The sequence below is a fragment of the Stegodyphus dumicola genome, chromosome 7 (genome assembly GCF_044657685.1).
Source record: "Stegodyphus dumicola isolate Sdum_Otavi_A_Nest chromosome 7, ASM4465768v1".
NCBI classification, from domain to species: domain Eukaryota; kingdom Metazoa; phylum Arthropoda; class Arachnida; order Araneae; family Eresidae; genus Stegodyphus; species Stegodyphus dumicola.
The window spans coordinates 44,567,857-44,856,214 of record NC_140774.1 but is presented as its reverse complement, the minus strand read 5'-3'; the positions used below and the strand labels follow the sequence as shown (position 1 = coordinate 44,856,214).

Here is a 288,358-nt window from a genome sequence, read left to right as displayed (position 1 = left end):
TATTTCTGCTATTGTTTCTCGGAAAATATTCGGCTTCTTTCAGAACAGTAGCATTCTATTACTCTCAAGGGCCAATATAAAATGTATTTTGGAAGGGCAAGGCAGTTTTCAACTCTAAAATGGTTCTTGGGGATGTCTAGATTAAATTTTCCTCCAAAGAGCGTCTCAGACATGCCAAATAGAGTTAAGGGCAGGAGATCTAGCTGGCCAATCCCCGCGTTAAATGTCCTCACTTTCCAGGTAATCGTCGATTAGCTGAGCTCTACGTGGACGAGCGCTGTCGTCCATTTACAGGAAACCAGGACCAACTGCTGCTCTAAAAGTCGGAGATAGGCCTGCCCAAACCATTACGCCTTCACCACCGTAATGATTCTTTTCCCTGATTAGGAAGAGATAGTTTCCAGGCTTTCTCCAAGTACAGGTGCGCCATGAATCAATGTTCAGGTTGAATGTCGAATTATCTGTAAAAAGGAAGGTGCTCCACAGAAGTCTGGTCCAAGGCGCATGCTGTCTGCACGATATAAAACGAGCTCTACTGTGTATTGCAATGAGCCAGACTTAAACAGCGGTTCTTTTGTCATATAGCTCTATTTCACGAAGCCTTCGGGCAAATGTAGAGCTTGAAACTCTAGTTCTAATGGCTGCGTACAGCTTGCGTGAGAACTGTGAATTTATAGCAGTCCTGTTTTGCCTCGCTGAAAGTATCAAATAACGATCCTTATTCGTCACCATGGATCTTGGTCGACATTGTCCAAGTCTTCACGATATGGGTCTAGTATCCTGAATGTGTTTCCACTAATTGTGGACGACACTGGCCGTCACATTGAGCTCCGAAGTCATCTTGCGCTTGTGATTGGGCCTGCCTTCAATCTACCAACTCTTTCCCATCTCCTTCCGTCGTCCATATGTTTGAAGCTACTCATTTTACCCGATACCTTATAATATTTGCTCAATTCTTGCGAATGTCTGAAGAAGTACGAGCGCACAAATCGCGGAAAATCCTTCGTGCGCTTTCATATCCCTCGCACAATCAAAGCTTTGCAGACACGCACGTGTACGCTTATGTGTTGGACTCTGCATAATTCTTCGGCGGCATAATTAGTACCTCTTGTTGAATACTTTTCGTAAAAACAGATATAATTTACAAATTATCTTAATTTTGCACACGAGTATATTAGCAATCTTATGAAACCTGCGTTCAAATATTTTCAATTTAACATAAACGGAACTATTTTTTTCCAAAACTGTTGAAGATGATTAAATCACTAACTTTGAACTGTGATGGAGCTATTTTAAACTGTGACGTTTCATTCATGGCCTTCATAGATCATATCTCATGAATGAGATTTGTTTTGCATTTTTTTAATATGTGTAAAGAGCGGCTTGTTGTTGTCGTATTTCTTTAGATAAGAGAATAAGTAAGCAATGTTTTACTTTTTCGTCCTGAGCAAATCAGACACTTTTCATTTCTTCCTTCTGATAACTTCTGAATGATACTGATAATTGATTATACGCACCTTTTATATTTTTCAGCTTTACTGGGTGAAACCATCTAACTTTTGTTTTGGAAAGAGACCTTATCCTCACACATTAAAAAAAATTCAGGAAAACTTTCCAGAATATCATATTTTCTCGTGTATTCCCCCCCTTTTTTGACTAACTCTATCGTCTGAAAATCGAAAGGGGAAAATTATGTGAATAATTCAGTTTCCGAATAATGCGTTTACATTAAGAGCATAATACGTAAATGACAGTAGTATTTCTTTAAAAGAAAACCTACATTCCAATAAAAATGCCTAGTAATGTTCAAATATTAGAGGAAATGCCAATATTTTTTTTTTTCCAATGGCTGGCCCTCAGCCGCTCTAACTATGACAGTAGAACTTCGCGGTTAAGTACCGCTCTTCCTCAATTTGAAATCAAACGTGATTCTAAAACTACGTTCTGGCCGGAAGTTGTAAGCAGAAATTCAAAAATGATAGGAAAGGAAGTTTAACTCAAAATTTAACTGTTGGATAAATAAATACAATCCTTACAAAGGTACATTTAGAATAAATAGCACGGTCAGAAATTCCCTTTTTCTTCCGTTCTTTTCTAGACTTTTCTGCTCTTCATACATGAGATGTTGTGATTTATTTTAACGAGCTTTATTTATGCAGAAAAATGTTATTTTATCAAAGTTATCGATGGATTAAGAGTGATTTATTATAAAATGATGAAGATAAATTCTGTTCCCATTACTTCCTAGAATTTCAAAATGCTGCTCTCTCGAAACCCCAGATGATGGATTTTTCAGACTTAAAATAATAAATATATAACAGATATTTATCAGACAATTAATTTTCGTTTCACTTTAATTATGAATTTCTTTAATTTGCATTTTATTTATTGGTTAAAATTAGCGACAAATTTGTTTTCAGTCAGTGTTTGTTTGCACTTTTACAATAGTTTATGCAAGAAGATATGCGTTGTTTTTACAATAACTTAATATTCTTAAGGATCAAGGGCGAAATGCAAGATTTGAAAAATGCTACTAGAAATGGAGCAAATTCTGAAAATAATGTTATTGGTGAAGATGATTCAGACTATAATTTCGTACTGTGCGAACGACATATTTCATGTGATAATACGATAATTACAGATTACATATACGGTACAGCATAGAAATGCTCAAAATAATATTTTTTACCACACATATATATATATTGAATTGAATAAAAGTGTTAGTATACTGAAATGAATAAAAGTGAATAAAAGTGTTAGTTTTTTTTTATTGAATTGAATAAAAGTGCTAGTGTTAGTATTAGTTTAGTTGAATAAAAGTTTTAATTATATTATTGAATTGAATAAAAGTGTTAGTATTAGTTTGAGAAATTCAAAAAACTGCAATTTACGTATCAAATGCAAGTGGATTGAAATTGCTTTCAAATATATTTCAATTCATAAGCAATCGCATTATTTACGTTATTTAAATAAGCGTAAATAATTAAACAGAAATCACTAATTTAAGAAAACCTTATATAATTAGTTTTTATAGTGTAATTAGAATCTATGAAGATTTTACTTTAAAATGTGGCCTGAAAATTCGGTGAAACATTGAGGAAGCAATTTCGACAGAGCAGTGGAATCGTTTGCATCAGTTATGATAATGCAAATTTCATCTGCACGTAAGTAGAGGACAAAAGACTATTGATGATTCAGCTTATTTAGAAGTACACAATGTTAGAAATAAAATTAACGTAAACTGAAAGTTAAAATTAGGTTAATGCAACTGTGTTTGGCGGCACAGAGCAGATAATATCTTTTCTAAATTTCACAATGTTGCGAAATTTCTCAATGTTCACAGTGTCTCACAATGTTCACAATATTTACACGATGTTCTTTTTTTCGGAAAATTCGCCTTTATTTAATATTTTTAAAAATTATTTCTATAGGTATTTAGAAGCTAATTTTAACTGATATCATTCTTTTTAAATGTACAAAGTCAGAAGTATTTTTTCCTTACTATTGCAGAATTCAAGATTGGCAGACCTTCCTTGTTAAAATAATCAGACTCTGAATATCTGGAAAAAAGTGGTCTATAATATACTAACTGATAAAAAGACAGTACAGTTGTTGTTAATAAATATAAATCAACTTCTGTAAAAAAGGTCTGGAATGATTTTAATATTTTATTTTGTTTTATTGAGATCAAATCAGCTTTCAATTAATAAGTATGAACGAATTTCGGGTTCTGAGAAAATAGAAGTTATCATAATTTCACTCGTGAGAATACGTCTTTCTATTTTATTGCGTAGGCTATCTAGTGGAAAAAGTTTACGGTTACGTTTTGAATTACAAAGACTAATGACGTCATGATCTAAATGCAAGTGGCGTTAATTTTCAAAAGAACAGAGCGGCCCACCAGCGGCCGAGCGGTAAAGTCGCTGAACACTGGTAGTTCGGTCCGAGGTTCGAATCCCGCGAACGGGCTGGCTGCATGGGCGTTTTCGTGGTTTTCCCCATGTGTAACGTGTATACGAGCCAGTTTCCCTTAGAAAGTCCTCCACGAAAGGCATCCCTCCCCTCAGGCAGATAGCCCTCGTGTGCTTTGCCATAATTAAATACACCAAAAGAACAGAGCAGGTTGTCTCGAATAAAAATATACTCAACCTGAACTTCAATACAATGCTGTTTTTATCAGATTATGTGTATTAAAAGCATATTAACAAATTGCATTGTGGTACGGGTAAGTGTAGTCTCACTACGGGTGACGTTAGGACTGATTTTCTCCCACTAGAATAAACAAAGCCACAGATTCTTTTTCCCAAATTCTGTTCTTTTTAGCATAGTCTGACGCCATTACTTAATACGTTTATGCCTTAGTTAACATAAACTTATTACTATTCCGCAATAGTAATAAGTTTATGCATTAGTTACACCGCGCCCAACTAGCGGCCTTAGTTGGACGCCGGGTAAGTGAAATTTAGCGAACTTTAAAAGAGGTAAGCTTGCCTGCGACATTTCATCAAAACTCTTTGCTTCAATATTAATATCACATTCATGTACTGTACGTTTCCTTCACTAACTTGTTATCATGCAGGGAAAAAGCGGGTAAAACAGAATTGTTAAAAATATTTTATACAATGCTTTCCGTGCTGCATGCTTTTCCGTTTAGTTTGAGTATACTTTTATATGAGACATCCTGTATCATAACTACGCTATTTTGAAATCTTTCTTTAAATATACGATTTGTTGATTATTGTTGTGACTTATCTCAGTGTCTGACAGTAACATCAGAACAAGCCACGAAATACTACATCGTGGCGAGGAGAACAAGATTGCGATTGTCGTTGGCAGGAGCTTGAGCACCATACAGGTAACAGTATGACTTTGTTCAATTCCACCCCCAATTTTGATGAAGAGCACCTCCGGAGGACGGATCCGAGAGTCTCCCACTCTTTTTTCCCCTACCAACAACCTCTTTAGAGGGCTGTCCGCTCGCCGTGTATTTAGAGTGTCCCCATGCCGCCCAGACACTATATATTTACAAACATTCGTATTTTCTCCGGGATTCGAATCCAGGTTCTTTGGTGTGGCACTCAACATCGTTAACCATTATTCCGAATGGGGGCATATATGATTTTATTTATCTCACTTCTCTTCTGCGCCATTTATCGACGTGTTTATTTACCTTGGATAGAGCTGTTGCACCATTTAGTTTAGTTTATTGCCGCTATAGCTGCAGGAGAGAGATTAAGTATTCGAATAGTCTGCAAAAGCTTTCTGGAACACATGGTCTGGATGAACTAGTCGACGCAATATAAATTAATTCTGTTGTAGCGACAGAGTAAGTCATCATCTTGATTTGTAGAAATGCTTTGTTGTGCTTTCACAGTTGCTGCAATTTGTGATCCTTGTTGGGCTGTAGCAAAAGCTTCAAAATCTAAAAATGTTTCATTTGGAATTTTATTTATCTCCACCCTAGGAAAAGTATCAGCAATTCTACTGTTAGTTTCACTTGGATGGCAAGAATAAGAACTAAATATAAAATCTTTACGTAAGCTGCAGTTACCCGAATTTTCCTTAAAGATATGGATAAATGGCTTTTAGTCGCTGTATGTTGTGAATTTGACAAAACTGCAATTGGTTTTCATATATCTTCATTTATTTGCATGAGTAAACCACCGATAGCAATGTAGCTGGCATCGGCAGTTATAGTACATAATTTTGCATTTGGAATAGGATGACAAAGTACCTAATTTTAGTTAGAGCATCCTTAGCTTTCATGAATGCTTGCTAAGCTACCTCTGATCATTGAAGTAAATCCTGTTATTTAAAGTTTGAATTGTGCCTTATATTTATTGAATTTTTTGTTCTTCCTGAAGTTTTATTTAAAGGTGCTACGGCCTTTAGCAAAAAAACTTTCATAAATTTAAAAAAAAATTAAGAACAGTCTTAATTGAGCAACAGTGGGTAGTTTAGGAAGTTTTATTATACTCTTTGCGGGTTTGGAAAATGTTTGGAAATAGTATTCCGTACCGAAAAACTTTGGAACCTCTAAATTCAGAGGTGGAAATACCAAATGTGCGCATTCAAACTTTGAGGCATAATCCAAATGATTGAAGGCAGATAAATAAGATTTTTAGGTGTTCATAATTGTTCTGATGAAATTTTCTTGCTACCAAAATATTATCCACAAAGGCATGAACGAAAGAAGGGTTACGAGCAACTACATCAATGAATCTTTGTAATGTAGCAGCTGTGTGGAAAAAGTTAAATTGCATTCTAGTGCTTTCAAACAGGCCAAAAAAGTGTAATGATGGCACTTTTATGTATGTCTTCAAGATTGGTAGTAATTTGGTCTTAAACTTTAATATGGTAATATGAGAGGAAATTTTCAATCTAAGAAGACCTGCTGTAAAATCTAAGATATTTACAACTTCGTAATAATCTTTTAGAGTTTGAACATTATATTCACGGCACTCACTCACAGTTCATCATTCTTGAAATTTATCTTTAGGGCCATAAGCAAAGATCAGGCTTAGTTGGTATTATAAAAACGCATGTGATCAAGATCAATCATGTTCTGAATTTTCTTCTTAGCAATTCGCAAACGGTCAAGTGTAAGTCTGCTATTTTTGACAAAAGCAGGACCAAAACTTTGTTTACAGAATTATTCGCTATCGCGTATACAAATTTCTAGCGGGGGTAGATTGTCAGATATGAATCTGGATCAAATAACAGTGCGAGGTGAGAAACATCACGTCGTGTGCAAGTGAGCAGAAAACACTAGAAATGGGAAAGCAACACAAAAGCAAAGAATATTATTTTTTTCATCAGTCAAAATTGTGATAGAAAAGAGGTCATACAAGGTGTTTGAAGTTTCGACCACCAACTGCAAAGCAAGCCTGACATCGGCATCACATGGAATCACAAATGTATTTGGAATTTCTGATGTGTTTTGAATGGCCACGGCAGTTAAGCAAATACGTGTCACAAAATCCTGTTCATTGTCCACGGGTGTGTCGGATACCAAAACTTTCATGTAGCCCCATGGAAAAAATACCGGAAAAAAATCCCCCCCCCAAAAAATCTTATAACAGCCTCCCGCCTAACAAACAAGAAAGAGAAATGGACCTATTACGTGGTCCCTCATAATACCGTACCAAACATTTACAGCAAACCGTTGTTATGCTAAACATGTTCATGTAACACGGGGGCCCTCTACCGCCCATATATGTGAATTGAGTATTGCAGGTGTCTTCTCTGGTGAAGTATGACTCGTTTGTAAATAAAACGGAAGCCGGAAAAAGGCCACACTTCCACATACCATTAAGCAAAAACAAGTCTTTGTGGGTAATCATCAAGCTGCTGTAGCAGTACACGCCTTTCATAGTATGGGTACAATTGATTAGAGTTCAGGATACTCCAGTAGATGGTTTGGAGAAGTGAGTATTGATAGTTCTTGTAGTAGTAGTTGGAGTGTCTTCTGCCTCACGAAGCACCATATCTTCGATTTCATTGGTCCTTGCCGTTTGACCCAGATTTATAACATGTATTCTCCCGTATGAAGTTTGGATTGAGTTGTAGCTTTACGGAATTTTAACATTTGACTCTCTTTAAACTGTTATGGTAGGTAGCCTAGGCTGCACGTTAGACAGCTCGCATTCATCTACATTCTACATTGAGAGTCGTAATCCACCAGGATATGTGAATCACTGGCCTGATTGATTTAAGTCGGTAATTACTAATGTTCTTCTAACGTAGCTGCGTTCAGGACACTTGTTACCTTCTCGACTGACTATTAGTATAGCGATCTGAGGTAGTAAATGAGTCGCAAACATCAAGTGGCCTCCATAAACAGTTTTATATCTTACTTGAACTATTTTCGTGATTGTAATGCCTAATAAGTATGTGATAATTCTATGATCTGTGATTGCCACCCCTGGGCGCGGGTAGTCCAGAAAATGGAGAGAGAGTCATGGTCATTGATAAACAGTAGTCTCTTTGATACGGCAATGTCCTAGACTGAAAAAGCAAGTTGAAATTTTCTGTCAGCACGACAAAGAAGACTTACTGCATTAAAGTCCTGTGCTACTATGCCATAAGTGGCTATTTAGGAAGCACCTGTCAATGATACTGCAAATAAGTAAAGGATTAAGTTATACATAACTGACCGCAAAAAATAAAGTAAAAGCTTTAAAACAAGATAACTCTTATTTAAAAGGAAATATTTTTGCTACATTTCATTACACGGGCTTTTGGGTGAATATTATATTTTCTTCTTTTCAGTTACTTTAAACAATGGTTGTAAATCAGCAAGGCCAAGAGCTTCACCCAAAGATCGTGTATCATCCGAAATATACAGAAACGCAGTCAGTCCGATTCACGAAGTTTGTGGAGAAGAAGTACGGTATCCAGATTAGTAAGTAAATGAATGTTAATCTTATTTTTTTTCTTTATATATTGGCATGAGCTGCTTTTCCCAGTCAACTATCATATTCTTTACATATGTACAGTCAAACAAATATCAGTTCCGGAGCGAAAAGGGTGATATCTTAGTTGTAAATTAAAAATTTTATCCGTTACTTTTACCTTTAATTATCAAAGAAAATTATTACAATAATACAAGCTAAATTACAACAGTACCAATCCCAGATTGTGCTCGAAAAATAAATTCATTTTTAAAATCAACACTAAAGATAATGTCCGAATGAAAGGGAGAGAGTGAATTCATTAGAAATGATTTATTTGCTTTTTTGCATATGAGTATTCTAGAGACCGCAACGCACGTCGAATAAAAAGGATGTGCTTTTATATGTGCGATCAAAGTCTTCTATATTCCACAGGAATATTTTATACCTGGCGTGCATTTTGGTGTTTGAGAAGCACTTCTAAGTCCACTTACATACGAAACTTTTGTTGCAAATAGTACAAATAAATAGGCTGAAATAATGCAACTATAATTTACACTAGAAAGAAGGACAGCGGAAGATACTAGAAGTCCCATGCTTTTAAGCACCTGAAAACAACAAAAGCCTGAAACCACCGGATTGAAAACATAAAATTTGATTTCTATCAGAAGCGAAGCCAGACTCATCCAGTGCAAAAGAAAATTAAATTTTCCAATGGGGGGGGGGTATTAGGAAAAAAATTTCGATTCCCTTCAGATTTAATCAATTAGTTTTAAAATGCTCCCTGTTTCATAGACATATTTTAAGTCTTCCTTCCCCACATATGACTAATACAGGACAGCACATTTTTTTTTAAACTTATCTTTTAATTTCTCGTAACACATAAAGTTACCAGTTGGAGTTAGCTAGTTGGTGTCTTTATGCGTCCTGCCAAGTTCCCAGTTGTTAGATATATTAACTGATGACAAGAATAGCAGGTAACTAGAGTTTTGGCAAATAAAACAAGAGCCGAAACAAAAGAATTTTGTTATCAGTTGTTAAAACTATAGTGTCAAGATATATCAGTCGTGCGATAGAATAGATAGTAGATTGGCCAATCGAGTTTTTTTAAGCTATTGGCCAATATATGACTATCCTATTTTTTTACTAAAGTGTTTCACGGGTAGAAAACTGTGGTAGTTTGAAGACTGTATAAATGATGTAAATTGATTAAATAAAACATTTCTTTAACTCCACAAGAATGGCAGATGACTTGTTTGCCCTTTCAGGCAAAGTTGCCATTCTGCGATAATCCACTATCTAACAAACCTAGACAAAAGGACGTGATTTGACAAGCCAAATGGACATTTAATGAATATTGAAATTATTTTACAAAGTCACAATTTTGCGTAGTAATATATATCAGGATATAAGACTTCAGTAACTTTTAGGATGATATATACAGGGAAAATTGTAATACAGTAAAAATATATATACACTCTGAAAAAAAAAATGAGGGGGGGGCAGTTTCATATTTTCCGTTCTACTGGATCGATTGACGAAATTAAACTTGCGAATTTCATGTCTCGAAAGCGCGACTTAGAATACATATTAAATTTATATATAGAATTGTTCAAACATCAGTATTTTGACGCAAAATCGGACTTTTTCTGATATAACATACCAATTGTTTTCCACGTTTCGATTCTACAACTCAAATTCTACCAAAGCGAAAAGTTTCGAAAAAGTTGCACTTGTAGTTTTTAAAAAATTAGGTCTCAAAATTTTAGCTGTACAATGTTAATTGAATTTAGTATATATGTATTAATATTTCTTTTTTATTAAACTTATTTATTTCTTTCTTTCACAGTTCGAAATTTAGGTTATATCCAAATAAAACCGCAGATATATTCTGATTTATGTTTTAAATTTTTACTTTTTAGTAATTTTTATAAATTTTTAGAAAAGTATTTTGAATTATAATCTATAAAATTCTTGCCATCACCTTAAAGTGCATGTATTTCTAGTCATATCTGCAAAAAATTAGTTTTAATTCAAAGTTCCAACGATATACTTGAATTTACATATTGGCATATTTTTTGTAAGTGATAGTAACGCCAAATGTGCTTTATGCATCTTGACAAAATTATTTGAAAGAATGAACGATGCACCTTTTTTTTCGTTCGTGTAGAATGAAAAAAGGGAAAAGAAAACAGATTACTACAAATTAAGAATTTCGCCAAGCGAATTATTCTTGGCGCAAACTCAAAAAAGTGCGCCCAGATAAAGTTTTAAATTTCTCGGTAAGTTTTTCCCCAAATTTTACAAAATTAAATATTTGGACATAATTTGAGTCGTAGAATCGAAATATCGAAAAAACAGATATGTCATTTCAGAAAAATTCCAATTTTGTGTCAGAATACCTATGTTAGAACAGAACTACGTAGAGTTCTCAAGTTGTTTTTCTCAAAGTAGAAGACGTGAAAAGTGTACAGTGCCCTCGCTGGGACTCGAACCTGACCTTTTGAATATGCGCCGAGTGTGCTATCTTTACACCACGAAGACATGGAAGGAGGGAGAAAATACCTTATAGACTCTCTCTTTTAAAGGGCGACTGAGGATTAGGGGACCAAGTAGCCATATTTCGGTGGTGATGAATTATAGTCTACTACCTTTTAGTTGGGGCACCACTGTAGAGTCATTAATTTTTTAGAAAGAAAAAAAAAGCAGGAGATTTGAAAAATATGCAAACCTGGACCTTTCGAATGGGCGCCGAGTGTGATACCGTTACACCTTTAAGGCATGATGAAAGGAGTGCGAAAATACATTATACCATATATAAATCTAATATATACCTTAAATCGCGCTTCACGAGGCATGAAAAACGCAGATTAAGTTTCGTCAGTCGGCCCAGTAGAACGGGCGATATAGAACTGTAGCATTTTTTTTTAATGTGTGTATGCTGTACAATATGTACAACATATACACTAAATGTGCAACAATACAGCATTATAAATACATACCTACACTATTTAATACTGTTATGAACACACTCAAAATATATGTAACTAATTAATACAGAAGAAAATTACCTAATTTTATGCTATTGCAGAAGCATTTAAAAAGCTTTATGTAGTTTAGACATAGACGAAGCATTTGTTAAGCCGTTTGCCGCTCCAAGCAAATAATGCTGTCTATTGAGGGAAGTTTCAGATGAAAACGTTTCGTAAGTTGACAAGTAAATGCATAATGTTTGGATGTAGCCAGTGAACCGCTTTGTATCTCTTAGCCCCAATCTGTATAAATATGACAAGAAGGGGCCGTGTCTGGTAAGAAATATGCTATACTTGAGGGTTTGGTGAATCTTTTAAATCTGACTTTTGGGAAGTATTTACAGGTCAATCATCCCGTTGACCAATCATACAAAATAATAATAATAATAATAATAGTAATATCATTATCATCAAAAATATTTTCTATGTTATTTCAATAACTAAAACGCGATTAATAAATTTAATTATGCTCATTATAAATAATTTTAATTCATTTTTTATTCTCTAAAAATAGCAATATCGATGTTTGCCCATTTTTTTTCTCTGTCTTCTCTCTTCACACATTTCTTTGCAGTAATACGTTATAGTGCTTATCATTCGACTTGTAAGGCTACGTTCAATACTGGATTCAGTTTACGTAATATTCTCTGACAAAGTTCGGTCCTTCCAATAATTTTTGTTAGCTGTTCACCTATTAATTCTTATGCAGGAACTACAACACAGTCGTTGTTTATTAAATTGTCCTCCCGTTCTTTCTAAGCCCGTTTTTCATCTATGTTAATAAGAGTTTTATTATCTAATTTCTTAGTGCATAACTTTGAACTGCACACACATTAAAAAAAAAAAAGAAAAAAAGACTTGCCTGTATGAAGGGGAAAACCTGGTCATTTATGTATTAAAAATAATTTTGGCTATTTAGAATTTAGTTTTATTTTTCTCAATTGTAATTTAGTTTGTTTTGAAATTTTTAAACCGAACTGTACTGAAACCGGACAGACTGAAGCCGGACTATGCAAAGCATTTGTTGTATTTAATCTCAGTCCTTTTCTATTTAATCTTACAGGCGATTACTGGAATCTCCAGAAGTGGTCGGCAGAAAAATTTCCTGAATTCTGGGAATGCGTATGGGAATTTTTTGACGTCAAACATTCTCAACCATTTACAGAGGTAAAAAATAGAACTTTGCCTTTTCCCCTTCTAGAATAGGAATTGTCAAAACAAATTTCTGCACTTGAAGACAGCGAAATTATTCGGCGTCACAATGGCGTTTTAAATCCTTATTTTTACGTACAATTTTGTAACAAAACCTTTTCATATTGTTACATAAAATTAATACATATTAACTTTTGTAACAAACTTTAATATTAGAGACATCCGTGGACATTCAGAATTTTCGTATCGCTAAATTTGTTGCGTTACATTATGTGATGCCACTATAAATATATCTTCCGTCTGCCACTGCGTGAAACAAAAGGTCTTCAAATTGGTTTCCTTACATCCTCTCCCACAGACATTTCTTAGTATGTTGCCATCTGGCAAAGCTTAAGATCTTTAATTTATCTTTTAAAATTAATTAGTCTTTAACTGCTTGAAAATCTGTGGGATTTAAAACTGATAAACGTATTTCTTTAATAATTTAAATCTTAATTTTACTTTTAATAATAAATATACTTTACATAAATTAAAATATAGCCAACAGAGTTTTATGAATATTTGAGGCGTTATTGCAATTAATGAAAGATGTTCCTAACGTGTTATATGTTACATACTTGATACAGAATACTTTGGAACCAGTTTTTTTTTTTTTTTTTTTTCCAGAATATAAATGAAGTTTACTATGAGCGGTTTAAACAAATTAAGATATAAAATAACCAGCTAGGACAATATTTTATATATTAAATGGTTTTCCGGATTCTGTACTGGTAGATACCAATACTGTGTATAACTGGATTCTAATTATTTGGCCGTCAGATACTCGATCAGAACAATGGTTATCCCAGTTGTTCATTCAAGGTCAAATAAGATTTATGTTTCTTCTTATTGCACTTGAATCTTTTTAATTTTTTCTGTTTGTTAAATAATGCAAATAAATAGAATATTTTTGAAAATTTAATTAAATAATTAATTTTTGATTTTTAAATAAAGCTATTAAATGTGCCCGCGATTGGAAAAAATAAAGCTATTAAATTAGCTTTGATGAACGTGACATTTATTTCTTTGGAAAAGTATTTTATCCTTTCATCGCTGGATTTCACAGTGAATTTATCTGATAGTTATTATGCACAATTAAATTGAGTTAAATTTTGTTAAAAGAGGGTATGAAAACAATTGGATATCAATTTCTTACTAGGTGGTATAATATAAAAAGCGAAATAAAAAAAATTAAATATTAAAAGAAATATAACTAATTTAATAAAACAATAAAATAATTAAATTAAACTAATTTTTTTTTATTAAGACAACGTCTGTCCTGCATTTCCGTCCTGGTTTTTTGTGGTAAAATAATGTTTTACAAGACCCTATGATGAAGGAAACGTAAGGAGTTTACTCTTATATTTCCAGTCGTTCCTTTGAGTTCTTTATTATTTAAAAAGTAAACAGTTTGTATTGAAATGTATAGAAAAGCAACGTAGTCTAAGAGGAAACGAGATTTTGCATAACGCTAAAATTGTGGAAATTTGGAATTAAGAAATTAAATATGATGCGAATGTACTCGTCAAATAATATTTAGCAAAGGCATTTAGTAACAATATCTGCGTTTAAAAATGTCTCTAATCTTCTAATCAAAGCCGAAATAACAATCATCTGAAATTTTGGTAAACTATTCATGAATGGCATTCTATTTATCATAAACTCTTTAATACACACGTATCGATCTAGCAGATACAGCAGTTTAAAATCAATATATTGTTCCCTTATTAATTTTTGCGTCTATTTTTAACAACATATCTAATTTACAACTTTCATAAAGTTCTACACTAAAAGTGGAATGACTAAGTGCTATTCTGACACCTCATTTTAGTAGCTTAGATGTAGAATAATTGTTTATAAGCCAATAATACGCATGAGCTTGCTTTCATGTTATCGCATAAAAATATTCAAATTAAGTTTCATCAAATATTTTCTTTGGATACTGGAAATCTTATTAATTGGTCTTAGATTTCTTGAAAAGAGATAAATTAAAAATTATATATTTTACAGAACAGAAATACTATATACAACGTATGAACATTAAAGGAGGGCAGTTTCGTGCTCTATATAGATAAATAACTCTAAGGGATCTACAATTCTAAGGAATCAAAAGAGCTCTTTTCTAAAAATAGACTAAACAAATATGATGGAGTTAAGTGAAATACTCTGTCAAAATTATTTATTCAGGATAATGAATAAAAGGTCCATTACTTAATTTTGTTGAAAAAAAGTATGTTTTGTATTTTGTTCTATATAATTTTTTTAAAAAAATTGTTTATTGGCAGCCGTACTTGCAGGCAATGCGTTCTAAGACTTATTGCAGATACGTGAAACCGTAGATAATAGAGAATGTTATATAGAACACAATATTTATATATTCTATGTAAATACGACCAAGTTTAAATGCTAAATTTTGCATTTCTGCATACTACAAGTATGCACTAAAATACACTATAAACTGCATTACATTACAATTAAATACTAATAGCTAAAGTAATGCAAAGTATTTTGTGTATAGGTATGTTCTTTTTCTATCGTTCATATAAAAATAAAGGATAGTGATGTTTTGTTCATTATGAGAAATGAAGTAGTGTGATTCTGTACTTTTTCAAAGGGCAATATCTATAAAAACCATTCTTTTTGCATGAAGCAATGAAAGCAGTAATAAGATTTACGTGGCACTAATAAAAATAAAGAGGCTCTTGTAGAACTAGAGGAATTCAATTCAAAATTTTCTTTAATCTTCTAATCAAAGACGAAACAAAAATCATCTAAGCAATTTTAGTAAACTATGCGCATTACTGCCATTCCATCAAAGCCTAGAAAAATGAAAAAAAGTATTAAATTCTTGTTTTTCAATAACAAGTTGTTATTATTGAGCTGCAATTTTCAATGAAATTTTTGCTGAAATAAGGAAGTCTCGAAAACAGATTAAAAGCGCTTCTAAAAATTTCGTTTCATTAAAAGAATAAGCTAACGATAAAAAAAACACACATTTCGTAAGCTATACAAGTCGAATATATAGATATTTCGAAAAATACAGATTCAATAAACAGAATAAACTGGAATTTATTGTTTAATTTAATTTTGGTAACACTAACCATTTTGTCTTAATTTCGAAAATAATAGCAAATGTTGAATAACAATTAGCGATTCTCTTAACTTGGGTAAACTAGTTATATTACAAGAAATTTATTTTTCAAGAAATATATCTGCAGTTTCTAATCTCAATTTCTTTCACTGAGTGAAAGAACGAAAAATATTCTCGAAACGCTTGCAGAGGAGATTAAGATGGTAATATTTTGTATCGATATCTTATACTAAATCTATAACTGTAAAAAGGAAAAGCATCATTTCAAAAGAGTTTATTTATATTGTAAGATTCCTGTGTTTTAATCTAAAGTTGAGGAACCTTCAGAACTGATAAGAGAATAATCGCTTGAGTTTGTGAGACAGAGAACAAAACGTGAGAAGGGTTAAATACCCTTTATTATTCCAAATAAGGTTCACGGAATACTCCTTTTTGGAGTTTTACAATAAAGCCTCCACTCGGGCTCGAACTCAGGAAACTAAGAAATTAAACTTAACTGATCTAACTAAAAAGATATAGCCGAAGCTATCAAGATTCTAACACAGTTGGTCCCTTAACGCTAATTAACGGCGAAGCTATCAAGGGCCTAAAGTACGGCCTATAATAATAATAGCTTAAGAGAGAGAGTAGCCTAAAAAGGTGAACGCGCGCTAGAGTCAGAATCTCTGGCTTTCTCACGAAGTCAGTAGAACTTCACAGTTAACTACTTCTCCTCATTTGCATTCAACCGCGATTCTGAAAATATATTCTGCCCGGCAGTTGTGATCTGAAATTGAGGAAGATAGGAAAGTAATTGTTAACTAAAAATTAACTATTAGAAATATTAACATAAACCTTACAATACGATTATAAACTGGAATAAAAATTAATTTTCATTTGCAGGTTTATGACAGAAAAAATGATTTCTTAAACATGGAGTGGTTTAAAGGTGCTCGTCTAAATTACGCAGAAAATATTTTAAAATACAGAGATTCAAAAAAGCTAGCCATTATAGCAACAGGTAAGTGAAACTGAAAAAGATACTTAGCTCTTCAGCTCAGTTTTATCATAAGTTTAAAAATAATAGTAAACAGAGTTTTCGTATTATTCTTAGCTAGTTGTATTTCAAGAAAGTTTTTAGTGTAATAAGATAAAATGCTTGTTCATTTGGCTTGTGGTTTTGCAAAGAGCTATTAAATATTTTATTTTGTCAAGCTTCTATATTATTCAGTTGTTTCTAAAGCTACTTTGCAGGATGCCTGAAACGTAAATTATTACAAAGCTTAATACTTCAAAAGAAATATTTATTTGAGCACAACATACTGGGGCATATTGCATTCCACGATGGACACCTTCGTTTTTCATTTTGCTTGCCGTGTAAGTTGAAGAACACATCTAAGCATACGAAAATTTCTCAGTACCATCTTGTAACATATCGTTTATCTAACACTGAAATTTCCTGTCGCCACTGCTTTGATACCCTCTTCACTCCGAAATCTGTGACCATTCAGATAATCTTTGAGATCTGGGAACACTTGAAAATATCTTGGCAGGTGATAGGTGATAAAGGACAGGGGTACCTGGCGTCTACCAGAGGTAAGCAGGTGTATGCCCCTCGTCCTCCACTATCCAGCGTTTATTGAAGAATTTATAAATATTTTAGTAAGTTACAAGGACTAGATGACAATACAATGGTTACTTTTTTGGATACAGAAGATGCAAGAAATATATTGCAGTGCCAGAATATAAAACAGAGAACATAGAATATAAAATATAAATATAACTAACTATATATATTATAAGGTATTTCTTCCGCCTTCCTAGGGTGCCTTCGTGGTGTAGTGGTTCTGCACGCTGGGCCGGTATTCCAGAGGTCCGTGGTTCGACTCCCGGCGAAGGCGTTGCTAATTTTTCATCTCTCCTGCTGCCAAAGTAATACCTAATGTCTCTACAATATATGCAATGATAGCACAACATATTTGAAGCACTGCTGTAGGAACACTAAAATGTAGATAAAACGTCGTAGACTAAGACGTAGAACACTAAGGCGTAGATAAGAACATTAAGACGTAGATAAGAACATTAAGACGTAGATAAAAACACTAAGAAGTAGATAAATGTAGCGTAGGAATGCTGATTGCGTAGATACTTGAATCTTAGTGCGTCCGTCCATTTTGAAGAATAAACAGTCGAGCCGAATTACATTTCATATTTATTTAAATTCACAAAGGTGGCCACAATTCGCTTGGCACTCTACTCGTGCCTGTTTAAGAACAGTTACAGTTTTGATACTATGGCGATAGAAGTGTGATTGCAGCAGCGTCTGAACAGTACGAAAGCGTAAGCGAGAAGAGAGACAGAGTCGCAGTAGGTAATGCAGAGAAAGAAGGGACGGAGTCAGTTTCAGTTTGAGTTAGTTTTGGTTTACAATTATTTTGATTAGGCAAGAGATATCTGCATTAAGGGTTACGTAAGATCGCATGATTAATTTGAATGACGCAGTTTAGATTTATAGCGCTATTTCTAAGACAAAGAGATGAATTAGAGTGAATTAAATTTAGAAGTTTGCATTTATATTTTTTTATCTTACATATTATTGCGTGCGTACGGGTCCGTTTGAATTGTATGCACAAGTCCAATGAAAAATGAATAAGATTTATTATTATCACAAATAAATAAGAGAAAAATGCTTCAATTTCCTCAGATATTCGTACAGTATTACAATATCTTACAGTACTAATCCGCTACAGTCGGCAAGAGCAGTTTTCTAAACAAACTCTTAAAAAACAACAACAAACTAACTAACAACTACTGAATTGAGAGGTTTTCCTCCTTTTTATAAGATTTTAAATCGCGCGCAAGAATTTTCTCGAATTTTCTCGTTTTCTAAACAAACTCTTAAAACAACAACAAACTAACTAGCAACTACTGAATTGAGAGGTTTTCCTCCTTTTTATAAGATTTTACATCGCGCGCAAGAATTTTCTCGAATTTTCTCAAAATCAAAAAGAGATATTTATTTATTAAACGTTAAATGCACGTGCTCTTGTATTTCTAATTTTCCGGCTTAGATTTCCTTTAATATTCGTCACGCGCTACATTGCACGGGGAATCAAACAATTTAATTTATAATTCAGCTAACATTAGCTATTTAAATACCAAATCCATAGCAATATATATAAGTAAAATACTCATAAAGCATACGTAAATTACAAAACATAAATTATATATATATATAAACATATAAAACACTATTTATGAAACACATAAATAATGAGAAATATTTATTTGATATATTTTATATGTTATTTATTATGAAACACATAAATAATGCTAAGCAACTGTATACTGAAGAACAAAGCTTGTTCATTAGTTCAATACAGTTTCTGAATTAAACTGTATATCACTCAGTGTTCATCAGTTGTGCTCATGCTGAGTCACATACGCATATTCTGTATGAGATATACGTGTCTTGGCACTAGAACAGAACTATACTACCGTGCTGAACAGAAAATTGTTCAAAGTCTCTCATCAAAAATTATTCAGAAGTCCCCGAATCAAAGTAGTTGACTATAGGCGAACATGATCATGAAAGCTAACAACGCACCTTTCGTGAGTATCTGAAAATGAGGAGTTTCAGTTTGTAAACATTCCAGTGTTTTATTATAAATAATTGCTTTAACTGTTGCTCCTTTGCCCATTTCGGCCCACCAGCGGCCGAGCGGTAAAATCGCTGAACACTGGTAGTTCGGTCCGAGGTTCGAATCCCGCGAACGGGCTGGCTGCATGGGCGTTTTCGTGGTTTTCCCCATGTGTAACGTGTATATGAGCCAGTTTTCCTTAGAAAGTCCTCCATGAAGACATCCCTCCCCTTAAGCAGATAGCCGTAGTGTGCTTTGCCGTATTCACAATACACCATACACCTTTGCCCATTTCCCCAACACTTTACTTTTCTAATTTCTAAATGGTCTAATTATAACATACTTTTGTAGTAGACAGCACGATACCAAAGCTACTATTTTCTTAGCACATGACACGACATAGAACTTTCTGGTTTCTGAGCAGATCGGATTCTTCTATTGCATACCTTTGTGCTTAAATTTTAGAAAACTAAAATTGTAAATTCTTAAAAATCTATTTTTAATTTTACTATGCCTTGTTTCTTTTGATTTCGTTATAAATTGATGTTGCCTCCGAAAGATACAAGTTAGTTAAAGATAAGAAATTAGAGAAATATTCCAACAGGAGCGTTACCTATAAAGTGTAAATATTACTGTGTGATTTAATTTATATTGAAATGTTATTCTGTATTTGCTGTACTCCATGCCCTTCATAGGTTTTAGAGAATGCTACAAATAAATTTAGGTATGGGCCTCCAGTAGGTTATCTGTAACGTATTTTCTTTTCTAAAAGACTGCAATTACTTATACAATATTAACCTGATTTAATTTCTGTTACGAAAAATACGTATATTTTAAAGATATCTGTATAAAAGTATTAAATATGACTACGAAAAGCAAATTTTTCCCGTGTATATTTGCCAACCTATAAACATAGTTATTGAAAAGACTGTCTTTGAAACATTATGCTCTTTGTTATGTATGTGGATGTCCCTTGTGGAAGAAAAGATTTAGACGGTTTCATCTCTGACGTTTTCGGGTTGTTCTGACATATATTTCAGATACCTACATTCTGAGGATGCAGATATGGCGGTACTGATTTAGGTAATTCAAAGATATTAAACTATGTCTGAAATGTTCATTCAGAAGACTGAAATTGGATTTTATGCAACTGGGGCTAGCTTTGTCTTCATGCAAGTGAGCTGCGAGATCAGAACCATGGAAAGTCATGAAACAGTTCTCAAGTAAGTTTCCATAGGACATCAATGATAGATGTTTATCACGAGAAATTCAGAATTGGAGATCCAAAACTGGAGTTTGGAGGCTCACTCCCACATTATGGATAAAACTTTTAATCAATCAAAACATATTTGTATTTTGCAGCTCTGCCTATTCATGAACTCGCCGAACCAAAAATGTCCCTTATCTGAAAACTAGATAAAACTACGGTTAATTACATGTGATGAAAAAAAGATACAAATAAATGATAAGTGAATAATTTCTTTCTTAATGATTATAATGTGGCATCAAATTTCTTAAAATTACAGTAACAGAGGGGTTTAACTGGTACTTCAGGGCCACTCTGTAAAATATTGAAACCTCTTAGATTCATAGTGTGTTTCAAAACTTCTTTTTATTACAGGTGATCACGACAAAACTTCTTTTTATTACAGGTGATCACGACAATGTGGAATACGTGACGTATGAAGAGTTGTATACTGAAACCAAGACATATGCAGCCGCTCTCAAGGATCTCGGGGTCAAAAAGGATGATGTCGTAGCATGTACTAAGCTTCTTTTTCTTTTCAATAATTATTCTGTTCTACTTAGGAGGAGAGACTTTTTATTCATGAAATTTTCTTCTGCCAGGTTACATGCCCAACAGAAAGGAAGCTGTCTTTGCATTTCTGGCTACCGCAAGCATTGGTGCTTTATGGAGTGCAGCTTTACCCCTTCTCGGACCAAGGGTAAACATTCTCAAACTTCCCAGTTACCTTTAATATTATTCAAATAGTAAATTATTTTAGCTATATATATCTAGACAATTCCTAAGGATAGATCCCAAATTGCAATGTAATATAACATAAAGCGATGGTGAATGCTAAGCAGTGTAAAATATTGCTGTCATACTGTTCGGAAATTATAATAAAGGACATTTATTGTTCACGAAAATACAGAAGGTTTTAAAACATCGAAGTGTAAAAAAAATGTTCCTTTAATGCTGTGTGCAGAGAAATGGGAAAGTCATATGAACGACAACAGGCACCTGAGAAAGGTGTCAGTGTGGGATATATCCACCATGGAGTGGGCTAAATCCTTTCATACATCGTGTGAGGTTGTGCACAATATTATTCAACAGCTGTTAAGGAATTTGATCCCACTGCTCTGTTCAATGCACGGATGACTGTGTTCTTGTTTGTTGGAGGATATTTTGACCAACATTGCGCGACCCCAGAGCGTCCCAAGCACTTCCAATGGAGTTTAGATCTGCAGAACGTGCCAGCCATATGAAGCGTTGAATATTCTCTCTGTTTAGGCAATCCTGAATAGTGAGTTTTCAATGATATTTTGCGTTGTCGTCCATGGAAAGAAATTTGTCATCAGTGTATTGTTAGCCGATCATAGTTCAAGTTACAACCACAGGGACGCGCGACCATTGATCATGATCCCGTTCCATACCATGAATCTGCATCTCGGTTATAGGTTCCTTTCCTGAATATTTTCTGGCTGATGAATAGTACGACTCTCACTCCATCGGTTAGCATCTACAATCTGATGAAAGACTGAGATATATTAAAGATAGTATTATCCGTCCTCAGCAATTGCTCAATAGTGCATAATATAAAACATCAAATACAGCACATTTTCTTCGATTCTAAAACGCTATCGATTATAAGCTATACCTTTTCTTTCAGTATAATTTAAAAAAAAAGAAACAGACTTTGATTATAAACGAATTTAAAAAGAAAAAGCTCAAATACGTCTAGTAAATATTTTTAATAATCGACTTTGGTTTATTAATAGCAGTATCATATTCGTTTAAATTAATAATTTACAGAAATTTACGAAATATATGGGATTTTAAGATGTGATTAATTTTAAGACACATTCCGACCTGTTTTTAGTAATATTTATTTATAAGGGAAATAAATAAGGTGACTTTATAATCAATGTACTAGACGGTATAATGGTTAGCGGAGACTGACTGCTAGTTCGAAACCGAGGATGCGGATGCGACCTCTCTTTAGAGCCTCGCTGTATGCATTACCGTTTACTTGCTGGTGTGATATCTATAGTCGTCTGAAATTCACTTTAAATTCTTTTAAAGAACGTTTCGGTGGCAAGCTATTTGATCACGGCACGTTTTCGGTGATCAAATAGCTTGCCAATAGATTTTAACGAATGCTTAACTAGCAAGAGGCTGGCCATTATATTGCGAAGAGGATGAAAGAAATACGATATTCAATGAATTTTTATTCTAATAGAATAGGATTTACTTGAAAACAATATTATTAGTTGTCAGTAATAATTTTTCATAACTTCATTCCTAAACAACATCATCATTTGCGTATATCTGCATCATCTGTATCATCATCATTACCTTCATCTTAAATCTTCAGTATGCATATTAACATATCGCATTCTCAGTAATCGTGAATTCTGGTGATGGAAAAGGTTTAAAACTACGATGTGCTATTTTTTCTGGGAATAACTTACGAGATATTGATACCTATTCTTATGATTCTGATGCCAATGTTTTCTTCACTTATTTTTTGAAGATGTTAAAAAAAGATTGCCAGACAGCAACTCATATTCATATTTTTTTTAGCATTTGTTAATTGATCCGTAGAGTTATACAGATTATACCATTAGATTTTAGAAGCAGGGAAACATGAAAAAAAAAAAAAAATCAGTTGCGCCTTCGCAGCCGCTCGAACGATGAAAATTCCAACTGCTTGCTGGACGCTCTGACTATTCTAACTTTGCACCACGAGAGCAGGCATAAGGGAATATGGTATGCCTGCTCTCGCTAATATCTTACCTTCTCTCCTTTTTAAAAGTCGAATGAGGTGAGATACGAGACCTAGTTGATTAAATCCCTGTGGTGAAGAGATATAATCCACCATGTTTTCAGTTCGGATACCACTGGTGAGACCACTAGATTTTCCGAAGCAAAGAATAAAGTATCAATTGTTCCGTTGATAGAATTTAAAGACAGTATTTTTTAATTGCTAAATGTACATGTTGATCATTTACATACTATGACAGCACATTGGGGAAGGAAAATGTAATTCTGCAAGAGTGGCTATAGTTTTTGCTCACGCCAGTCACCAACCAAGTCGCTATGAAAAGCTGAGTGATTCGGAGACACACTATATTTTCACGAGTTAATAGAAGGGGAACGGTGATCCTTCAGATTCAATTATATGAAGCTGTGGCAAAATATTAGAAGTATTTAAAGCTTTTATATTAAAAAGAAAGCATTGAAAATTGCATATAAATATAAATGGATTCAATTTAAAGATAAAATAAATGCCATTTTCGTAAATCCAGAAAACTTAGTTTTATATTTGAGGAAGAATGCCGAAGAATACCTCAATTATCCTGGCTGCGATTATGACTCATTCGAATGCGTTGTTCGTTATGCTAGACACAAAATAAATAAGGATTATTAAGTATACCGACCATTAATTTATGTGCTGTGTGGAGAAACTTAGCTCAGTAGTTTGAAGGCAAGTCTAACAGCGTAATCTCGTGGTAATAATGTAAATCGGAGGTAAATATGAAGCTATTATTTTTGTTGATGTTGGATATTTCTGCAGCTCCTTGTGAGATTTCACAGTTACGTAGGAGACCCTTAACGGGGCCTTGTTATTAAAATACAGTCTATTGGTTAAGAACCACAGATTAATCTACTGGATCAGAAGTGTGCTCATAATTCTGAAGTCAATTTATAGATAGATATCTTTCTCATTGCGAATATTGGCTAGTCGCCAGTTCATTACATCGATAAAGCAAATGCTCTTAGTTTATCGTAGATTTTATTAACAGAAAATGAACTAGCTAGATGCTATTTTTCGTTACTTCTTTTGTTTATAATACAACGATCCAATTTTCTTTAAAAGGTCTTCCACAATAGCGTCCTTTCGCAAAGTATGTAGTCTTAATATGCCCAGCATATTCAAATATTCCAATCTGTAACGCCAAATGAATTTGTTTTAGAGAGAGGATTCATCATACTTTATTTTAATTTTATCTTCATAGTTTATTTATTTTATCTTCACGCAAGATTGTTAAGACTGAAAAAATGCAAATATGCTGATTGTGAAATAAACATGGACTTTCTATAGGATTAGAATATTTTCACTGCAACAGTTAAAACTTTCGGTGGTATTTAAGTGACTATTTTATGCTTGATTTAAAATTGTAAAACCTAAAGAAAGAATAACGAAAACTGCATCAATTTTTGGAGATAGTTGCATTGTATGAAGAGTTTGACAATTCAAAAAGTCTTATTGGAAAACCAACACTTCAGCGTCATGTAAAATTAGGCAAGTAAACAACATTCGATTATCTTAGCATTGAATAAACTTTGTTGATTTTCAGGATAATCAAATAGGATACTCTTGTGCAGGATCAAAAATTGCAAAGCATGGGAGAAGTAACAACCGCATTTATAGGAAAACCCATGGGTGGAGCAAAGGCGACAACGAATATAGCATCATTTGGCGAAGAAATCAAAAAGGAAAATAGAAAATGTTAAGAAGTGAGAATTTTGAAAGCATGGGAAGACCCGAATCGGATTGCGACAAAGTACGCAAGACATATCTGCTAAAAGAAAGAGATTCCTTCGGAGGGATTTTTTAAAGGAAATTTGGTCATATTCATCTTACATATGGGTAAAACCATGAAAATACAGCCTGCCTGTTCACCAGGATTTGAATCCTATTCAAAATATCAATGTTCAGCAGTTTTACCGCTTGGCAACTGGTAAACAGAATTGGACTGGAATTGATGCCATTAAGTAAATTTTTGTGAATATAAAAGGTTTAGATCAATATATCTTATTTGCAAATCTTTGCAAACTGTATGGACAACCAATTAGAGTTTCTAAGACAACCAAATACTTGGGCATTACGATCGATGAAAAGCTCACTTTTATACCTCACCTAGATTAAGGATCGAATGCACCCATATTCTTAATAGACTTAGTAAAATGAACCTCCAAGGTAAAGTTCTTAAGAGTTTGTATAAAAGAGCTATTGAGAAAAAGATCTTGTATGCATGTGGCGCATGGTGGACTGGAACGGTTCGAATGCGTAACAAATTTTGTAAATTCAAAGAATCGCTTTATTGGGGATTACTAAATACTTTAGAACTGTTTCCACAGTACCTCTTCAGATTTTGGCTGGATGTCCTTCGATCGATATTTTAGCGAAAAAAGAATATGCTATCTTTAAATTAAAAGCTGGTAATAAAACTGTCGATTGTTTCAGTGAGATCTTCTCAGCTAGAGATTTTTACTTTGAGAAAGGTTTAGATATTCATCCATCTTTATTGAAACTGATGAATTAGCATAAAAGCCTCCCCAATATGACAGGCTACATGGTTTTTACAGATGGCTCTAAATTAAATGGTCATGTAGGGACAGCCTTTTGTGTGTTCTCAGATGAGAAACTAAGCTTACAAAGCAAATATAGACTGGCCCTGCCCTGCGAAAGGCCTTATATTGACTTATTTCTAATTCTGCGCTAGCCCACCAGCGGCCGAGCGGTAAAGTCGGTGAACACTGGTAGTTCGGTCCGAGGTTGGAATTCCGCAAACGGGCTGGCTGCATGGGCGTTTCCGTGGTTTTCCCCATGTGTAACGTGTATACGAACCAGTTTTCCTTAGAAAGTCCTCCGTGAAGGCATTCTTCCCCTTAGGCAGATAGCCCTTGAAGCTTTGCCATAATCACACACACACTAATTCTGCGCTTGATCTGAGGAAATCTATAGTGACTGCGAAAGCGCAATTGTTTCAATTACGTATGTTTGTACAAATAACTGATCTAATTAAACAGATAAAAGATATGCTCATTTTTCTTATCGCTTTCAGAGATATTAATCTCTTTTAGAGGAAGAGTCATATTGGACCATTCGTAACGAGTTAGCAGATAGATTAGCAAAGGCTGCCACTGAAAATCAAATTATTGATTTTGAAGTAAAGACAAAGTTTGAAATCATTGTTGAAAAGAAAAAGTTTGACTCTATGGCAAGCAAAGTGGAACGACCCAAATTTCTAAAGGAAGATTCACATAAATTTTATCTCAACTGTAAGTGAGAGAAGATGCCCTAGTGACGCAGTATCTAAACGCAGCTTTAACTAATCATGGACACTTTCCCTTTCATTATAATAGGTTTTCGATTAAAAATTGTGCCTTTCCATGTGGCATGTGTAATGTCGATACTGAGCACCTGTTGTTTAGATGCTCTTCTATGAAAAATATTGTTCTAAGATTTATTCCAGATATTGCTAAATTTAATACCCTAAAGGATCTAAAAAATACAGTGACTAAATTGAAATTGTCAAATTTCTTAAAATATGTATCTGTAAATGAAATGAATTTATATATTGATTGTGTTTAAAATTTCCTTGTCGATTTTAAGAAAAAGTAGGATGTTTACGATATTCTGTTATTTTATTTCTTTGTATATGTAAGTAACGTATTTTTATGCGTGTAAGTAACATGTGTTATATTTTAAAAAGTATATAATAATGTGCTTTTGTTGGTGTAGCTGGTAAATCTCATCAGGTCCTCATCAGGTTCATATTTTAGTTGTTTATTCTATTTAAAGTTATTTCAGGTAGTATGGTGGTAGTTCTACTGCTTAATGGGCCTAATTTAGGCCTTGCTTTAAGATCTCAATGTTTCTTTAATTAAATAGCTTCGCTAAGACCTGCTGAGCCTCTAATGGCGGTACAGGAAGTTCGACCAGTCATGATATGAAATCGTGAATAGGTTTCTCGGATTCAAAGTAAAATTTTGGTTAAGTGACCAACTATGATTAGCTAGCAAAAATTTGTTTATTTTATCATTTTCAAAATATGATATTCATGTTCTTTGATAGGAGATTTTTAACAGTTCTTTAATTTGGATAATGAATGTTAAATCGCAATTTCCCAAGAGTTAAAATCAGAAACGGATTTTCTAAAAACACAACAAGAAATTATCACAATTGGTGAAAACATTTCCTTAAAGTTGAACTCGTAGAGAATCCGATCAAATTTATAACTGAAAGGAAGCTAAAAAAAAAAAAAAAAAAAAAAAAAAAAAAAAAAAAAGACAACAACGCTATTGTTATAATTTCTAATAGCAAAATGTCTTTCGTGATGGCTAGAGAAAAGTTTTTTAAACATTTTAACAAAGCCTGTGGTACAAATTCTGTATTAAATGGCAACTGGTTTCAAATAATTGAGTTCATAATAAAGAAAAGAATCTGAAGAGCAAAGCTTGAGAACATGATATTCGACAGAATAAAAGGAAGCCATTTTTGTTGTTTTCCTGAATAGAATAACATGATTTCATGGGAGGAGAGTAAATAGAAAAGGTTTAAGATAAGCAGTACTGCTGAAATCAGATTTTTTTTTTTTTTTTTTTTGAATGAAGAAAGGAAGGGAGTTGTCTAATTCAGTTTCAAAAGTTAGCTCGAGGTATCGAATTCATAACAGATAAAATTTCAGTCCACTCTTCATTGACCGATAAAAGCGCGTGTCATCATGAAGGGAAAAGAATGATTTTCAAATAATTTGATCTTAATTACATGTAAATGTAAACAAGTACTGCAGAAAGAGGGATTACTCGCAGTTAATCCTTCACTTTGATGGTAATAATTATTTTGGGAAATGAAATTGTAGTGTTTAGGTGGGTTAACTTCTATCTGGATACAGAAGTAGCAGGAAACTACACAGAAGAAAGGTTCAAACCCTTTATTAACTCTTTAAAATTTACACTGCGTCAACTCAACGCTAACAAACTTCGCCTCTACTTGGGCCGTAACTGAACAGCAGGTAACTGAAAATCAAAAGGTGAAATGTTTACTAAGTACTAAACTAACCTACAGGGCTCAGCGAGATACCGAATTTCGTCCCTCCTCTAAAACTAGAGGCAGCAGATAAATGCATTTTAAGCCACTTGAACCAGCAATCAGCAATTGCACCTACGGCAGAGACGGCTGCTCGAGCCCAACTATCTAAGTTCTCTCCTAAAACCTCGGTATTTAAACTTTTTCTCCTCAAGTAAAATTTACATTCTCGTCACGCGCGCTACCAAAGTTAACTATTCTGGCACTGACAATTAGGGGAATGAAGGCTTATAGGAAAGTCTGAACTAAAATTTAAATTATTAGTTGAAATAAATATAAATCCCTACAAAATGAATCTTGATTTTAGAAGACATCAACGAGTAGGTTAATTGCTTCAATTTCATTATGCAAGAGCTGGCATTTCTCACTCAAACAGAAGAGAAACACTCCAAACTGAAACAAAATTAGCAAAGCAGCAGTGTTGTGTTTGGCCTATGTTATTATGTGTAGTCTTGTGTTTAGTCAAGAACTCAATCGATTTCGAGGGCAAACCGAACCACGGATTTTGTTGATAGGTGAGAAAAATAACTTGAAAAAATTAAACTTCTGGAGCATCTGTACAATTTTATAACTGACAGAAGGATGAAATGGAAGCACAAGAATGATACAGTTGCCAAGTTGCCATTGTTATATACAGTTGCCATTGACCGAGGATTTTTTCCCGTGGTCACTGATAAAGGCCTTTAAATTTTGAGCTTACCATCAAAGAAGACATTCCGCTGTTAGAAATAACATTAATAATCCTGTCGTGCTTCCATTCCATCCTTCTGCCTGTTATAAAATTGCACAGATTCCCCAGAAGTCCAATTTTCAAGTCCTTTAAATAATCCTATTAATAAAATCCATAGTTCGATTCTTAACGGTTCCATTTCGGACATTAATTTTTGGATAATTTATAGCATATGTGTTAGTGTGATTTGAGATATATCTGTTAAAATGAAAGAGCGTTAAAGTTTCATATCAAGGAACACGTACCTTATGTCCGAAAAGGCGAAACTGAATCATAGATGGAAATTAAATCAATTTTGACTCGGAGTCTGCAAAAATTATTCAAAAATCTTCTTGATTGGTGTATTCAATTTCCTTAAAACGTTTCACTTTCCCAAATGTTTATCTTGTTTAGTTAATGATTTTAAGTCCAATCCAGTCTTCATAACGCTTTTAAATTCTATTAACTTAATTTTTTTTTCAATTTCGTTACAATTTTTACCGACAAAGCATTATGAAGGACTCCTGTATCTTTTCGTTCGCGTTATTGCTGTATATTGGCTATATAAAAGACTTCAAACCGAAGAAAATTTCGGAAACTAACAAGATGATTAAAATGCTGCTCTGAAAATGATTTTCAAGTTGAAGAAACTTTTTAATATTATTCAACATTAGCAATACTTCCCAGCCTTGCGGAAAACGGCTCGTGTAACTCCAATTCTCAAGCACAAAAGCCAATCAATGAGCCCCGTTCGTACAGGCCCATGCATAAGTAAGCTCATGAGAGCAGTTATCCTCAAATGTGTAAGAAGTCATCTAGACAGAGAAAGAATATTTTGGTTTCTTAACAATTTACCAACCTCTTATCAATTACATCGTGCTGTTGAACACATTTTGGAGGGCTTTTGCCAAAAGAAATTCACAGTAGGCCTGTTTATCGATACAGCCAAGGCTTTCGATCGTGTTTGGTTGGACGGACTTATTTACAAAATTCACAATCTGAAGTTCCCAGATTACATTACACATATAATTATATCCCATCTGACAGTTAGACACTTTGTCGTTGGAATTTCTGATACACAATCAACTCGCTGTGCTATTTTACCTGAACTACAGGGGTTCTTACTTGGTCCTAATTTATTCAATATTTACGTGAACGACATTCCTAGCACACCTTACACTACACTTACAATGTACGCTAATGATACAGAGATCTTCGCACAGAATGCATTTCTTAGTCCAGTTATTTAACATCTTCAAAGCCACATACATGTACTACAGGCCTGGCCTATTAAATGCAAAATCGAAGACAAGGTTGACAAGACCATTGCTGTCATGTTCACCAGAAAACAGAGCATCCATCAGCATTTGAAGTTATATGGAAAAACTCTGGCCTGGGCTAAGCAAGTCCCTTACCTCGGGGTGATCCTCACTAATTCTCTCACTTGGACCCTATACATACAGTCTTTACTGCTGAAGTTTCGAACTTGTAAAGCTAAACTGTATCTCTTAATGTCTGGAAACAGCATTCTATCTATTGACAACAAGTCAGTCATTAATAAGTCCATGTTGCGGTCTATGCTATATTATTCCTGTCCAGTTCGGGCATATTCTTGTAAATCTGACAGAAAAAAACTTCATACTGCACAGAACTGTGTTCTGAGGTAGATCTTCAAAGCACACCAATACGTTCGTAATAATGTCATTCTTGAAGAACTTAACATTGTACAAATACGATCATTTTATTACCATTTTGCACGAAATTTTCATGCAGAAATGAGGGCACTTAGTCATACTAATCTCCGGATCTATAAATGTAAGGCTGAGCAGCATAAAAAGCGGCGCATTGCCATACTTAACCCTAAGGTGATGATGGAGTAATTAGTATTTAATGTCGCTTTGTTTATAAGTTTTCTTCCTTGATTTGCATTATTTTACTGTATTATTATTGTATGTATTCCTTTTAAATCGTGTATCACATGCATATTCTTGTAAATGTGCATTCATATTCTTGTAATCTCACATGCATATTCTTGTAAACTTTACCACTACTACCACTTGCAATGTGCACTTAAGTACTTTTTGTTCCCCGCTCGATCAGCTTTCTGAACAATCTCCTCCAATTAAATTACATTTATAATACATTTAAAAAATTTTTCAATAATGTGAATTTGTTATTTTATTTCTTAATGTATTATTAAGTATATTATTTTGAAGTTTTTAATCGTTCGATTCGGGATAGAGCACTGGGCCCAAGCACCTGGATGTCTTAAACACCGATCCACGTCAGCTGTTGCTTTCCAGTCTTGCAGATTTCTTTGCTCCTGATGACGAGGCACCCGTACCTCTTTGTCCTTGAAATTGATTAAATTCTTAACTAAATCTAGGACAAACACAAGGTTTTTGCTTTGTTAATTTTATTTTTTAATTAACCCGAAATTTTATTTAATACATAAGAAATTAGGGTTCTATGAAATTTTGATGCTGTGTCGAGTGAAATATTAATAAAAAATCCATTAATGTCAAAAGAAACTAAAACAGAATGATAAGAAAATATATTTAAGTTTGTCGACAAGAAAAAATATACTTAAATTTGTAGATAATATCAAAAGAAATAAAGAAAATTCATTCCTTCTTGGTTCCAAATTTATGTATAATTTCAAATGATTTTTTCATTACAAAAAAATTCCCTTCAGCTTTTATCTAAAACTGAGTATGCATTATACTATACTAGCTGATACCTGCCCGCTTTGCTGGCCACACTATCTATTTGAATGATACTTTGTTGGTTATTCTGGCATGCAACAGGAGATGCACTACTCCTGCTCTTTCCAGATTCCTAAATGAGTCCCCTTATTAGGGTCCTGACGTATGTAAAAGTCCACAAATGAAGCTTTTCCAGTTGAGATAGCCTTGTAAAAGAATCTATTTGAATGTGAACCTAGACTTCTTATATGGACGAAATGTCTAATTTCGAACTGGTAAATAATGTAATTTTTTTAAATTTTAAGTGGGGAAATATATGAGGCCTTAATTTACATTTTATTCTAGCATGCTTTTCTTTTACATATAAATAGCATTCAGTTGGTTTCAGATAACAAAATGTTTTCATTATATTTTTGTGAAGTTTCTTAAACTGCTACATTTTGTTGGGAAACAAATACAAAATTATATTATTCATTAATGTATGACAAATAATTTCAAAATTTGTCCCCTATTTTTAGGCCGTTCTTTCAAGATTTCAACAGCTAGATCCAAAAATCTTATTCACAGCAGGAAATTTCGTTTTCGAAGAAAATGAGATTTTAATGGATGAGAAGATACCACAAGTGGTCGCTGGTTAGTACAACATTTTCAACTCCAATAGCATTTAACGCTTTAGCAAAGCTGTCAACTAACCCAGATTTCGATTTTTAGCTTTTACTAAACAAACCTACCACGTAAAATATTTCCTAGGAAACAAATGAATTTTTTTAATTAATAAAACTTAAATTGAGTAAATTCTATTCCCTCAACTCCTAGTCATCGGTGGAATAATATTTCTTATTAAATTTTACTTGATCTGAATTATCTTAATCTACCATAGACCGATGTGGAACTTTTTATGAAGATTCAACGAGTGTTTAATAAGTTAATAGTTGCATTTAACTTTGCTTTACATAAATAAATATTACATTATTCAGTTTCTTTACACAATAGCGTGCACATTAAATGTTACTTTTATTTTTTTCATTTATCTGTTTGACAATGTTTTTCGATACTGACTATTTTCAACCGATAAGGTTTTAAAGTCTCCAGTTTCTTTAAAGACGGTAGATCTGATTTTCTTGACGTTTGATTACAGTTACTAAATTTTAAATACGTTGAAATTTCTTTCATTTCTTTACCATTTCTAAATAAGAATATCCATCCTCGAAATGATATTAATTATATTCTTCCATGTATACTAGACGATTTTTTTGGTGAAGTACTGTAACTAAATAATATATAATAAACTTATGTTGGTGTTACGGAGTAGGATATCGCGCATGAGCTGGAAGATATGAGCAAAAAACTGACGCTGACATTACATGATTTCCTTGTACGGATATTAAATTATATGCATTTTTGTTGCACTTCATGAAAATTTATTTCCTTGAATTGCTACATTAAATGTTCCTTGAATTTACTTAATTAACTGATTCTTCGAGTCAAATTGAAATTGACACAAACAAAATTCAAATTTCGAAATTAAATATGCCGATCAATATTTGTTGCAATGGAGTCAAATTTCTTTATTTTTATTTTTCCATAATGAGTACGAAACTTTCCCAGATATTAAGTACAAGCGGCATTAAAAGTTAGATTTCGTTATTTAAGTTGAAAGCGCCAAAACATGAATATTTCCGTCATTTAAACACTTCTGTAACTAGAAGTATATGACTATGACCAACGATTGCGAACATAAAAACCGGGTAAAGACTTTTATGCCGGGTAAGAGGGTGAAATATATATATATTTGAATTAAACAAATATTCTCTTATTCATATAAAGCTAATTTAAATTTTAAATTATAAAAATTTAATTGTATACAAATAGAAGATTAATTATTGCTGCGAACTAATTTTCAATATCATTCAAATATATATATATATATATATGTGTGTGTGTGTTTGCATGTGCGTGTAATAAAAAGTAGTCTTTGAAGTAATAATATTGTAGAAATAGTTGATGACGTAGAAACGTAGAAAGCTTAGAACGTAGGATGTTGAATTCGTAATGAACAACAAGAATTTTGATTGCGTAGAATGTTGATTTATGATGAAAAGGAAAGTGGCAGCCAAGGCAGGTTAAATCTTCATTTTATTTCAGTAAACATATTGCAGCCACTAACAACTTGACACACTAATCGTGCCTGTTTCGAGCGTTTACATTTTTTATAGCTTTGCTGTTAGAAAAGAGCAGTTCAGCTAGATGGAAGTATAGAAAGCAATTGCGTTGTGTTCAGGATGAAATCTTAAACTCAGTGTTAGTTAGTTTTAGTTCTCAGTGCATTTTACTGTAAAATCATTACTGGCTGAATAATTGTTATTTTGAGTTTTAGGTCCATTTACATCATCAATGTGATGTAAGTGTCATATGACATTGATTAATCAGTCTCGATATGACGCAGTGCAGAAAGAGATTTATGTTTTTAGAATAGAGAGAGGAAATTAATTTAAGCATTAAAAGGCTATTGGCAATTTATAATTTATGTTTTACATATTTTTATCTTATATATACATATATATATATATATGTCTGGTACTGCTGATTGTAATAAAAAAGGAAGATGCGCAATTAGATGTTATAGCAGTCCCACATACAAAATTTGAACGTTCTACGGCTAATCGTTTTTAAGTTATGAGAGCTACATACGTACACACGTAGGTACAGACGTCACGAAAAAATCCATTTTAAATCCACTTAACATGTGTTTTGGAAAAAAAAGAGTGCTTTATTCTGTCCGTACATACAGAAGCCAAGCAAAACAGTACTCAAAATGAATTCAATAACGGTCAAAATGAATATTTACGTTGAAATCTGAAATCTGCAGCTTTTTGTGTTTGCATTGATTACTTTACGTCGTACAAGGAAGTAGAAAAACTTCTAAACTTAATTCTTTATTATAAAATGTTTTCAATCTTTTTTTGTAGAAATAATTTTATAATGACTTGTAGAACTGCTGTCGATTTAACGCTCATTTTGTTATTTAATGTTTATGTTGAATGTTGTCTATTCCTCTGTAGAATACAATTTTTTTTGTCTTGCTCGTATATTTCATGGAAGAATGGTTGCCAGAGCCTCAAGGAGGTTTGACTTCTGTAGAATACAATAGACACACTATCTGCTAGTAAGCCATTAAATCATGAAATTGCATTACGGCTCTAGGGCTCACTTTTGAGAAGAGGTTAAAAATAATTACAGTAAAACAATAATTTTAATCAAGAGTTTTGGAAGTTTTCTGTTGAACTGAATGTGTGCAAATGACTGATGTTGAGGAGATTCAATCAGAGAGTTTTCTACATTTCAATAATTTTAGCCTCTACAACTACAGACGTCTTTCTGCAACTGTAGCATGTGCATTCCTGATCAAATTGAGCTTTTAATGGAAAAAGGTTTATTCTTACGTTATAAGGTATTTTCTTCCTTCTTTCCGCATGCCTTCGTGTGTACTTGGAACCATACTCGAAGCGTATTCGAGAGGTCCAGTGTTCAAATCCTGGCAAGAGCACTGTACTTTTTTCACGTCTCCTGCTTCCAAAAAAACCTAATGACCCTGCAAGTGGCCGAACTAAAAGATGGTGGACGATAATTCGCCAGAATCAGGATTCCTATACTCCCCGATCGCCCTTTAAAAAGAGGAGAATGTAAGGTATTTTCTCCCTCCTTTCCGCATGCCTTCGTGGTGTAACTGGAAGCATACTCGATGCGTATTCGAGAGTTCCAGGCTTCCAACCCCAGCAAGGCAACTTCACTTCAGGTCTGTTAATTTAAAAAAAAAAAAAAAAAAAAAAAAACTACAACATCTCAATACATTTTCCAAAGTTTAAAAATAAAAATTAATATGTTGAAAATTAATATGAAACTTCGAAATAAATTTTAAATTTTCAGAGTGTTTAACCTTTTTATTTATTTAGTCTTTACTTTCTTCTGTGTTTTTCAAAATCTTGTGTGTCACCAAATGAACGAAACTTTTTTTTTTTTACTATGTATGACTTTTTTTTTTTTTTTTTTTTTTTTTTTATTGCTTGTGTGTATTTCTAGGTTTGCCTACGCTTCAGAAAGTTGTTTATGCTCCTGGAAAAGATGGTAGCACGAAACAAATTATTAAAGACACACCCAAATGGTAAAAGCAGTAGTATTTCATACTTCAGAACTCTCAGTACAATGTACCATCATACTAAGTAGTAATTTTCAAATCTTTCGTTAGCCTCATGTGATTTTTATAACAAAGATTAAAGAAATTGAAATATATGCAAAATATCAGAATTCAGCTTGCAATTTTGTAGAGTTATTATTATTATTATTAAATAAAAATATTAGTATATCTTTGATTATAATTAATGATCCTTTGGTCTACATTAAACTATTGTTTAAGAAGTTAAACATTTCCAAGCATCTTCTGCTCTATTTATTATTCTATTCCTCGACATGAAAGATTTGCTAGTCTTATTCCAATTTAATTGCCCACTTTTGATAAATTAAATAAGGCGAGTATTGTACCAAACTCAGTAAGTACACAAATATACAGGTTGTTCCAGTTAAATGGGTAATAGGATTTTCATAAAAGAAATTAAATTGTGTAAATTAATGTAAGTGTTGATATGAATAAAAATAACAAATTTGATATAAGAAAATAAATAAGTTATTTTGAAGATCTTTAAATTAAGAAAATATAATTTTTTTGCAAAAATGCACGTAAAGATTTAGCTCACATGTTAAAATTCATAGAAAAATTTTAGCCTCATATATGAATGCCCTTTTTTCATGTTCGTGGAAAAGGAAAACAAAGTGAAATGCCAAAAATGCACTAAATATTTTGAATTAATAAACTTCATTTTCAATCTTTTTAGACTTCGTATAATATCCGTAAAAGTGACGAATGAAATATACCATAAAGGCAGTAGTTTCTTTCAGAACATTCGGATTCGTATAATATGCGTAAAAGTGGCGAATAAAATATACCATTATGGCAGTAGTTTTATCAGTACATTCGGATTCGTATAATTTTCGTAAAAATAACGTGTGGAAAATAACGATAAAGAGTCAATAGTAACTTCAGCCTTTTTCATTCGTATAAATTTCGTAAAAGTAACGTGCAAAAAATACCATACCCTTATTTCACCAAAATTATACGTATATTTTTGGAGACGTGCTGCGTGGGTCTTTATTCCTTTCATTAATAAATAAACTCCAGAATAGGTACTAAACACCAGCAGTTTTAGTTTAAACAGTATACAAATTTAATATTGTTAAGTATCAACAATTTTAGTTTGTTGATTAAATGTTAAAATACTACTATATACAAACAGGTGTAGTTCTAGTTACTGAATTCAGTAGCGAAGCAACTGAATTTCGACAAATTATTTTGAAAAAAAGACCGATTTTTCAAATTTTGAGTCAAATGAATATTTATGTAAGTTCCTTTAAGCAATGTAAGTATTAGTGGAGGCTGGCTGGTAATCTAAATTTTGAGGATGCAAGTTAAAATCCCCGTAAACCTTGATTATTTGTATATGTCTTTCTTTTCATTCTCTCAGATATAATATTCTCTACTCCTCTTGTGCACGCAGCGTACGGTTTCACTGGGGAATGGTGTACACACCGGATACCTAGGCCGTAGGCCTACTTCTATCGAACAAGAATTGGGCATTTTCTAATTATGGGTGCATTAGTAAGGTTTAATAAATTTTTAACCATAGTTGAATGATTTGCTTATAAGCATAATTAATATAGAATTGATAGCTAAAAGAAGTAAGTGTGGTGAAACCGTGCAGAGAGAACTCTGAAAATTCACATCTAGCCCAGAGCAGAACGAGCTGGTGATTGACATCCTGAAAGATAAACAATAGCATCGAATCAGACATAGCAAGAAAAAGGGCAAGTGGGATTCCTTCCGTGAGAGGTTATCATAAAGTAAAAGGCATGCAAAATCTAACACGTGAGATGGTAAACATACACTAATAATAATTCAATTAATAATAATGCAATTAGGATACAAGAACACTGGCGTTGAGGATAAATAGTCCATCGGGATTCATTCGTAAAAACAGTGATGAGACATCTAGGCGTTGGCCACTTCAAACAAATGCTTTGATGAGGCGATTCGTATATTAATAAATATATGCTGCAAATTTCACATGCTGAAAATACTTTCGAGATATGTGCATTTTTAAGTGCCGTTAAAACCTTGAAGCCAAGTTATTTCAATATCAAATGTTTCACTGTTCTAAATTATTCAGACTTTTATCGCACAGAAAATAACTAATGATATGCTTCGAAAGATTTCGTATCGACATTAGCAGTAAAATCCGTTATGGGAGAAAATGTAAAATTAGATTTTGTTCCTTCTTTGGTTTGATATTTATCTTTATGTAAGCACATAAGGAGTTCAGCCTTTGGTTCTTTCATACTTAAGATGCTAGCTGTTACATTCCGGAAATAACGCAAGAAAATATATTTAGATTTTCTGTGCCGAAGAACAGATAACGAGCGAGTAAAATGGCGAAATTTACACCTTGAACCAAAATACAAAATCCAAAACACGTAATAAAAATTATAAAGTTGTAGTTTTATTCTAGTAAACATATTAAATGATTTTTTTCTTCATTTAAAACCGAACAAAATTTTTTAAATAAATAATAATGATATCGGAACAAATTATGTAAATTACAAAATTTTGAGCCGTTAAAATCAAGTTTTGTCATAGACAGTTCAAGTAATTTGATCATTGAAGCATTGAATGTGCAATACGGGTACATGAAAAGCGAAAAGTTATTAAAAACAATGATAGATTTGCGTGGCTTTCAAAGTACTAAAAATATCAACGTAAGTACTTGTAGTAATTAGATCAAATAAAGTAAGATGCGTAATTATGAAACATAAAATTATAAAAGCGTTAAATCAGAACTGCTGAATTAGATATGTTTTACAATGAAAGTGAAATTGCATATACACCAACACTAATGCTTCCATTTCAGCAAATATTGTTGAATTAACTTAATGTGACCGATTCGTAGGCGAGTCAAGAGAATATGTCTTTCCGGTACACCACACTCATATCAAATAAAAATTTCTGACTTTCAGCTAAAGGTGTCATAAGCTAAAGAAGTCGAAACTTTACTAAATTCATCTTGTGGCTAACCCTTAATAATAACAACGTAAGCGATTTATCGCCATGTCTTCAGAAATACTACAAATACTTTAGAAAGGTATAAAATACCCTTTATTTTAAAACTAAGTAAGGTGAACAGAAGGCAAACCTGGTGCTTACAAAGCAGCCAGCATTTATGGCAAGAACTCAAAACTAGAAATTCAGTGTAAAACTAAATCGAAATGGATAATAGTCAAAAGATACTCAGAGTAATTTAAACGCGAAATTGCCTCTTAAAGTTTCATCAGTGTGAAATATTATCGGCCATTATAATCGACGGCTGAAGACAGGAAATCTTATCTTAGGAATAGCACATCCAGCAACGTGGCCTTCACTAGGGAAAACATACTCCGTCTAAACCATCTCAAACCCTCACTAAATACACGAGAGCTAATTTGCATTCTGGCGAGCAAATGGAAAGAAAGAAGTGACAGAAAGGATGGAAGCTATTTTTAATTAAAGGTAGGAAAACTGATATATTCTTTACATTTAGAAAAATCTCCCTCTCGTGTACGTCCACTAATAGTACAGATACAGATATGAAAATTTAGTCAACTATAGAAATTTTTTTAAATTGGAACGGAAATTGATATGCATTTTTTACAAACGAAATTGGCTCAAAGTTGACAAATATATGGGTATATTTTAATGTGCAAATGTAATGCAGGGCCGTTATTATCAGCTTCAGTTAGCTTTATTTGCTGCCCAAATAACAAAACTTTTAACTTTCCTATTGCAGGCACATGTAAAAAAGGCCTTCTTAACATTCTTTTTTGCCCTAAAAGAGAAACGAACCGGAACAAAATATCAGAAGAATCTAAAATAAAATGAAAATTTTTTTCTCTGGGGCATGGAACAAGACATTCGTGCACTTTGCGTTAGCTAAAGAAGAAGAGAATCTGAGAAGACAGAAGACTGAGACGGACAAAGTCATACGCATAATTCTACGTCTACTTGAATATGTTTACTATGATATTTTTCGTTATAGTATAATACTTGCTGCACGAAAGATCTCAGGCAGATCGTCCTGGAGTGCTTTGCCGAAATGAAATATACCAAACCATAAGTTCATTTCAACTACTGCAAAATTTTTCGAAACAGAAGACATTTATCTCTTAGGTTACTTATTTCCATACACAAGGAGAAAAAATATAAAAATATGCCTCAATACTTTTAAAAGCAAAAATACTGTTATAAGACAGAATAACAATGCACTTAATTTTATTGTAACCAAAAGGCAATGGTGGTGTATATATTTTTCAGCATAAAATTGTTCGCGCTTAGTCCTATAACGAAAAAGCTCCTGTGATTCTTATAGTTGAAAAATTTTATCTCAGTCGAAATGAATTGATAAGGAAAATATATTTTCCCTCTATAAGTGTTAAGATAGCTCGTATATACTTCTAAAAAAAGTTGCTTGTAGAGTGACGTCCTATATCGGGAAATATCCACCTGCTGTTGGAAACATGCTCGGAATTTTTAACTTCATTGTATGAGAGAAAGAAATGCTTATTAAAATGTTTATTCTGAGACTTTTGCTAACGTATGTACACACACACACACACACACACACACAAAAAAAAAAAAAAAAAAAAAAAAAAAAAAGTTCCATTTTTACGGAACGGACAATCCTTTTTTTAAAAATAAGATGAACATTTCTCCTGTGGGTACTAGCATGCAAGCAATCGGCTATTTCTGAGAAAAGAATAGTCAAAATAAGTTTTTCTGCAATCTTATTTTGTCTGATCTCCAGAAATGCCGCCGAATGCCAACCATAGGCCGATTAGATAAAACCGATACACAGTGGCATTTCCTGCCGGACTCGGTTCCAGATATTTTATGTGTTGGGATTTTTGCAGTTTTACACAGATATAAAATGAATGCTAACTTATTTTTTAATTCGTTTGTACACTGCGAAAAAAAAAAGCAGTTCCTTATCTCTCGTTCTACTGGGCCGATTGACGAAATTGAACTGCGTCTTTCGTATCTCGAAAGCGCGACTTAGGATATGTATTAGATTTATATATAGCATTGTTCTAATATAGGTATTTTGACACAAAATCGGACTTTTTCTGAAATGACATGCTCATTTTTTTCCATATTTCGATTCTACGACTCAAATTATGCCAAACTGCCAAGTTTTGTAAAAATCGCACAAGTAGTTTTTAAAAAATCAGCGCTCAAAATTTTAGCTTCTCAATGTTATTTGATTGTGGATATGTATTTATTACTCTTTTTTATTAAACTTGATTCTTCATTTCACATTTCAAAATTTAGGTTCATTCCAAATAAAACTCGCCCATTTTTAGGATTTATTTTTAATTAATTTTTATAAATTTTTCGAAAAACATTTTAAATTATAACCTATAAAATTTTTTCCATCATCTTAAAGTAGATATATTTCTAAGCATGCCTGCAAAAAAATAGAGGTTTCATTCAAAATTTTCTAAGACATACACGAATTTACATTTTGGCGGGGTTTGAAATTTGGCGTATTTATAAGTGATCATAACCAAAATGTGATTTACGCATTTTGTTAAAAATTCTTTGAAAGTATGAATGATGACTCTTTTTCCGCTCGTGGACAATGGAAAAAAGGGAAAGGAGAACAGGTTGCTATAAATTAAGAAGTTCAGCTAGAGGCGAAAACTGAAATAAGTTCTTAGCTCAAACTGAAAAAAGTTCGCCAAGATAAATTTTTAAATTTCTCCACAAATTTCTCACCAAAAATTACAAAATTTAATATCTAGGCATAATTTGAGTTGTAGAACCGAAATATGGAAAAAATCGATATGTTATTTTAGAAAAAGTCAGAGTGTGTCAAAATACCTATATTAGAACAATACTATAAAGAAATCTAATACATATCCTAAGTCGCGCTTTCGAGACATGGAGAATACAAGAAAATTTGAATTTCATCAATCGGCCCAATAGAACGGGAGATGTAGAACTGTCACCTTTTTTTTTTTTTTTTTCCCCCACAGTGTACCTTTTTTTAGTTCATTAAGAGCAAGGTATGTGTTGCCTACTTGCCTATTTCTTGCATTCTGAGGGAAACTGGCTCATATTCATTTTATAGGTGGAGAAAACCACGGAGATGGCTATACATCTAGCTAATTTGCCGGAATGCTAACTATCACTCTTCAGCGGTTTTATTCAATCGGCTACTAGTGAGCAGTAGTTTTATTTTCTTTCAGAAAATCCTCCACAAAAAGCATATACCTTCTAAGGGAGATAGTCGTCATAAACTTAGCTATAATCAGTTAACTCACCTATCTTTTCTTGTATTTTTCGGCGTAATTAGAATATCAGCGCATTTATCGCTTTTAAAGTGAACCTGAAATCTTCAGCATATTGAAGGCTGAGTATACATATGAATATACTTATTTGGCAAATTTGAGTTTATGTCAGAAACGAATATAATTATAATGAAACCTTGATATGTCTAGCTTATTTATAAATAAATTTTTTATTTTGAAATAAGTCAAAACTTATTTCAAAATTTTTCGAATTAAAATTTTTATTTTCATTCTTATGACTACAAATTTCTTATAACTAAGTTCTTATAATGGAAATTAACTGTAGTGTCTTCAGAAAAGATAAACAGAATGCACTCTAGTAAGTCACTCGTTTCTAACCCACCAGCGGCAGATCAACAAAGTCACTGAATAGTGGTAGTTCGACCTAGGTTCGACTCCATGTGAGCGGGCTGCCTGCGTGGGGGTTGTTGTTTCTCCCATGTATATGAGCCAGTTTCTCAAGTTCCAGAAAGTGCTCTATTAAGGCATCCCTTCCTTTACAGCTTTAATTTTAACGGAAAGACTGATGCTTCGGAGACAAAAATAGAAGGCGTTTTCGAAAAATAAGGCCAATAAAATATTCAATTTCACCATTTGTTAATAAAAATTTATTACTTTTTTAAATTGCTTCTTTAAAAGAAAATATAGTGCACAAATCATATTAATTACAAAACTTTTTATTTGCAGTTGCTCGATATCGGAGTTTCTGAAAGAAGCGAGAGAAAGAGTGGGGAGCGCGGATATTAAAATGGAATTCGAACAACTTCCTTTCGACCATCCTTTCTGTATTAGTTTCACATCGGGCACAACAGGTCTTCCCAAAGGTCTCATACATTCTCAAGGAGTAAGAATACATATCTGTTTATAGCGCTAAGACTATGATGAGGCGACTGAGACATTTATCTCAGGTACACAAATAAAAGGAGCACTAAAAGAGAAATTGATTTAAAAAGAAAATAATTTATGACTAAAAAAAATTGAAATCTGAATTAGCTCATTTTTTCCCCCTCAAAAATATTTTATGGTGTTGAAGGCAAGGTTTTACAACATATATACTTTTGAAATTATTAAAACTTTAGGTGCTACTTTGGTAGACGGTTGCACGGATTTTGGCGATTTTTTTTTTTTTCTTTCTTTTTTTTTTGGGGGGGAGAGCGATACTACTTATAGTAAACCCATTTCTGGACAAGTTATTTATGGTAATCGATACTTTGTTTTCATTTTATATTTAAACAATAATGTGTTTTATTATGCATAAATTCCATGTTTTAAATATTATTTATGTCTTCTAAATATTAAAAATCAATTTAATTTTGCGTTTTTATTTGAAGTAAAAACTTTAGAGTTTATGATATTTTATATAATTTTATGTCGTGGATGATGTAATCAATGACGTCACCTTGCTTTAAAAGTAATTGGTTTTAATAAAACCAGTTGCCAATAATTTATAGACCAATTGCTTTAAAAGTAATTGGTCTATAAATTTAATCTAATGTTTTAAACATTTTTACGGCTGTTAAATATTAAAATACAATTTAATTTTGCATTATCTTTGAAAAATGATTTTATTATGTATGATTATTTAAATAATTTTAATTCTATGCGTGATGTAATCAGCTCCTTGATTGGTTACTGAATATTTGTGCATTACCGCGCCATTTTAAAATTTTATTATTCATCTCTTCGAATTCCTTAGATTTCATAGGGAACGGATATGTCCCTTTCAAAGATGAATGTTGTTATTGGTAAGTACCAAGAATTATTAGTATCGGAATCAAAAAATTGTCCTTTGAGACCTTGTTTTGGCCGACCTGGCTTTCCTAATCAAAGCTATATTTATAAATTGTTACAAAGGTCAGAGGAAATTTATTTGAAATTTTTGGAGGAAACCTGGATAATTACTTCTTCAATGAAGTGCGAGAAATGTGGATCACAGATGAAGATTGTTAAAAAAGCCGATTCTGAGGACGGCCGTATATGATATTGTGGTTCACGGTGGAAGAAATAACCCCGCTGTAACGGTAAAAAAAGTATTCCTCTTTTTTTACCGATAGTAAACTTCTAATTGCTGTTATATTAGCTTTAGTGTACGAAGCGTTCTTATTTACTTATTTTAATGTATTTGAATTTAAGTAATATTTTAATTCTTTTAAACGTTAGTATAATGGTTTTTAATTCGATGTTCAGTTTAAGTAATATTTTAATCCAATTAAACGTTAGCGCAATGTTTTTATAAGGGTATTTTTATTCTATTCCATTGCTATATGAAAGTAATAATTTAACCTTACTTTAGTATTTTATGCTCGTAGTAAATGTTTATTTACATTTGCCTGCCATCTTAAAAAACAACGTTTTCAACAAAAAATTAATCCATTATTTTTAACAATATTTATTTTTTTTAAAGTTTCGAATACTTTACTATGAGCAAAATACGTAAGAACAGCGTTTTTCAAGATGGGTGACGATTGTTAAAACCACGCCAACAATTGCGCCAAAGTAAGCCGCCAAAAATCCGTGCAACCGTCTACCAAAGTAGCACTAAACTTTATTTATAATTTATATATAACTAATAGTTATATTATATTATAACTTATTTATAACTTTAATTTCATGGGAATTCTAAAACTCGGAATGAGAAACACTGTGCATTAAAAAAATACATAAGTATACTGACAATATTCGCGTTTATAAACAGTAATTCATTCTTAATAGTAAATTATAATATTGTAAACAGAATTTATCCTTTAAGGGGTCATCTATTATTAAGCGGATCATAATACCTTATTTGTTTTATGGTTTTATATTAAAATTTACTTCTTACAATAATTTTATATATACTCAATATAAAAATTTCCTATATACTCAATATAAAAATTTCCTATATACTCAATATAAAAATTTCCTATAATGCTGAAGTTATGTCAAAAAATAATTCTAATTGCAATTTAAAGAACCAGATGGTTTGTTTAAATTTGGATTTCAGGAAATTTTTCATATTCAGTTCATTAAACTATGCATAAAATTTTTTTGTATCCAATTTTAAACATCTATATATAGTTATGCATCAAAGAAAAACAAATTATTAGTTTATCGACCTATATAAGTGTTAATTTTAAGAACATAACATATCGAGAAGTAACTTCAAGTATATAACAAATAGTGAGAAGTAATTCAATTTTTTTCAGTTAAGATTTCGTGAAAACACGATTTCCCTGAATAGTTGATTAGAATTTCAAGAAATTATTAATTCTGCAAACACCAGATCTGTGAAACAATCACCCATTATTTTGCTTTTCACGTGATAACTTTTAGTACTGCAATTAAATTTGAAATCCCATAAAATTTTTGAATTATTACGTTCAATAACAATTATTAAAATAACGCATGCAGTATTGTTTAAATATATACTGTACCTAGTTACAAACTCATAAATATATTTTTACACTTCTTTATTAATATCACGAAAATTATGTGCATTTACAGGCTTTAAAAATAACTATAGCTTTAAGTTAAGATTTCTCAAAACCATAACTTTCCTGCTTGCGCATTTGATTTCTTTAAAACGGTCAAAATTTTATGATCTTTATATGAGTATAAAATGACAAACTATAATGCTTCCAGCATAAAATATTAAGCAATTACGTTTGGTTTTATGTTAAAAAATGGTCGATTTTGCAGTCTGAAAAATAAAATGTATTATTTAAGAAAATATAAATAAAATCCAATTGCTTTATAAGCAGGTCATTTCAATTTTTTCTATTTTTCTAACTGGAAGATAAAAATTATCTAAAATAATGATATGTTAAATAAACTAGTTATTAAGACAATGAGGTTAAAAATGTGTGATATTTTCGACACATTTTGACAATGAACCACTATCCAAGATAAGTAAAATACATGTTGACAGATATCGCTGGGAGGAATAGTAGTATCTATGCAGCAGAAGCGAGCAATACGCAAAATACTTGGTGTTCAAAATTCCTGAAAATAAATGTTGACTCGTCTTCGTTGAATCCTTTAATATCTATGAACGTATTAAAACTACGACATGTTGATCCGTGTTGTTCGTAATATTGAAAAGTAACAATGGGTAATGTTGACCCGTTGTTTCCTGAGAAATTAAATTTTGTAAACGATAAATGAAAAGGACACTTGTACTTAGTATCCTGTCTCGACCTCTGGCTGAAATTTTGGCAACAGTCGCCAATCGTTACTCCGAAGTTCTAAAGGAAATGAGTCATTAATAATTGAAGATAAATCTGGCCCGTCGACAGGATAATGCGTAAATACCATAACAGGACATCAGTAATGAAATGCACATGGACTTAATTAAGACATGGAAAACTAACTTAGGGGCTGTAAATATTAAAAGCTTAAAACCTCACTGACCCCGCTATCTAGCTCATAATGTTTAAATTAATTTTTGAGCTAGGAGTATGCATAGCAATCACGGAAAGAAGAGCAAGATTCAGTTAGAACTAGAATGCCTTTTAACCGGCAGCAACGGGACTGCGCAGATTCCGGATAACTGAACGTATATTTTTTAAAATTTACTTGCTCATGTTTGATGATGTCAGTTGTAGATATTGCAGCATACGAAGTCTGGCGACAGTGTCTTTGAACTATCGGCAAATATTAAATAAATAATACTGAAAATCATACAGATAATTTAAAATTAAAGCACGTAACATGAATTTATATTAAAAAAAATTAAATAGCATTTTAAAACTACCATATTTATTATGACATGAAAATTACGAATTTCTTAGTATGATGGCATATAATTTCGAACCCTTGCTTGCTTATAAGATTGTATCCGTAGTTTTAAAAATTCGCTCTATATGCAATAAAGTTTCATAACATCGCGAACGGGCATAGACGAATATTTTTCATAAATTCTTATGAAAGTCTTTAATTCTTCCTCAGCTCCTTTCCACATAACTTTCTGTGTTCGTCTTAAACATCACCCCCTCCTCATCATCATCTTCCTCCTTTCGCAGTACATGTCTTATTATTTTGTCACCTTCTTGAGAGAATGCGACGGGAACAGAACTGCCTACATCCATTCAATCCTGCAACTTCTCTCCTTTAACACTAAACTTCTACGAATATGTATGTAAATCCAAGATGTCCAAGAGAGTTTTGTCACTCGAATCCTCATCTACAAACATAATCATAGACTAAAAGCGACGCAAAGTGATATTTTTATATGTTTTCAGGAAAACGACAAAGTAAATATGGTGTCCTTTGTTGAAAATTGATTCTGAAAATCCAGGATACTACTTTTAAATTTTACACAATGAACTCATAAAAAGGGATCGGTTATTCCTCTTTATATTTTGGATAATTTCTTGACTCACCAGCTGAAGATAAGCGATAAATTATTTTTATATAATTTTTGACTGTCTCTCATGAAGTAAGTTGGACCTTCCTTAAATACTTCTTCTAACTCATTTGCATTCAACGGAATTCTAAAATCTAAAATCTCATTTTGCTAAGAAGTTGTAAGTGGAAACAAGAATTGATAGAAAAGGGTCTGAAATAAAAATACCTGTTATAAAATTAAAATATACTTTATAAAATAAAATATATGTGATAAGCATACAGTATACAATACTCACATTTTTTTATTTTACCTCACAAATGTCCAGACACAGTTCTGCTTGTTCATACTTGCAAATGTTAATTCAAATGTGGGAGAATTTTTAAATAATTTTTAAGCAGGATAAAATCTTCACACATGCGTTCATATGAAGTGGCTGCATATTTTTGTTTATATATATATATTTAGACATAAGTTTTCAGCTAGGATAATTTCTCAAAATAAGGCAGTGAATTTATGAAAGCTACTTCTATTTATGAAAGCTAGGTCTGTCAGTAGACGGGTAAATACAAGCATACTTGCATACAACCTAGATTTTCACAGAATCCTCTCACCCAGAAACAAAATTCCAGTGAGCACATAAATATGTTTAATTAAACTAATTAAAAAATTTTCCATACTTTCCCGCACCACATTTACAAAGATTTATTGGCATTTTCATGAAGCCAATTATAAATTTAAGAAGGAGTTTCATTCATGCAATATGTGCTCATCACTGGTAAAAGAGTTAATACCGCTGAACAATGGTAGTTTGACCCGGGCTCAAATCCTGGTGAACATACTAGCTTCTTTAGTGTTTTTATGTTTTTCCTCCTGGGTACCCAAAAATACGAAATTTTCTTTGTCAGTGCTTTTCCAAAAATTGCTAAATCAAGCTATCAGTTTTTAATGGTTGACTAAATTAACATCAGTAATATCAGTAGAAAGAATGCCAAATTTTCTTTTTTCTTTTCTGTTCAACTTTGATCCAGGTGAATGGGCTGACTGAATGGGAATTTTCGTGTTTTTTTCTGATGTGTAACGTGAATACGAGCCTAAAACTTTTCATGAAGGCATCCTCCCCTTCAGGCTGATAGCTCTAGTACTATTCATTAATCAACTAATTTGTTTAATCAAGCGTATCAGAAATTTATATTATACAACATATGGATTTATATGGAAGCTAAAGTAATTTTTTCCTTGTCTAAAAAAAAAGATTGAATGTTTATTCTTTCTCCTCTCCTCTTACTTCTAGAGAAAGAGGACGGAGATTTTTTTTTTTCTTCTTTTTCCTCTAGGGAAAAAGAAGAGAAAAAATCTGATGTGTGATGATCACCACATGACTTCCTTGTACGGAATATTAAATTATACGCATTTTTTCTTGCATTTTATTTAATCTTATTAGACTGAATTAAACGTACTTCGCCGACAGCGCATAAAACACAATAGAATTAATGCATTCATTAAAATTCACTTTGTTTACCATAGCGACACTCTGGCGCTAAGTTTACTTAACAGTATTATATTTCATTCATGTTATAACTCAGAATGCACAAAATGTATATCATTTAAAGAATTATCTAATCGTTGCCACATGTTCTATTCAAATACTATAATAAAGCTAGAACTATGTATAAAAGAAATTAAGCAAACAAAACAAAAAAGAAACAGTTTTTCACAGACGATTGAGTATTTCTCATTTAATTAATTCAGTTCTCACTTCGCGAGAAGACAAAAATACATAGAAACTCAAAATATCTATATTAAAAATTACAAAGTAAATCTCAAATGCTTCTTTCCCCGAAAAAATTCCAGAAAGAATTAAGCATGATTTAATTGGCAATAATAAATGAATGCGTTATCTTTGTTGTTGCGAAGCTAAGTTTCTCTAGATTGGCAACAAATCCACTAGTCTCCCGTTTCAAATGGAAACATCAGTGGCCGCCATTAAAAATAGGCTTAGCGGCAATTAAACAACTTTAAAATTGCTGATAATTCTAAAAATATTGCACACAGATTTACTAAAGCCATAAAATCCTTAACCGGAAGATAAAAACAATATAAATCAATCATTTTTAAAGCAAAAAATGTACAATTTAAAAACATATAAAACTAAAGAAACTGAGATCACTGAACCGGGTAATAGAGTGGATATATATATAAATATATTTATATACGTTTGGTGCGCCGATTGCAACGAAAATACGAGGTGCACATCTACATGTTATAGCAGTCCTATATACAAAATTTCAACGTTCTGAGGCTACTCGTTTTTGAGTTATGCGAGATACGTACGTACATACGTTCGTGCAGACGCCACGAAAAATTCCCTTCAGAATTAATTTTAAAGCAGTTTTTTAATTTTTTTGAAGGAAAAGAGTATTTTATTCTGTCCTTACGTACAGATATCACGCAAAAACATCGTTAAATTGCATTCGATAGCAGTCAAAATGGATATTTTCGTTGAAATATGCTGCCTGAAACTTTTCGCGATTACAATACTTCCTTTTTACTTCGTACAAGGAAAGTAAAAAGGAAATATTTCATGTCAATGATTTAGATAATCAACTTTATTACTTGAAAAATTAGGAATACCTCTGTCATTGTTATAGCCTTATGGTATTTTTCTCCAACTGGCGAAATGCGAATTTTTTTAAGTACGCTATAGTATTGACAGTGTGATAGAAAAAAAAAAGCATGTATCAAGTACAGATTACTTAAATCTAATTAGATCAATAATATGTATGAGAATGATTTCTTCCACCACAATGAACTTTCTATCAACTATTCTTCAAATTGTCATATTTTGTTCACTAAACTTTTAATTTTATTTTTCAGTCATTTTTTGCATCTCTTAAGGACTATGGTTTGATGCAGGACTGCACGCAAGACGATACCCTTTTGAACTTCTCACCGGTAAGCATTTTACTTTTGAAATCAATGAAAAAACTTGTTAGATATATACAGCAAAAAAATTGTAAAACTACAAAAGTCTACAAGAAAGTACTACTATCGATTTATCATATTAATGATTTCTAATTCTCTCAATCTAATCTTTATATCAAACTAGAGTTACTGTAACATCGTGTCATCAGTTCAGATTTTTCGAAGTCGATACCGTGATTTAATGCGGCGGTAAGCCCCCGCCGGATAGAACAACCGAAATTATTTGCCTTTTTGAATTGTAAGGTATTTTCTCCCTCCTTTCCGCATACCTTCGAGGTGTAACGGTAGCACATTCGGCGCGTATTCGAGAGGTCCAGGTTTGAATCCCGGGGAGGGCATTTCACATTTTTCACATCTTCTTCAAAATAACCTAATGACTCTGCACTGGCGCCCGAATAAAGAACGATGGTGGACGATAATTAGTCACCACCAGTATTTAGTTATTCCGTCCCTTGATCCCCACTGGCCACTTAAAAGGGGGAGTATATAAGGTCATACTCTCCTTCTGGCATGCCTTCGTGGTGTAAATGAAAGCACTATCGGCTCATATTTGAGATGTCCAGGTTAGAGTCCTGGCGAGGGCATTACACGTTTTTCATATAGCTTTCCTCAAAATGACTTAATGATTCTCAAAGTTTTTTCGTTTTATTCAAACTTAACAATTTAATGGCAGATAAAATCTTTCGCTAACAGTGTTACATTTGTACTATCGGTAAAAGTCTCTGCGGACACGGACGGCGCCCGTTCATTTTATCAGATCTAAAGTCATTCTCAGTTCCTTTCGTCTTCCAGTCCTTAACAGCTACACATGTGCAGCGCCTTCCTCGGGCTTTGCAAAGTCTTGATAAAACAGTTTTAGAAAAGTTAGACGCAGTTTAGAGAAATTTGTTTTAAGCAATTAATGTTTTTAGAATAGAAAGTTCAAAATGGGGAGTTAAGAAGCTTTTTCATATTAAAGTTAAAAATTTGATTTCTGTACTTTTTATCTTACATGCCATCAAGAACTTCAGTCAAATCTTCATATACTTTTTATATTACACTTGCTTATCTTTTAGGCGTATTCTTAAAACTAAATGAACTAAACGTTTATTTACACAGTAATTCTTTGTCTGTTCTCAATGTTCGTGAGAAATTAACAGGGTTTAAGAGGAAACTTGATTTATAAATTAATTGTGCTAAACATAGAAATGTTTAACCATTTCTAGCCTTAGAATCTTTTTTAGTAGAAAATGAGATCCTTGTTAGAAAAGAATGGTGAAATGATATATTTTTGTATCTAGATTTGAGGGTTATTAGTAGAAAATTATATTGTTATTGGAAAAAAGTTACGCAATCATCATGTTTGCATCTCGAAACTCTGAACTCACGATTTGAAGCATATTAACCAAGTAGTAAATGTAACGAATTTTCGTGGAATCTTAATCCTTTCTATTGCGACTTTGAAAATAATAAACTGTCATTGAATTAAAGAGAAATGTTACTTGAACTTTCTAATGAGATCGGACTTAAGAACAAACATAATTTTTTCTCTGTTACTTAATTATTAATACCAATAAAAATTAAATGAATTTTAATTGTATTTTTAAAATAAAAGTATACAGTTAGTAACGTAAGGCTAAAAATAAATTGCTTTCTAAGGGGACAAGAGTAAGGTGGTCCGCAAAATATTCTAATTAAATAGTTCCCCACTTAGAAAAGTTTGAAAAATGATCCCCACTTAAAAAAATTTCAGAAATGCTGGTCAAATAAATTGCCGTCTTGAAAGAAAGCTACTTAACTTGACATCCCAAAAAGAATGCATGTTAATCACGGCAAAAACTTTTCCTTCAGATAAAACATTATTTAGCCAACATTTTCAAACAACAGGAAATGTCTGACATTTTTCATGCATTTTCCTGATTTTTCAGAGCAATTGCATAATTGTTTCTCGTTCGAAACATTGAAATCCAAGAAAGGTTTGACAAGTATTATTCACAAGAAATTATTTGGTTGAAATTACTGATTTTTAGACGGATAGCATGCTAGTTTACCTTTCATGACCGATAGTTTCAGTGTTTTTAGTGAAGCTTCTTTTTTCGACTAAGCACATTATCCTTTATTGTTTTTCATATTTAATAAATCGGTTCAACTAATAGATACTGATCTATAAGTTTCCATAGAAATTGAAATGTCTCATTTTTTGTGAGAAGCTTTATCGATAATAACGTTGTTTTTATAGTACATTTTTCAAGAAATAAATTGAAAATTTTCTTCGCCAAATTTAAGCCATAAAAAAGAAACAGTGTGCATTATTAACCATACAAAAAATTTGATATTCACTTTTACTACAATTATTAATTTTGAAACTGTTTGGCCAACGTCTCATTTATGAAGTCAAGAAGTACACGATGATTCATATTATGAATGCTGTACATTAAATCATTGAGTTATTAAACAGAAGATGGGGAAGAGGTGAAATAAGCATGTTCTTAAATAACTGCAGAATGACTCAATAAAAATCAGTCATTTCGCAAACTTGAAAGTGTGCAAAACCCGATGCATGTCACTGACACACCAACGGTCACCGTCGTCAATAATTATGAGTCTTGTTAATATGCAGGGGCGTAGCTAGAGAGGGGGGCAAGGGGGCATCTGTCTCCGGGCGCAGAATCCAAGCGGCGCCAAACTGATGTTACGACATTTTAGAATTAAATGTTTTCCATCTTTGGCAAGCAGTTAGGGGGGCGCGAAATCTTCAGTTGTCCCTGGGCGCTGAAAACCCTAGCTACGACTCTGTTAATATGAGGGACAAATCCATGCAACACTGCATTTTCGTGATAGAATTATACTTATAGATCTCCAAAGCATCCCAAATATACAACATCAGTACCCGTTCCACAGTACCAAGTGTAGTACTGTGTGATTGAAAGTATAGTGCGGAACTCGGCGGCATATTTTAAAAATTAGACATGCGAAGAAATTATTGTAAATGCTCAATGAGACGCAGACATGCTCGAAATACTTCTTCGCGATGTCATAGGTCTCCGTCGTCGGAGATGGTGATTTCCGCTCGTTGAAGCAACAAACTGTACAACAAGATCTCCTTCGGAGGATATTTCCAGAGCTAATGATATCGCGTTATGGAAACATTAACTGTCCAGCCTGGGTTCCTGATTTATTTCTTCCTGACTATTTACTATTGTACTATTACTACTACCTCAAATACAAAGATTATGAATTATGTTCTCGCATCATTACTGACTTAAGAAATTTAAATAACAGGATTTCAACAACAGTATGCAGCGAATATCTTAGGTGATTCTTAACATATTATGACCATTTTGCCAGCTGAATTGCCATAACGTATGTATTTAGCAATAGTGTGATTACTTTACCTGTGGAAAATTTAAACGTCATGTTATCACAGCAAAATCTAGAGTTTATTTAAAATATGTATATGACAAGAAACATATTTTCACTTATCATTGGAGTTTTTCCTCAAACCCGCCAGTGTTTAACACTCGCTTTATATAAGCTTCTAGTTTTGGAAACTCTTTCTTGCGATTAATATTTGTGGTTTTGAACTCAACGATTCAAATTTCTCTTTCCAACGTCCGAGTACTTCTTGAATAAGCACTTGTCGAAAATTATGGCCAAATCCATCAGATATTCAGCCATTTTATTATCTAGAACGATGCTCATGTACGCGTCATGTAGAGATCAGTATTACATCTACAAGGAAGGAGGAAAAACACACATACCGCTAAACATTTAACGGGAATCCAAGACACATTCTTTGATTTTAGTCTGCTAATTAGTCTCTCTTGGGCAACATCCCATTCAGGGGGGCACTGATGCAATATAATTTTTTCTGTCATTTCAAAAAAATCATACTTTTTTAAGTAAGTTTAGTTTATCAGAATTCTGATACATTATCTTTCCTGCAAGCAAATAAAATCCAGTTTTTTATGCAACTGATATCTAAGTGATTCAATCGATTTTTTTCCTTATATTTGTAGGCGGGTTGGATATCGTGGAATATGTTTGTCAACTGCTTGCACCTGGGCCTCACCCTAGTGATGTACGAAGGCGATCCTTTTACTTATTCTAAAACACGATTCTGGGATGTGATTGACAAATTTGGAATCAACTCCTGCTACATATGGAGTAGCACTGTAGATGAAATGGAAAAGCAAGGACAACTACCTAGTACTTTGTTTCTTGTTTTTTGTGAATTATTTTACAACTGTTTACATTTTTAAACAGGAAGCCTCAACAGTGAATCACACTGCGCGCTGATTAGAATGTAAGATGTTTAGTGAAAAGATTTCTAAAGCTGAGTCTGAAATATTGATAATTATGGCTAAAAATGAACATTTTTCAGATCTTTTCCTATGTCTTAATACATGAAGGGCTATTCTAGTGTAATATGTACCATTTGATAATCCGTAGATATGTACATCAATCAGTATAGTACAACCGACAGCAGCTCAAGATCGAAAGGATTTTATTAGTAAATTAAGTTTTCGATTTACTAATAAAATCCTTTCGATCTTGAGCTGCTGTCGGTTGTGCAAAATGGAAAGCCGATAAATATGAAAAGGACGATGATGATGCGTTTGTTGTTGCTACGGTAATATTTTCTATATTGGTTGTGTCTCTTGTTAGCAGCACCAAATTGTCCTCATATGTGTTTGATATTTAAGTTTCAAATGTTTTTAAAGTAGTGGCCTCTTTTTCTTGTGTTTGCAGTAACTGTCGTGGAAGAAAGTGCTGGTTTTGAAAATACAGGTCACATATCCGTGTTGGTTGTGCATTAGCACTGAAGGCGTAATGAGTACGTTTCCTCAAGCACAGAATTAAAGAATCATAAGTCAAAAATTTTAACTACGAAATGTTTATTTAATAAAATAGGATAATTCTGCTTAACTTAAGCATAACAATAAAGTAATAATGTTCACGGACATTAAAACACTGAAGTATTGAAAAGAATAACTTACAGAGAATCATCATCAGTCCTAAATCACCAGGCTTACCTATTTTAGGCAATAAGAAAAATAAACAGGAACGTCAAAAGGACTGGAATCGTACCTGAAAGAGAAGAAAGTACTACTGGATTAGACCTTTGGCCAGGTACAAGTAGCTAGGATGAAAATCAAATATACTGCATTGCACACGAGCTTTACTTTCTCTCGCCAATATATACCTTGGCGCACGTTCGTTTCGTATGCCTTTCGAGTTTCATTATGCAAAATACCTAAATTTATGCTAATAATCCGTGAGTTTTGAGTAATATCCAGGGATGATCCCTTGATATTGAAAGTGGAACTGTTGATCATTATACGTTTAAAATATGTAAACTTCTTTTTGTTACACTTTTGAAATCTATAATAATTGTTTTCCACTTGATATGACTTATATTCTTTGATAATAGAGTCTAATCGTTAAGGAGGTTGTATAAATATTTCTGCTTCAACGTACAGGGTGTTTATAAAGTCGCGGACCCATTTTGATGCTTAATAACTCATAAAATAATAAATATAGGTTAAAATCAATAACATAAATGGTTAGATAGACTCAAAAAGTTTCATGACCCTTGTCAATGAACTTCCCCTTCGTCGCACGGATAATATCAAGTCGATATTCAATTTCACGCCAGGTACCGGCAAGCATGTCGGCATCCACAAAGGCTATTGCGGTTGTAATTCTGGTTTTTAGGTCATCAATGTTCGACACCCTCCTACTGTAAACTTTGTCCTTTATAAATTCCCAAAGGAAAAAGTCCAGCGGCGTTATATCAGGTGATCTGGTTGGCCGAGGAATTGGACCTCCTCGCCCAATCCATCTTCCTGTAAAATAGTCATTCAAAGAACTACGAACGAAGGTACCCCAATGAGGTGGTGCACCATCTTGTGGCAAAAAGACATGTGGCTGAACCTCTTCTAGTTGTGGAAATACGAAGTTTTCCAACATGTATAATTATACGACTGATGAGACCGTCTTTTCTGTAAAAAAGAAAGGCCCAATGACTCGGTCGTGCATTAGTCCACATCACACATTAACCTTTGGGGAATCCCTTTGTGGGGGTTTTCATATCCCCATATGCGCACCATTATGGCGATTAACAATGCCAGAAAGATGCTTCGTCGGAGACCATTATGCGCTTCAGAAATTCAGCATCATCTTCTATCCTCCTTAGCATATCTGTTGCAAAGGCCATCCTCCTAGGCCTATCGTCAGATTCCAAAACTTGAACAATTTGAACTTTGTATGCATGCAGTCTTAATTTTTTCTTAATAACCTTGTACACCGTCGAAATTGCCATATCCAATTATCTTGCCGCTGATCTCACAGATCTTCTAGGATTGTTTAAAAATGTCTCTCTGACACGCTCAAACATCAAAATTACTTGTGCAGGGACGTTCAGAACGTTTCTTATCTGCGATACTTCCAGTTTCTAGAAAATTCTTTTTCCACCGCAAGATGCTGCTTTTGGATGCAGGGTCTTTTTGGTGAATTCTTCTGAAATTTCTCTGTGTTCGCATTATGGATTTCGTTTCTTTGAAACCACCATAAAAGCTGTGCTTTCTCTTGTGGTGTATGCATTCTCCTTAATATCAGGTCGAATAAAACATCACATGCAAAAGTAACTAGAACAAACACATCAAAAGTAAACATAATATTGCAATAGTTGCCGAAAATAAAAGAGAGAAAAATGCAATTAATAAGGTGACGATATTTAGAAAAGTACAGATATTTAGACTGGAAATGAAATTATCTGAAATTAACCACACGCGCAGACGATATTTACAAAAGTAAAGATATTCAAACCTGAAAAGGAAAATATATAAGTTATTCCATCAATAAATGCCATAAGTTTGTATATATCTTCATTATTTTATGAGTTATTAAACATCAAAATGGGTCCGGGACTTTATAAACACCCTCTATATTGTTTTGTTCGCATTTGAAATATAAGTCCTTTATATGTCTACGCACTTCTGAACGATATCTTTCCTACTTCTGTTCGATACAGAAATAAAAGAATTCCTTCTAAAACTTAAACTACAGAAACACATAAATTCTTCGCATACATTTATATACATTTTCTTAGTTCTTTCTGCTTTCCTTCTACGATTATGAATTATTACCCTTTTGATAATTTGTTTATGATCCGTTAAACAAATATTCATTTCTAATGCCTGTCTTTTTTATAAATTCTGCCCATTTTTCACGCACGTTCTTGTAAGTTCTTGTAAGTTATAATATAGCACGTTCTTGTAAGTTGCCGCATATTTATATTACAGTGCAAAATCCCAGCGAAATGGAATTTCCTTGTGAGCTAGAATACTAAAAGAACTGCGTAGCGACTTTTCGATAAGTTCTTGTAAGTAGCAGTCCAGAGAAGAGTTAAATTTACCCTTCAGTCTAACTCAAAATGGCCATCGAACAGATTGCCCATTATCGAACTTACAATAAGCCTACACTTGGGTTTTAACTCAAGATAGAAAATATAAAACTAATCTAATACTAACTAAAATACACCAACCGATGCTGCACAGAAGTAACTAACAGAGTTGGCCCTTATTTAAGATCACCGGCGTATACTAGCAGGCTCGAAATACTAATATGGCTCTATAAAGAGTAACCTTAGATTAGAGGCAACGTGGCCGAAAAGCAGAACACGCTCTCCTACGCTCTTCTACTGAAGTGACCTAGACTTTAGCATAAATACTCGTTTCTACATCATTAGCGAAATCGTAATCCTAAAAACTTATTCTGGCAGGAAGACATAGGAGAGAAATTAAAGTTTAACACTTGTTTCGAAATAAAAATAACCATTAGAAAATTAAAACCGACAACAGTACTGTCAACTATTTCACCCGGTGTTTTCCCATCCCATCTATCAAAAATAAATTTTGGTTGTTTAAAAGTGATGATTGAAATGAAAATGGGAATTTAAAAATATTTTTATCGCAAACGTATTTTATTTTTCATGTAATTTAAATGCAACTGAAAAGTTTGAAAGAGTAGTTTAAAACTCTTTTAATCCAAAATGCATTCAAACGTGTTGAAAATGGTGTGAATAATTTTTTTAATGAAAACAAGTTTTACGCTTAATGATGTTTATTAAGCATTATGTTTTAGCCTCCAGCCATAGTTTAAAGAGCCTGAGGCAAATATTTCCTATGGGAAGTCCAGCAAAACCTAATAGTTTTGATTTTCTGGCCGAAAAAATAAAGCCTGGCCTGTTCTGCAGTCCTGCTTACGGTAAGTCTCATAGTAAACATTAAATAGTTTGCATATGTGTTTAGAAAATGAAATATTTCCGTTTCAATTACTGAAATAAAATTAAATCATGGTTTTTATCTGAGAAAAATTGTTCAGTCACCTCAAAATAAAATTTTGAATCTCAGAATTTCATACAGGACGAATGACGGTTTTATTTTGGAGCATTTATTGTTATTGCTATTTTCGTAGCTTGTTATTGTGTTATACATAAAAACAGAGCATGTTTAGAGAAGCGCGGATGAGTTCTGCCTTCGCGCTGGAAAGAATGCATGAAGGCAAAAGTATTTAGAGAACAATGTAGATATTATTAAAATAAAAGACTAATTTTTTTTTTCGTTGAATGTACTAAAGAAACAGCTGTGTTATTGCACTATGTTTCTCTAGAATTCTACATAAAAAAATACTTTATCTTTATTGAAACTAAACACAGCAGCTTCAATAAAGCTGCTGTGTTTAGTTTCAATAACAAAACACAGCAGCTTTATTGAAGCTGCTGTGTTTTGTTAGAATAATTTTACTGCAAAATGATGGTTCAGTGATTATTCGTCATGCACAGAAAAGCTGATTTATGAAAAAGCATCTTCCAAACTGCCATTGATGTCAATCTATCATGTTACAAGATATATATCTCAATTATTAAGACTCTTTTAAAACTGATAATTGTTCTTGTAATTTAAACAATAACGGCAGAAAAAAAAACATTTTTTCAGCTTTAAGTGAATAAAGTCTTATTAGTGATTAAAAAATACCTGAATCTCCATAAAATAAACTTGCTTTCCCGTTCTTCGGAACATCCGTGCAAGTGATGGAGAAATTCTTTATACATCTGCTAATGTGAGGGTGAACTTAGCTTTACGGAATAAAACGATTTACATAATTTGATACATTTACAAAAATTGATACAAAATTAGTTTGAAAGTATAACTTTTAACTCATATAATATAATTTAAAGTCTTATTGCAGTAAAACTACTGTTTATAATTTTCATTTTTTCAATTTTTTCCCTATTTCAGTAATTTTGTAAATTAAATCATTTCGTACTTTTGCAACTAATTTTACAAAGTTAATTAAGAATGAAACTTATGCTAATATATATTTAGCTATTTGAGTAATATAATTACTATCACAATTTCTTGTAAGCATACAGGGAGTAAATTTTAGGTATCACACGTAATAAATACGTAAAGGTAATTTTTAAGTTGAGAAAATAAATCAAATTAATAGACCGAGGGTTGGGTAAATAGTAATTCAAGTAACTTTCTTTGTATTTCCTTCTTATTTGTGGTCTTTTCTCCACTGCCCAACTTCCGTGACGTTTTACAAACAATGATTGAGGTAGCACCACGAATTCAAATATGGTTTGTTTTGAAGAAAGATCCGGCAAACAAACGCTTTGTAACTCTTGGTAGTGTAGTATTTTGTCATTATTATTTTCCTTCTTTTTTCATTCCTTTTTTCCTCCCTTTTTTCGTTGGCTTACTTTGGAAATTAATGGAGTGAACGTCTTTTCTCCTTCGAAGCATCTATTTGAAGACGGTGATCCAATTCTGGGAAAAAAAAAAAAAAAAAAAAAAAAAAAATCAGAGTGTCCAAAAAAAAAAAAAAAAAAAAAAAAAAAAAAACTGAACGGTTTCAGATTTTAAATTACGTCCAAAGAGGTATTTTTTAACGTTTTATTTGTTACCTTTATTTATTAAATATCCTGTTCTTTGCACTTAAACCATAAAAATCATTTCAATATCAATGTCGCAAAATAATTTTAAAATCAGCATATCTTTAGAATTTCCGATACATAGTTCCGCGCGCTGGAGTTAAAAATATTTTTCCCGTACCGTGTTGCCATTGCTCGCTTTTAAATCGTTGAGTTTCTTACTCAAAAATTCGTTTTACAAAATATGAAATCGATAATAAAACAAATTCCAAATTTCAAATTTAGTCTTTCCCATGCCCATATTCGTAGGAGGATTACATCATTCAAAATTCGATGGCTCTATGTACTGTTGTTTTATCACAATGCGGGAAATATACATACGTTTATGCAGATTTTTCGTTATTTAATTTCTTCAAATATAATGCAGGTCTCTAACATTTGGTGGCAACAGTTTGAAAAGTGATTCGCCGTTCATAGGGATTCAACGCAAAATCGCAAAACGAAAACAATAGTCCTTCAAAGACAAAGCCCCTTTGAACTAAAATAAAACTGACTTCATCTTTCATAACCTGACAAAAATTTTATAACAAAATACAAATTCGCACCTACCTGAAAAAAAGTAGAAATGCTAGAATCAATCAATAATGTAATATTTTTCTACTGGAAATGTATGGCAGTAGTTCGCGGTACGAGAAGAAAAAAATAAAATTTGTATTAATAAACGCTCACTAACTATATAGAGCCTGTCTCTTTTGTTCCGCCTAAACTAGAATAAACCCTATAATGACCTGGCGAATTCTCGCATAGGCATGAATAAAACTACTGACTCAGACGAAGGGTAAAAATAACCCTTTATCAATTCAAAATAGTTAACAGAAAGGCACGGTCTTCGTGCGTTACAAAAGCACCGTCAACTTGCGGTGGAAACTAAACGTAGAATGTAATATAAGTGAAACCTGAAAATAAATAGTGCAAGATACCACTTAAGTTACGCCTAAGAGGTAGACTTCAGGAACCTAGCCGGCGTGAGGCTAAGTCTGATTAGGCCAAAAGGCTTACTAGCGTAACAGGGAAATAACAACGAAACGTGCGCTTGGCTAGCGAAACACACTTTAAAAAACTCAGATATTCACCCGTTTAAATAAGCACTTCACTTAACTTTAAATTTACGTCCTGGCGAGAGAATGTGAGGGGAAGTCTAGAACAGGTATCAAACTTAAAATAAATTTGTTATGCAAAATAAGGAAAAACCCTACAAAACAACTAAATTTTACAAAGACATCAAACGAACAGAAAACTTCTGGAAAATTTGCTAAGAAATCACTATTTTACTCTGCGTATTTAAGAATCTAAGGTACTGTGACGTCGTGAATGTGCTAGTAGTAAAGAACGTAGCACAAGTGGTACATAAATTCCTTTATTCTCAACACCATCAAAAAAAGCACAGATACAAAATTCAAGCAGCTTACATTTAGAAAACATTAACAGATACCTGAGTTGGTGACACGATCAGTGACACTGGCCATAATGGCACTCGTCACCCCTGGACGAATAATTAATGTCCACACCTTCGTTCGCCGGGCGAGCTTCACATCTCTCTCTGCCATTCCACGTCGAAAACACTGCTATTCTAGTCGCGCAGGCACAGTACTCTGTAACGCCGTTGCCATCTAGAGTTCATTATAGACCAATGTATTTACAGAAGAAACAATTCATGTGTGGTTGCTTTCATACTGGATCTCTTATATCAATGTTGTACATACATGACTTCAGGTACTCTTTTATTAGATTGGGAGTGATAATTGGTAAGGAATCTCATAATGCATTATGTTCCAGGATATCTGTAATTTTAATAACCATTTGCAGTATTTTCGAATAAAAAAAGAGAAAAAATTAAATGTACAAGTATTTATGATGAAACTGGCAGACATAACAGCAATAAAAATTTCCATAAGAATACTGCTAAAAACATTTTATGCATGTCTGTGCTATTTTTATAAATATACGTTATAAATTCTTGAAATACAATTTATTTAAAAGTTTATTCAATTTCTGATCACCTAAATATGTCTACACATCGTTACATACAGTAATACTGGGCTAGGGCGCTATGTTCTTTAGGTTAGGTGTACTATGTTATATGCATAAAACCTTTCCAATTCGTTGTTTGTACATTGCAGGATAAACCTGTTGTACATAGATGTGAAACTTTCAATTTAGTGCGTAACAAATACGCACATACAATGAATTTATTATGACTTAAAGCCATATTAAATGCAGAAACCACCCGTATCTTACTCATATTAAATGTGGAAATTTATTTGGCATACATTCTTTATTTTTCAAGTCATTTTATCAAAAATTTCTCTCTTACAAAATATCTAAATTAGTTTAATACATTTTCTGACTTTTTCAGGACAGACAGAACTTTTTGGTCTTTGCAGTGGTCTAGATCGTAATCTTCCTGTTTACAGAGGTGAAATTCAAAACTTTTCGCTTGGGATAGATGTTCATTGCTTGGATGACAAAGGTACAAAGCCTACTTTTGCACGTAATTCGAGATTTATATTATACATACAAATAGTATGTCTTCTCCAATCTGCATTCTTATTCTATTCCAACAGGCAAATCTGCAGTTGGTGTGAGAGGTGATTTAGTAGTGGCCAATCCTTATCCTGCATTACCCATTAAAATTCTTGGAGATAAAAATAAACAGAAGATGAAAGAAATGTATTTTTCAAGATTCCCGGGTATTATGAATGTTTGATGTTTCTCACACTAAAGCTTTATTTTGGAGATAGAAATACCACACATAATGTAGGACAATTTAACTTCTGGAATAGCCACGTAATGTCATCAAGAATTTAATTGTATCAAAAATAATTGCGTATTTGTGTTTGTAAAAGAATAGGATCGAAATTTAGAACAGAGTGAACTACAGAAACTGAAGAATTTTTAGAAATATATTCAACTAAACTGATTGATACCTTATCGGGGAAAGAAAAACACCTAAAAATTATCTAAGAAAATATTAACTACAAAATATAGTTAAATACCAATAATCTCCTTGATAAAAAAGACTTGGCATAAGTTTAGGAGCTAATTCCTCCAATTTTGTACGATGGGCACTTAGTAAGTGATCTCACATTCAAATGGCATTGGATATGGGCTTTGTGTGTGCCGCTTATCCATTGTCCTGACACTTGCGATTAATCTTTGATGCTCCAATTAAACTATACCCTATACGATTTCTTTCGTTTTCCCTTTTTGCGCAGATTAAGAAAACAGCAAAGAAGCTACACATTTTCTCTTCCCTGCATTTATTTGCTTGAGATTTTCACTTCCTTCTACAAAGTAAAGCGGAAATTTTGTCTCACGAAAAATTTCGCGTATCACATTTCAACGAAAATATCCATTCTGACTGTTCTTGAATCCATTTAGAGGGTCATTTTTTGCGCGACATTTCTACTTTTGCAAAGAATAAAGAACTCTTTTTCCGAAATAGATTGCGAAATGGATTCAAAAGGGATGTTTTTTGTGACGTCTGTACGTATGTACGTATGTAATATGCATGTATCTCATCTACCTCATAACTAATTAGCCGTAGACAGTATATATATATATATATATAGGCGTTAAATACTCACTCTAAATCATTTAACTGATAGGGATATGATAATTTATTCCTAAACCTGAGAAGGCGGTATAAGTTGGATGACTGTCAGTTGAAAGATTTGTATATAGTGTAATTACTCAATTGTATATATTGTAAAAAGCTAATTGTCTTCAGACATATACTGTTACTATACTGTTACTAAAAAAATGGGCCTATTTCCTGCCTTTAGACTGTCTACTAGCTCTTGGATAGCGAAAATGCCTTTTTCCTTTCTTAAATTCTTAATCATTGCGACACGACAATTAGCCAGAAATTAATTAATTTCCATTCACTAGTATTTTTAAAAAAATCTTAACAGACGGTCTCTCTCAGATAAGAACTCCACAAAATACATCCCTCAAGAATTCCAAGTCCCACCCACTACCATAAATTTCTTCACCCAAGTCTTGCCGACTGATATAATTCAAAGCCCCTACTGCCGCTAAGAATTTTCGGACACCCTACACTTCTGAGTCAGACACGAAGAGAACACACTGCCAACTCCCCCACTAGAAAGAATGTAAGTTACTTAATACCTTTCTGGCCTTTATATCTTCATGTACATTCACTGATCTTATTTATATTATTTTCTATTTTATTTTTATATTATTTTTATATTATTTTTATGTTCTCTTTGATTTGTTTTTGCAAAGTTTGCATTATTTATCTTTTTTATAATCTTCTATGTTTATTTCAACTTTACTTTGATTTCGATTTCATAATGACAATTTCCAATGTTTAATTTCTACAAATAATATAGTACTCAAATACATAAAGATGATAGTGTCGGGGACGATTACTCGAGTTTTACAAGATTTCTCTACAGTAATTGATTTTTACTCCAAATTGAATTGACTAAAATGCTTCATGAGAATCAGTTCTTTGAGTAACAACTATTCGCGGAAATATTTGGCCTGACTAGAATTGCCGGTTTGGCTTTAATTTATAACTCGAGTAAAGACGAAACACTTTCATATTTACGTATTTCTATCAATTATTGATCATTGAACGGGAGTTGGTTTGTTCCCCTTGAAAAGTCAACTAATTTCCGATCAATGACAATAATTACATGTTTTAATTTTTACTTTTGCAATTGTAATATTATTCTTCGTGATGATTTAACTCCAGTCCCCGTTAAAACATTATTAACATTTTGCTTTCAAATTACTTCAAAACATCTTTCAAAATATAACTTACCAGTATGGATGCACACTTTTAAAATAATTCTACTTTAATTAAACTTAGGAGATAATATAATCAATTAATCAATACGGTTTAGGAAATAAATTATTATATATATATATATATATATAAGTACATATAGATATATATATATATATACAAAATTATTATATATATAATGTTGTATGATCTTAAATTCATTTAGTGCGAAATTAAGTTATTGTACTACTTGCGCAATTGCTGCAAAGTAAGTTAATAATAATTTATTTACTAAATAAAATTGATTATATTATCTCCTAAGATTAATTATAGTAGAATGATCTGAAAAGAGTGAATTCATACTTAGTAAGTTCTATTTCGAAAGTTGTTTTTAAGTAACTTGAATGTAAATTGTTAAAAATGTTTAACGGTGATTGGAATTAAATCATGAATAACAATTTTAAAAGGAATAAATTAAAAGCAAGAATTAAATGCAAGTAATCATTGACATTGATCGGAAATTAGTTGACATTTCAAGGGGAACAACCCAACTCATGAACAATAATTAAGAAATAAATACGAAGGTGTTTCGTCCTTTACTCGAGCAATAAGGCGATGCCAAACCGGCAATTCAAGTCAGCCCAAACATTTCTGTGAATAGAAGGGAACCAATACAGAGATCCAAAGAACTTATTCCGATTAAGTATTTTAGCTAATTCAATTGTGAGTGAAAAACAATTTCAGTAAAAGTGATATCGCTCGAGTAAGCATTCCCCGACACCCTCGTGTTTATGCATTTGAGTTCAATATTATTTGTAAAAATTAAACATTGTAAATTGTAATTATGAAATATAATTCAAAGTAGTTGAAATAAACATTAGAAAATTACTAAATATAAGAAAAATAATGCAATCTTTGTAAAAACAAATCAAAAAATAAAAAATATATATAATAAGAAAAGTGAATGTACATGAAGATATAAAAGCAAGAAAAAGCATTAAACGGGTGAGTATATGTGTGAAATATATACGCACCCTCTTACTCCGCTTAAACGTCCGTACCCGGCTTTTATTTTCACAATCATTGGTTACTCCCAATTACAGAAGTATTTTAAATAACGAACAGAATCCTATTTTGACAATGTCAAATTTTTAAAAAAATCGACAATAGCAAAATCTATCTTTTAATAAGTCCCCTCTTTCTTATAGTTATATTTGAGGAAGTTTTATACACATTATGAAAAAATAAAAGTATAAGAAGTTTGACTTTCATAGGAGAGAATTTGATCGAGATATATTTAACTTTAAAATTTGTAGTTTTTTATGTCATTTTCAGCTTGCCTTGCAGGATCGATAAAGTAAATTAGAACAGTTAGAGGAAATAAGTTTAAATGAAGGAAATGAATTTAAATGAAGTTCAGCAAAAAATGAGTATAATTTAATAATAGGCAGAAGTCATGGGGTGTCTACATCATATTTTTTTATTTTGGCAGAAAAATTATCAGTGTTTAGTTTGGATGCTTTTAGAGTAAACTTTTTTTGATTTCAGTAAGTTTTCGAATCATGAGGGCAGATATAAAAAAATTAATGTTTTAATCTTTTTCTGTACTTATAATTCTCATATCATAATGGTATCTGTATAATGGGTCTAACATGCCGTATAAAACTATAAAGGCTTGTGTGTTTTGGTATCATAAATTAGCTAGACGTTCGAAGGCTGTTTAGAAAATTACTCCCAAGCCTTAAAGTACGACAAAATCAGGAAAACAGTATACAAAACTCGTTATTACTTCATATTAAAGTTCACAGATGGAACCAACTCGTACTTACAAAAGCCAACATGTTTGGCTAACTCGAAAAGGTAACTACTGACTTAAAATTAAATGAAAGGTATATTTGCCAACGGTTTTACAGGCTAATTAACGCACAGGCTGGCTCTGACTAATAAAGGTCGGCGCAAACAAACCTAATGGCAAGAAACGCTCAATGGCTCAGAAATCTAATCGCTAGGGAAATCGAGATATCAACTAGACCTTCAGACAGAACACACTCTGAATTCACTTTCCAAAACCACCCCTTAAATACTTTTACGTATTTTCTTCTTATGAACGTAGGGTACGGGTTCGCGGATTTTGGGTAAATAACGACGGCACTTGATAAAGTATTAAAAAACAATTTATTGGCCAGTATTATTCAAGACAGCTCTAAAATCACGTTTATAGTCGTCGAAGAAAAACAATAAACACTCTGACAGAATCAGCGACACAGCCGTCAGACTATCCACCTATAACGGTGAAGGCAGCTTCACGGCAGAGCACCAGAGTACAGCTCCCGACTCTGCTCGGTCGTTTTCGGAACTCTACGTACTCTCGAGACTTCCCACGCTACAACTCGCGATGCACTCGACGATACACTAGAGTACAGTTCCCAACTTGTTTCGGTCGTTCTCGGAGCTCAACGCATTCTCAGGTAAAACTCGACAATGCACTAACTCGCGATACTCTAAGAGATTCTCTCGATGCACTCGACGGCCAACTCGGCACTAGATTTCGAGACACTCGCTCACTAACTGGACTAGGCACCCACTGACTGACTATCAGCTCGATGGACTCGACACTGACTGACTGTCTATTCCATTTACCGCTGTTGTACTGGGCTTAGCCTGTGTGATATTGCAGGCTTTTTGCCAGTTGTCTTCACATAAGGCAATCTGGAAGTAAAAGGATCTAGGAAGGTCTCATAAAGACAAGATGTGATCAGTAAAAAAGAAGGTGGCTCATTGCCACTGAAGAATATTCATCGTGTGGTGGTGTAAAAATACAATTCAGTAAATATCATAAATAATCATTAAATAATAAGGGAGGATTTACATACAATCAAAAGTTATAAAAACAAATTCCAATTAACTAAAACAGGGTTCCTGAGTAATAAAAAGTCCTGAGTAATGAATCTTGATTAAATAGAACAGTATACAGTATATGCATGATTGTTGAGAAAAATTCTAAGTTAATAATCCATTTGCAAAGCCTCGTCACGGGATGTCGGAGGATCCTTGTCATTGTCTGCGGACAAGAATAATAGGAAATCACAATTTCAAAAATAAACCGATATTAAAAATAAGAAAATACAATTTTCTGCTGTATGTAAGAGTCCTATTATGCTTGTATAGAATTTTCAGAAAAAAAGTCCATGGGAATGCAAAATAGAGTCAAAATGCAAGCACAACTGACTCTCCAACTGTACCAGCAGGGTTTATATAGCTTGTGCTCGAGAACATTCTGCACTAAACCAGTAAGAATTCGTTCCAGAAGATTCTCCATCTGTCTATGGCATATCTCCAATTTTCTCGCCAATTGGGCAACTTCTCTCCAAATGTGACACCCTGCCTTCCCTTGACATTTTCTGGTAAGCCTAAACCTGCTTTGCGGGGAAGCTATCTTACCGCGGTTGGACATTTCGTAACAATACTACCTTCTTTCCACCTCATCTGAATACGAGCTCACTATATCATATCGATAGGAAAGGCTTCTTCAAAATAAAATAACTGTTAAGTAAATTAAATAAATCCCTACAAGACTAAAATAATCTTATTAACTGTGTTGTGATACATCATTCTTACATGGCTGTTGCAAAAATTTTCTGTGCTATCATTTTATATGCACCTTTCGTTTCTCTGGCAAAATACAACAAATAAAAAAAACTCATTATTTTTTTACTTAAATACACTAATTGAAGTCTTATTAAAAAAGATTTCTTTATGATTATAATTTCTTCAAGGTTATTTTGACCTGGGAGATGATGCATGGATCAATCCTGTCACTAAAGGTTTTATCGTTTACGGTAGAGGGTGAGTTTATCTTTTCATTCAAAGCTTTTATTAAATAGTAGTACAACATGCCTGTTTCTATGAAATTAAAAATACGAATGAAACTGACAGACATAGAAGATATAAAGAAAATAAAAGTGCATTTGCATTATGTCTCTAATAATCATAAGATGCCTTTATGTGTCAGATTGGACATAACTTCAGTTGGCCAACCACAGGGAGTGAATTATGTTACATACCACAACAAAGCGTTTTACAATTTCTGATTTTGTCATAGTCAAATGCAACACATTTCCTAAGCCTAACATGAACGCCAAACGACAGTGCTTCACCAGGCTGTAAAATACCTGTAAAGAATATATATATATATATATATATATATACATACATACACTGGTGTGCAAAAATTAAGGACGAAGTCGAAAAATTAGCATATCAGCTGAACGAAGAGGCAGAGCGGACAGAAAGACCGATCAGAAGATTAAGTAAGGTGATGTACGGTAGCACATGCGCAGATATGCAGGTAGACGTAATGGGGGAGTGTCTGAGTAGTATAAAGCATGTTGTCGGTGTAAGATCAGTATTTCTGGGAAAAAGATTGCACGCCGTATAGCAGTTAAAATCACACCGAGTTGCTGCCTCAGCGAGAAATGGCGAATAATCAATCTGTTAGACGACATCTGGATGCTTTTACCCGAGCTCGAATCATTGGGAAGTTGGAGGAAGGCCGCAGTGTGACAAGTGTGGCTGCAGAGTTCGGAATTGCTCACAGCATCGTTTCACGACTTTGGAGACAATTTCAAACTACAGGAACAGCTATCCGGGGGTTTAGTAGTGGTCGTCAACGAGGAACCACACCCGCAGATGACCGGTATATTGCCTTACAGGCCAGAAGAAACAGCCGGCAGACAGGGGGAGAAATCGCTAGACACACGACACGGGCGACTGGACGACCGATATCGAGTTTTACCGTGGCCAGAAGACTGCACGGTGGTGGTCTGTTTGCACGACGCCCTGTACGGTGTGTACCTCTAACGCCTGCCCATCGGAGAAGGCGTTCTCTGTGGTGCCGGAAACACCGGAATTGGAGAGACAATGAATGGGGACGAGTACTCTTTACAGATGAGAGTAGATTCAGTCTGAGTAGCGATTCTCATAGCATACTCATCTGGAGAGAGCGGCGAAGCCGCAATCATCCCTCGAACATCATTAAAAGGGACAGGTATGGAGGTGGCGGTGTTCTCGTTTGGGGAGGCATCATACTTGGTAGTCGTACAGACCTTCACATCTTCGACGCAGGTTCAGTCAACGGGACCCGTTATTGTAACGAGATTTTTCTTCCATATGTGCGTCTTTTTAGAGGCGCTATGGGTCCGCAGTTCCTTTTCATGGACGAGTAGCTGCCGAACAGCTTTTAGAGAAAGAGGATATTGAACGTATGGATTGGCCGGCACGATCTCCGGATCTCAATCCCATCGAGCATGTATGGGATTTTCTAGGCAGACGATGCCGGCTTCTAAAATCTGGCTCGTCTCACTTCACTCAGTATCTAACAGGACATGGTCCCTTCATGACTTACCTGCATCGCTTCAGACGACGCGAAAACGAGCATTGCTCATGCGGGATGGTAGGAGATCCGGACCACTATCTGTTCGCTTGCAGAGAGACCGCTAAATATCATCTTAGGCAACCAGTAGCAAACCACATCCATGCATGGGCCGAAGCTACTTCAAAAAATCGCAATGCATTGAAACGCATATGCGATTGCATAAACATTGCACGCATAATCTCAGACAGGCTGGAGTAATTCTCAGCCACCATCCTCGTCCCCAGCACAGCCCCTGTATGCTCTGTACCTGTAGCGAACTAATTTTATCTTAAGTTAGCTTATTCGGCTTTTCTTATTCCCTGTATATATTTATCTTCTTGAACCTTGAATTATGAACCTTGAACTATGTATTTTGCCTTATTTTATGTATTGTTTCCACTGTTTTGCCTTTTTTTTATTTTATGCATTGTTTTACTTTCTAGTTTTTTACTTCTTATTACTTTTAGTATTTGTAACCACCTATCCATTACTCTGTAAATACACTCACGTTTGTGAAAATTGCAACACCAAGAAGGAATCGTCATAATTGAATGCAATTTAATACACAGTTGAGTGGTAGTGGTACAAATAAATGATTAAATGTTCAAAGCAAACGAACAATAACAAGAGATCAGAATCAGTATTTTGTGTGGCCACCACGCGCCGCAATAAGTGCTGCTACACGACGTGGCATGGAGTCAAACAAAGTTTGAATGTCTGACTGAGGAAGAGCATTCCATATCGTTTGTACGCGTACCCAAAGTTCGTCTGCAGACGCAACAGGACGAGGATCACGAGCAAGACGCCGACCAATGACATCCCACACATGTTCAATTGGCGACATATCCGGGGAACACGCAGGCCAAGGAAGAAGCTGTACCTGCTGCGCTGCAAAGAAGGATTTAACAATCCGAGCAGTATGAGGGCGGGCATTGTCCTGTTGAAATACAGTGCCTGGCAAGCTTTGAAGGAAGGGAACAGCTTCGGGCTGTAGAACTTCACGGATATACCGGTTGCTGTTCAGATTGCCCACAATTCGTAGCAATTGAGATCGTCTATGATATGCTATGGCGCCCCAGACCATAACTCCGGGTGTTCGTCCACTGTGGCGTTCGATAATGCACTCCGGAAGGTGGCGTTCACCGGCATAGCGTCTGACACGAATGCGGCCATCATGGTACCACAAATTAAAGCGGGATTCGTCAGAAAACACGACATGCTGCCAATCAGCACGCCAGTCTCTATGCTGATTGGCCCATTGTAGCCGCAGGCGGCGATGGTCGTGCGTTAGGGGGATCCTGTATAAAGGGGTCCGTGCGCGCAGTCCACACTGCAACAGACGTCTACGAATTGATGAAGCACACAATGAAACACCTGTAGCTATTGACCACAGTGCTGCCAATTGTCTAGAGGAAGCTGTACGGTCCGTCCGCGCCATGCGGGCCAGGTGTCTATCATCGCGAGCTGACGTCACATTTCGGGGTCCACTCCCGGATTTCCGAGTTGTCCGACACTCGTCCGTCCACTGCTTCCAAACGCGCATCACTGTGCTGCTGTTACGCTGCACACGAGAGGCTACTGCACGATACGACAATCCAGCTTCACGAAGGCCGATGATTCTCCCTCGTTCAAACTCTGTAAGTTGTTCAAATCTCGCTCTCTTTCGTCGACGAGGCATAAGTACAGATTGAGTTAACGTTTACCACTAGCAGATAACCACCGATAACCATACACGCCTCGCTACAGCCGTCTATTTATTCGGATCCATCAGCCGTTCAGAGGGCGCTGCTCAGCATACGCATGCGCTACGGATTTGCAATTCTAATCATTTGCATATCATGCGCTACTTTGCATTTCCTGAAAATTTCAGCTCACTCGCGTAAGTCCTTCATGGTGTTGCAATTTTCACAAACGTGAGTGTATGTAACTGGAATTGTTCTTCACGCCCGCAATGCACCCTTCTTCCATCATGCACTATCGTCTTCGTCCAGCATTTGTTTGCACTGCCCCCAGCAGTCGTCTTGAGCACAATATGTATTTATAAGTGTGTCTTTTGTTCGAGTTATTTCCGTCAGCGGGGCTACCTGGACGATATGCTAACTACCCAGTAGACCGGCTGCCTCGCTGTCGGTGGAAAGAAAGAAAGAAGACACCTCATTCTCAGCATGGACAGACGCTGTGAAACCTGCCTAGCAGTCAGGGGAGATCATATCCTCTATTAAAGACCGGATGTTTCTTGCTGGACACCCATTACAGGGATGTTTTGGCCTTCAGTCGCATTGCGCTCCATGCTACGTTTTCAATAAATCTTCTTTTTATCCCTCTGATTTCTCTTTTAGTAAGTGTTGCTTACATTACTCATGTCCTTACGCATTGGGGATCTTACGGTATTAAATGTGTTGATTTGGAAAGCTTTTGTACAAAGTTATATTGAAAAAACCGTCTCGTCCTTAATTTTTGCACACCAGTGTATATATATATAAATAATGTTTTACTAAACTTTGAAGTTGTAAGAAAGTCAGAAATGACGTGGCGTATTTCATTATAATTCGCTATTCTACTCTCGTATACCATGATTCTGTTGGTGCAAAAGCTGAAGGCTTTGAAATCAAATATCTCCTATTATATTTCCTGAAGCAACAAAGTCTTATTTACTAGCATTATGCTATTTGTGATAATTTTGCACTAGTGTAAAGCTTCTTTGGGTGTTAATCATATTTGTAGTTCAGTAAAAATGAAAAACACGCGAGCGTGAACCTAGACTTAGGTTAGGTGCCAAATCTAAAATATTGACTTCAGTATCATCAAAGATGAGTCCCCAAAATAATGAATAAATCTAATAATAAATATAATATAATTAGATTTAGTGAATAAATCTTATTATAAATATAATATAATTAGGTTTTTTTGCCTATTATGCTTTTCAAAAAGTTTTTTTTTAAATATGCTTTATCTTTTACTGACTGGAGTGTAAACGTAATCCTATACTCAATGGAAAATCGGAACTTTCTCTTTACGAAATACTTATTGTAAGCACTGAACATATCACAATAGCTTTGTTCAGTATAGTACCTATTTATTTCAATACGCTTACTCCAGTCTATGACAAGTAAGACGAACTTATCATCCTTATTTGTGCAAGGTCAGCGATTACCCTTTGAAATGATGCACCTACACTGTAACGGAGACAACAGTGCTGTAAAGTCACTGAATACTGGCAGTTCAGCTAAGAGTTCGAATCCCAGCGAACGGGCTAGCTGCATAGATATTTTCGTGCTTTTCCCCGTGGTCCTAACGTGTACATGGACCAGTTTCCCTTAGAAAGTCGTCAACGAAGGCATCTCTCGCCTTAAGCATACAGTCCTTGAGTGCTATAATATAGTCAAATGAACCAAATCAAACCTACATTGTAGCGCTGTAATATCCCTCGAGTACGGGCTTGCGGTCTTTTTTGAGGTATAGAAGTTAGATATTTTAAAAAATGGGTGGGAAGATATATGCTTTATTGTCATACATTGTTCATAAACAAAACTTTAATGTCATCATCTCTACATATAATAAAAGGAAGAGTCTGTCTGTGTGTGTCTTTCGTTCGTGCTGAGTGTAAGCTAATAGATCCAGGGCTACGAAATTTGGTACATAGTGCGTTTAGACAAGAGCCAGCGCACACTGAAGCTATTTTTTCAAAATTCGAATGAGTTTTTTTTTTTTTTCTTATTTTATGTTTTTTGATGAAATCGCATCAGACATAATGGGCATACCAGCAACAATGGCACGTAGCCATTGTTGCTGGTAACGGGAAGTTAGTTAATTTATTTATTAGAACAATTCATATTTGTAATACGAGATACTGCTTATTTCATTGTAATTTTTTATATAATACATTAACACGTACATTTTTATTGATAACACATTTTTATTGATAATACATTTTTATTTATTTATTTTAGATAAAGTTGTTCTTCAGAGTAAAGCTGTGCAGTTTTTAAATTTAATGTATGGTGTTCCCTTTGGGCATTTTTCCGGTACATTTAAAAGCCAAACAAAGGCTGGCCACATAGCGGCTAGTAATTAATTACATAACGAAATCTTGAAGAAATTGGAGAACCAAAAACTCAATTTTTGCCGACCTAAACCTGTTTTAAAATATCACTTCGGCAAACCTAACAATACACAACGTAAGAATGCTTAAGTGATGCAATCCTCCAACATTAATAAATGGATTTGCCCAACCCTGCAATGAAAAATCCCTACAGTTAATAAAAATATAGATTTAAGAGACAAATCATCGCTTTGGAACTATTTCTGAAATGTTTGCAGAAATTACAAGAAACAAATGCCTTAAAATCATTAAACTGCAGCAAATTTCGTAAAAACTATGAAACATTGGCAAAAGTTGGTACATATATGTGAGTTAACCATATTGAATGCATAATAAATGTGCATAATAAAGTTTAATCTAATGTTGGGTGTATGTTTAAAAACGAACTATAATCTATAAATTCTTCTTTCAGAATTTTAAAATGACATGCAGACTATAACAACTCCTACTTCAGTTAAAAATAGAATGAGTAATGTATGTTATTATGTAAAGAAGAATCTGTAGGTATATTCTTCGCATTGTGACAAATGGCGGCATTTAACGGAATCAGATTTTGAACACATTTAATCCTCTACTCGAGCATGTGCCCCTCGAAGCCCGAATTGCAAATTCCTTTTTCATTTATTTCATATTTTCTGCGAATTTAATAAGCTTTTGATTAACAAACTCAAGAGTTTAACAACAGTCTGTTGCCACTCAGCAAAAAGTAAGAAATTTATGTTTCAAATTTGATCAGAAAACTCCCCCAAATAGCTGTTCTAGCCGTTTATAGGCGTTGGCCACTACTAAGGTCAGAAGCTGTGGTTTCTTTATTACGGAGACACCTAATAGATGGGCCATGGTTGCCTCCTATGAGGGGACAGACAAATGCCTTCCCCGCGATTCGAACCTGGGCCCATCGGTGCGTCAGTAAAGAGCACTAACCACTTTCTGGTCTGGTCAGCTTGATCAGAAAACTTACAAATTTGAAAGAAATATGTCGCTACTACACGAAATTAAATATTTTTTTCTTCCATGCTCCAGTAAATTGCTATTCCGTAAAGCAAGAAATACTTCAAATTTTACCCGTCCTTTATTGCTTAACAAAGTTAACCGATTTAAAAGCAGTTCTTCAGCTCTATTCTTACTAATTATTAATTACTAATTATTTTAAGTGGCTAGTCATATAAAAGCATACAAGCGGCTGGTTATATAAAAAATTAACCATTTACGTTTTCGTAAATTTTATATAGCTGCCGTACAAGTGCATATAAAAAACTAATTTTCTAGTACTAAATAAGCTATTTTTTATGTATAAAAAAATTAACTTTATAACTTAAAAAATTAACAATCAGTTTAGTGAAAAAGTATTTTCATGTAGTATTAATGAAGAGAACGATTGCAAATAATAAAAAAATGAATATTTCTGATTCATTTAATAAAGGAAAGTCGGAATAAGTGATAATTTAAGAAGTACTATACCATTGTTAATTTATATATATGATATTACTACGATCTTGGATTTCCAGTAATTAATTCTTAAACTAGTAATCTAAGTAACTGTTTAAGTTAAAAGCATTTTGGGTATGAAACTGAATTCAAAGATTAAATCACAATTTTCTTTTTAAATTTTATAATTTTCTATGTTTTTATATTTAATTTTGAATGCCTTTTAACCTTCACAGATTTAAATTCATTTAATTATTATAATATTTTAATCTTTATAGTTTTTAATTCATTTAATTATTATAATATTTTACATTCAGTTATTTATTTATTTTGAAATTTTAAAGGGAAACTTTACATTTAGACTGCAGTTTCCAGCTCCCCAATTTTTTTTTATTTTGGATATAGATTACAGTCCATTATTTTTTTATGTAATATACTGAAATGATTTGCGTGCCTTAGAAATTACATATTAATCTCTTACGAGACAATGGAAAATTTTTATTTAAAAATTTGCAGATAACTATACATGGAACTGAATTACATTTTTTCCTTCACCTTTGGGATAAAATCGAATTTGAATTAAATGAAGTTTTATTGTGCGTTTGTTTCATGTAAACAGGGTTTTTGTCAGTAATACTATTCGTTTTTATTAGGGATGAAACAATGAATCCTAAAGGAGCCCGCTTCAACTGTGCAGAAATGTACTTCGCATGTAAGTGAAACTTACTCTATTTTATCCTTAATGATTAATCAATTAATCAATTATAATGGTATATATTTGAAGGAGATTGATTACATAAAAATTATCCAGATCATTTCTTCATTTCGTGAATCAAAATTCCGGAGTCTTCTGTTTTCTTGTTTATACAATTAAAAATTCAGCTGTAATTTATACTCATTATCGTCTTTCCTTTTGCTCACCAGAAAAATAAATTAGTTAGACGGTATTTACGCTGAAGTTTTTGTCTCTTAAGGCTGGTATCACACATCTATTTATTTCAGACGAACAGCTGTTTCAAACAATTTTTCTACTTGCTCTGCCCCTGAAAGAAAGACACACAATGTTTTCCTTTCTTTCGCAAAAAATTGTAAGTTGTTCGTTTTCGACAACAAATCAGCTTCCAACATTAGTGTCACGTGATTGTTGGTCGAATTCCGAAAGTCCGAGACTCGGTCACCGTGGTGGTGGGGGGTAGCGATATACGTAAAGAACTCTCTCCAATCATGCATGATTAAGCAGTATAGAAATAATGGACAAGAGTATGTCACTGTCTCTGTGTTTCTTCAAGGTTATGGAAACACTTATTTCACAGCCTTCCATAACCCACCCAGATACTCTTTAGAAGCTGAATTATTAAAGGACATCTTATTCACAAATCTTCCTGTTATATTAGCAGGTTATTTTAATGCGAAACGTGACGAATAGAACTGTCGTAAAACAAACCCAAATGGAGAACAACTCTTTGAATTTATAAACAACGAACCTGTTTATTTCTTTGCGCCTGAGGAATACACTTATCTTGCACACTACCGGAACAGAGGGAACATTCTTGACCTACTACTTACCTCCGCTTCAATTCCAGTATATCTTGAAGTTGTTAATGATCTAAGCTCGGATCATTTACCTGTAATGGCCACACTTGGAATCCTAAAAGACAAAAACGACGCAGGAGAAAAAGATTACAGACTGGAAGCAGTATAATCTGATCTTAAGTAATAGTACCTTCCTGAACATAGCTTTAAGAACCAAGCAGGACATAGACTTAGCTGTGCACCTGTTTACTAACAGCATCATTAATGCAGTCAATACTGCCACCAAGAACATTCCCATTAAACAGACATCTGGAAGACTCCCCCCCCCTACATCAAAGATAAAATCAGAGAAAGAAATAGATTAAGGAAAGCCTGGAATCGAACATGGAACCCGAGTACTGAAACGAAAATTAATAGACTGAATCGTGACATCAAGCAATCAATTCATCAGCTCAGAAATGACCTTTGGGATGAAAAAATCATGAATTTTAATGAACCAGACAATGCGTTCTGGTCATTTGTCAGAAATATCTAAAAGGAAAAGCTGCTGTAGCGAACAAACCACTTCATTTCAATAATAGCGTGGCTCTCACTAATAAAGAAAAAGCAAACGCCTTTGCAGAACATTTTGAAAATCAGTTTAAACCGAATGAGCGTCCTTGTGACATAGAATTCGCTTATGATGTAAGATACTGCATTAATGACTGGTTTACCTCACAGGAGGACTTAGAAGACAATCTGAAACTCACCTCTCCACATGAAATCCAAGAAATCATTAGGAAACTAAAAAACAGGAAGGCACCGGGCTATGATGCAATAACCAACCTAGCGATAAAGAACTTACCGAAAAATTGTATCGCAAGGTATGCCAGTATTTTAAATGCTTCCTTAACTCTCAGATACTTTCCGCTTGCCTGGAAAAGAGCCAAAATGATTGTCTTACCTAAAGCCGGCAAGGTTACCACTCGCCCAGAAGGATTTAGACCTATCAGTTTGCTTCCCGTTTTGGGGAAAATTTTTGAACGCATCATTTATCATAGAATCCATCCATACATAGAGAAACTACCAGAAGAACAGTTTGGTTTCCGAAAAACCCTTTCCACCACGAAACAATCGGTCAGATTTTCTGAGTTCATCGGCTGTGCGTTACATAACAGACAAAATGTGGCTTTACTCATGCTAGACGTGGCCAAAGCCTTTGACCGCGTCTGGCATGAGGGTCTAATTTTCAAGCTCCGTTCCCTTGGCTTCACCAAAACTTTAACGTGTCTCATCTACTCATTCCTGAAAGGCAGAAGTTTTCATGTTTCTATAGGAAATGAGATTTCTGAAGTCAAACGAATTCACGCCGGCGTCCCAAAAGGGTCAAATTTAGGTCCGATCTTATATCTTTTCTTTGTGACTGACTTACCTAAAACAGGCTTTAATTACAATTACTTCATTGGCTGTTATGCAGATGATACGTCGCTTGCTGTAAAATCTAGATGTCCTAATCAAGCTGTCAGGAAACTTCAACAAGTCATGCCGCAAACAGAATTTTGGTGTACTAAATGGCGTATTTCAATTAACGCAGATAAATCCAAACTGCTCATTTTCCGAAAGAAGAACTCTGCCACTGAAATAACAGAAAAGCTTAAGCTATTTGACACAGAAGTTCCTAGAGTACGCAAGGCGAATTATCTTGGCGTTATTATTAATGATCAATTTTCCTGAAAGGATCACCTGACTCATGTCAGGGGGAAAACACTAGGAGTCATTCAGAATCTTAACCCACTTATTAACGAGCACTCTAAACTGGACTTAAGAAGAAAACGGCACTTATACATCTCTGTTATACAGCCAATCTTCACGTATGCTTCCCCTGCGTGGGCATCAGTTAGAGACCGTAACATATCTAAATTACAAATTACACAGAACAAGTTGCTGCGCACCTTCACGAATGTGCATTATTTCGTATCTAATAGGACTTTACACAAGGATTTGAAAATTGAAACTGTCATAGAGCATCTTCATCGCTTAAACTCCAGCTTTTTCCAGAAAGCAGTTACATGCCCTCACATGTCAAAATTACATGTATTTGACTACATTCCACTACCGGAAGATAAAGAGTAACGACCGCTGGCAGCCCACCTAGCCAGAGATCTGAACTTTCCTACATAAAGTAGAATATTCCTCTATATAGTTGTATATATTGTTTATAGCTTTTATGAATACTTTTCTCATTATTTCATCAAAACTTTTATATGATATCTGATCTTGCAAACTGCACTTTTCTCACTGTAACTCTATATCTGCAAATGTATGCTTTTGAGAGTTTGTATTCCTACAAACTCGTTCTGTCATGTAGTATATTCTCACAGTAGCTTATCATAAAAACTCATGATTGCTTTACCTTGTACTGCTCCGCCTGCGAGGCGTCTTCTTGTCTGGCCTAATTCCTAGGCTTGCGGCATCTTGCTTGCCCCCCTTCTGCCTCATCTCATTCTCTTAACTCCTACCACGTTAGATTTCCTACCGTCATGTGCTTACTGGCTCTCCTCATGAGCTGGAAACAGCGCGCTTCGCACGCTACTCCAGCCATACTTGTTCGGATCGGATCGATCGATGCATTCATTTCTATGGGACGAAAGACGCCTGCTCTGCTTGGTCACATAAAATTTAAGAAAAAATGGTTATCCACTGCAGAGCCTATGAACGTAAAAAAAGTTTTGTAAAAGGAGGACCTGTAACCTTTCATAACTAAGTTAAAACTGCATGATTTATTATTTTATTTCCAGTTTTTTTGTCATTTTACTATCTCTGTTGAAATGGTTGGAAAGTTTCAGCCATATTGTATAAGAAAATTGCCGCTATATATGACATTTTCAGCATGTATTAATAGCATCAAAATGTAATAAATACTGTGACATAATTTACTGGAATCACCTTTTATAAATAATTGAATTTTATGTTCTTTTTCCGTATACACCGTTGAATTAGAAAGCTGCGCCAATTGGCGCTAACCTTTTTTCGCCAAGTCGTACGCGTTTTGGTTTCGTAAACAAGTACTGCCTGCGATTAAAAAAAAAAAATTGCTATTATTATTAAATTATTGAGATAAGATTGTGCGATATGTTTACTTAGTTAAAAAGAAAGCTAATTCAGAATCTATAAATGAGCTGAAAATTTGTTTACTAGTGTATCTTAGCTAATAATGCATGAATAAGTCCCAAAATTTTTTCATTTAAGCTAATGCATAAGAATGATCTGGTAAGCAGGAATAAAATGGCAGTGAATTCGAACTTACTAAACGTTATAAGTATAAGGAATAAAATGGTATTAACTCGTAATGCCAACAGATAGCCTATACTTAAAAGTGCCACCTATTTATAACTTAATCACCTCAATATTTGATTGCAGAGTTTTTGCTTTCATAGTAATATTTGTTTAATTTAAGATTTTTTAAAAACCTTTTCCTTTAAAACTATTTTTTAGCTACATAAATATCTCATAACTATAGAATTTTCTTTAATTTATAGTGAGGATTAAGTGTGTATTAAGATTTTTAGTAGGAGTTAAATTTTTAAAAAACTCCTTTAATTTTTAAACGTTATTCAAAATTAAAGTTTCCATCTCAATTTTTTATTATTTATTTAAAATTTTCTTCCTAAAATTATTTAACCTAAACATCTTAAACAATGGCTCAAATAATTTAAAGCGATTATTAAAAATATAGATAAAATATTCAGGGAAAGTGGGTAAAGTTATATCTAAAAATAATTGTAAAAAATAGAATAACCTAATTCGAGGACGTTGTCTGCCGTCTGCCAGCAGACGAAAATAAAAAAACACTACCTGCCATATCAAAAGCGAGCCAAACTGGCGATGAACAACCTAAACTATCACTCGCCAAGAGCGTCAAGACCATAAGTCACGTGGTATATGTTGGAGACATCCTAGCAGACGAATTCTCTGTGTGTGAGCCGTCTACCTGTTATATGAAGTCGTTGGCTAAAGCAGAGAAAAAAAATGTTCTAAAAAGTTGTTCTTTTGAAATGTTTTGAATGTGGATACGATCGAGCATATTTCTGCCTCTCGAAGCAGTGTTACTTTAATTCTACCATTTCTAAGTTTATAATTATTCAGCTTTGTGTTGTTTTTTGCCGATATTTAAATTGATACGCCGGTTATAGTTTTCTGAGCCAGCATAGATTTAAATATAATCATGTAGTCTTTGACTATTAGCGTAAGTTTTAATTTTTGGAATTGAACTATTATTTCAGTAGCATCGCCACAAGTTGTGGTTAATTTTGTGTTCTCAGGAGAAAGTGCATTTATGTTCAAAGTTTGTTTTTAAATAAATGGATTATTTTAAAAGCTTTCCTAGACTTTGTATTTAATTTCAGACAGCGATAATTCGCTCTACATCTATTAAGAGTTTGGAAATAGTTCATGCTCTCAAACAAACTCTAGACCTTTCTCTTTTGTTCAATCGAACAGAATGGAAATGGGGGAATTAATTTTCCTCTTTAATTAACTACTTATATATCCCGGCTATACTCAAATGTGCAGCCAACGAAGAAAGAGTAGTGGCTAAATTGTAAGGCACGGTTTCTGAATATAAATTGGGTTGATTTTGTATTACTTCAGATATAAGTACAGGTTAATAAATGAGGGTCAGTATTTGGTACAACTACTCTTAGATACGATAATAAATTCTTGCAAATGTTTCGTTTGTGTAGCTATGTCATTGTTTTAAATCGGTAGCTTGGCTCAGACACCAACTTTCTTGAGTTCTGTCTTTTTCTGACTGGTTTGTTGTTATTTGTTGTTACTGATCCTAATTGGTTAGCCATTGGGCTAGACCAGCTACATAAGTCCAAAAGTCGTCAAAATTTCCAATACGAAGTTAGGTCTTTTCAATAGATCCCCTTTTACAAGTCCCAAACAGATGAGAAGATGTCCAGAAGTGAAATGATCAACATTACATTTCCTACAGATGGAGTAAATTTTATTTCCCTGGTCAAATTTAAGGCATTTCAGGTGTCCGTTTAAAAGCCTCGTCAGAGCAGTTTGCTGCGTAAGATTACCCCCCAAAACAACAGCACTTACCGGCTAGCTGCCAAGTACTGGTTTCACTTCACATAATATAGTATCTGGGGACACATTTGAAGTCTCCAAATTAAAAACTCCTCTTGGATATCTGGCTCTTCAAACAGGTTTCTAATACCACTTATCTGAAAGTGTTGTGCCATACCTAGTATGGTTTAAGATATACAGCAGCATCGACTTCATTGTATTGGGTCCGGGGGCACAGATTGAGGTCCAGGACCATCTGCACACATCACAGAGAAGGATGAATCCCCGTTTAGGAATGAGCTTACAGAGCTATAACCAGTGTTCTCTCTAATTTTTAACTTTATTTTGTGTGCAACTTTATTTTGACCTAGGCAACTTTTTTTAACTACTGTGCGGCTTTTATTTTTTTACTCTTACTTTTATATTTAAATTAATTCTATTTGAATAACATTTAATATTTTCTATAACACATATATTTAATAAATGAACCTATTTAATAATTTTAAAAATTGATACGTTAATATATGTGTAAGCATAACTAAATTATTTATTAAAATATAGCTTAAGTATCATAGTAGTATTATTCAGTATTATAAAAAAATGCTAGTTTTGTACAAATGAGTATTAAATCACCTATCTTTAAAATTTAACCATTCAAATTACATGCGATCCAAATTTATACTAATTCTACAATGTAAATAGCATTATGCTCAAATTAACATGTCTAAGTGATCTTCTTTCAAACAATTTGTTTGTTTATATTTTGTTGAATTCATTAATTAGAATTCTTTTCACAGTCTTACTAGACACGGAATATGTTCTGCCAGTGTCCAGTTCGGAAAACTGTTCAATATAAATTCATCATACTGTTGTAGCGCAGCTGTTTTATCTGTTAATACTTACTGCATTTTAAACATAATTTTCCAACTAGCTCCGTGCCATAATTGAAATTACATGCACTTATTGTACTCAAATCAAACACTGTCTATTTATGTACTTCATTTTCAAGAAATCTTTCTTCTAAATTAGAACAAAGTAAATTTTAAAAGATTCGCATAAAATTATATAATTAACAAAAGTTAGCATAAAGAGAGACTGCACCAGGCGATAAGATGTCTGGTGCAGATCCTATTCAATTCCATAATTTCTTCAAAGAAACAGAAGGTCCGGATTTCTTCACCAATATAGCTGCAAGTGGCTTGCTTAGCTATGAAAAGTTTATCAAGATTCTTGGAACTCGAACATGACAAAGAAAATGAATCGTCTATCTTTTCCAAGTGATAAGGAGTGGTTGAGTATTATCCTTTTTCACGGCTTTAGCTAAGCACTGTAATAGCCTTAATAATAGGAGCGAGAGCAACGAGGAAAAAAAAAAAAAATTCTTCCGCACATACATACTGACGTTAAAGCATTCAGATTGAAGTAGCTTTTGTTTGAAACACCGATATAACAGAGTTTTTTTTACGACATTTCTAGTACTGAAGAATGAAGGACTGAGTGACAGGCAAAACTCCCATTTCTAACAAAATTTGCACCTGAAGGAATTTCATATTTAAAAAGAAAATTTACAGATCGTTTTGTCGATTTCAATACAGAGTAGCTAATTTCTGGTAAAATGTTTTAGACGATTTTGCTGTTTGAAAAAAAGAGACCACTTCCAGGTTCCCTCGAAAATCACTGAGCTTTAAGTTAACGATTATGAAAATTTATATCTTACTTAATTTTAACAAGACATCTTTCTATTTAATCTATTAAATGTGATTCTAATACATTATCATATTTTTTTATTTATTTATTGCGTTGTCTATTTTTTAATGTTTAATATTTTGCTCTCCAGTGGATGGATTTCCCGGGATAGTGGATTGCGTGTGCGTGTCCCACTACAATCAAAATCTGGACGAGAGGGTCGTCCTATTTGTGAAGATGGAAGAAGGCCACGTACTCACGGACCAGGTGAAAGAGGATATTAAAAAAACAGTTTCAGAAAATATGTCCTACGAACATGTGCCAGATGTTATCATGCAAGTGCCCGATATACCAGTAAGTTACAGTTACTGACGTCTGAGAAGCGAAATCAGTCAAACAAAACCAGTAAAACACGAATCATTGGCAGCTAATTCAATTCCAGATAGCATTTCTGCTTCAAATGCATTTTAATGCTAATTTTTGCTGTTTTATTCCTTGTTTTTTTCCCGTCGTCTGAGAAGCGAAATCAGTCAAACAAAACCAGTAAAACACGAATCATTGGCAGCTAATTCAATTCCAGATAGCATTTCTGCTTCAAATGCATTTTAATGCTAATTTTTGCTGTTTTATTCCTTGTTTTTTTCCCTTCAGTTTGATGCCCCATTTCAAAAACTATTGATTTCAAACTCCTAACGTCACCCACGCCTTAAAATTACCAATACTTGTACCCTATATGCAATTAATTATTTTAAATAGTTTATCATTTTTTTATAATTCAGCAGATTTTTTTAACTTTAAGTAAATACGGATAATAAGCATCAAGTTTAATAAGTAATAGGTTTTGAGCAAATAGCTTAATTTTGGTAATGAATGTGGGTTCAGAGCTGTTTCAGGCGTATTATAAATTTTTTCTCGTGATTTTTTATAGACGCAAGACGCAGATTACGAAAATCATTTGACAACGATGTTCTTGCAATTAATATTTTCTGTCTTCCTACCAGTTCTGCATAGATGCAAAATAATTTTTGCCGTTTTTCTACAGCTTTTGTTTCAGAAATGTACTTTTGATTGGTATATCCTTTTAAGAATATATGTGGACCAGATATTTCTAGCTTTTTCACTGTCGTTGGTTTTCCCTACTACGCATTTGCTTTATGTTTTCCTTATCATTCTGTTTTGATTTACAAGCAGTCTCATCAAGATTCATCATAACCCTTGAACAGAGATGCTAAAATATTTCAGTTCAAGAAGTCAGGTCATAGTATTTTAATTCATCAATTTAACACTAAAAACCGGTATCCTATCTATAAGCTACCCTCAAAATGGTGTCGAAAGTATCAATTCCTTGAACCTTTGTTTTCGGGATGGATATCTGATTCGTTGACCAAAAACCAGTTCTTTGCAGAACTCCTACGAGGGACAAAGTTTCAAACGAAACACTTTCAGTTCAGTTTTAAAACGTCACGCATAGCTAGAGGCGGGACACTGATTTCAACGAAACATGTTTTTCGACTAGAAACCCTCGAATGGTACGAGTCGGACAAGCTCGTTTCTCAGAAAAGTTTCTTCTAACTTTATGTGTCATTAGATGGGAGAAGTCTCTTAGATTCAGAATATGCTTTCCATCTATCTGTAGTTTAAAACGAAGTACTTGAAAACGATGAAGGAGATTAAAATTGATTAAAAACGATGAATAAACAAGTTTTATAAAAGAGAAATTTCATCAAAAAAACACTTGAAACCTTACCACATAGCAAAGAGGCTTTCTAGGTTCGCACGATAGAGCATGTAGTGCGTTCATTTGAACATGATTGATTGTGATCAAAATTTACCCAATTGGACAAATTCGTTTCGGTGTAGAGAAAAATTCAATTTTAACATTCTGATCACATTAAATGATTTGCTGATTAGGATAAAATCATAAACAAACTGTCTATAGATAATTATATAATAGATATTCCACATATGAAAAATATTCCTTACATTTTCGTACTTAAGCAGACTGGAAATCAGTAATTATATAACAGTACTTAAATGATAAAAAGAAATAGCTGACCGAACGAAGAGTGGGTTCGGGATAAGTTTTATCTTCTTTCGACAGATGTGGAGAGGAATATACGTTATTCATGAATTTCGAAAACCTGTAGGAAATCCTAAATGAGGGGCGAGTGAATACGAGCAATAATTTTGGTTTCTAAAAGCTGTAAGATTTTTCATTTCAACATCAAAATCCTACGCAGACTTTTCTCATTCCTTGTGATTCAAAATTTCATCCACAAAAATTTCGTAAATACCCCATAAATAAAGATTCTAATGTTGCATCTTTTACAGCTTTCTGAAACCGGTTCTTTTTTTCACTATTTATCCTCAGTTTGAATTTGACAGAAGTTCTAAGATTCGTAAACGATTTATCTGCACTGCATTTCTCTTGAAGTAGTAAGAAGACTTATTCCGAATTCCACCTCTCTTCATTTGACTAAGCACTGAAATCTCGGACCACAAAAAATAAATAAATAAATAAATAAAAATAAAAAAATAAAAAAAAATTTCGTAACTTTAGCAATTTTTTTTAATTTATTAAAATTCCAAAACATGAATATTTACATCATTTAAAATATTTTTGTAATTGGATGTGCATAGAATGTTTCCAAAGTTCTAGGAATTAAGTTATATCTTTAGTTCGTCAATTTTAATCAAAATTGTAGTTTTTCAACATTTAAGTGACTACACTAATTCCAACGATAAACTAATTTTTTAAACCGTTCTCTATAACACGGAGTTAACATTATTGCCATTCGATCTAGCTTCTTACCTTCTAAACAAGTTTGCCACATCCACCAAAGAATCTCCGCAACAGTAGTTTCCACCTTGAAAAACCCTGAAGGTTATTTTTGTAACCACAGAAAATCATTTAACCATGCTAACAAAAAAATTTAAAAAGCATTTTTTCCCTGGCAACAAATTGGTAGCAAGTTACGAGTGGTTTAGAGACTCATTTTAAAATCTCCCGAAAGTCTCCTAACAGAAGAAGAAAATTTCATGGACTTCATGGCAGTGACGAAATCAAAAGACAAATTAAGTAATAAATTACTCTTTGAATCTTGGACACGGGTGGATAATGAGTTTTCTGCACTGGAAACAGGAGTATTTCGTGTATTATTACCATTTTTAACACCCTACCTTTGCGAAACCGGATTCTCTGCGGTGACTGTTTTGAAGACAAAATATAGATCTCAGCTAAATATAGAAAAATAATTATAATATATATTTCTAATATTAAACCTTCCTTCGAAAAACCTTGCTCTGTAAAACAGGCCCGAGAGAGCCACTAACAGTTATCAAATTGGTTTTCTAATTTCGTACTGATAAGTTACTTATTAAAAAACATTATGCACTATTGATACAATCCTATTTATAAATGTATTATATTAGTGTAAATGTGTATTTTAATTTTTATTATGTCAGAATGTATTTCGTTTCTTTCCTTACAATGAATTAATCAGTTTGTTTAAGAATTTTTTTCAATATGCTCGCCTACCCCATTAAATACAGGGGCTCGCGCCTGTATTTATTAATTGGAGATCGCTGGATTAGTTTGATTTACCGCGTTGACTAGTTTTATTCTTAGACAAATAAAGGTGCTTAAATCCCCTAAAAAGCACTTAAGCGTTAAATAAATTTAAAAAGAAATCAAAAGAATATCGTTTAGCATTTTAGTTGCTTTGGTTTAATTAGCATGATTACGGCAAAGCATACAAGCCCTATCTGCCTAATAGGAGCGATGCTTTCAAGTAGGATTTTCAAAGGAAAACTGGCTCGTATTCAGATTACATACAGGAAAACCACGAAAAAAGGCTTCGAGAAACTGATGTGAAATGCTGAATTTTAATCCAAAATATGAATGAAGATAAGATTCAAGGAATCGACTTCGTACGAAAGGTCAAAAATTGCTTTCAAGATTTTACTCTAACAAAAAGAGAGGTCAGTCTAATTGAAACTATTAAATAAACATAATTTAAATTAAAAAAATTAGAGTAAATGATACTAAGGAAATACATTTGTGTGTTGATAACTTTAATTAAGGAAAAAGATATTCTTAGAACTGAATTCGAAAATTTTTAAATTAGCACAAGCGCGTGAGGAAAAATCAAATGGCACTACTAATAATTATTTTCTAATTTTACTACGAAATATTTAGCTAATTTATGATGGTAACACGGCAAGCTCTTCGTGTAGCACTATTATTCCTGATATTTTGCTCTTCTGGATTTTAATTTGTTTTTTGTTTGTTTCAGTATAACTTAACTGGAAAGAAACTGAATAGTTTGGTGAAGAAACTCATCAATAAGAAGCCTGTTCTGAACAAAGAAATCGTTATCAATCCTTTATCTCTAAAATTTTTCGAAACAATAGATCTTGGAGATTTCTAAGAGATTGTCTGAAAAAGAACGAGCAAAAATGATATAAATTATTATCACATTTTATACTTTGATGTATTTCTGAATCTTTTTCATAAACTTTTCTGTTATGTAAAATTGTCTGTATACGTTTTCTTAAGCTAATAAATGCATTTATGAAAGTTGTAAATTTATAATTAAATAAAATCCGATATCCTAACACCTTCGATATCTCGAAATTGCTAGAGAATATATATATTTACATTTACACGGGAACTAGAAGAATTAGAGTTATACTTGGACCGAACCAAAACGTCGCCAACTCGCTTCACGTATACCAAGAGCTTTGGTCACAATTTCAAATAGTGAAAGAATTTAAATCTTATAGTGGCGTCCGAACAAATAGCGGGCCATGTCTCAAAGCAGTTCAAGATTTATTCTGCCCCCCCCCATCAAGGTTACAAGCTCCACCCGCGCCAGTTAGTCCCATCGAAGGATTTGACTTCATCGTGGACACCATGCGGGTATCAAAGTAACCTGCAGAGATGTTTAATGGAAGAAGTTCGGTAAACATATTTTTGAGCATTTAGATTAGCATTTTGTACTTTATCCGCTACCGGTAGTTTGCAAGGTTTCGACTGTAACCGGCGCATTGTGAAAACAGGCACTGAAATGATACAAATGCATCGGCAAATTTTTGGGGGTGAACTAGATAGTGAGACCTACAAGAGATGTTTAAAAATGTCCTCGTAAAAGCATTCCCCATAACAAAAGATAGGGACAAGTTAGAAGCATAACTTTTTAATAAATACCAGTTAAGTGTCGAAGAACTCACAAAGTTTATATTGAGAAAAATTAAAATTTTTAATTTGCTACATAGAAAGGCCTGATGCAGAGGTGATTTAAGTTATTTTCCCTAAATTGCTTCCGCAGATTCAAAATATCTTTGAGTTGAGAAATCCGAGCACGCTCGAGAGTTTGTTTGAGCTCGTAGCAAAGTTCGAAAGCAGGAGCGTTGCTGAGAGTAAGCGTAGAGCAGGCTATGGGCAGAGGCTTTTATTGTTCTTCACCACAAGGAAGGCCATGATTTGATGGAAATAAACATTTTGGAAATAGACAAAAATTTTCAACCGTGAGTGGCAATCGCCAAGATAAAACGTAAAAGAGGAAACAGTCAAGCAAGCAATTTTTAAACTGATCAGGGGTACTGAAGACAAGATGGTTAAGTTGCCCCTGAGGCAAAAAAAAAAAAAATCCGTATAGGATTCAGTTAAATACAGTAGTAATAAAAAAATTGGCTTTATATGTAAAATCTTTTTAAATAATGTTCCATTGGATGAATTTTTAATTTTTTAATTTTAACACTGCAATTGATAACCACTGGCGTAGCATGTAGCTCTTCAGTATGTAGAGATCCTAGCAAATGCTACCTGCTGCACCCCAAGGGTGAGTCAACAGATCAAACGGGATTTATTTCAAAATAAATAACAAAAACAAAAAATATACGATACATATAGAATTATAATACAAAAGGGGAATCCAAAAGCTTGATACGAGAATGCAATGATATGTAATACAAAGCTTAAAAGAAGATACATACGGTCAAGAATCAAGCGTAGCTCTAATAGATACAAAGAAGGCTTAATAAAAACTCATAGGTAATCATAATATACAGGATATGGAAAAAAACACAGTAGAGAATACAAGATTTTCACAAAAAAGTACTCAGTCATGTAACGGCAATACATAATTTACAGAGTTATTGTAAAGTCAATACTTATTTCTAATAAAGAATAGTTCAGAACGTAAAAAAAACCGAGCAAAGTTTTACTGCCATTTAACACATTAATTAGGGTGTACTATTCAGTCATTATGCTACATTTCCATGTATGCACCAGCATTTTCCACACACTGCTTGAATCTTTTAGGAAGACACTTCATGGCTTTTCGTAGTATCCAAACTGGGACATATGCAAACACCTCGCGGATATTGTGTTGAATATTGTTAAGATAAATTGGTTTTAACCCATTCACTTCTTCCTTAGCCCATCCCCAAAGAAGTCGCAGGGGGTTAGATCAGGACTGCTTGCAGGCCATTCTGTCGGTCCACAGCGGACAACCAACTGCGGGGGAAATTATCATCAAGCCATACTCTCATTGGAATTGCGAAACGGAACAAAGCTTCATCTTGCATAAACAGCAATTCCTGTCCATTTTCTTATTCATGAATGACAGGCTGTACGTACGTTCGAAGCATCTCCAAGTGTCGTTCACCATTGATGGTGTCGCGTAGCACACGAACCAATGAATCTGGTAGGTGTCATTCCACGCCAGACTGTTACCTTTAGTCGTGATTGTATTTTTTCTACCGTTACATTTGAATCGAACTCTGGCCAATAATGACAATTCATAAAACCTTCCGCATGAAACACCGCTTCATCGTAACAAAGGATATTGTCGCACAAATCGAGATAATCAGCTGCCCAACCAAGCATAATCTCCCAAAACTCCATTCACCTGTCGCAGTCCTAATCAAACAATTCATGAACGTAATGTGGCTTTCAATGTCGAAAATGTAACTTTGTCGAAAATACGAAAATACTGTAAATCATTAAAGTGGTCATCACTTTGTGACGTGATAATCTCGATTCTCTAGCAGCTTGTTGTGTGGACTTTGAAGGGCTACGTTCAAATATGTGTTAACAACATTCACATCGTCTTCACGTCGTCAACACACAGTGTTCCAAGCGGAGGGTCTTCCAGATCGACTTACATCTTTCACACTGCCGATTGTCGTTAACTTTGTAAGGATCTTAAGTTTTACTAACGTTTATTTTATTTTAAATCTTTACTATCACTTCTTATTTTCTACTTCCGGCCAGAATTATAAGCGTGAAGGAGTTTATGCAAAGTTGTCTGGCGAACGCCAAGTATTTAAGTGCGGCCTTTTTGCCAAGCAGAAGAGAGGAAGCCGTGAGTTCGAAGCAGGCCGCTTACCTTAGAAGTTACGCAGTTGCTACTTTGCCTTCCAGGCCAGAGGTTTTAATCCTCTTGATAAATTGAACGTATTGTAGTGTTCACAGTCTCTGTGCTACATACGCTTCCTGTTATTATAAGGCCAATCTTATTCTAAAGTTAAATTAGAGTTTGCTTTTATTTTGATATCTTTTAAGTTAGACCCCGAGTGGAGGGTCATTGTATTCCGAAGTACGGAAGTCATTGTATATAAAGAAAAAAATAAAGGGTTTTGTATACCCTTCGTCTGTATCCTGTCTACTTACTACAATTAGTGAACATAGCTATAGTAAGCTCTCTGTTCTAGTCAGGTCATTGTATGTTTCCGAAGAAGGTTAGAAGAAACATTGAACCTGATAGTGGCGCCCGACGAAGAATAACCATGGCCGAGTTTCAAGAAGAACCTGTGCTGCCTGCAGAAACAGCTCAGAATCCAGAAATGCCAGCTGCCGCCCTGGAAGGATTTGGGTACATTGTCCAGACCATGCGCGCTTCGATGAAACCAGAAGCAACGTTTAATGGAAACTCACAGGTAACCAGTTGTTTGGAAAAATTGGATGACCACTTCATGCTCTACCCCGTGCACGAGTTTCAAAAAGTTACCTTAGCTACCAGCGCTTTGAGGGGCCAAGCGCTTAACTGGTTCAAATGTATCGGCAGAAGTCTCTTGGGTCAAGCAGGAAGTCCCACCTATACCTACGAAAATTTCAAGACTGCCCTACTAAAAGCCTTCCCTGTTGTAAGGGATCGTGCGAAATTAGAAACAGAACTTTTCAGTATATATCAACAAAGAATGGAAAACCTCTCGAGTTTTATTTTAAGAAAAATTCACGTTTTCAAGCTCTTGTATGGAAACCGTCCGGATCCTGAAATAATTCAAGTGATTTTGCCAAGGTTACTACCCCAAGTGCAAGACTTTATTGAATTGAGAAATCCGACTACACTGGAAAAATTATTTGAGCTAGCAATCCAGTTTGAAAGTAGAAGAACGGCGGACGTCGAAAGAAGACGCCAATATCAACAGCGAAACCAATTTGGTACGCCAAGACTACAGCAAACTCAAGCACATGGCTACGGAGAAAAAGCGAATCAGTGGGCAAGGAAACCCGAGCATTCAAAAACAGCCGGCGAACGTCGACAGTTCAATAGCAACCCAGGAAAAAAGTCTCAAGGCCAGTGGAGAAAGAAGGAAAGCACCGAAAGGAAAAATAATTTAAACTAAAACGGATTTCTGCTGACGAGAAGGTGCGGAAATCCGAAGGCCACGAAAACCCCTCTTCCTACAAGTTAAATACAGTAATGGTGAAAAATTTAACTCTTCCGAAGATTGAAGTCTTGGTAAATAATATCCCGGCCACCGCACTCCTGGATACCGGCACGCAGTGTTCCTGTGTGGCAGAAGTCTTTTTTAGAAAGTATTTTCGCAAATACCGCATATATAATGCGGATAATACAACAGTATTAGCGGCGCAAGGAGAACAATGTAAGTGCGTAGGTAAAGTACCTTTGTACATCCGTATCAAGGACGAACAAGTAAAGGTGATGTTTTTTATAGTAAAGAATTTGCAAGCACACTTAATACTAGGAATAGACTTTCTTTCAGACGCACAAGCTACACTGGATTTTAATGAAGCGTCTCTTAAGCTGACGATGAAACCAGTGCGTGTAGAAAAGGTTGAACCACCAAGGTTAAATCTTGATCACCTGCCTAATGACGAGCAAGATAGAATCCGACAATCCAAGTGGTAAGTGAATTTGCTTCCTTATTTAGTGATATTCCAGGATTTACCCAGGTTACTAACCATAGTATTGACACCGGAGATGCATTGCCGGTTCGTCAAAAACCATACCGGTATGATAAGAATAAGGAAAAAATTATAGAATGGCATATTACCGATATGCTACGTAAAAAGATCGTAACGCCTATCTCAAGTAGTTATGCTAGTCCGGTGGTTTTATGTAAGAAAAATAATGATTATCCTTTGGAGCATCCAAAAAGGTGGAGATTCGCTATTGATTACCGTAAATTAAATTCCATAACGAAATATCCGGTATATCCGTTACCGATTATAGAAGAAATTTTAAGGAACATAAAATCAACCAAATTTATGACGACTTTAGACTTAACGAATGGTTATTTTCAAATAGGGATCAGGCCTGAGGACGTGCCTAAGACTGCTTTTATAACCAAGTCTGGCACTTATGCATTTTTGCGAATGCCGTTTGGCCTTTCAGGCGCCCCAGCAACATTTCAGCGATGCATGGACATTGTGTTAAGACCTGTTCTCGGAAAGTCCACATTTATCTATTTAGACGATATCATTATTACTAGTGATAATCTAGACCAACATGTACAGTATTTAAGACAGGTGTTTTCTTTATTAAATGAGGCCGGTCTAAAAGTTAATGTCGAAAAATGCAAATTTGCAGTCCCTGAATTAAAATATTTAGGTTACAAAATATCGCAAAAAGGGATCGAGACAGATGAATCAAAAATAATCGCTGTACAAAAGTATCCGACTCCAAACACGGCAAAGAAGCTCTCTTCTTTTCTAGGACTTTGTTCATATTATAGGTCCTTTATAAAAGATTTTGCGGCTATCGTTGAGCCATTGTTAAAATTAAAAAGGAAAAAGGCAAGATTCTCGTGGACGGCCGAAGCCAATAGTGCTTTCGAAAAATTAAAACAAGCATTAACGCAAGCCCCTGTGTTGAAATTTCCTGAAAAGGATGAAAATTTAGAAATTTCAGCGGATGCTTCGGATTATGCGGTAGGAGCGGTGCTTTCGCAAAATCAGCAGCCAGTGGCATTTTTTAGCCGAACTTTAAATCAAACACAAAGAAACTATTCCGTGACCGAGAGAGAGGCACTTGCAGTTCTGTTAGCAGTGCAAAAGTTCCGAGTCTATTTTGGAAAGGCGCCGATAACAGTATATTCTGATCATGCGGCGGTAACTAGATTGTACTCTGGGAAAAATTTATCCCCAAGGTTAATAAGATGGGCACTCAAGCTGCAAGAATATAATCTGGTAATCAAGCATACCCCCGGAAAGGAAAATATCGTAGCAGATGCCCTGTCACGAATTAAATTAGACGAACAGGGTAATACCGTAAAAGTTGCAATGCTGACAGCGTGTACAATAAATTCCCGAGAAACTGTAATGACCGAACTGGGTAAGGATCCTGAGTTTGGAAGTATTTATGAGTATTTGAAGGATCCTGAAAATTTTAGCCACCAAGATATTGTGGCGATAAGAAATAGGGCGGCCCATTACGAACTAATAGATGGTCTATTATTTTATACAAAAACTACGAATTCCAACAACGAATTTCGACCTGTTATCCCAGCTAGTCTTAGATTAAATATCCTGCAAGAGCTCCATGACAGCCCTTTAGCTTCTCATGCTGGTATTCGAAAAACTATCCAACGCGTACGCGAGGCAGTCTACTTTCCTGAACTGCAAAAGTTAACAAGGGCGTATGTCCAGTCCTGCCCAACATGTCAAGCCGTTAATTATATTAATTTCCGCCCGGCCGGGTTTCTAAATAGTATTAAATCCGAATTTCCAAATGAAATAATCGGCATCGATTTATTGGGCCCTTTCCCAAAAAGTCAGTTAAACAAAAGTCGCTATCTCCTTGTTATAGTTGATCATTTTAGTAAATGGACCGAAATTGTTCCCTTAAAACGAGCCTCCGCGAAATTAGTTACCGATTCTATTTTAAATAAATGTATTTTAAAATACGGGGCGCCCCTAAAAGTTATATCGGATAATGGTCCTCAATTTGTAAGTAATATATTTGAAGACATGTGCCAAAAACTGGGCATACGTCATTTAAAAATGGTCCCGTATCGGCCGCAATCAAATATAGCGGAACGGGTCAACAGAAATATAGTGAAAATTATCCGTAGTTATGTTAAAAATTTTCATAAAAGCTGGGATAACTATGTCAATGAATTTGCTTTCGCCCTTAGGACCGCAAAACATGATACAACGGGCAAAACTCCTGCTGAGTTATTTCTAGGCAGAAAGGTTATAACACCGTTAGATAAACTATTTTATGTGCAACAAAGAGCCCCAGAATTTAAAATGGGTGATATAGAAAAACTAATAAAAGAAGCAAAAAAGAATACGGAAGTAGCACAAAGAAAACAAAAATTGTATTATGACTTGAAACGACGGGGAGTAACTTATAAAGTAGGGGATGAAGTACTAAAAATTAAGCATTCACTTTCTTCAGCACCAGAAGATAAAACTGCCAAATTTTTTCCACGCTTTGAAGGACCATATGTTATAGAAAAAATAACTCACGCTGTTGTAGTGTTAAAGGCAAGAAATGGTGAAACCTGTTCCGCAAACATTGATCAAATCAAGCCCTACTTCGATCGTAATAAAATGCAAATCTTTTCAGATCTTTTGCAGGATCCGGTACGGCAGACACCGCAGGTACAAGTTCCAGAGGTGGGAAAACGACAAGTACAAGGGCAAGCCAATGAGAGACAGAAGCAAGTGAAAAGAAAATTGCCCCGCGGAAAAACTGAAGGTAAAAAGAAAAAGAAGCCGTTCCACCGTCCAAAAAACAGAGTTCACGAACACCCCCAGAATGAAGAAGGGAGAAGGACGACGTATGTGGAAAAGACCGGGAGAAAGGACGGCAACTATAACCCGGCTGTGAAACGGAAGATTGACTCATCCGACAGAACTCTCCGCAGCAAAAGTCGCCGAACTGCGGAAGGGCCATCAGCGGCGGAGGAAAAAGTACAAGAAAAATTTGAACGGCCAACAACGAGGTCCAAGCAGGATCACGACAGAAGTTTCCCGGTTCCACCAAGACCAGCTGCCTTCAAACGGCCAAGACCACAAGCAGAGCACAAAAGGAAGATGTTCAAGGGTGGCCGTAGTGGTGAAAAACGGAAGCTTCCAGAGGAAAGCACTGAAGGGCGAGCCCGTACAAGAAGGAGGATCAACCAAGCTACGGTCTGCAGCACCTTTAAAGACTGGGCCCAGAAAAGGATGTCTGAATATTACAAAGATAAGTAAAATTTTATGTTACTTTACAAACTTAAGTTAATCTTTCATTCTTACTGCAAGTGGCAGATTTCAAGAAGTTTTACCTCATGCGAGGTCTACCTTTATCGCCAAAAGGGCGAGAAATGAGTTGTGACCGATTTTCTTATTATGTTTTTCAATTACTCGCGCGTAAAACTAAAGTTGATGTATAATAGCGTTGTATAAAGACTTAAATATTGTAAAAAGTTATTGTATAAATTTTATTTAAAACATTCTAACAAGAAAGAAGTTTTAGTCTGAAAGACTTTTTGAAATGTAGTATTATTTCAATGTAGAAAGAATTGGCACTTGCTTTGAAAAGAATAGAAGTTAACAATGTACTACTAATGTATGTTTTCAAATGTGTAAAATTAACGGCATCTTGATATGTTCTTGTATACATGTGAACTGTTATTTTGAATGTTTAGAAATACCGTGATATGGTAAAAGTGAAAGTAATGTTAAAAATTTGTTATTCGTGTGACTGTAAAGATTAAATCATGGTGAATATGTGTTAAAGGTTGAATGATGTAGTTAGGCTCTCTGACGCTACACTTTAGAGTTAGCCACTTTCAGAATAGTACCTCAGGGTCTAGAGTTGAAATTAGGGTGTGTTAAGAGGTCTCGTATGTTGAATTTTAACACGTTAGTGTTTTGATTGTAGGAGGAAGTGTTGAACACATAGACAGAAACACATTCGTGTTTGGTGTTTTTACAACACATGTCAGAGAGCACGGGGAGAGATAATTAAAATAGTCATGAATGAAATAAGAATGTTAAGAAAAGTATATTCTATATGTTATTTGCAATGTCATTCTGTAACATTTCATTAAACTAGTTTTCCTTCCAGATCTCTGGAAGGAACCAGAATTGAATAAAGCTCCTGTTTAGATGCAGTACAGATGAAAAAGAAAAAAGATTGTTGTATATTCCGGGAGCTGCTATTGTAACAAATTTCTTTCTTTTAAAATTTTCTAGTTTCTAGCTAAGTTATGATTGTAAAAGGTTGGCCTCGCGTTAGTTTCTAGAGCTAAAAGTTTTCAACAAGGTCGTTTTAGACCTCAGTTTCAAACTAATTAACTCTGGCGGGAAGTATGTAAGGATCTTAAGTTTTACTAACGTTTATTTTATTTTAAATCTTTACTATCACTTCTTATTTTCTACTTCCGGCCAGAATTATAAGCGTGAAGGAGTTTATGCAAAGTTGTCTGGCGAACGCCAAGTATTTAAGTGTGGCCTTTTTGCCAAGCGAAAGAGAGAGGAAGCAGTGAGTTCGAAGCAGGCCGCTTACCTTAGAAGTTACGCAGTTGCTATTTGCCTTCCAGGCCAGAGGTTTTAATCCTCTTGATAAATTAAACGTATTGTAGTGTTCACAGTCTCTGTGCTACATACGCTTCCTGTTATTATAAGGCCAATCTTATTCTAAAGTTAAATTAGAGTTTAGTTTTATTTTGATATCTTTTAAGTTAGACCCCGAGTGGAGGGTCATTGTATTCCGAAGTACGGAAGTCATTGTATATAAAGAAAAAAATAAAGGGTTTTGTATACCATTCGTCTGTATCCTGTCTACTTACTACAATTAGTGAACATAGCTTTAGTAAGCTCTCTGTTCTAGTCAGGTCATTGTATGTTTCCGAAGAAGGTTAGAAGAAACATTGAACCTGATAACTTCATAGACAGTTTTTATTATCTTAGGGTTAAGCGTTGTATTCCTAGATAGCTTTTTCCTCCACCATCTCTGCACTTGCACCACTGACCTCCAAACTCCATATCTGGTGTCAATCTTAGCTTTGTCCTCTAAAGTAAACTGGCCATTTTGTGGTTTCTACTCCGTCAACCTCTAAAATCATAAATTGTAAACATTATGTTAGTCAACAGTATTACACGCCAGTTGGAGCTGATGCTAGTTTCTTGGAAATCTAAATTAAAAATAGGTATTGACTTTACAACCACCCTGTATATAAAATCAGTCATTCTTCTACTACATTTTCTAAGTCCATCTAAAAATGAAAAGTTGGATTACTTAGAATAAATAAAAAAACTTAGAAAATTGTAGGGAACAATACTGAAATGTACAAAATTCTATACATAAAAGAACAATACTATAAAAAATGGTACCATATATAAAAACTCTTAGTTTGACCAATGTAAATTAAAACACACTGGCAAAGAATCCTGAAATACACCAAGAACTCATATCCGGAATGGCTCCTTAAGTATGGAACTGGGAGTTTTATTGATAGGATAATAAATGACCCAAAAGTTAAATTTCTGTAAAATACGTGCAATTTTATAGCTAATTGATGGAAAGACATGATTGACAACATAATTTTTAATAATCTCCTAAAACAATAGTGTGGCTTTCGATGTGTTGAGATGAGAACTTTTTAACTGCTTTCGTTAATAATGTTGGGTGAAAAGCCCCTGTCAATAGCAACTGCTTTAAATAATTTAGTTCTTAATCGAGAGCTAGTTTGGAGGAGCAAACTTGAAGTGCACGGAAAACAAAGAAATAAAATGAAGCTAACTTCTGTTGATCATCACTTTCCTGTTTCCGACTACTTGGGATATTAGTCACTCTGAGCTTAGCGTTTTAGTAGTAGATTATACCATCGGTAGAGGGAAGCTAGCGACGTGGATATTAAATAACACGATCTTTTATATATGAATAAGTTTATTTTACTGAATATATACTGAAGATTCAACAGCTTTCTTTCTATAAGGAGAAGCCCAACATACATTCAGTAATGGATGTCCTGTTTTCTAAGGACAGGATCTTCAAAATGTATTTACTTTTATTATATTTTTGGAGTCCAGTGTACCCTTATTCTGAAATTTATGGTAAGTCGTGCTCAGGGGTGCATATAAGCATGAATGCTTGAAAACGAAAAGTGGAAAAATGCTAAATGGTGTAGATATGTGAAAATGATTTTTAGCAGCAAAAGACGGTCACTGAATTGTCGTTATAAAACATTTACCGATTAACATAATATCCAGTAAATATTTTTCACATCAGTGTTAAGTTACTGTGCTTGGAAAACGCATGCAAATTAATCAGATGCTTATTCAACTTCTGTAACGCTTAATTTTACCTGTCATTGGATTGAACATAGTTTGGTGTTTGGGATTATTTTAGCTTCTTTATTTGTTAATTTTAATATTTTATTAAATATTTCGTACACCAGCTTGAAGTTATTGTGGTAAAATATTTATTCAGCTCTGTTAATGTATAATATTTTCCCTTCCTGCGATACAGATTTAAATTCAATCCTTAAAGCCATTTGCAGTTTTTGGATGAATCTATACAAAAAGCTGAGATTATTAACAAGTATGTAGTATCTACATACTTCATTGAATGTATGAAGTATCTACATTGCAGAAAAATGTAACTTTTAAAGTACTATGCTCAGTTTGTTTAGTCAGCCTTTTATGTTTATATTATTAATGTGCCATGAAAATAATTTAATAATATATGTTACTGTAATTTAATACTTCTGATTTTAATGTTTTCAGAAATTTGCGAAGTCAAGTTTATTTTTGTGTGACCTTCTATCAAAGCCGCCAATAATAAATTTGTTTGGGCATTCACTGCTAAAGGTTTTAATGAAAAACTTATTACTCATGTAAAAGAATGAAGAAAGGATACTTACTTGGTAATCAGTGTCTTGTGATACTGCAGTCACTTAAAGGGCTTCTTACTGTTGCATAACTTGTTTTCATAACTTCTTGTGATCTTTATGTTTTACACTTCTATGTCATCAAATGAATATAAAAGGTATATTTCTAATCGGGTATCCTTCCTTTCTCCTTAATTGCTCGAAACAAGGTACTTTGTATAGGCAACAAGCTACTTATTTATAAATCCATGTTGTGTCCCATACTTTGTTATGCCTGCCCGGTTTGAGCGTATTCATGCAAATCTACCAGAAAAAAGCTACAAACTGCCCAGAATTGTGTACTGCTGTAGATTACTGATTTTCCGGGGTACGTGAGAAATTTAAAATTACATGAGGAATAACGCAAAAAGCAGCTCAAATCAATCTATTGCCGCACTGCAAGTTCTTTAATGATAAAAAAAAACGAATTAATAATCCTGACATCAGGGTATATAATTATGATGTAAACGACCCTTTGTATGGTAAAAGACCAATGGCCATACTTGGCAACTTACCAGATTAATGTACCTGTATGCCTTAATTGACATGTACTTTGTATTCGTGTAGTATCTTTCCTCACATATTTATTATTTTTTGGTATTTATATCATGTATATGTATTATCTTCATTTATTTTCACATCGCACCTCTGGGTTCGCAATTTCTTAATAAGTTGTATCTATATGCATGTATGCCATTTCATAGGTAATCACCAGCTCGACGACTAACTTCGTAGCTTTCCAGATAGCTCTTCACAATATCTGAGATCTTTGAATGACGTACCTTAGTATTAATTTAATTATCGTTCACCTTTGGCCTCTTTTAACTCCAAATAATTATATATTAAAAAAATTACGTATGCCATGTATATATGTTTGTATATACATTTCTTGAATTTATTATGTGTAAGCCGTACAAGTTATTTTCCTGTACAATTCGTAAACAAAACTATTCTTCGATGTGGGGTAGGGTCTTGAAGCCAGGCACCCTGGTGCTACACAATTTTCTCTTCGCATCCTTCCTTTCATAGCAATGTTATGCATGATTCATTATTAAGTTTTATGTATTTATGATATACCGGGTGGCCATAATTAAACTGACAGTGCTCACAGTGTTCTGTAGCGCGATCTATTTGCGAGAATGACGCCACATTTTGTAGGAAGATTAAACAAGACGGGGACGAAGGATTCTGCGAAAAAAAATAATTCCAAAAGTCACTGCTAGGGAAATATTTGGCGCTGTGTAATAGAAAATAGAGTGTTAACAAATGCAAATTAATACGGAATAAAATTACCTTTTATTATGGATATGCCTTATGGAATAATGATATGCCTTAGGCCCATATCACACGGCGTTTGTTTTACACGAACAACTGTTTCGGACAATTTTTCTGCCTGGTTTACTATTGAAACAAAGACGCGCGACTTTTTCCTTCATTTCCAAAAAAATTGCAGGTTGTTCGGTTTCAACCAATCAGCTATCAGCTTCGAATGCTATCAGCTTGTTTGTAATGGGGAACCAGTTTCCCCTGCGTTAACCCCAAAGCGAGCAGTGGTGATTGGCTGTTGTGACAAAGCAGAAAAATTGTTCCAAACAGTTGTTCTTCCGAAACAAACCGACGTGTGATAGCAGCCTTACAGTACAATATGGAAAATCTTACGAAATATTATCAACTTCTATCCGTAAAAGATCAGCAGTGTACAGGAGTTACTGTATCCCGACCATGATAAGCGATTGACTTTTGCTCTCACCTTTCTTGCCAGAAGGGAGGTGGATGATGCTTGGCCGTGGAAAATCTTATGGGGAGACGAGGCCCACTTTTACCTGAATGGAACTGTGAATACCCAGAATCTTGTCGTCGCTAGCGGTCTCGAATGGGGGGCTGAGCTCAGTAACGTTACAAAATGAAGCAACAGGTGAAAACTGCAAAGTCAATTAAGCTTGAATGAGTCAATTTTGGTTGTAGTTGTTATGTGGGTAGGATGTCACAGGTATATTGGTGTTTTTCCCTTGGGTGCGGAGAGTGTCTGAGAGTGCTAACGAGGCTATTACTGTGGGATTTTACTGAGCGAAAGAAGTTGACCGCTAAGAGTTTAATATAGTCTTGTATAGATTCTATTTGTAGGTCTCTGTGAATGTAAGTGTTTGAAATATACCAAGGAGCATTGATAATTTCTTGTAAGATTTTATTTTGTAGTACTTGCAATTGTTTTATATTGGTTTTAGTTGCATGTCTCCAGATCAGCGCTACATAAAGGAGAGCTGGACGAAGCATGGAGCGATATAAAATCAATTTGCTTGATGTAGATAAGTTGCTTCTTCTACCAAGAAGAGGTCCCATAGTAGCTGAAGTGATTTTAAATTTTTGTGCTACTCAGCGGAAGTGGATTCTGAATTTAAGTTTTTGATTCAGGGTGACTCCAAGGTATTTGGTTTCATTAATCCAGTCTATTTCTTCGCCAAATATTTCAGGAGGTGTAGGGTAATAGTTCACGCTTTCCTTACGGAAAAATGTTGCCTTGGTTTTATCAGTGTTAATTTTAATCTTCCAAAGTGTGAGCCATTTTTCCAGTTTTATGAGATAGTTTTGGAGTTGGTTTCTTACGGCGATTGTTGTGCAGGCTTCAGTAAGTATGGCAGTGTCATCGGCAAAGAGTGCCAAATGAACAAAAGGGTCTTTAGGGATGTCTTGCGTATAAATATTTAAAAGATACGGTGAAAGTGCCGACCCCTGTAGGACACCAGCTTTGATTACTCTGGTAGTTGAGAAAGTAGTTCCAATTTTGATTCTGAATGTTCTGTTGCTGAGAAAAGAGGCAATTAAGCGAATAAAATGATCTCGAAAATTGAGAGTGATTCATTTGTAAATGAGGCCGCGATGCCATATCTGTCAAAAGCTTTCGCGATATCAAGGAATATGGCACCGGTAGGAAGCCTGCAGTTGTAGCCTTTAGTGATAATGTTGATAACGTTTGGAAGTTGGTAATGTGCTATGATGATTACGAAACCCGAATAGTTCTTTTGGGAGGAAATTCCTGGAATCATTTTGAATGAAACGTTTTCAGATAATCTTGAAATACTACTGGAAGATTTCCCAAACAGTCTGTTTTCAAATTACATATTCATTTCATTTAGATGAATAATAGCCGATTTATAATTTCTAGCTTTGCAAACACAAAAATACGGTTTACTTGCACGTAATTTGTCATATCAATCACGGTTCACATCACAATGTAATACGAAACTGGAGGGAAAATGAGACTCTTTTGGGGCAATCTATGGAGAAATTTCGTACAAGGGGAAAGCTAGGATCAAGTATGTATTTAATGTGACCGGTGTTTTCAATGGAATACGAAAAATCACTCGTTTACACTCGTTAATGTCGGATGTAACGATCGATATTTGAGGGATCATCGGTGTTTCAATTGAATGAGAGCTTAAATTTGATTTTTTATCTAGAGAAAAGGAATAAAATGAAAATTACCTCTTTTTGCATTTTTAATTTTTTGCTTTGAATTATTCTTGTCACCTGTTTTTTTAAAAGGGATTTTTTTAAAAATTAATTTTGATTTTTTTATTTATTTAATTCTTTTGAGTAGTAATATTTGGCAACACTGGAATTGTGATACCATGAGCGAGTGTAAATATGGAAGAAATTAGAAGATTGGAGTATCTTTCTTTAGTGTCAAAAATATGCACAGAATTAGAAAATCATTTGGGGATTAATGACAAGGATTTGGGTACGTAGCAATAAGTTTTAGCGTGTGAAGATTCATAAAGCCTTGAAATGACAAGTAAAATCTTCTCTATAATTTAAATTTCAGAGTATGACTATGTAGTCGAAATCTTAGATTTGTAGACATATCTTGCACATATAATTTGCTAAATGTGTAACAGATTCAGGTAATTTTAAGCATTGGTTTATATTTTATGATGCTATGACAGTAAATTGCTTCTGATTTTGTGTAAGGTAATGTTTTTAGAATTTACTTGTACAGGAGATCTTGTACTTTAGACCAACATGTTCATGGTTCATGCAAAATTACGATTGATCTGAAGGTAGTTAATAGCACAGACAACATGAATGACTAAAGTTATCATTAAAAGAAAAATGTTAAGTCTTTATCTACATATGAAAGCAGCATAATCTGGAGAAATCTGAAGTCATTCAGTTAAGTAAATTGCTACTTTTCCATTATGCACTTGCCAAATCATTTTGGCAGTACTATTTTAAAACTGTACGGGTGTGTGCGTTTAATTAACGTTTGCACACACACAGTCCTCAGATGGTGCTATCATTGGCTCTAGATTATATGCTTAAATTCTCTTTCACGTATGCCAAAAAGAGTGGCAGGTGCATAATGGAAAAGTATCTTTAAACTTAATCAGAAATCAAAATAAAAGATAAATATTGTTAGAAATTAAGAAACTAAATTAAAGCTTGTGTTAAATAACAGTAAAAGAAACTGAACAAGATCATGGAGTTTGAACATGCATAAAATAGCCTGTTAGAACTTTATTTTTCATGAATTTTCTTTTCTTTTTTTTTTTTCAGATCCATGACCTTTCAAAGCATAACTTGCCCCTCAGCAAACTTATTGATTACTTGGAAGGGCAGGAGGGCACTCTTGCTCTTCCAAGTAATTGAGAAAGCAGTAATAAAGCAAAATTATTTGAAATATCCGGGGTTGTGGAGTCGGAGTCGGAGCTGGAGTCACTAAAAAAGAGTCGACTCTGACTCCAGTTTTTGTTGGACAGTTTGAATTTGAAATGAAATTAAAATGAATTGAAAAAAAAAAAAAAAAAAAATAATGACAAACTGAGTTACTATTTTTATTTATGGACAATATACATTAACAAATAGTTATTTTCTATTTTATTGACATATTAATAAATAAATATAAGGGAGGATGAATGGGACATTTTCCATAAGTGGTTAAACTGATTCATTTAGTTACAAATTTCACTGTTAAATTTAGGTTAGCAGCAAGAACTCCCAAAATTGATGCCATTCTTAGAAAGTGAGCAGGAAAAGGAGCAATTATTGATCAAGCAATGCGATAAAGAGAAATGCATATTTGATGATAAAGAGGTTGTTAGAATTAAGAACTTTTTTAGAAGATGTAGATAACCATAATGTTTCACTAACAGAAGGACTTTAGAATGATCTTGCAGAATTGGAAACTCTTCTTTCTAGACCGTATATAGCTAAAAAACTGCAATCTGAAGAATTGACAGGAGGCGAGAATGGAAGAATGGGATGTTTGTTCTTTCTAAAATGGAGGGTTTATTGCAAAAAGAATTTCTTCAATGAAGAAAAATGAAACTAGTTGGCTAGACAGTGAAATCTTGCTGGGTTCAATATATGTAGATCCGAAACACTGAATATTCTTGTGTAACGAACAAATTAAAAAGGCAAAGAAAGACATCTATGAATTTTCATTAAAAATGAAATTATTCTCAGAACAACTGGAGTATTCAAATCAGGAAAGTCAAACTGCAGATATTGCAACTGAGTCTCTATCATCCTCTTCCACTGATGAATTAGATTTTGAAAAATATTTGGATAATATTGAAAAAGCTAAGGCAAAACGAATGAAAATAAATAACCAAGAGCCTTTAGAGGTTGATCTTTAGATTATGGTAACTTGGCGATTTTTCGGCGACCAACTCTCCTACAGCAACCCTCTATTATTTTTTTCCCGCTGCCATTTTGTCTTCACGAAGTAAAGACATGTTTCTTTTCTTTTTATCTACTGAACACTTCTTCCAACAATCTACTAGCCGAATTACACTTAAGCTAGAAATTTTATCTAACAAAACTGCTTAATCATGACAAATATTCACTGCAAAATTGGGAAAAAGTGCACAATACCATACTCCTTACGCGTTTTTCAAAATAACACATACACATAAACCATGTACACGTCGACTTATTTTTACTTAAAAAAACATCCCAGAATTACACAAAAATGGCATTGCGCACACTCTTCACTATATCCATGTACACTGCTTTTTTCTCATAAATTAGAAAAATTTCACGAAAACACATGACAATTTTCTCAATCTTTAAACCCGGTAAAAAGAACATATGAAATTACCTGATCGCGAAAAAGTATATACCCTTTCCAAATGTGAACATTTCCACATATAAAATAAATAAAATATCCAAAAACTTTTACCTCTAAATCATCCATTATATTATAAACGTCACCAATGAATTCATACCGCAAACATTACAAATACTTAGTGTCAAATATTTAAATTATTTCCATGCACGTTTACTTCAATTAAAACATATACCAAATTCCTACAAACATAAAATTCACAAAATAACTATCATTTAATTAAAATATAATTAAATTCAAAAACACTACTTAAAATATAAATCACATACATTAAATTAATAAAAATTAGCTTACAATCCTAATTACTTTAAACTAAATCATTGCTAATAACAATTTTCCCAATAATACCAAATTACTTTACTTCCACCTTACATTTAGAACAATGTTCTTCAGAATCTTGCTTACATGGTGGATACACATTTATTATGGATTCAATGAAATTATTGAACGATTTTTTGTGCAAATTTTTCCTCCGCTAAATAAAAAGCAAAATTCTCTTTATCACAATGCCTCGGAATGGCGCTTTTTATTGCACTCCACGTGCCCTCTATTGTATTGGTATGTGCACCTGTTTCCGGATCTTTAAAATAATATTTGTGGTTCACAGCAAGATATTTAAAACCTTCATCTTCCAAACATTCATACGATTTCCAGCAATCTGAAACAATTATAGTACCCAGTAGAATATATTCTTTTATAAAACTTAATAAACAATCTTTACTTCTATCTCGCACAACCTTAAAAAAAACATTTATTACTACCCCTTTCAATCCCACCAAACACCCATTTTCCTTCCACTCTCCTACCTCTCTGATACTTCCGCTTCCCAAACTTACTCTCATCAATTTCCACAATAACATTCATACCACCAAGCATACCCATATCATTTTTGCAAAATTCCACGCACGCTTCCCTACAAAAAGAATTCCAATCAGCTGCAGTCCTACTGCTAATTTCTAAATCCGAAATCCAATAGTCAACTGGCAATCTATTCACCCAATAATAAGAAATCAATAAAATCTCACCCATACTCAAACGACTTTCAGCAAACCACGTACCCTTCCTTACACTCCGTTTCACAAAATGTCCATTTTCACCAGATTTCTTGCACCGCCATTCAAACTTATCAGTAATATCCTTCCTTTCACACAATCTCATTTCACTCCCACATTTTGGACATTCATACTTATCCGCAATTAAACCTACACTCATGCACCATTCAACCAATTCTTTTGAATTATCACACAAACGCATTAAAAATCTAGAATTCTCTTTAGACAGCGCCATACAATCCCAAAATTATTCAACCCTACTTCACACAACACACAATGAAGCTTAATACAAAATAATATACAGCCACAGATATTTTTCCAAATTCCCCCCTTTTTCGATTAAAGAACCATAATTCGTCCATTAATATCACATGACATATCCCATGATCTCTCATTTCCCTCACACAAAATAATGCGTAATCGGAACTGAGTACTGCTCACATTATTACCAAAGTCCCAGGTAGTAACCTTTATCACCTCCAAAATGTCGCCAAGCTACCAGTTACCATATTCTAAAGATCAGCCCCTTTGGATATAAAAATGAAAAAAGTACAAATAAGATTTCTACATGGCCTTTGAAGAAATAGAGAAATATGATTGCGCTTGCAAGAACTTATAAAAATGATCATGAAAAGTTAAAAGAAGTACCCCTAACAATAACAGCTCTTCCTCCTACGCAGGCTAGTGTGAAAAGACTCTTCTCAGCTTTGAAGTTTATCAAATCGGATCTATGGCCCTCCAACAAAAAAGATCTTGCCAAAGTTGCACTGTTTTTTAGAAATAACTAATGTCAGTTTATCCATTTCCCCATTTCCTAATAAATGATAATTAATATAAATAATTTGCTATGCCATTAATTTTTTCTGTAGCATCTATTACTCCTTTTATATTAAAAAAAAATAAGCCAGTGGTGGCCAAAATTGTGGACAGTTTTGGAAATTTTTATGTTTTTGAACTTTGTATGCTTATAAAAAATGTTACGTTTCGCAAAATGCAAACTTGTATATATCATTTTAAAGAGAATTTATTACTGAATTCAATGCAAAACACAAAATTCAATTATTTGCAATACAAAAAAAGTTACTGTACTTTAATATAAATAAAAAACACAGTTATGAAGTTGTTTGTAATGTCTAGCTTTCCTGGCCAATCACTGTTCTTGTTCTGAGAACCAATCAAATGTTAGTAACTGCCAGTAGAAGCTGACATCATGTTTACACTTGAAACAATTCATTATTTTGCTTTGTTCTGTAGAAGGAGGACCTGTTTCTTGTACACTGCAATTACAAGTAGGAATTTTTGTCAAAATTTTTAATATTTAGTCAAGAAGCAATGACATCAAATAAAAGAGTAGATTGGACACCTAGAAAGAGATGTAATATTATTGTGTTACGAGAAAGTGGTATTTCCTATGCTGAAATTGCAAGACAGGTGGGTGGTTCAGTGACTACATCTGGAGTCTGAAAGTTTTGTTTACGATATCAGGAGACAAATTCAATAAAAACAAAGAAGGAAAAGACCGTAAAAGGTGCACCACATCTATTGATGACAGAAGAATAAAAAGACTATGTCTCCAAGATAGAAAAATGTCATCAGCGGCCATCAGAAGTAATCTGAATGATGCTGGTGTTTCTGTCAGTTCAAGAACAATCAGGAGAAGATTAACAGATGTTGGAGTGAGAGGTAGAATTCCACGAAAAAAGCCTTATCTTAATTTTCAGCAACGAAAAAAGAAAAAGACTACAGTGGGCAAAGGAACACATTAATTGGACAGATGATCAGTGGTCACAAGTTATGTGGAGTGATGAAACTAAGATATCATTCGGTAGTGATGGGCGAAAATATGTAAGACGCAGAATAGGAGAACTACATCCTGACTGCATTCAAGCAACTGTGAAGAACCCAGTTAGTGCTATGATTTGGTCATGCATGTCAGCAGATGGTATTGGTCGCCTTCATGTCATCGATGGGACACTGAATGCCAGAAAATACATTGACACTATTTTAGAACCAAAACTTCTACCTTCCATCGGAGATCTCTTTCCCAACAATGCTTCGTTTATTTTTCAGCAGGATTCTGCTTCTTGCCACACAGCCAAAATATCGAAAGAGTGGTTCCGTACAAAGAGCATTAAATTGTTGTCATGGCCAGGAAACAGTACTGACCTCAATCGTATCGAAAATTTGTGGCACCGTTTGAAAACTCTTATCTGAATGAGGCGCTCATCAAATAAAAGGGAACTAATTGAGTCTATAGTTGTTTCCTGGCATCATGTAATAACGAAAGAAGAGCTTAAAACTCTTGTTAGCTCAATGAAATGTCGATGTGAAGCTGTAATCAAAAATAAAGGGTACCCTACTAAGTACTGATAACTCACTGCAATAATCACTATCTAATGTATATCGATAACTATTATCGCTTAACGTTTTTTGTATTGAAAATAATTGAATTTTGTGTTTTGTATTGAATTCAGTAATAAATTGTCTTTAAAATGATATATACCAGTTTGCATTTTGTGAAACGTAATGTTTTCTATAAGCATACAAAGTTCAAAAACATAAAAATTTCCAAAAGTGTCCACAATTTTGGCCACCACTGTATATATATGAGAGAGTCGGAGTCGGTCGTTTTTCCTACTCGTTCCGCAGCCCTGATAATATCACTGATCACAACAAAAATTGTATTCATGTAAGCATAGGAATGTAATGTTGACATTAATTGTAATGATGCTTACATAATATCCTGTTGACCGTGAAAGTTGGCTGTCATCAAACCATAAAAGTCAGTGGCGATCAGGTCGAAGTTACGTGAATCGTTCATGCAAATTCTAAAGGAACTAATATCTCATTACTTAAGAAAGCCTCATACATCACTGTTTATTTACTTATATAAATGACAAATACAAATTCAACAAGTAAAAATAAAAAGTGTTTGACATTTTAATGATTTTTTTCAAAATGCAAGAATAACGTACACCAATAATAGTTAATTTATATTCTTGTTTGTAAAAACAAAAGTGGCTTATAAAGAATCAATCAGTGTTAAATTAAACAAAAGCATATATTAATTTGGGCGTAATATTTTCAAAATTTTTACAGGACTAGTTTGAATGGTTTTACCGAACTATCATCTTCAGCTGTAAAATCGCGAAAACATAAAAATTTCCAAAACTGTCCACAATTTTGGCCACCACTGTCTATACATTTTGCGGTTTTGCAGCTGAGGATGGTGGTTCGGTAAAACCATCGAAACTAGTCCTGTAAAAATTTTGAAAATATTACGCTGATTTTTGTTGTTTGACTTCTGAATTAGTATTTATTTGGCGTGTTATTGTGTCTTAATTAAAAGCATATATATTATGAGCATTTTGCAACATCATGCTTATCCACGACTGGCAATAAATTGCTATGTTTGGTGACAGTTTCATGGTTGACTCCATAATATGTCAATACCATAATAGTATTAACAGCAGATAATTATTATAATTTAAAATACTAAAGTACTGTGTCATAAAATCCTTGATGTGCAGTTGAATATATTTTTGGTTAAAAAATATTCTGCGTTTGCATGTTTAGTAATTTGAAATCAGCCATACATAGGAAATTCTATTGTGTCTCTTCAATGGAGGGTGGGGAAAAAAAATACTGCATATGCATGTTTAGTAATTTGAAATCATCTGTTTGCAGGAAATTCTGCTGTGTCTTTTAAATGGAGAATGTTATTATATGATACTAATTTTAACTAACTTTTTAAATGTAAATAAAATGGATTCTTATGTGGATGAACGAACAACCTTTAATAGTGAAAATAGTACCAGAAATTAGTTATTTTTTAGCATATTTATGGCTGATTCTAATCAAGCAATCTTTTGCAGAAGCTATATAATTACTAGATGGTAAATTTCCATCTTAAAAACTCAAGGTACTTTTCTATTATATGGGCATCATGAAAAAACAAAATATTTTTATTATAACAATATTAGTACATTATAAATGAAATATAATTTAAATGGGGCCATGAACATAATTTAAATGGGGCAACATTTTTGAAAATAACTTTGGAATTTTGAAATTTCATTTTTTTATGTAATCATCACCACATAAACTGTAATAAATATGATTCAAGGCTATGACATGAGGTGCCACATTGGTGTTTATTACACAATTTTGCACTGTCCCACATTCTTTTAACTGTTTGCATATGACATCCAGTGTTTAAAACAATGAAATTGTATCTGTGGGTAATTGCGAGATGATCATGTCCTGCTTCTTTCGAACCCTGTTTTGTATGCTTTCCAGAAATCAAAAAAAAAAAAAAAAATTACTACTGTCTATGACATTTTTTTGAATCATCCCAGATTAAGTTTTTGCGGAGTGATCTGAAATGGCTACAAAAAACATTCCTTTGTTCTCTACATATTCCTCAAAAACCACTGTGGAGGAAAATCACGTTCAATGTTACTCTTTCTTCTTGTTAAAAGACTTTGGTCAACTTCTACTGTTCTGTTATTTGCACCAAGTTTAACTTTAAGTCTACATAACAAGGCATGAGTATGAATCTCCTGCATATAATTGTTCCAGTTGATCACTGTATTGTGATTCATTTTTAATTGCATAGTACAAAACTGAATTGAGGTCAGTTCATGGCATCAACAGTAGATAAATTCTACAGCAATAAGTATGAACCTTCAAACCAAGCGCGAGATCTGGCACCTATTTTTTCTCAGCAAGACCTAAAGTTACAGCACCATTTTAGTCTATCATAATAGGTAAAACACAACATCATTTCATAATTACTTTTACCAAATTTATCTGTGAAGAATTCGTTTATCCTGTAGTAATTTCAGAGTGTGGTCCCAGATTGTGAAATCCATTCTTAATTTTCCCTGTATAAAGTGCTTTTAGTCATTTGTCGTCTATCATATTATGTTTTGTGCTGCTTTAATAAAGTGCCGCGGATCATAACATGTGATTATTTGGCTCAGTTTCACTTATAAAACCAAAATAGCTTAGCTGATCACGTTATTGCTATCTTCAGCATGTTACTACACACTTACAGTTTCCCCCCCTTAGCACCCATATAAAGAAAAAGTACCAAAATAAAGGATAATTTTAACTTTTTCCTCTTTTGTGCTGATAGGTAAGGCTTTAGCTATAATAGAGTAAAAGCTGGTTAGAAGAATAATCTACTTCTTATGTTGGCTTCTGCTTTTGTTTTAGCCATCATAGTTTACTGAAATGTTTACCGAATGCTTTGGGTATTACTGGGGGAAAAAAAAAGTTTCTCTTCTGTTATCAGGACCAGATTCAGAACTCTATGTAAGTATGCATGTATGTACACACACACACATATATGTGTATGCACATATTTACATGCATACATAAACACATCCATAAATACATTTCTGAATTCGGTCTCAGAAGAGTACTAAAAAAAGTTTAAACTCCCAAATGGCTTTACATGATCTTGTAGTTTGTTTCGGTGCAAGTACATTGCAGCTAGCATTGTCTCGTATGTGATGGTGAACTCTAGAATTATTTCTAAGTTATCAATATGTTGAAAGATGCATATTAATATTCTTATTTGCTCAAATGAAGAAAATTATATTTTTCCTTGTGTCATTTTTAGGTACAGTCAAAAGTCTTTAATCCGGGCGTCCATAATCTGGACCTCAAAGCTACAAACTTTCTGCGCATGCGTAAACGCATAATGCGTCTATGCATGTGCATAATATCTTTACGCATGTGCATTTAATGTATAACGGACGGTATGAGCTAAGCTAAAATTATCTAATTATCTATTTCAGTTAATGTTGCAGATTGCGTTCCTTAATCTTCTAATTGGATCCGGCTTATTGTTTTTTGCAGACTGTTAGAGCAATTTTATAAAAGTAAGCTTGAACTTTCGATTATGCCAAAAAGGATTTCCGATTCTGGAGCTGCCAAAGGATCTACAAAGCAAAAGCATGTTTCGATGTCCATCAAACAAAAAGTGGAATTGCTGCAAAATATGGATAAATGGCATATCCTTTGTTTCTTTAACCATTCCGAAATCTGTTTGTCAATTTCACGCTGCTCTGCAGAGGGTGGGGACGTTGTGGCACGCAATGAACTGGAAGTTGATCTGTCAGCTCTATCCTTATCTTCAGGGCAGATGTTTTTATTTTATTCGGCTTATAATTCCTTACTAAATGTAGTATTTCATATCGAAGTACTCCGTCTTTGATATGATTTAAATCAAATTCCTCGTCATTATAAATATCACTAATACACATCAAATAGTTTTCTGGTTGCAATTTTCTAATTTCAACTATGTGTAATATATGCTTTACGCATGCGCACGTTGAAAGAAATGTTTAATAAAGGAAACAAATAAATATTAAGCTTTTTTTTTTTTTTTTTTTGTAAATTTTGATACCCTTTAGATCATAATTGCTCTTTATTTCTTAAATTACAGTTTCATATTTTTAATTTTATAATTTCTGCATGCCATATTACCAGATTTAAACTGATGATCTATAATCCAGAAAAACCGATAATCCGGAATCGCCAAAGTCCCGACGAGTCTGGTTTAAAGACTTTTGACTGTATAGAGGTAGAAACAAAATGTCACCAAGTTTGGCGACTTTTGGTTATTTGTCTCTGAATTTGGTAACAAAAAGTAGTTGCCAAAACCATCGCCAGCATGGCATTTTTTTCAATATTAAATGGACTTGGTTCTATAACATTATTTTTTCAGCAGATCTTTGCTTTTTTGAAGTATTTCATGTTACATTGTACAAGAGCTACTACTATTTCACATATAAGTTCACTAAAATTATTTACATATATGCAAAATTAATAACAGTATGAAATTTTCAGTTGTAATCTCATTCGATAAATATATATTATAACAGGAATAGATCAAGTATGGGAATTCTTACAAAACACTGGAGAGTTAGTTTTTCTTGCGAGTAATTATTGATATTTATTATCATTTTAGATTGGAATAATTAGGTCATATTTTATAGTCATAAAAAAGCTTGACGGAGTTTTATATGTAAGTTTGCTTTTGTTTAACTCTGTAAATATACGTTCAATACTGCGTATGGGAAAATGTCAATTTTTTATTTTTATATTTAATGAAGTATTCGTAACTTTAGGTTTCTATCAAAACATAACAGATTTTAGCATTTTAATTTTTTTTTATAATCAAAAATACTCATCACTGAAAAAAAAAAATTTGTCTAATTGCAGCTGAATTTATAATTGACCTGGCCAACAAAAATGATACATTTGATGCTTTCAAGAAAGTGCTTACTGAAAATGGAGCAGAATTCTCAGTAAGATTATACTTCTATTAATAATCTGTTTATAGTAAAAATTTGAGTTTTATGTTTTGTAGTTTAATGTTGTTTAAAGGTGAGTATTTTAGTTTTTTTTTTTTTTTTTTTTTTTATTTTAAATTATGCATAGATGTTTTTACATACTTAGAAAGATTATTTTATATTACCTATTTATTTATTAGAGGTATCCCAAGTGAGGTTTGCAACCATCACTGTATTGGGAGGCAGTTTGTCATAAAAAGTTTTGAAGTACTCGGTTTGTTACTGTATAATTATATCTGAATACTTCTGAGGTTTCCTCCTCCCCATAATAAGTACAAATAAAGCAGTAGGAAAAAAATAAAAATTTCATTAAATCACACAAGCATCATTTTGTTCTATGCCATTTTGCCATTTTTAACCCTCCCAAGGTTTTGAAAGAGATAAGGTATTGTTTTGTAAAGCGTCAGCAGCTTTGTCAAAGAAGTGCTTCAAAAGCGAGGAAGTTTTCTGTCACTGTTTCCACCAAAAGCGTTAAGCAGTTTTTCTTTACCCCCCTACACCTTGTGAGAATCATCCAGATCAAGTGATTAGTATAGGCTCTGAAAGTATCAATCACTGTTAGAACTTTGCTCTTCGGGAGTTTTCAAGAAGTAGAATGCTTAGAAAGCGATCTGACCTTGTAACAGCAACTGTTCGCTTTACGCTATGAATTTTGTTATCAAATGAAAATTTTGAGGGAAATTGAAAATCAAGACTTCAAGACAAAAAAAAAAAAAAAAAAAAAAGTAAATGTTTATTTTTTTTCCCTTCATAAACTTTCATTTTTATGTTTGTATCTATGTATATATTTAAATTTTATGGAAATCAATATGCATACGGCAATAATATCAAAATAATTTTTTGTTTCTAATAATACCCTTCACTTTAGTTATTGAATTTACCTCTTATATACGATTGCTTGTTAGGATAAAAGGAATATTTTCTCACTAAAACAATATGATTTTCGATAGTTCCCAAGATAGTTTACTTTTTTTAATGAAGTAAAATATCTTGTTAACTTAGAAAATTTCTTATTTTATTTGCAACTTCGGGTATTTTTGATCCAGAGTTTATTTGAAGCTATGGATATAAATAATATTTCACAATTTACTTGATATAATGGCAGAACTAATTAACTAAACATGGAGTAAAATACTTGTTCATTTGCTAATCATAATTACAAACATCTAAGTTTTTGTCATGCAATTTTCCGCTTTTGTGTATAGCCATGAGTAAGGAAAGCCGAGAGTTTATTAATTGTGTCATAATGATATTGTTTTCTTTAAAATTTAAGAAAATATCACTATATTTTACTATTCCACTACTTATTTTTTTGGGGGGGGGTAGGGCTAAGAGCAAATAAACAGGTGCTCTTAGAAATTCCTGCATTGAAAAGTTAAAATTAATGAAAAAAGACATCGGATTTTGACATATTGATTCTTATGGTTTTATTAATCTCTATAGCTTTAATTCTTTCTCTTTCTGTATATATATATATATAGAAAGAATTAAACAGAGACTCTAGTCTAATGCTCATGATGCTTTATTATTTTTAAAATTTTATTTAATTTGACTATGGCAAAGCACTCGAAGGTTACCTGCCTAAGGGTAGAGATGCCTTCATGGAGGAATTTCTGAGTGAAACTGTCTCATATACACGTTGCACGTGGGGAAAACAAAGAAAGCACCTACGCAGTGAGCTCGTTCGCCGAAACTCGAATTATCTGTGTTCCGAGACTTTATTGCTCGTTTGTTGATGGGCCAACGCTCTTGATACGTTTTATTGAATATAAGTTTTGTATGTGCAGTTGGAAAATTGAAAATATTTTTTTCAAAATATTATAGTTAAATAGAAGCAATGCATAGTTTTACTAAATATTTTCTACCAGTATTACTTTCAGTGTAGTTACCTAATGCAGAAACATAAAGTTTTATAAATATTTGTATTTATAATTTGGTTTTTGATATAATGAATTAAGATTTCCCAAAATTCTATACATTCTTAAATTTCATTTTTCCCTATAATAATATGCAGTTATTTTTAAAGGGTGTAAATGGTTAAAGTTTTGAAATATGAAAAGAAAAAATACAAATGATAACATATTTTAAAATAAAATTGTGCAGAACTGATCATGATTAGATTAATCTTCTTTCAGTTAGGTTTTTCTCAAGAATATTTATGTGTTCAAGAATATACATGCTGAAAGTGCGAATATTAGAAATTATATAAAACATGCACTGAAGTAATAAGCTTTGCAACAGAAATTCAACTAATTTCAATGAATACCTGAGATAATATGATCACAATCTATCTGAATATTTAAGAAAGTCTTGGCAACAGGTTTGCTGCCTATATGCTCATATTTTTTTATTATTACATACATGTGTGACTGCTATTTTTTTATACAGAGAATGTTTTCCCCATCTACGGTTTGCAGCAAAAAAATTTAAGATTTTGATTTCCGTAACACAAAATACAAAACAGACATTCTAAGGCAAAACTGAAGAATATAACCCTTTTTATTCACCAAAATGCACAATACATTTCTACTACAACTAAAAGAAGCAAAATTAAGTTTTGTTCACATGGCTGGCTGGCTCAGTTAGAAATAAATATATAATCTTTTTTTCTTCTTTCCTCTAAGAAACTAAAATTCAACAAGATACTTTTTTTTCTTTTTACAAAACAAACTGTGCAATTTATTAATTTTCAATAAAAAAATAGTTTATATTATTTGGATATTGCAGAACATAGGAGAGCTACTTATTACAAACATACCAGGGCTGCCAACGTGAAGGGCTTTCTAGGGGAAATTGACTTTGCACAAAACTTCTATGATGCAGTCAATCCATTCACCTATGTTTGAACCTAAATCAAACTATTAGCAAGTGTTTTATCATTCAGCTATTAGCAAGATTCAACTAGATGAAACCAATTCAAAAATTTTATTCGCATACAGTACTAAACTCGATAACCGTAATAAGAGAATTCTAGTCTTACTATATTTCTTGTGCTCTGTAGTTAGCTAATTTTAATATTAGCAGGTAATGTTGATATTGGAAAAATTTAAATGTAAACTGCACTTTCGAATTTTTTTTCGCATCGTTCTAAATTTTACAGTGTGAGCCAAGTTATACGAACAGATAATAGTGGCATACTGACTCTCCTGGATAATGGAAAAGAAGTCTTTTTCATCAAAGGTGCCATATATAATACGTAGAATGACAATGCACATTGCCTTTGAATTATTATCGTTTCTTCTCTAATTTTCAATGCATATCCTATTCTTTCTTCTACTCGTTTTACATTACCGCTTCTTTTCAACATGCACACTATTTGAAAATACTTGATCTGTTTTTAGAAATAGAGGCTAAACTTTTCTCAGTATCGTAAGAGAAAGACGTTCAACCAAATGTAAGAACGCATTTCTGCGACTACAATTTTGTAGGAAAATCTTCTGCAAAATGCTTCAATTTTATAATAAATATGTGCATAATATAACAAATTCGTTTTTCAAACTTGTAGTTTTTTTTTAACCCCCGAAAGGGGGTGCTAGGACAGATGGGCTACTAGTCTCAAAACAGCATTTTATAGCATTTCACTATAAATGGTGAATCAACTTTTAAGTTTTTGCCACCAAATATTATCGTCCTGTATTATATTTAAAGAAATTAAATAATTAAGAGTCTTCATGAATATATGTCTTGCATTATTAAAAATGCAGTACCTAGAGCCATCAAATTAAAAATAATGTAATCCTTCACTCGAATATGCACACTGGAAACTGGAATTTTTAAGTTCGAATTTGTTTTATTATCTCTTTCATATTTTGTAAAACTTTGACGAATTTTTGATTAGGAAACTCAACAGTTTCAAAGCGAGCATTGGTGACACTGTAATGAATAAAATATTTTTATCTCCAGTGTGCAAGGCTGTTTATCGGAAATTCTAAAGATATGCTGTTTTTAAATATTTTATAATATTGCTGTTGAATTGGAATTTACGTTCTTTAATTGTGAAGAACATGGTATTTAATAAATAAAGGTAACACACAGTGTCAAAAAAAGTCCCTTTGGGCATAATATAAAATCTGAAAGCTTCTGAATTTTATTTTAATGTTTTTAATTTTGTAATTCCTTTTTAAAGTCCAAATGAGTGTTAGTACAGAAGGGCTATTAATCTCGAAACGGCATTTTGCGTCAAATCGCTTTAATTGCCCGAATCACTTTTCAAAATGCTGCCACCAAATATTATCGCCCTGTATTTATTTAAAGAAACTAAATAATGAGAATTTACATGAACGTATGTTTGTTTTTTGCATTGCGGAAAAACGTTACTTAGAGTCATCGCATTTTGGATCACATAGTCCTCCACCCGAACGAGGACACTTGGAAGCCCGAATTTAGGATCTGGAATATGTTTTTATTGTCTTTCATATTCTGTAAAACTTTAACGGATTTTTGATTAAAAAACTCAACAGTTTCAAAGCAAGCAATGGCAACACTATAAGGAATAAAACATTTTTCTCTACAGCCTGCGAGCCTGTGTATCGGAAATTCTAACGATATGCTGTTTCTAAGTATTTTTAGCCCAAAGTGGTGTTAACCCAAATGCTCACGAAACATATATGTGTCTGTAAACGAAACAAATTGCCCGTTTGGTCCTATTATAAAATCTGTTTTCATTTTGTATTTATTTTTTGGGTACTGAACCCAGGTTTACATAACTTTTCAACCAAATATTTTGCGCTAGCATTATTTTCTTATTTTTTATAAAATGTTTTAAAAAAGTATTTAAAAAAATGTAACTTATATCAAGTTAAAGAAAGTGCTTAACTGTTATAAGAATAACTGAAGCAAGGAGGATAAAAAGTTTCACAGGTCGTATTTTTAAACTAATCTAATTAGCTTATTATAAGATAAATACTGTTATTATTTTTTTGAGATGATAATAATAGAAAAATAATGGGAATAAAGATGCCTGCAGATTTCTTTATGTACAGTAATATATTTATATTAAAATAAATTTCATAATCCTTAATTTTAATAAAACAGAATTGGATTTTGCATGAGGTTTGCATATTTCATAAAAAGCATGTGCATATTTATATCCTATAAAATAATTTGTTAAAATTCTACAGGGTATTTGAATGGGCTCAAGACACTCTATTTCATAAAATAACAGGCAAATATTTATACAGTACGAAGTCTGTAATATGGACGCCCATTATCCGAAATGATCTATAATCCAGACCTCAAAGCCACAAACTTTTTTTTGCATGCTTTACGCATGCACGTGTAATGTTTACGCATGCGCGTTTAGCACAAAAAACGAAGCAACTTAAATAACTTACATTGAAAGAAATGTTTAATAAAGTAAATAAATAAATACAGTACAAAGTCTTTAATCCGGACTCGCCGGGACTTCGATTCCAGATTAGGGATTTTTCCAGATTATAGATCATCAATTTAAATCTGGTAAGATGGCATGCAGAAATTATAAAATTAAAAATATGAAACCATAATTTATGAAATAACGAGCAATTATGATGTAAAGGGTATCAAAATTTACAAAAAAAAAAAAAAAAAGCTTAATATTTATTTGTTTACTTTATTAAACATTTCTTTCAATGTGAGTTGTTTAAGTTGCTTCATTTTTTGTGCTAATACTTTCTCTTTAATTCTATAAACAGACATAATTTCTTGTTCAGTTACAAAGTTCTGCTGTTCAAGTCCTGTAATTGACTAACTTGTCAATCGAAATTTTTTCGTTTTCAGTAACCTCATTGTCACTTTCTTCATGCCTTTATCCATTTTTTTTGCAGCAATTCCAATTTTTGTTTAATGGACATCGAAACATGCTTTCGCTCTGTAGATCTCTGGAAACGGAAACTTTTTTTGACATAATCAAAAGTTATAATTTACTTTTTATAAAATTGCTCTAACAGTGTGCAAAAAATAATAAGCCAGATCCAATTAGAAGATTAAGGAACAACTCAATCTGCAACATTAACTGAATTAGATAATGAGATAATTTTAGCCTAGCTTATACCGTCCGTTATACGTTAAACGTGCATGCGTAAAGGTATTATGTGCATGTGTAAACATTATGCATGCACAGAAAGTTTGGAGCTTTGAGGTCTGGATTATGGACGTCCGGATTAAAGACTTTAATACTGTATTAAGCTTTTCCTTTTTTTTTCTTTTGTAAATTTTGATACCCTTTAGATCATAATTGCTCTTTATCTCCTAAAGTACGGTTTTATATTTTTAATTGTAGAATTGCTGCATGCCATTTTACCAGATTTAAATTGATGACCTATAATCCAGAAAAACTCTTAATCAATAATCGCCGAAGTCCCGACGAGTCCGGATTATGGACTTTGTACTGTATTAAATAAACAATGCTTTTAATACGTCATTTCACCAAATGCACAGAAAAAGTGCCACTTAATGTGTTTGTTCTTTACCTTGCTAAAGAAAATTTAAAGAAATAAGACAGTTCGTAGCACTTATAAAAGATGCTGAAATGATCGAAAACAGCGTTTAAAAACTTAAAAATGCAACTTCTGTGTAGTTAGTGCTTGAAAGTAATATTTGAAATCTTTCCTGCAAAATTTTGACTAAAAATATATATCAGTTAATTTGAATCAGACGAGTATGGATTTCTTATTCTAATAGTACACTGAAAAACATATTATTCATTGACGTATTTATTTCTTTTGCAGAACGAAAAGAAATTTGCTTCATACATTTGTAATAAAATGAGTCTAAAACTATTGTTGTGTGGAAGACTATTTTATTTTTATCTATTTATTATAAATTGGAACCATGGTTCTGCCCAGAACAGTGAAAAAATTGTTTAGTCGTTCAATCTTTTTGAAGCATGTGTACATTTCAACTATCAGGAATCTATTACCAAAATGCACTTTAATTAACAATACTTGCATATTAATTAAGTGAATACTATCTCTTTTTGTTACTCTATAATACCAAGAATACATTTTTAGAACTGGGAAAGAAAATTATATTTAGAATTGAAAGAAAATATGAATTTCACAAATTTTTCACATTTTACAAAATACACTTATGTCCATAAATTAAGGATAATGCAAAATCAGGCAAAGGAAGAGTTAGAAGCAAACCAAATTTGACTTATTTGTAAAGCTTATTCATTAAACAAAAGGTAAAGAGCAAAAAAAGATGTTATATGTTTGATATTATTAAAAACATTAGCGATTTTTTTCTCCCTGGAGCAAATAACAAAAAAACCCTAATCACAAAAAACCAATATTACATGGTTGGTATGCTTGTTAATACGTTATATGTCTCCCAGACGATGCAATACAGTCCGTACAACGCCTAGGCATGCTGAGTATCAAATTATCGATCTGATCTTGAGAGATATTACACCACTTAAAAAGTAATGCTCTCCGAAGTTCCGGTAGATTTGTAAGAGGAGGTTGACGGGCAGCAACTTGTCGGCCAAGCATGTTCCACACTTGCTCTACTGGATTCAAGTCCGGTGAGAATGCTGCCCAGTCTATACGGGTGATATCCTTCGACTGAAGCCATTCGCTTACGATGTTTGCACAGTGAGGACGGGCGTTGTCATCCATAAACACAAATTGTGCGCCCATGGCATCCCGAAACAAACGTATATGTTGTTCCATAATGACATCCCGATAGATTTGGCATGTCATGGTTCCAATTTGAACATGCAGGTCAGTTCTGGAACCCAGAATAATTCCACCCCAAACGAGCACTCCGTCACCACTGTAACAGTGTCGTTCAATGATGTTTTCTTGGTGGTAACGGGTACATGGAGTTCTCCATATGAAAGTCCGGCGAGAATCAGACTGCAAGCTAAACCTGGACTCGTCGGAAAACATCACACAAGCCCACTGTTGCGGTGTCCACAATGCATGCTCTCTACTCCAGGCTAACCGCAGGCAACAGTGAGTTGCAGTAAGTGGAACGCATCTGACAGGTCTACCAGCATATAGACCAATCTGCCCTAAGCGTCTGTACACGGTCTGCCTAGAAATTGTAGTAACAGTGGCTGAAGAGAGCTGACGAGACAGGTCTGAGGCTGTGCTCCGCCTGTTTCTTTTGGCAGTAACTGCCAAATACCGGTCCTCATTCGGCGTTGTAACTCTGGGGCGACCTGTGCTGTAACGTCTACTCACATTACCATCATCTTGGAATCGTTGCCAAAGACTGGAGATGACACTCTGGGCAATTCCAAGTTCGTCTGATACTTCCAGTTGGGTACGCCCACATTCCAGACGGCCGATAATTCTACCACGTAAAAAATCATCCAAATGCGTCCTTTGTGTCATAACTATTCGGTTATTGCACTGAAATGCTTATAAAGCGCCTGCGAACAATTTTACTTCTTTGCCTGTATTCGTTATATATCACTCTCTTACACTCTCGTCATTGTGACGTACCATCGGTGTCATCTGGTTACTTCCTGAAATTCGCATATGATTCTTGAAGATGTGTGTAGTGATTTTACAGGTGATATATTTATTTTAGAGTTCGATTTCCGCGTGACTCCGAATTATCCTTAATTTATGGACATGAGTGTATTTAAGAACTAATAAAGTAATACTGAAATAAAATATGAAAAGATATTAAAACACAAAGTAAATGGTAACAAATGACCCAGATATAAAAGAATTTTGCTTTTGTATAATACTTATTTCATCAATTCTTTTATATTTGTCCCCAAATTGATTTCTTTCTCAATGTATTTTTGCTCTAAAAGTGAATACCAAATCGTACGATTGGAATCATTGGCAGTGACAAGAATAATATTACCACATTTGTATTAATTACGGAAATATGAGCCAGTTCCACTTAAAAAAGCCCTCATTTGAAGCTTTACTGCTCTTAGGCACAGAGCCAAGAGTATTAATTACGAGATTAACATCACTGGAAATTTAAATCACAATAGTAAGCATTGATTGTTATTGATGCCTATTAAAACATATTATGATAATTATCTCAAAAGGTGATACGCCTACCAACGGCCAAGCAGTAAAATTGCTGAACATGGGTATTCTCTTAGACAGTTCTCCATGAAGGCATCCTTCCTTTGGAAAATAGCATTCGAGCGCTTTTTCAAGTAAACCAAACCAAAGAGAAATATTTCAAACGAAGCATGGATATTAAATTTTAAATAGTTCTATTTTGTTCTTAGGCTGGGAAATTATTTGAGTGAACGTGAAGGAAGAGTGCCATAAAAACTGCACATAAAATGTTAATAAGATGTGAAAACTGATTTCAAGAAATACATGAATACATTGGCCTTTTTAGTAAAACCCCAATCGTAAGTATTAACTAAAGAATTTTAAAATAAATGGTAATCAGTACCTAATTTAACATAGCTCATCAGTCCTTAGTCATAAATAACGTACTCTAGCGGCTGAGCAGTAACGTCATTGAACACTAGTAGTTTGATCTGAAATTGAGTTTTCTCACTTGTAACATGAATACAAGCCAGTTTTCTTTAAAAAATCTTCCAAGAAGGCATCCCTTCCCATACAGATACAGCCCTCCTTTGTTTTAATTAACCATAGTCGTAAATAACAAATTTTTTTCCCATACAAAGTCTTCCATGAAAGTTAGAATTGTCTATCTTTAGCTGAGCATCTAATTGTGTCGTTTTAAATCTTGATATAGACAAATAATCGGAAATTCTTATTTCCTTTTTCGAAATTTTTTGCATCACCCAGATCACCATCATATTTTTTCCATCTTCGTATAATGCTTGTGATGATTTTATAAAAAGCTATTTACATTTCTTTTCTACGAACAACTATTTTTCATAAATATTTACTCTTAGCTGCTGAGAATTTTATGCCCCAACCGTTTCGAAATTTGGAAATAAACACATCTTCATAACAGTAAAATATTCATAATCAAATATCGGTAGGACCTTTTTATTCAATAACACTTTCAGTAAAATGGAAGTATTTTGCTTAGGGTAAAAAATGCATCATACGATTTGATGTACTTTCAGTACTTTATTTTATCAACGCCAAAAAGTGATTTAATCAAATACGATATTATTTGCGAATGATTTTCGTATCATGCCAAGGAAGTTTCTCTGTAGTTTGTTTTAGACAAGAAATCAGAAGAGTAGAACAAATTTTTCTTTAAGGAATCGCACCTTGTCCTCATATTTCAATAATAAAATTTCCATATTTCACATTCAGACAATTAAATGAATTTCGATACAAACATATAAATGATGCATTAGTTTGAAATGGAATTATAAGTTTTTGAACTCTTTCAAAAATCTCATTTTTATTTCAGAACAATTATTCAAAATATATATTGAAGTAACTCTTTTTGTGAACTGTTATAATAATTTTAAAAAATACAGTATTTTTAATCAATTATGACCCTCCCATTGTAACATCTTTCTCTAATGATCGCTGTTTCCCCACTACAAATTAAGCACGACAGGAGGTCGAAGGGAATGACAGTACAGAATATTCCATCCTCAATGATTTCAAGGCAGAAAAAATCATTTGAAACGCTTTCTGATTCAACAAAAGCTGACAAAATAATCCGTCCGTAATGCTGAGAGGGTTAAAAGCTGAAAAATTTATATTTAAAAAAAGTCTTTTGGTTTATTCATGAAGAAGTTCTTGAGTTACTGTTTGATAATCATCCAAGAAGCAAACTTTGGGGTGTTCAGAGAATTATATAGTGACCTTTAGAGATGAAATTCTGAGAGGAAAAGGTTTGGTGAATATGGTGGTGATGGGGGCACGAAACATCCTAGCCAACTCACTCAGTAAGTCTTTATCTGACATTCGTCGGAATATGGGGAGTTATGGGCACTTTGCTTCGATTTCTGCATTTAAAACTGCTATATGGGAACAGTGTTATGTGATGGCAACATTTCATAGTATATAATTCCTTTGTAATCTCACCATACACAAGGTAGTATTACTTTATGGAGATGCAGCCCCTTCACGATTCTTCCTCTTAAAGGAAATTCATCTGGCTTATGCTTTGACCTTTTTTTATATAACATTACTGTATAGAATCCATTTCATATTGTCACCTGTGCCATTTCAATAAAGGAGCTACTTTGTTTCTTTCCAGCAAAGAATTACATGTCAAAACTTGAGCAAGCATATTCTCTGTTAAAGTATGATGTATAACATCATAGCAGTTTACATACCCAGTCATCTTCAAATAATCATGTACTGTACTTTTTGGAATATTTTGAAAGCTTCTGAACTTTATAACATGGATTTTCAGTGATAGCTTATTTTAAATAGGTCCTTCTGTGTAGAAGATGGTTATCCAGAATGGGTATCATTTTCGAGGCTGAAATTTCCATTCTTAAACTTCTCAAAACATCTTTAGACTGTATTATCAAAAACAGCAATTGTCCATATACAGCGTAAATTTTATGAGCAGTTTGAATAGTATTTTTTTCTTTTTTAAAATAAAAGAGCCTAATATGACAAAAATGAACTTTTGAATTTTCTATTTGTAGCATGACACTGAAACAAAATTATCCCACAGCACATGCTAGAATAATGTAAAACATGGGCAGAAAAAAATGTATTTCAACATCTGCTTCGATCAAGGTCTCTTTGCATCAGCAATAACAAAATAACTAGAAGAACCACTGAACTTTCCAGATGAACATACGATAAAAAATATGTTGATCAAAATTCAGACTTAAATTTGATATAGTCCTGTAACTCCCTATTTTAAGTCGGTTGTTTCTGCTTTGTGTCATAAAAATAGTTATTGTTGGTAATAAATTGCTATATAAAGTGTGCTGTTTTAAAATTCATCCATGTCATAAGATTCTTGCTTAAAATAAATGATGCACTGCATTGACATAACACTACAGCCAATTATAATTTCAAGTTTCTGAATTAGAATGTTATTAATAAAAATAAAGTTAATAAGCAATTCTGAACAAGGATTTCATCTCAGACATATTACATTCTTTTTCTTGCTTCCGTCCTCCAAAATTGTCCATTTTTATGTCCTTGAAATTAATTGTCGTGAGAATGCAGAAAAAATACAAATGTGATCAGAAAAGTTGTACAGATGTGTAAAAAAAATTAAGCACTCGTGTCAACTTAATATGTGTAAAAAAATAATAATTTGACACAAGTGCTTAAATTTTTTTTGGCGCGTCATAATCATCTCTGGTTTTTGCGCCATAATCACTCACTCACTCTTAAATTTTTTTATATTGTGCTTTGTCATGTTTTTTGGCCCTTGCGAAGGAGAAAGAACATGCGAAGAACCACAATAATATCATCTGAAGATTATGTGTAATATCAAGCAAGAATAGTTAAACACACATAGGCATATTATTACAATTGTACAACCAAAATGCATGGCAGCTTCTATTTCATTTATGTCATCTTCAAAACATCTCCTGCTTCCTTCTGAATTGTTAGGCAAGTCCAAGATCCCGACTCGAGACTTCGGCCATCCTGGATTTGGGATTTTTCAGATATTAGATCATCGATTTAAATCTAGTAAGATGGCATGTAGAAATTATAAAATTAAAAATATGAAATAATGAAGTATTTATGATCAAAATTTACAAAAAAAGCTTAATATTTATATGTTTACTTTATTAAACATTTCTTTCAATGTGAATTGTTTAAGTAGCTTTGTTTTGATAACTTTTCTGCCACTTTCTTCACTATCGGTAGCAGTATTTTCTGGATCTAGAACCATACTACAGATTTCACCGTAATCAATTGATGATTGGGCCATTGCCATCGTAATGAAAAACTTCCGTGAACTACTCTTTTTCCTGAAATTGTGCCACCCATGCACACATGCAGTGGCACAGGGTCTAGCTTTATGTGAAAAACAAACCAGTTATTCTTTATTCAAATAGCAGTATTTAATCTTTTGGTCTCATTAACAAAATCTATTTTTAGCATATAAAAAGTAAATTTTGTTAAATCTTTGCTCGTCAACATTTCATAGTGCATTTAACTTAAATCTGTAATCAGCACCAAGCGTAGTGTCAACAGAAAAGATTACCATACTCTTCATTATTCAATAACTAGCACAAAAAAATGTATAGGCATCACTGCATGAGTCATTACTCAAATTGTCATGTCTTGATAAACCTACAGTGATGAAAGAAAAATATAATAAAAAATGATTTACCAGGTTGGCGTCAAGGATATAGAATATTAGTTGGTATAAAATCAACAATTTTTCTTTGTAGAATGTTTCGGATTGAGATATTATGCTAAGCAGATATGCAGCTACCGAGTCAAATTATTGATCACACAGATTTTTGCTAAAATAATTATTTCTTGAATAATAAGGTACAGTCAAAAGTCGTTAATTCGGACACCCATAATCCGGACCTCAAAGCTAAAAACTTTCTGCACATGTGCCGCGTTGGGACATGCGCACAAGCATTTTATGCGTGCACGTACGATCTTGACTACTGCGCATATGCGTGTGCACAAGTGCAGAATACGTTTTCGCCTGCGTGTTTAATGTATAATGGACGGTGTAAGCTAAAATTATCTAATTATCTATTTCAGTTAATGATTGCGTTGTTCCTTAATCTTCAAATTGGATAACGCTTATTATTTTTTGCAGACTGTAAGAGCAATTTTATAAAAGTAAACTTGAACTTTCGATTATGTCAAATAGAATTTCCGATGCTGGAACTTCCAAAGGATCTACAAAACGAAAGTATGTTTCGATGTTCAACAAACAAAAAGTGGAATTGCTGCAAAAAATGGATAAAGACATGAAGAATGTGACAGAGAGGTTAGTGAAAACGAAAAAATTTCGATTGACAAGTTAGTCGGTATTCTCGGCACAGCAATTAACGGGACTTGAACAGCGGAACTTTGTAACTGAACAAGAAGTTATGTCTGTTTATAGAATTAAAGAGAAAGTATTATCACATAAAATGAAGCAACTTAAACAACTTACATTGAAAGAAATGTTTAATAAAGTAAACAAATAAATATTAAGCTTTTTTTTTTTCTGTAAATTTTGATACCTTTCAGATCATAATTGTTCTTTATTTCATAAATTACGGTTTCATATTTTTAATTTTAGAATTTCTGCATGCCATCTTACGAGATTTAAACTGATGATCTATAATCCGGAAAAATTGATAATCCGGAATCACCGAAGTCCCGACGATTCTGGATTAACGACTTTTGACTGTATTTTATTTAGTTCTAAAGTGAGATTAAGAATCGAGACACATGTTTTATTATGAGGGGGGGGGCAATCAAATGCGCATGCATAAAGCATACCAAGGGGGAAAATAGTCTTAAAACAAAAATGGTTGGTGGTAGCTTTGAGGTCCAGATTTTAGATCATTGTGGATATTGGACGTCCAGATCTTGGACTTGTGCATAAGCAAGAATAATTAAACACACACAGGCATATTATTATGATTGTACAACCAAAATGCACGGCAGGTTCTATTTCATTTATGTCATCTTCAAAATATCTCCTGTTTCCTTCTGAATTGTTAATTACTAAATACCTTGTCAGTATTATATGTATTCTTTGTAGAGTTGTTTATGATGGAGGTACTTAAAACATTTGTGTAGACCTTGGCTCTCAATCTATGGCCCACGGGACACAGGAGCTCTGTGAAGTCACTTCAAGTGTTCCATAAAAATGCCAAGTACAAAGTTTTAAAAATTGTTTCAAAAGAAAAATCAGTATAGTATAAAACAATTTTTGTATGCAATTGTAATCAACTAATGCAAATGACAATCATAACATTTATATGCATGATATCATAAACTCAGTACATCCATAATTGCTATGAAAAATAATGCCATATACTAGACTGAGTGATATAAGAAAAACCAAGCAAATTAGGTCACTATGTCGAAGAAACTAAATGAAGTATTGGATCAAGTAGTTTACATGGGTAATTTGATTAAAATGAGACCAAAGAAAGGCTGAATTTTGAAATTACGTTGTTCATTTATAAAAGCAGGCTATAAATGTTAACTTCTTCACACAAAAGTAAAATGGCTGTCATGTGGAAAGGTTTAAATCATGTGTTGAAATTTAAAAAATGAATTACTGTCTTCTCCCCGCCCCGAAAGCAGGAAAAGACAAACTTTTCAACATATCTCAAAAATATTTGGCCGATATTTCTGTTGGCTTTAATACTGTCAGTATAAGTATGCAAGAAAACAATGAAAACATTTTTACTTGTGAATTACATCATTGATTCTGTGAAGGATGAGGCAGTCATTTCTTTAATAATCGAACATTTAAAAACAGTAAAAGAAAATTTTGAAAAATATTTTCCGTAGTGAATACTGAATAATTCAACTGGCTAAGTAATGTAACTGCCTTTTCCATTTTTATACTAGATGAAGAGGAGGACCTGGTAATGCAATCTTCAGAGTGCGGATTTAAAAATTCTCCTGAAAAATCCTGGGTCTCTTTAAAGATTAAAAAAAATCCAGGTCTTGGAAAAAAAAAAAAACACTAAATATATTATTTTTTCCCACATCTGTGAGAGGCTGAATTTTTAACACTGGTTAATACTGAAACAAAGAAATGTGAAAAGTTCAGAAATTTAGAAGAGCTGCGAGTGGTTTATTATTTACTTGCTCTTGTGTTTCTGAAGTCTGCAAAGATCACCAAATTCATGTGCATTAAATAGAGATTTGATTTAACTATTGCAGCTTTATATGGTTTGTAAATAAATATGCAAATTTCAATTGATGTCGGTACTTTTAAAAAAAAATAAAAGTAACACTTTATTAAGCAGACGGGCTAACCCCATGCTCACAATGCACCCACGACACGACTCTTCCCAATTGGGGCATAATTGGGTAATTTTTGCTATTCGGCATTATAGCTACTTTCTGGTAATTTTTGCTGTTCAGTATTTGAAATTGTTACATGTTGCAGTTATTATTAGAAGAGTTATACAGTACAAAGTCCGTAATCCGGAATGATCTATAATCCGGACCTCAAAGCCACAAACTTACGCATGCGCGTAAAACGTTTACCCATGCGCGCTTCCGATAGTGAAGAAAGTGTTATTGAAAACGAAAATATTTCGATTGACAAGTTAGTCGGTATTCTCGACACAGCAATTACAGGACTTGAACAGTGGAACTTTGTAACTGAACAAGAAATTATGTCTGTTTATAGAATTAAAGAGAAAGTATTAGCACAAAAAACGAAGCAACTTAAACAACTTACATTGAAAGAAATGTTTAATAAAGTAAACAAATAAATATTAAGCTTTTTTTTTGTAAATTTTGATACCCTTTAGATCATAATTGCTCTTTATTTCATAAATTACGGTTTCATATTTTTTATTGTATGATTCCTGAATGCCATCTTACCAGATTTAAATTGATGATCTATAATCTGGAAAAAGCCCTAATCCGGAATCGTCTCCCGACGAGTCTGGATTACGGACTTTGTACTGTATTACAGTTAAAAAATGGTACAGTATTAGTGCAGACTCCTTGGCTTAGCACAGATTGGTGATTTTCTAATGAAGAAAAGGAATGAATTATTTATTATATGCATAGATATTTTAACATATGTATTTTATGTGTTAATTAGGTATATATACTGAAAGTCAGTTCATAAGTGTGTTTACAAATGGATTTTTCCTTCTTTTGTTCCAGTGGAAATTTTGTTAGGATCACTTTGAATTTACAGCAATAGTTAATTGTAGCAGTTCTGCAGCAAATAATGTGCTACTGCAGAATTTTTAACGGTTTTTTCCATTACACCTGAAATGAACAAGCACACATTATTGAGTTTAAGACCCAAAAAAATAACAGTTTTGTCTATAAGAGCCATTGCATCTTGAAGAATAATAAAAAGAACGCACACAAAAATAGCCAAATTGTTTGTTAAAATTGAAGAATTATTATGTGTATGTAGGCCATAGTTTGAAAATCTGACAGCTTCTGCTAAGGTGGCTGTGCTAATACATAAGTCCCTAAAAAAATAACATAGCAGTAGTTTTTATGTTGCTGATAAAATATGAAACAGTGCTAGTCAGGAGCTAACCCAGTAAACTGGAATCATCCCACAAATATGGACTATGAATTGTTATATATGAAATTGTTTTAATAATGGTAGAGAAGAAAATTGTATAAAACACTTATAACAATAACTGAAATAGTTTATACCTGAAAAATTATAGAAAAGGATACTTGCATATTATCCAACTGACTGTAAAACTGTCGCTGAGCAATGCTTCCTTTGATTTAAATGCAACTGATTCTCAATAAGCCATCTTTTGTTTTTATGAACAAGAATATAAATTAACTATTATTATTATGTTTATTTTTGCATTTTGGAAAAAAAAATATGAATAAAATTTGGTACCTGCCTTCTACAAAACAGCAAACAATGTATTATTTTCAAAGTAATAAGATATCATAAAACTGTATCTATTAACAGATATGATAAGTTGATATAGCTGACAAAAACAGTAATAGATTGGAACAATTACTGCAGGAAGTTCATATTCATATCGTTCTAAACAGAAGTCCGGTAAAATTGGAGGGTCTAACAAAATAGTAGAAATCAACAAAAGCCTTTTTACTAAGGGTAAAAATGAAGAGTCAGATATTGGTCGTATATGAAATAAAGAAGCGTCATTTCCTTCTGAATTCTACAAAAATGATTGCTGCAATTTTGTCAGAATCTCTATCAACTTTCATGATTCGATGTATTTAAATTCGTCGGTTGGTGGGATTATATAAGAAGAGCAATTAAAAATTTTTGAATTCCAAATCGAATATTTACAAATGTGCAAAAATCAATATTAGTATTACCGTTTAGAAACACACTTAGTAGGCTTGAGGGATTTAAAAAAAAAAAAAAAAAAGATTGTTTTTATAGTAAATTCCAACTTTATAAGTAATTGAATTATGCATTACAAAATAAATAATTTTGGGGTTGTACAGTAGCTGCCATTTCTACTGGTTTTTCATCACATCTCCTGGTCTAACAAAAAAATCACAGAATTTCCCAGTTTTTTTAATTTTTAGCTTTTGCTAAGAAAAATTTTTCCCAGCAATAAATCAAATTTAATTGTGCAAATTCCATTTCCCTCCCATAGTGATTTTCAGTATAATTTATCTCATTAAATTTTGCATGATCTGAAATATCTTAATCTTACACATATATAGAATTTTTGCTACTATTCGGCTTTGAGGGCCGTAAAAAATTGCCAAACCATAGTTGATGTCAGTGCTGCCAAAAATAATTGCGGCAACCCTAATGCAAGAAAGTATAATAGTAAATAACTGTCTAAGATTGATGTTTTAACTTAGATGAAAGGTTAATTTCATGTAATACTTTATTATTATAATTTATATAAAAAAAGGCTAAACATGATTGAATGAAAGCATAAAATTAAATAACTATTTCAGATCATTATTATAATTTATATAAAAATTGTTAAACATAACTGAATGGATGCCTGCATCGCTATTTCGCTACCAAGTTCGCTAAAGCATAATTTCATCTCGTTGGTTGTTCAAACATAATTTTCTATAATGAATGATGCCTTTTCTTTGAAAAAATTCTTGGTAAAGTGCAGAATCGCCCACTTATTTGTCTGCCGCTTTTTACAAGGTTAAAAAAAAAAGTTAATTTTTGTCAATTTTGTTTTCTACTTTTTAAGTGAAAATAGGTCGATGTGTACATAAAGTCAGGGTTGTGCGTAGTGCCATTTTTGTGCAATTCTGGGAATTTTTTTTAAAGTGAAAATGGTGGGTGATTTTGCACTTTACCCAAAATTCTATTGCAGACTTTTCGTCATGGGCAATTCCCAAATTGTTAAATCCATAGGCTATCAAAAAAAGGATTTAAAAATTAAACTAGTATTTCAATGGCGTTTTAAGAAATATAGAACTATATAAACTTACGCAATCTGAAATCAGCACGTACGCTAGATTTGGCACGCTGTTAAATGGGTACGTTTGTTAGATTTGGCGCTTTTGCACATACATTTTCACTGCAATTTTTTACGATCCTCAAAACGGAATAGTAATACTAAATTTTTGATGAAGATTTAATCAGTTAATATTTGTATTTAATGTTGTTTTACCTCAATATATACCACATTGCTAAGTTTATGTATGGAATCGTAAGCAAATAATTAATGTACACTTAATAATATGTACAATAATTTTATTTATTTATCTTTTCTTATTGAAAAGAATTTTCATAAATAAAACGTTAAGAAAGTACAAAGCAGTGTTTTTGTATTTCATATTTAGTTATTTTTTTCACCATTAGTATTGTACAGTGTATATAATTAAAACTTGTAAATACGTTAATAGTCTCTTATTATACATTTTCAAAGGCATTAAATGATTTACATGAAAAATATTAAAGGAAATTAATTTGTAATAATTTGTTTGTAAAATGTGTAATAACACTTGTTTTTCAGATTTTTAGGTAGCTGATATAAAAGTTATACAATTAGTAATGCATTTTTTATTTTCTGATTCATTTTAGGAATATAAAAACCTTGTTTTAAGTATTTTTCCATGTGCTTAAAAAATAAAGTAACTTAATTCATGAGCATTTTAAACTGTTACAATCAGCTTACTTCTAGGCTTTTTTCTCATCTTCAAAAGCAAATGTTTTGGCTTTTGAAGGACTTATTTCAGTTTGCCCATAATGTTTTACTTTAAAACTTTGCTAATCACACTTTGTTTTTCTCCCTTTTACTTTTATATTGGTATGTTTCCTTCCTATGTACAATTTCAGTCAATGGCTTTTCATCTATACTTTTATGTTTCATTTCTAGGACTCTTTTATGTCTAATTTGCTACGAATCATACAACAGATGAGGCCTAAATCTTCATCTATAATTGATGATGATGAAGATGATGATTGCAAAGAAAATTTTCAATCTGAACTTGAAAAGAAAAGAGAAAAATATCCAGGTTTAGCTATTCCAAACGATGATAATGTCAGAGTAAGTTTTTTTTTTTTTTTTTTTTTTTTTTTTTTTTTGAGAGGGATAGACTTATTTATTGTTAATTTTTTTAAAGAGTTGTAAATCCTCTTTTTCAAGAAGGATAAATTTATTCATGTCCTTCAACAGTTCATAAAACTATAACAATCATAATTATCATATTGTGATCATAATCATTGTATCTGTTTGATAAATCAAAAATTTAAAAGACAATTATACTGTTCCTATGAAATAAAATGCATTGTCAATACTAACACACTTGAAGATATTATTAGCTCTGTTCCATCTTACTAGTAAAGTTAATATTAACATATTCAAAAAGTCAATTTTGCTCAATTTTGTGAGCCATATGAATTTTTAGAAAATGCATATGAATGTTATTTCCAGTGTTTAAATTTTTTAAAATGCTATTTCCTATTTTTGAAAAGCTATTTCCGTATAACTTTAGGCCCAGAAAAGAATCACATACAACAGGGTTTGTATGGTCCTTTAGACTCCGTAAATGTCCTCATGTTTTTTTAAATCGATTCTGGGTTCTTAAAAGTCTTTAATTTTGGCCAAAATCAGCAAAAGGTCCTTAATTTTAATCATCTGAAATTTTTGTCTGTTTTTAATGACTAACATTTTGAGTGTGAATTGTGAATTTTGGGGAGAATATTTTTGGCGATTCACTGACAAATATGGTTATCTTGTGAATGGGTTCATGGGTTATAATTTGTTTCTATTTCTAAATTAGATGGTAGTGTGACGTCGTGGATGCTTCAGTGGGAACAGAATCAACACTGGTATTGGTGATGAATCACTTTAATTACACAACATAACACAGATACAACATTTAATTAATACATTTAGAAAAACTTGAGTACATATCCGAGTTGGTGACACAATCAGAGACGTTAACAAAGATAACACTCGTCATCTCTGGACAAATTTAGTCTCCACACCTCAGCTCGCTGGCGGAGCTTCCCAAACTCTCTCTGACAGGCGTCTCACCAGAAATCTCATCTCTTTACGCATGCGTATTCCTCAGTTAAGTCGTTGCCATTCACAGTTCTTTAAAATAGGCGTTAAAATGAATTACAGTACTCGTAATGTGAGGAGTTTGCTAACGACGTTCTCTCTAGTCAAGAGCATCATAGGTCTTTCTAGTAGAGTTCAGGAGCGTTCTTTACAGTGGGTTACTGGAGTTTGTGAGCAGGAAGTGAAACATAAGCATTTCAAAATTATTTCATTTTTTTTTTTTTTTTTTTTTTTTTTTCAAATGAAAAGCTCTTAAACAACTTTTCACTTTTGGGAATGTGAATTCTTTTATTAAACAGTTCTAAATTTGGTGACATATCAACATTTTTGCAGTTTCAGGATCAGTTTCTATAGAAAATTTTTAATTCTGATATCTGGGAATTTTTTTATGATTATTTTTAAACATTATGACATTTATAAATTGTTAAAATAATGGTAATATACAGAAATATATTTAAAAAATAACATTAACATAATTAAAAAAATTATTTTTGCTTTCATAATATAAAATGACATTATTTTCCATTTTGGCAACTTATACAATATTTTGAATCTGAAAAATAAACAAGGTAATAAATGCTATAAAGCACAATTTAAGAAACAATTCTTAGCAAAAGCAAATTTGATATGTAATTAATTAAAAATGTCTTCTCAAATTTTTCATGCTAAGAGCACCTATGTAATTTTCATTTTGTTGCTCAGCATGTTACTAAATTCTAAAAATTCTGCCACACCAGCTCTGTAACCAGCCCTTGCCATATATATTTCATATTTCTAAAGAAATAAAATTAGCAGCTTTTTCTATATATTCAAAATACATTTAGTTTTTTTAATAACAGAAATCTTTAATTAAATCCAAAAATTCTAAAATGAAAAGGTTAGGTTAGGTTATTTAATTACGGCAAAGCCTCAAGGGCTATCTGCCTAAGGGAAGGGATGCCTTCGTGGAGGACTTTCTAAGGAAAACTGGCTCGTATACACGTTACACATGGGGAAAACCACAAAAACACCCATGCAGCCAGCTTGTTCGCGGGATTCGAACCTTGGACCGAACTACCAGTGTTCAGCGACTTTACCGCTCGGCCGCTGGTGGGCCCCTAAAATGAAAAGGAAACATATTGAAGAAAGAAACTGAATACATAAAGAGAAAGAAAATTATTCTTCAAAGATACGTACAGTTAATTATTATGTAAATTATCCAGTTGTTTATAATTTAAGCCTTTACTATGATTTCCCAGTTCTATTGTTTCACCAGAATGCAAATCACTTAGACAGTTTTTAAACTGAGGTTTTTGGAGTGTAAGGCAGAGTGTGTTTCTGACCTCTGCTTGCTTGCTGCATTAGTTCTTGCCAGCTCTGATAATTTGTAATTATTCATCTGGGCATTGTCACTGCCAACATTTGAATCTGTTATGATGATAAAGTTACTGAGTCAGCTTAAAATAAAATCCAATTTTTTAGTCTTTGACCACTAGTCCACATTTTTAGTTTGAATTTGACTCTTCTTGTTTAATTACACCACCACAAGCTGTAATTGATTTTGTTAGCATAAGAACATGCCTTTATGCTCTAAGTCCTTTTTAAATAAGAGGCTTATTTAAACCTTTATCTGACTTTGTAGTTACTTTCAGACATAGTGATAATTTGCTTCATGCCTGTTGGCGGGGTTTGGACTTTTACGCTGCAGAAGAGGATTGCTGACCCTACGGCTAAAAAATTTGCCTCACAGCATTATTGTCTTTCTCGAGCTCCCCTTTGATGTCTATAGAGATAATTAAAATGTGGAGGCCTTCTTTATGTGCCTGTATATTGTTAATGAGGCTATTGACCGCGTGTTCTGTAGAGATCCCTTCCTGAATCCAAACTGTAGTTCGTTGATAATGCTGTTTCTTCTAAGAAAGTAATTTAGATGATTCAGGATAACCTTCTCCATGACATTACTAAGAGAGGGCAGGAGGCTGACTGGTCTGTAGGATTCTGGATCTGAGTCTCTTCCTACTTTAAGAAAGAGAGCCACTTCTGCAGTTTTCATTTGATCAGGGAAAGTACCCACTCTCCAGCAGCTTGACATAATGTGAGTAAGAGCTCTGGGAATTCTGACTGTGTCACTTTCAGCATTGCATTGTCAATGCTGTCTGGGCCCGGAGCCTTGTCAGTAAAAATATTGCGTATAATTCTATTTAGTTCCGGCAGTGTTGGTGATACCTTTTCTCTGTCACTGCTGCTCCAGCTGCGGGTATAGAACTTATGTCTAATTCTTTTCTGTGTATCTGAGTCCCCTGACTCTTCATCTTTTTTAAGTATCGTGGTCAGAATTCTTTCCAAAATCTTCCTACTCACCCTCTAGGTGGGGTTCGAAGGGGCACTAAGTTGCAAGGGATGAAAGACCCTGTTAGTAGCTATTCTGTGCGTTAGATCGTAGATTTCAATGAGGTTGCTACAATGTTTTTTCCAGGATTCATTCTTAGCCGTTATAATAGCTTTCTTGTACACTGCCATTTCTTTTCGGTAAACAAGCATTTTTTTAGATCTTTGTTCTGCATTAGAACCCTCAAAGGTACATTGTGGAGAGGTTGACAAGTTAGGAGATAAAGCAAGGAGAAACTAGGGAGAACACTGGTTTGCATATTGAGACAAATTTCTAATTGTTAGAAAAGATGCTAAAGAGAAGAAAATAGATATAAATTAGCCAAAGTGTCTGGAAAAGCTTCAAATTAAAAATTAAATATTTTATTGAGTGTTCAAATTAAATATTTTATTGAGTGTTGTTGCTATAAAACATGTTTTATAGCTTTTAATGTTAAATTATCCTAATATCTTTTAAGAATCAGTGTCATAATTTACATGTGTTTTAAACTGTGATTGTGATTAGGGCCTTTTTTAACAAATATTGTTAAAAAATAAATAAAATTTAATAACAGCCATGTATATCCATAATGGCGAAGATTATCTAACTACCTAATTTAATTATTTATAACTAACTGCTTACTCTTAAAAATTATCTGTGCTTATTAAAGTGAGTTATTGCTTTTCATTAATCCTTACCTTGGTCCCAAGATAAAACACAAAAATATAAAAATTCATATAAAACTTATTTTTTGCATCTAGTGAGACTTAAAATAATACAAAACAAATTATCATCTCTGGTGCTTTAGTGGCTTATTGGAACCGTAAAGTATATTAGCTGGATTAAAACCCTCGGAACTCTGCATGAAGCCACAACACTTACTGCCTCAGGCAGAGCCCAACTAACTTTCAAAACTTGCCGACCGTGCCTACATCCAGCCTTTCAGGTTTGTTCTTATCAGTAGGTCTCTCTCTAGGCAAGCAGCAGCGATGACAACAGCCAGTCATTTGTTATGAATCATGCTGATTATGATTTCATTTCTCATTTTAACCTGTACCACTTGATAAAAATCTATCTGCTATTTACACCAAAACCTAGACTGTGCAAGTGTATGACAAAATGAGACATTAAAAAAAAAAAAAAAAAAAACATAAAGTTAACTGTTAGTAAAACATAAATAAAATGTCACTTATCTTCTTTCAAATATGTCCAACTATTGCAAGTGTAAAATATTTAATGCTATTTGATAAATTTTGTAAAGTTTATTTTATTCTCAAACTTACTGCTCTCTCTGTCCCAAATTAGTTGCTACATTTGAATAAAAATGCTGTAGCTGTGAGCTATGGTACAAAGAAGCAGAGAAAAAGAATAGAAACAGCAAAACATTAATGAGACAGAAAACATTTTATTGAAAGGTTATGCTACAAGAGGTGTTTGAAATTACAACCAGAAGTTGTCTGGTAGGCTTGACAGCAATGCTTCATGGAATTCCTTACATTCTGGAAGATTCCTGATATGTCATATATCCTCCTGCTAACTCCAGATATCAAGCTATGAGGTCTTCAACTAAGCCCACACATGGACATTGTGCTGATTGAAGGCACCCTCGCGTGTGAAGTATGCTTCATCTGTGAACAATACAGATGCAGCAAATGTGCTGTCTGTAGCATTCTGTTGCAGGAACCATGTAGCAAACATCCTCCAAAGTGGATAATCCTTAATCTCTAATGATTGGACACAATGAGGATGGTATGCACTTTTTGGTTTGCTGCAAGTATCCTCCAGACAATAGATTGAGATATACCCACTTGTTGAGATATTGCTTGAGTACTTGTACTTGGATTGTTTTCTGCCAGGTGTCCTTGTCGTTCGCTGTCGATGCAGTGTAGCTCTCATTAAACAACCAGTCTCGCATAACCTTCTGTTCACACTTGTGAAGGTTGTGTGATGTAGAGCACACCTGTTTCAGTAACTTTCTTGGCACAGTCATCGATTGCCATGCCCGTTACAATCTGCAGCTCCATACATGATCAGCATGTCAACCAGTCCATCATTTGAATATATGTTCATCCTACTACCACGGGAAACAGATCGCAAATGAAGACTTACAGGATCGCTGTACATGCAAGCTTCTATTCAGCACCATCTACTGCAAGACTGCCGGGAGGAATCTTCCAGAATGTAAAGCATTCCATGCAGCTCAACTGCCTGGCCTGCCTGATGACTTCTGGTCGTAATTTCGAACATTTTGTTCTGGTACAAACTTTCAATAAACTTATTTCTGCCCCATTAATGTGTTGCTGTTTCTGTTCTTTTTCTGTGCTTCTTTGCACCATAGTTCACAACTACGGCTTTTATGACTCTACATTCTTATGTGATTCCGGGAACCCTTACACATCCTGCAAGTTTGTCAGTCTGGTAGTGAATCACCTTGTGTATTACAAAATGATGGTTGATTTGAGGTAGAACTAGTACTCTAGGTACGAGTGGCATTGAGGAGTGAATTGCATCTTAAGAGGAGATTCTAAAGAGATACAAAGTCTTTAAACTTTCAAATATTGGATTGCTGATAAATTTCTGTCCGCTTTAGCAGTATACTCTGAATGTTTACTTAATGCATTGCCAAAAGGTTGGTTCTCTCTCTCTCTCTCTCTCTCTCTCTCTCTCACACACACACACACACACACACACACACACACACAAAAAAAGACATCATCTGCACTGCAAATATATTTGGAATTGTCTTTTGCAACTAGAGAGATAAATAGTTAATGTCGTGTATTGTCAGTAACAAACATCATGATGTCATCATGTAACTCAGAGGAATTCCCATTTCTTTATTTTCATCTTCCAGTCCTTCTTTATCGTGTGCTGCTACAGTAGTAGTAATTAATGTTTTTACAAAAAATTAAATTTTTGTAATGAGTCGGTAATACTCATTTTGAATGTATCTGATTCATGAAACAGCTTTACTGTAATATTATTTAAAAAACATTTCTTGTTAACACTAAATATATGCATTGAAATTTTTACTTGTGCAACAAGTACGTGTTGCACTCGCTAAACTATTAATAAAAATTTGTTGCGATATTCAGAAACTGATAGATAAATATTAAAAATTTCCAACTTAGATTTGTTATAATAAATCTAGGAAAATATGCAGAAATTCTAACAACTGCTTATTTTTTATAATTTGTGTGAACTGAAGTAAATTGAAAGAATATGTTTAATGAGGTTACTAGATGACACTGCAAATCCAATTTCTTGTTTTGCTTTTAAATTTTTGAATGATTAATTAATATGATGAATAATTTCTTAAAATAAAAAATGAACTTTGCATATATCTTAGATGAACACATACAAATTGATGATTGGTGCGATTTGATGTGACACACTATTTTAGTGTTTATTTAATTATGTCAGTGCTTAAACATTTTAAAAATATTTACACAGTCAAATTTTTCATGTGATTCTTGTTGTCCAGCTGCTTCTCAATGACATCTAAATTTTTTGAAATGTCCTTTGGGAAGCAATAATGCCCATATTAGGAAAAGCACTTGTAGAAGTTAATTGATAGTGAAAATGGTGAAAGAAATGATTTATTATCCTATGAAAACTTTATGGGTAATCTGTAACAACATCATCTAAACATAGTGCACTTGATAATTATTGAGGGTGTTCCTTACATTGTGAGGCATTAGTTGAAAGCAATGTTATAAACAATCAATTTTTAATTTCTGAAACTTTCTTACACTTTTTTTTTTTTTTTTTTTTTCAGAATATGTTGGATGAGGATGAGAAGATTGCTGAAGAAGCTTTAGCTGAATTGGAAGCTTTTGCTCCCAAAATGAAGTAACTTAATTTTTTAGTGCCCTTTTAGTCTTAATATTAAACTCATTGCAATATTATATATTGAAAGGAAGGCTGTTATTACAGCAACTACTGTAAGCTGTTGTTATTAAAGAAAGTTCTCTGTGAAAGCTATCATTTTTTGTAAATATAATGAAGCTATTTTTTAGAAACTTTTTGTAATTAAATAAATACTATGCATAAAAATTATATTGATACACTATCTAAACATTATGACTGTGTATTTATATATTAATATAATATTTAATACAGTATAATAAGCACCTATAATTTTTACTTCTTCAAAAACACTAATATATACACAAAATATTCTAACTAATTCCAATTGAAGAGATGGAGTGTATTCTTCCTTAATCAGGACTAAGTCATTTACAGACAAATTTTCGTGAGATTTCTTCCACTTATTTCAGTGTTGTGGTTCGGAGAAATATTCTCAGCTCCAATTTTTCGAAAATTTTTGGAAACTTAGTAGTTTGGCTTTCCACCAATTGCTGTGTTTTATTATGAAGGTAGCAGCAAAATCCATATTGATTCGAAGGAAAGCTTGTGAAGCTGTAATTATAGATGATAATAAGTCAGCCATTATTTGTCTTGCAACTTGGACATGATATCTACAGCAAACAACACAGTATTTAAGGACTTTTCTTATTTCAGATCTAGTAGCGAGAACTCAAAATTTTGCTCTTATTATAGAAAGTAAAATTGCAGGAGGTGCATGCAAATATTTTTTATGATAACATCTAATGATGAGCATAGAAATGAAATATTTTTGAGGAATGAGCATGGGATGCCTTTGATTTTTCAAAATGTTTGAATTCCTTAATTGTTCTTCTCCACAAAAAATTCCATTTTCATCAAGGAGGGGATTTGAAGATAGTATTCGGCTGCTCGATTTCAAAGATTTTCTACTCTTTAAGCTTGATACCCCATCAAGATATTCATAATGTTGTAAAGTTCTTAACTGTTGTACAGCTTGCATTATCAAGTTCTTCACTAACAAGAAACCCTGTTTTCTTAAAAGTGTGTTTCAAACAGTTGATAAATCTGAAACAAATAAGCAACAAGAGCTTATAATTTTGAGCAAGTTGAAAATTTCCAGAGAAATGAATCATCACCAATTTTAGCGAAACTGAAAATAATGTGTTTTGTTTTTCCTTTGGTTACTTCTTGACTGTCTAATTTAATGTCTATTTGTTCATCCAACAAAGAATCAGGATAATAATTCTGTAACAAGGAAGATCCATTGAACCACTGATCACAATCAGTTAATTCATTACATTGTGAGCCTCTAATACCATAATTTGCAGGATTATTTTTTCCTTGAACATGATTTTATTTCACCTCAAGAATGATGATTTGAATTTTTGACACTTGTTTAGCTACAAAATGAAGCCATTTCTGTGATTCAGAGGCAATTGAGAAAAAGGTGATAGTAGAATCTGACCATGTGAAACAATTACTAGCAGGACCATTTGAACATTTCATCACTGCCTTCAGCAAATTTGCTAAAAATAGTGCAGAATATAATTACAATGTTGATAAAAATTTCACTTTAAGTGGTGCAGCTCTTGTTTTTGTATATATAAATGACATTTTAATTTCTTCCTCAGGTTTAGTATACATAGCTGTACAATACATCTTGCCACATGAACCACAAAAGACATGTAACTCCATCGTATGATAATTATCAGCTAAAATTACTCCATGACAGTGATTATAAATCATTGATTGTTGTGGGTTGAGAGTTTCATCACAAACTAACTTATTAGTTCATCAGTCTTTGAGAACTATTAAATAACATTTTTTGTTAGGCATAGAACAAATATATTCTTTCTTGATATAATCCTTTACTACTGCTGGCTGAAATACTTTAAAATTTCATATGCCAGTTTCTATTTTGTCACCTTATTTCAACTAAAATCATTCTTTTGTTTTGTTGTACTCTGCATAATACCAATAGATTTGTTCATTTAACCATATCCCTGTAAAATTTCTTTCAATTTGAGACTTTATCTCCGAGATCTGTACTTTGCATTTTAACCTGGCATTGTAATAATGTGTATTGAATAACTTGACTTGTTCTTCAATGTGATGAAGTGGTAATGTAAGCAAAAATTTGTATATGAAATCATTTGTGTATTTTTTAAATATATATTCTTTTTTCCTTTCCTCTGCCATTTCTTTTTTTATTTTATTTTAATAGTTGTATCAATTTTTTGCTGTTGTAAGTGCTTACAGAGAAATCGAATGCAGTTTAATTGCGGACTATGTATTCATACTGTCAATTTACTTTTAGAAGTGCAAAGAAAGAATCGTTATCCCCAGATTCCAGGAAATCAAAAAAAGACAAAGCGAAACACAAGTCATCAAAAAGGTATTTGCACTTTTTACATATAGAATAAAATAGTTTTTTTTTCTTTTAAAATTTAAATTTTTTGTTAGTTTATGTTGTCATAGTTTACTGTAGTTCTTCCTAACACCTTATTATAAATATTTTGAAGTACTTCAGTATTGAATTTCTAAAATAACTTTCAACTATAATTGTTTCAGAGTTCCATGCTGTACAAAATTATAGTATCTAAATGATGCATATTCAAAATCTACATCTCAATCAATTAAGTAATATTGCTTTTGAATCTAGAAAGAAAGTAATTGAAAAATCAGCATTATTGAAAATTCTTAAATGATATTGTAATACTTTTTGATTATCTACCAAAACGTTGCTAATTCATTGCCAACTTTAGAGAGCATTCATGAACTATTTGGCAACACCTGTTTTCAAAACTGTGGTAAACTAAGAATTCCAGACTAGAGCAACAACAGTAAAATTTAAAAAGCAAGAAACTGCTAATAAAAATTCACCCTTTCTGAGAAATTTTGTTTGTTTGTGTGTGCACACACGCATGTGCACAGCAATAATTTTTTGCGTAAAAAAATCAGAGAATTGTACAAATTTTACATCCATACAGCTTCAGCTCATGCTGGTCAAAACCAGTTATGTGCATACATAACATGGGTTGCCACATAGATACTTTCTGGCAATATCATGGATTGCCATATAACTTTGTTGACATATTGGTTTACTTCATAATTGCTTTTTCTTAACATTTCGGTAGGGATGCAGATAATTAAAAAGTACTAATATTACTTTTGAATTAAGGAAGAAATTAAGTAAAAAATTAGCACTGTTATTTGAAAATTTTTGAAGTATATGACTGGAATACCTGAAACTTTGTTTTTCTTGGTACTTATATTGTATTATGCCAATGACCAGGGAACTGTTGTCAAGCAGCACAATTTTTTGTCAGTTATGGATAAGCATTATGTAACAGCATATTAATAACTACTGCACTTTCAGCTGATATAAACTTGGTCAGTTAATGATAAACCATCTTTGTTTTTATGAACAAGGATATATAAAACAACTGTTATATTTATACTGATTTCTTTTATTTTGACAAAGTATTAAAATTTGGGACCTGCTTCCTACAAAACAGCAAACAGTAAATTATTTTCAAGATTATGGTATCCTACCGGGAAAACAATTTATATACACTATTGTTTTAACTGAATATGGCCAGCAAAACAATAATAGCTAGCATGATTAGTTTCGTGAAGTAGTCACAGTGATTTTATACTCACAGTTTACTAAACAGAGCTTCTGGTGAAATTGGAGAACTCATCAAAATAGTAGAAATTGACAAAAGCCTTTTTAGGAAGTGCGAAAAACAAAAGGCATTGAATACTGATTGTTTATTAAATAAAGAGATAGCAATTCCTTCAGAATACCATAGAAAGGATTGGTGTAACTCTGACGGGATCTTCACCAACTGTCATGTTTCAATGGTAGCCAACTCTTACAGTTAATGGGATAATACATAAGTATCATTTCAAACTTATTTGTTTTGTTTTGATTTTGAGATTGGAAGTGCTAATGTATTTCACAACAGATCTTAGTAAATTGTTATTTTAATGTGCAGTTTAAACTTAAATGAAAAGAGCGAAAAAATTCTGAATGACAAAAAATTGAAGTCAGCACGACTTGCAGAAAATTCTGTTTGGTAGCATCCTGGAAGGTTTTAAAGCATGAATTTAAATAAATATAACAAAATAAGATGGAAATTATTATGTACATTAATGATCAAAATTATTTTGATGTAAAAGAAATATTGAAATATAATTAAAATCAAGAAAATCAGTTTAAAGTGTATATATTTTCTTGCCTCCCATAAAAGGCTTAAGAATAGTGTGAAGTCATGTGGTTCTGAAGAATAATTGGTATGCATTCACTTGAATAGATAAAGAATGTTTTCTTTGTCCTTTTTAATACTAGCTGCCTAAAATAGTAAATATAAAAAATAAAAAAATAAGTAATTTTAAGGCTCTTGTAACTCTTGTAATTTCATAAAATAGATAATATTTTAAATTAGTATCTCATAATTTAAATGCATTTTTATTTAGATCAGTCAGATTAAAGAACATAAAAATTATGAATTGGGTATGGTTATTGCTTTTAATTGCTTTGGTGTGTTAACTGGTAACAAACAAATTAAATCTGAAGGGTTTGTCTTATGCTTTGCCTAGTGGAAATTTCCTCATGGAAGATAAAAGTATTTTGTTTTAAGCAGTTGCAACACATTTCTTTAATATAGCTGAATTTGTTGAACAAAAGTGGAAGATAAATATCAGGTTGTAGTGAAAGTTTTCTACCAAAAAAAAGGGAGGTTCTTAATAAAGTTAGTAAAAAACATGAAAGCAGTACCTCTAGTGCTGGTGGAAGTCACCACCCAAATCTGTGATTTTCTGCCAAAGTTTTAGTAGTTTTTCAACTTCAGCCCAGAAATGTGGTGGTCATGAGTCTGAAAACGGATCAACCTCACTTCGGACGTCCTGTGCAGAATGGAAGATAGCACCAGCAAGATGTAGATGCAGGTGTGAAAAAGGCAGAAGTCCAAAGGAGCAATGTCAAGGCTATGTGGTGGGTGTGGCAAAAGATCCCATTTGAGTCCAGCCGGTGAATGCATACACATGTGGTCTTGCATTATGTTGATCGAACACTACTTTTTCGTGCCGAAACTCAGTTTGATGTTTTTCTTGATAGCAGCATTGACACGGACTTGCATCTCGTTATACACCTAACTGTTGAGGGTTTTACCTTTTTCCAGATACTCTTAGGGGAAAATTGCAGTCCCATCAGATACAAAACATGATTTTTTTTATGCAAATTGTGCTTTACAATGCTGCTGCTCATCGAGCGCAGGCCAACCCCCTTTTCAGCCTCTGTTGTAAATCCACTTTTCATCACAAGTGATGATTCGGTCCAGAATTTGTCCTTGTATTGATATTTGAGCAGATTAGTGCAGGCCTGAACACGTCTATCTGCTTGATTCAGTTCATGCGGCACCCAGCGATTGAACTTGACATCAAGTTTGTGCGATGCACAGTGCATCTAATCGACATAGCACTAATGTCTGACTCCTTAGTAAGCTCTCAAGTGGTTGCATGCTGATCTTTTTCCAGAAGCCCTCATCAACATCCGTAGGCCGGCCAGAGCACTTTTCTTTTTCAATGTCATAGTCCTTGTTTTTCAACTTTTGATAGCAAACCTTTACAGTGTCATATGGTACAATGTTAGTACCTAAAGCTGTACACATGATTTGGTGACATTCTGTAGCTGACTTTTTGCAACAGAACTAGAAGTAAATAATGGTTCTAATCTGGTAGCGTGATAGTTCCATTTGAGACACCTTGTACTTAATGATAGTGATATTTTTTTACAAATTTGACAACACAGTATTCTATAGCAAGTCTCTTTCTTTCAAATGCCCAAAATCGTTTGACAAAATATAGTTAAACATGCCAATGTGAACTGTTTGTGCAGATGATATTTGCAGTGGCGGGAAACTTTTATTAAAACCTGATATCTTACATTTTGCTGAATCACAACATTGTAGTGTACTGGAGGTGAAAAATTTTTATGTCAAGTAGTGACAACACTGTTTGCTTTTAAATTGTTGAGTTTGTCAATACATTTTCCATCAAGTGTATTTTGTAAGTACATACAAAAGCAAGAGCGTAATTCTCTAAGGTTATGCCTAAATGAGTCAAATCACAGAAACATCAGTTGCTTTGCATTTAAAGGTTCAATAATGGTAGTTTAGGAAATGATCTCTTTGTTCTGGGATATATCTGACTTCAGAATGGAACTAAATTTTGTATTTAGAAAACATTTTATTTATTAAATATTTCAATTTAAGGAATTCATCTTATCAAGAAGTGCTTCTGGTTTTTATTAAGTTTTATCTGCATCAAGCATTTAGTTTAATTTCTTGAAAATTTTGAGTCATCAAAATTCAACAGTACAGGGATGTCATAAATAAACTTCACTGACATGTGAACCTCTCGTGATCTATCAACTCAGTCAACTGAAATGAAATTTCAGGTATAGTTACTTGAAGGTATACGCTCTAGATTGTGATGATTTTAAGTAATAGGGCTCTCACAGTTACAGTTACAATGAAAAAATGCTGAAATTTTTTAAATAGCAACATCTACTTTTTTCTGCGCAAATTGATAAGTGCATCGAAAAACCATAAATGGCATTGGAGTAATACACTTATGATGACAATTGCCGGCATAAAATGCTTGCAAAGAAGAGCATTGTAAAGAACCAGCAGGGTTCGTAGCGGTCCTTATAAGTGCTTATAAGTCCTTATATTTGAAAATAAAATATAAAGGCCCTTATAGGTGCTTACTTTTTCTTTAAAGTCCTTATTTTTTTGTTTTTAGTGCTTATTTTTTGCTTTTAGTGCTTTTTTTTAAAGGAACGCGCAATTTTTCCCGGTACCAAAGCCGAAACTAAATAAACAACTTTTCTTCCTAATATGGAATGTCAGATAGTGAATCATACTCCCGGAAATAGCTTTTCCCTCTTTCTCTGCATTAAACATAACCTCTGGTGTGCACGGAGAGTACAGACAGGTGTCCGTCATTCTGTTGGTCAAAGCATTGCGAAAGCAGTAGAAAATTCCGGTACATTTGGCATTCTTTTCCTCCCACCCAAATACTACACGCGTTTGAATTTCTATCAAGATCTTAATAATTTGCATTCTCATTCCGCTTGGTCAGTTCATATTCGTGTTTATTATGATCGTTATGCTTATATTATGAGCATATGTATGAATGTTTAGAATAACATAGTTGCAGTAACTGCTAAAGTATAGTAAACTTCCAAAAATGGTTGTGTTTTAACACAGATTAGCTTTCTAATTAATAATATTCGGAATGGCGTAAATAAAGGGAAAGTAATTGAATAGTCAAAATAATTTCATTTTTTTGGCCAATACATTATACAGTACGAACGTTGGGAGGTTCTCCTCTTTCTCCGCAAAATCTCGAATATTGAAACTGTTACAGTTTGTTGCAAAACAAGCAACGGACTTTTTTTTTTTTTTTTTTTTGGTCACTTTCCAATCTGGATTGAATAGGACTAAAAGTTCTGCGGTAATTTAACGCAATCTGTTGAAAATTAGAATGAAAAACACCCCAAGTCTCTTTCTTTTCCTTTATTTAGTTCTTTATTCTCCCAATATCGGCAGCTGTTGAATCCGATTGCGTAATATCACGTCGGGAAGAATTACGGCGCACGCGCACGTATTGCGCAATAACGTTTGCGATATTTTGCAGAGATAATTAATTTTGATGTTCGGTCCAAGATTTGTTTATGAACACTTAAAAGAGTTTTTGCTAAGCTTTTCTGTTCCGTTGGTTTGTTTTTATATGATGCACATATCGAAATGTCAAAAGCATTTATTTAGCGGAAAATCTAAAGAGCGGCTACAGTCTCTCCCCCCCCCCATCCGCTCCTTCAAGTTACGCTCGACTGTCCGAATATTCGCCAATTCCAAGTATGCGGGTTAGTTAAGCTTTTACTGTTAAAGATGGCTGCATGAAGCAAATTTCTGTCTTCTGATTTCAGAAATGTTCCTCTTTTTTACTTAAATTACTTTGCTTGCAATATCTGTTAAGGAAAAACTGATATACGATGAAAATTTAGAAAATGTTCAGAATTTAGATTTAAATTAGTTAAATATCAATATGAGTGGAAAAATAAATTGTGTTTATTATTAAGTTCCAAGCAAATAGAATAAATATGCCTTATTATTTTTTATTTCCTCTATTTTGAACTGAAATTTCATCATTAAATCTTGTAATATAGTTTAGTTCTGCATAGTTTTTTTTTTCTCTCATTGTAAACTAGTTCTGTAAATTGAACTGTTATTTAAAATTTAAAGTAATTATTTTCCATGGTTGAGGTAATGCTTATTTTCTCTTAATAAATACTGCATTTCTCATATTTTAAATTACGAGTCTAATTTTTAAGGTTATGCAGTTGTGTATAATGTAATTAGACAGGTGCTTATTTTTTTCTTAAAATGTGCTTGAAAAGTGCTTACAGGTGCTTATTTTTTTAACTAAAATGTGGCTATGAACCCTGACCAGTGACAACATAAGAGAAGAAAGAGACAAAAAAACTTTTATTAGAATTGCAAGTTTTCTGTTAGTGCAGCATTTCAAGGTAGAGTCATGTTCTGTAACGTTGCAGCTTTGTGGCCAGCGTGATCCCCCAATGTCATTCCAGTGGATTACTGGTTCTGGGATTATCTAAGATATACACTTCAAATATATGAGATTTGTAAGATGCCATAAAATTGCAGCTTCCTCTTGCAATGTTATGTTCGTTGGTGTTGTCAAAAATCTCCCACATGCAATGTGTTATTGTCTATGGAGGTGGGCATCTTGAAAACTTGTAATTCCAATAAAAGTCCCCCCCCTCTCCTCTGTTGTGTTGTCATTGGTCTTTATAATGCTGTTCTTCAGAAATGTTTTGTATGTGCAATTTTTGTCATTTGTGTATCATTCCAGTGCCATTTATCGTTTTTCAATACACTGATCAATATGCACAGGAAAAAAGTGGGTGCTGTTGTTCGAAGATTAAAAATATTTTTCACTGTAATCATAACTGTAAGAGTTCTATTGTTTTAAATCATCACAATCTTAAGCACATACCTTCAAGTAATATCTGAAATTTCATTTTAATTGGTTGAGTGGATCGGCCGCTAAGGGTTTATATATGAAATAAGTTTTTTTATGACCACCCTGTAACTAAATTCTACTTATCTGCTTTTTTCTTTCACAGGAATCATTCTGAAGAAAGGCATCACAAGAGAAGGTATTCACGGTCAAGGTCTCGGTCTAGATCCCCATCATACAAAAAGAAAAAATATAGGTATTCTAGGTCTAGGTCAAGGTCCCCTAGGAAAAATAAGAGCTGGCGTAGCTCTAAGTCACGTTCTTTGTCACCTCGATCTGATAAGAAAAGTCGTCATCCTGAGAGCAAACGATCTGAGCGGGAAAAACCACCTCCGTTGCCATTGGAACCAGTAGTAGGACAGGTAATTTGTCCATTAAAGTGCAGAATTGCATAAATATTGCTATCCTTTATTCTATTCTAAACTGAATAGAAATGTACATATATTATTTTAGTATAATATTTATTAATAAAACTAAAGCTTGTTTAATATATTAAATGAGGGGATAAACATATTTAGGATCTTTAATTCTTCAAAACATGCACTTCAAATATTTATTGCAGAGTTTTTACATTTAAGACATTCAATACATCCTGATGTGATTTGTTCCATATATCGATACAGCATTCTGTTACTCTTTCTTGTGAAGATATGAAAGTTTGGATTTTCAGATTAAATTCACCTCATAGAAACTGGCTAAATCTGGACTCTGAAGCAGCTTGTTGCAGAGTGTGGCTCTTTAACACTTTTTCTCTTAAGTTAGTTTTGATATAGGTTAGAAATTTAAGTAGACAAAGCAAGTAGTATCATTTTGTAAACCATATTTGCTGTCTTGTGTGTCTGTGTTGCATTCTGTAATTATTCGTGTAAAGTATCAACATTTTTTACTATAATTATACAGAAACTAAGCCACATAATAATACTTGGTGGCATCCTAGAATTTATTGCAGTTTGATATTTATTATTTAAATGTACAGAAAAATTTTACCCAATTTTGCCTCAAAATTAGCCATTTCATGAATTACCGTTTCCTTTAGAATACACTCTTTCTACCTTTATAAACCGCAGTATGTGTAATATAAAATATATTTTCTTGTCTATCATGTCTTATTGTCAAAACTATGTCCATGACCATTTATTAATTTCCTAGATGATACTGCTTGCTGTTGGCGAGTATAAAAGGTTAGCGATTGTTTTATCTCTAAACCAGCCCCAACACAGAACCACTTTTATGTTGTAATATAGTGTGTTATACTACATTGATGTTATCAGATAGTTAGTGGACAGTTTTACATTTGTTATTGCCAAAATGGACTCTCTTGGAACAGAACTTATTTTCCAGTCATGCTGCCTGATTTTCATGGTTTTGACTAACAGTAGCCTGTAACAGCAGAATCAGGTTGAGTACTTCCAGTTCTTTTCTACTAGACTTAGTCATTTTATACATTTTTAGCATGCACAGAAACAAACCTAATATTTTTTTCTTTTTAAATATCAATAATATTAATAATAACAACATGAAATTTAAATATGTAAGTGTAATATTTTTCTCAGATCTACTCCATTATAGGACTAAACAGTCGTGAAACTTTTATAACAAGAAGTGTATCTGTTAAGCTAATTATTTCATTGTACAAAGAAGTAGAAACATTTACAAAATATATTATTGACATTGCTTACTTTGGAAACAAGAATAACGTTAAAAAGTTTAAGAATAACACAGTTAATTTAAAGATGGCAGGTAGACAACATTGTCGGTTAAGATATGTTAAAATGGGTTTTTCTCTTTATTTCAGCATCTGCACATAAATTCATATAAATAAGAATAAAATAACGTATCACTATTACCACAGTGTATTTTCTTTCAATTTGGGGCATGTATCTTTTTACAGAAAACTACTAACTCTTATGAATTGTATAATGCTTTAAATTAAGAATGACTAACCAATGTTGTTCATCCTTGAACCTTTGCTTTTAATTTCCAATGATCTGTGACCTGTATCAAAAGATTTTTTTTATTATTATTATTTTATTTACGAATATTGGTGTTTACTTGTGGAGGGCATGGAAAAAAATGAATTTTTTTTACTGCTCAGTTATCTTTCTTAGATTGTTTTTGATTACTCTCATTTTTGAAAGCATTATTTGTAAATATTAACCTTAAATAGCTTCGTGCCACATACATTTTTTTCTCTTTGCCCATTTGAATCGTATTTGCCAAGATGTGATGGAACTTCTAGGGCTGGAAATAATAACTAAAGTAAGCAACTCATGGTCTGAAATTTGTTCATCTCATATCTTAAAACTAACATCAGAACAGTTTGCAGAATGCAAATTTTAAAATTAGATCATAATAATAAGGTTTATAACATCCTCAGAACTGTATTATTGGAATTTTAGAATTCACACTTTTAAATATATAAAAATAACATTTTACCTGTTTTCCAGAATAAAAATTTTAAAACTTATGATTCCATTTTAAATTGCTTAGCAAACTGTTGCCATCCACAGCTTCAAAACAAAGAATAATTAAATTAAACATTTTGATGTTTTTCATTGTTTCCAAATACTGAAATAGTGTTTCTGTATTTTAACAACTCGTGTAAATTTTATGAATAAAATGCCAGATAAGGAAAAAAATTAACTTGAAATTTTGAGCTTTTTTTTTACAACTCCAAGCAGTAACAATTTTTCCAAGTGAAGGTGTCCAGAGCAAATCCAAATATCTTCATCATCCAGATACTTTCATAAATTTACATTCCAAATATAAATAGAATAGCAAATATAAAAGAAGTATTACAACACTTTTTACACTCTGCAAACATGAACATTGATCAGCTCAGCTGCCTGCATCCATGGCACATACATTTTTTTCTCTTTTTTTTTTTTTTTCTAATATAAGATTGTTTGATGTATTTTCTCCTAAAATGAAAAAGATCTTTTTTGTTTGCTTGCTTTACCTCTCCTCAGTAACGCAAGCATGATTTCTTTTTCTCCCTATTCTTGTTCACAGCTCGCTTACCCAATCTTATGCTCATAAATGTGACTGTCATTAATCAATAAAAGTACTATAATTTTTGCTATTTTAGGCACTTTGTATTACAAGAGAATTTCAGCAGTGAAATTAAATAAATATTTTAATATCATTAACCACTTTTATTGATCCATTGATTAATTTGTATCCTATTATTTATTTATTTTTTCAAAATTGTCAGAATATGCAAACAATCAGTTTAAAAAATTTTCAAACTTCACTGAGCAGATACATGAATTTTGTTTTATTGCTTTTTATCTCAGTTTGCTTAGGAACAGGTGATGTGGCATTTCTTTAATTAGAAAACTGAAAATTCTTTGGTTTTGCATAATTTTTTTTTTTATTTAGAGTGTATGTTGTATTCTATAGCATAATGCCACTGGCCATAAACTTTCTAATGTTTTTAAAAGAAAATGGTTATGAAGAGCATGATAGAGAAAGCCTAGTGTTTGAAGAGTATAGAAGCACTCAAAAATAATGAATTCATAGATTTTTTTTTTTTAAATAAAGTTTCTGAAATGCAAAATGCATTAGAAAAATATGTTTTTGTCCACCATGTACTATTTTAAGGCTATTTTGTGTTTCCTTCTTTCATTATCAGCAACTGAAAGAATGATTTCGAAAAGGAAAACAAATAAGAATAAAATTAAGGAATCAACTATTAAATCCCTAAATGAAATTAATTCTTCTAACAAAAGGATAGAATGTTCCGCTGATTTTACAATTTCTGAACAAATAATTAATTAACCCCTTAACCGCCGTGGAAAACATATAAGATTAATTTCCCAGTGCCACGGTTTTTCACACGGGCGCTTGTAGTTATGCAGTGTATGAGGGGGAAAATAAGTGCAAATTTTACTTTCTAAAAACTGTTTACTTTCACAAAATAAATAATAAAAGGAAAAAAAAAATGAATGCACAAAATTTAATGTTTTGAGTAAAAGTATAATAAAAACATGTAAGTATAATAAAAATGATATTTTTATAATAAAAAAGATCCTTAAAATGGAGTTTCGATCAATTCATTTTTAGACCAGTAAAGTGTAATATCAGGTTTCAGTGTTATACCTTGTGAAATCAGTATGCCTAAAAAACATACGAGGCGTATTCGGAAACTAAGTACCATTTAAAAAAAAAAAAATAGTAAAACAATTTTTTCGAATCCAATTTTATTTTTACATGAAAATACATGTCTTAAACTATTTTTCAACATAGTTTCCGCCAATGATCAAACACTTGTCATAGCGGGTGACCATTTTGGTATACCATCGTCAAAGAAACTTCCCGCCTGTTTTGTGAACATCAGTGAGCATTTTTGGAACCCATCGGGAACACAGTTTGTGATAATTCAAGCGGTCAGACACAATTTCGAACAAAACAGTACGTGAAATTTGTGGAAATGCCTCTGAAAGAGTTGTCATTGTGAAGCGTCTGTTCTCATGAATTGCTTCATCAACTTTCCTTACCAAATCATCGGTGACAACAGAAGGCCGACTACTCCGAGCCTCGGCGTGGACATTTGTTCGACGTGCATTAAACATTCTTACCCACTCTCTCACCATTCTATCACTTATCGCGTATTCACCGTAAACTTCTGTCGCTTGACGATAAATTTCGGCCAGTTTAACATTCCTCACGTTCAAAAATTTAATCGCGGCACGAATCTCACAGTCAGCGAAAGAACTAATTGTCTTAAACATTTTGAATGTGCACAGCAAACTGAAAACACAACATAGAGCAACCAAAATGGCGACAATTGAAAGTCAGTGAACAAAAAAGACTAGTGTGCATGCGCAGAACGCCTACCACAGCGCTAAAATGAAACGGTACTTAGTTTCCGAATACGCTACGTATATTTCTTCTGAACTGGTTGAATGCCACGATTTTGTTCTTGATTTTTCGTTTGCAAGGTGTTGGTTCATATACTCGTCTACAAAACGGTTAATTTCAGTAACAATATGAAGCACGAGCAGTTCATCAAAAAATAATTCAAAAAAGATAAATGAGTTTAAAACATCCATTATATCTTTCTTTATTCCTAAACATACTACAAAAAGTAAACAAAAACGGAGGACACAATCAAAAAAATTAGTTTTACTCAAACAACACCAGCCAATACTGTGCAATGATTACTTTCACTTCTTTAGACACATCCATCTCTCAAATTTCACCCCACACTTCTCTGAAATAGTATCCTCCTTCGCACACTTTGCAAAGGTCATTGTGGTTCCAAAGCTTTGCGAATAATTTTACGGGTAGCAGCGCAAAGCAAATGATAGTATTTTGGAAGGGCGTTTATATGCGCCCGTGGCAGTTACGCATCGGCTGAGCAAGGCGTATATATATGCCTGTGGTAGTTAAGGAGTTAATCAAAAAAGTAATGAATAAATACTTTCACTGTTTTTCTTGTTAGTAGTAAAACCTGTGTATATATAAACACTGCTAAATACCTCTTTATATGCTTATATACTGAAAATGTAATATTACATCATTTTAAATGTTAAAATAAGACTAAGATTATATGATAAGTTGATGCACATATTAAATGGTAAAGTTACATTGAAATTTCTGTTATGACGATTGGAAACTATATTTTATGGTCTTTTGGCAATGGTTTATTCCACAATATTCCAAACTTATATTTCCTTGCTTGTTCCCCAAAATTTACATGACAAAAGCAAAGTTTGTTTGTTCGATCTTTATAGTGGTTAGTATGTGTCATGTGACCTGCTTCAGTGGTACGAATGCCAAAAAACGACACTTAGGACTACAAGAATTACATTTCAAGGTAGAGATTAACTCACTAACTTGTTTAGTCATTTGTGCTATATGGAGTTCCAAACGAGTAGCAGCAGATTCACTTGGCTCAGGGGTCACAATAGCCATATTCACATAAGAATGAGGTGTAAGGTCAGTAAATCTTATCAGCAACCATAGCCAATTTACTCAAATCATCTTCACAAAGAGCAGCTAAAATAGATTGTGTGCTATTCCGAAGCCTTGCAAGCCACAAAGATCTAAGAGAAAGGTTCACTTACAGTATCACATGCCAAAGTGCACATATTAGTCAGTAACTAAGAAGGACAATGGCCGCCAAGCTCTAAACCTTGCAACAGAGCAGGAATTTTCAATGCTTCGCTCTTGAAATTCGCCGAAATCAAGTTTTGTTTTAGGACATCATATTTTCCAATAGCAGGAGGTTTTAAAATGATATCGCCAACAGAATTAAGTATATCAGAGTCTACAGCAGCAACAACATGGTTAAAGTTTTTTAAATCCAATGTTATATTGGAAAGGGAAAACTGCGATTCCAGTCTGACATATCATAAGGCAGGGCTTGTTTTCCAAATAGATGGTAGTTTTACTAAAACATGTGTCACGTATGTAGCCGCTGCACCTTCAGCTGCATCAGCAGAATTTTCATTATGCAACATAACCAACTTCATACAGCTAAGCATTAGAAATATTAATACCAGAACATTACATAAAATTGCACATCCATACCTATTAGGAATAAAAATGCATCTAAATAAAAATAAAATACTCACTACATAAAAGAATACTGTATGGAGGAAAAATCAACGAGTTGCACTCTCAAACACACAATAAGCTGTGAATAAATATTCAATGTCAGCATTGAAATATTAAGGATTAAGTACTTTCACTGAAATATTCCTGACTTGTAGCTCCACAATAGAATTGTTTGCACAGATGCTGCTGCCATGGAGTACTTCACTCTGGCCACGCATAACTGCAGCATTATTCTTAAATCACCAAATGTGGCATTGGTTTACTCCAAACTTGTCAGAAGGTTCATTTGAAAGGAAGGCCAAAGACTTTAGTAAACCATAAAATTAACTTAATTTTAAATTAAAAGGTAAAATACGAAATTAAGTACGTGATGATAAACCAACGTAAACTGTCGACCATGAATAAGCAGGAACAGTGAAATGTAAGTGCAAGTGAGTCTCTCACCGAAATGTTCAATACTCATGCTACAACAAGTGTGCATGGGTATAGCGCAGCAAACATGGATACTGCATGCAAATGTTAAAATACAAATATTATTGTAAGAATGCAGAATCTCCATCACAGTCGTGTAGATGATTATAGTGAGTTAAATTATGACTTTTTTCTTTTGATTTGCATGTTTAATTTAGTGGTTTTACATTGAATTAATTTACAATATAAGATATTATCGCAAAATAAAGGAGGATGAAATGAAAGCAAAGGAAAATTTAGAATTTTTTTCTTTTTTAATTGGCTTAAATATTTTTGGTAGATGATCATTTAGGGCAGATTTCTTGGAAGAAAGTTGCTAATTCCTAAATTGGTGCAAAATCTTGCATTGTGCAAAAATTTGTGTACTTTCTCAACAAATGTCATATATGTGTGTGTTTGTTATCATGAAAGAATTCCATTTTTTATTTTATTTATTTATTTTTTTTTTTTTTAGATTTACAGTGGAAAAGTGACAAACATCATGCAGTTTGGTTGTTTTGTACAATTAGAAGGGTTAAGAAAAAGGTGGGAAGGACTTGTACATATATCCCAAGTAAGAAACTGATTGTAAGGAATGATATTTATATTATGTAGAAAATACATTCATTATACTTGTAAAATAGTGTCTACTTTTATTAATTTCTACAATTTAAATTGTACCTTCTTAGTAAAGTATTATTTATTTTTTACTGATAAGTATACAGCAATTTATAAAGAAGTATGTTGAGTAATATAGACATAGAACTTACCATTCATAGAAAATTCATAGAAAATTTCATAGAATTTGTTTTCTGCTGATAGGAAAGAAATCATAGAAAATTACCATTCGAAACTTTTTGTTTTATTGCTTAATTGATCAAAAAGCTGTTGTTAACATCCAAAAATATTTTGACTTTAAAAGTCTCATAGTTAAAGTGTGATATTTATACTGAACACTATAGGTTTTTTGCTCTTTATTTTAAAATTTAAGTCTTTTTTTCGTCGTTTGTCTCTTTTCAACACCAGAAATTGGAATTCTTCTAGAAGGAGCTTTTTGTCTTTCTAATAGAATTCCTTTGTCTGACATTTAAAAGTTACTAATATTGAAAAACAAGTGGTTTGTGTATGGGATTTTGAGGTGGATTATTAATGAGGTAACCATGCATATGCTGGTATCTTCTTCTTCTTTTATATATATATATGTACTGAAATTTTTGTTTGTTTTGAAATTTAAAGTTCTTAAATATAAACTTTATCACAGTTTTATAATTAATAATTCTTTTTCTATGTATTTTTAATAATTCAATTAATGCAGGAAAACTGAACATAGCATGTAATTTAAGACTGACATTAAAACACATTTTGCATTTTTTATTAAATGTAATCAAATAATTAATGCTTTGAAATTATTTTTAACCTTTTGATGGTCATGAACAAGCTTAGCTCACGTTACAAATTTACAACTGACAGGTATTGGGAAGAAAAAATTGCTTAATCTAACAACCACCAAAGAGTTAAGTAATTTTAAATATATGGTTAAGAGGATAGTATTTCACTTGTTTGCATATGTAATAACAGCTCATGCCGAAATGAGAAATTAATCTAATTACGAACTAGTTTTCTGTTTGGAGAAGCTGATGCAGTAGCACTTTTTGAAACTTTTATATCAGAAGATTATATGTTATTAGATCTGTCATAGTTCTCTAAGTTTTTAAAATTTTGTAAAATTACTTATTGGTTTTAAAGCTGCTTTTTGAGTTGCAAAGTGGTTTAGATTTTGTTATGTTTAATTTTGTATTTTAACTTTAAATAATTTATCTGACCATTATTTAACCATAATTGCCCATCAAACTCTCTTATCCACCTGTTCCAGCTGACATATATCATTATAAAGGGCAAGAACAAAGGGGGCTTTCCTATTCTTATTGTAGTTTTACTTTAGTTAGTTATAGTATTTTCTCCCATTGAGAAGTTAAATTCAGGGTTTCCTTTCTCCAGATGCTTTACAAAACAATTAATACATGGTCTTAGTAATCTTGCAATTTTTTACAGGTAATCCTTCTTGAAGAATTTTAGATACACAGTGAAACCACTATAGCGCACGTTTCTAAGCCACCTCTGAAAGTGACTTTTTTTTTTAATATAATTAAATTTAGAATGGAGCATCAGCAATAATTATATTTTTGAAAGCACCACCTCCATAAAAGAAGGAATTTTTTCGAAGTGTTGATGGTTTATTGTGTTTCAAATTTTAACAGAAATCAGAACAGAGAAACAGAAAGAGAGAGGTTGTATTAAAAGAAAATGAGAATAATTATGAACACTGCTTTCAGAGTTCTTTGTCCACGCTAGACTTCAAAGAGGCAGAATTTATGAGATTAACGGGAAAAATTTTCTAGAAACATTTACTACTTGATTACCAGTTCGGAAGAAGTATAATTGCCGCTTCATCTTTTTTAAGGTTCCCACATTCAAAATATTCCCTTTGGAATAAATTCATTATGTTCATGGAGTTGCAAAAAAAGTCCATGAAATGTTTCTAAGCATTACTGTAACTTAACATTCTCTGAATGGAAAGGAATTGATAACTGTAAGCTGAAGAAAAAGGTAAAGAAAGCATTGATCATACTTGTAATCATGAAGTGGCAGATCAACTACATAGATAAAGGGCAATCTTTGTCATGGCTAGAAATATAAGTTTTGAAGTTTGAATAAATTGCTGGAAGAAGCATCCCCCCTTTTTTAATCCCCCCATTTGTTGTGTGCTTGATTTGTAACATGTCAAAAATGCCAAGCAAAAAGACAGCCTGAACAAAAAGTATAAATATTTTTAATGTTTTTGATAATTACAGCCAAAGATAATTACAATATTTATAATAGGCATTTCACACAGATTGAAAAATTTTTTAGCCAAGGAATTATAATTAATGCAAAACTAATAAAATTTTCAAATGTCTGAAGAATGCACCAAAAAAAAAAAAAAAAAAAAAAAAAAATCAAGAGATGCAGAAATTGCTTTTCTAGAATGATTTTAAACTTTGAAGCTAAAAATATTTCTATTTTTAGAGCTCTTACAACTAATTCACTAAATGCTAGGAGAAAATTTTATATCAACTGACATATCAAGCATAGAAGCAGATCGTCATATAACTGATAATTGGATAAAAGGCATTTTAATTGGACTAAATGAATACAAATGAAACAAAATTTACAATACAGATGAATCTGGACAGTGTTACAGAACATACCAAAGCACACATTAATATTTTTAAATGAAACAGCAAGTGGTTTAAGAAACTAAACGAGTGAGTTACTGTGTTATTAATGTGTACTATAGATCCATCTCTTAAGAAGGTAGCACTGATTATTGACAAAAGCAGAAAACTTTGATGTTTAAAAGGAGTCATGAATTTAACTTTATATAGCAACAAGAACTTATTGATGAAAAGTAGTATTTTTACTGATTAGCTTTTTAAATTGGACAGCAACATCATCTTTTTCTAGTGGCGCTTTCTGCAAATCTCAAACTTTACACTATCTCTGATATTGAGCTTGCCATCATTAACTCAACAGCAGAATTAAAGAAGCACTTGATGACTCAATAAAAGTTGTTCATCAAGAAAATCATAATGGCGACCGTGCTCGCTTGCTCATATTCCTGAAAAAAATCCGACACAAAAATCTAGTGAGGAAATAGTAGAAACTTGCTAGAGATCATGATATCAAAAGATAGAAGTCAGAAAAATAAGTGATCTTATTGATTACAGAACTGAAAGATGGGAATCACTTTTAGGTAATATGGCGGTTGAGAAAATGGGGAAATTGAAAGGTTCTTATGATCTGAGTATCCTAACCATATCAGCCCATTTATACAGGGTAATAACATTGCTCAATCAGAACAACGAATTGCTAAACTTTTTGCCAAAACTCAAGAAGAAACTGTCAATCATAATATGTCAAATGGAAAAACTCATGAAGATGAAATAAACAAAGAATTAATCTCCTTAATGGATAAGGATTCAACTGAACTTTTACAACATAGTGTCCAAATGAAGTTAATAACGTTTTTAAAAATTAAAATGCAAAGAAAGCTTAAGGGTATGACAGTATCTTGAAGGAAGTCATTAACCTAGCCGCAAACTCAAAAATTTTTCACCTCTTCTCCTGGTCTTTGGATAGAACACCAAATCTTATGGTTTTTAATTATTAGCCTTTATGAAGGAATATGTTTCCCATCAATAAATGGAATATATTGAATTGTTGAAACTTAAATTAAGCAAATTCCATTTCCCTACCTCTATTGATTTTCAGAATAATTTTTAAAATTAAATTTCATTTCATCTGAAAATAATAAAAGTGGCATATCGACTACATAGATAAAGGGTTTATGTATGTCAACTACATAGGCTTCTGGCTTCTCTGATTGTATTTTTTCTTATCATATTGTATTGATCTTTCTCGTATTAAATTTCATTTGATCTGAATTGTTGTAATCTACTGTAGGCATTTGTAGATTTTTATATGAAGATCAAAGCACTGTTTAATTAGTTATTATTGGTATTTAATATTGTTTACTGCAATAAATAGTATGTTACTAAGATTATCCACACAGATAGTATGTACAATAATTATTACCCTATAAAGTATTTATAAAGTATTTCTCCCACATTCGTGGTGTAGTGGTCTGCACCCTGGGCATGTATTCCAAGAGGTCCGTGGTTTGATTCACAACAAAGGCGTTGCTCATTTTTCAAGTCTCCTCCTAAGAAAAAATCCTAATGTCTCTACAACCCAAAGGTGTGTTAACCCAGAAGGGCTATTAGTCTCAAAATGACATTTCGTATCGAATCACTATACTATAAAGGGTTTTGTCACTTTTCAAATTGTTGGCCACAAATATTATTGCCCTGTATTGTGTTTAAAGAAATTAAATAATGAAGAATCTGCATGAATGTATGTATGTTTCTCGCATTGTGATAAAAACAACGATACCTAAAGCCGTTAAATTTTGAATAATTTAGTCCTCCATCTGAATATGGGTACCTGGAAGCCCAAAGCGTGAATTTTGAATTTGTTTTATTATCTGTTTCATATTTTTTAAACTTTAACAAATTTTTATAAAGAAACTTAATGATTTCAAAATGAGTAGTGACAACACACTGTACTGAATAATATAATTTTATCTCCCTAAGAATTTTTATCAAAAATTCTGGAGATATGCTGTTTTTAAATATTTTAAGCCCAAAGAGGTGTTAGCCCAAATGCTCTCAAAATGTGTATGTATGTGTAAATGGGGGGGATGCTGCTTTAGGCAAAAATTCAAATCTGAAAGCTTTCAGATTTTTTTCTAATTTTTATTTTTATTGTATTCAAATGTACTTCAATAAAATAAAAGTTTTCTTTTCTTACTTCAGATTTTCTTGGTATAAAAGTGTAAGAAAATTGCAAAGTGAAATTACCCAAAGAACATAAAATTTAGAATATCTAATTAAATGTTAGCACATTTCACATCTGAATTGAATTATAAATAATTTAATAACTTGAACTATGTGTTATAAAGTGAGTTTAAAGTCAGTTTGGAGTTCCTTTGAAATGGTGTCACCATGTGTCGTGAACTTTCAGTTTTTAAGATTTCAATGTTGGCAGCTATGCATTAAGGAAGCTCCCAGGAAATTTGCTATCCTTGTTACTGAGATAATTAATACATGTCATAGGCTTTCATACTTTCTGTAACAGTGGAAGCATGCTGTCATTATCACCTTTTTTTAAATCTGGCAGAAATCAAAGTCTGCACACAAGTTGTAGATTTATAAGTTTGCTTTCCTTTTTAGGAAATGTTTTCAAGAAGATAATTCAACAAAGTTTGAATGATGAACTCATTAAAAGTATTCAGTATGGTTTTAGAAAAGCGTAAATAAAACCATGCAAATCCTAAATTTGAGGGAAACATCTCTGAAGTTCTTACCAAAAAACAATGTGTTGCTGCCTGTTCACTAGAAATGGAAGAGGTATATTTGATAAAATTTGGCATCAAGGACTGATTTATAAACTTGCAACAAATTGCCTCTGGGGATGCTTAAATTTTATCTGGAATTAAAACTTTCCAGGTGTGAGGAGTAGATGCACTTTCAAGCAAAAAAAATCTGTGCAAGTGCACGACAAGGCTTGGTTTTAGCACCTGCATTTGTTAACATATATGTAAATGATATGCTAGAAGCATTAACTGCAGGTTAGCCAAGTATGCTGATGACATATTTCAGCTGATGATATAAATTAGTCTGCAATATGCCACTGTCAGTCTGCAGTTCAGTTTTAATATTGTAGCACACTGGTGTAAACTGGAAACTCAAATTAAATGCAAGCAAATGCAATGTCATTGTATTGAAACGCCATGAGGGAAATCATTCAGTTAACCTATGTATACAAATGGATACTCAGTGACCCCCAATAGTAAATTCAACTAAATATTCAGTCATCATTTTAGATGCACAATTGAATTTTAAAGAGCATGTGATCTGTGTTCTAAAGAAAGCTAATGCATTTATGATTGTGTAAGGTCTCGTCAGAAAAACATCCAAATTAAACCTCCTTTATGTCAAAAGAACTTTATATCACATCCTAATAAGACTTGTACTTTTCTACCATAACTGTATGGGCTACGGCTTTAAAAATTGACAGGAAAAAACAGGATGCTTTTTCGATATAACCACAAATATATTTTCGATATAAAACACTATGGCTTGTCAAAAACCAGGAATTCATGAAGATCTGAAAATGCAACATGCGCATCTCAAAGGGCAAAATTTCTGAAAGTGTAAAAGCTCGCATAACTTTACAGGGGAGTTATGTCTTGAACCTCTGACTGCATTGTTAAACTTACAAGACTGTGACCCTACACTAGAACATGGGTTCAGAAAACCATGAACAAATCACCACAGTGGGGTATATTAGTCAATAAGTGTGTTTGTATGTAGTGTACGTAATGTTTTGTATTCGTGAATGTCATGTAGTTTATTTCAACTGCATTTTGTGCTTTCCCTATTGTTTATTTCATACTTTTTATTCAGACTGAAGTCCAAGATTAGTGATTTTAATGACTTCACAATATATATTCCCCCCCATTACTGTGAATATTCAAAATTTCATGTTTTTCTCCATTTCATGTTTTTCATACTATTTCACGCAAGGCACCAGGATACCATGATTATCATTTCTGCCAGTCAAGTTAAAATCATATCCCAGCTCAAACAGCCTAGAATTTTCACCTATTTCAGTGGCATTTATACACTTATTATTTTTAATTACCACCATCTACCAAGAGCATTCATCAGTTCCAGGTGAACGCTCATAAGATTGGAAGCCTAAACACTATCCAATATTTTTGCTTTCTGCAAATACAACTTTTAACATCCACCGTATATACCAGGATATTATAAACGATTTCAAATGTCATTACAGAAAAGATATTCAGAAACTGATGAACAGAACTGAATTTTGTAAAAATGCAAGCACTATGAAGGAGATAAATAATTCAGTATCTCTAGGTGCTATGCATATTACACACAATGTAAGGGATTCATCTCTTAAAATCAGTTAAAAACTATTTTTTGAAATATGGCTTTTATATGGAAGAAGCCTCAGAGAAACTGCAAGCTATACTTTATGTTTGAGACATCAATGAGAGAAGTTATGAGGTTCATTTATTCACAAATATACTGAGGCAACATGAATAAAAACTGTGAAAGTGTTAAAAGAACTGTAGAGATGGACAGCGAAAGTGATACAGAAAAAAGTGAGGATATGCTAATATCAATCAAATCTTGAAAAGCACTGCAAGTTCTAAGAAAAACTCTTAATCTGAAAGGTGGTGATCCAAAAAAGGCTGCCACCAATTTTACAAAATTGAGAATGCAAATGAAAAACTGTTGTTGAACAGTATAAAAGAAACATGGAAGAGCTGTTTGTAAGAGATAAAATTTTATCAAGAACATAATTATAAGAATATTTTTATAAAAAATTAGAGAATGAATTTCAAAATTGCATGAATAGTATTAGTTTTGGCATTAATTTTTAAATATTTAGAATTAATTATTCAATTGTTAGTTATTATTTTATTTCAGAAGTTTAAAACTGATATCCCAATTTGTAATACACACATTGCCATCTATTAAACTCAATTGTATTTGGAATGAAGGGATTTTAATAAGTGGTGGGTACTGCATATTATATCAAGCTGTGTTCTTTCCCTTAGGTTTAGGGAAATGTTTCATTTTTAATGCAAGCGAATTGTTCTTTCTCTTCTGTTTAGGGAAATGTTTCATTTTTAATGCAATGCGAATTGATGATCTTACATTTCTTAACTATTTTATATTACATTTATTTATAACAGAAATACGTTCAAATACTGTTGTCGGGGAAAAAATTGAAGTGGGAATGGTAATAAAATAATTTTATTTATTTTTTAGTTTACTAAGGGATTCCTCCCTCTGTCTTTAAAAGAGATAATAGTCTTTTTGTGTTGGATTCTTATTTTGCCGTAAACAACGTTTAAAAAACCTTAAAAGAAATAGTTTTGATAAAATTATATTTATGTATTAAAATTTTGTGTCAATTTAGCTCCGACGAGAAGGCAGAGTCACTAGTGTTGGTGATGTAGTCCAGAAAGGCCAAAGAGTAAAAGTGAAAGTTCTGTCTTTTACTGGACAGAAAACAAGCTTATCTATGAAGGTAAGACCAAAATTATTTAATACTGTTAAGCACAAAATTGAAAAAAATTTGTGTTTTATAAGCATTTTGTATTTTAAATTAAAAAATAATATGGGTACTGCTTCTTGATGATGCTATGGCAAAGGTGCTGACACCTTTTACTCAAAGTTGCAAAGACAGAAATTCTCATGAGGATGCTGCAGCATAAAGTTGTTTACAACCTAATGCAGATCAATGTCTAACTTGAGGGAAAAGAAAAAGTTTGTGCTGTCCTTGAAAGACTTTAGAAGGAGGGTGTAAAAGTTTTTTTGGCTCTTAAGTTCTTGGCTTTGTTCAGAGTAGTGTTTTGTAGTCATAGGAAGCATTTGTCGAGCTTCATTGCTGAGCAACCAGAGATTACTATAATATAAAAACTGGTATAAAGATTCTGCCTGAATATTCTAACTCTTTGACTTAATGCCAACTTGGTATGAGAACTGACAAATCACAGTGAAGCAAACACAAACTGATGTTTGATCGATAGTTTTGCTGAGGCAACTGCATATTTAGACATGAACAATTTTACCTTCTTTGGTTGGCTCTGTTTTAAACCCTGTTCCAGAGGTGTGAACAGACTAAATAACTTTTATGCATTAAACCCGCGACAGTAATGATGACTAGACTGACTTTTATAAATGGCCCCTTAGGGAGCATGTAAGAATCAAAACTATGTCATAAGTCATAAGCCAAATTTATTTGCATCTGTGAAATAGGATATAAGCTGTAACCAATCAGAAAGTAAATTTACACTTTTATGTATTTGTGTACAGGTCTTCAGCTTGCTCGCTTTTCTGTTTTTGGCTTCTTCGAATGCCATCTTAGCATAAAGTTAAAAGATTAGAACATTTAAGCTCCATTTCCATTAGTGTGGTATAAATGTTTAGCACCATTGGGAGACATATATTTGAAACACCAGGTATCTAAGAAGATTTACAGATCCATGCTTGATGATTAAAAATCCAAAAAATAACTGTGACAAAATGAAAATGTGTAAATGTTGATAACAAAATGTATTTTATAAGAAAAATTTGATGAAATAAAATCCATCGATAAATTTTCATCATTTGCTGGAAGGAACAGTGAAAACAAAATTATTTAAGTTCACCATTTGATTCCCAAAGTCTTTTTTCTAGATATGTTCCCCTCCCCCTTTTTCCCTTATTTAAAAGTGTGGAAATTTGTAAATCTGTTTCTGTTCTTTTCACATTTACAAGCATGTGTTAAAAGGGCTTCTTGGTCCACAAAGGAACTGAAAATCTAAAAAATTAGTCTTTTATTTCCTAATGTACATTAAGCAATTTCTTAAAGTTTTCTAGAAATATTTAAAAGAGGGAATGTACTAAAAAATTGAAATTAGCAGCTTTTTCTGGATGTTATAAATGCATGTAGTATTTATAATAGCAAAAATCTTCAATATAATTAGAAAATTCAAGAATGAATTGCTTTCTTTAAAAGTGTGTTATTTTTTTCAGTTTTTTATGGCCTGTTAATATATTATATATAAATGATTTTTTAATTATTTTTGAGACATTTTAAGGTAGTATTTACCGTTCTGTAGTTAATTTAATTACATTGGGATTGGAATTCTGTAACATTTAATAGTTTTGCTAAAAATATTCTATTATGTTTTCATTTTCTTCAGGATGTTGATCAAGATACAGGAGAAGATTTAAATCCCTCAGTAGCAGTTACTGAATCTTCCAGGAAAAGGGATCAGGATATATTAAGAAACCCTGATCGTCCTTCCTGTCTTCCTCTAATTTCGAAGCTTGATGACAACAATGTGGACAATAGAAGGCATGTCCAGCGGATTTCTTCTCCAGAACGCTGGGAAATAAAACAGGTTTGTTGCAGTTTTAGTTTTTGTTTGTAAATATTCCAAAATGCTGAATAATTTCTTTCGTCTTACTGTTTTGCCATGTGTATTAAATACACATAGCAAAAATTAAGAATTCAGTTAGAATTCGAAATAGTCAAATTTTTTAATCATTGCTCGTCTTGATGTTTGAGAAAACCAAATAGCTATGTTCCTGTCTGTAGACCAAATGCATTTTTACTGTGAGAAAATTTTATTTTTTCATTCATTGTGTTGTATTTACACAAAGATTATGCAATTAAAAAACATAAAAATTCTTTTACTTCTGTAACCTCCCCCCTCAAAAAATGTGACAAAGACATGATGAATTGGTTTTTACTTCTCTGCAGCCTATTAGATAACTGTTATCATTATATCATCATGGATTCAAGCATACCATATTTTCACTTCTGATATTTTGCATAAAGTGATATTTTTTTGAGGAAAGTTGCAGAGGCTCCAGAAACTTCAAACTCCTATTCATGATTTCATTGAAACATTTCAAATGAACATCCAGTAAGAGTCTTAGAGAATAAGAGGAAAGAAATGGAGACATGTTTGGATGTTCATGCTTATATTTTCCAACAGCTACTGTACAGGCATTTGATATTACATACTGTGGTCCTAGTGCATGACAGGTATATAGTTAATTTTCAAATGCATTGTGTATATTTCCTATGTGAATAAAGATTGAATTAGATACCTAAAAATTTACTGCTTTTCAATTCCTTCTTCTCCCTGTATGCATGGGGGTAGGAGTTGGGATGGCAAGAAAAAAATTGTGAAATGTACTTTTTTTCAATATAGATGCTTGCAGCCAATTGCATTGATAAGTCTGAGTTACCGGATTTTGATGAATCTACTGGATTACTTCCCAAGGATGAAGATGATGGTATGTTTAAATGCACTAATTGACTTTTATTAACATCTGAAAGGGCACTATAATTTAGTTGTTCTATACCACTAATAAAAATTTAAATTATAGTCTATATATTATAGTTTATGTAATCTAATAGAAATCTGATAGAAAAAAAGAGGGGAAAAAAGTGAGTACTATTATTACTTATAACTATTGCAACTTAGCTTAAACTGTGGATTACTTCTAATAATAAAGTTGTCTGATAAGTAATAGCAGAGTTTTTATATGGAACATTCAGTATATAAATTGAAGCAGCCCAAATCTTTTTTTATTATTATTATTCTGATTCACATTATAGAATGAAAGCACTGATAGGTGTATACAGTTTATGCTTATTACTAGAAGCCTACATTGCATCCTACAGAGAAAGAAAGAAAAAAAAAAAGATATAAGGAATGATTGCTAGAGCAAATTTTTTATTACACTCAGATTTAGATGAAGATTTTTTGTACAAGTTATTATTATGAATGATTACATGATGTAATGAAGAATTTAAACTCCATTTTCACCCCATCTGCGTACTCTGTATTAGTTGTCTATTTTTATATTTGGCGTACTGCATGTAATTTTTGTGCATTTGGTTTCCCCTTAAAAGTTTGTGTAATAATAAACATGGTACTGTAGCTCTTTTAATTTTTAGTATTGGCAACATCTACAATATTTTGTATCAAGAAATAATATTATTTTAGATGCAAACAAAAATTGATATATCAGTGATATGTTCAGGAATGATACCTAAATAATTTAAGGACTCCTATGTGATATGCATTTTGCCAAACCTTTTAACCATTAATTTGTGAGGCATTTCTGAATCTTTTTTATGATAAAATTAAATAATGAATATAATTTTAATTATCACTCATATTCTAAAAATCTGTTGAGCAATTTAAAAACTGCTGCCCTATAATATTCTAATACATAAGACAATATTGTAAATGTATTTTTTTTTTTATCCTTGTGATTTTTTAAGCAATATTTGCTTTCCTCTAACTTGAAGCTACAGCAATTAGGGTTGGCCATATGCTGGCAGAAAATGACTATTACTAGCAGGAACTATGCATATTATTATTATAATGAATAAATAATTCAAGTTTTATATTGTCATAAAAAGTATTAATTAGTAATATTGCTAATCTATCAAAATATTTTGATAGATAAAAAGTTGCATATGCTTCAGTTCATACGTTGTAAGATTCAAAAGTTTCCGGACTGAGTCTATAACATAAATATTTTTTGCAGTAGTGCAACTATGGGAACGTTTTTGTGTTATTACATTCTCCCTCTTTTCTAAAAGTGGTTTGTTCCAAATCATGTGGTTGAAAACTCGCAGCCATAACAAATAATGGGGTCATTTAAGCAGAGAAACAATATTAAATTTTGCGTTCGCTTGGGAAAGAGTGCTACAAAGACTTTCGAAATGTTGAAGCATGTGTACGGAAGTGAAACTTTATCGAGAATGCAAACTTTTGAGTAGCATCATCGTTTCAGAGGAAGCACGGAAAGTGCTGAAGATGATGAATGCTGTGGCCATCCCATGACTTAATGCACCAATGAAAACATCAAAAAGGTGTCTGCAGTGCTACGTGCGAACAGACAGCAAACATATGCCAAATAGCAGAATCAATTGGGATATCAGAGGCCACATGTCAGCAGATACTAACTAAGGATCTTAACATGTGTAAGGTGTGTCAACACATCGTTCCCCGCATGTTAAACATAGACCAAAAGGGAATTCAAATAGAAATGTCAGGAGACTTAATCTCGGCTGTTGACAAAGATCCTTCCCAACTTGGCAGAATTGTTACTGGAGATGAGAAATGGTGTTTTTTGTACAACCCACAAACCAAGAGAGCATCAGCCACATGGAAATCACCACAATCTTCATGGAAGCAGAAATTTCGCCAATATCATTCTAAATAAAAGGTCATGCTAGAGGTATACTTCGATATCCAGGGCATTGTGCATCTGAAATTTATCCCTGAAGGATGCACTGTGAACACATCTGTGATGCACTGTGAACGTCGAAATCCAGCGTGGTTTGCGTGAGTCGATCCGGAAGAAGAGACAAAAAATGTGGGCTGAGCAGTGTGGGTGCTGTTGCATGATAATCATACCTGCCAACTTTTACGAATTTTTCGTAATTTTTACGAAAATGCGTTTGTTTTTACGATTTTACCATCGTAATCCATTTTTTCCGATTTTTTTCCTTTTTCAAGTGTTTTTAGTGATTTTTGTCGAAATTTTAGAATTTTTCGCCAATTGCATCGTGTTTTACCGCCAACTACCGACTACTTCAAATCCAGTAACCTGCAGTTTCTCCCAACTCGCCGCTTAACCAGCCAATCCAATGCGCTGAACTTGTTTCTCCCACTCTTTTCTTTGTGGGCACCAGATTATTTTTTTAGCGTGCATTGTCGCATTCTGCTTTTTTTTTTTTTTTTTTTTTTTTTTTTTTTTGCACGTGCTACGAATTTTCTTAATACGTCGTTAAAAAAAACCGTATTCTCAATATTTTCGGCCTGCCTACAAAGCCGAATTTCCAACAATTAAAGAATCCTTCAAAGGAAATAACTATGCATTTTGCAGCATGTGCGTGTGTGACTTCATAATAAGTCACGGTGGAAGAAGCGACATTGTGAAGCATGTTAAGTCTAAAAAGCATAAAGTTCATGCTTCGGCTTCGACAACGTCAAAGAAAGTGGATGACTTTTTTTTCAAATTCGGCTATGAATTCGGATGCCGATGTCATTTTGGCAGAGTGTTTGTTTACTGCATTCCTCATCGAACACAACGTGCCGCTAAGCACTGCCGATCACGCCGGTCAACTTTTCAGACTGATGTTTCCCCGACTCCAAGATTGCTCAGAAATATGCTTGTGCTCGCACGAAAACATCTTCTATTGTGAACGAAATTGCTTGCGATGCACAAAGTAAAACGATAGCTGCACTCCAGAATTCAGCATTTTCAGTGTCAATCGATGGCAGCAACGAGAGCGATTGGAAGCTTTACCCCATCGTTGTCACATATTTCTGTGATGTTTCTAATGAAATGAAAACTCATCTTTTGCGTCTTCCATTGTTAAATGGAGACACTACGGGGGAAAATATTGCCTCCTTGGTAATTAATGAGTTGAAACAACTTAACATCTCAATATCAAACTGCATTTCATTTGGTGCAGATAATGCTCATGTCATGGTGGGTGACAAAAAGGATGTAGCCTTCTTTCCTCAAAAAAGAACAAAATGAATTAATTGTTATTGGATGCCCATGCCACTTAATTAATTTGGCAGCAGAAAAAGCTGCAGCTGCTTTACCATTAAATATTGACCAGCTTCTGATTGATGTGTTTTCTATCTGGAAAAAAGTGTAAAAAGGAAAGAAAACCTAAAGAATTTCCAAGAACTGTGCTCTGGTGAAACGAGAAAAATTCTGAAACATGTATGCATGAGATGGTTATCCTTAGGCAGAGCGCTAGGAAGGTTTATTGAACAGTGGGATACATTGCTAAAATATTTCCACGAAGAGACCAAAACAAAACCACAGATCCCATCAAATTTGTCGGCATATAAGATTACGAAAACCAACTTTGCTGTCCTCGTTGGTACCTTAAAAAGAATAAAAAGAGCTGATGGAACACCAAAATATGATAGACTAGCAAGAGTTTTATGTGCTATTCTCGTAATTCCACACAGTAATGCTGAGTGCGAGAGAGTTCAGTGTTGTGAAGAAAAACAAAACTACATTTCGTTCTATTAGGAAACTAATTGTTATGAGAGGAAATTTTCCAAAGAATTTTTGGCTAAAGCCAAAAAATGCACTCTAAATTCATTGCAATAATTTTTTTGTGTAACATTAAGTTCTTGTTTTATGTTTCCTAATAAATTTTTTAGTTACTACTTAATTGAAATTTACTAATGTAAGTACAATTTTCTTTTTGCTATTTGTATAAATGCGTTTTGGCCATTCTAAGACGTCTTGTCGTGGCAGCCTCACATGAGCCCGATGCTCACAGATTGGCCACGATTCTGATAATTGTACCGCTGCGCCTCTGTGTATAAATTGCAAGGGTGACCACCCAGCATTTTCTCGCTTGTGCCCAAAATGGAAATCGGAAAAAGAAATCCAAACTACAAAAGTTACTAGGAACATCTCTTACGCCGAAACCAGAAGATTAGTCCAGAGGACACAGCTTCGACCAAATACGTCATACGCCAGTGCTGTTAAATCATTTCGTACAGTTGCCACCCAAACATCAATAGGCACATGGACCCTACCAAATAAAACCCAACCGTCTACATCCAACAAGAAAAAAGAAAATGCAACCCATATAGTACAAAAAAAAAAAAAAAAAAAAGAAAAAAGAAAAAAGAAACTATTATTCAAAGTAAGCCCAACACTCCAACACAAAAAATATCAAATAAAAATATAAATCACAGCAATAGCTCTCTTGATGAGATGATTTCTGAATCTGCGGATTCAGACTTTATGGAAGTAGAAGAGGGTCTAGTAAAGATACAAATTGCCGAGGAAGACAGATTGAGCAGATGATCGAAGATTATAGAATTTGTCTGCTAAATAATGGGTAGGATATGTACTTCCATGAACCTTCAAGGACATTCCACGCTCTCGACCTTGCCATCTGTTCACCATCTCTGTTGCCATTTTTCACTTTTAGTGTCGGAAATGACCTGTACAATGGCGATCATTATCCCATTTTTGTGTCTCTTGCACGAAGAGGAGCAAACCCCGTGTCGAGAGTCCCTCGGTTTATTCTGGACAGGGCAGACTGGAAACTCTTCTCTTCCGCTGCAGAGCTGACAGAGGAAATGGTAGAAGACGTGCATATCGATGACGCTGTTGAAGCTGTTATTAATACTATTATTCAGGCAGCTATGCTTTTGATTCCTAGAACATCAGGAAAAATACTAAAACATTCGAAACCGTGGTGGAATCGCGTCTGTCATGAAGCACTGAAAAAACAGAAAAAAGCATGGGGTATTTTTCGTAGATATCCTACCCTGCGAAATCTCGTAGCCTTTAAAAGAGCCAAAGCAAATGCACGAAAAGTAAGAAGGCAGAGCCAGAGGGATTCCTGAATTTCATATGTGTCATCTATAACATCCTCTACGCCTAGTAAGCGAGTTTGGGAAAGAGTTCGAAAAGCATGCGGAATATATAAAGACCACTCACTTTCCTTTCTGGAAAAAGATGGCCGAGTGATTAGCTCCATAGAAGAAATTGCAAATACTATTGGTGAGACATTTGCTGCCGTTTCTTCCAGCAGAAACTATTCACCTGCATTTCTCTCTATCAAGCAGCACTCTGAAATAAATCCAATCGCATTCAACTCTACCAAATCTGAGCCTTTCAATAGAGCATTTACTATGCTGGAATTAAAGAGAGCTTTATTGCAGACACATAGGTCTTCTCCGGGTTTTGATGGCATAAATTACGAAATCGTAAAACATCTGTCTTATAAGTCACTGAATGCCCTTCTCACTCTTTATAATAGAGTGTGAAGTAGCATATTTTCCCCAGTGCATGGAGGAGAGCTATTGTAATTCCTATTGCTAAGCCAGGGAAAGACCCAAGAAATCCCTCCAACTATCGGCCAATTGCCCTTACCAGTTGTGTATGCAAACTGTTTGAAAAGATGGTAAACAGCCGCCTAGTCTACTTCTTGGAAAAGAATAATATTATTTCGCCTTATCAAAGCAGTTTTCGAAAGGGGAGAACAACTGTAGATAACACAGCTCCTCTTAGAGACATCCATTCGAAAAGCTTTTGTAAGAAGAAGCCACCTTGTCTTGGTCTTCTTCGACATTGAGAAAGCTTATGATAAGGCATGGAGATACGGTATACTTTGCGATCTTCATGAGAGTGGCTTGCGCAGCAACCTACCAATTTTCATTCAGAATTTCTTGAACACTAGAACTTTTCAAGTAAGAATTGGCTCTGTTTTTTCGGATGTTTTTCAACAGGAAGAGGGTGTGCCTCAAGGCTGTGTGCTTAGTGTAACCCTGTTTAGTTTAAAAATAAACTCTGTACTAAGAGAACTTCCTTCCACCATCTTGGGATCTCTATATGTTGATGATCTGCAGATTAGCTGTCGAGGGGCAGACATGAGATATGTCGAGAGGCAAATGCAGATGGCTCTGTATAAAATCCAGGAATGGTCAGACAAACAGGGATTTACTTTTTCCAAACAAAAAACTTTGTGCGTGCACTTTTGTAGAAAGCGAGGTCTCCATCCTGAGCCTGAATTATACCTCAATGGGTCTGTGATTCCAGTTGCGCCCGAAGTAAAATTTTTAGGAGTGACGTTCGACCAGAAATTGACTTTCCTTTCTCATGTTTTAAACCTGAGAAAGAAGTGTCTAAAAATTCTAAATATTTTAAAAGTGTTGGCGAATACCTCCTGGGGTGCAGAGCGTTGCTCTATGCTTCGCATTTACAGAGCGCTTATCCGCTCTAGACTGGACTATGGCTCAGTTGTTTATGGATCCGCCCGGTCATCAGTATTGTTAAAACTGGATCCTGTTCACCATCAAGCTCTGCAGATTTGTTCATGAGCTTTCAGGACTTCTCCTGTCCAGAGCCTGTATGTAGACTCTAACGAACCGTCACTTTATCTGAGGCGTGAGCAATTGTCCCTTTTGCAATATTTTAATATCCTATTGCAACCTGAACATCCTAATAAGCTGGGCTTACTTGATAATGCGTGTAACACATTATTTGAAACACATCCATCCTGTGTTCCTACTTTTCCTTTAAGAGTTCGCCCTGTCCTTGAGGAACTTTCCCTCTCTGATATGCATCCCCAAGCAGTACAGAATTTTGAAATTCCACCTTGGGAAAATTCACGGATTCAGCTTCTTGATGTTAAAACATCACGTGAAGGCAAGCACCAACGAGATCTTTTACAGACAACTCTTCGCTGAGCACAGGCACTAATATAGCAGTTATCATCCGATATACACAGATGGATCAAAGTAAAATGATCATGTCGGGATGGCATTTGTATTCGAAGATTACATAGAGGGCAGATGCCTGCACCATGCTTTCTCAGTTCTGACATCTGAACTAACTGCAATATATTATGGTCTTCTGTACATCTCAAAACTCTGCCACAAAAAATTCATAGTTTATACAGACTCGTATAGTGCTCTTAAAACTTTGGAAGCTTTTCCCAACACTCAAAATCCTGTTGTAGTGGATGTTCTGAAAATTTGTATAAACTTAAAGATTCGAGGATATGAAATCCTGTATTGTTGGGTTCCCGGGCACACGGAATAAAGGGAAACAAACTTGCAGACATCGTGGCAAAATCTGCTGTTGAACTGTCCAGTCGCCTTATCCCTTTTAGAGACATCTGCTGTGTCATCAAGAAAAAGATCAAAAAAAAAAAAAAAAAAAAAAAAAAAAAAAAAAAAAAAATGGCAGCAAATTTGAGACGTTCAGCTTAACAACAAGTTGAGAAATGTAAAGCCCAGAATCGAGCATTGAGATTTTGCTGGAAATCGTAAGGAGGAAGTTCTTTTAACTCGCCTCAGAATTGGTCACACTAGAGTGACATATAACTATCTTTTAAAAGCTGAGAATGAGCCTGTTTGTTTAAATTGTAATGTTTGTTTATCTATCCGTCATATTTTAATTGAGTGTCCATATTTTAATAGTCTTCGTCAGAAACATTTTAATAGCTGTGACTTGCCTCTCGACCGTTTAATCGGAAGAGAGGTCAATTGTAATTTATTTTATTACTTAAAAGAGACTGGCTTTTATTACCTAATGTAATTCGTTTTGACGATTGTGTCTTGGATTTTAATGTCTGCTTTTACCTTGTTTTTATATGACTGCATCCTCTGGATTTGTTACATTTGTCCACTTGTTTTTATTTATTGTATTTTAATTTCATAATTTTTGATCATCTCACCTTGTGTTTGGCTCGTCATAATCACCTTTGGTTTTGCGCCAAAAACCCCACTTACTCACTCACTCTATTTGTATAAATTGTTATTTTTTTAATATCAAACCATGATATTAATTCTTCGTGTTCTTCTAAATTTTGGAGAAATCTTCTGAATTTTTATCTTTAGAGTTTGGCAGGTATGATGATAATGCTCCTGCTCACCGATCCCTACTTGCCAATGACTTTCCTGCAAAAATGAAAACAACTGTTTTGCCTCATCCTCCTTGCTCACCGGATCTCACACTCTGCAATTTCTTCTTAAATCCTGAACTGACAAAATGCTTATGGGATCGTCGATTTCAGTCTTCAGATGAAGTTAAATGTACATCGCAGGCTGAATTAAAGAACATAGCCAAAAATGAATTCCAAACATGCTTCAATGAACTTTACAGGTGCAGGCAAAATTTTGTTGTTGCACAATGGTCTTATTTCGAAGGAGGATGTGTTTCTGCGATTTAATTCATAATATTTTTTATGTTATAGACTCAGTCCAAGAACTTTTGAATCCTAGCTTATGTAATGTTATTAATAACAAAAAAGAATTATTTATCACTTTAAGGAGCATGCAGTTCTGGCACTTGAAAAGAAATTTATTGAGTTTCCTCTGCTTATATCACAATAGATACAAAAATATATGCTTAAAATTATCTTTATGTTAAAATAATGAATAACACAAAAAAATTATCCTAATTAGGGTATGACTTTTCCTAAGTGTGCCAGTCTGATAAACTGTGAGCTAATGAATGTAACTGACTTAACAATTCAGCTTTTCTTCTGAGACAATTTCATGCTTAGAAAGATTTTTTTATTTATTTATTTAAGAAGATATTACTGAATCCTGTTGTATCTGTTTCATGGTAGGCCAGTAGACCCAAAATTGGTAAAATAAAATAAAGAAATAACCAGATATAAAATAGGTTTTTTTATGTATAGAAGATAATAAAAGGTTTTGTAATAGAATATTTCAGTTGCAATAAACAAGAACTGTGCAGAATGAAACAGCATCAATAGCATATAAGCAGTTCCCAGACTTAGTTTCTAGCATAGAAGTGCCTGTTTATTTAAAAAGGAATTCAGCTCCATTTCTAAAGAAACAGAAACAAGGAGAAAAGTATGTGAGGAATAAAAAAACCGTAATGCATCTGGCTAGTATGACTTTATTATTATGACTCCATAGAGCAAAGAGGTCTTTTATAGAGCAATAGCAGAGTTCTTTTACATTTGTAATATTTCATTCTTTGTCAGAGTGAATCTGTCCATTTTATAACCTTCAGGTTACTACGGCCAGGTTACACATCCTCCGAGAGGAAAATAATTGACTTCTTAGACTATATATAATTAATAATTATTGGATAGATAACTCATTCAGTGAAGTTTAAATCAAAGATTGAAAAGTAAGTTACTTGTAAAAATGTTACAGTGATTCAAGGTTGAATTAACATCCATAATGACTTGTTTATTAATCATATACATATTGGTGCACTCGGTCATTATTTATATTCATGGTACTACTGAATGCATTTTCTTTAGTTCTGTATATAATATATCTGTAGGAAAGATTACAAGTTACTGTGTGTAAATTATCAATGAAGCAAGAGAAGTAGAAAAGGAATTTTAAGTGTGAAAGGAAACATCTTGTAACACAAAATAAATGTAAAATGCATCAATGAGAAAGACAGTTCAGAAATGTTATTATAGCTTATGGTTGTTCTGTTCATTATCTTAACCTTCTTAACAAGATATTGTACCAGCATGTATTATGAAATGCAGTGGTAAATTAGAAATATTTTGGATATCGTAAGGGGGGGTCCACCAAATTTACGTTTACTTGACAGAAGTTTTTAAATGAAAGCATTCTGTTAAGGACTCATTTGAGGTTTGAAGTAACCAAATTTAATCTTGCCATTTATCATCAATCAAATCATACAGTGCATTCCATTTTGCCAGGTTTTTTCCAAATATGAAATTAAGCAATATTTCACCAAAAGAAAGAATATAAGTAAAAAAAACTGAAAATTTAATAAATTTTGAACATTTTCTAACCTGAAGCTAAAGCTAAACAAGAGTGTGCCAATTTGTATGCTAAATTTTTGATGCAGTAAGCACTTGTACTTCTTTATTTGTTTAGCCCATAACAGAAGAAAGTCTTGGGTGAAAAACAGTTATGTAGATAAGGAATAATAAGGCATGTTTTTCTTTTCTGGCTAACTTTGCTGTTTGCATTGTATCATTTCTTTGAATCAGTATATTTTATTATTCACAAAATTAAAAATATGTAACTCTTTCTAAGATGATAGATTTTCTCTTTCTGATTTTCTAGATTTCTTCTGTGAAAGTGGTCATGTTTTGGAAGTGATGACAATATCATTGCTTATTAATATTTTCAGAAATGTTAGCCACTTTCACAGAAGATTGCTTTGAGTGGGTTAAAGAATATGAAAAGAATAGGGAATAACTACCAATGACAAAATTGTTCGGTGTGAATTTTGTGACGCGAGATATAAGTTCACTGGATAAAAATAACAAGATTGGCTAGCCACATGTGTAGTGTGAGGCATATTTCCAACATAAAAATTATCTATTCTCCTCATATGGATGCCAGGGATTTATTTCTGAATAAATTAAGAAAAATTCAAGGTAAATTCAGCTTACTTTATATTGATTTAAAATCTACATTTATTCAATCTGGGATACATTTCTATAAATTATAATCTCATGCCATGAAAGCATTCATAGAAAAGGACATCAGAAAGTCTATTCCAAACGAATTACGTTGCACCTCACGTAGAAAGTCTCTTGCTAATTGAAGATCCTCCATTAAATCTTATTCTTGACAATATTTCGGATTTTAAAAAATATATTTTATATATTTATTGCCTTGTTGACTATAGATGCTGTAAAATCCAAATCTGCTAAAAATTGGGAGGGGGGTTGCTTAAAAAAATCTCTCTGGAAAGTATCAACAGCACTACTATAGTGTATTCCTTAAATGATGAGGTGTGCATTTTGGGGGCAAGTATTACTAAATAGGTCATCTATGTCTTCTTGTTAAAGATGGATCTTAATGCTCAGAATACCTTAAACAAGATGCATTATTTGACATCCATCATCCATGTATTTTAGCTTGTGTGTGAATTTCTGCAGCTGAAATGTTTAAAGCTAATAAATTTGTTATTGAAGTGAAATGTGTTCTATTTAGCATAGATATTACTCAACTGTCACTCTATCTATATATCCATTTTTAACAAAATGAAAAAAAGGGGTTAATGCACCAGTATTTTGCTGAAGTGATTTGATGTAAGCGATTATTTGAATTAATTTGATAATTCAGAATTAGGAGCAGTGGGAAATTTTAGATAGCAGAGTGAAAATAAAGGAACATGTAAAGTTTTGGGGGGCTTTATTTTAAAATTTTCATAGAATGCATTGGGGAATTAGAAACAATCATTCTTCAAAAGAAGTCCTATGTATTTGTTATCACAATATAGAATATAATGTCGTTGGAGCTATGGATAGCAAGCTTGAACATAGTGAGCTGGCAAAAACCCAGACATTATAACAGTTGCTAATCCCATACAAATAAATGATTAGGAAAATAGCATTAAAGTACCAAGTATTGCTTTTTCTCTCAGTAGAAATGCATGTTTTCTCTAAAGAGAAAAAGAGAGCTTTCATTTGTTCGTACTGAATTGCTAAATGGAATTAATTTCAGTTCTTCATTTCATGATTAACCATCTGATTAATATGCCTTTTTGAATCTGTTCATGAATACCAGAATTTGAACTGTATTTATTAGCTAAATTTGCTTAATTACTTATTTTAATCTCTTCTATTCATTAAGATAATATTTACATCATTAAAGAAAGTTAAAAAACAAAATATTTTAAATTATTTTTATATAACTAATGATAAAAAAATCTCATGACTGGGTAAAGACGGTCTTATCATTCAGAGGGTTAAGTAAAATAGAATGCATTTAATTCCATGAATTTAAACATATAAGAAATAAATTGTAAATTGCCATTAAACGATTTAAACGAGTCATGCAAGGTTTTATATCCACCAGAAAGCAAAATTTTGCTGCTTTTTCACCCATCAAATTGAAAATTCTTTTCAACTGAAACATCCAGTCTGTGTTCATTGTGGATGCAAATGGCTTAAGGAATATTCAAATTCTGTGAAGTCACAAATACCCAACAAAATGAGATAAACACTTGTGGTGATAGATTACTTTGAATTATTAATAAATCACCCATGCTTACTTGCAAATACTTAAAAATTTTGATGTTGATATAGATCAGTTTCAAAATTCTGACATCAAAGGAGTGGTTTGAAGTAAAAGGAGCAAAGCACTTGTTATAACTCTTTAGTACTGTTGCACTAGATAAGATACTGAGATGACTGTTCTGATTTGGTTAATATTAACAGCTAAAACAGTTTAGCGATGATGCTGATGATTTTGATTTATATGAACAGTTTAACAATTATCTTTTGGAAATTGATTAGAAGCAGATTCAAATAACTCATCTGCTTCAATAAGAAAGCATGGGATATAAAATTGTCATTTAAGCAGACTGACATTATCTCATGTCATAAACCTACATATTTGTATCTTACAACATAACTTTTTGAGCAAAATCAGCTCTTTTTCTTCACCAATTTCTTCAATAAAGGCTCATAAAATATATCAGCTATGTTTTGGGTTTTGGGATCAATGTAAATATCATGACTGAAGTTGTTTTAGTTTAAATTAAATTTCACTATATTATGTACACTTTAAATAAAATTTTAATCGTATTATGAATTCTGCTGGTCATTACCGCTTTAATGATAGAAAGTAGTTTGCACTGTATTGATTTATTTTGTTATACCCAATGGTTTTAATGACTTTAATTTTGTTACTATTAATGCTATCATCTAGCTTTACTTATAGCCAGAGCTGGCAGAAAATTGCCAGGCTATGTTGACAGTAGTCTGTCAATATTAATGTTTGGGAAGCAAAATATTATGCTTGGATTTTTAGCAGCTAGGTGTATTACACTTATAAATTCTGAAAATATCAGCTTTGTAATATATTGTTTATTATTCTTTTTGTATGTATTAATATGTAATATTTTAATGATTTAGATGAAGACATTGAAATAGAACTCGTAGAGGATGAGCCACCATTCTTATCAGGTCATGGTCGTGCCAATATGCAAGACCTCAGTCCTGTAAGAATAATGAAGGTGAGTAAAATTGTTAAAATTAGTTTTTAAATTTAGTTATAAATATTACTGCTGTAGATGAATTATCAAAGTTTGGTTAATCCCCAAAACATGCAAAGTAGCATGTGTGCATTGTAACAATAACATAACAATAGTGGCGCTTCCTTCTGTTCATAAGAAGGAATTGCTCACACAATTCACATTGCTCTTCCGCCGTTTGATCATTTAAGACAAAGATTTTAAATGGTAATTCCTGTGAAAGGTATAAGTAGATAAGATCCCGTACTGACACCAAATATATAGTATCAGGAAAAGATCCCATCCCTAAATTCAGGATGTCAGTTGTATCGTTAAAACTTCCCAATTGGATGAAGAGCCAATTCAATCTCCACCAAACACAAACTCTTGACCAAACAAAGGTGTGATGGCGAGTCTTAAAAATAAATAAATAAATAAATAAGGAGGGCAGAGGTAATTTCTCAAGCCACATGGCTAGGTGGTGTATAAGGATTTGATAACTGTTTCCAAATTATATTCCAAAACACAGCTATGAGAGGGAGATCCCTGCATAGTTTCTTCTACAAAAAAAAAAAAAAAAAAAAAAACTCACTGTGCGCCTCAATGCTTGTATCTTGCGTTTTCAAATTCACCTTACCTGTAGGTGTTTAGTATACATCAGGAACCCTGTTATGCCAGAGAGCCCCTTGAATAGAAGGGCCTGATTAAAGCTGATGTAGGGAAACCCAAGGAATTTGATCATCATTCAGCGACATTGGTAGCCAACGAGTTGAGATTTTTCCGAAGCTGAACTGCTATCTGATGACTGATTGGATACTTCCGTAGCTGACATCAAATTCTTCCGAAATTTGAACACCGTGCAATGTAGATTCCATTCGATAAGTGCAGTACACAAACGTGTGCAGTGTTTTCATTAGTTGCACTGGTATAAGGACAGCATTGATGACCTTGATTCACAACACTTTCACGGACGTGCTTGAATCCATTGCACCAAACCCTCCTTCTTGACACTGAAAGGTAATACTAATTCAGAAGACAAACAACAAAAATCAGCGTTATATTTACAAAATTTCCACAGGACTAGTTTCGATGGTTTTACCTAACCACCATCTTCAGCTGCAAAACCGCAAATGAACAAGATAGGAAATAATGATTAGATAAGATAAGAAAGCCTGGACAAGAATAAGCAAGTGGTGCCATCTGTTGGTAAAACCAGAACTAAAACATAATTTCTTTAAAGGCCGAAGGCAAATTTGGATTGGAATTAGGATCGTTAACTAGAACAGAAAGATTTTTATGAATGTGAAATGCCTCTAGAAAGTTTAGTTCTCCAATGGAAGATGTTTTTTGAATAATTTTGGCAGCAGAAAAACTGAAAGTGTGGTTTTCGGACCAACAATGTTGCGCAACAGAAGACTTCTGTGTTTCCTTTTTTCTAACATATGCCTCATGTTCCTTGACGCGAAATTTTAAGGCTCTCTTAGTTTGGCCAATGTAAATTAAACCACACTGGCAAGGAATCCTATAAATACCCCAGGAATTCATATCCGGAATGGGGTCCTTGAGTATGGAACTCGGAATTTTATTGATGGGAGAATAAACAACCCGAAAGTTAAATTTCTGCAAAATATGTGCAACTTTATAGCTAATTGATGGAAAGAAGGGAATGACAACAGAATTTTTATAATCTCCTAAAACAAGAGTGTGCCTTTTAGTGTGTTGAGATGAGAATTTTTTAACTGCTTGTTTAATAATGTTGGGTGAAAAGCCCCTGTCAATAGCTATTGCTTTTAAATAATTTAGTTCTTTATCAAGGGCTAGTTTGGAGGAGCAAACTTGAAGAGCACAGAAAACATAGGAATAAAATGAAGCTAACTTTTGTTTAGTCGGATGACATGATTTAAAGTGTGGTGGAAGGCAAACCGATGAAGGTTTACGGTAAACTGTAGTACTGAAGTTGCATGTGTTACGTGTGACCAGAATGTCGAGAAACGGAAGAGAATTGCAAGTCTCAAGTTCAAAAGTGAACTGAATAGCAGGATCAATAGAATTCATTGTTGAAAGTACTCTATTTAAATCATCTTTATTACCTTCAAACAGGGTAAAAGTATCGTCTACGTAGCGGAACCATGCCGGGAAGTTTAAAATTTCAAACAATTTTGATTCATAATAATGCATGTAGATATCAGCCAGGATGGGACTGAGGGGGCTTCCCATGGCTAATTCCTCAGTTTGCTTGTAATATTTATTTTGGAAAACAAAATGTGTTTGTTTTAAACAGAGTGAGAGAAATTAGCTCATCAATTTCGATGCAAGAGAAATGAAATTCGCGAAGTCTGGTTTCTAGACATCTTAATGCACCCTCCACCGGGACATTGGTGAATAATGATTTTACATCAAAAGAAACCATGAGTAAATTACTAGGAGAAATGTTTTTAACCTTTTTTACAAACTCTATTGAATTTTTTATGGTGTAAATGTTATTGTCTAATAGAGTTGAAAATCTAGAAACTAAATATTTAGCTAATGAATATGAAGCAGTACCTAAATTTGATACAATAGGGCGGAAAGGAATACCACTTTTATGAATTTTGGGAAGAGCATATAATCTGGCACAATTCGCAACAGATGGGATAAGCGAATGTTTTAAGTTGCTTGAAATGATTTGCGAAGATTTGATCGCAGTTTTTATTTTTGACAAGTCGGAAGGTGGAGGATCTTTAGGGATCGGATTATATGGTCCTTCATTTAAGAGTTTAGTGACACCATCGATGTAAGTGTTCTTATCCATGACGACTATCTGGCCACCTTTGTCGGCCTTTGAAATGATAATATCCGGGTTAGAATGAATTTCGCGCATTGTAGCTCTTTCTCTTGCAGTTAGATTTGGTTTCAAAGGTTTATTATTGAATTTCACATTATGAACGATAAGATGCCTAATCATTTCTTTCTGTGAATCTGAAACTTTACTGAACTTGAAAGCTTTTTCGATAGGAGCCAAAATCTTTGGAATCGAGGGTTTACAGGTTTGTGAGAAGTTAAAATTATATTTTAGAATTCTCTCTTGTTCTTCTGAAAGACTAACATTAGAAATATTAACTATTGGCTTGATGTTTACCATAGGAAGATTTTTTGAACTACTTGAACTGGAAGACTGTAAAAGGAGTTTTTCGAATTTAACTGCAAGGGTGTTTTTATGATGGTTAACTGCATTCTCCGTTCTAGACCAAGACTTTTGTTCAAGGACAGTGAATTTTGGATATGATTTAGCGAGTTCCAGATGAAGCGTATAGAGTTCATGTTCAATTTTGGACAATTGTTGACGTGTATCCCTTATGACGGACCGAAGTAAGGCAAGCTTGCAATTTAACAGAATTCTTGAAACGCGACTTGAAGGTTTTTGATTAGATTTGATTTGAATAAAATTGGGGATAAATTTTTTACATTTACATTTAAGTAAGAAGTCAAGATGATTCAGGAATTTTTGCCGTTTCAGGCGTAATTTAGTGAAACGATTAACGGATGAGGGCATGATAAACAATGCAGAAAATCAAACTAAATTAACTAAGCAATAATAAAGCACACACAAAACAGCAGAAAAATCCCTCAGTGAAATGAATAGAAAACAAAACGTTTGTAAGCAAAATGCATGAAATCATACAAGCAAAGCACGATGTCCAAATATACAAAACATAAACATAACTTGAAAATTGCAAAAAAGTACTTTCCGAAACTCATGCAATCAGAAAATGGTGGCCACACCACGTGCAAAAAAGAAAGCAAAAAGTAAGTCTGTTTGGGGCTTCTATAATTAAGACACAATAACACGCTGAATAAATACTAATTTAGAAGACAAACAACAAAAATCAGCGTTATATTTACAAAATTTCCACAGGACTAGTTTCGATGGTTTTACCGAACCACCATCCTCAGCTGCAAAACCGCAAATGAACAAGATAGGAAAAAATTATTAGATAAGATAAGAAAGCCTGGACAAGAATAAGCAAGTGGCGCCATCTGTTGGTGAAACCAGAACTAAAACATAATTTCTTTAAAGGCCGAAGGCAAATTTGGATTGGAATTAGAATTGTTTACTAGAACAGAAAGATTTTTATGAATGTGAAATGCCTCTAGAAAATCCAGTTCTCCAATGGAAGATCTTTTTTGAATAATTTTGGCAGCAAAAAAATTGAAAGTGAGATTTTCGGACCAACAATGTTGCGCAACAGAAGACTTCTGTGTTTCCTTTTTTCTAACATATGCCTCATGTTCCTTGACGCGAAATTTTAAGGCTCTCTTAGTTTGGCCAATGTAAATTAAACCACACTGGCAAGGAATCGTATAAATACCCCAGGAATTCATATCCAGAATGGGGTCCTTAAGTATGGAACTCGGAATTTTATTGATGGGAGAATAAACAACCCGAAAGTTAAATCTCTGCAAAATATGTGCAACTTTATAGCTAATTGATGGAAAGAAGGGAATGACAACAGAATTTTTGTAATCTCCTAAAACACTTCCCTAAAAACTGAAAGGTAACTTCCCTAAACTAATCATGCAGTCTGTGGTAAACTTTGGCTGGTTTCACATTTTCGCGGACGAGGAACCTTAATAATTATGCGTTGCTCAATAGGGAGGGGCACACTCCTCTCATTCAGTGTAAAGACTACTAACAAAAGCATGAGACTAGCCAGCTGGTATAGTTCTGTTACTGCAGGCAATCCCACCTCATGTCTTCAACTGCCCAAGCACATACAAATACCCACCCAGATGCTCAGCCAGTAAAGGCTTGTTTGTATTTGATTACCCTATGTATTTATTCTTAATACTCATATTTTTAAAGAAATAAAAGTTAGTATCTTTTATGCATTCTAAATAGATGCAGTTCATTAGAATAACAGAAATATTCAATGAAATCTGAAATTCTAAAGTGTAGAGGAAACATATTGAGAAGAAATGGATTACATAAAGAGAAAAAAATTATTCTTCAAATGTATATTGTTAAAACATTAACAAATTGGGGGAGGAAGCAGAGACTAGTGGGGGAACACTGATTTGTTTATTGAAATAAAAAATATATTAAGGGGAAGAAAACTGATGTGAATTAGCTAAATTTACTTGAAAATTTTCAATTTAAAAAATTGCATAAATATTTTGTTTTAAGTTGTTGCTACAAAACATACTAAGTTTTGGAGGAATTTTGTAATTTATTTCTAAATTACATGATAAATTTTAAAAAGTTAATTTTGTTCTTGAATTTTTTATAATTATGTTAAATATTATTGTAGATTATGATTAATAATAATTATCCTACTTACAGATTTATTTTATTCTGAGAATATTATTACAAAAGTTAAGTTTGGGCATAGATAATTGCTTTAGTTTATTCAAATCCCTTTGCAGATAGGTCCTTAATTTTTTATCATGAATGGTCCTTAAAAATGCTTAATTTCATTGTGTAGACATGTTTGTGAACCCTGTATACATTTGTCAAAAATGAGAGAGTAGATTTATTTTCAGTTTAGGATAAGAATTAAATCTCAGTAGTGTTACTTCAGTTTAGGAACAACCTCATTCTTATTTACTTTAAAAGCTTTCTGGGAAGGAACATCTACAAATCCTTATCAGAAGATTTTTATGGAATAGTTATATGAAGTATGACTGTAATAATTCTGTTCTTGTTTTAAAAAGTCTTTTAACTTTCAACCATAGAATCCTGATGGTAGTTTGGCCCAGGCAGCTATGATGCAGTCAGCACTTGCCAAAGAAAGAAGAGAACAAAAGCAGCAACAAAGAGAAGCAGAAATGGATTCCATTCCTGCTGGTCTTAATAAGCATTGGATTGATCCATTGCCAGATGGTAAGTTAGTCTTACAATGCATACAAAAAAATAAATTCATAAGACAGTCAGCTTTCATTTTACCCTGGGATTGAATTCTTAAAATGACATCATAAATCACTGTGCCATATAATGAAGCCGTTATAGAATGTCTCTTACATCTAAAAAATGTAGTTTTTATTCAGTTGCACTTTGCTACTGTAAATTTTATTATTAACATGATTTAATTGTCATTCAAACTAAAGGTTTAGGGGTATTAATTATAACATTTTTGCATTGATAAAACTTCTCTGCTAAGATAATCTTGGCTAAAATTGTTCCAGTGATGAAGAATTTGGTTGAGAGTCATTTGTCATAGAATAAAGAGGTTTATGAATCATCTTAGTTATCAAATGGTGGCTTGATATTTTTCTCAAGGAACAAATTAATAATCCTATCACTTATTATTATATCCTATCAATTATTATTATATCCTATCGTTATAAAAGTTATCAGTAATATTCTGCCTTAGTATAGTACCATAAAAAGTATTCGAAAAATTAAGAGCATTATTCAGTCTGAATTGAAACTTTCTGTATTTGTTGCTTGCCATACATCCATACTGTCCATCAACCATGGGGAGAGGGCATAAAGTTTTATGCATGAAAAAATGTTGATGGCTTGCTGACCATTTTAGCACTAGCACCATAATTTAGGATCTATATTGTGTAAAAGAATTTCCAAAATAAAAGTTTCAAATATATTTATGTATATATCGTTACAAAGATTATTTCATGTCAGAAAATGAAAATAGTAGTGGTAATGTTTCATGGAATGAAAGTGATTAATTCTGTTCTTTTGCAAAGTCTATTGGCAAATGGCAAGAAATAAAATTTAGTTAAGATGCATATGCAAGTCATTTCTTTTTTCACTGTTTGTAGTCTTGAATTGATGCTACATGTTCTTTATGAGAATTTGTGTTATTTTGAGTACTTGATGGCTTTAGGTTTTATTCCTTAAATACTGGTCCTTGATATGTACATTATATTAGAAAGCTTCCCAACCTTTATGAAAATAGCTTAAACTTCTAGGATGGGAGAGGTTGGTAAATATTAAATCTAACTTTTTATTAGTCCATATAGGGCAAACATAAAATTTAATAAAATATTCATTTTATTTAAATAAGAATAAAAATATTCCATTTAAAATAATGAAAGGTGTTGGAGAATGAATTTGCTGACTTATATCTTTAGTCAATCTATATGGAAAATCAATATCAATTAGTCACAATAATCTGCCTTGGTGTAGATTTTAAGTAAAACTCTGTTGATTTTGAAAATGACTGGCATGGGTCCCTGTTCATTTCTATTTTTATTAAAATTGGGATTTATTTAAATGGGCTAAATGAAGTAATTAAATTATTTCTTATATGAGTAAAACAAAATGCATGACTTATTTCTAGTGATCCTAAATTAAAACATTGTTTATTTATTACAGTAAAATAATAAAAAAAATAATGCTACTCAACTTCTTGAAAAGGTACTATATTATGTTTTAAATTATTCAAGTCAATGAAAGGTTTAAAAATATATAAGCATATCTAAGTAATAAATGTATGATAAAGTAATAGTAAGCATATCTAAGTAATAAACAAGTTTGCTCAAATTAAATTTTACTTAGCTCAGAATTAAAATAGGATATCGAGATAATTCTGTTCTAGTTCTATTGTAATTATTATGGCTTATTTTCTTCTTAAAATAAAAAAATCTTAATATTTTTAGCTGAGGGTAGAACTCTGGCAGCAAATATGCGTGGCATTGGACTGTCAACTCAAGATTTACCAGAATGGAAGAAGCATATAAGTGGGGGATCTAAGGCATCTTATGGGAAGAAGACACAAATGACTATTCTTGAGCAGAGACAAAGTCTTCCTATTTATAAACTGAAAGATGATCTCATAAAGGTATTATCAATTATATCACATTGTAACCTAACCTGTATTATATAAAATATGAAAAATATATTTTCAGTTTCTTCATTGTAATCAGAAAGGCTGTCGTCTTTTATAAAACTTTTTTTAACAAGTCCCCATGAAAAGTAAGAGACAAGCAAGCTTTTAAAAAATAGTATGACATATATCTGTATTCCTTATTAAAATAGTATGACATATATCTATATTCCTTATTAAGCATAATCTTAATGTGCCTTGCAAAGCATTAAACAAATATACACATAACTAAAAAAAAAAAAATAATAAGTGCAGTTCAAAATGTCTTCAAATTATTCATCAGGTTTTGTAAATAGCAAAATTTCCCTTTAATCCTATTAGTGGCACGGCTTTTTGAAATCTGTACATGAAGATCTGCACTTAAATTGCTTCTATCAGCTAAATTTGTATTATTACTTATTTTAGTCTTTGTTTTCATAAACTTCCATTCATTAAGATGATATTTGCATTATTAAAAAAATAAAAAGATTTTAAATTATTATCTAATGTATATCAAGTAACAAAAAATCTCATGATTGGGTATAAAAAGTCATGCCACTTATGGATTAACTGAGTACAAAATTTCAAAAATAAGAAAATTGGTTTCCTTTTTAGGGAATTTTGCTCATCATTTCAATTATTATAATAAGAAAAATCTCATTTGGATTTATTTTTTTCTCTTCTTTTTCAGCATCATTCTTGTATAAATCAATATATTTTATGTTAGAAGTAGTGAAATTGAGAGAAAGAAAAAGGCCTTGTATAGCTTGCCCTCCCCCCAAAAAAATGGAACAGTTCTATATCTCTAGTTCTACTGGGCCGATTGATGAAATTTCACTTGCATTTTTCGTTTCTTTAAAGCACGACTTATATACATGCACGACTACATATTAGATTTTATATAGCATTATTCTAACATTGTTATTCTGACCCAAAATCAGACTTTTACTGAAATGACATATCTTTTTTTTTTTTTTTTTTTTTTTTTCCATGTTTCAATTCTACTACTCAAACTATGCCATAGTGCAAGTTTAGGAAAAATCACACAAGTAGGATTTAAAATATTGGCTCTCAAAATTTTAACTCATCAGTGTTAATTGGAATTTGGTATATATTTATAAACATCTCTCTCTCTCTCTCTTTTTTTTAAATTAAACTTCCTTGATTCCTTCTTTCACAATTTAAAACTTACATTCAGTCCAAATAAAATTTGCAGCTATTTTGTGATTTGTTTTTAAAATTTGTATTTTTTAGAAATCTTTATAAAATTTTTACCATCACCTTAAAGTAGATGTATTTTAGGCATACCTGCAAAAAAAGCGGCTTTGAGGTTCGGATTTTAGATCATTCCAGATATTTCATGTCCGTATCTCGGACTTTGTACTGTACTATTAAGATGTAAACATTTAAAATAAAAAGCATATGGATAACTTAGTTTCATTATCTTTAATAATTGAAAAGTTTTCAGCAAATTTTACTAGCTTTTAATTAATTGTGTGATTAAAATTAGTTTTTATAATTATAGTGATGTCCAAACATTTTAAAAAGATAAAATTTGATTTAAATAAATTGCATATTTAGCAGATGGATAGCTGAATATCTAGGTTAAAATCAAGCTATCCATCCATTTGGTATCCAGCTGATTTGATATCCATTGCATCTGTAAAATTTTTTTCTGGGGGGGGGAGGAGAAAGCATTTTGTAATTGATAACAAATCATCTAAAATCTCTTTTCATAATTCGTAATGAAAAATTTTATTTTCTGTTTCTTGAAACTTAAAAAGACAATTTTTTTAAATATTTATTTTTAAATAAATTCTTTTAAACTGTAGCTGATCATAATAAATATTTATAATAAAAAATATTATTATTATAAATAATATTAAATAAATATTTAATCATTTTGTAACCTGAAAGATTTCAATTAAAATTTCATCAGCCATAATTTTAGTGGTAAAGCCGCAATGGAAAAAGCTTTAATGAATTAAGATCAGTAAATTAGTATAAATTTTGCTAAAATAGGTGTATTCTTTTTTCATAGCAATAACATATGTGCTTTCTATGTATTTCTGAATAAAAGAAACTTTATTTTCATATATTATGTGTTTATATATATATATATATATATATGTGTGTGTTTTTTAATATTTTCTAGGCTGTAACAGATAACCAAATACTGATAGTAATTGGTGAAACTGGATCTGGGAAAACCACCCAAATGACTCAATATCTTTCAGAAGCTGGTTTCACTGCGAGGGGTAAAATTGGTTGCACACAGCCAAGACGTGTTGCTGCTATGTCAGTTGCAAAAAGAGTTGCTGAAGAATTTGGGTGCAGATTGGGACAAGAAGTATGGCATTTTTTTTCATATGGTAGCTAGAGATATATGTATCATTATAATTGTAACATATCCTTGTGAAAGTAATAATAAAAGTTAATTAAATACTTTCTTTGCATTTGTTAAAATTTTTTTCATTGATAGTAATATTATATGAAAACATAAAGGTAAACCTTTAATCCCCAAACATTTTTCGTTCATGGTGCTCTTAGTTATTTTAGAAATTTTTCATGGTTCCTGAAATCCACCTAACAGTTAAAGTGTGCAATTAGCTCAGCTGGATTAAAAAAATTAATGAAACATGTATTTTAGAATGAGAATTAAATTGTATAAAATATACTGTAAGTAAATAGGTATTCCAAACAGGCATATTATTGAATAAATGTGCTACAGTAAGCACTTTAATTGCTCATCTTTGAAATGTTTGGATGATATTAGATATATCTACCTCATGCATTTCACAGTGATTTTTCTCAATTTTTTTCACAGCAATCATCAAAATCTCAACTTGACGTAACTGATACACATCTACTATGAAGATATAAAAAAAATTAGCTAACTCCTTTTTATGTTGAATTTTCTCTTCGTTGTATTGTTGCAAGATAGTTCAACTAAATTTTCTTCTGCAGAAGTAAATTCAAATGGAACATTGACTCTAGAAAAGTTTTTAATCTATATAAATTTCTTTAAAATTTTCTCGTTAATAATACATTTCAAATCCATTTTTAAGATTGTGGTGCTGTCAAAAGCAGTGGTTTGTTGTGCAGTGTCTGTAAGATATTCTTCTTATTCATAGTATCAACTCATCAGTGTGATTCTAAAATTACATGGATTAAGTGTCACTTCTATAAAAGCATTCAGATACTTCATGGTGCTCTTATAAACCACCAGCATGCTTTGTAGGCTTGGGTGATTACTGACATAAACATTGTAACATGTTTTAATGATATTATTTTCAAATATCTTGTGGAGAAAGTATATTAAATGTCTCAGAACATTGAATAAAAAAGTTTAGAATGTCAAACAGTTGAATTTTGCTTTGTTCTTGATAAAAATATAATTATACATCTAAAATAAATTACAGTTTTCATAAAGTACATTTTTAAATATCTACCACAACAGTTGTACTGTAGTGATGATTAAATAACCCATTAAGCCATGTGACTGCAAGTTACTTCACATTTAAAATTTCTAAGAAATTTGCAGTATGAACTGCATAGTTTCAAGTTTATATCACACTTTGGCTTATTGAAATATGTATATCTGGTTGTAATGAAAATTTTCCACCAAAAAATGTACATAATAAAGTTAGGAAAAAAAAAGGAAAGCAGTACCTTTAGTGCAGGTAGTAATCAGCACCAAAATTTATGATTTTCTGCCAGCATTTTGGTAGTTTTTCAAATCCTTCTGCCCAGAAACTTGGTGGCAAGTTCAAAAACAGATCAACCTCATTTCAGACATGCTGTGCAGAATGGAAGACAGCATCAGCAAGATGTAGCTGAAAGTGTGAAAAAAGATAGAAGTCTGAAGAAGCATTGTTGGGGCTATAAGGTGTGTGTGGCAAAAGATCCCATTCGAGTCCATATAGAGTCTGGCCTGTGAATGCAGACACATGTGGTCTTATGTTATGTTGATGGAACATTACCTTTTTACACCAGAATTCACCTCGGGGTTTTTCCTTGATAGCAGCATCAACATGGACAAACATCTTGCTGTACACCTTACTGTCGAGGTTTTTACCTTTTTCCGGAAATTCTTTGTGGATAATGCCATGGCAATCCCACCATTACAAAGCATTATCTTTTTGTTAGTAAAAATTTGCTTTGTGACGCTGCTAACAGGCTCACTGAAGACCAGGCCCCTTTTCAGGCTGTGTTGTTGAAGTCAATACACTTTTCATCACAAGTGACAATCTGGTCCAGAATTTTGTCCTTGCATTGATATTTGACATAGTGCTCTGCTTCTTGAATGTGATAATCCTTGTTATTGAACTTTTGGTACCGAACCTTCACAGTGTCATATGATACAAAATTAGTACCTAAAGCTATGCATGATTTGACACCAATCTGTAGCTCACTTTTTGTAACAGCACTAGAAGTAAATGATGGTTCTAATCTGGTAGGATGATAGTTCCATTTCAGGCACTTTGTACTAAATGATAATGATATTTTTTACAAATGTCACAACACCATGTTCTGAAGCAAGTCTCTTTCTTTCAAATGCCAAAAATGGTTTGGCAAAATAGGATTAAACAACATGCCAATGGAAACTACACAGAGGATATTTGCAGTGGTAGGATACTTTCATTAAAACCTGATATACAGGTATATGTATGTAAGATGAAAAATATGTAAATTAAATTTCTAACTTTAATTTGAAGCAGTTCCTTGGCATTCCATTTTAGTTTGGTTATTTCTTCTTTCTATCCTGAAAATAGTTACTGTTTATAATAAACTCCTCTAAACTGCATCATTTCAAAATTAATTCCAGTCATATGATTCCTTGCATAACACTAATGATGCAAGCATTTTCATAATGCTTCAACCAGTAATGATTTCAAATTTGGGAATTGAAAATTAAAATTAACCAGTAGGGATAAAGCGTAAGTGAAATTAAATTGTTATGAACTGAACTTTCATCTTGGACATGTTGCATTGTCGTTCTCTTGCTTTCATCCTGCCATTCTGCTTACAGTCTGCTGCTGTATTTTCTTTACTCGATCAAAATTAATTCCTGTGATGATGTAGAAAAGGCACAAAAATATGATCAGAAATGGGTGCATAGATTGTGTCTTTGCCCGATGTAATAAGTTAAGAATGTGCTCCACTCTTACAGCATGTGAAATATTATCAAAAGTAATAACAGTTGCATAATTCTTGGGAGTATGTATACATAGTATGTTAGAAGTTCTTTGGAAGTATTTTCATATTTTAATCATAATTTGATGTCCAGGTTGGCTACACAATACGTTTTGAAGATTGCACTAGCCCTGAAACTGTCATCAAATACATGACAGATGGTATGTTGCTTAGAGAATGCCTTGTGGACCCAGATCTGAAAAGTTATGCTATTGTCATGTTGGATGAAGCACATGAAAGGACTATTCATACTGATGTGTTGTTTGGTTTATTAAAAAATGTAAGTATTGCTATTGAAATAAGTTTATAATTTTTAAGAAGTTTATTAAAGTATAGCTATATAATAAGAACTGAAATGTATTTTTTTTTTTTGTTGTTGTTGTTGTTGTTGTTGTTGTTGTTGTTGTTGATGATGATGAATAGATAAGTCCCTATAAACTGTAACATTTCATATTTTTTAATGTAATGGCGTTTTGATTATGATATAAGAATGAGTTATAAATGCATTAAATAATTTTCACCAAGGCAATTTGGACTGTTCTTTGAAAATGTTGAGTTGTCCTTTAAGCCCATAGATATTTAATGACATTATAAAATAATTTTTGATTTTCTGTTATCTTTATTCTTATAATTGCTGTAAATGAAAGCAGTCAATTAGTTTTTTAGAAATAAATAGAAAAATATATGTGCTTATTCATTTAAGTACAAGTAATATACAAAGCCATATATGTAATGAAGGGGAAATTATTTAATATTGTATTATTAATGGAATACATTGTTTTTATGGCTGTAATTTTAAAGAATTATAGGATGGTTTGGAGAAAAATGAGAGATAGTAGCAGTTGTCTTTTATTATTATTATTATTGAGGAGAAAATAATCAGAAATTTTTGGATAAATATTGTAAAATAAATGAGTTATTATCTGAAATAAAATATATTCCTGGATTCTTAGTCACTACTTTTTTTTTTTTTTTAAACCCATAAACATCTTTTCAGAAAACTGAGAATGATTTGTCTGAGGTATAATAAATGTTCAGAAGAGAAAAATTAATCATTTGTGCATTCATTATAATTTAAAAGCTTGACTAACTAAATTTTCTTCTAACCATTGATTAGATTTTTAGTTTTAAAACATTTATTATGAATAATGAAGAGGTAAAATGCATTTGTATAAAAAGAAAATGATGTTAATTAGGTCAAAAATTGCAATATGTACTTATACACAAGTATATATTTACATTTACATCTGCATCAGTTTTAATACACGATTATATATATATATATATATATATATATATATATATATATATATTCAAATAATACTTTTGAAAGTATCATGCAGGTGTTTACCTTAAAATGTGAGTTAATATACTGGGTGTTTCTAAATGAATATCGGGGGTTTAACTCATTGTAGTATTTATTACATAAAACTTAAAATCATAATTAATACATGAAATGAAAGAGCAACTCGAACAATTCTGTTTGTTGCTACAGTACAGGCTCTAAAGCCTACAGACCATGGTTTACATGCCAACTTTGCACATGAAATTTTGTTGCACGACGATTTTCTGGATCATGTTGGTTTTAGTGATGAATCGACATTTAACCTCAGTGGACATGTGAACACTCATAATGTGCGCATCTGGGCTTAGAAAATCCTCATGAAATGGTACAATTGCAGTGAGATGCCCCTAAATTGAATGTTTTTGTGCCATATCTTGGCAGAAAGTTTATAAGCCTTTTTTCTTTGGAAAAGCAACTGTAACTGGTACTTTCTATCTTGATGCTTTACAACTATGGCTATTTTCCCAATTGATAGAAGACCCAATTGGTAGAGAACAATTACACCACAAACACTAATCAACATTTAGGAAGAACTGGGCTGCCTACTTGTTGTGTGCCGCATGACAAAAGGTGCTGTCATCGAACACTTGTAAGCTTGTAGGTATAACTGTTTGAGTTGCTCTTTCATTTCATGTATTATAATTTTCACATAATAAAAAATGCAAAGCATTGAAACCCCAATATTTATTTAGAAACACTCTGTATTAAGTCAGCAAGTAATCATATATCATCAGCAAATAAATAAATTATTTATTTACTGCTTGCAAGTGGAGGTTATATTCTTTTATTTTAACATTTTAAATAAAACTTACTTTGTTTTTTGTGTATGTCTTTTTAACTTTCCCACTTAATTTTTATGTTGTAATTTTTGCAGGAATTCCTCTAAACATATGCACTGTGCTTAGTTGTTATAAAAAAGTAAAATACTCCTGACTGAGCCTTCCCCCTCTTTTTTAAATATAGTGCAGAAACAGAATATTTAGTCATCTTTACACACACTATGAAAGAAAACAATATTTCTGTTTAAATTATTCATCTTGTGCCAAAATGAGAAATAGAAGCAAAATATTTACAAAATATTAACCAGTATAATCAGTGGTGTAATCATAAGAATCCTTAACCTGTGTAACAAAATTTCAGGTGTCAAAAATTGTAAAATGAAAATTTATCCATGATTGATAAAACCTTATTGTTATCATTTTGTGTTTATGTGTGTGTATGTTCATTTGTTTGTTTGAGAAAGGCAGATATGGCCCATAGATGTAAAATTTTAAATTGAGTATTAGAAATTTTAGCTCTTTAATGCATTTTCCTGATATGCATATTTAAAATACAGTGAAATTTCATTTCACAAGCTGTATTCACTTCTAAAGCTCATTTATCATCCAAAATGTTCGTGAACTGAAATGAATTCCTCCCCTTACAGAAAATTTACAAAGAATGAACATTAATGTAAAATGCATGTTGTGCATGATACAGCTTACATGAAACTTTGCACCATATTTCATTTTGCTCAAATCAAAGAACTAGGTTCATTTACATTTTGTTCCTCTTCCTTTCATGATACTTCCTCCACACTTGCCATTTGTTTCTGAATGTGCCTGAAGGTGTTCTTTCTTCTTGAACTTAATTTTTGTAGTCATTGTTAATCCCTCCCATCTTCATTTTTAACTAGCCCATGATTTTGCCTAGAGACCCAATACCATCGATTAAAAAATATCTTCTGTGTTAAATCCCTCAAAATCTCTGCCTGCAGTACAGTTTCGCCATAATTTCCTCCAGGCCGAAATTCATGGTCCTGTAAGTAACTTGGGATAGGCTTTGTTAATGAGAGTAAAGCAATAAAAAATATTAAAATGCTGTTTCTAGCAATCTACTGCATTTAATTCTATTTCAGAAATTTCCTGAAATCACCTTGAAAGTCATTTTTTATACTGAATTGAGTGTTCTTTATTCAAGACATTGTGGCAAAATACTTGCATTCCAATGAGAATATTTATATTTTAACATTTTCATGCAGTATCCATGTTTGCTGTGCTGTACCTGTGTGCATTCGCTATGGCGTGAGCATGAAGACTTTTGCTGAGAGACTCATTTGCACTTAAACGTCACTGTTCCTGCTTGTTCGTGGTCGACATTTGACGTCAGTTGATCATCGTGTATTTAATTTCGTATTTTACCTTTTAATATAAAATAAAGTTAATTTTATGTTTTATTAAACTCTTTAGCCTTTCTTTTAATGAATCTTCTCAGGTTTCGATTATTGTGGCGTAAAACATTGCCACATTTGGTGATGCAAGAAGAACACTGGAGTTATGTGTAGCCAGAGTGAGGTGCTCGAAGAAGCTGAATATTAAGATTCCGTAGCAGCAGTATCTGCACAAATGATTTTATTGTGGAGCTACAAATCAGGAATATTTCAGTGAAAGTACTAATTGTTTAGTGTATAATGTTGGATAATTTAATATTAGCTGATATTGGATATTTTTTAACCAGGTTATCATGTGTTTCAGAGTGTAGGTAGGACCATTTCAGGGGAATTGATTTTCTTCCATATTTTTGTGATCAGTATCCTTTTATGTAGTGAATATTTTATGTTTTTATTGATATGCATTTTTATTTCAATGTGTATCATTAATGGGTAGAAGTGCAATGTGTACAATAGGTTTTTCTATCCTTTTCCGTTAAGTTTTGATATTAATATTTCTAATGCTTAGTTGTAAGAAGTTGGTTATTAGCATAATGAATATTATGCTAATATGCATAATTATGCATAATGAATATTATGCTAATGCAGCTGAAGGTGCAGCGACTACATACATATAGCATGTTTCAGTAAAATTACCCCTGTTTGGAAAACAAGCCTTGCCTTATGATATGTCAGACTGGAATTGCAGTTTTCCCTTTCCAGTATAACATTGGATTTAAAAAACTTTAACCATGTTGTTGCTGCTGTAGACTCTGATATACTTAATTCTGTTGGCGATATCATTTTAAAACCTCCTGCTATTGGAAAATATCATGTCCTAAAACAAAACTTGATTTCGGTGAATTTCAAGAGCGAAGCATTGAAAATTCCTGCTCTGTTGCAAGGTTTAGAGCTTGGCGGCCATTGTCCTTCTTAGTTATTGACTCATATGTGCACTTTGGCACGTGATACTGTAAGTGAACCTTTCTCTTAGATCTTTGTGGCTTGCAAGGCTTCGGAATAGCACGCAATCTATTTTAGCTGCTCTTTGTGAAGATGATTTGAGTAAATTGGCTATGGTTGCTGATAAGATTTACTGACCTTATACCTCATTCTTATGTGAATATGGCTATTGTGACCCCTGAGCCAAGTGAATCTGCTGCTACTCGTTTGGAACTCCATATAGCACAAATGACTAAACAAGTTAGTGAGTAAATCTCTACCTTGGAATGTAATTTTTGTAGTCCTAAGTGTCATTTTTGGCATTCGTACCACTGAAGCAGGTCACATGACACATACTAACCACTATAAAGATCGAACAAACAAACTAAGCCTAATTTTCAGCTTAGCAGGTCACACAAACATATTAACTGTTATAAAGAGCAAACAAACAAGCTTTGCTTTTATAATGTAAATTTTGGGGAACAGGCAAGGAAAAGTCAGTCTCCATATTCCTTTCGCCAAAAGGGAAACAGGGCAATCATTTTCTGGCCAAAATAGCGAAAACCAGGTGAATCGTATACTGTTCTCCAAACCCTTCTTCAAAAATAAAATATTTAATTAATACTGGTGCGGATTTGTTGGTATTACCAAAAGAGTATGCTTTGTATTCTAGGCCTTCTCAGAATTTGGTTTTATTTGCCACCAATGCAACTAAAATTCTTACATTTGGCACTAAATGCCTTAGTTTGAATTTAAATTTACGTCAGACTTTTACTTGGTTATTTGTTGTTGCAGATGTAAAGCAGCCAATTATAGGTGTACATTTCTTTAAAAAAAATATGGATTTCTTGTTGATGTTGCTAATAATTTGCCTTATTGATTCTAAAACTAATTTATCATTGGATGGAAAATTGTTTGGGAATTTTTTTGCTTCAGGTATGTCTGGACTTGTTGGTAATTCTGAATTTGATAGATTATTAGCTGAGTATCCTGAACTCACTAATTTTTCTTATGTAACCAACAATAATCAGAATTCAACTATTTTTCACTGTATTGAGACTAGAAGTCCTCCTGTGTTCTCTGAACCTCATTGTTTGTTGCCAGATTTATTCCAAGTGGCAAAACAAGAGCTTGAGTTCTTTATATCACAAGGAATCATTCAGCTGTCCAAAAGCCCTTGGACCAGCCCTGTTCACATGGTCCATAAAACTAACAGTGATTGGCGCCCTTACAGTGATTATTGTCGCCTGAATGCTATGACTATTCCTGACCAGTATCTTGTACTGCATATTCAAGATTGTTCTTAGATTATTTTTTGAAAAAAAATATTTTCTCAACACTCAAATTGCTTAGGGCCTATTATCAAATTGCTATTAATCCAGAGGATGTGCTGAAAACAGTTGTGACCACCCCATTTGGATTATTTGAGTTTCTTAAAATGATGTGGGTTTATGAAATGCAGATTAAATATTCCAAAGATTTATTCATTAAGTACTTTCTGGTTTATATTTTTGTATTCTTTACTTAGATGATCTACTTGTGGGTTCAGTGAATGAAAACAAGCATGAAAATCACGTTTGTTTACTTTTTGATAAACTGAAGAAATATGAAATAAAATTGAATCCTACTAAATGTGTTCTTGGAAAGTCGTCAGTATCATTTCTTGGTTGTTTAATTACCCCTTGTGGTACTCAGCTCCTTCCTAAAAAAATTGCAATAATTTCTAACTTTCCTAAACCTGTAACTATGTCTGAACTAAAGAGATTTTTTTCAAAGTTGAATTTTTATTGGCAGTTTCTGCATAAGGCAGCAACTGCTCAAGCACCGCTTCATTCTGTTTTGAAAGATTCTAGTCAAAACGATAATTGTCCTATTGTTTGGACAGCAGAAACAGCTACGGTCTTTGAAAAGTGTAAAACTGATCTAGCTAATGCTGTGATAATGATTCTGAACTCAGTTACTGTCTACAGAAAGTAGCTAATTAAAACTACAAAAGATGGAGTTATTCCCTGGCTTAAATATATACTCTGATATAAGTGATGACAAGATCCATTCTTTTGTTCCTCATTAATTGCGAAAGGCAGTGTTGATTTACTCTGTGGCCTTTCTCATCCAGGTATATGATCAACAAAAGACTTATTCTTTCTCATTTTGTATGGCCTTCCATGTCAAAGAACTGTGCTGCCTGCACTCGTGCTTGCATCGACTGCCTGGACTCGTGCTTGCATCGACTGCCAGAAGTCCAAAGCCATGGAGCATGCTCACAGTCCATTGCAATCCTTTGCCATTCCCAGTCAACATTTTGAACATGTGCATTCGAGTAGTCGGACTCATGCCACCTTCGGAAGAATACTCCTACCTTTTAACCCTTATCGACCGATTCTCCTGATAGCTGGAAGCAATACCAATGAAGAATATTTCGATAGAAACTGTCACTGAAGCCTATTTTACCTATTAGATTGCTAGGTTTAGAGTTCCGACTATCATAAGTACCCTTCAAGGCTGGCAATTTGAGTCACACATGTTCACTACTATTAATAAAATTCTTGGTGTTTGCCAAATTTGGACTTTTCCATACCACCTTGCAGCTAATGAATTACATGAGAGATTTCATCATTCACTGATGAGTTACTGTGCCATCATAATGTCGAATGGACAATGAGCCTTCCAACTGTACTCCTCGGTCTTCGAGCACCATACAAAGATCTGGGGAACTTGCTCAGAAATGGTTTATGGAACGACTATTGGTCTTCCTGCAGAAATTTTTAAACACACCCAAGTTTGTAATTCTTCTGATCCAATTTCATGTTTACAGAATTTGTGTGGGGCAGTTTCAGATACTGTGGCATCGGTTCCTGTTCCTGAGCAAACTCCTACAGTAAAACTGAATGGCACTATACCACCAGTGCAGACTACTCCTTCTGGCAGAAGACCGTAGAATATTCATTCCGGCAGAAGAGTCAAGTTTAGCCCTAGATATCTCTGACCTCTTGTGCCTTTGGCATGTGTATGTGTTGGAGTACTGTGGCAGAGTAGTTGCATTCTGGACAAGAAGGATATATGTATTAAACATATGCATGCGATATCTGTGTTTGGTGCTTTGTACCTGTGTGCACTTGCTATACCAAGTCTTGAAATTATGCCAAGAGACTTATGCGCACTTATAATTCACTGTTCATGCTTGTTCGTGTTCAATATTTGACGTTGGCTTATCATTATCTATTTAATTTTGTATTTTACCTTTTAATTTTAAATGAAGTTAATTTTATGGCTTACTAAATTTTATGGCTGACAAGTATGGAGTCTTGTGGTGAAAACTATCACCACAGCATCATTCATGATGCAACATGTTTTTTTATTCAAATAACTTGTTCATTATGAAACACATTGCTGTACTTTGAGTTTTTATTACATATTGTAATTGTTACAAACTGCTGCAGTATTTAAATATGTTGCATTAAATTGCCACAAATTTTTTAATTTATTCCGTAGTTTTCTATAATATTTTACATTGATCTGCTACATTTCTTAAAACTCCCTGTTGCATAATTTGAAGTAAGTGTTACTTTGCAGTCGCATTATTGATTATTATGCTTGAGTGTACTGCATGTAAATATCATGCTGTTATGTATCAAGTTGTATTCTAATAACTCAATAATTTTTGCTTAAACAAAAAAGTAATAAAGTATGTAAATAAGTATATCCTTGTATCCATGATTTTTATGTGTCAATTGTAATTTTTTTACTTTGTTATTTGCATAATGTCTACAGGCATGAAAGTTTTCCGCGTTTTCGCGAAATTCCGCTTTTTTGAACGTCACCCGGGCTGTTTCTGAGATCGATGCAGAACCGTTGAGAAATCGAGGCTGGCAAATGTGGGAGGGGGTAAATGGAGGACACGCTCTTTCTCTTCCTCTTTTCTTTGTAAAAAAAAATTACATCATGCCAGAGATCGCGAAATAAGTTGTTTCACATCAAGGCGAAATAGGTAGGGCTTATGTGGAAAGCCGAAATTAGATGTGTACGAATATCGAATCAAAGAAGAGCAAGCAACTGTCAAACGAGAGCTGACTTCGGTGCTGGCGCCATCTGTCAGACATACGGATAATCACTTGCATTCTCCAGTACACAAAACTCTATGTAAAAATTTAAGGAATGCTCATAAACTGTACAAACAAAAGCTAGAGATAAAAATGGAGATGCGAGAATCTAAAAAAAAAGCAATTAAACATTGCAAAAAATAAAGAAGAAAATAAAAAAGTATCAATGGATTGTATAAAAGCTGCTGAAAAGAAATTGAGACTAGCTCGCAAACGAAATTAGAAAAGTTGGCTGCAAAAGTAGCAAAAAAGAAAAAGCTTTATCCCTAAAAATTTTTAATCATGATCAAGTGAGACTGAGACAAAATAGTTATTTTTTATATTCCTCCTTTATATGTTATTTTGTAACTATATTATCTGATATGACTACTTTTACTGGTGTTACATAAAGTACTGTTTATTCAACTAAAAGAAGATAATTGAAAGCTATAGTAACAGTTTCTCTAAAACTTGTCATTGCCTGAAAATGTGCAGTAATATATAACATAAATATGTATATTAGTGTGTTGTAATGTTGTGTACAGTATTCATGTATCAACTGTTAAATTAAGTTACATAAGGAGCATCTTAAAAAAGGTTAATTCATTACAATCTCTTGGTGATTTACTGATTTTTTTTTTTTTTTTTTTTTTTTTTTTTTTTACCAGTGGAAGATAAAATTGATAGCAAAATAGTAAGTACAAGTATTATTTTAGTTTAATTATATGTTTAATACTTTTATATTAAAAAGGTTGATATTTTATTGAATTTTTTTTTTAGGTCACGCGTGCACATTTACTTTTTGCGTAATTTTGTGTCCACGCATTGTTCAGCTTTTTTTGCCAACTTGCACTTTCATGCCTGTGTCTAGTTTTTATAAATTTTTGCAGAAAATTTCAGTTCTTAGTAACAAATATATTTCATTGTCTTATTTTATCCTTAGGCTGTAAAAAAAAGACCAGAATTGAAACTCATCGTCACTTCTGCTACTCTAGACGCAGTCAAATTTTCTCAGTACTTTTTTGAAGCAGTAAGTAAATATGTTAAGCTGTGGCTCTCTTTTTTTTTCTGTTATTGCTATTATTAGTGTTATTAGTTATTAAAAATTATTTCGACATTTACATTTATCAGAGTTGGCAAGTTTCATCCACTAAAGTGAGAGAAATGGAAGAAACTAATTTTTAAAATTATATTGCATTTATGTTACTATATTAAGTAGCAATATGTTATATTAATAATTTAAATATTTTCATTTCCTATGTACTAATTCATCTGGCCTCATTTATATGCCAGCAATAACCTTTTTTTTTTTTTTTTTTTTTTTTTTTTTTAATATTTTTATTTTTGTGTATTTGCTATAAGATCTGCTTTCACATCTATGAATTTAAAAAGATTCTGAATGTGAAATAGCAAAATAATGTAAATGGAAAAAATCAAATTTTAAAAAATTAAAAACATCATCATAAAAACAGTGTAGAAAAACATTTTCGCTTTGCATGCAATAACTTATTTTTGAAGGAAATTTTGCTCTAATTCCACTGAATTTTAATCTTGGGTATATTGCATAATTCATGTAAAATTTTAGAAATGGTCCATTGCTTTCTGCCATACAAGATTTAATCTACAGCAAATGACATCAAAGTAAAATGAGATTTTGGAAATAGTGTATTCTCAATAGGATTACACCTTTCTTCTATGCATCCATGCTAAAGAAAATCTGCCGAAAAAATTGATATTTTATTTATTTCATATTTAACACTGGGCCACAGTAACATTAGTGTGAAGTGAACATTGGCTGTGCAGTTTAGTATGAACTGATTCTCCTAGCACTTTTCCTTCTAAATGAATCAGAAAACTATAAGATGTGTGCCAAAACTATTATTCAACAATTGTGAACAGAGCTAAGGAGCAGATGGCTTGTGACTGCAATAGGCTCAGTATGGTTCATTGCTCAACTTCACTATAGTTTGTACAAGATTGCTAATTTTGGATGTGCAGTGATTAAGTTATAATTCTCCAATGTGTCACATTTTTAGCTCTAGTGAACTGATGTTCTTTGGTTTTTTTAGCATAAAACCACCTAATAACTATTGTTGAATGTAAGCTAGTGGTAGCAGTGTTATAATCTGGAAAATATTTTCTTAGTATGGTGATGTTTCTTGGTATTTTTGAAAAGCACTGTGAATCAATATCTGCCAGTCCTGGGAATTCCTGTTTGCAGCCTGCAATGACAACTGTACAGAAACGCATCTCAAATGGCGAAAGCATTTTCATCAGTAATGGTTAGGGTACCTGTACTTCCTTTATACAAAACATGTCTGGTCTCTCAAAACTCTTTTAACCATCTTTTAATTCATTGTTCCATTGATGAAGGTTTATTAAATTCATATCAGACTCACGTCTGAACTATTTTCAGAGATTTCATATCCCATAACCAGAGAATGTACATTCCTATTTTAATGCTTGACTCCATTTTGTCTGTAAACAAACAAGTTCTCTGTTGCCATTCCCAAAAATTAGAATGAGCAAAATTTCTTGAACTAAAGATTACATCAATGTAAATTATCTCCTGTTACTATTTAAAATTATGTTTCAATTTAAGTTTGTTTTCCAATGATTAAATTATGGGCACCCTGTATTTTCCATTGCGAAAGAATTACAGAACATAATTCAGAATTAAACTTACCCAATTTTCTTATTTACACTTCTAAACTACTGAGCATCTTTATATAACTTTTTGTTGTATTTTTACTATATTACATTAATTTATAATATTTATAGTTACTGATTTTTTCCCCTTGATTATGCCGACCTTTGGAAATTTTTAATATTTTTATCCTCATAATGTCATATTTTTAGCCAATTTTTACTATTCCTGGGCGTACATATCCTGTAGAGATTTTGTATACCAAAGAACCAGAAAGTGATTATTTGGATGCATCCCTAATTACTGTCATGCAAATACATTTAACAGAACCACCAGGTTAGTTTTTTTAAATTGTGTTATAATTTATAAGTTTTAAATAGATTTTATGATGATTGTACAGTCAAAAGTCTTTAATCCAGACTCGTCGGGACTTCGGCGATTCCGAATTATCGATTTTTCCGGATTATAGATCATCAGTCTAAATCTGGCAAGATGGCATGCAGTAATTATAAAATTAAAAATATGAAACCGTAATTTATAAAATAATGAGCAATTATGATCTAAAGGGTTTCAAAATTTACAAAAAAAAAGAAGCTTAATATTTATTTGTTTACTTTATTAAACATTTCTTTCAACGCGCGCATGCGTACCTTACGCATAGCCAAAATTAGAAAATTGCAACCAGAAAACTATTTGATTTGTATTTGTGATATTTATAATGACGAGGAATTTGATTTAAATCATATCAAAGACGGAGTACATCGAGATTAAAAACTACATTTAATAAGGAAATATAAGCCGAATAAAATAAAAACATCTGCCTTGAAGATAACGATAGTGGTGACAGATCAACTCCCAGTTCATTGCGCGCCGCGACGTCCCCCCCCCTGCGCAGAGCAGCGTGAAATTGATAAACAGATTTCCGAACGGTTAGATATTAAAGGATATACCTTTATCCATTTTTTGTAGCAATTCGTTTTTTGTTTGATGGACATCGAATCATACTTTCGTTTTCTAGATCCTTTGGGAGCTCCAGCATCGGAAATTCTATTTGACATAATCGAAAGTTCAAGCTTACTTTTATAAAATTGCTCTTACAGTCTGCAAAAAATAATAAGCCAGATCCAATTCGAAGATTAAGGAACAACGCAATCATCAGCATTAACTGAAATAGATAATTACATAATTTTAGCTTATGCCGTCCGACGCGAAAACGTATTCTGCACTTGCGCAGACACATATGCGCAGTCGTAAATGTCTTGCGCGGACGCGTAAAACGCCTATGAGCATGCGTCAACGCGGCGCATGCGCAGAAAGATTTTAGCTTTGAGGTCCGGATTATGGGTGTCCGAATTAACGACTTTTAACTGTATATCATAGTGTATTCTGTTTCTTATTACTTTTTTTTGTTATATTCTGTTTATTGTTTTTATTTTTGTAATAACTGTATGAGTTTTATTCATTAATAATAGATCAAAATAATCTATTACCATTATTTCTAGGTGATATTTTATTGTTCCTGACTGGTCAGGAAGAAATTGACACTGCTTGTGAGATTTTGTATGAAAGAATGAAATCTTTGGGGCCAGAAGTACCAGAACTCATAATTTTGCCTGTGTATTCCGCTTTGCCAAGTGAGATGCAAACTCGAATTTTTGAACCAGCTCCACCTGGATCAAGAAAGGTACATAAAATGTTACATATTTAAAGCAAAGAATATGCATATATAACTGTTTTAAATTGATGGTGAGAGAATTAAATAGCAAAAACAGTTAATGTTTTGTCTAAAAAGTAAATTGCATCTGAATTTGTCTTCCTGGTTGAAGTAAAGGCACTACATGTCAGTTTGGATGTTAATAATTGGCAGTATTCAATCTTAATCTAACAATGGTTTCAGTTGAAAAAGATGAATATTTTTAATGATTTAGAGAGCAGTTAGACCTCTGACAAAATCCTTAAAAATTGTTTTGAAGAATTTTGCTTCTGAGGGTGATGGATTACAATTTTATCATTAATATCCAGTCTAACATTGATTGGCCTAACAGCTGAAGCCGTGAAATTTCTGCAGTTGCTTCATTTTATTTCATAAATGGGGACAAGGTAGATTTAATCATAGCTGCCAACAATAAGCCTGATAAGAAATCTGCAGCTGTAAATCATCTTTCAGTAAGTTTATGTCTAATTTTTTTTAATTGGCTGTTTATCCAAATTCCAATAGAAATTCTAAAATAATGCATGTAAGAAGAGGTACAAAAATAGAAGTCACATTTTTTAGAGAAAGAAAATCCAATAACTTTGTGTGTGTGTTTTTTATTATTATTATTTTATTATATATATATATATATATATATATATATATATATATATATATATATATATTATAAGAAAAGTTGTGAGAACAATACAAAAAAGACCAATTTGGGTCAAAATACTTTTATGCGATGTGCTGCAAAATTAAGGAAATGAGACGATAAATTGTAGTAAGCTCGCCAAAAAGTTACCAAAAGCTGTGGCTCCAAAAAAACTCCAACATAAGCATATTCAGTAGTTATGAATAGTGTGAAAAAGGAAAATTTTTTTGTATATTTACGAGTTCAAAAAATAAAAGCTATATGCTAAATATTTTCAGAAAGTTTAACACAGTATTAAAAAACAAATCAATTGAATGAGGTAATACATTAGGCTATATGCGAAATAAAAAGTAAATTTATAAAAAAAATTATAAAACACAGTAAAATACTAATCGATGGAATAAGTTAAAGGCAAAAAATATATTAAAATTAAAAATTAAAAAGCGGAAATATATACGTATATATATATATAATGTTGTATGATCTTAAATTCATTTAGTGCGAAATTAAGTTATTGTACTTAATATTAGGAGATAATATAATCAATTTTATTTAGTAAATAAATTATTATATATATATATATACAGGGGTTGGACAAAAATATGGAAACACCTTTAAAAAAACATGTTTCTTTGCATAATGTGGTGTAGGAAACCCGTTGGCATCCAAAACAGCTTGCAGACTTCTCGGAATGGATAAATACAGTTCCTGTATGTTTGCCAAGGGAATATTATACCATTCTTCCTGCAAAACGGTGGCAAGTTCAGATAACGATGTTGGCGGTGGATAATGAGAACGCACTTTCCGTTCCAATGTAGACCACAAAGGTTCAATAATATTCAGGTCTGGTGACTGTGGTGGACAGGGGAGATAGGACAACTCATCCTCGTGCTCAGAGAACCAGTCCTGGACAATGTGAGCTGTGTGAACAGGGGCTTTGTCGTCTTGGAAGACACCATCACCATCGGGGAACAAAGTTTGTACCATCGGATGAACTTGATCGGCCAAAATGTTCACATAAATCTTGGCAGTCATGTGCTCTGACACAGTTATCATGGGGCTAGTAGAGAACCACGATATGGCTGCCCAAACCACAACAGAACCCCCGCCATGTTTCACTCTTGGCAACAAGCAGTCTGTATTATAGGCTTGAGATGGTGTTCTCCAGAGGTAAACTCGGCCAGAAGTGGAAAACAATGTGAAAGAAGACTCGTCAGACCATATTACTCGCTTCCACTGCTCTATAGTCCAGGCTTTATGACTTAAACACCACCTTTTCCTGTTACGGGCATTAGCATCAATGATGAGTGGCTTCTCAATTGCAGCATGGCCAGCAATTCCCTGTTTATGAAGCTCCCTTCTAATTGTTTTGGTACTCACAGGGTTCGGTAACACAACATTCATTTCAGCAGTAACTTTTGCAGCTGTGGTCTTCTTATTTTTCGTCACAATTGCCCTTAATGATTGTCTGTCACAATCACTCAGGACACACTTTCGTCCGCGCTGTGATTTAGCAGATGATATTTTTCCGCTTTTCAAATATGCGGAATAAATCTTCGATACAGTACCTCTTGAAACACTAAACACCTCGGCTACCTTGCTTACGGAAGCACCTACCATACGTGCTCCAACAATTTGCCCACGTTCGAAGTCTGTTAACTCTGACATAATGCAATGACAACCTCACATAACAGTACTCCGACAACAACTGAACTGTTTAGCACATTTACGAAGTTGTATAGGTGGCGTCAGTAGTCAAAAACGCCAGTGCCACCTACATATTCTATTAAAATCAATCTTTCTTTTCAAACATGCATTTCACAAGGTGTTTCCATATTTTTGTCCATCCACTGTATATATATATATATATATATATATATATACTATTTCTTATTGATTAATGTTCAGCCTTTCTGCAAGTAATGTTTAGCAATTGAATAGCATGCTTATTCTCTTCACATAACATCCTATAACAAATGTTGCATCCAAAACTTGAATTTTTCATAAATAACAGTTTCAAAATTTATTTTATTTGGATACATATTACGTATAATATATTTGTAGAAAAAAAGAAACTTTCCTTAATCTCCATCCTCTCTTGATAAAATATTTCATGTTCTAAATTTTTAAAAAGCAATTAGTAAATTACAGGCATCAGGGAAATGTTTGAGTTTTAAATGTGTAAAAAGTAAATAGGAAAGTAATTATGTAAAGTAAATAGGAAAGTACACTATGATAATTTTAAAAATGTGTCAAGCTTATTAAAAAAAACTACTAAATTGTAATTAAATGCTTTACCTTTTACAAAAATAGAAAATATAATGTATGGACAAGAAGACATTTGAAAATTTTAAAAAATTATTAAAAAATAGAAAATCACAAAATATCCCAAATTACATAAAATAATGTGTCAGCTTATTTATGCAGCACAGTATATGTCAAAAGCTTTCATACATTAGTTTAAGCTGAGACATTTTTGAAAATAAATTTTACGTAAGGTTTAGGCTTAAATTCTTATAGAGTTATTAGATAAGATCTGAAATGTCAATCAAAGTACATCTTCTTCTATCTTGTAATGAAAAACCTAACAGTCAGATTTCATCCCATCACCTGGATGTTAAAGAGTTTGATTCTCAACAATAGATTTATTGAAAACAAATGGTATTTTCTAGCATCCATTTAACTTTTAGGCCATTTGCAGCATGTTTGACCAAACTTAAATGAAAGCAGAGGAGACCCCAATTTCTCAAGAAGAAGACTAACATGAAGTATGATTGTAGCATGCAAAACATTCTTGGGATACATAAATAACAAAGGGCTCACAAATTAAAAATAAATTCAAGAAAGGCCTTGTAAAAGCCCGCCTACAACTCAATATAGAAAATAACTTTCAAATGTTATCTTTAATGCTTTAGAATATTTATTTCATATAAGGATTAAATTAAATATATTCTGTATAGATATGAAAATTTTGAAAATATTAATTATACAGTTTTTGCTAGATTAACAATTTTTTGTTAAGAAACTATGCCATCTTCCTCTTCCTTCTTGAATGCAATCAAGCAAACTTCTTTCTCTTGAGATTATGTTTCTTTTTTTAAATGTTAAATACTTTTTAAATAATATTCCCCTAAAACGTATATTAATTATCTAAGAATATCTGTGGATCTTTTTGTTTTTTCATAAATGTTATTTAATCCTGTAGAACTAGGGAAAACAAATATTTAAAACTCTGTGTTGTTATGACTTATCTTACTTGTCGACAGTAACATCAGAACAAGCCCACGAAATCCATCGTGGGAAGGAGTGCAAGATTGCACTTGTCGTTAGCAACAGCCTTGAGCATCATACAGGTGACAGGACAACTTTGCTCTAAAACTCTAGAGAAGTTTTGTGGATTTTTTCTTTAAACTTTTAAAATCTCAGTTCTAATTAATATCTAGTATTTCTTTTGTAGGAATTATAATTTTACTCACCATTTCAGAAATTTTAATGTTTTTGTTGTTCATCATGTGACAGCTGATTATTGAACATATAGTACATGAGCAAGATGTTAACACAGGAGAAAAGAGATTTTAGCATACAGTTGCATGAAAAGTATACCCCTCTACATAGTGAGTTGTAATAATTATATAATTTACATATATATATCTATATATAAATGAATATATATTCTTTATATAAAGAATTCCCCTACATGATGTAGCACAAGAATTCTCCTGCATGAATTCTTGATACTGCATATGAGTACGCTAAATTTGGAGAATTAAATATTTACATTTACTTTCATTTCTTTCGATTTGCATATGCATAGAAAGGATGGAACACAATGTCTGAACGGTTGGAGGGCATGTGAAATAAGCTAATTCCCTTTGAAGAGTCGATATTATTTCGTTATCTTTTCAATTGCTCATTTTAAAGTAATTTTCTTTATATGGTTTTAATTAGCACTAACAAAATTTTTGTCACAATTTTATGCATATTCACTACTATAGGCCATTGTTAGTAAAGCAATTTTTCCTTACCAATTTAACTTTTACTATTTAATCCTTGTAAAAAAATTTTCTAAACCTTTAACATTTAAAAAAAAAAAAAAAAAAAAAAAAAAAAAAAAACTTTTAATATTACTTAAAGATACGAATTTGTAAATTGGAATTTATTCTGACTTCAAATTGGAATTATTTTACTTTCTTTGCTTTCCTGATTTAATTTGAAATGTAAGAATTTAATGGGAGTATTCCCCTTTAGTTATAATTGTGTTTAATTAAATCATTGCAACCTAGGCGCTGGATTCTTAATAGTCCTTCTTTGCATTGATTATTTGTTAATATTTATATATACAGTGCCCTCCAAAAGTTAAGGAACAGCATGTTTCTCAAAGCCTATTATTGCAAAAATATCAATAACGTTTAAATTCACAGTTCATATGCATAGCAGTAATAAAGTTTAAGAAAATATATGTAAAAACAGTAGCTACATCTTTTATTTTATAGAAATGAATACTAATATAGGAGTTGGAGGGAAAAAATGCAAAAATTTTAATTTTTATTCACGAGTGTTGATCTTGGGTTGTTATTACAGTTTCTTGGACAATATCCAGGAGAAGTTGTTTGCCCTATTTGTTAAGGTGGTGGGCGATTGGATGGGTGGAAATGGGGATGTCACAAACTGATGCTGCTACACGTCTCAGTATCTCTTGTAGTGTGGTCCACCGACTGTGGCATCAGTTTTAATCCAAGGATTCTGTGTCTAGAAGACATGTTTTGGCAGACTTAAGTTTCAACACCTGCAGGAGACCATTATTTAGCTCTTTTGACCCAAACAATGAGTAACATTACTGTGCCTTAGCTCATGGCAGATTATTTGGTGGCAACATGAGCAAGAATCTCAGCTACTACAGTGCACAGAAGTGTAGTAGCTGTACACTGTAGTAATTCACTCTACAATACAGGTCTGTATGCAAGTTGTTTGTGTCTCCTTGACCCGAGGACACATAGGTGCCCATTTATGTTGGGCAAGAGAACACATTGCCTGGACCAGTCAACAATGGGCATCTGTTCTCTTCACAGGCGAGTCCAGGTTCACATTGGAGAGTGATTCAGGTTGTCAGCTGATCTGGAGGGAACAATATACCAGGAACAACCCATCCCATATTGTGGAAAGACTTAGTTACAGAGGTGGTTGAATAATTGTTTTGGCTGGAATCTTTCTCAATGGTCACACTTACGTGCCCGTATTCCATGGAGGAACTTTAATTGGTGTGAGATATCGAGACAAGATCCTTGATCAATATGTCCACCCATATGCCGCTGCTATTGGTCCTGGATTTCTTCCGATGGACGACAATGTGCAACCGCACTGAGCTTGGGTTGCTGAAGAATACTTTGAAGGTCATGGTATGAAATGGATGGAATGGCCAGCTCAATCCCCAGACCTGAATCTGGTAGAGCATCTTTGGGACTACCTTGGGAGGCAGGTTGCTGCTTTAGGTTCTCCTCCAAGGTTGTTAGATGAGCTTGAACAAGGATTACTCTTTGTCTAGTCGTTTCTTCCCATTTCACTGATCAACAACTTAATTGACAGAATGGAACATCGCTGCCACCAATGTATTGTACCTGGGGATGGACACATTCCTTATTAGAACCTATTTTTGTAATATTACCACCTTATTTTCCCTCAAATAACTGTGATATATTGTTTCTCCAAGATTGGATGTCTCTGCCAAGGGTGCAGTTTTATGTTTATAATTCATGTTTGTGTTGAACTTTAGAAGCATTTAATGTCGCATTCTTTAAAGAACTGTGTAGTGAGCATGTCCTGTAAATTCCTTATTTTTATGTTGCTTCAATCTCAAATTAGACACAAAAAACATGTTGTTCCTTAACTTTTGGAAGTCAGTGTATATATATATTGAAATTTCAAGGGAAATGTAGCTTTTACTTTCAGAATATTTTGACTTGCAAACATTAAAACAGGAGAGTTTGAAACTCACTCTCTTCATATATATTACAGGGTTGCCATGCTACCTGGAAAACCGGGAGAACCGGGAAAAGTCAGGGAATTCGAAAATTGACCAAAATATTCAGGGAAAAGTCAGGGAATTTAGGTATTTTTGTCAAAATCTGGAAAAGCCAGGGAAGTTCATACAGCGATCCCGCCAAAAAAAGCGATTTTTGCGCCGACGTCGGAAGAGGTAACTTTTTTGGCGAATTATGTATCACGTGAGTGTCATTCTGGTAGCTGGCATAGAGCCAATTTTCGCAGCTCCAATTTGATTGTCTTTTAGAAAGACAAAGCAACTTTCCCGCAACTTTTGGTTTCCAGTATTCTCGAGAATCGCATGTGCAGTGCATGAACTAAAGAAAGTACCTGTTCTCGTATAAAACAAAATGGGTTTAATCCTAGTATACGGTACTATGGAGGTTAGAATCAAAGAATATGTATTATAAAGAAGGAAAACCTCTCTGCAACAGACGTGGCTGTGGCTCCGTTCCATCATAGAGGGAAACAGCTGTGCATGTCTGATATATCTGTTACCAAAGCTCGAAACCGGTGTCGAAGTTCGAAGGTCACGTTATCAAGAGTTCATAAAATGAATATCGTTTAAAATTTCTTTAACCACTTGCGCTAAAAAGACGAGCCACGCACGTCAAGATGCTTTTGTCTCAAACCGCGAGCGACGTGAACACCACGTCGATAAGCATTTATCGCAAAAATGAAAATAACGTGGTGCACACGTCGCTTAACAACGAGATTGTTTATTTCTCGAGTTACAGCTCTGGATTGCACTCGCAGATGCGGAGCGGCGTAAATGAGACACTTTACCGCTTGTTATATTGTAGCGCACGGCACCACAATCGTGAGCATATTTCATAAGTGCACATCTGTGTAGCCACCAAGGGAGTGGCTTCTAGGATGGACCAATGGGAATCCAGTAATATTTCTGTCATATCACATGACCTTTCGCATGCTTTAAGAATGAAGCAAGATGGTTGAAAATATTTTGTCATGCGAGTTTCTGTACAAAAGCATAGTCGATTTCTTCTGAAAAATTTCATTGCGAAGTTAGATCAAATATAAGCAATAGTGAAGATTTCACTACCTGGTTGAAAGAATTTGAAATAAATACGAACAAATGTTGGATACTCTGCAAAAGTATCCATGTGAAATATTATTTAATAAGTGGTAAATAAAATGAAGAAAGAAATATGTAATAAACATCTGAGCCCAAATGCTATCTTTACATAAAAGTACGCACGCGAGAAAAATATTTAAACCAATTATATATGTAAATAGAAGTCAGCACTTTTTATTGCAGTCTATATGAAAAAGATGTTCTATAATAATAGCCAATGCAGAATTTTATTCAAAGTGAACTTTACTAATTTGCATTCGTATTCATTTAGTGTGTTAAATTTCACATTTAATAACTGCTCACTCTTAAATGTACTGTTTACATAAGAAATTCTCATCAAACAGAATGAATTTATCTTATTCACAACGAATATATTCAACTTATTCACATGTAGCTTTTAATGTTAACAATGGATATAATCAGATCAAGCAAAATATGTGTTCTGAATCTTACACCTTAAAAACCAAAAGAATGCAAGCACTGAAATAAGAAAACACTAGATTCATTGTAACACTTTCAGTCCTTCTCAACTCATTTAAAAATATGTGAATAATATATATGTGAAAAATATGCTCAGTTAAAAATACGCTTGAATTCTCTTAATCCACAGGTGTTAGTGAATGCATAATATTCGAGACTAATTGTAGCTTGAGTCATTTTTTCCGATGTAAAGAGCGATAATATGCCGTAAACATCAATCCAAATATTACTGCGTGATAAAAATCGCGAACGCTCACATGCATGAAGATTTAGCGTCACAAGAGCGATAGAAGCTCATTGGTCTATTTTCGAAACCCCTCCCTCAGTGGCTACGCTGATGTGCACTTGTGAAATATGCCAACCGTGAAGTTTAGTCTTAGCGCAAGTGGTTAAACTCTAAAGGAAAAGAAAATATTTTTTGGCGCAAGTAAATTAATTCATGGATTAGTTATTTTCAGAGAGAAAAAAAAAAAAAACTACTTCTAAAATCCGTTTTTAAAATTATTGCGAAAAATCCAAGAAGAACCCAAGCAGCACGTCTCCAAAAATGTACGTATAATTTTGGTGAAATAAGGGTATGGTATTTTTTGCACGTTACTTTTACGAAATTTATACGAATGAAAAAGGCTGAAGTTACTGTTAACTCTTGATCGTTATTTTCCACACGTTATTTTTACGAAAATTATACGAATCCGAATGTACTGATAAAACTACCGCCATGATGGTATATTTTATTCGTCACTTTTACACATATTATACGAATCCGAATGATCTGAAAGAAACTACTGCCTTTATGGTATATTTCATTCGTCACTTTTACGGATATTATACGAAGTCTAAAAAGATTGAAAATGAAGTTTATTAATTCAAAATATTTAGTGTATTTCTGGCATTTGACTTTGTTTTCCTTGTCCACGAACATGAAAAAAGGGGCAGTCGTTTTTGAGGCTAAAATTTTTCTATAAATTTTAACATGTGAGCTAAATCTTTACGTGCATTTTTGCAAAAAATTATATTTTCTTAATTTAAACATCTTCAAAATAACTTATTTATTTTCTTATAGCAAATTTGTTATTTTTATTCATATCAACACTTATATTAATTTACACAATTTAATTTCTTTTATGAAAATCCTATTACCCATTTAACTGGAATAAGCTGTATATTAAATTTGTGTACTTACTGAGTTTGGTACAATACTCTCCTTATTTTATTTAGCAAATGTGGGCAATTGAATTGGAATAAGACTAGCAAATCTTTCATGTCGAGGAATATAATAATAAATACAGCAGAAGATGCTCGAAAACGTTTAACTTCTTGAACAATAGTTTAATGTAGACCAAAGGATCATTAATTATAATCAAAGATATACTAATATTTTTATTTAATAATAATATTAATAACTCTACGAAATTGCAAGCTGAATCCTGATATTTTACATATATTTCAGTTCCTTTAATCTTTGTTATAAAAATCATATGAGGCTAATTTTTTTAAATTTTGTTTAATGTACGGAAAAAATGATATAGCGATTTTAATAATTTTTATATGAGGAAAAAATTAATAAATAATGTAAATAAATAATTATATTATATTTTATATTTTTCCTGAAACAGTTAAAGACATTCTTAATATGGAGATCTACAGAATAAGTACAAGGGTCCAGTTAAATGAACTCAAAATTTGCATAGTTAATTTTACGCTATAAAAATTAACCGGATTTACGATTATACACTGAGCATGCGCATATACAGACATTTCTATTTTTCGTAGAAAAATTTAATTATTACCTTAATACAGAGATGCTGTGAATATAAATTTATATAATGCAAAAGTAAGTTTATTTCATATGCTAATTTAGAGGCTTTCTCAATATGTTTAATTATAAAGAAAAAAAAAGCGTTGCAATTCTTGTTCACTGACCAATGGCAAAGCAGACACTTTCTACTTCCGGTTGTGGCGGGATATTTGTGAAGTCAGCACTCAGCAATGGCTGTCGAAAAGAATGGTAAAGTCGCAAAGAATACTGTTTGTTCGTGGATTGGCGTTTGTGACAGAATCCATCGAAGTTACTAATTATTTGAAGAAAGTAAGTGAATATTTTATATTTTCAGTGTTTAATACTCGTACCTTTTTCACCTATATAAAATTTTATAAATAGCGTCTGTGTAGGAAATGTGATTTTCCATGTGTTGTTCTTTTGTGTACGTGCCTAATGATTCATTTTCAGGATTTGGTACTGTTAAATTTTGCACTAGTCTGTTTCTTACTGTTTGTGTCACTCCTTTTTGTATGTGTCTCACCTTTTTATAGTTATATTATTTTTACTCAAACGTTTTAATATTTATCTTAAAGCATACTGTAATTAAGCAGGAAATAGCTTTTAATGGAAAAAGAAAGGCAATATTAACATGACTAATTGTTCAGAAATCTGTTATGGAAATGTTATCTACCTTATGCCAAAAAATAAAGCATGTAACTTTCATTTATTTATGAAATTCAAAATTTTTTATTTGCTTAGTGTTTTCCCTAAAAATAATTTAATTTCTTATTTTTGAATTTAGTTTTATAAATTTGCTTTAATATATAATCTTTAACTCAAAGATATTGTGCTATTAAAAAAGGAAACTTTATGCCATAGAAACACAGGTACTTTGTTCCAAATCTGTGTTCATTTTTTTTACATATATACTGAATTTTTATGCACTAGTAATTACTGAAATATATCCTTTCATGAATAATAAGTAAGTCCTAAGTCCTTTCATGAATGCATTTCTTTTTTGTTTGTTTGATTTTGTTGTTTTAAAAGATCTGCCATAGTTAAAAAAAGAAAATAAAGTAAGAATGCTTTACTTTCAGTTTTGAATAAATTTATTACTATTTACTGCAGCTTCAAGTTTCTCTAAACATAATTTTCGAAGTCAAAACTTGATAGTTATGTTGATTATTAGACTTGCATGAAAAAATTTATTGAAAAATTGGTATTTGATCTAAAATACCTTAAATTATTTGAATGATATTTTATAAAATCATGTATTTTGATATAACTAGATAGTTAAAAAAATTTAAATTGTAAATGTGCAGAAATGCTTATATAAAACCAAGAAATTGTTTATATTTTTGTTGCTTTTTCCCTTGTAAATTAATTATCTATATATATTACAGTCTGGGGAGTCAGCACCCTGCTGAATTGTAGTAAACGAGACGTCCAATCTACTAGACCATCAAAGATGCAGATTTGGATTTTATAGTTCATAGTTATTGAAATCGTAATGGTATGTTTGTTTAAATTAGTACTGTTTATGAATGTGATAAAAATAAATTCTGATAAGATAAGAAATGATTTATTTTCTATTAATTATGAACTGTAAATAATGTAACAAATTTTCTTCATAGTATATTTACTAAACATTTTTTTTTTTTTTTTTTTTTTTTTTTTTTTTTTATAAAAGGGAGGTAGTCTTATTTATACAATTCTTGCAGAGATACCAAGAAATAAAACATTTCAGGAATTTTCACTCAGTATATCTTGATGTGTAAAATCGTGTTGTTCAATGCCATATTACTTTTTCACAGGAAAGTAATTTTATTGATCTAACATCTGCATAAATCAAACTTTTTTAAGAATGATTACAGTTTCTAAGCTAACTTAAAATTTTCAAATTTAGAAAATGTATGTTTAATGTAGCATTAGTTTTCCATGGAGAATAGAAAAGGTTTTCAAAATGTTCAGTTGTTAGAGGGAAATAATATAAATGAGATTGTCCTGATACAGTTTCAGCTGGAAATGAAACTGAATTTTCGGATAGTGAAGATTTCATTTAAGAATTCTGATAAAACTGATTAATGTAATTCCTCTGCATTTAAAAATTCTAATAAAACTGATTAATGTAAATCCTCTGCATTTAAGAATTCTAATAAAACTGATTAATGTAAATCCTCTGCATTTAAGAATTCTAATGAAACTGAATAATGTAAATCCTATGATTCATGTAGGTATTCTTCTGTTATCAGGAGATTCAGAAATGTGTGTTTATATGCATGCATTTTTAAATGTAGGTGCTCGTGTGTGCATGTGTATATTCTTTATGTATGTATGTGTATATGCGCATACATGCATATACACATGCTTACATATCTACAATGGAACCCCGAGATACGAGTTTAATTCGTTCCAGCATTCAACTGGTATAGCGAATTTCTCGTATCTAGAAACAAGCTTTCCCATTGAAAATAATGGAAATTCAGTTAACCCGTTCCACACCCCAAAAAATATCAATTTTTATATCATCATTATTTTAATATCAAGTCAATTTTTCCTAATAAATAACACTGGTAAATAATATAACAATAGTTTAACTTTGTTACCAACATTTTAACTCATTCTCATTAATCCACACCAACAACAGCTTCTCAACATCTAGGAGTACTTATATGGTGCTTGGAAGCAATGATAATTCCTTTGGCTACATCAGGTTTCTTAATTTCTTCCTGCTTCTTCAGAATAGTATAGATTTTCGATATTGAAAGGCCGCAAGTCTTCGCCAATTCCGTCACCATGCTTATGTTTATCTACGATTTCTTTCTTGATATCGACGGCCATGGCCTCCTTATTTTTCTTTGCAGCACTATCTGAGGCAACAATTTTCTTGCGAGGCATCTTGAAATAATTATTTTCACGTTAAATGTCAAAACAATTAACTTGCAAGTGCACAAACACGTATATAAAATAACTGAGTGATCTGATGAGGGGATTCCCCGAGTTGAGCCGGATAGGGAAATGGCGCCACCCATACCAACAGCCTGGCTCATTGCTCGTTACTCGAATTAATCTCGTATTTTGCTCATACTTTCCTCGTATCTCGAGGTTTCATTGTACATTTCTGAATCCCATCCTAATAACGGAGGAGTACCTTTGCCAGTATTGCAACAGAGCTAGAATGAATTATTGTGTTAAATATGTGGAAATTGCATGCTTAAAGTACTGTTATTTTCTAAAAATATTATGTATGTCTATTTTTTACAAGAAGAAAAAATAGCTAAAAGCTGTTAATTTACTCGGATTTATTTGTCCAAAGGGGCTTTGTCCCTAAAGAACTATTGTTTTTGTTTTGCATTGGTTCACTATAAATATCTGTTTCACTTTTCAAACTGTTCCTACCAAATGTTAGAGTCCCTAGTGTGGGATTAATACTCTCTATCTTAGTGCCCTCTATAACCTGTATAACCTACAAGGATTGCCAGTTTAGGCGAGATATCTAGGTAGTCATCATAATACGTACCTTATTTTTTATTATTTTTAAATTAAATTGAAAGTAATAAACTAGTTTTCAAGAATGGAGTTAAACTAGATTTGCATTCAACTCTGGTTTATTGTATTAATGATGTTTTGCTGTAACAAATATGAATTTTTTGTTTAAGTATAATAATTTAAAATGTTTTTTCTAGAGAATGAAGTACTGCCACTAAGGTAAAGGTGCTAACTTGCAAGGTAATTTTTTATTCTACATTAACTCAATCTTTATGTCCTGTTACAGATATATTGGCAGAAATAATGAAAACCTGATATTCAAAAAGAAAAATAATAATGTTGAATGTAGTATATTAGATGGTTAACTGAGGTTTGGCAACTCATTAATAATCTTACACATATTGAGTACGAATAACTTTGACTATTACCGGTATTTTCAATAGTATAAAATTAGGCAAGAAAGCAGTTTTAGCATTCAACTGGTATAGCGAATTTCTCGTATCTAGAAACAAGCTTTCCCATTGAAAATAATGGAAATTCAGTTAACCCGTTCCACACCCCAAAAAATATCAATTTTTATATCATCATTATTTTAATATCAAGTCAATTTTTCCTAATAAATAACACTGGTAAATAATATAACAATAGTTTAACTTTGTTACCAACATTTTAACTCATTCTCATTAATCCACACCAACAACAGCTTCTCAACATCTAGGAGTACTTATATGGTGCTTGGAAGCAATGATAATTCCTTTGGCTACATCAGGTTTCTTAATTTCTTCCTTCACCGATTTTAAATACAACTCTCTTACCAATATTGGTTTGACAAAGGTAAAATATAATTGAATTTAATAAGTTGGAAATACTGTCTGTCTTTCCATGAGTTAAAAAATAATTTCAAATAAAATTTCTTTTCAGTTTTTCATGTTATTTGTTTAATGTTATTGTAATCTGATTTATCATATTTAGTCACATATTCCATCCCTCTTTGCACTATAGTATATAATTCAAAGGACTTATCAGTTTCAGCAATATTTTTTTTACCAGTATACATTTTTACCATAACTCTGTTTCTAAATCATATCCTGAAAAATTAAGGAGTAAAGTACACAAAGAAGGAAAATATGCAAGTAAATAATGGCATTTGTACTAGATTGTAAAAGTTATATAATTCTATTAGCTTTTTTAAATTATTCTTTTTGAAATTCAGGTGCTTCTTTGCACCCAAATGGTTAAAGTCCTAGTGTGACTTTGGTACTTTGATCTAACTTCTATTCCTAATAAATAATCCAGCTGCATACAGTTTACTCAATTTCTGCTATGTGTAAGGTAAACAATATTAGCTTTTTTTAAATATATCTTTTACAACTATTCCATCAGGTAGATTTCTTTCATATTTTGCCTTAATTGAGTCATCCTGCTAATTAAGAATTTATTAAAGTTAATATGTTAAGTTTTTGTGTGTATAATTCATTTTAAGTATGTGCAAGCAAATGCATACATTAACAGTTACGTAGAATTATGTTTTGGGTATCAAATTCAGAAAATTTGGGGCTGTTTTTAGAAGATTTATTAATGATTTATACTATATTAATATTGGTAAAAAAATTCTGTGGCTTTTATATGAGAGTATATATTTTAAAATAGCTGCATGATATGGTAGAGGTAAAAAGCTTCATGTGGATCATAAATTAATATTATGTGGCAATTTTTCATTTATTTAATAAAGAAAATATTCAAGCCACAATTAAAATTTTTTTCACTGGATTATTTGCATACAAAGTTTGCAGCAAATATTTCCTGCAACAGAAGTGACAGTTTTTATTTTGCCAAGACAGGAAATTTAGTTAATGAAAGCAGTAACCCTATTTTGAGATGTTAAACAGGAAGGCAAATTTTTGAATTTAAATTGATTTTTGAAGGAAGACTTATTTAGTCTTGCTATCATTCTACGTGGCTCTTAACTTTTTTATGGTATTTATAATTTTATTGTTATTCAGCATTCTGTTTGCTTAGAATGCACATGAATGTAGACTTGAAATATTTTATATTGCAAACTGAGATGCCATTGTTATCATAATTAAAGATTTTTGCTCTGATTTTGGAGGAATTCACTGATAATACTTTTGATTGTGTATTGGTTTCTGGTTTATTGAAATGTGTAAAATAGCCTGTTAATGCATATACGTATGTTAATGACATGTATATGTTTATGAAGTATTCTGTTATATGTATATAGTGTTGTGATTAGTTTTCTGCTTACTCTTAAGAAAAAGTTATCTGTAAGAAAGTGAATATTCTTTACTATATGTAGGAGTAAAATTGAAAAGGCTAATGCAATATAATTAATACAAAATTAAGTTTTTTCTCATGTACTTAAATACAAACATAGCCATTAAAGACTTTCTCAACCTTGCAGTTCTAAACAAATCTTAAGTATTTTTCACTTGAAATTATAGGCATTGTGTAAGGTATATAATTGAAGCTTACTGTGTGATAGTGTGAAATTAAATTTTTAATTACTGAAATGTAAATTTTTAAATATGAAATACTCAGTGCATTTTATATGCATCTTTTAATACTTCAACTATATTTAAAAACTGAAAACCTCTGAAGTGTGAAATTATTACAAATTTTTCTTTTTCTTGTTTAGGAGCTGTTCTCAAAACGTTGGGTGACAAAGAATTCACTTTTACAAAAATCGAGCAGGATATTAAAGACAGCGAACTATAGAACAAATATGGCGAAGCTGCATGAAGTCTATGTTGAATTTTATTATTGAAAAAAATATGCTCTTCAGATTTAATGTTAGTTTTTATTGTTTAACAGTAATTGCAGTTTTTGAATACTTGTAAAATAAACCTAATTCTTAAATTAATTTCATGTGTATTTCTTTTGCAAGTGTTACAGTTCATAATACTTCAAACAATTTGAAATTTTATACTTGTTAATTTATGTGGGATATGTTCATAATAATTTTATAATTTAAATAACTCATTGTCATCATATGAGCATAATCTAAAATGCACAGCGTTTGACAACAAATTAATAAAAAATTAGCCAACTTCTAATTGCTTTCTTTTGTCCAGTTGCCTCTTTTTAAATCATTTAATACCATAAAGCTATTTGATGAAAAAAATAATTGATATGTCCACATCAACATGCACATTTATAATGATGTTATAGAAAAAGTCACATGAGATAAATATTAAAAAATTCAATATTCCTAAACAAATTAACTTTTTGAAATTTTATCTGGTATATAAGATAAAATAAAGAACATATTTAGGTAATTTTGAATTTGCATAATTTTATGAACTTATTTATGAAATTAACAGTTACCTTGTAAAAGGGAACTTTTAAAAAATACCTCAATAAAGCATTTCTTTTGTAGAGGTGAACTTTTAGTACTGATCTAATATATTTATAAGATTTTAAACTGAAAAAGACAACAATAATAGATTACAATACATTGCAAGATTGACTGATAAATGTAAAATTTTTACATATCATAATTATGTGTGTAATTAAAACAGAAGCTACTTGATTAACTTGCATGCAAATTAATATTTTCTTTAACATGTTTAGGATAAACTGAATTTTAATAAATAAATATGTATATATTTGTGTATTATCTGAAGATATGAATGAAATATTTGTGACATTAAACATTCATCTTCAAGGAAAATAACAAAGTCAACTTGGTAAACTATTGGAAAAGGTAAGTTTTATACAATTTCCTGGTCTATATTTAACAATTTTAAAATTTAGCACACTCATTCAAATAATCTAAACATATGATGTTTTCTTTTGTGCTACATTCATTTACTGAATTTGTTAATTAACTATATTGTACTTTAGATAGAAATTAACGTAGATATTCCTTGTATTTTACGGTATAAAAACTTATATATTTGATAATAATTGACCTAAATCTTCCCTATGTTTTCTTTGCATATACGAATGACTTTGGTAAAAATTTAGTCCGATGTCTTCTCCTCTTTGCTGTGTAAAGTGCACATTTTTGGTAAAAAATTTGCATAAATCTCCAATTACCTATTTACTGCATTTTTTGTAAAATGTGCTTATTTTAATCTCTTATTTTTTTATATAAATCTATGCAAAAATGTTCTGCATATTATGATTAAAAAATAAAATTAATTTAATATCAAATTTTTACATATCCACCTTTTAGGTATGTACAGCAATATGGAATATATATAACTGGAAAATTTAAATGCAAAAAAATTAATTTCTATTCAAAAATTACATAACACTAAAAGGCTGAAAATCACTTTTAATATTTCATTTAAAAGTGACTACAATATATGCAATAAATTTTGTAAACCTGAGTTCTATGTTTTAAATCAATTAATGCTATCGTTCATTTACATGGCATAAGAAAATGTCCTTCGGAAAAGCAAATAATTTATTTAAAGTGTTATTTAGTAAACAACTGTTTGCTACAGTTGTTTACTAAATTTAAATTTATGAAATGAATTTAGTAAACAAAAATGCAAATGAACGATAGCATTAATTGATTTAAAACACAGAATTGATGTTTACAAAATTTATTGCATATTTTGTAGTCACTTTGAAATGAAATATTAAAAGTAATTTTCAGCCTTTAAGTGTTACATAATTTTTTAATAGTTTTTTTTTTTTTTTTTTTTTGCATTTACTAGTGCATTTAAATTTTCCAGTTATATATATTCCATATTGCTGTACATAACTAAAAGGCAGATATGTAAGAATTTGATATAAAAATTATTTTACCTTTTAATCATAGCATACAGAAAGTTTTTGCATAGATTTATATAAAAAATATGAGATTAAAATAAGTACATTTAATGAAAAATGCACTGAAAAGGTAATTGGAGATTTATGCAAATTTTTTACCAAAAAATGTGCATTTATACACAGTAAAGTGGAGAATACATCGGATTAAATTTTTACCAGTCATTCGCATATGCAAAGAAAACGTAGGGAAGATTTAGGTCAATTACTATCAAATATATACGTTTTTGTACCGTAAATTACCGGAAATATATACGTTAATTTCTATCAAATATATATGTTTTTGTACCGTAAAATACGGGGAATATCTACCTTAATTTTTACCTAATATATACGTTTATATACAGTAAAAAATCGGGGAAATTTACGTAAATTTTTACTAAATATATACGCATACGTGAAGCAAAAAATTGAGATTTACGTATATGCGATGAATATACGTAAATTTTTACTAAAAATATACGTAAATCCCTGAAATTTACGTATATTATACGTAAAAGTAGCGAATGAACAGTAGTCTCTCGCGTAAATATACCTAAATTTTACGTAAAAGTTACGTATAGTGTAATGTAAAAATATACGTAAATATTTAGTAATTGCCACTGGACACTTTTTATGATATTTTTACGTTCAACTTGAACGTTTTTTATACGAAAGGCCATTCGTAAATTGCACGTATTTTTCTCGTGCAATTTACGAATGCATGCTGCCTGGGAAACGTTGGTTTTTTCGCAATAATTTAAAAACGGATTTTCGTAGTTTTCTTTTTGTCAAAGAGCGTTTCTTCTTAACATGTGTTTCTCAATTTCCTGTAGACATCGCGGGGAGGGAAATTCTGACCGCCAGGTTCCGTCGCCAAATCCCTTGGCAAATTTTCCCTCCGCATTCTAGCGGCGTAATAGCATTTTACTTGTATGGAACCTTTTCTTCTTTACATACGTTCTTTGGTTAGAATAATAATAGGATTTGGCGACATCTTGATGCGCAGTAAACGGGTCATTTTGGTCTTGCGACAATTTTCAGAATCGTCCAAACCCTTACCGTATACTAGAATTTTACCGCAAAATCTTTTTAAACCCTTTTTTTTTTCTTTTTAATAAATACCTTGCCATTTTGCAGTAAAATAAAAAAATAGTAATCAGTCATCTAGGCTAGCCATGTAATATAACTGTATTCGCTAAAATATCGTTGATTATTATAATTCAATTTTTAAGTAATTATTTTTATGTTATTCATATAATTTAATGTTGCTTCTTCCCTCTAAATTTATTTATTATTAGTAAATAATATTTCCAAATTTCAGGAAATTTTCTCTGGCATAATCCTGAAATTAATTACTGCAGTATGATGAAATACCATCACGAAATTTAATGCACATATTTCTTCCTTATGTATGCTGCAAAATAAATATAAAATGCCTCAATTTATTAAAATAGATTTCTTTCTTTCGTTTAGCTGCAGAATGTCTGCAAAAAAAGCCTTATTTTATTCCAGATTGGAAAGATTCTAATCTCAATCTTCAGTGGAGAAAACAACAACTATTATAATTATATTTGTGTTTTCAAGTGTTAAGGTGCCTTTTAAGAACATACCTGACGCAAATTAAATTTACCTAAAATCTAACCTAACTATTTAGCATTGCGTTGTGATTTATAAGGACCGGATTAGCCTCGTGTTGAACTGGTGATGATCATGAGTAATAATTAAATAAAACATACATTTCTTATCCAATATATATATCTTAAATTTTATTAAGTTTCTTAAGTGGAAAACTAAACAAAATTATCAAACAAAGTATACCAAGAATAATTAAGAATAAATGTCCTCTAGGATTTATTGAATAATTAAGTGAATTTGCTACACAATACAAGTAATACCATAATTAATTTACCTCTTAGCACAGCCAACGTACATTACGCGGATAGACTGGAATTTTCTTGAAACATATCTGGAAAAGTCAGGGAATTTCATTCTCCTGTTTGAGTGGCAACCCTGATTGATATTAGCTATGCTAGTATATGCTATGTTTTTTACAAAGTAAAGCATACATATATCATTTACTTATATGCTATATTTTTTAGCGTAACCTGTGTACTGCATTTTATGATACTGATTGTATGCGGTATAATTCACTAATACATATTCATGTTTTCTTGAAAATAATAGTTTAAGAATGTGTAATGGTCATTTAAGGAAATTCAGATCATAAATTTTTCGATTCAAGTATCATAATGTAAGTCATTTATTTTAGGTTGTCATAGCTACAAATATTGCAGAAACTTCTTTGACAATTGATGGGATTTACTATGTGGTTGATCCTGGTTTTGTTAAACAGAATGTTTACAACTCTAAAACAGGCATGGATTCTTTGATTGTGACACCAATATCGCAAGTAAGTGTTTGGTTGATGAATGTTATCATTTATGCCTGTAGTTTTTAAATCATCAGTAGTCTTTGTGGTTTGAATGCTAATAAATGATTCTTGATAAATTAAAAATGTCACCAGTATTTTATATTTGCAGAATGTGTAAATATGTATTTATAATTTATTAAAGGAAATTTTATGTTGTCTTATTTTCAAGATGATTTTTGTAACAAAAATATATAACTATATGTAAACTGAAATATAAAGTAACAGTATTGATTATTGTATTAGTTGTTTGTAAACAGCACCAAAGACTATATGCTGGGGTTGAAGACAAAAAAAAATGCTAAACACTTTAGGTTAATGGCAATATGCTGCACTGATGGTGTGACTCCATGTGGTAACTAGTGTTGGTTGCATTGTTAAGTTGCAATTACTTGCTGCATATCAAACAAAAATTCATATGATATAAATCTATGAGACATAATTGACTATTACAATACATAATAAGATTGAAGGCATAGAAATGATTGTTGTAGGTTATTGTCCTCATTATGTGAGGATCTTCCTAATGGCAAGAATCTTTCTAGTCAAAGAGTTTAGGAGTATTCCGAGTTCTTGCCTTGTCTAAAACAGTTTGCATACTGAGTTAGTTATGTGATCACAATTTTTTAGTTGTATTTTACATCCTCTGATTCATTATAGTTAAAGAATTATTGCTACTGCAATGTTAGAGTTTGTTGTCTCACACCTCATAACAGCTCGAGCAGTGTAACGTGTGGGGAGACCACGCACATAAATTTCATATATTTGTGTGATCTGCCGCCTGGTTTTGTATTGTGCTAAATCAGAAGGGAAGCACGATTCCAAATCAGTACAAAAGTCAACAATATTGCTAGCTTTATGCCGTAAAGTAAAACAAAGATTTTGCATCAATTTCAGATATGTGTACACTGCACCAAAAAAAAAAAAAAAAAAAAGACAGTTCTGTATCTCCCATTAGCTACTGGGCTGATTGACAAAATTAAAATTCCGATTTTCATGTCTCAAAAGTGCAACTTATATATTAGATTTATATATAGCATTGTTCTAATATAGGTATTTTGGCACAAAATTGGACTTTTTCTGAAATAACATACCAAACTGTTTTCCGTATTTCGATTCTACGACTCAAATTATGCCCAGATGTTAAATTTTGTAAAATTTGGTGCTTAATTTATGGAGAAATACAAAAATTTATCTTGGCGCAATTTTTTCAGTTTATGCCAAGAATAAATCACTTAACGAACTTCTTAATAATATAGCAACCAATCTTCCTTTCCCTTCCATTATGTCAGAGCAGAAAAAAAGACACCTTGTTCCTACCTTTTTACATTGTGCATGAGCAGAAAAAAAGTCCCATCATTCCTACTTTTAAATAATTTTAGCAAAGTGTCTAAACCACATTTGATGTTTTATCGCTTTCAACAGGTATGCGAAATTTCAAAACGTGCCAATATGTAAATTCACACATATCTTCGGAAATTTTGAATAAAAAACTGTAATTTTTTGCAGGTAGGCTTAGAAATACGTCTACTTGATGGTAAAAATTTTATAGATTATAATTCAAATTTTCTTTGGAAAAATTTATAAAAATTATTTAAAAGTACAAATTTTAAAAATAAGTCATAAAAAATAGGTGAATTTTATTTGGAATGAACCTGATTTTCAAAATGTGAAAGGAAGAATAAAATAAGTTTAATAAAAAAAAAAAAAAAAAAAAAACAGAGATTAATAGATACAGTACAAAGTCCGTACTCATTGGGACTTCGGCGATTCCGGATTATAGATCATCAATTTGAATCTGGTAAGATGGCATGCAGAAATTATGCAATTAAAAATATGAAACCATAATTTATGAAATAAAGAGCAATTATGATCTAAAGAGTATCAAAATTTACCAAAAAAAAAAAAAAAAAAAAAAAAACTTCATATTTATTTGGGGTAAAGTAGACTTTAAGATATACCCCTTGTATTATAGTGAAGTTGTTGTTTCATTTATGGTAGCCTGAGTAGTTGAATGTTATGGAAACCCTATTGTGACGTAATCGGGTGCATGATTCTAGGAAATTTTAAATCATGGGATGTTTTGTAAGCATTTTTGTGGTGTGTGTTGGTTTGATTCTTTAGACGGTAGAATGGCCGAATGTAGTAAGATTTATTTGTAATTTGAAGTTTTTGTACGATTTGGAAGCGAAAGGGGAAAAGAGCTTTAATTGACTAGTGTGTAAATGAAGGTTTACTTAGCAGCCATTATAAGTGTCCTGTATGCAGGAAGGATATGCGTCTAGTCGAGCGTAAAAACCGTTTAGATGGATTTCAATGGGTTTGTAGGAAGAAAGGTTCAGATGGTCACTATGTGAAACGTTCGATCAGAAAGAGTACCTGGTTTGAAAAAAGTCATTTGAGTATGATTGATATTTTGATTTTTACATGGCTCTGTGTGTACGAAGCGAACTCGAAAATCATGGTAAGTGAATACTTGCTTTTGGTAGAATAACATGTTTTTCCTTTGTTATGTTATTTTATTGTTTGGTTTAAAATGTATTTTATTGAGATTATGTATTTTTTGTTTGCCTATATTGTAGAATTTGGTGCTCCTTTGACTTTTTAAGTGAAAATATATCTATGTGTACATGAACAAAGTAAAGAGAGTGCACAATGGAAGTTTGTGCAATTCTGGGATTTTTTTTTTTTAAGTAAAAATAGGTTGACGTGTACATGGATGAAGTCAAAGGAGTGTGCAATGCCATTTTTGTGCAGTTCGGGGATTTTTTTTTTTTTTTTTTTTTTTTTTTTTTTTTTTTTAGTGAAAATAAGTTGATGTGTACATGGATACTGGGTTTGTGCAATTGTTTGTCTTGTTATTTTGGCTTTGTTTAGCGGCGATTTTTGGCGCAAAAATTGCCACTTCGCAAGCCAAAATAACGAGTCAAAGAATTGCACAAAATGGTATCCATGTACCGCCAAAAATCGCAAGTTTCGCCAAGGGGTACCCTAAACTATACTTTTACCATTTATTTGTTTATTTTATTAAACATTTCTTTCAATGAAAGTTGTTTAAGTTGCTTTGTTTTTTGTGCTAATACTTTCTCTTTAATTCTATAAACAGACATAATTTCTTTTTCAGATACAAAGTTCCACTGTTCAAGTTCTGTAATTGCTGTATCGAGAATAGCGACTAATTCGTCAATTGAAGTTTTTTCATTTTCAGTAACCTCTCTGTTACTTTCTTCACTATCGGAAGCGGCACATCGAAACATCCTTTGGCAGCTCCAGAATTGGAAACTCTTTTTGACATAATCGAAAGTTCAAGCTTGATTTTTATAAAATTGCTGTAACGGTCCGCTAAAAATAATAAGCCGGATCCAATTAGAAGATTAAGGAACAGCGCAATCTGCAACATTAACTGAAATGTCTTAGAATCAGTAAAGATAATTTTAGCCTTGCTTATACCGTCCATTAAACATTAAACGCGCATGCATAAAGCATGCCAAAAAAAAGTTTGTGGCTTTGAGGTCTGAATTATAGATCAGTACAGATAATAGACATCCGGATTACGGACTTTGTACTGTATAAACCAAACTCAATTAACATTAAGGAGCTGAAATTTTGAGAGCTAATTTTTGAAAAACTACTCGTGCAATTTTTACAAAACTTGGTAGTTTGGCATAATTTGAGTCGTAGAATCGAAATATAAAAAAATTTGGTATGTTATTTCAGAAAAGTCCAACTTTGTGTCAAAATACCTAAATTAGAACAATGGTATATATAAATCTAATACATATCCTAAGTCGCGCTTTCGAGACATGAAAAACTCAAATTGAATTCCATCAATCTGCCCATTAGAACGGAAGATATAGAACTGTCCCCCTTTCCTTCCCCCCCCCCGCAGTGTACTTACAGAAATATTTTACTTAAAATTTTTGTCTTTTAAATGTTCCATTTGATAGCCTGTATTCTTCATTATCTTCCTACACCATAATTTCCAAGACAATAAAGCTTTATTTTTCAGTAGCGGAAGAGGTATTTTATCCCATTCATCATGAACAGCTTTCCAGTCTATGGAGGGTATTAGAGTGACATCTGGACTATCTGCTTTTTAAAAATCCAAAATAGCAAAACTCTGTGAATGATACATTAGGAGATTTAATAGGGATTTAATACACGTTTTTCATTCCATTTTCCCCAGGAAATGAACAGTGGATTTTGATGTGCGGCTGCTAGCTTTGTCTTGATGCAGTTTTACTGATTGATGGCACTGTGAGTAAAGAGAAGATATTTCATATTTGAAAATTGGACTTAACAGTTTTCTGCACTCTCTTTAATTTTTATTTCTCGCTATATCAAGAACCAGCAACAATCATAAATCCCTTTGAAAAACTTTATTTAGACTCTGAACCATGTGGTTAGATTTTTTTCTCTCTTTGATGATAATAAATGGACCTCTTTTTTTTTATTGCAGCCATTTAAATAAATCCAAGGTTCATCTATTGTGACAACACTTTTCCACATTTATGTCCTAAGAATTATTTCTCATAGAGAATTGTGCAGCCCATTCTGCTTTCGGCGATATGTCATGGAGAAAGAGAATGCACATTACGTTTCTTTGCTTTTTTTTAGATTCAAATCAGTATTAATCACTTTGTTTACAGTTGACACTGAGTATTTTAGTGATTATGCAACTGTCCTTTGAAGATTTTCTATTAACATTAAAGTTCTTTGCAACAGTCGAAAGATTCCTAATTTTAATTGGATATGTATTGCATTCTATGCGCTAAATTTTGCATCAGTTTTGTTGCAGGAATTTTGTTTATTTTCCATTGTTTGCTAACATTCTAATCTGTATAAATATTGGCTCAATCCTAGAATAGGCTGCATCAATCAATGCACTGTTTACTTGCCTTAGACTTGGACACACCTTTTTATGATGTAATATTGGTTACACATCTTCTTAACAAGTATGCTATAGCTTCATATTTAAAGAAAACTTAAATTATATTTTAACTGAGTTGAAATGTTAGGTGTAGGATGTTCTGCATGAGATTTTTTTTATTATAAATCTACTTTTATGTGTTGTGTGGTAGTGTTAGCATTTAACGCAACGAGTTATCGTTGAGTTGAATTTCGTCAATCGGCCCAGTAGAATAGGAGATATAAAACTGTCCCCACCCACCCTTTTTTTGTGTGAGTGTGCAGTGTACCTTATTAAAGGGGAAGTTTATTTTTATTATTTTGCTCAAATTTCATGCCTAAATGCCAAAAGGGAACAGAAATATTTTTAGAAGTGTAATGTTAATACATCTGTGATAGCATAAGGTATTAATAAAAATTTTAAAAAATGATAATCCTGGTGCCAATTTGGCATTTAAAAAATGGAATTCATTATAATATGAAATTGCTAATATCCAGTACTTGATACATTCTTAAAGAATATTAACCCCTTAATGCATTCAACTGAGTTAACTGGATACACTGAACTAAATTATTTTTATGTGTATGAGTAAATGTATTCAAGTTTTTTTTTTTTTTTTTTTTTAAATATGAACACTACAGCAATATATTCATTACAGTTTTGAATTAAAATAAAGAAGATCAAAGATGTTGAAGTAAAACAAACAATAAAAAAGGATCACTTTTTGAATCTTTACTGGTGCATTAAGGGCTTAAGTTAAATTATGTTTGTGATATACAGATAGGCTTACCATGTTTAGCAAATCTGTACTGTATAAAATATTTGCATACTTTCTTTGCTTAGTTTACAAATGTTGCTTAATCATGACCAATGCTTCTTTTCTAAAGATGGACTAAACTCATGCAGTGAGATTATTGCAGTTACCTTTCAAAGCGAGGGTTTTTTTTTTTCTTACAGTATACCATATAATCACCGTTATTTTCTGTTAATCTTTGGTATTTAGTTGCAAATCTTCCCTTTGTGTGTATGTGTATGTTTGTGTATGCACGGCTGAAAGTAAATCATTATTCTTTCTTGAATACAGGCTGTTATATCTTTTTTAATAAATAATATTGCTGTATTTTTTAACTGTGCATTCTGTGTTAAAATAAAATGCAAGTTAAAAAATAGAAATTTATTAAAATTCTGCATAATGCTTGCAAATTTTTTATTTTTTATGTTTGGTTAATAACTATAATTTTTTTATAGGCTCAGGCTAAGCAGAGAGCTGGTCGAGCTGGAAGGACAGGACCTGGAAAATGTTATAGATTATATACAGAGAGATCGTATAGAGATGAAATGTTAACAACACCAGTTCCAGAGATACAAAGAACAAATCTTGCATCAACAGTCTTGCAGTTAAAAGCAATGGGCATTAATGATCTTTTATCATTCGACTTTATGGACGCACCCCCACCTGAGGTAGGCTTGATCAAGTTTACTAAACATCTTGTTTTTACCAGTATATGGTATTAATTTATATCCCAGATATGAAAATAGTAATCTGCCTTATAGGTAGAATGAATATGTATATGCTAGTTGTTCTAGAATAAAATATACTGTTTTCATGAATGGGGTGTGAGAGTATTTTAAGTTATATAGTTCAGGCATCCTTTTAATTCAATTTTTTAGATGATAATAATTGTACTCTCTTTCATCTCTTTATTAAAAGTTCTTATGTGTATTATCTTCAAAGTTGCTGTGTGAATTCTAATGCATCATTCTCTGCAACAGAAAAGTATATCAATACGATATATTTTTATTATCAAATGATATTATTTACAGTTAGATCTGCATTTTTAAATTATGACTGAATTATTTAATCATGACAATATGTATCAGGGATATCTACCTATGAGAGGCATGCTTTCTTGGAGAACATTTAAAGGAAACTTGGCTATAATTATATTATACATGAAGAAAACCCCGTACAGGATGTGCTTTCATTTATCGGGAATAAAATTTAAGTGAACTAGAAGTGTTTCAGAATTTTTGTCTCATTGTCATTGGTCAGCTTAAAATAAGTATTCAAGTAAGTTCATTATTTAGTTGAGCTAAGGTAGATCAAGTTTGTCACATCTATAATGACTTAAAGAGAGAGAGTATTATTAATATCCATTATCATTTAATTTTTTCTTGATCATAAGTGCCTCAAGGGAGTCTTTTATATATATATATATATATATTCTTGTAAGTGGACCATACTACTATTGTCATCTGCAGACAATTGTGCAAAAAATTCAATTTGATTTTGCATCTTCATTTCAACTGAATCTAAAATAGGATTAAGAAGAAAATATATGTGTATCGTGAAAGAATTTTTAGTGATGTCATAGATATCGGTGAGGAAATTTTAATTCATAAAGAAATGGTTGCAATCATAGCTGGCTGACTTTTCTTTTACTGTAGATAGATATTTTTTATTCAAGTATTACTAAATTAATGCACAAAGTGCACATTTCTTGAATAGTTACATTGGTACTTCTTACATTATTGTTATACTAGCTGCCTGCGTGTGCCAGCTAAAATAGTTTTGATCAAAAAGAAAAAAAATCTGTAAATAATTTTAAGAAATCTGTTAGTATAATTTTGCCTGTCTAGTTTATTATCAATAAAGTCTAAGAACTGTGTTTATTAGTTTTAAAATTGCTTAGTTTGCCAGTAACAGACTGATAAAATTTGATAGAAAGTTTAAATATCTTATGTTTTGCCAAATGGCATTATGGTGCATGAAGATAAAAATAATTTACTTCACACACAATCTGTACATTTCTTTTAAAATCCTTGAGTTTGTTAATTAATCAGCTTACATTTTTGTGTGTGTCCTTAAACTGCTGTTTTCCATAAATTTGAACAGATACCGTATACTTTATTGAGTTGTTAACACACTGCATTTAAATTAATGAATTTATTACTCAAAATTGCATTACATTTGCACAAAGCATAAAATAAATTTTTAAGAAATTCAAAATTTTGGCTGCACAGTGTTTGGTTAGAAGGCTGTGTGTTCAAAATTTGGTTGCTCTAAATAATGTTGTTTTCCACAGTACAAGAAAGATGCATACATACGCTCATTATTTAATAAGAAGAGGTTTGGAGAAAGAAATAACAAACAGTCGGCAAAATAGAGAAATGGAGAAGGTTTATTTAAGAATAAAACTGAGTTGTGGCCTGACTTTATTGTTATTAGTTAATTTAGATTTCAGTTTGCAAATGTCAATGTTGTTATTGGTTGAAACATCATGTTATTACTTATGTCATTGGTGTTACTTAAAAACCAGGTAAGAAGGATTAATTTTGAAATGACTCAATATAGAGGTTTATTTAAATATATAACTGTTTCTAGGATAGAAAGGGAAAGTAACCAAATTAGAAAAGGGCTACTGCAAATTATAGTTAGTTACGTTAATATGTAAAACAAATTTCTAATAATTATGTGTAAGTATGTATGTATATATTTATATATAGAGAGAGAAAGAGAAGCACAACTGAAGTTAAATTTTATAGTCTGCATTGTATCATCTGAAATTAAACCAATCAATTTGATAATAGTTTTTCTAAAAATATTGCAGATTTAAGTTTGTATTATGTAACTTTCCAAAGGTGTAATTTTGTGAAGCAGCATATATTTTGTTACTGTTTGTGACCCCCCCCTTTTTATTTTATAAAGGATATCTGATGATATTTTTTATATCTTTTTAGTCTCTAATTATGGCACTTGAACAATTGCATTCTTTGAGTGCTTTGGATGATGAAGGCTTGCTGACAAGACTTGGAAGACGAGTAAGCTTTTTCAAACTATTCATAATGGAAACTTTTTTTGGGAGGGGAAGGAATATTTTTTGTATTTGGGAATTAAATGCTTGGGCTGAGGGTGGTGATTCAGCAAAATATTATATTTTAAAATGATTTATATTTGTTTTTGTTTCATTACTTCTAGAACATTTTGTATTACTTAGTTATTATAGATAAATTCAATGTATATTAAATTCACTTTAAATGTGCTAAATTAACATATGTGTGACAAATATAAGAAGGAAAGTTTCAAGACTCACTGTACTGATCGATGAAGCTTGCATTTTTCATTCTTTAATATTTTTTGCAAGCATTTTAGTTATTTCAATTTCAGATGACATAATTATATTTCATTTACATAATATGCTAATCACATACATTCTTGCTTATTTATTATTTTTTAATAAATTTTGCTAAATTAATAAATTCTTGTGAAATAGCAAAATCTGTCACCCATTAATGTTTTCATTTTTCTTTGTCAAAAGGAGTTCTTCAAGTTTGTAGTTGATTTCTAATGCTGTCTTTGTTGTCACTGATATAAATATTCTTACAGTTGCTGCTGACACATGAGGGAAGCAAAATATAGCTTTAACTAAACTGTTAAATTAGGATATATTTGTTTTCCTACAATATTTTTTATTTCAAAAACTTTACTTAAGAAAATGAAGTCTACTTTCAATGCCTCTGCAGATCTCATTTGACACCACTCTCTGTCAAGGTTTTCTTTGAATTTTCTTCAATAAGATTTGGAAGAATCAAAGCAAGTGGAATTACAAATTCTAAAGTCTAATTTGTTAATTTCTGAATATTATATATATTCAGGGCTGGTGCTAGTGCTGCCCAGTGCAGTCTCTGTGTTTCCTAAATTCTGCTGTTTAATGTTTCTAATAAATTCTAAAAAAAAAAAAAAAAATTCCCACGCCTAAGTTTATCCACCTATTGCCGCCACACCAGTTGCACCAACTCTGATGCCAGTTTTATACTATCACCAAATATTTTATTACAGGATTTATAAATTATTTCATTTGGAAACTTGCTTGAGAACTCATCATTAGTACTTCACCTTAAAGCGGATTATTTTTCCTTAAAACGGATTACTTCATTTTCATTTAAATTCATTTCAAAACAGTTTTTATTCTTTCCCCAGATATGTATTTTCTATTTCTGGAAATTAAACATATGTTGCTAGATTTATCATTATTTGTCACATATTACCATAAAATATTTCATGATCATTTTCATTTTATTGTCTGCTGATGAAATTAGAGCTTGAACACAATATTCAACCAAGAGTAATAATTTAAATTTTGATTTGCTACTTTTAGTACAGGTACAGGTATAAGTGGGTACAACCCTAGAATTTCACCATAGGTTGTACAGGCATAGTCTAACCACGCTATATGTAAAACTCCACCCGAATTTTGAGGGAGAACATCCCAGGGGCAGGTGACGGAGGACGGGGACGCCTGACGTATAACATAGGTAAACAGGCATATGTCCCACGTCCTCCACTGTCTCGAAGAAGCAACTCGCTGGAGCCCCGTGAGGCTGCACCAGGAGTTTACATGGCCATACAGGGGCTAGATGTCGGGTAGTTTTTACATAGGACGTTGTTAATAACACAAAGTAACTTAGAAAGAATATAAAGGATAGCATTAAAACACTAAAACACTCATATAAGCTGAAACACATAGATATACAAGATTAAACATAAAAGCATAAAAACACACTCGTAATTACGTAACATAAAGACATAGAAACACACACGAAAATACATATCATGACACATAGAATACATATGGAAACACGTAGAGCACATAAATGCAAATATTACACTCAGAGGAAACATATAAGACATAGTAAGGTGTGCGTAAAGCAGTAGTGCTGTGCGGAAATATGCTCAGTTCCCATAATACATAATGTACATACTTTCATTAGGGGCTTCTGTTGCATGAATTACATATTTCGTTGCATACCCTACATTCGTGCATTGTACGGATATTATATATTTCGATTTACGATAACACATCATTCCATTGGGTGCCCAGTGCTTTACACTGATAAACATGTCAGTAACATTATATCTGCAAGTTGGTGGCTATTGAAAGCAGATGTTAACACGAGGCTCGAAATTGAATGTGGAATGTGTATTACAGAATGTGTACATACTGCGAATATCTAATAGTTGAGTACATTGTCTGCAGTACCATGCTACTGTGGCTCGCAAATGTCTTGCCCTAGGGCGTTGATTTGCTGTACAAACATCCCAGGGGCAGTCTGAAGGTCTCCCACCATTCTTTCCCTATCACCAACCACTTGAGAGAACTTTCAGCTCCCTGTTTTGTTTAGTGCCCCTAGCGGCACAGACACTATACACTTGAAAATATCCATGCCTTCTCCACGATTCAGTTTTGGGCCTATCAGTATGGCAGTCAGGGTCACGAATCACTATATTGTCTGGGTGGCACTGCTTTTGATAGGAATAAAATTACGATAAAAAATTGTGCCTTAATTAAAGATATTGCAGTGTAATCAAAATTGATTTGGTTTGTTAAATACTTCTGCCAGAATTAGATTTCTCCTGGAAGTAACAAATTTCTACCAGGAGAGTAAAGGAATCTTGAAAAAAAACAGAAGAATATTATATTTTTTAAATATGAACTATAACATGGAATGATTATTTAATTTTAAAAAAATTACTTAAAGCAATTTTAAGTAGTGATTTTTTGCATTGTTTTAAAAGAATTTTGTATTTTTTTAACTTTGCCTTGTCTGAATATTATTTTTGAATTTGACTTAAATTTTTAGTTTAATTTTAAATTATTACCACTAAATTGCAGCAACATTCAGCGCATGATTTAGCTACCAGTGTATTAAAATTTGTATACTATTTTTATTTTATTTTTTAATTTAACTTTTCTCTTTTATTTATATTCCAGTAAAGTTTATAACACTTTTGATATTGGAAACCTTTGGCTGTGATTATGTTCGTGATAATATAGGATTGTCCATTACTCTGTCTAGTAAAAGACATTGGTATGGATGTTGTGTACACTTCTAAGTGCTGTTGTAGAAGAGAAAAAATTTTTAAATGCAGTTAGAGCATATTTTATTTTGCCTTTTACAAAGTATGATATTGGGTACAGTGCAGCAAAACCATGTTGAAGGATATATCGCATGTGTGGCAATAGTGCTTTATTGGATGCTTATACTAGTATTGGCTTCAGCTGTTCTGTAATGATGAAAGGTAGAAAGATAAGCATCTGTCAGAAGCTAGTGAAGGTGATGACAAATTGTGGTAGAATTGGCAGAAAGCCTAGGGTTCATAAGATGACACTGGAAGATTGGATTAGTGCCCTGGAATTTGTGGTAAATTTGAGTGCTTGTCACATGATTCTTCAGAAAGGGTTGAAGAAGGAAGAATGAACTAATATGTTTCTACTCCAGAAACATATGGCAGAAGTAACTGGGACTGTTGATAAAAGAGTTTTATGCAAGAATGTCAAACAATATCTGGCTCTTCGCAAATCTCCAGAATCCACCACAGAATGTGGATAATACATACTGAAAATTTTATTAAATGTCTGGTGGTATTTCAGAGAAGTGATCGTTTTAGAAATTTTACATCAAACCAAATATTAAATGAAAAAAATATATTGTTTCATGCTATCTTCGTCCATGCCGTAAGAGAAAAGGGTGTATTTTAAGAATCATTAATAACAGAATGATATTCCTTCACAAAACATAAGATCCTATATATCTGTTCTATTCTCTTACGCTATAAATTAGTAATTAGGTAGCAAATTAAAAATTCTTGCCAACAAAAGTTAAAAAAATCTGTCTTTTTAAAGAAATTAACTCTTTAGAATTATTCAATGAGCTAGACTCATTTTGCATTTCTAGTGTCAAAATGAAGGATGCTAAATCTAACTCAGGAAATTTGAATCAGTATTTTGTAAATTTAAACATGTAGGTAATTCTTTCATGAGGTAATTAATTTTTAGGTCACAAATTGGTATAATTTCCATGATTAAATTGGCATAATTTTGCTTGCTCAGAAAAATGACACAGTACTCAAAAGAGCCATGTATATTACAGTCAAAAGTCGTTAATTCGGACACCCATAATTCGGAATGATCTATAATCCGGACATCAAAACTAAAAACTTTCTGCGCATGCGCCATGTTGACACATGCGCAGAGGCGTTCACGCGTGCGCGTAAGACCTTTTACGACTGCGCATATGAGTGTGCGCAAGTGCAGAATACGTTTTCGCGTGCGCATTTTATGTATAATGGACGTATAAGCTAAAATTATCTAATTATCTATTTCAGTTAATGTTGATGATTGCGTTGTTCCTTAATTTTCGAATTGCATCCGGCTTATTATTTTTTGCAGACTGTAAGAGCAATTTTATAAAAGTAAGCTTAAACTTTCGATTATATCAAATAGAATTTCCGATATATATTTGTTAATATGTAAAGGATCTAAAGCGAAAGTATGTTTTGAAATCCGAAATCTGTTTATAAATTTCACGCTGCTCGGCGGTGGGTGCCTAATGAATTGGAAGTTGATTTGTCAGCACTATCCTTATCTTCAGCGCAGATGTTTTTATTTTATTTGGCTTATAATTCCTTACCAAATGTAGTATTTCATCTCGATATGCTCCGTCTTTGATATGATTTAATTGTTCTTTATTTCATAAATTTCGGTTTCATATTTTTAATTTTAGAATTTCTGCATGCCATCTTACGAGATTTAAACTGATGATCTATAATCCGGAAAAATCGATAATCCGGAATTGCCGAAGTCCCGACGAGTCCGGATTAACGACTTTTGACTGTATAAACATAAAATTAGAAGCGAAACCAGCTGTCATTGCAGAAAAGCCAAATACGTGCGCCTTTATTTTGAATAATATCACTCATAGATTTATTAAAATATTTTAGTAAAAAATTTTTATATTAAAACTTTTTTTAATGTGTTATAAATTTTCTCAATTTGAAAAACTATCTAATATTATGCCAAATATTTTGTGGTAATTGATGAATTTTCGTTTTCTAAAATCTTGTTTTATTTCCAGCATGACACATTAAAAAATATTGTTCATATTAATTCATTTCCTAAGTGGTTGATAACCAAAGTAATTTAATGCCATATAGTCATAAATAAAATTTTAAAATTCTGCTCAATCCTCATTACACTAGATGCAATGATTTTCACTTTTTTTTTTTTTTTTATTTATTTAAGGATTTGGTTTTTTACATGTATTTAATTTTTTATTCAAAAATTTCAATAATTGTATTCAAAGAAAAAATCATTTAAAAAAATCTGTTCTGTGCTGTTGAGATAAGTGATACAATACTATTACGTAATTACAGTTTTCATTCATGAAGACTGATTCTGAGTCGCTAGATAGTATCTAATACATCATGTTGATTTATTTCATTTGAAATGAATGAATAATATGATCCCTTAAATAAGAAAAATGCTTAGAAATTATAATCCCTTAAAACAGAAAAGGAAATTATATTAGGAACTTAAAAATATGGCCTTATATCTTGGATAAAATAAATAAGTACACAGAAATTTGAAATAGCATTCCCTCAAATACTCATCTTCATTCAGAATATCACTACCACACAATTTATGATTAGGTTAATATACTATTAGTGATAGACATGGTACTTTCATGCAGAAATTCCATGGAAGCTAAATAATATTACAAGGATCTCTCCAGGGCAAAATTTCTGAGAAGTGCTGCTCAATAAAAAATGTTATATTGGAAGAAAAATTCTTGATAATTATATTTTGTATTCAGCATTAATCTATTAAGTTTCAGCTTCTTATCAAAAAGTTTCATTCTACCTAAAATTTTCGTATTCCGTATGAATATTTTTATTTTTATGGATATTTAAGCATGCAATATATATCATGTATGTTTTTTTTAATTATGATGCAAATATTTTTCTCCCTCATTTAGATGGCAGAATTTCCAATGGAACCTAATCTTTCCAAAATGCTCATTATGTCTGTGCATTTAGGCTGCAGTGAAGAAATACTTACAATTGTGTCCATGTTGTCTGTTCAGAATGTATTTTATAGACCTAAGGTATTTTATTTTTATTAATTAATTAATTTTTAATCATTAGAACTGAGCCCAAAATTGCATCTAAATAGCCTATTGATCATCATTTGTAATTAACTGTTTCATTGCATAGTGCTTTTTTAAACTTTTTAAAATATACCGTATGTACTGTCCCTTTTAAAGTGCAACTGGTGATTAAGGGACTCTATCACCAAATCCTAGGGTTGACAAATTATCTTCACCGCCTTTTAGTTCAGGCCTGAATTGTAGAGGCTTTTAGAATTTTTTGAAGCAAGGAAATCAAAAAAATTTGCATTGCCCTTGTTTTGGGATTTGAAATCTGGGTCTCCCAAATACGCGTCGAGTATGCTTCTAGTTACACCACGAAGGCATGCAGAAAGTAGGGAGAAAATACTTTATAATCTTTTAGCATCAGTTTAAGTTTATAAAACAAATAAACAAAATTTGGTAAAAAAACAAATAATTTGGTTAGAATGTGTTAGCCAAGTGGTATAGTAATAAAGCATCTCCTGATAGCAAACCTGCGTAATCTGCAAAATCCCATTGCCTGTTCTAGATATCTATCTTGTCATCTTTCTCCTCTCCATATCTCCACATCAAATTTCTCTTGTTGCCAAAAGTAAAAAGTGACCTTTGGAAAAACTATTTGAGTCATTGGAGGGGGGAGGAGAATCTGAGTAAGTTGGGAAAGATGGAATGACGTACAGAGGAGTTATGCATCATATTAATGAAACATTTTGCTGTTAATATAAATGGGAGTGAAGTGGGATACAAATAGAATGATGCATGTTGGATATGAGGGAAATGAGTAGCGGACACCCTTGCAATCTTAAAAAAAAAATTAAAAATTAAAAACATAAACGATATAAACCTTTGTCAGATCCTTTCAAGTCACGGTAGATTTCTGGCATAGCTAAACAGATTTAAAATTCAAGAAAACGCTACCTGTTTCCTAAGCAGAAGGCTGGAAAATAACAAGTAAGTAGTATGTGAAAAAGTGTGAATTGGCAAAAGACCTTAGGAATAGCAAAGAGGCCTTGAAAGACCTGGTTTATAATTCAAATGAAGCAAAAAATATAGCAAAAGAGTCAAAAGCATTAATATAAACCTGGTCACAATTGGAATAGAACAATAGCAAAGAACACCCACTATGACTGCTGCTGGATACTGCATATGTATGTTGTGTTGTCCTATGTGTTTTTCCTTCTTTTTATTTATTTATTTATTTTATTTTTATTTTTATTTATTTATTTTTTTAAAGATTTAACCCTCATTTTACTTAGTTATTCTAAGTTTTCTTCTTTCATCTTGGACTGTTTATTACTTACATTTTTAAAGTAGAAATAATATAGGCTGTAATTTATATGTTTCCTTGGTTTGCTTTGTTAACTAACTTTTATGTTACTCGGCACTTGGGACTTTGTTTTCTGGAAGAACTTTCCATCCTTCATAAAGACAGGCTTTGTTTTGGAGCACAGCGGTGCCACTGGCCATCCTCATTTGTAGTGGAGAGTGGCCGGTCTAAAAAAGGCATAAGGTGAGCTTGGGCTTGCCAGAAGGGTGGATCATGCCATACATACTACATACAGATAGAATGATACTAATAAGAAACATGTAAATGATATAGAAACTTGTATGTTGGGAAAATATGTGAGTAAATAATAAAATTTACTTTTCATTTTGACCATTTTTTTTAAATTAATATATGTATTATTGTAAAGTCATTCATTTTAGTATTGGTGTAACTGTTGTAATTCTTATTTTATTTATATTTTATGAGTTACTATTTAACACACATGTTGAAACAAAGTCTTTGTTCTTTGTAGGATAAGCAAGCTGTGGCTGATCAGAAAAAAGCAAAGTTTAACCAGCCAGAAGGTGACCACTTAACACTTTTAGCTGTTTATAATTCATGGAAAAATAACAAATTTTCCAATGCATGGTGTTATGAAAATTTTGTGCAGATTCGAACTTTAAAGAGAGCTCAAGATGTCCGTAAACAGTTATTGGGTATTATGGATAGGTATGACTTTATTTTCCCTAAAAAATCTATTAATTTTTAACTTTTAAATTGCTCTAATGATTCAATTATTATTATTATTATTATTAATTTTTAAGTTTAATGAAAAGTACATTTTAAATTTAATGGAAAATATACATCTTCATGTAAAATTACAATGAATTCAACAGCAGTTGAAAAAATGCAAAAAAAGGAATAGCCCATATTTTTGAACAATTTGGAAGATAAGCTCATTTGAATGTGTGAATTAAATCTGCGTTCAAAACAAGAAAATATTTCAAAGCAGAAAAAGCACTGTTTTTGTTCATATTACTTTTGTATTTCAACATAAGTAAATAAGAAACAAAAAATTCATAACTATACACTTTATTTATTTGTGTGATTTAGCAGTTTAATTTAATGGATGATTGAAGAACATATTTTCCAGATTATGATTTTCCAGATTCAGTTACATACTGTCATGGATTCCTAAATTCTTAAATACTATGACATCATTTGCTATTAAGCTGTTATCTGAAGCATTTTCTTGTATTTCACGTGGAAATTTTGCTTTATTTTCATGATTTGGTAGTATTACATCATCAACTTAAGTTCCCCCCTAGATAAAACCTGGTTGCCCTCAGTTAATAGGGAGTTAAAAATAAATAAGTAGGTGATTAATGAGGCTTAAAAAAAGCCCAAAAGGGGCAATTAGTCTCAAAATAGGAATTTGCATTGATTCACTACAAATTGCATATCACTTTTCAAATTTTTGCCATCAAATAATGTTTCCTTGTATTATTTTTGAAGAAATTAAATAGTGAAGAATCTGTGTGTATGTGTGTGGTATTATACACTGCACACACACACACACAACAAAAAAAAAAAAAAAAAAAGGATCTCCCATTCTAATGGGCTGATTGTCAATGCATTTTTCATGTCTCGAAAGTGTGACTTAGGATATGTATTAGATTTATATACAATACAAAGTCCGTAATCCGGACTCATCCGGACAGCGTTTCCGGATTAAGGATTTTTCCGGGTTATAGATCATCAATTTAAATCTGGTAAGATGGCATGCAGAAATTATACAATTAAAAATATGAAACCGTAATTTATAAAATAAAGAGCAATTATGATCTAAAGATTATCAAAATTTACAAGAAAAAAAGCTTAATATTTATTTGTTTACTTTATTAAACATTTCTTTCAGTGTAAGTTGTTTTAAGTTGCTTCGTTTTTTGTGCTAAACACACATGCGTAAACATTAAACTGCGCATGCGTAAAGCATACAAAAAAAAAGTTTGTGGCTTTGCGATCCAGATTATAGATCGTTCCGGATAATGGACGTCCGGATTACAGACTTTGTACTGTATAGCATTTTTCTAATATAAGTATTCTAACACAAAATTGGACTTTTTCTGAAATGACATACCAATTTTTTCCATATTTCTATCCTACGACTCAAATTATGCCAGAGTGCCAAGTTTTGTAAAAATTGTATGGTATTTAAAAAATTAGCTCGCAAACCTTTAGCTCCTCAATGTTAATTGAATTTGGTGTATATTTTATTATTATTTTTAAACTACCTTCTTCCAGAATTCAAAATTCAGGCTTAATCCAAATATAATTCACACATTTTTTAGAAATTTTTGGAAAAAAATTTGTATTATAACCTATATATTTTTACTATCATCATAAAATAGATGTATTTTTAAGCATACCTGCAAAAATTGAAGGGGTTTTTTCCCCCCTTCCTTCCTTCCCAAAATTTTCTAAGAGATACATGAATTTACATATTGGCATGTTTTGAAAGTATTTATTATAAGCGATAATAATGCCAATAATGAATGATTTGAAAGTATGAATGATGACCATTTTTTCACTCATGTACAAAGAAAAAAAGGAAAGGAAAATAGGTTGTTATAAATTAAGCAGTTTGCCAAGTGAATTATTTTTGCCACAAACTGAAAAAATGCACCAAAATAAGTTTTTAAATTTCTCCATAAATTTCCCACCAAAAATTACAAAATTTAATATCTAGGCGTAGTTTGAGTTGTATAATTGAAATATGGGAAAAAAGCTATGTTTTTTCAGAAAAACTGATTTTGTACCAAAATACGTGTGTTAGAACAATGCTATATATAAATCTAATATATATCCTAAGTCGCACTTTCGAGACATGAAAAACCCAATTTGAATTTCTTCAATCGGCCCCCTGTCCCCCCTCCCCTCTTTTTTTTCGCAGTGTACCTCGCACTGTGAAAAAACGATGGTACCTGAAGCCATCAAATTTTTAAAACATTTATCTTTTAATTTTTATTAACAAACTCGGCTCTATGAAAGCAAAGTATTGCTGCAACTAGAAATAAAATACTTTTATCTTCCATCTTCCATGTTACAGCATGTTGCCATTCAGTAAAGCATAAGTTAATCAATTTTTCAAATTTAATCTGGAATGTTATTCAGTTATAAACTAAGTGATTTGAGCAAAAAACACAGTTCTTAAGGATATTTTTGTCTACTTTTAATGTGATTGTATGACATGTATTAAAGTCATGGAATGTTTAATTAGAAATATTTCAATATTTTTATGAAATTACACTACCTGGGCTCATTAAAATCATTATATACTTTTCTTCTTGTGATAAATATTTGAGGCCCCTGGTTGTGCAAGCAGTTAGTTTTTAAAGAAATAATATAGCGAATATAAAAATATGTATACTGCTCGACATTGAAAATGGAACACCAAGAAGGAGTGGTCAGAAATTTATGCAAATTTTAGAGTAGACGCACGTCACTGAGTTATGCGAATGATGTGAAATGCGCAGCTCTCCGACATACTTGAAGTAAGATATAAGAGAAGGAATGTGCAGAATGCTCAGTATTTGTGTCGTTATTTCTGCCAGACGAATTATCGAAGAAAGTTGGTTTTTGTCCCGGAGGATACGTGTGATAGAAGAGAATGCCAGGCCACCATCAACGAAGGCACTTCCAGCAGATAGACGATTTTACGAAGGGGTATGGTGATCGGACTGAGAAGGGTGGATTGGTCCTTACTTCAAATCGCAGCTGATACCCACATGGATGCGAGCACGGTGCATCGGCTATGGCAAACATGGTTGGAACAAGGAAATATGGGAAGAAGAAGGGGTGCAACCAGAGTGACGTCAGCATGCGTGGATCGACACATCCGCCAACAAGCTGTGGCAGTCCCGTAAGTCACTTGTATTGCGATTCTGCAGCATGTGCAAGATACCCTGGATGTTCCCATGCCGACCAGAACCATTTCCCGTCAATTGGCTGAATGTGGCGTGCACTCACAATGTCCATTAAGAAGATTGCTATTGACCCCACAGCATAGACACCAACATTTAGAATGGTGACGGATTGGAGCGATGTGGATGACAGAATGCGAAACGTCGTGTTCTCAGATGAGTCACACTGCTCTTTATCCAGTGACAGTCACCGCATTTGGGTGTGGCGTCGACATGGAGACAGATCTAATCCAGCAGTAACTGTGGAATGCCCCACTGCGCGACAGTGTGGCATAAAGGTTTGCAGCGCTATTGCCTACTATTCTAGGTCACCTCTAGTTCGTATTCAGGGCACTATGACAGCCCAACGACACTTAGATAATGTACTGCGGCCAGTGGCAATCCCCTATCTTCAGGGGCTGCCTAATGCAATTTTTCAGCAGGATAACGTCCAACCATACAGTGCTGGCATCTGCCAACATGCTCTGCAAGGTATACAAATGCTTCCCTGGCCACCGTACTGTCCTGTCACCAAGTGAACATGTGTAGGATGTGATTGGACGCTGTTTGCAGATTCTGCCTCTTGCCTCGTTCAGAAGATGAACTGTGGCAAATGGTTGAAAGGGAACGGAGAGCCATCCCTCGGGACACCATCCACACTCTTATGCCTAGATGTGTTTCTTCGTGCATCGTTGTCCGCAATGGTCCTACATCCTACTAATCCGACACCATTCTCGCTCTGTGTTCTGACTATCATTTTGAAATAAAGACCACTTATTGCTGCTTGCTGTATCTGTCTTTTTTCCAAATTTCATCACTTTCTGACCACGCCATCTTGGTGTTGCATTTTCAATGTCGAGCAGTGTATAACAACCTTTAGCACTCTGTTAGGAATTCTAAAGGTATAGTGTTTTTAAATATTTTGTGATTTTGCTGTTGAATTGAATTTTATGTGATCTAAGTGTAAGGAATGTGATATTAAACAAATAAAGTTAACACATAAAAAATTAATAAAAAAAGATTTTTTTTTAATAAATTTTTTGCCAAATATTTTTTTAAGCCATTTAGCTAAGAAAACTTAACATTAATATGATGGGCGGAGAAAAAACAGAAAAATTTTTAAATGTGTGCCAGTACTTAACACTGCATTGGGAATTCTAAACATATGCTGCTCTGTAGCTCTTAACCCTTTGCAGCGCACTACACTGAAGTGACAAAATTCATGGGATAGCAATATGCAAATATATAGATGGCAGTAGTATCGCGTAGAAAATGTATAAATGTGAAGTGCTTTGGCAGGGCTTTCATTTGTGTTTAAGTTATTCATGTGAAGAGGCTTTGACGTGATTATGGCCGCAGGACGAGAATTAACAGACTTTGAACGCGGAATGGTAGTTGGAGCTAGACGCATGGGTCATTATATTTCGGATATCGCTAGGGAATTCAACATTCCGAGATCCACAGTGTCAAGAGTGTGCCGAGAGTATCTAATTTCAGGCATAACATCCCACCATGGACAGCGCAGTGGCCGATCACCTGCACTTAATGACCGAGACCAGCAACGTCTGCGTAGAGTTGTTAGTGTTCACAGACAAGCAACACTGCATCAAATAACCGCAGAAATCAATGTGGGACGTACGAGGGACGTGTCCGATAGGACAGTGCGGCGAAATTTGTCTTCCTTAGGCTATGCCAGCAGAAGACCGACTCGAGTGCCTTTACTGACAGCTTGACATCGACTGCAGCGACTCTCGTGGGCTCTTGAGCATATCGGTTGGTCCCTAAACGAATGGAAAACCGTGGCTGGGTCAGATGAGTCACGATTTCAGTTGGTAAGAGCTGATGGTAGGGTTCGAGTGTGGCGCAGACCCCACGAAGCCATGGACCCAAGTTGTCAACAAGGCACTGTTCAAGCTGGTGGTGGTTCCATAATGGTCTGGGCTGTTTTTACATGGCATGGACTCAGTCCTCTGGTGCAACTAAACCGATCATTGACTGGAAATGGATACCTTCAGCTACTTGGAGATCACTTACAGCAATTCATGGACTTCACGTACTCAAAAAACGATGGGATTTTTATGGATGACAATGCGCCATGTCACCAGGCCACAATTGTTCGCAATTGGTTAGAAGAACATTCTGGACAATTCCAGCGAATGATCTGGCCACCTAGATCGCCCTACATGAATCCCACCAGACATTTATGGGACATCATCGAGAGGTCAGTTAGTGCCCAAAACCCTGCACTGTCAACACTTTTACAATTATGGACGTCTATAGAGGCAGCATGGCTCAATATTCCTGCAGGGGACTTCCAATGACTTGTTCAGTCCATGCCACGTCGAGTTGCTGCACTTCGCCGGGCAAAAGGAGGACTGACAAAGTATTAGGAGGTATCCCATGACTTTTGTCACTTCAGTGTATACGTTAACGTCGGAATTTCAACAAAAAAAGTTGTATGCAGTCTATTTAGTCCTAAAGGAGTATACAGGTAAAATTTTGTAAAAATTGCACTTACCGTTTTAATTCTGTGGGTGTTCCATGAGGTGGAACACTGCGCCGCCAGAGCTTTTAAAAGTGCGACTAAGCGAGCATTGCAGTGAATCATGAAAATGAGTAGAAGCGTTTGTATAAGAATGAAAAAACTCTGTATTATGGCTGTATATATGGTTTCCTGGATATACACAATATTCTTGAATATATACGGATAAATGAGATAAATATCTATATACGCAAGTCCTATATACAAAAATATTTACAAATTTTCCTATTTCTTAGCTTCGTGAAATTGTTCAAAGCAAGTCACACCTTTTGATGGAAGCACAAACCAACTTTGCAGATTTTTCACATAAAACGTGTTTTGTGCGGCTTCTGTTTCATGCTATAATGTGCACATCATCTACGCGTACCCTTCACCGATATGTGTTCAACACCACTGTAGCGTTTTCCCCCAGAAACCTTTACTTTATGCCTGGAAGTATCTTCAGGTCTTGAAGGAAGTCGCCTCTTTAAAGTTATCTTTGAAGCTTTCGTGACACAGAGGGAACACAGCAAATTTAAACAGAAATCTTTGGGCTGTAATCCGAGGGTTATTCATGAAACACTTTTAGCGCTTCAGAAAGAGTTAGACTTCTCCGCGCCATTTATGGAAAATTAATAATAAAAAAATTAACTACGATTAATATTAACAATAAAGAAAAATAAGCCTATAATGTATACATACACGAAAAATATCTACACAATTATTGAAAATAAAGGGGAATGAGACTGAAAAGCGCCAGCAAAAAATTCGCACAGGTCTAAGTAAAGATGAGTGAAGCTACTAATAAAATTTCCGCCTAAAAACGACTCCCAAAGAATTCGAGTTGCCAATATAAGGGCTTTCATAACACAAAACACACCTCATCCCTCAATACTGCTTTCTTTGAATTCATCCCCCCTCCAAACAACGTAAACAGAAAACGTAAACAACGGATGTTCTCTCCTAACCACAGATGTTCTGATTCGTAACAGCATGAGATCGCTAAAGGCGCAGTGTTCTCGCTAATGGAACACTTGGCTTTATTCAATGATTCTGTGTATGGTTTTTGTGTGAAAGATTTAAAAAAATATAGAACAAATAATTTGGAGTACAGCCAGCAAAATTATGCCTAATTTTTTTCCAAATAATTTTTTTTATATCATTAGAAAAATAGAGAAAATTACTTGAAAAAAGTGGATTTTAATAACACATAATAAATGAAAATTCTGTGTCTCCTTGTGATATGCTACTATCTACTGTTTAAAAAGAAAAGTTCAAAGTATCTTATAAAGGCATTTTTATCTACTTACGGTTGAATTTAAAAGGTTTCAGAAGCGATTCAATTTGGGTGTTTCATGTAGTGGAACACTGACCCGCAAAGGGTTAAATATTTTGTTGCTGAATTGTATGTGGCCTAAGTGTGAAAAAAAAATTATGCTTAATAATAAAGCTAGAAACACACACACACAAAGAACAGGAGTGAGTGCAAAAGCAGACTGTGAGCTCAGCAAGTCAAAAGTGACTTTTACGCTCTTGCTTCAGTTTCAGATCCCCCCTCTCTTCTTCTTTTTTTAAATCCTTTAAGGTTAGCAAGTTTAGAAGGTAAAAGACAAAAGAAGGATAAAAAATGGAAACATAAAATTGTTGGTCTTCATCAGGAAGAGAAGACTGCAATTTTATGTGATCAAAAACTTTTCTAAAGTTAATTCTAGAAGCATTTAAAAACATACTTAAGATCAATAATTGAAAATAAAATTCACTCCAGAAATAAATCTGCTCAAGATGGCTTAAAATATGCATTGCCATATGAAAAAGCAAAAATGGCAAGTAGGACCAGAAGCTGACAGAAATATGGAACATTTTTTAAATTGAAATAAAAAATTTGCATCTGTTTGAACCTTATTTGAAATTGATTAAAATATTTTATTTAATTATTAAAATACCAGAAACAAAATAATTTCAACATGTGGCAGTGTAGAGAACAATGACATTTTGCCCTGGCAAAAGAATTTGCAATAGTCAGAAACAGCTATACAAATTTTAAAAATACTCATAAAAAATGGGCCAAGATAAATGTTTGGAAAACAGAAATTTTTCAGAACAAGATGTGCATGCCATTGTTTAAACCAAACATGATATTCACAAAAGGCAGTACAGTAATAAAAATCCCAGCACTTGAAACAGTTAAATAATCAATATTAAGTTGTAAAGTTAAATTTTAAAGCAAAAACAACAAAATGTAATCTCTACATATAATAAAAGAAAGAGTCTGTCTGTGTGTCTTTCGTTCGTGCTGCACGTAAGCTTATAGGCCCAGGGCTACTAAATTTGGTACATAGGTGCATCTAGACAAGAGCCAGTGCACCTCAAAGTGATTTTTTTCTTTTTTCAAAATTTAAATCAAATTTTTTTTTTATTTTATCTTTTTTAATGAAATCACATCATTTTGAATAGTTTCATTCTTTTAGAAATGTGGTTTTGGGAACAGTTTTTCAATCAATGCTTTGTATACTGGACTGCTGTCTGTTGAAAATATGAGATAAAATACTGCTTATTTTCTTTGATTTTGGGGCATGTAACACACATATCGCAATCTTATTCTGAAGCGATGCGTCTTGCGAGGCACAACAGAAAGAATTTTCTTTTTTTCCCCTCTCTTTATTAGCTAATGGCAAAGAGGTTTGTATATTTTGAATTATATCATCCACAAAGCACAATTTTGATTGTTTATTGCTTTCTGAGTATAGTTGTTATTTGGGATTAATGATGAAGGAGTGAAATCTGTCCACAAAATTATAGCTTAAGATGATCTCACAATCCCAGAAGGAACAGGATTTTTACTTCCTGGATCTATAGCCGAAAATAGAAATTTCCGGCTATGGTTGATTTTGTTATTGCCACTACTGCCGATATTGTCTCAGGGTCGAAGGGAAATATGAGCTGCTGAAACCAGTCACATGAGAAACTACAACATCAACATTGATTGATCATCGACCATGGAGTGTCAAAGAAGTCAGGAAAGTCCAGCTGGAAGACTGTGACATTAAACCCATAATTGAAATAATGAAGTCTTCAAACAGAAAAGCTACCTGGTAAAACATTTTGATCTACAGTCCTAGAACAAAACAATATTGGACTTCCTGGGATTCACTCCTTATTCGAAATGGCATCTTTTACCGGAAATTTGAATCAGATGATGGAAAGACTTTCCGATGGCAATTAATACTTCCAAGGTCCCAGATTCTAGATGTCCTTAAAGAACTGCATAGCAGCCTTACAGGAGGCCTCCTTGGAATAATGAAGACCTTGCAGAGGGTTCAAGAGCGATTTTGCTGGAATAATGCAAAGAATGATGTGCAAAAGTAATGCCAATCCTGTGCGAGTTGGAAAGGGCCGAAGAAACACAGCCAAGGAAAGCTGCAACATGTTGGAGCACTTTTTGAATGTATCGCCTTTGACATCTTGGAACCTCTGCCGTGAACTGCTGATGGCAACAAATACATCCTCATTTTCATTGATTACTTCACAAAGTAGCCTGAAGCATATCCTATTCTTAATCAGGAGGCTGTCACAGTAGCCTAGATAATGATTACAGCACTTAATTTCCGCGTTCGGAGGGCCTCTTTAGTTACATTCCGATCAAGGTAGAAATTTTACTTCGGCTGTAATCAAAGAACTTTACAAGGTTTTAAGCGAAAGCTAAGCCAAAAAATAAAAAATAAAAGAGCATGCACATTTAACATTTAAAAAATAGCTATCTCATAATTTATATTTAAATTGAATAAATGTAATTGACTACTGTGATATCTGTAATCATAATTCTACTCTTTTGATCTCCAGAAACCCCGAGAAAACAGAAATTACCAGAATCTTCTCGTGCCCGATTAAAGCTGGAGAGAAATATCTCAGTTCACTTGTTTACTTAGGTGTTGTTGATTGTAGTGAATTCATGGTGAGAGCAGATTAGCTCTCTCTGCGTTTGGGATTGCATTCTATTTAATGTTTTAGTAGTTTAAAATATTGTTACTGATTATATTGTGTGATACTGTGCGAATCCACTTTAGGAATTCACTTGAATGAGGGAAAATCCAGTGTTTTGTTTTGTTATATTACTTGTTATAAGAATAATTTTATTAACTTTTTATCGAACTTGTGCATTCAATCTATTATGAACCCATACACATGCAACAATATATTTCTTCTTTCTTAACTTATTTTAAACTTGCTTATATGATTTCATGTACAATTTTGTATTTTTATTCTTTAGGCATAAACTTGATGTTCTTTCATGTGGAAAAACTACAGCGCGTGTTCAGAAAGCAATATGCAGCGGGTTTTTTAGAAATGCTGCAAAAAAAGACCCTCAAGAAGGCTATAGGACCTTAGTTGATGGCCAAGTTGTGTATATCCATCCATCAAGTGCTCTTTTCAATCGACAACCAGAATGGTTAGTATTTCTGTAAATAATTATGGTGAAGAAGGAAAAAACATAGTCTTACAAAAAATGAGTAATCAATTGCATAATTGCATGCTTTCATTGCGTATTATCTTTCTAGGTTTTTGAACAAAAATCCTACTGGCTTGCCAACATTTAAAAGAAATACCAAATGTTACTTATTAATAAAATCAGGATTTGCTATTTACTAGTCATTCCTTTTACATTAAGTTCTAAATTTTTTAAAGTAAACATTTTAAAATTATTTACAGTTCACTGGCAGTAGTAGATAATATTAATAGATTTTGAAATATGGCAATTTATGTTAATTGTTCGATTTGGTTTAGCTCATTTTGTACAGCATCAAAAATATATTCTTTATTCTTCATTTTATGAATAACTTTAATGATCTTAAAAATTTGTAATATAAAAAAGGCACGTCGTTCAAATAAATTATTTTTAGAAGTTTGGACATTATATTACTAAATTCTTCACTAATAAATTCAATTTGGGAGGGCTAAATCCTATTTTTTGTGTAAATTTCTAATTGAAATGCTTTTTTCAAATATTGCAAATTGCACTTCTTTTAAATTAAAGTTACCAAATTTCGGAAAATTTACTAAAAACAAGTTGAAAATGGTGCACTAATGTCACCATTTTCGATTTGTTTTGTACATCATCTGGAATGTATTTAAAAAGAGAAAATACATTGACAAATTACAAAACGAAATATATTTTAACTTAAGAAAGGCAAACTTCATAAATGTGCCTGCATCATTTCAAGTAAGAATCATGTGCCTGAATTTACATCATTACCTAAAATGGTGCTGAACATTAAGTATTTAATTATCGATGATATTAACTGAATGTGAGGAATTTCATACTGGCTATGAAACTGGTAAGGTATGATTTTAACATAGCAGTAATAGTAAGGATCATATAAAAATGTCTGGTACAAGAAAGCACTAAAGTGAATCTATTGGGTATTTTCTTCAGCTTGAAGAACTTACTTTTCAATTATTGCCATAGCCATAATAGAACTTTATTCCCATAGCCATAATACTGTCATCATGCGGTCAAATGTATTCGCTTATGTGTCAAAATAATTTTTAGGCTACCAGCATATAATCTACTCTAGAGACTAATAAACATATTATGAAGTATCATTATGTTTGGAACAGATCTTAAATAAAACATCACTCATGTAAACAACAAGCATTCTTTAATAAGCCAATTATAGGTGCATATTTTTGCTCGTTTTAAATTTTGTTTTGTTGCCACTTCCAAGAAACGAAATGAACAATAATTATTGTAATATTATATATAATATGTAATATTATTACCAAAAAATGTAAGTTAGTAAAATTAAGTAGAAATACATATGAAATATGAGCCGTGCATCATCTGAAACCCAACATTCTCCCACCTTAAGATGTTAGAAAACAGCTGAACCTACTCTAAATTTTAAAGCCTTGGAACTTTTTTTAAAATAAAAATAAAATTAAAATGAAGAGATAAAAGACATTAATTAAAGATCAGGTATTCATACAGTCTACAAATCCAGTTTTTGGATAGGCCTGGCTAGTTTCCACTAAGCACCCTTCAACTCTTAACTGTTCATTTTTGTAATTTTTTAGGTCAAAAATTCTTTGTATAGAAGTTATCCTTTCACAGTTTTCAATTGTAGCAGTCTAATGATGTTATCTTTTCTAGATAGTAATTCACCAGGAATGGCTAATGCTCATTTGGTGCATTTAATATTATCACTCCCAGTAAGAATTACGTCTCCATGTTTAATACTTCGTTCATGCTTCTTTGGATCATACCTTTGAATCAAAAGTCCTAAATATTCGTATCTAAATCTTTTTTTGTACAATAGTGATTAGTCGTTGACGATATTTTAGCCCTTTTTCGAGAGAATGTTCATCAACATCAAATGCTATTTTTTCAAAAATCTTGTAAAAATGATTTGAGAGACAAAAGAATAAGTTCAGAATCTTGTTCTCAAACATAGGTAAATGGACAAGAGTTAATGACAGATTCTATATCACTCAGTACCATTTTCATTTTTTCAAAAGACAGTAGAAAATTTTCTAAAGTGTTCTAAGAATTTGTTTCATCATGCCAGCTAATCACTCCCCAAACCACTCCACCAAAAAGCAGTTGGGAGGTTGAAAAACCATTGAATTTTCTGAGTGGTTTTTGAAGTAGTGCACTAAATTTCTCTAATATTGAGGAGTTACATTCAATCAATAAGTTTCAAACAATTTGATGTTCCAACAGAATCACTTTCATTATTACAGTAAACTATAGAAAGTCAACTTCTGTGGGCTATAAACCAATGGAAACTTTGAAAAGAGCCCTCTGTAGACAGTGAAGAAATGAACTTATAGACAGCTCTATATGCAGCACAAGTAATATGCAAATTCAAGCTTTCGCTTCTCCTTCTTAAATGCATAAATTCACCCATATCATTTTTGATAATTTCAAAAATAAATGCATCCCATACTCGATTTTATGATAATGCAGAAATCGATGCTGTTAAATTTCTCTTTGCATATCTTAAGCAGATAACATATTTGGAATCTTAAGCAAATAATATATTTAGATAAAAGAGATCATAGCACTTGTTTCACATTTAAAATCATATAATGTTGGCTTAGAATACCCAGCAAAGTTTGAAAGCCAGCATAAGAGTACTTATGGTGTTCTGTCATAATCAACCTATTCACAACCTAATACTCTCATGGTAAAACAACTAGATGTCTTCTGAATCCTTCCAAATCTTGTTTTTAGTCTAATAATTTGACCTTATTTTCTATATCTTTGTCTTTTTCACAGGATAACTTTCCAATAATTTGCAAATTATTGTGCATTTAGACAAAAAAAAAAAAAAAAAAAAAGTCTTCTTTTCCAAATAATAAACCATATCACTAGGTCATAGCTTGAAAAATAATAAAAGTACCAATTGAACTGTAGTGTCTGCATTCATTACTTTTCTTTTCTTCAGTTCTATAGCTACATGCATTTGAGTAACTTAGAGAACAGATAGAAGAATGTGCCTCCCACCGTTTACTTGATAACAGTTGTTGTCTGATAGAATATCCCCATGCAGGCAAATCAATTATGTTCTGGATTCTGGAGAAGTGTTTTCATGCAAAAGGATCCCTTAAACTATTTATTTCATTCACTCATTGCTCACAAATATGTTCGTGATTCTTCATGCTGAATCTACCCTAAAACAGCTGTGGAATCAACTCAATAATGTTGTCAACATTCCACTGAAGTCCTTCTACAACAGATACAGACAATCGAGCTCCCACCATCAGCTCTATGCAGAAGCCACTCTAGTCTTGGCCACTCCACTAGAAGATAAACTTGGACAATCTTTGGAGGTTTCTTCACGAATGAAAATAGCTGCTGTGAAGGCTAAATAGCTATCATAACAAAAAGTATACCCAGAAATGTTTTATCTGCTTGGAAAACAACAGTCGCTTCCTTCAGTGAAAAAATTTTGAAAACCAGCTCATAAATTCCTTTTTTGTTTTGGCATTGACTACATAGTTCCAAGGTATGTTTTCTTTCCACATACTTTGCAATAACAGTTTGGGTATCAACAAAATAGAATATAATATAAACCAACAGGATTGAATGCTTTATATGTGACTGAAAGAATTATTCTTTTGGACAAAGTTCCTAATTTATAGCTGTCTAATCAGTCCAAATTTACCATCATTTTTTCTACCCCACAAAAGTCCTAACACACAAGTAAATAATTGAAGGTCACTATCATTGGTTTTCATCATTTCAACATACAGATATTTGGAAAAAGTACCATGACTAAGTATTTGTTAAATGGTTGGTTGTTATCCCATGATTCCAGTGTAAGAATCTAATAAAGTAAGATGTCAGATATAACAATTTTTATCATAGGGATGCATTTTATAGAACATATTCAAACATTTTAATTCAGCTTATGCAGCTTTTGTATGGATTTTCTATAGTAAGTTGTTCCTCATCTTACTAAAGATCTTTGGTAAAAGGAAAAAATATGTAATGTGCAAATTCACCTTAAAATACTTATCAAAATTATAAATCTGATTTAACTTAGAAATTAATCACTTTTAGGGATTATGTAAAAAGAAATTTCATTACATATAAATTTAGGCATTTCTACTCTTTAATTTAAAATCATTGCTTCTTTGGGGATATATTTTAATGTAAAAGGTATGTGCAAAGATGTTTTGAGCAGTATTTTTATATAGTCTGTAACAAGAGTTTTCTGTAAGTTGTATGTGTGCATGCTTTTAAAAAATTTAGTGCATAAAGAAAATTAACAAGCACACAGACAAACATGCCACTGATCAAAATAGTAGTAGTAATAACATTCTAATTAACTAAATAACATAGTAATTACATTCTTACATTACTTTTAAGATAAATGATATTAAATGTTTGTTTTATATTCACTGCAATTTAATACACATCTTGTGCTGTGCCATACAATTGTAGGAGGTAGTGTTGGTGTGCCTACTCTGTCTTCTAATGTGATAAGTAAGGTATGCATTGTTATACAGTGACTAGCACGTGATACGTTGTCTGCAAATGTAGCTAACAGCATAGGTATTTCATTGTATACTGTGTGTCAATATTTTTATATATAAACCATGAAATAGTTGAAACAGACACCAAATGGTAAAAATAAATTATGAATTCTATTGCAAAAAATATTTTTATTCGGCAGAAAAAAGTGGAATTATTTGTATTTACAGTCATAATGGATATTGAATGATTTTGTTAGTGGAAAAAATTGATAGATAGTTGAAAAAAATGGATTTTTTTAATGCCATTTAACTAGTAAATCTAACGTGGGAAGTGTAGCAAAACTAGGACAAAAATCCCTTGCTACCAGTTAACAGGATTAGTATGTTTATTAAATGAAACCCTGAATATTAACATCAAAAGAAAAATCCATTCGTGAAGAAGTGAAAATATTAATTGATAATGTATTATTAATAATTAAAATGAACCTTTTGCTGCTCTCTATCTGGGATATAAAGGATCATATAGCATGCTAAGATTCCAGAAAATTGGTGAAATAAGAATCAGGCTTTTTTGTTTTTAGAAATTATCAATTCCATGGTAAAAATGAACACGATAAAATAAATCAAAGCATCTAATTTTCACACTTGAATTGTCGGCAAAAGTTCTGATATTTTTATCACCAGATGTTTAATATTGTATTTAAAATTTAGATGTGAACATAATAACCAGTATAAAAGTATTTTTGATGGAATAATTCGATTAATCTTATGACTCTTTTTCAATTGTTTCTGCAATAACAGAATTTTATAGAGGGAGAAATATTGATTAAAAAAAGTATACTGTATTAAAAAAAAAGTATATATGTTTATTTCTGATGAAGCAGCTGTTATGCGAGGTGAGATAAATGGAATAGTAACAAACCTAAAAGAAAATATACAATATTTGATTCAGCAAAACTATGTCGCACATCATGAAATTAATGAGAGATATTAAAAGTTTGATAAGAACAATTTACACCATGTTTTCTAGATCTTCAAGAAAGCAAGATAAATTTCAAGATATTGTTACTGCTTTAAGAAATGAAGCTATTACACATATGTTAATAATTTTACTCAAATTGTAGTATTTTGAACATGAAATGCTGAAAAGAGAAGATGCTGTGGCGGAAAAATAAAAATACAGGGATAATATAAAAGTAAGAAGAATGGGGGAAAACCATTCTTCTTATTTTTAATTTCCCATTGTAAGAGAATCCTGCAACAATCATAAACCCTTACTGAAACTTTCTTTGCATTAGCGCAACCCAGTTTGTGCATTTTTTTTTTTTTTCTTCATTTTCTGCACTAAATACAGATCTTCCCCCTTTCCCCCCCCCAGTCATTTAGATAAACCCGTGCTTCATTAAGGACCACAATGTATTTCCATTTATCTCATGCTAAATAATTTTCATACAGGACTGTAGAAATTATTCTGCATTGAGCTATGGCTTCTTGTGTTTGCTGTTTTAATTATTGTCGCTACAGATATATTTAAAGACTTTGCAACTGATTTTCTACATCAACAGATTTTCTCTTGTTACCACTGGTTTAACCTTATAAACAGTGCATATCTTCTTGGGTATTTATTTGGTGTCTTATTCCCAAATAGGAGTAATGATTGATGATTTTTTCCTTTCTGATTAATAAATGTTGCTTATTTTGCACTTAGAAATTTAAATACCATGCTTTTCACAATGTTCTTGAATTATGAATTAGGAATGTTTCTCTTCAAAAAGCACAAAAACTTATCCTTCAATCCACAGCTTTTTTACACACAACATTTTGAAAGAAGAATAAATTAAAAAGTAGCAGACAGTATTTCTCATTAAAAAAAAAAATAATAAAATAAGCTGTTGTCAGAAATTTTTATTCCAAACCATTTGCTTTTTTAAAATTCTTGATGGAAATTATTCTAAAAATGTGTAAACATCTTTTGAAGTTTTGATTATATGGGGATGTATTTTTATTTATTTCAATTTTTAATTTTGATTGTGAAAAGTAACATTTTTCATGCTGTATGTATAAAAATTTAAATTTCATTTATCTTTAGAAATTATCTTGTATTATCATAGTCTGTAAGCTTATTTATTATTTATTATTTTATGCGTAAATAGATTTTTAGTCTTTCTTAAACTAGAGCCATAAATTTGTTTAAAAAGAGTGAAGGTTTTGAACATGAAACTCTTTTTGTCACACCTTGCATTTTATACTTTATTATTATTGTAACAGAATGCTTATTTTTGTTTTTGTAGGGTTGTGTATCATGAATTAGTACAAACCACAAAAGAATATATGAGGGAGGTGACGACAATTGATCCAAAATGGATGGTTGAATTTGCCCCAGCATTTTACAAATTTGCAGATCCAACAAAATTAAGTAAACATAAAAAGCAGCTGCGTCTTGAACCTTTATATAACAAATATGAAGAGCCAAATGCCTGGAGAATATCACGTGTTAGGCGAAGGAGAAACTAAGTTATTTATTTTCATTGTAAAATGTGTAAATATGTAAAAATTAAAAAAAAAAAAAAAAAAAAAAACTTGTATAATAAAACATTTTTTATATTAAAGTGTGTTCTTTTAAATTTAGTTTCAAACATTTTCAATATGCCATGTTCAGCTTCAGTAATGAAATCACATTATTAAGTAATTTCAAATAAATAAAACAGATGAACTTAGGATAAAATATTAATGTTTATATAAACTTAATTCCTATGTGTTAGAATGTTAACAGTGAAATGATTTTACCGTAAGCATTAATGGAGTTGTTATTCATAATGTAATATCCAAACTACACATTTATGTATTTGGGAAACTATCTGTTCTAAAAGTCTTATAAGTAGTATTTATTTTCTTAAATCTAGATTGTGCATAAATTATGAAATTTTTTGATTGAAGAAAAATAATTTTTTTTCTTTTCCTTTTGCCTAAATTGTTTTAGATATTTCATGATTATGTTTATTCTGTGAAAATATATTTATTAACATTTTAATCTGCTTTAGAAGCTTGTCTGTATGAATGTTTAGGGGAAATAATATTGCTTAGTTAATAATAGCTATTTTGAAACAATATTTGTGATGTAGAAAATAAAATCTGAAATTTAAGTGTGACCCTTTTTAATGTTTACTTTTATTGTGGAACCCCTGTTTTGCTTCTGTAGTATTGTTTAAGTGCAACATACTGTAAATGAATTATTCACAACAAAAATTATGCTTATGTCAAATAATATGTACATAGATGGATTCCTCCCCCCCCCCAAAAAAAATTACAATCATCAGTATTTGAAAAGTAATTATTGTGGAGGGAATACTTTATCCCCAAAGCACAGACAGACAGCACTAGTTGGTTGTTTAGAAGCAGTTGTGGAGGTATGTAGAGTAAGTTCGCAGACGTGTCAGAGCAATTGAAATGGCTAGACGTTTAGGAAAGTGGTCTGCTTTAGAGGAGTAAGCTATGGTTCTTTATCCTGATCAAGTTTCTAGAGTGTAGCCATATCGTTACTGCCGATCGTTATTGTGCCACTTTGACAAAGTTATGTGAAGTAATCCGACACAAGCGCCCTGGTATGTTGAGTGATGGTGTCATCCTCCTGTATAACAATCCCCATACTGCTTGAAAATTGGAAACTCCAAAATTGAGAAGTCTGGAGTCACCCCTCCCCCATACAGCCCAATAGCACTCATTGACTATTTCCTTTTTCTGAGATTGAAAGAATATTTATCTGGAATGAGATTCTCTTCAGGCAGAAAAAATTTGAAAACATCTACTGATAACTGGCTTAGCGGGCAGGGATGTGATTTCTACCAAGCTGGATTAAACAAGTTGACCCTACGTTCAGATACATGCATAAATAGATTTGTTGATAAAGTAAAAAAAGTGAGTGGCAAGTAGGGCTCTTAATTCGCTCTTGTATTTTGTTGTCTATTATTAATAAATAATTTTTATTACCCTTATAACCTTTTTTGGGGAGGGGGAATCCACCCTCCTATTTGTATCTAAAAGCAATTTCAAAATTACCACTTAAGTTCTTAAATTAAAGTATTCAAACAGGACATTTAAATTTTAATGAGATGAGCAGCACTGCTTTACCACAGATTGCACTTTTAGACTTCGTGGATAAAAGTTGAACTCTCATGTCAGATTTGCATCAATGAATTATTCACAACAAACACTGTTGTGGTATTTATTTTTTCATAATACATTAGCTGAGAATCCCAATCTTGCATACATGTAGTTCCAAACTATAGAAGTGCCAACACAGTTTTTTCTGATGGTTAAGGTTATTCATCTTTTAAACTGTACCAAAATTTCACTAATGAGCTGTACGGTATTTTTTTTTCCCCAACAATGAATCAGATGTTGTTTCAGTAACAGTTTATATTTCATCTTCTGACATGGTAAAAGTTCGTAAATTGACAATGAATGGGTTTTTAATCCACAATTCATTTGGATATTTAATTTGCTGCTCATTTGAAAATACTGATTAAGCACTTCACTCAAACCTTTCAGCTGCTGGTTTGAGTCATTGTGCATACACAAATTGTCCAAAATTCTTTTTCTTGAGAGCTAGAATTTTTCATGACCAGTAAATATAAATACATTTACTTTTTTGCTCTGAAGGATTAAATTCATTGATCTTGGTAAAAATGTTGTTTAAATAAACAGTTTTAAGCAGCCAATTTCTATGAAATAATAGACTTTGAAATCGTGTTCTAAAAAGAACAAAACGCTCGCACTTTGCTTTGTAGTTCAAAAATACGGGTTAGTATCCTTCCTTAAGATAACTTCAGTATATGAAAGAAAAGATGTGCGTACACTTACTGTGTCCTTACATAGTATTTTGAATAAATGACTTTTTAGTAGCCGAGATTTATGAAGTTGATGACTTTGAAAGCCTCAAGAGCAATTTTGTGACTGGGAGATAATATTTTTTCCAGGTAGTACCTGCCTATGTATCATGCAGTGGCTACTAGAAGAATTTTTGACCATTTCTTAAGCTAACTTCAGTATATAAATGAAAAGATGTACATACACTTCCCATGTCCTCACATAGTATTCTGAATAAATGACTTTTTAGTAGCAAAGATTTATGAAGTTGATGACTTTGAAAACCTCATTATTAATTTTTTTGACTGGGGGATAATATTTTTTCCAGGTAGTACCTGCCTATGGATCATGCAGTGGCTACGAGAAGAATTTTTAATAAGCTGCACAGCTACATGGCCTTTGCTCCATCAGTGCAGATATAAATGCAGGTATTCTTTGGTATTTTATTCTCTTAAGAAAAGAATTTAAGAAGCCATGATTTCAGATGAAATGTAAGTTTATTCTCTATATCGGCTTTTAAATCTATTATGTGTTAAACTATTGTGTCATTCGAAAATAAGATTTTAGCTATTTCATATAACGTACATTAGCAGCATTAGTGCCAGGAAGATAAAAGAAAACCTCTGACAATTTTTATACATTTGGACAAGGAGTATGGTTCTTATTAAAATATCCAATTATTTCCATCCACTTCTGAGCTGGGAGCATCTTATCTTTTTACCATTCCAATATTTTTTCTTCCGTGATATATTGTTTATGGTTAACATATTCCACATGCCATATCAATTTCCAATAATTTATGATTTGGTACCATTTTATTAATTAACAAAAGAGCTGTTTCAATTTGACTGTATGAAGGAATTTCATTTAATATGATCGGAATACTTTCTTTGTCCATTTCTCCAAATAAGTAAGAGCAGTCTGACAAAATGTAACAATAGCGTCTCAAAATTCGGTTACTTCGTATTGTGACACATCTTCATTCTCTTCAAGATTTTCTAAAGTTTTTAATATATCTGTTGGAATAAAATTATCCTCTATCTTGCTCTTTACTGAAGCTTTCAGAGCATTCATTGAAGCAATTACATCAAATACAGTGGGATTTTCAGTTGTTGTAATAACTTTACGAAATACTGAAGCCCGAGTTGAGTATTAATAATATGTAGCCACTGGGTTTGCAAAAAATTTAAAATAAGCATGGGATACTTTTCTTGAATTTGAAAATAAGCCTTCAGTGCTAAAAACATTTGTATGGAAAGTATAGCCAACCCTCTTGTTTATGAATTGAAAAATTGAAAAATCTGTTTCTATAAAGCGACAGAAATTTTCTACTCTAACAGTGTAAGAATTAAAGTATATCTTGGAAATAATTATATCAACTGTCAAAATATGAGCTGATGTTATTATAGTGCTATGAGTAATATTCGCCGCATATCCGACTTCGATTAAATCATGGTTAAGGTTTCCTTTTAGTTTACAAGGAAGCATTATTTTCTCTACGTCTATCAGGTCTTCCAAAGTTAGAATTCGCATTATCGGCACAAAGACCAGTAACTTTTTTTAAAATTATTTTCTTCAAGACAGTTAAATAGTGGCTGATATTATTGGATTTTTAAAGATTTAAATTCTAACATTTTTAGTCTAAATCCATAACTCCAATCTATAAATCTAACAAGTATTGGAAAAAGTTTTATTTCATTGTGATTTAACTTATCAATTAAGATTGAAATAAATGAACCTTTTTCCAAATCATTGTGCAAAGCTTTTAAAGCGTAAGATATGAAAATATTTAGTATTATTATTTCAGCTTTGGTCTGCGCACATGTAAATTTAGGCTCAAATGCCACTTGAAGGAGCATGGACGTACAATCCATAGACCTAAAGCTATGGCTGTGGCAAATGGGTATGGTATGGAAAAGTACAGTGCACAAAAAAAGGGGGGGACAGTTCCTATATCTCTCGTTCTACTGGACCGATTGACAAAATTCAAATTGCGACTTATATCTCGAAAGCGCGACTTAGGATATGTATTAGATTTATATATAGCACTATTCTAACATAAGTATTTTGACACAAAATCGGACTTTTTATGAAATAACATACCAATTTTTTTACATATTTCGATTCTACTACTCAAATTATGTAAGGTGACCATATTTTCTGGAGGGCAAAGCGGGACGCAGGGATCCAAATTTGGGTGGGGGGAAGGGCGAAAGCCCCTTCTCAAGGTGAAAATACGGAGTGCAAAATATTTAGTGAAGTCACATTATCCTATAAAAAATTACCCATCATTTGCGAATTAGCGTGTGTGTTAAACAGACTATTATTGAAAGAAAAAATAGAATTTATTCATATCTCAGACTGAATTAATTATTAAATCAACAAGAATCCATTCATATCTCAGACTGAATTAATTATTAAATCAACAAGAATTCATTCATATCTCAGACTGAATTAATTATTAAATCAACAAGAATCCATTCATATCTCAGACTGAATTAATTATTAAATCAACAAGAATTCATTCATATCTCAGACTGAATTAATTATTAAATCAACAATCACGGACTTTGGGATCTGGACTGAGACAACTCAGACGCGCTTTCAGTAAGAGTAAGAGCGAACAAAGAATAAAAAAAGCATTTGGAAAATAAAAGTTTGTAACTTCCTTCCTACCTACCTTACTGCTTGAATGTGTCCATCCAGCACATGACGCCGCAAATGTATTAATTCTAAGCGGACGATGGGCCTACCTGAGCAGCTAGAAGGATCATCCTGTGTAAGTGCCCCGTAGACGCATTTCATTGACGAATGAATGCTTCTAAGAAGTTTTAACTCTTGTAGAAGTCTTTCATAGACTTCATCAAACTCAGAACTTAAACTCAAAACTGGCACTTCACTATTAACATTGCTTGTAGTGTTTCCAGTTTTAACTGTATTTTCAGTTGTCCATATGTATATTCATAGACGAGAAAACTCTCACTGGCTGCGTTTGTCCCTAGAAGACACAACAAAAACTCCACAATTTTCTGGATTTGCGCACATGGCACGTTTTTATCCTTGAAATGACGAAAATGTTCAGCCCATCGACAGTCGAGAGTAGTTTTCTGTCAATTCCAATCTGCAATCTTTTGTGGTGAAGTAAATCGCCTAATGTAGCTTACTTCGACAAATAACTCGTTATCATCGATGTCAACCTTCGGAATCTTCCACCCAAAAAGTTGCACACTCTCTTGCACTTTTCCCCACAACCGGTGGCTCCTTTAACGCAACCCAACGCATTTAGATTTTCGAATTGCTCAACCCTCCCTTTCAGATATCTAGCACAGTTGTAAAAATTTACAATGGTTCTTATAATATAATTTTTCTCGCCAGTCCTTCTTCTTTTAGTTGGGTAATCAGCATACGTACTTCATTTGGCAAAACGTTTTTTGCGCTTCTCTCAGTGCATTTGTGTATTAAATCATCCAGTTCAGAAGATACTTCCAATGCTGTTACAGTCTGTGCTTGTATGTGCAGAATTGCATCGCAGTGATATTATGTACGAAAAACATCGCAGCCATATTATGTACGAAATAGAGCCACAATTCAGCACAGGAATTCTCAAAAAAGTTGCGGATTAGAGTGGGGCACTTCCCTTCCGACAAGAAATAGGATTTCAGAGCAGGAAAAAAATTTTAAAACTCTCTCTACTGCAGGCATCAGTGATAACCATCTAGTTTTTCCATATCCTAAAATGCGCTGGTACTCTACACAGGCAAAGTCACAAAATTCTTTCAATGACTCAGCACGAATAGTGTAGCTATAGAAAAAATAATAAATTTTCATAATAACTGCTTCCACATAATTTGCAAGCAATGCCCTGCTGTTTGGATTACGTTGTGAACGATATGAGCAGCACAACCAATACCTAGCAGCTTCTTCCCGAGGGTATCTTGTAATACAAAAAATGTTTTTACCTCTTCTTTTCAATCCTCCGAAATTCGTGTTAGCGTTGTCTGCGCAGAAGCCAACAACCTTTTTTGTCAGACTATGCCGTTGTAATGCACTTACAAGAAAATTGCAAATCGTCTGTGCTGTTTCTCCAGAAAGAGATTGCATGTCCAGGATTGTAACTTTCACACCTGACAGTAGCACAAAATATCTCACTATCACAGGAAATAGCTTGACATCTTTATGGTTCGACGCGTCTGTAGACACTGTCACAAAATTCGCGACATTTAATTCTGCCTTGACTTGGTTCATTACATATGAACAAAATATATTCGTGACAATGGCTTAACATTTTGTTTTTGCGCAAGTGAATTTTGGATTAAAACACTTTTGCATTCATTTGAAAGTACAGTCCATCGACCTAAAGCTGTGATTGTGATAAATCGTGTGTTACGCAAAGGTAACCTTCTGTAGCAGCCAACCGAGCTTCCTTTTCACCTATCTCAGATCTTAAAAAAATAGTTCGTAATTGTACCTGACGATGCCGACTATTTTAGGGCGTTTATGTGACGATCCGTATTCAAATGCTTCATTATATCTCCACGCCCGCTGTGAGCGACGAAGAAATGTGATCCACATTTGTCGCACCTTACGTCACTATCAGCGTTGCTTCTAACCTTCTTTATGAATGCAAATTCGCCTTATAATTCCTCGTTGGATTTCGACTTTCGTTTTGGCATGACTGATGCTCAATGGAGACTCAGGTAATATCACTCACATGAGAAAAAAATAAATCACCACCGAAGCACGACAATGGCGCGCACAAACCACCTTAGCTAAAGAACATTTATGTAAAGAAGGAAAGGTTCCATAGAACGTAATGTAAACCAGTTTGCTATTACGTCGCTGAAAAGCGGAGGGTAAATTCGCCAAGGGAATTGGTGACGGAACCTGGAGACGAGAATTTCCCCCTCCGCTATGTGTAAAATTAAGGACTGGTGTGCAAAAATTAAGGACGAAGTCGAAAAATTAGCATATCAGCTGAACGAAGAGGCAGAGCGGACAGAAAGACCAATCAGGAGATTAAGTAAGGTGATGTACGGTAGCACATGCGCAGATATGCAGGTAGACGTAATGGGGGAGTGTCTGAGTAGTATAAAGCATGTTGTGGGTGTAAGATCAGTATTTCTGGCAAAGAGATTGCACGCCGTATAGCAGTTAAAATCACACCGAGTTGCTGCCTCAGCGAGAAATGGCGAATAATCAATCTGTTAGACGACATCTGGATGCTTTTACCCGAGGTCGAATCATTGGGAAGTTGGAGGAAGGCCGCAGTGTGACAAGTGTGGCTGCAGAGTTCGGAATTGCTCACAGCATCGTTTCACGACTTTGGAGACAATTTCAAACAACAGGAACAGATATCCGGGGGTTTAGTAGTGGTCGTCCACGAGGAACCACACCCGCAGATGACCGGTATATTGCCTTACAGGCCAGAAGAAACAGGCGGCAGACAGCGGGAGAAATCGCTAGACACACGACACAGGCGACTGGACGACCGATATCGCGTTTTACCTTGGCCAGAAGACTGCATGGTGGTGGTCTGTTTGCACGACGCCCTGTACGGTGTGTACCTCTAACGCCTGCCCATCGGAGAAGGCGTTCTCTGTGGTGCCGGGAACACCGGAATTGGAGAGACAATGAATGGGGACGAGTACTCTTTACAGATGAGAGCAGATTCAGTCTGAGTAGCGATTCTCATCGCATACTCATCTGGAGAGAGCGGGTAAGCCGCAATCATCCCTCGAACATCATTGAAAGGGACAGGTATGGAGGTGGCGGTGTTCTCGTTTGGGGAGGCATCATGCTTGGTAGTCGTACAGACCTTCACATCTTCGACGCAGGTTCAGTCAACGGGACCCGTTATTGTAACGAGATTCTTCTTCCATATGTGCGTCTTTTTAGAGGCGCTATGGGTCCGCAGTTCCTTTTCATGGACGACAATGCACCATGTCATCGCACAGTAGCTGCCGAACAGCTCTTAGAGAGTGAGGATATTGAACGTATGGATTGGCCGGCACGATCTCCGGATCTCAATCCCATCGAGCATGTATGGGATTTTCTAGGCAGACGCTTGGCAGCTCGTACCTTACCACCAGTAACGATTCCGGAGCTTCGATTGGCGCTGCAAGACGAATGGGTAGCAATGCCTCAACAACTCATTGACACCCTCATTCTCAGCATGGGCAGACGCTGTGAAACCTGCCTAGCAGTCAGGGGAGATCATATCCCTATTAAAGACCCGGATGTTTCTTGCTGGACACCCATCACAGGGAGTGTTCGGCCTTCAGTCGCATTGCGCTCCATGCTACTTTTTCAATAAAGCTTCTTTTTATCCCTCTGATTTCTCTTTTAGTAAGTGTTGCTTACGTTACTCATGTCCTTACGTATTGGAGATCTTACAGTATTAAATGTGTTGATTTGGAAAGCTTTTGTACAAAGTTATATTGAAAAAACCGTCTCGTCCTTAATTTTTGCACACCAGTGTAGTCTGTCTATCATAAGAAAAGCTCTCACCAGTTAGTCTGCAGGTGTCTGTTGGCATAGAAACGAGCCTTGAACCATTTTCTGAAGGGGTGCCTTGAAGATTTACTTTTCAGTTTGTCATCTTAGCGCATTTAAAGAGGAAAGGCAACCCTTGGTTCGTCCCTATTTGAAATATACTAGCCCTGTTGCTATAACGACCGCCACCCGCGATACACAATGGCGGGTGCTTTTCTCGTAGACAGACAGTACAGGAAATTGAGGAACAAGGTGTTAAGAAGAAATGCTCTTTGACAAAACGTTTCTTTGACTTTTTGTGATAATTTAAACTCTGATTTTCGCACTTTTTTTGCTCAAAATAACTAATCCATTGATTAATTTACTTACGAGAAAAAATATATTCTGTTGCTTTAAAGTTTAAAGAAATTTAAAACGATATTCGTTTTATGGACTCTTGATAAACGTCACCTTCGAACTTTGACACCGGCTTGGAGCTTTGGCGACAGATACTTCGCGCATTCTGTTTCTGTGCCTTAGCCACCAACTCGGTCGCCGCCTGCGTTTCTGAGTGATGACATCATAGCTTTATCGGAGGCAAGCATCAGCGAGGTGTCACCAATGCGCCCTGGCGCCCCATTTGAGTTAATTGACGTTAAGAATCTCTTTTGCAGAAAAGCAGGACAAGCAGGCGTCCCGCCGGGACAAGCAGGAGACCTCGGGACATGAAGTCTGAAAACCAGACTGTTCTGCCTAAATCGGGACGTCTGGTCAACTTAAATTATGCCAGACTGCCAAGTTTTGTAAAAATCGTGAGTGGTTTTTAAAAAATTAGCTCTCAAAATTTTAGCTCCTCAATGTTAATTGAATTTGGCATACATTTATTAATATCTCTTTTTTTATTCTTCCTTTCACATTTCGAAACTTAGGTTCATTCCAAATAAATTTCAGCCATTTTTTGTGTTTTATTTTTTAAATTTCTATTTTAAAATATTTTTTATAATTTTTTAAAACAATTTTGAATTATAACCTATAAAAATTTTACCATCATCTTAAAGTAGGTGTAGTTCTAAGCATACCTGCAAGAAAATAGAGTTTTTTATTCAAAATTCTCTAAGATATACACGAATTTACATATTTTCGCGTACTGAGATTTAGGATCTTTTTTTTTTTTTTTTTTTTCAGCGATAATAACGCCAAATGTGGTTTATGGATTTTTGTTACAGTGAATTGCCACAGCTATTTTTAACCTTAAATTTTAAATAATTTTTTATGGAGAATTAATTATATGAAATTTTTTCCCTCAGTGATGCGCAATAAATATTTCTTAATACTATATGAAAAGCTATTTTTTTTTAATTATAGATGATATTATTCAAATTTTTAACTTTTTTAAAATTTCTTTCTCTCTTTATTTATTTATTTATTTATTTATTTTTAATATTTGTAGGAGAAAATTTTTACCTTCGCTGTATTGTCGTCTGCCACTTTACTTCGCATTTAAATTGAATTGTCTAAAACTGAGAAAGTTCGTTTGATGTTTATTTTCACAATGTTTTTAAGCAAACAGGATGTTGAAAGTTTGGGTCATGTCATGTCCCAGCTTTACAAAAATATACATAAATATAAATTTATACATAAATCCTCTTAAAGAATGTTTTAAGAAGTAATTTTCTTTCGTGTCGTAGATTATATAAAAAACATGTTCTTTAGAAATTATTAGGCTTAAAAACTCTAAATAATACGATTTAGATTGTTTGCACCCGACGTGAAAATCGGGCCACTCCGTGGTACAAGGTAAGAGCTACTGGAGTAGTTTAATTCTTTCTCATTTAAAAAAAAAGATCTTTTAATTCAAATATTTATCCTTTGGACTTTGCTTTAAACTTTATTTATAGTTAAAATGCCTAGAAAATGAAAAGCTGTCTTCAGCTGAAACGCAGTTGATGTAATTGATATTTTAAAAAAATTGACAAGAATGCAAAATTTATGGAAGTGTAACAATCGAAAAATCTTAATTTTCTTGTGAGCACTGCAAATAAATGTAGAAGGAAGAAAAAGTAGGGAGAAAAGGAAGGAAAAATTTGAAAGAGATTTTGGCTGCAAGAAGTACCAAGGTGTTTCGAAAAGTTGGAGCTTTTGAATTTATTTTCAGAATACTTCAAAGAATTTGGGTGTTCAAAGAGAAAACACTTGGACGTGTACACTAGCAAATACCATTAATTGAGCTTATGCTAACGGAAAAGACAAAAGCGATATCATTGCAGATTAAAGTGAAGAGCGACTGGTTTTCGACTATATGTTTGTATAAATTTAATTTACGTTATAGAACATCATATAATCATTAACGGAGAATCCCATGATTTCTTAGTCGAATTATTTGAATATTCATGAAAAGCAATCTTTCCTTTCATCTCATGCCTTAAAATGCTTAGCCTCTAAAAACTGATAAAGGCTCAGACCAAGTACTGATGAAATGGATTGAATTGGGTTATTAAGTTACGGCAAAGCAAGGCTATCTCCCCTAAAAGGCCGTCGTGGAAAACTTGCTAAGGGAAACCAGCTGGCATACACGTTACAATGAGAAAAACCATGAAAATGCCCATGCAACCAGCCCGTTTTCGAACCCCGGAGCGAACTACCAGTGTTCAGCGACTTTACCTCTGGCTTTATGAAATGGAAGGCGATAAATTTATTTAAAATGAATGTCAGAATTACCAAGATGTTTCAAAAAGTTGGATGCTTTTTAATAAACTTGCAGAATGCCCGAAGAAAAAGAGCAAGCCATTAAGAAGAAAAAAATAAATTTTTGCATAAAATTTAGTATTTTTTTTTAATTTAAAACTTTTTAATCTTATGATATTTGATTCTTGCGATTTCAAAAATACAATATTTGACTAAAATATGAATAATATTTTAAGAAACTAAATGTAGGATGATAAAATTGTGTAAAGCAATGAGCATAATGTTAAAGGTATTTAAAGCAATATATGAAGTCATCCTAAGTTAAAATGTCGGTTATACATCTTTCTCATTTATATATCTTTTCTGAACGGAACATTGAAAGGCGTGTTAACTGTGCTTTACTGTATTTTCTCTTTTAATATATTCAGTTTTCAGATGCATCGTAGTCTGGGACACAAAGTATTCTTCCGATAGAAACTCAATTCAAATAAATAAAATAAAATCCTGAAAAATTTATATTAATAAATATATTTAAAATGCCCAGTTCGAATGAAAAAATAGTAAATTTGAAGAGACAATGCAACACAAACAATTAAAATAAAAGTCTAAAAATTTTAATATTACCTAAAATAATAACTGTGACAAAAAAATAAAAATTATAAAGAAAACTTTGAAAAAAAATAAACGATGCACCTTTTATTTAATGTACGCGGTTCGAATGGGTAAATAGAAATTTTTAAAACAGTTATTCGAAAGAAACCATGCAATTTAAACAATTAAAATGAAATTCGAAAAAGAAAAACAATATTTAAAATAATAACATAAAATGTAATATAAAGAACATTATTTGAAAGAAAGAACATTGTGATTTTTTTTTTTTTTTTTTTTTTTTTCCTCTCACGGAAAAGGAAAATAGGTTACCATGTATTAAGAAGTTCGCCAAGTGAACTCTTTTTGGCGCAAACTGAAAATAAAGAGCCAACATAAATTTGTGAATTTCTCCGTAAATTTCTCACCAAATTTTACAAAATTTCATATTTGAGCATAATTAGAACCGAAATATGTAAAAAAAAACTGGCATGTTATTTCAGAAAAGTCCGATTTTGGTGTCAGAATACCTCTGTTAGAATACTGCTATATACAAATCTAATATATATCCTAAGTCGCGCTTTCGTGACATGAAGAACGCAATTTGAATTTCGTCAATCGGCCCAGTAGAACGACAGATATAGAACTGTCCCCCCCCCCCTTTTTTTTCGCACTGTACCTTCTACTGCAGCTAACTCTTCTTTAGCATCCATTTTGTCTTGTTTTAAGAAATTATTTAATGACGGTGGAAGATGCTAAAAAAGAGATGAAAGCCGTTCAAGGATTGATGGAAGCTGGTCAAGTATATGTTAAAAAAGAGATGAAATCTATTCAAAAAAGATTGAAGCAGATCAAAAGGATTTGTAAAGATAAATTACCTGCTTAATAGAACACAAACCTGACGCTATGGAAGGCGGAATGGACGCTGTTTGAAATAACATTGCACACACTGAAGAAAGAGTTTCTTCTGCAAAAGAACCAATAGAAGAGAGTTTCTGCTGTGAAGCAATGAATCAAATGGAATGCAGAAAGACGCGGAGAAATTCGACAAGATCGGAGAAATTCGAGAAAGACTGACTATCTGCGTGGAACAACAAATTGAAGAAAGAGTTTCTATCATCCAACAACAAATTAATGATAGGTTTTTCTGCTGCCGTTGCAAAGAAGTTTTAAAGAAATTCATAGCGACAGCAGGAAGCAATTGTGATAGTTTTAAAATTTTACCCATGGCTTCTCGTTCCTCTCTGTAACTATCTACATGCGATGGAAAGACCTCCTGGCAAGTGTACGAGACACAATTTTGCATAGTGGCGGAAGTGAATGGTTAGATTTCCAAGCTAAGACATGTCATCTTCCCGCTTCTCTGAGAGCAGACGCAACGGATATACTTCAAACTCTTCCCAAAAACCAGCAGTTAGACTTCGGAGCTGCATCCAGCGCGTTGGAGCTCTGCTTTGGCGAGAAGTGTTTGAAAGATTATAGCAGGCTTCAATTAAATTCACGACAACAGAAAGCCAAGGAAACAGGAACTTGCCATAAATGTTGAAAGGCTATCTCATTTCGCCTTTTCGGAGTGCTCAACAGAAACAAGGAAAATCCTCAAGGTCCGTAGAAGAACAGATTAGCTCCCTTATGTAAACAAACGAAAAGCCAGAGACTCGTTCGGCTGTGACATCACTGAAGTTTGCTGTAGCTGCTTGTAACAGTAGCTTCGAATTTCCTTTCGATATATTTTTTGATCTTCATCTGGAAAATAAAAATTCTAATATTTGGAATTGAAACATATGGGCCTCAAGTATTGTTAATTGTGTAGAATAAATATTATTTACGAAAATTTTCTCTAGTACTCATTGTTTCACCAGAAATCTTCGAAACTTGTTATATAATTTGGCATTTAAGATTCAGCTTTTTATAAAGTTACTCATTTTAGCGTGATGAGACTGAATACCCACATTTTACAGAAAGTGGAAAATATGTAGTGTAGTAATATTTAAATGATCAAATAGGAGAAATTCAAATTAAGGTAATTTATTCTATACCTAACTCTCTCTCTTCCCGGGAGGATGACTCAGGAGAATTCCTGGGAAGTACTGGCTAGGATCTGCACTTAGGCAGTCTCAACCACAAGGGTATATAATTTGACTTCACAGGACTAGATCCCTAGTTCATTCTAAGGCTGTTTCGGGCTTGGCAGGGACCGTACTGGTATTGTTACTGGTACTGTTGTGTCTGTTTCTTTGGCTGTTGTGGAGCTAGATTGGAGATCACCGACCTAGTCATCGTGGGCTTTCATTCCAATGACGGGGACTGAGTGTACAAGGCACCAAGATTAAAATTCGATGGAGTGGTGCCAGGAGGCAAAGAGGTCCTAGCGTTTTATCTTTGTATTTAGTGTTTGCAAGCGTTTTGTTCTTTGTCCCATGCTTTGTATAAGTCGGGCAGGGATTGTGGGGTCTGCGCTGCCGTAGAAGGGGTCTCAGAAGCTTGGTCACGCGCCCGGGACGGGGGGCCGCGTTTTTGCTTTCTGTACCTAACTCTGTGTCCGATATTTAAAGCCGTACCAACTTGTCCCTAAAGTTTGGTATCTAATTTGGCTGAGATTTAAATTTATTTATGATGTTAGAGTCTTATTTCGGTGCGATCGCTTCTGCAGTTTTCTTCATAGGCTATGGCTTATATTTTAAAGAATTATGAATTCAAAGAGAAGGAATAAAATGCTCACGTGTAATCCTGGTTGAATATTGTTAATCCAGATACGATAACAATAAGAATCTGATCCAGATCCGTTAAATTCTTTTACGTTAGCAAACAATAATATACAATAATTTGAACAATTCTGTATTTTGAAAAGTACTGAAAAGTTTCAAATAAAGTTTTCTTAAATTTAAATGCTGCAGACATCCGTACATGGTATATGATAATTCAAATATCCTTTCTGAAAAGAAAGATGAATTCATCCGCCGAAAATACGAATGTAATTTTGGCTTTATTACATAATCCTTTCCATCATTTAAGTTTTTACTTTCATTTATGCCACTTCACCGTTTGTATTTAAATACACACAATAGAATGCATAGAAGTTTTTACATATACAGGGTGATTCTAAATTGTTTTTACAAATTAAGAGAGGTGATAGTACCCATGCAGACGAGTAATAATTACCATAGAACATAGGGTCGCATTCCACTCTGAGAGGCAGAAAAGAGGAAAGTAGAACGCATCGACGAAGAACAAGGAAACTATTTCCTAAGACTATCAAGAATTAACCGTATGCAAATTTGCACTGATAAGAAGTAGTATTTTGCTCTTAGGAGAAAGCCAATCAGAGCAAACGGTGTTCTTGAAAACAGCACAATATCTTAGCTTCAAGCATTACCCTGATAACATGGTCCGAAACTTGGTGAATTCTATAGCATGGTGGAAGCATGGTGAATGCTATGGCAGGGTACACATATGAGGAATTGGCAGATAGTCACTCACATATGGTGAAGTAAAAGGGAATGGACGCGAAGCGCGAATTCAAACAGCGGTGAATGTCTGGGCAGTTATCCTAGGTAATTACCTGGTAGCCCCTTACATAATGCCAGACCGTTTAACCGACGCAACATACCGCATCTTCTTGGAACAAGTGCTTCCCAGTTTACTGCAGGCTGTTCCGCTCCACATCTAGACGGACAAATGTAGTTTATATACAATAGAGCCTCAGCATATTTTTCCGTCACGGTCCGTAACGTTTTGAATGCCACATATCTCGCAAGATGGATCGGACTAAGCGGACCTGTGGCTTGGCCTCCTCGCTCATCGGTCCTCAACCAACTGGACCTTTTGTTCTGGGGGCACCTGTGGACTCAGCTGAAGATCTTGGGGCGAGAATTGATGTTGCCGCCAACAAAATTAACGAGACACCAGGAATCTTCGAGAGGGCGCCCCAGTCGTTCCTTCGCCGATGTCAACTGTGCAATGACACCCTTGATCGGCATTTTGAGCGCTTTTTGTGAGTTTTTCACTAAACAATAAATCTGATTGCGGAACGTTTGGTCTCGTTCATTCGCTTTCCCAACACATGTTGTAAGTTCAGGTTGTAATTCTAATATTCCTCTTTTTCGCCCCTCAGAGTGGAATGCGACCCTATGTTCTATGGTAAGTATTGCTCGTCTGGATGGGTACTATCACTCCTCTTAATTTGTAAAAAACAATTTAGAATCACCCTGTATTAAAAAATCAATTAATTTAAGCAATATGAAAATTGAAAATAACTTGCGCTACTGTTATTTAAACATTAATTTAAATACTGATTTAACATAATTATCTTAATTTAACATAACATCTTGTTAATTTAAACATTAAATAAAAGCACACTATAAATTTCTACACCTATGAAATTATACGTTTTGCCGATTATTTTTTATTTTGCCTGCCTTATTGGCAGGGCTTAAGTTCTAAGATTAGAAGTGCCGGAGCCCCATGAAAGACCGTCAGCAAAGAGGAACAAGAGTAAATAAATAAATAAAATGACTATTAAACTCATTAGTAATTTTAAAATTAAATAGTTAATTATTATCAAATTAAATAGTTATTATTATTTAATTAATGTTTATAAATTGTTATTTAACCAATAATTATTATATAATAATTAATTATAATTTAATTGATAATTATTACATAATTAATTATTATTTATTGAAATAATTAACGATTGAAGTAATTAAATTATTAAAATTAAATAAAATGTAAAGAGATAAACTGAAATTTAATACGCGAATTTTAATATAATTTTATTGTTAAAATAAAATTTTCGAGATAAAATTTCTACTGAAATTATTATTCAATTACATAAAAGAAGTGCCGCATCCTTCTTATTCAGGGCTCCGGTGAGTTCCGGATAGAATTATGATTTATTACAAAAGCTAAGAAGCACCGGAGCCGAGATCTGGTGGGTTCTGGCCCAATTTAAGTTCTGATCGTAGAGGGGGGAGTTCTTTTATCATCACAAAAATTAAATATACTTAAAGTATAGCTGATGAAAATTCCAGGGCGAAACAGAATGAGGGTATGAGTGGGTGGAAACAAAAAACGAGGGAAATCTTGGTGAGAGAGAACGATCTCTTTGACCGCGACTCTGTATTGATATAATTATAGCCATCAAGCAGATGGGTGTCAGGGGTAAATGAATCGGACTCCTAAATGTAAAGTTGCTGGTTACGGTTCCCATTTCCCATTAGTGGATACTGTGGGAAGACAATATATAGGACTTGCTTGAGCAGTTTATCTCAGTATTTCACTCTTATTGTACTCGCTGTCACTTAACGCACATTTAAGAACACAAATTTTCTTTCCTGCGAGGATAACTAACTGTAAGCATCGGTAACAGTACACTAGATACAATGGCATGGCGGGAAATTTAGACGTTCCTGAACAAACTCCCCCAAATTTATTGCTTTTCTTAAAGGGAAAGGTTTCCGCATGTGAGTGAGGGGACTTTACTTGAACGTCTCATGTTCCCATGAGTTCGTATTTCTAGGGAAATAGAGTATTGCAAAGTCTGCTTATTGTTAAACTAAAACGTTACAAATTCTAAACTTTTTCCCCTTTAAATTGTAAATCAGTTTTATAAAAAGAAGTACCGGAGTTCGTCTTATTTAGGGCTCCGGTGCGCTCCGGCTAAAATTGTAATTTATTTAAAAAATTGAGAAGTACCGGAGCCGAGCTCCGGTGGACTCCGGCGCAATTTAAGCACTGCCGGTATTGTTTTTAAAATTACATCCTTTTAACCTTAATAATTTTTATTAATCATTTCTTAATATTTCTTTCTCTTAAAATCGTGTATAATAGTCGTAAATTTATTTCTATTACCCACGATTTCTGGTCAAATCAAGATGGTTTCCATTTTTTGAAACACGGAGTTTCGTCGAAAATCTGGATGGCAACCATTTTTCAAAACAACGTATTTCATGTGCTTTGGCGCCAAAACAATCCTTTTGACATCCTGGGATCTCTGTCACGAACTGCTGATGGCAAATACATCCTGGTTGTCATTGACTACGTTATCAATTGGCCTGAAGCGTATCCTTCTTCTTCCGCTTTGTGAAGCTTGGCTTCCCTTCGGCGGCTTGTGCTCCTACGCATGCGCAACGAACGTGCGGACACATGGCCTTAACCCCAGAGAGAACGTCATTCCTGCGAATATCCTTATCTTGTGATAAAAGGACTTGAGAATTCTGAATGCAGAAGCGTATCCTATTCCTGATCAAGAGGCGTCACGGAATTCCTCTGCTACCATGGATATACAGATTGAGTGCTTCTTCAGTTACATACCGTTTAAGTAAGAAATTGTAGCACAGCTGTAATAGAAGAAATCTGCAAGCTACTCGACATCGACAAAACCCAAATGACACCTTTACATTGTCAGTCAAACGGTATGGTAGAAAGCTTTAATCGAACCATCCTTAATAACCTCTCACTGGTAATTTCCAGGAACGAAAAGGATTACGGCAAGAAGTTATCACTATTCTTGCTGGCCTATTGCATTGCTGTTCACGAGACTCCGGCTACTAGCCATACCAGATACTCTTTGGTCGTGACCTTCGTCTGCCTTGTAATCTCTTGTTTGGTCGCCCTCTGGATGCGCCTTCATTGCCTGAGGAATACATTAAAGATTATCCCCAGGCACTGTTTGAAGTGATGCACAATTTTGCACGAGAGCGAGTCAATTTGATGATGGGGAAGAAGACCCGATACTACACCAAAGCTACAGGACATCGATTCAACGAAGAAGACCAAGTATTGCTGTGGAATCCGATTCGACGGAAAGTCTCTCTCCTAAACTAAGGTCTCCTCACGATGATCCGTACATAGTCCTAAAAAGACTGAACGACGTCGTTGTTCGAATCCGTAAGTCTCGAAATTCTAAGCCTAAAGGCGATCATTAGGACAGCTTAGTTCCTTACTATGGTAAGAGTACGCAGCTTCATAGTGTGAATAGTCTAAGACCATGGTCCTATTTGTTTCTAAATTTGTGCACTCATTATTTGACTTGTTTTATGTTATTTATTAAAATTATTAATTATGGCTTCCTTAATAATTTCAATAAATAACATAAAACTGTTATTTATTGAAATTATTTAGCCTCATAGTTCCTGTCCAAGGGACGTGTAGTCCTTGGGAATGAGGCAATGTTACGTATATTGTAGATAGATGATTTTATGCAATTATATGTGAAATTTTTTTTTTTTTTTTTTTTTTTTTGTGTGTGTGTGTGTAATGTAATGAGAGAAATCTCAGGAGAGAAGCTATGCGGTAAAAGTAAGTATACAGGGGCAAATGTATTTAACATTGAGTAAATGGGTGTCTTGGTAATTTGGCGACCATTTGGTTCGCTCTCTGTATCACCGTCATAAGTACTGTATTTGAACAAATGTAATTTATCACTGTATTAGCTGTAATCGTAATTCGACCCTCATTGCTTTTCAGTAATTTCGAGAAGCAAAAAGCACTAGAAATATCTCGGCTGCCGATTGAAAACTACATAAGACCGAAGATAGCATCTGCTCTCAGTTGTTGTTATTGTTAGGCCAGCGTGAGACCGGAGATATTTTCGGATTAGCTTCCTCTTTAGATGCACTTTGCATTGCGTTGTGTTTAACGTTATTAGTAGTTTGAAGCATAACTATTGATTGTACTCTGTGATACTGTGAACCACCTGTACGAATATTTCTGTGGAAAATTTTGGAACTCTAAAGTGTTTCCATTAAAAATAAAGAAATAAAAAATAACCTGCTGATTTTATTAACCTTAACAGACCTGTGAGCATTCAGTCTATTACGAATCCGTACGCTCACAACAATAGATACTAACGCATGTAATGCACTGTTGATAATTAATAAATATGTATTATAAATTCAAATTACAATCTAATTAATTAAAAATTGCACTGCTATCAGTAAGTGAAGGTCTGAAAAGCAACTGAGCTGTGAGCAAAACTTCCATATATATTGGTGTTTGAGAAGAGATATAGAACTCATCCACTATTATTTTTCTAAGGTAAACACTAAATGAGGAATGCCGTTTATGTAGCCAGTATGGCACGCGTCACTTAACTTACATTTGTATTCTCAGTTTACAATATACACTACTTAAATAAATAGTACATGCATTTAAACATTTACTACTGTTTTTTTTTTGGGACAAATACTATAAATTTGGGACTCACCTTAATAAGAGACATTTAATTCCTCATTTTTAATTTGGGTACTTCTCATGTGTATTCTTAAGGTAGCAATAATTTTTCTGGACTGCACCATTTCTAGATTAATCTATGTTACATGGCTTGTGTAATGCTGATGTTGTGGGTGATTCGGAACTTGAACTCAGAGTTTTGAGAACTGAAATCTTTCTAACCCAAGTCCAAACCTTCTGTTGGTGAGCTTCCATATTGGACAACTGCATACTTTTGTTCCTACCTTGAACACTATTTCAATTTGCTCTTTTGCTATCACAATAGTATAGAAATGTAAATATTCTGAAAATAGGCACGATTAGACTGCCAAGTATATTGTGGCTACAAACGTGAATTGAAATGAAAATGAATATTTAATTTTACTCAGCTGTCAAGTTTCCTCTTCAATATGGATTCATGTTCTACGCAATCTACGTGTTGCACAATCACTATTTCTAAAAGCCAGTGTTCCTACATCAGTAGTGATGAGTCGGTACTACCGAACCGGGTACTGAAAATCGGTACATCCAAGTACCCGTTACTTCAGTACCGAAATCGGTACTTTTCGGTATTCGTTACTTCTGTACCGACACGGGTACTTTTCGGTATTCGTTACTTCTGTACCGAAACGGGCTCTTTTCGGTATTCGTTACTTCTGTACGGAAACTACTGAACCGGGTATTTTGTAACGGGTACTGAAAATCGGTACATTTCGGTATTCGTTACTTCTGTACTGAAACGGGTGCTTTTCGGTATTCGCTACTTTCTAACGAAAATATGTGTCTCTTCTCGGTATTGGTTACTGGAGGATCAAAGAGGGTTCAGCTCACTTCGGTTTTGGTACGAAGACAGTAGTATCTGGTTGTATTTGCGAAATGGTGATATGCGCTCCTTGTGTCCATGAATGGCCTGCTCCTCAGACACTTCCGTAGTTGACATGTTTTCTGATATTCAAAATCTTACTCCGTACAGATAAAATCAAACAGGTGGTGACGTGGCAGAGTTCCTTCAGTGCGCAAAATCGTTAGCTGCGTATTTCGGTACTCCAAATCATTACTAGGGCACTTCGGTATTCCAAATCATTACTAGGGTACTTTGGTACTCCAAATCGTTACTAGGGTACTCCGGTACAGCAAACCGTTACTAGGGTACTCCTGTACAGCAAACCGTTACTAGGGTACTCTGATACAGCAAACCGTTACTCCAGTATTTCGTTACTTCGGTACTTGAAATTGGTTTTCGGTACTTTTCAAAGTAACGGTTACTTGAGTAACGGGTATTTTGTACCGGGTACTTGTCTGTACCCGTTACTCTCGTACCGGGTACAAGAAAGTATCGAAGTTGCCCATCACTATACATCAATACTTCTATTTTTTTTATTATATACAAATACACACACACATATATATATGATTAATTTAGGCAGCTAGTATCACAAGGAGGGGGGAACAGAAAGAAAACACTGAAAGATAATTCAAAACTTTTTAATATTGTTACGAAATGTACAGGCGTGGTAAAATGGCTTCCCCGCAAAGCAGTTTTAAGGTTGCCACATCTGGCGATATGCTATGGACGGATGGAGAACCTTCTGGAACGAATTCTTACCGGTTTAGCCCAGAAGGTTCTCGAACACAAGCCGAAAGCTATATAAAACCTGCTGGTCCGCAGTCAGTTAGAGTGCCTCGTTGAGAGGGCGAGTGTGTCTCATCTAATTAGTCCATGTGGAGACGATCGAGTTGACAGCCGGCCAGCGAGTGCCAAGTGCATCGTCGAGAGAGCGTGTTGAGCTCCAGGAACGAGTGAACCGAAGAGTCGGGAGCTGTGCTCTGTATGTCCAGTTGCAGCATGGAGTCTCGAGAGTACGTGGAGTTCCAAGAATGACCAAGCAGAGTCGGGAGCTGTACTTTGGTGCTTTGCAGTGAAGCTGTCTCCATTGTAATAGCCTAATAACCTGAAGGCTGTGTCGCTGATTGTTCCAGCGAGTGTTTATAGTAGATCTTTGACGACTGTAAAAGTGACTTTGGAGCTGTCCTGATTAAATATTAGCCCAATAAAGTGTGTTTTGATACTTCATCAAGAAGTGTTGTCGTTATTCACTCCAAATCTACCAATCCCGTACGAACGTGGAGGAAGAAAATAACATAACAACTGGTGTCAGAAACAAAAAATAACGCAACAACTGGCGTCAGAAGTGGGATTTGAGGGTGAATGCCAGTGACAAGACCAATGGAAGATCTATTAAGACAGCTTGTGACTGCCTTTGCTGAAATCCAAGAAAAGATGGAAGCCGGACATGAGAAGTTGAAAGCCGGATATGATGAGATAAAAGCTGGATATAAAGAGATGACAGCTGAGATGAAAGCCTGATTGGAAGAGAAGAAAACCCAACGAGAAGAAATAAATGTCGGCCAAGAAAAGGTGCGAGAGCAACTCCAACAGGTGAAAGGGGAGCTTACAGAAGAAACTAGAGCCATAAAAGACGACGTGGAAATGAGAGAAGTGGCGTCTGAAGAAACAAAGGATGAAGAAATAAAAGAAGTAGCTAATGAATTGCTCGAGAAAGATCAAGAAATGATGGGTGAAACATCTAACGAGATTAAAGGAAAAGAACGAAAACATGAAGGAATAAAAGACAGGAAAGAAGCTTTTGATTCACAAATGCCTGAAGTGGAAGAAAGTGAAAATGCAATTGTTAAGTTCGTTGAAACTGAAAGAGAAGTTATGAAAACGCAGTTAGCAAGTGTTGAACCATCTGACAGTGCATGTGACGCTGAGGTGGAAAAAGCTGATGTACAGCTTATGCAGAGTGCTCTAGTATTGCATGAAAATTTATCCACTTCACAAACTATATGTGCGTCTCATAGTGCAGACAAGGACTTGATTCTAAACCTGGATACTTGTGTTTGTGAAGAATTGGGTTCCATTCATGACTCTAATCAGAATTTGGAGATGGTTCCCAGGAAAACGAAGGAAAATAAGCATGTACCATATGCTAAAAGTATAGTGCTGAATTGTACACGTGATGCGAACAAACTTCAGAGTAGTGAACAAACTGTTTCAGATTTTCCTGTGGATGAAATTCTGAAAGGACTGAATCTTCAGACTGTGATATGCAAAACAGAAATGTATCTGAAAACTGCAGTGGAAAAGTATTTGACCTGAGTATAACTTAGTGAATAGACTGAGACTGAAATTCATTCAGAACTATAATTTGTATAATTTAAAATTGTTATGTGTTTAATTTGTGTATATAACTTGTACATAGTGTAAATATTTGTTTCTTTAGTTATGTTATCTGTATGTTTTATTACCTTTTGTTTGTATTGAATTTGGCTTCTGACTAAGGGTTGTACTGCCCGGGATGTGCAGTCCTTGAGAGAGGGCAGTGTTACGAAATGTCCAGGCGCGGTAAGATGGCTTCCCCGCAAAGCAGTTTTAGGGTTACCATAAAATGGAAAGGAAGGCAGGGTTGCCACATTTGGCGAGAAATCACCCATTTAGGGACATGCCACGGACAGATGGAGAACCTTCTGGAACGAATTCTTACCATTTAGCCCAGAATGTTCTCGAACACAAGCCGAAAGCTATATAAACCCTGCTGGTCCGCAGTCAGTTAGAGTGTGAGTGAGTGTGTCTCGTCTAGAGTGCAAGTGTCTCATCTAATTAGTGCGGAAACGATCGAGTTGACAGCCGACCAGTGAGTGCACCGAAGGAGTATCTTAGTGCATCGTCGAGAGAGTGTGTTGAGCTCCGGGAATGACTGAACTGAAGAGTCAAGAGCTGTGCTCTGTGTGTTGAGTGGACACAGAGCGAGTTGCAGCGTGGAGAGTCTCGAGAGTATGTGGAGTTCCGAGAACGACCAAGCAGAGTCGGGAGCTGTACTTTGGTGCTTTGCAGTGAAGCTGTCTCCATCATGATAGCCTGATAACCTGAAGGCTGTGTTGCTGATTGTTCCAGCGACTGTTTATAGTAAACGACTTCAACGACTGTAAAAGTGA

The 288,358-nt window shown here is 32.9% G+C and overlaps 2 protein-coding genes and 1 long non-coding RNA gene across 4 annotated transcripts in view; all 3 read left to right on the top strand.

The window, feature by feature from the left end:
* LOC118190353 (acetoacetyl-CoA synthetase-like) overlaps window positions 1-89,189 on the top strand; it is a 106,136-nt gene extending 16,947 nt beyond the window's left edge. Inside the window, exons 1-18 of one of the 2 annotated variants that reach the window (XM_035361058.2) lie at window positions 3,537-3,650; window positions 8,275-8,407; window positions 12,492-12,595; window positions 16,593-16,710; window positions 20,983-21,093; window positions 21,179-21,276; window positions 32,367-32,481; window positions 35,929-36,010; window positions 43,024-43,180; window positions 50,537-50,614; window positions 54,643-54,832; window positions 58,772-58,894; window positions 62,983-63,096; window positions 63,191-63,316; window positions 69,159-69,228; window positions 76,979-77,037; window positions 84,754-84,956; window positions 88,898-89,189. In XM_035361058.2, coding sequence (XP_035216949.1) covers window positions 8,287-8,407; window positions 12,492-12,595; window positions 16,593-16,710; window positions 20,983-21,093; window positions 21,179-21,276; window positions 32,367-32,481; window positions 35,929-36,010; window positions 43,024-43,180; window positions 50,537-50,614; window positions 54,643-54,832; window positions 58,772-58,894; window positions 62,983-63,096; window positions 63,191-63,316; window positions 69,159-69,228; window positions 76,979-77,037; window positions 84,754-84,956; window positions 88,898-89,032 — 2,004 coding nt within the window. In that variant the 5' untranslated portion in view covers window positions 3,537-3,650; window positions 8,275-8,286 and the 3' untranslated portion in view covers window positions 89,033-89,189. Of the gene's footprint in view, window positions 1-3,536; window positions 3,651-8,274; window positions 8,408-12,491; window positions 12,596-16,592; window positions 16,711-20,982; window positions 21,094-21,178; window positions 21,277-32,366; window positions 32,482-35,928; window positions 36,011-43,023; window positions 43,181-50,536; window positions 50,615-54,642; window positions 54,833-58,771; window positions 58,895-62,982; window positions 63,097-63,190; window positions 63,317-69,158; window positions 69,229-76,978; window positions 77,038-84,753; window positions 84,957-88,897 lie in introns of those variants that run through there. The other variant, XM_035361057.2, reaches the window with a different exon arrangement.
* Window positions 89,190-104,326: 15,137 nt separating this feature from the next.
* pea (ATP-dependent RNA helicase pea) lies at window positions 104,327-264,114 on the top strand. Its single transcript, XM_085820150.1, has 25 exons — window positions 104,327-104,460; window positions 115,137-115,222; window positions 135,072-135,242; window positions 142,388-142,461; window positions 144,776-144,853; window positions 151,679-151,934; window positions 159,062-159,160; window positions 167,203-167,313; window positions 168,974-169,174; window positions 169,994-170,078; window positions 183,202-183,302; window positions 189,012-189,159; window positions 190,899-191,080; window positions 193,260-193,454; window positions 196,395-196,580; window positions 205,798-205,884; window positions 207,714-207,837; window positions 209,004-209,185; window positions 229,770-229,910; window positions 236,086-236,298; window positions 238,579-238,659; window positions 244,654-244,782; window positions 246,606-246,802; window positions 256,824-257,003; window positions 263,827-264,114. The coding sequence occupies exons 1-25, from the start codon at window positions 104,367-104,369 to the stop codon at window positions 264,047-264,049; spliced, it is 3,624 nt and encodes a 1,207-aa protein (XP_085676276.1). The 5' UTR covers window positions 104,327-104,366; the 3' UTR covers window positions 264,050-264,114.
* LOC146996169 (uncharacterized) lies at window positions 219,316-225,599 on the top strand. The gene is made up of 4 exons (XR_015041982.1): window positions 219,316-219,556; window positions 220,633-220,742; window positions 222,916-222,958; window positions 225,375-225,599. It is a non-coding gene; the product is annotated as an uncharacterized LOC146996169 (long non-coding RNA).
* Window positions 264,115-288,358: the final 24,244 nt, after the last annotated feature.

Excerpts from the sequence above, each read along its gene's own strand:
- pea (XM_085820150.1), top strand. The coding sequence starts at position 104,367 with ATGGAAGAAATTAGAAGATTGGAGTATCTTTCTTTAGTGTCAAAAATA. Across the intron at positions 189,160-190,898 it reads GATTGATCCATTGCCAGATG|CTGAGGGTAGAACTCTGGCA; the intron begins GTAAGTTAGTCT and ends TAATATTTTTAG. Across the intron at positions 246,803-256,823 it reads TTATTGGGTATTATGGATAG|GCATAAACTTGATGTTCTTT; the intron begins GTATGACTTTAT and ends TTTATTCTTTAG.